The sequence below is a fragment of the Cuculus canorus genome, chromosome 1, assembly GCF_017976375.1.
Source record: "Cuculus canorus isolate bCucCan1 chromosome 1, bCucCan1.pri, whole genome shotgun sequence".
NCBI lineage: Eukaryota > Metazoa > Chordata > Aves > Cuculiformes > Cuculidae > Cuculus > Cuculus canorus.
Window position 1 is genome coordinate 29612010 of NC_071401.1, and position 278184 is coordinate 29890193.

A 278184-nucleotide genomic window follows, 5' to 3' on the forward strand; every position below is an offset into this window, starting at 1 on the left:
ACCAGATATACCCAGCAGACAACTTTTTCTGGCCCCACTGCAACAGCGAGTGTGGGAAACTGGGGCTTCTTGATAAACAGGAAGAATGGCATATCTAAGAACAGGCAATAAACTTTGCTTTCAGTAAGAACATCCAAACTGTCTCGTGGGTCAGGAACAAACAGGGTGGGTTTCAGGTGGGAGACTGGACCTATAGGGTCTCCTAAAAGACTTCAGAAGGAAGACTGGCAGTAAGATACAACTTCTCTCTGAGAAAAAAAAGGGTGAGAAAGGGACAATCTGAAATGGGAGTCTCTCTTAAGTGGTACTGCAAGACTTCTCTGATGGAAACTCCCTAGCAGGAGATTTTTTCCATATAGGAGTTTACCTGATGGAAGGTATCAAGTAGAAGCAGCTAACACTTGTTTTGAGGCTCTGAATACAACCCTGGCAGGAGAAAGAGAGCACATCACCTGAGCAAAGAAAAAAGGCTTTTCTGAAATAATTGCTGTGTAAGTAGATTAGATGCAGAGTTTGAGGTTTTTTAACTTTTCTTTACCTCTTTGCAGTCTTTTAGAAGCATGGCTTGAATAGTATGGATTTTATAAATAATTATTTAACTTTTATTACAAATTACAGATATTATAAATTACACCTATTTATTATGAATAAATATTTTTGTTTTACCATAGCCTGGTTTAAGTGTGGTTTACTGTAAGCAGATAGCATAAGAACGTTCCTTCTCAAAGGTGAATCTAACATCCTTAGCAAACAGATGGGTATGCAAGTCAGGTGGGGAACACAGAGAGCAAAAGTAAGAGGACATTTGTTTAATTGGAGAAGATACTAAGCTAATAAAATTGCCCCAAAACTATAAGATTTTAAGCTCAGGATGCAGGTATCAGCCTAGCAGTAGAGTGGGGGATAGCCCATAAACTGCCCAGCATATGACGTGTATGTGTTCCTGCCTAGGGCAGGTTTTGTGCCTGTGTGTGCAGGGCTGGGGATGTGGAGGGGTGAATTTGGCTGTCTTGGGGCAAGAGTGGCTCAGCAGGAGCAAGGCAGGAGCAGGTCTGCCCAGGGACTGGACCTTAGGGGATGCCTGTGCAGATCGCCTGGGGGTGCTGTGATCATTGTGGGCAACAGGGATGAAGGTGGGATCTTCACGGCTCAGCTACAGTGCAAAAGAGAAGCTTGGGACACAGTATTTCAGGGCATGGATGAGAGAGTAGAGAGGAGAAATTTAGGTATGTAAGGAACTGAGGGATCTTTTGGGATAAAGGCAAGCAATACAGAAATGAAAAACTGCACTGTACCCAGAGTGGAGCCAGGCTGCTCGTGCTGCAGATTGAAAGGTTTGCAGAGGAGTGTTTAATTAGAAGCAACAGGGGAGCTGGTGGTGTGGGAGAGCAAGTGGACTGGACTGATGAGACCCATGGGGGCAGTGAACTCACATCCAGTGCATCCCTGAGAAGGCCAGCAGGGAAATAAACCTGACTGCAATAACTGGGGAAGACAAATGCAACTGTCCACAAATCCAGTTGGCTGGTACATGCTACCTGGAGTGACTACTGTCTGGAGTGACTGAGGAAAGGCAAATCTTGCCAATAACTCTGCACTAATGCTCAATGACCAAAACGAGACAAGGGAGCTGAAAGGTTTGGCATGAGACAGCAACCCTGGTGCAAGGAGAACCTCAGAAACCTGCAAGAGAGAAAATAATCTGTGGGAACCTGTGTTGCCATGCTACTAGCTTTATGGTAATGATAGCGGAGGATGCACAGGTGGAGAGAGGAGTGGCACTGGGCATGAAGGACTATATTGTGCAACAACGTAAAAGTATAATGGCTGAAGAGAAACACTGAGGAGTCCTTTTAGGCATACACCCCATACTCTAGTAATAAAAACATGACACTAGGAATGCACTATCAAACTCCTCCTCATGATGACAATAGTCATCAGAAAATGCTAAGTGAGACCTGAAAGCAGGCAGCAACAGAAAGAGATTTTGTGTGAATAAGATACAATATCTATATACAGCCACTGCCTGATACCTAGATAAGTAATCAGGACCAGATGGCATTCATAAGAGTATCCTGAAAGATTTGAACTGTGGTACTGCTGGCCAAGGCACATAACCCACCATTACAATCAGGCACCATGCCAGGGGACTGGCATTTGACCAGTGCAGCTCTCATCTGCAAGAAGGACTTGGGAGGACAGCTCGAGAGCTGTGAGTCAGTTGTCTCAGTGTTGGGAGCTACTGACTGCTGAGACTGCTGAGACTGTTTCCCACCCCTGGTATGTTGTGGGGGAGTCTGTAGTGAAGAATAAAGGCACTGAGATCATTGAAAGACCAGTCTGCTGAAAGAGCCAGCATATCTTCTGAAAAGGGAGATCCTGCCCCACTGAAGGGCTGCAAGGATGATGGATGAAAGGGTCCCAGTGGTCATTTGTGGATATGTATGCATTTATACAGTTGCATTTGTCGAAGCCTTTGACAAAGCTCTGCACTAAGGATTTCTTAAGGAAAAAATTTGACAGAGATCTGGAAGGCATGGTCTTTTGTAGGCTGAATGCTAGCTGAAGGGTAAGAAGCAAACGGTGGGACTTAATGAATCAGCAATGGGATTCTCTAAGGTTTGGTACTCGGACCAGATCTATTCAGTATCTTTGTCAGTAACCTGGAGAAGACAGTTAGCCAGATAGTAGATGCCATGCTGAAAGGGTGGCAGATGAGTGTTAGTGTATTTTAATGTAAGAAGATGCACTCTGGGGAAAATAATCTAAACCATGCCTACATGCCATGAACTTGAAACTGGCTGTTAGATTCGGGAAAGGGCATTTGGCATTGGCATCACTGACCATTTACTGAAGTTATTTCTGCATTGGCTGCAGCAGCATAAACAGCCCAAAACATCAGCAAAATGAGTGGTGTCATCCAGAAGGCTATGGAGAACAAAATAGGGTGTCACCTATAATGTCTCCATGTATACCCGTAGTGAGCAGTTCTCTCACTTGGTTTCTACATCCAAAAAATAGAGATTATGGAAATAGAGAAGGTGCAGAGAGGGGTAAGTGAAATGATCAAGAACAAGGACTAAAGGTAAGTAAAATGAGACAAAGCAAGGACTAAAAAGCCTGAGACTCTTTGATATAGAAAGGAGGAAGCCAAAAACGGATGTGGTCTGAATTTACAGATTCATGAAGGCGATGGGTAGTATGAATACGCACTGTTATTCATAGGACACTGCAATACAGGGACTTAGGGTGCTCAGCAGAGTTGATGAAGTCTGTTTTTTAACGGATAAATGAGGTTGCTTCTCTGTGCGAAGAGAAGTGGGCAGTACTGGGAGCTTGCTGCCAAAGCCAGCAGTACAGGGAGGAGGCTCAGCAGGGTTAAAACAGGAATGAACAAATGTAAGGGCAATAAATGGGAAACAAAAGACTGGGCAGGGATGTACCCCTGCCTATGGTGCCTACGGACAGCAGTCCGGAAGCTGGAGAAATGCAAGGGGAAAGCACTCTGGAAGGTGATCAGGCAGGTGATCAGGCTCCTGCGTTGTCTTTAACCAGTGCCTCCTATTGCCACCATCAGAGACTGAATACTGGTCTAGACGAATGTAGGTCTGAACTGCCAGCACATTTCTTACAGTAACAATTTACTCTTGGTTCCTTGCAGTGTAACAACCGCAGCTGACCTTTCTGTGTTACTCCTAATTCATGCTGGGGAAGTGAGACCAATGCCTGCAGTGATATTGACACAGACTTTCCACCCTGAATATGGAAAAGCTATTACTGGCAAGGTGGCAAAAGTCAGCAGCCCTGGGGTACCCCCAATCTAGTGGAAGGCAGTCAATCAAGGCATAAAGCATCTCAGCAGACAATGGGATCAATTTCTATGCCATACCTAGGCAGAAGGACATGCTCCTTTCGAAAAGGTGTGGTAAAAGGATGCTGCTGCTAAAGGTATGGATATGAAACCTCCACTGTATCTAAAAGTGTAAACACAAAAAATTCAGTTTCCAAACCACCAATCTTGGATCTGCTGCTCTGAAACTCTGCGTTCACTATAAGGAAATGCTGAAGAACCAGGCTTTAGTTAAAGTATTCTGCATATGCAAAGTTAGATAGAGAAATAGGGCTAATCATTCAAAACATAGTTCTTGGTTATGTTAAGGGATAAAAAATAGATCCTCCTGTATGCCAGGAGAAAGAGGTGCTCTCTGCACCTATCACAATAATCTTTTGTCTGAAGAGGACCCCAGACACCACAGCCTCATGTTCATTGTTCAAACAGGAAGGCAGTTATGATGCCACTGCTATAGAGGAGAACACTTGCATTTGCCACTGCACTTTTGAGAAAACCAGAATTTCTCATATTTTTTAAAGTTTCCATTGGCTTTTTTTCTAGCATTCACTTAGTGTTTCAGGAACAACACCACCAAGAGTAAAAGTAACAGAATGTAACATTTAGAATTAATACTAAATTCATCAAACATGGCATTTTGTTAACTTTTCTGTGTGCACAATAATGAAAAGAAATCAAGTATGACATTCAACACCTTTTATATTAATATATGTTTTTTAACTAGTTAAAAAACAAGACTCACTTATTCAAATGCACTCTTTGATTGTTATCCTCCATCTGGCAAACATTCCTAGTTACATAAATCTACCTTTCTGCCAAAAACATTCTCAAGACTGGCTTTGTCATAGAGAAGTTTAGTTCACAATCAGATCTTCTGGCAAATAAAAAGCTTACTGCAAGTAATAAGAAATATAAGTAGGTTGTATTTTAATCATTGCAACTATTTTTATCTACATCAGAAAAAGCAGACAAACCTTGTCCTACCTCGGCTCGTGTGCCTTCTGGTATGCTCAGTATTTCCTTCTTCTGCTTGCTTTTGCTTGCAACTTTCGGTTTAGTTAGTAGAGAGGAAAACCATGAAAACTTGGTGCAACACTCAAATGCTATTTATGCAGAAGCCACAGAAAAGCAATGAGCAGTAGGAAAGGGAAGTAAATCCTGATTTAAAGATATTGCACCTTCTTAAAAGAGAAATGTTCTCAGCTTAACGAGTGGTGCAAGCAATCACATGGTAATCTTTCACAATTTTCACCCAATAAAAGAGGCTCTGCTGTTAAATGCTATGTTGGGAAGCTCTCTGGATTTCTGTATTTGGGTCCACACTTGTATATAAATGCTTTCCATAATTAAAGTTCCTTGGAACATTAGAGGAGAAACTCATATAAACTTCACATGGATTCTTAGAGATATAGTTCTTGGAATTACAGAGAAGACATATTGGGGTTATTTCCCAGGCTTTTCAAACAGAAGTCAGAGGAAGAACAGAAATTCCTAGAAACAGACGTTTCTAGGAATTGATGCATAGTTTCATTCAGCTCATAGTTCAAGGTTGAGTTTACAGAGCTGAGGGACTAATTTTCCTTGAATTTTGATAGGAACAAAATACATTGCTGTTTTAGGCCATGAGCAAGTGGTTGCTGCAGTGAATGCCTTACTCCCCCTTAGCGTTCTACTACTTCTCGGAGGAGCGATGTTGACTGCACAGATGGGTGCTCCAAGACCACTGCAGCTGTGTAATAGGTATCTATATATACTACAGGTATAACAGCTTGGTTATTCCTCTTTTGTGCTGTCAGCTCATGCAGGTGCACCAGACCCATTCAAGTGTTTTCTGCTTGCTCTGTTGTATTTCGTATTGGCAGCAGGTCAGAAGTCCACACATGGTTGTATACCACAGCTCAGCAGATGGGGAGTCTCCCAAAACACCTTCTTGCCACCCACATTTACAGTTATCTGCACCCCAGACTGCTTTGAGTAATGATTGTAATCTCTCTTCCATTGGCCATTTGTGCCTGATTTGGATGTATTGCTCCATTCTTGTTGTATTCATGAACTCGAGAGCAGGCTAAGGAGTTCTCTGAGCATGCTCCCCATGAAGGGTCTTGGTGGCAAAATGCAGTGGCTGCAGAGACTCGTGTCACCAGAGCTCACAGATCCCTATGCCCATGGAGGGTGTACGTATAGCTTGCAAGCAGCTTTGTGGGTGACTTTCATCATGGGACTAAAAAAGGGTTGTAGAAAACTAGCATAGCTAGGAACTAGACTAAACGCTTCATTCTTCAGGGCTAGCTCAAGATCCATGAGTGATGTTTTTTAGCATTTGCTTACATTTGCATTGACAGAGCAAAATAAGCTTAAAAAACTCTCCAATAGAGTTACACATCAAGTCAATTTTCAGGGTCCAGTGTGATGGTGAATCAGGACCCTCCTGAGACTGCTGGTACCTGACTTAGGCTTTGCCAGCTCTCATAGCACTTAAGTCCATGGATAGGTGTCCTCTTCCAGCTGTGGATCCACCAGCCACTTTGGTTGCCGCCCCAGCTGTCTCTGTCTGCCAAGGTGTGCCTGCCAAGTGGCTTTCTTGTGCTCCCCAACCCTGTTCTGTCAACGAGGCAGGTACCGCAGGCACTGTTTCTGCTTACCCAGCTCCTATGGTCTGAAGCAGGGTAGAAATGACCCCATGAGCAGCCAGCAGGCAGATTTCAGGTGCAGAGTCCTTTGAGAGGGAGACATGACATGCAGCAGGAAGCAGTGCAGGGTGCAACTGCTTCAGCCAGTGAGGCCACAGCCAGAAGACACCTATAACCTCGATGTTCACTTGGGAGATACCCCAGTAACTTGGACTGTATCATATCTGCAATGGACAGAGACTAATTTAGGCATTGCAGTAGCAGTCTGATGACATCTCCATCACATGGCACGTGGCGATAATCACTCTGGGAGTGATAAACAGGATGTTCTCAGATACACAAGGTCAGAGACAGAAACATGTGGACAAGCTAGACATTGATCACATTTTATTTTCCTGAATGTGGCTTGAGAACATCTCTTTCACCATATGATATTATTATCTTCATTGCCTGTATAATTTCCCATATTCTTCTTAAACATCCTGCTTTCTGGGGACTACTGTCTCCTCCCTTTTATAAAGTAATTCTGTATTTTCCTTTTTGCCTGGCTTTGAATAAATGAGGTTGGCTGCCAACACACCCTGCACCTGATGAGCTAGATCCGGACTGACTGCTTGGGATTTTTTAGAAACAGTCACTGGATGACTCAGCTTCCGAGGGGAGTTTATTACATTTCTTACTAACAAAAACTTCAGTAATTCTGGAGAAGACATCTCTGAATATAATGAAGAATCAAAGACTTTTATCATAAGATGCTGAGTGCATATCGCATAGTCAACATTTAAGAGCCTAGATTATTTCTGAATTTTGAGTCTCATTAAATGCATAGATGATCAAGGACACCACAGAGTGCAAACAACCTCTCTGGGCTGCATCTACTCTTCATCCTGCCTCCATTTCTATTCTGGTTTGCATTTCAGCCTCCACAACAGCCTGTTGCCAAGACCGAAAAGCAGGAGAGGGTGACTATCCTTTTCCTTCCTCTTCCTCATTAACTCATCTCCCCTCCAGCCTTGCACATGGGTACAGCCCACAAAGGAGTGCTCTAGCTCATGGTGGTGAGTAAAGCCACCTCTGCAGGCTCTGAATGCATAAAACAATCCAAATAGCGGACCTGAAATACGCCCTCCAGGTCAGGCAGAAGCAAAAATTTAGACCCTCATTCCCTTGTTCATCATTTCCTATAGGCTAGTTCAAGTGTCCTCATGGGCTGAGCACTACCTGGTGGGAGTGCCAATCAAGAATCCTGTCCCCCACACTCCCTGTCTATACATCTGTTCAAGCGAGTCCAGAGGAGGGCCATGAAGATGATCAGAGGGCGGGAGCACCTCCCATGTGAGGACAGGCTGAGAGAGTTGGGACCGTTCAGCCTGGAGAAGAGAAGGCTCAGAGGAGAACTTACAGCAGCCTTCAAGGACTTCAAAGGCCCTATAGGAAAGACGGGGAGGGGCTTTTTATCAGGGATTGTAGAAATTGGAAGAAGAGTAATGGTTTTAGGCTCAAAGAGGAGAAATTTAGATTAGATATTGGGAAGAAAGTTTTTACTGTGAGAGTGGCTAGACACTGGAATAGGTTGCCTGGAGAAGGCATGGATGCCTCATCCCTGGAGGGCTGGATGAAGCTTTAAGCATCCTGATCTAGTGGAAGGTGTCTCTGCCTATGGCAAGGGGGTTGGAACTATTGAATATTTAACATCCTTTCCAACCCAAGACATTCTGTGATTCTATGACATCCTAAACACACATCATGCTATTACATGCTCCATAGGGCCAGACCTACTGCCACAGCAGTACTGCGTCACCCTGAAGTCAGGTGAGCTGCTCTCTGAGGGCAGTCCATTGTCTGCTGCATCCCTCTGCCATTCCAGACTCATCCAGCAGGTTGTCATCTGCTTCTCACCACAGCAAAGAGGGGCAAGAGCTGCCTGAAACCCACTAGGTCTCGATGCATGTGTGTCATCCAACAGACTCATACAAGCTCATCAGCTCATGGAGCATGGATGCATCTGCACACCAGCTCGGGCAGCTTGGCAGCCCTGTTGTGTCCATGGCTGAGATGGGGTCTTGGCCTCTGGCTGCAGCAGGAGAGCAGCTGTGGGCACAAGAATTTTGCACACAGTGGCAACGCAGAGGGTGAGAGGTTCTGCCCATGCCACACGAGGAAGCTGGTGGCCACAGCAGAGGCTTGCACAGCATCCCATGAGCTTGTTGGGAGGAAAACCTCCACAGCACAGCTTAGACCACACTGTGCCACTCATCCTCATGGCCAGAGAACAGGCTGCAGGGTTTTACTTGTTATCATAGCAGTTCGTGGCTTGCTTGGAAGCATCTTACCTTTCTCAGCTCTACCTTGATCACTTACTGTCTTATGTCAGAGCCACTGCAAGATGGGTGCAGGTAGGTGATGCAAAGACTCACAGGTTTGCCATTACCATAAAGGACAGAGGAACAAAAAAAAAAAAAGACCCTACACCTGGGTCGGGGCAATCGCCTGTTTCAGTACATGATGGGGGATGACATGCTTGAGAGCAGCCCTGTAGAGAAGGACTTGGGAGTGTTGGTTGATGAGAAGCTTGACATGAGCCGGAAATGTGTGCTCGCAGCCCAGAAGGCCAACCGTATCCTGGGCTGCATCAAAAGAAGCGTGGCCAGCAGGGCAAGGGGAGCAGTTCTGCCCCTCTATTCCTCTCTTGTGAGTCCCCACCTGGAGTATTGTGTCCAGTTCTGGAATCCTCAACATAAGAAGGATATGGAGCTGTTGGAATGGGTCCAGAGGAGGGCTACAAAGATGATCAAAGGGCTGGAGCACCTTCCATACAAGGACAGGCTGAGAGAGTTGGGCTTGTTCAGCCTGGAGAAGAGAAGGCTCGGAGGAGATCTTATATTGACCTTCCAGTACCTGAAAGGGGCTACAAGAAATCTGGAGAGGGATTGTTTGTAAAGGCTTGTGGTGATTGGACAAGGGGGAATGGGGACAGATTTAGGCTTCATATAAGGAAGAATTTCTTCACCTCGAGAGTGGTGAGGCGCTGGCACAGGTTGCCCAGGGAAGCTGTGGCTGCCCCATCCCTGGAGGTGTTCAAGGCCAGGTTGGATGGGGCCTTGGGCAGCCTGATCTAGTGGGAGGTGTCCCTGCCCATGGCAGCGGGGTTGGAACTGGATGATCTTTAAGGTCCCTTCCAACCCAAGCTATTCTATGATTCTGTAATTACCATGGGGACTGTGCATGGGAGAGTTGGAATCCCCAGCACCAGGCAGATGAAGGAGTCTGCATATTTTTTTCCATTGCTCAGTCAATGTTTTGCTGTCTGCAGGCACGAATTTCCAGTGGCAGAATTTCACTTTTTTCATGCCAAGAGTTTTTTCACAAAAAAGGGATGTGTCAAACAAACAGAAGGGATCACCTCCACTGAAGATTTTAGCACTGTATGTCTTCAATGTGGCAGCTTAGCCTACTAACACATATCTAGCTCCATAGAATAAAATTACAAATCCTACATTCATTTTCTGTGCAACCCAGAAAAAAAGAGCATCTGATGTTATGAACATATCTGCTGTCAGTCATAAGGCTGGATAGATGGGAAGATGGAAGTGATTGGTGTGTGACAAAGGGGGAAGAAGCAGGGGCAATGTTAACAGGAATTATTAGGAAAGGGAAGCCACAGAAGGTTTTCAAGTTGTTTCCTTTGCAACATTAGTAATGACATCTCTTTTAATTGCCTGTGTCCTTTCTTAATTGTTTGCTGTTCTCATTAATATACTGATGACTGTAGAGGAACATTAATATATACCTGGAATGCAAAATGACATCTAATGTTGTATTTATACAAAATAAACACTTCTTTTTTAAGTATGAAGCACTAAAACTGCAAATGTATTTTGTCAGCCCTTCCAAAGATGGCTGTGGGCCTTGGGAAGATTTGTCTCCAAAAGCCATGGAGCCAATGGCAGCTGGGAGCACTGATGTTCTATCTGGAGAATAACCGATACAATCCTCAACTCTGAAACGACTGAGCCAGAGCAGGACAAAACACCAAACACTTTCTAAGGCTTTTATCTGGGGCTCATTGAAGTCATTGGGAAGAGTAATGCTTTTTTGGACTAAAACCTAAATAAGACAGCCTTAGAAACTGTGACTGGGAAAAAAAAAAAAAAAAACAAAAAAAAAAAAACCAACTCTTTTTTTTTTCTCTTCAACTAGCTAAAAGTTTTTCATATCTAACATGTGCAAGGCTGTCACTGTGCCAGGTATACACTGTCTCCTCTGTGTAGCACACTTTTCAAAATCTCTCTCTCTACTTCTGCAGCCCTTCCTCTACCGAGCACCAACTACCATGATACTGAAGTGATTTTCTGCTGGCATTATGCCTTTTGAATAACTGCATAGTCTGCAATTGCAACTTCTGTTATTTCTGGTTTGTGTGTTAGACATGACAGCACTGAATATTGATGGGACTATGAAAATGCAGAGGCTGAAGGATATGGCAAGGAATTTAATTGTCTCTATGTTAAGACTGGCTTTCCTAAAGAATTATCATTTGTATATGTTGGTACATGTATGCAACTCTACAGTTCCCTGTGCACACGGCGCTGTGTTATGTTCCATGTTTACTCCATTTAAATGTCTTGCGAATCCTTTGTTACTCTGTTGAACTCTTTAAATACAGAAACTGAAAGAAAACCAAGCTTCCTTTCCTTTCCTTTCCTTTCCTTTCCTTTCCTTTCCTTTCCTTTCCTTTCCTTTCCTTTCCTTTCCTTTCCTTTCCTTTCCTTTCCTTTCCTTTCCTTTCCTTTCCTTTCCTTTCCTTTCCTTTCCTTTCCTTTCCTTTCCTTTCCTTTCCTTTCCTTTCCTTTCCTTTCCTTTCCTTTCCTTTCCTTTCCTTTCCTTTCCTTTCCTTTCCTTTCCTTTCCTTTCCTTTTGACTCTTCTACAATATCCCTGAGCCATCAGTTGGATAAAAACCAACAACAACATTCTAAAATCAGAATGACTAGATTTATGTGCTCTGCATCTTATATTGACTGGCTAAACACCGCTGGAATATACAACCTGCGAGTCCTTCCGCATACACTTCACTTTTCCTGAAATCCACTTTCATGTCAATGTGATCACTGTTAATACCTAGCAAAAACATTATCACAGCCACCAATGTGTCTCATGGAAGCTCCATTCCCTAGCCCCAGCATCTTCAGGCAATTCATTTTTATTACTCTAGTTCCTTTGCTTTCTTTTATCCAATTCATTTCCAGTGCTATTTCACGCTTTCTCTGGATGGAGGGGGTGAGGGGTGTATGTCCATATACAACAGGTGTAAATGCAGCTGCATGTATACATTTGTATGCATGCAGTCCCAGAACTGCATTGAGATGCAAGCACTTACAGAGAAGCCATTTATGCCCATGTGTATTTGTAATATAAATGTCTATATACATATAGGTATACGTATACGTATACATGCTTAATACAAAGGTTGAACTCAAGCATCAAGGCTAAATTGTGTCAGCCAGAATTTAGAGAGCCATGGGAAGAAGTGTGAGACATGAATCCCCTGCTGCTTTCATCAAAGAGCGATAGCTTCCATCTGCCAGAGGTCCCTCTCCCCAGGACTTTCTTCCCCCAGCCACTGGCTGCATCTGACACAAAAACATAAACTTAAATTTCTGTCCTTGGTCTGGATTACAAGAATGTTTCTTCAGATCAAACTCAGGTGGGGTTTGATCTCAGGGGTCACATTTTCTATTCTATCAGCTTTAGTAAATGTTTTAGGGTATTGGGTGCTGTTTGATACTTTTAATAGAATATCATGTAGTCTATACACGTGGTTTTGAAGAAGACAGTAACATGATCTTTTGTCCCAGTTTTTCACTCAGAATTTTAGAAAAATATCTATGTGTCTATGATGGGTCAAAAATATTTTGTAAAAAATATCAATTTCTAAATTAAATTTCCAGCCTTGAAAATTTCTTGGATTACACATCTCTTTTTGCAATTAGGTTGCAAACAATGTCCCCCCAGATAAAAATGAAAACAAAATTAAGCTCATCTTTGTCACAGACTACACGTTCTTTTTACATGTCTTAACAAAATCCTTTTTACCAACATATTCTGAATACAACTGTCTCTGCAGGGCTGGATGCAGCAGTGACAAGGATCGCTCAGTGCTGAGGGGAGTCCACAACCCATACATCCCATCTTGCCACACACTGGGAAGTTGCTGTGCTGAGCTGATGAATGCAAACTTTGCCCTCTGCCTCAGGTGTTTAAGTCTGAACTCTAGGTTTCTTTGCAGAAGACAAGGGAAGACCAGAATGTGCTGTCATCCCGCACATGCCTGAGGACCAAGCCCAGGGACAACTCAGTACCCATCTTTGTGGTTAGTTGTCATCAGACGACCCTGTTCACCATCACTACTAGTGCTTGGGATCAGTCTGGAAATGTCTGAGCAGCCTGACATGGGCTGGCTGCGCAGCCCGGTGACTGTCAGTCAAGCTCCTATGGGGTTTTAAAGCAAAATGGGGAGAGAGCCTACTCTGTCATGATTAAACTGCCTCTGTGCAACAACGACAAGATGGACAAAGACCAACTGCTCTTTTTCTGCAGAAAGAAAATACAGGGAAATACACGGTTTAATTCAGGGGTTTTTTGGCAGAGATGTTTCTTCCACTTTGTTGTTGTTGTTGCTGCAAGACCATAACTCTAATTCTCTTGAAATCCGGAGCATGCCACCAGAGAAGAATTAACACAATGGTTTTAGTTTTATGTAACATTCCAAATACCCAGCGCCTGGGCGCTTTAGAAGAGAATAAACAAAATGAAGTAAGCTGTTCAGCATGTTCCGACACTCGTCCATCTGCCTCCCTTTGTACTCACAGTCCCTCAGCCACAACTTTTCTTATCCACTACTCACTATCAAAAACATGACTCATTTTTCACATAATAGACTGGGGGGAAAGTAGAGAAGATTTTGTACATAATAAAGCTTTCTCTTGCCCAGGATCTCCTGCACCAGCTCTTCTTTTACTTCTCATTAAAATAAATGACACAATGAAAATGTACTTTTCTAGCCCTGTTTAGCTGCGGCAGGACTCATTGTCTATGCCACAATTAGCTCCTTGACTCTCCACATAACCAGGCAAATGAAGCTTTGGTATACCTCATTTTAGGACAAGGAATTTGACAATTTCCCAGGTCATGAGGAGACTAAGTAGGGTTTATACAACTAGTGAATTTGGTGAGCAGAAGGAAGCCTCCTCCCCTCTACCCAGGCATCTTATGAGCTCATGCTTTCATAGCTGCAAAGCAGAAGCCACTGCAAGTAGGAGCACCGGCCAAAATGTCTGCCTGTGTGTCTCTGCCAGGCTGTGAATACGTGTTACATTACCATAAAAGCCGTATTCCCAAGCAGATGAAGTTGTTCCCATGGTAAGGGTCTGTGTAGTCTGCCCTACGGGTGACATCTTCAGTAACCATCCCTTTTCCACGTCATCGAGCTGTACTCTGCTGGCAACTGAGTGGATAGTGAATTCCCGGGTTAAGGCTGTGTTTTCCTAGCACAGAGGTCCCTGCTCGTGCTTTTTACATGCTAGTCTAGTTTTAATAAGGCCTCGTCTGGCTGATAGACAGGAGGCAAAACACACAGCAGGCTGTCAGCAGATTTCCAATTCAGATGCAATCTCACAGCTTTTTTCATACCAATCTTGTGCTTTCCCACAATGAGACCCTCTTATGCATCAGACAGGCTTTGCTGCCACAGGAATCTCTCATGTGCTAGACCAATCGTCCTACAATGAGAACATCATTTGCCAAGCAGATGGGGGAAGGGGTCCAGAAAACCCAGAGGGCCCCTTCCAAGTCTGCTGGGACTCCTGACCTATATGTGCGGTGTTGTGCTGGGGTAAGAAAGGCTCTTACCAGTGTAAATGATCTCTAGCCAGCTGGAAGATGTTTCTGAGTAGCAAACTGATCTTTTGCGTTTCTCAGTGCTGAGAAACGTGATTTTTCTTAGTTGCTACAATCACTAATACCCACCCGCAGGACATGAGTGGGACTGCAGTGCATCACATCCGGTGGAGATGCTCATAAATTTTGCCAGGTTATTTTGTGACATCTAAGTTATTACTGAAAGTCAGAGGCTTATGTAAAAAGGAAACAAGATAAAGTTAATATGCTTTAAAATCAGGGCAGCTATTTACCTTTTGGATTGTAACATGACTTGATAGAAGTACATGACTCAGTCTCCAAAAAAACATCACTCTGAGGGAAGGTCCAAAGAATATCACCATTAGTAAGTCTTTTGCACTTCATTTGCTCGATTCTACGCTTTAATTTCCTAGGCATTTCTTAAGTGCATTCAGTAGGACAATAAGTTTAATTCCTACGAACTAGCTAAATTGCTTCTAGCAAATTTGTATCAGCATTTATATTGTATTAGTATCATTATGTTATAATTTAAACCTTCCATTTCACCAGTGATCAACAGCAATTCTAGCCAATAACCCGAATGTTCTAATTTAACAATAACATCATGTCTTACTTTCTTTTTTAATGATCAAGCATGGTCACTGTAACCTCTGCAGATAACAGAGTAGTTTCTCCATATTACTATAGCAGCATCATTCCCTTTTGTCAAGCAAATCTCCTAGGTCTAAGTATCCCCTATTTGCATCTCTGCAAAACTTAAATACTTCTATAGGGTCAGCAGCATTATCTACCATATCGTCCAGGTACATACCTAGAAAATTCTGCTTCACTTCGACAGGTGATCCCGAAAACATCTGCTAGCGTAAGTAAATTGGCCGTGGGAACTGTATTGTTCCCATTTCAGGAGTATTTTCTGGTTTTCATTTTTCTTCTCTCTAGTGCACAGATCCATCACCCGTACTGCTGAAACATATTAGGACTGGAACTGTCAGGTGGGTTGACTCTGGCTGGATGGCAGGTGCCCACCAACACTGTTCTATCACTTCCCTCCTCATCTGGACAGGGGAGAGTTAAAAAAAATTGAAGGTTCATGAGTCAAGATAAGGATAGGGAGAGATCACTCACAATTACCATCGCAAGTGAAACAGCCTCAATTTGCAGAAATTAGTTTAATTTATCACTGATAAAATCAGAGTGGGATAATGATAAATAACACCAAATCTTAAAAATACCTTCCCTCTTTCTTCTTCACAGGCTCAATCTCACTCCTGAGTTCTCTACTTTCTCCCTTGCAAGTGGTGTAGAGGGATGGAGAACACAGGTTGTGGTCAGTTCATCACATGTTATCTCTGCTGCTCCTTCATCCTCTGGGGGAGGGTTCTTCACAGTCTTCCTCTGTTCCAGCATTGGGTCCCTCCCACAAGAAACAGTTCTCCACAAAATTCTCCAGTGTAAGCCCTTCCCATGGTCTACAGTTCTTCAAGAACTGCTCCAGTGTGGGTCTCTTGCAGGGTCACAAGTCCTGCCAGAAAACCTGCTCCAGCATGGGCTCCTGTCTCTACAGGGCCACAGGTCCTGCCAGGAACCTGCTCCAGCAGGCTTCTCCACAGTCACATCTTCCTTTCGGCATCCACCTGCTCTGCCATGGGGTCCTCCATGGGCTACAGGTGGATATCTGCTCCACCATTAACCTCCATGGACTGCAGGGGGACAGCCTGCCTCAACATGGTCTTCACTACAGGGTTGCAGGGGAATCTCTGCTCTGGCGTCTGGAGCACCTCCTCCCTCTCGTTCTTCACTGATCTGGGCATCTGCAGAGTTGTTTCTCTCACATATTCTCCTTTCTTCTGCTGTGGTTTCCCTTGCATAGTTTTTTTTGCCCCCCTTCTTAAATCTCTTATCCCAGAGGTGTTACCGCCACTGCTGATGGGCTCAGCCTTGGCCGGCAGCGAGTCTGTCTTGGCATTGGCTCTGTCAGACATGGGCAAAGCTTCTAGCAACTTCTCACAAAAGCCACCCATGTAGCCGCTCCACTACCAAATCCTAGCCATGTAAACCCAATACAAATTGGAAGTCTAAAGTGCTAAATTTGTCCCAAAGCTTAAAGCACAATTTTACTATGTCAAGAATTTGTAAAAGTATGATAGAGGCTCTTTTCTGTTTGATATGGCAAAATATTGGAAAGCTAACACAATATTTTAATATGCAAGCTTCCCCTGCTTCAGCATAAGAAATCTTAGCCAAAGTTGGGTTCACATCTATTAACATACCACCTAAATTATGCTTCACAGAATCATAGAATCATAGAATCATAGAAACATAGAATGGTTTGGGTTGGAAGGGACCTTAAAGATCATCCAGTTCAAACTCCCCTGCCATGGGCGGGGACACCTCCCACCAGACCAGGCTGACCGAGGCCCCATCCAACCTGGCCTTGAACATCTCCAGGGATGGGGCAGCCACAACCTCCCTGGGCAACCTGTGCCCATGTCTCATCACTCTCATAGTGACGAAATTCTTCCTAATGTCTACTCTAAATCTGCCCCTTTCCAGTTTATACTTGTTCCCCCTGGTCCTATACACACAAGCCTTTATGAATAGCCCCTCTCCAGCTTTGCTGTAGGCCCCCTTCAGGTATCGAAAGGTTGCTGTAAGATCTCCAGGTCGCTTTAAGATCTCCGCTATAAGATCTTCACTGTTCCTTCGAATGCAATACACAATATTTGTGGGCCATAGCCATAAAAATACAAATATTTTACTTCCCTTTGTGCCATGTCAATGGAAGAAAAAAACAATATGGAATTAGTGATGAAGAGATGGCCAGTATGTCTCAACATACCACAGAGTGACTGTCAGCTCATGCTTGGGTTCACCAACAACTTGAAAGACCATAGCTAGAAAGCAGTAACTGCCTTGGTAGTGCACAGTGGTGGCTTTATATAAATTACCCAAAATTATAAACTATACAATAGGAATTAGACTTGAAACTCAGACACTTGGTTTCGCCTGGAAAAAAAAGCTCCCTCTGGTGTGAGACATGAAAATACAAGAGATGATATATCCAATATACTGCTGTTATTTGCCTGGGTTGTTTTTTTTTTTTAAAAAAAAAAAAAAAAGCTTTATCCTGAAGGCAAAGTTTTGGAAGATCAAACCTACAGATAGACGTAGAGGTTCTTCACATTGTTGCAAGAGAAAAATCAAATAACAAGAGAGGCCACATAAAATCAGTCAAAATGCTCACTTTACCTGGCAACTTGCCTGTGACAGGGACCAATCAATGCTGCCTGTGGAGCAGTTCTATAGAAAGCCAAGTATATAGTGATGCTTCCCCAGCATAGTCTTTCAGCTGTCAAAAATTCTTGCTTAAGGATTTGTGACAGGAGATCTGCCTTGAGATTTAATAACCCTTGATGGGTTTTTCTTCAATCAATTCGCCCATGTCAACCTTTGGTAATTACAACATATTGCACAGAAGAGTTCCTTCACAGAAATACGTATCACGAATAATATTTCCTGCAGAAATAGATGATTTTCATTAAGCATACGTACATTAGAACTATCTGCATGAAAACCACATTCTTTCGTCTTTTTTTAACCTGCTGCCTGCTACGTTGCGTTGGTGATCCTTACAACTCATATTGGAAAAAGGCAGGGAAACATGTTTCTTCCTACATACAGAGAAAAACTTGGCTGACTCAGAATGAGGATACACTAGAGCAGCATCCTAGCTCCAACAGGGGCTGGCAGAGGAGTATAGGAACAAGGCAGACTTACATGGTACTTCCCCTTAATATTCTCCCACAGTACAACTAATTTTAGCAGAGGGAATTTTGTTTGTTATTGTGAATCTGGTTACCACTGACTGCATTTGATTGCCCCTTGATCCTTTACAGAAAAAAGTGGTGCATTTAGAAGACAACATACAGTTTTCTGGAATCACCGCAGTTGAAAGGTTTCCTTTTTTTTCCAAACATGATGTCAGAGCACTTGGTCTGTATTCACTCTTTCCAGACCACACATGTTTTCTAAACTTGTGCCACATACCCATGTCATCTCTCCCACACTGAAGAGTCCCAAACTGCGTACTCATTCCATGTATGGAAGCTGACTTGCATGCCTCAGTCATTTTTTACCCTAAACCTTATGGAATTTAATATTCACTGAGCCAGGGAACTCAATGCCGCATAGAATGTTACAAACGCTGGTGCATTATAGATTTACACAGTGGTATAGTAGCACAGGGTTTTGTCTGCTTGTGAATATTAAAATTAGGTCTTCATACAATGAGCTCTAATTTTTGCAAGATAGCAGTCGGCTCAGACTCTCCTCATCTTATTTATAAAGGTAAAATTGCTGGACAAGGAGGCTTTCAATGTGCGTCATTTTCCATCTGTTTCTACTAAATTTCATGTGTCATTTAATTGCTCTGTTATTCATATTCACATGGTGCTTTTGCAGTTCTGCAAAGTCAACCCTCATCTTTGCAGTTCTGCAGAACAGCAAAATATTCTGCATATCATCCTCAAATTTTATCTCCTCACTTTCTACCTTCTTTTCTAGATTTTTTAGTTGCATGGAACTCAGTCCCAGCAAAGATCTCTGAAAGACACTGGTAGCAATAACTTTTTGTTCTAACAATTGATCATTTGCTTCTACCCTCTCTCTCATGACACAAGTATCTTCCTTTCTATCAAATAGCTGCTCAGTTGCTTTAAAGGTCCCCTTAGATTTTGACTTTTTAATATCTTTTGAATATCATCAGGTATGCTGAATCCAGATCTCCTTTAGTCTCATGATTTTTCATTCACAGGACTGCAATATATTTGTATGACACAATTTCCCATTGTAAAATTTCTTCCTCACTAGGAAGAAGTTCTTTCTCACTACAAAACAATTCTTTGTCACTAAGTCTAGTTTATGCATTTATCCACTAATTGTCAATGATTCTTTAATAGTGTTTTGTGCTACACTAGTACAAAGAGTAATTTGCCTACATACAAGTTTTCCAAATTAGTTGTTCTATTTTTCACACTATCTATCTTCCATTTCTTTGGTACTAGGACAGCTTTAAGTGCAAAGTTATACATTACAGTGGGAACTTGAGCAATATCTACTTTGAGCTATTTTGGTACACTTCGTATAAAGACCATCAGGTGATTGGGACTCATTAATGTTAATTCTGTCTGTTTGTTTCAAGACGTTTTTATTTAAAATTGAGACATGTCCACTGATAAAGCCTCTGCAAGAGGGGCTATCCAGGCTCTTCCTTAGTGGGCAGACCCAAAAATATGAATACATTTGGGTTTTCTCTCTATGGCTTTTTCTTCCCTGCATCTCTCACACTTCAGTCATGGAGCTAATCTAACAATTCCATGACAGGTTTCCTGCTCCTGATGGGGATTTGGGATTTATTAAATTTATTAGGATTTATTAGGAAGTTTTTTGGCCCACCTTGCTACAATTTTGCACTTAAGTACGTCTTACATATCTTCCCATTTTACCTTATTTGGGCAGGACTTCAACTGTTCAAAGGAAGCCTTCTTTTTAATAGCGTTCGTTTCAATTATGTGCCTTCTTTCTGTACTTTCTCAAATCTTTTTCAATTAGCAGGAAGCTTTTTTTTTTGTTTCTCTGCTATGGCATCCTCAACTGGTCCTGATGTTTTGAGCAGAGATTCAGTAAGGGGGTTTTACTTGTTTCTATGGTCCTTCTTGCTTCTTTTGTTCCTGAAAATGTTATCAATCCAAGTACATCATGGTCATGACTACATATAGTGACTGTTACCGTGGCTCTTATAACAGTCATTATGTGCTAATATTAATCCTTCATGAAGTGCTGAGAAACCTATGCCAGCTGACCCTGCCTTGAGTAGGAGGACTGGACTAGACAATATCCAGTGGTGCCTGCCAGCCACAGCTCTTCTGATTTTATAATGTGATATTCTCTAACAACAACAACATACTAGAAAATAATGTAATGTGGGTATAATCACACTCATAATATATTCATATAATAGTACATGCTAATGCTATGTTTTTCTTCATAAACCTGGATTTCACTCCACAAAGATTCCATATTCCTTCGTGAACACTTAGTTAACTTGATTAAAGTTTTCTGTTAGACAGAACAGACCTCCTCATCTTTCAGGAATGCTTTGCATCTTACGTCATCATAAGCCCTATCAGATTTCTGATAAACCTATTACACAGCTATCCTCATTGAAATTTTCCACTTCAGCCTGTCTGTCCCATTTTCCAGACTTCAGCTATTCTTCCACATTTCCTATTCGAATATTGCAGCATTTTGCCCTGTCTTTTACTCAGTAATAGAGAGTATCCATGACTTTCTCTCTACTGGATGCTACATCTCAAACGACATGCACCACCTTCAGTGCAAACAGCACAGTTACCTTACGGTTCAAATGAAGTTCATCTGTCTGGTGTATATATATATATAGGTGATGATCAAACTGACCACTGCCATAGCTTTTGCTTCCTACAGAAGCTGTCTTTGCCTCCAGAGGGCTACATAATTCTGAGATATATGACTTGGGGGAAGGAAGTGAGGGGAGGCAGTTACTTCCTTTTGATTATGAAGATAAATACAACAATATTTGGGCACCTCGGAAGAAGATTCAACTTCTTGTGGTTTCCACCTTAATGTAGAATTATTTCAGTATTAATTTAGTCATGTAGTGTTCATTTCAGGACTTAATAAAAGACTTAATTCCTTATCTTAAAGACCAAGGGATTAATTTTAATCTGAAAAATATGTCTGATGTAGGAGAATCTGGTTTTATAGAAGCACTAGTAGGCCACACCTAGTCTGAGCTGGAAATTAAATGTCTTCCTAAGTGAAGTTAAAAATCTGTGGGGAAAAAAAAGAAGATACCTTTAAGGAAATTTTAAGAGAGAAGATTTCTGAAAGGCTGCAAGGGGTCTTCATGAAACACAGCAGAGGCAAAAGGAATCAAGGGCAAAGGGTATTTCGCGTTCTTTTTAGTAGCACAAGTTTATTAATTCAGACATGTTTAGTGCTTGTCAGATTGTAATTAGAAGGGCACAGGAGGTAAGCAGAGATCTCTTCCAGTGGCATCACTAATCAATAGATAAAGACAGGCTGAACAGCAAAGCACACAGGTCAACACTAAGACCAGAACTGACAGAGATGAGGAATTATCTTGTAGGAATTATCATTTATTCATAGCTATGCTGGCCACCTAGGACTGGAAAAATATTCATAAAATGCACACAGCAATAGAAAGAGGTGAACTGCTACTAACACAGCTTTGAGAGAATATTGAGATTCCAAATGCATATTTCTTCTACAAGACATAGGCTGGTAAAGCCGGGCTTGGCAAAACCTTGGAAATCATTATCATTCAAAATTAGTCCTGGGAGAGGATGAGGCCTTTGGTACCCAGATTAAATCATAAGGAGGAAGAGCCAGGTCCTCTGAAGATTATCCTTGGTTTGAGCATCCAGTTGGTGCATGGGTAAAATTCAGCCCCCTGAAGGACAAAAGCCAAGGCATGTAAATTGTTGTTGGTTATCTCTGAAATAAAAAAAAAAAAAACCAAAGGAAAGAATGGTTTTGTTCACAGATTTCATCCAGCTGTGGGAAGGGTATAAAAAAAAAGTCTGCAACAGATAGAAGCAAGAAAATAGCAGCCAGGCAGAGACTAGCAGGCAAGGATATCTGCTGTCCGGCGCGAGAAAGGAGATCCTGACAAAACATGATGCTCAGTGGGGAGTGCAGGATAGACAGAGTCATTGGAGACATAAGGACATTGTCCCCTTCTGTTGATTCCACCACCATGCTCTGGACACTGGTGTTGGCTTCTGGCTGGCAGAGGGGTCTCATGGAAAATGGACAGGACTGAGTTACACTGGGGCAATATAGTGAGAAAGAAAAATCCCCAGCTTCTGAGATAGCAGAAGACTGACAACAGGGTCAGCAGCATACTGTGCCCCCTGAAAACCATCCCACAGATCTTCTCAAATACAGAGATGAGGAAGTTCTGACAGCAATTACCAATGGCTCTGTGTATTTAAGATCTGAGATGAGTAGTAATCACTAGTAGAGAAAAAAAGTAAACCTTAGATGCTATTTACTGGAAAAATTTCCCTTGGGATATCTGACAAACATAGATCCCTGGGAATAGCAAGAGAAAGCTATTTTAAGCTAAAAACAGCATTTTTTTTTTTAAAGCTTAAAACAGCTCTTTTAAGAAATACAGTCACTCTTAGCAAGTTCACAGATGACACTAAACTGGGAGGAAGTGTCAATGTGCTGGAGGGTCAGGAGGCTCTACAGAGAGATCTGAACAGGCTGGATCGATGGGCTGAGGACAGTGAGATCAGATTTAACAAGGCCAAGTGCCAAGTCCTGCACTTGGGACATAACAACTCCATGCAGTCTTGGGGAGGAGTGGCTGGAAAGCTGCCTGGAGGGCAAGGATCCCAGGGTGTTGGTTGACAGCTGAATGGACATGAGCCAGCAGTGTGCTCAGGTGGCCAAGAGAGCCATTGACATCTTGACTTGTATCAGAAGCGGCATGGCCAGCAGGACTAGGGAGGTGATTCTGTCCCTGTACTCTGCATTGGTGAGGCTGCACCTTGAATAGTATGTTCAGTTTTGGGCCCCTCACTGTAAGAAAGACATTGAGGCTCGGGAGAGTGTTCAGAGAAGAATGACAAAGCTGGTGAAGGGTCTAGAGAACAAGTCTTATGTGGAGCAGCTGAGTGAACTTGGGTTGTTTAGCCTGGAGAAGAGGATGCTGAAGAGAGACTTTATTGCTCCCTACAACTACCAAAAAGGAGGTCCCAAAGAGGAGGGTGTTGGTCTCTTGTCTGAGGACTAGATTACAAAGAGAATTTTACAAAACCACTACCACTTTGTCAGGGCATGCATACTGATTCAGCAGCAACAGGGACTGAAATATTTCCTATTAGAGGCAAAAGAGAGAAAAACTACTTGAAGATGTCCAGCAGAAGAGATACGCTGCCGACAAATTGCTTTAGTGGCAAACACTACTAAGCTGTACCTTAAATCAAAGGTGATGAATGAATTAGCTGTTAATTCCCTATTCTGTTTTGTCCTCAGTGCAACAAACATCCAGAGAACACCATTAGGGCTATGACCTTATTTGATTCCATTGCAGCAGTGAAACAATATCAGAACACCGATAGACAATATTTCAGTTAATATAAAAGCTGTCTGTTTGCACTTGGCTTCTGGTGATGCACAAATCCTTGTCTGTTGGCATAGGGTAGTACTTAGAGTCTAGTTAAAAAATTATTTGCCTGAGCCAAGGTAACCTGTGAAGCTCAGGTGAGTAAGGTTTCCCAGAAGTACTAGGAAAAAGAGCACAAAAGAAAGTGATGGCAAGTCTTGCAACCTATCTGTCTTTGGTTCTTCAGTTGGAAAGTCCAGGTATGGAATTTATGTAAACTTCATTTTGACTCAAAAGCAGGGCTTGAACTGACTCTTCTGTGTTGCAGCTTTGCATGTCTGTCAGGTGATAAGTGAGATTTTACTAATCAAGGTAAGTGCACAAACCCAAGTTTACAAGATGCCAATAGCATTCTTTGGTACGAAAATTATTGTAAAAATCCCGGAAGTTGAAGGACCAGCTTGAGTTATTTTAGCATATATTTGACTGTGAGAAGCTGGGCTATCTACACTAAACCAAATCTTTATCTGCTGAAATCCACCTGGATATTTTTTGTTTGAAGACTGGTTGTCCTTAGCAACTTATTAACAAAAGCAACATAAAGCCTTCTGGAAACAGCTTGATGACTTTGATCTGAGCAATCAGGCAACTAAAACTGTACGGATGCCTAGTGTTTACATGGCCGAATAGGAAAGGTTCTTTTTTAAGACAAAATTACTTACCTATGCAGAGGTTCTTTGAAGTGAATCAATATGCGTTCATTTCTGGCACACAGGAACATCATAGACTCTCCAGAGAGAAAATAATAATTAAAAGGTAAGGTTATTAATTTTCAGGTAAGTTGGGCTGTTAACTCCTTATGATTGTATGCCAGAAGAAAGAAAGATTTGAGGTATTTTTAAGAGTTTGCTTTCCTGGTCTGTCAGTGGAGGGAACTTCTACTAAGTGATCATCCTCATAAACGTATAAAAAACAAGTCTGGAAAATATCAAGAAATAGCTAAAATATATTTATTTAGGGAAGTATTTAGAAGATTTTTCACTTAGAGTGCTTCCTTCCCACATTCTGGCATATTGGTAACCCTACTGACTACCTGAATTGTCCAGGGAGACATAGACTGCAAAATACAAATGTTAAAGCAAAGAAACACCAATTCTCAAATGCAGTGTTTTCTTTCTAAATGCATGTGTTTCTGGCTGTTAACTATGAGTAAATTATCTGGCACCTTAAATAATTCCTCAAGTACCGTTCTATTGCAAGTAATTGTTCCACTGCATTCATCACATCAGCTCCCACACTGTTTCAGCGAGACTTGAGGACAATGTCGCAAAGTTTCATTACAAGTTTGTTCTCTCTCCTTGCCAGCTGCTAATGAAGAGTGATGGGCTCTGCTGGTTTTATTGAGGGTGAGAGATTATATGTCAAGGGTGATCTGAGAGGTGACAGGTTCCTGTCTGTCAGAAGGATACAGTCTTCAAGACATTACTTCCTACTGGTGCCAGAAAGGAGCCCAGGAGCACAGCAACCCCCTGAATGAACAGCCCATTGGAGCTAGAGTGTTCCAAAGAAACTAGGTTATGGTAGTCCAGTTTTAAAGGGCCAGGAATGTGGATGGTGGGCTTCTTAATACAGTGCTCATTACATCTCAGGTCTCCAGTTTAATAATATCACCATGCAGAAAGAGGAAAAAGTTCTGAAAAACAAGTCTCCATGTCGATTTGAGCAAAGAACTGGAAGCAGAGTTTTGATTTCAGGAGATGCATTTTAGTGTACGTGCAGTTTTATGAACTGGCAAATAGGCATATGCAGAGACTGCATTAAGAAGTACTTCAACACCATCTACAGGAACCAGAAATGAAAAAGAAAATAAATTATACCTGCAGTTAAATATGTTGAACTGAACAGACAGACTAAAACAATTTTGAATTACTCAGGCAGTTTCCAGAATCCCCGTTTTCCTCACCTGATCAACAAGTGTGTGATATCCTAGCAGCAATTACAGGTTTTGGGTTTGTCTCAGAAAAGATGTTGACTTGAAAACTACAGATCTTCCTCATCTTTCCACTTGTCACTGCGTATTTCTTCTCTTTCAGTTTTAAGAGTGGATTTTTACCATCATGCAGCTTCTGACAAACCTTATAATGTCAATGTTCAAAGTAAATTTAGTCAGTTATCCATGCTATATCTGAAAGTCAAGTGTACCTCTTGTCCAGCATCTAATAAGACCATTGACAAAGAGTAGTTACAGCTTTTGAGCGAAATTCTAATCCCTAACTTATCTTGGAAGTGCTGGGAAGGACTTACTCCACCCACATTACCTCATATTGTGCCTCAGCATAAGAGATCATTGTTTTCCCCAAGGTGGCTTCCTCCTGTCGTCGAAGAAGAAAGACTAAGAGCAGCTTTCCATGAGATAACACAGCCAAATCACCAGAACACTGAGGACAACTTCTGGTCTGGAGTAAAGGCCCTAAACGCCTTCTATCACAGAAGGAGCTTATGAGCCTCAGACAAAAGCAGCACAACTCAGGAGCACCCAGAGGACTTACAGACCACTCTATGGGAGAGGAGGAACAACTGTCCTCAAGGATTTACACTGAGGCATGAGGAAGGAGCAGGATGGGGTTGGGGAGCTCTAGTGCAACAAGTCAGGATGAAAGGCATCTGTAGTCAAACACCACACATTTTACTTCTGCCTCTGCTGCCAGGATTAACACCTCTGCTCTCCGTACTCACAGGCACTGCGGGTAAAGATGAGGGTCTCACAGGCAATGTCCTGAGAAAGCCCTACAGAAGCCACACTCTGCATGTAATCTGGCATTCTCGGACACAGAGCAAGCAAGGGGAGCCAGCCCAGGGCAATTCAGCAGAAGGCAGGTAATATGAAGAGAAGCTTTGATGGCTATGGCCTCAGAGACCTCACTGTGCTCCTGCCTTGTGGAACAACAAAGGCTCCCCAAAGAGGGGTGTTCGCTTCCCCATGTACTCACACAAGATATACAGGAGAAGACGGACACTTTTAGACCCAACTCACACTCCAGAGGAAATCACCAGGGCAAAACCAGGGCTTCTTGTTAAGATTGCTCTTGTCTGGGTTTTCCGTCTCCACGTATCCTTTAAATCTGACCATGTGCTGCTATAATCTTTGCCCCAAAGGCCTGTCTGTCCATCTGGGCTGCTTCTGCCAAGAAGTGGGGAGGGAGATGCTACACGTTCAAGCCAGGACAGGCTGTGGCTGTGAACAGCAGCAATTTAAGCACAAAATTTCTTCAGGCATGTGCCTGTTGTGAGGTAAATTTGGGTCCCTTGGCACTGAAGCAGCACTGAGTCAGGAGATAATCTTTAGCCTGGAGAAGAGGAGGCTGAGGGGAGACCTTATCACTCTTTACAACTAGTTGAAAGGAGGTTGTAGCGAGGTGGGTGCTGGTCTCTTCTCCCAAGTGTCAAGTGATAGGTCAAGGGGAAATGGCCTCAAGTTGTACTAGGGGTGGTTTAGGTTGGATATTAGAAAAAGATTTCTTTATCAAAAGAGTGATCAAGCATTGGAACAGGCTGCCCAGGGAATGGAGATCTTCAAAAAGCATGTGGATATGGCACTTCATGACATGGTTTCATAGGCATGATGGTACTGGGCTGATAGTTGGACTTGATGATCTTAGAGGTCTTTTCCAGCCTTAATGATTCTAGGACTGGTACAAGGTCTGAGCAAGGCCAGATATGACCACTATGTCCTGCCTGGGAAAGCCTGCCCTTGCCAGCAGCAGAGAGCTCCGCCACCCCAAAGTGTGGCAGCACTGGGACAGCAGAGATGGTGCAGGATTTGGTCTTAGGGTACTACTGACAGTGAAAATATGTCCAGAATGCCTGCGCACCCAGCCACAGTGCACACAATCCTAAACACCTCACATAAAACTCAGTAATTCATTAGCCACAAACCTTCTCCCCTTTCTTGTAGCTGGCTTTAACAGCTTTTCTTAACAGATTTCATGTAACATGAGCCACAAGATGGTAAAGCTTCCATTAGACAGACATGTTTATAGGGAAGCTTCAGTTCATCTTTGAAAAGGTCAGACTTCTCCTCTGTGTGTTTGGAAAAATGAGCAATGGTGCTATAAAAATACTAAAAATACCTAAAACTTCACTTGGAATCACTTCTGCAAGAAGTGTCAATGCTGATTGCAGAGTGAATTTGTCTTATATGAATGAGGAGAGCAGAATTTCAGGCATGCTCGTTCCTGCACTATATCTTAATAAGTTCTTTGGATGTCTTATTTGTCATATAATTCTGCTGTTTGCTGTTTTATTAAGGGGGGTTAACCTTTCCAGTAATCTATTAAATCCAGTGTCAGCTGTGAGCGTGCACATTCTTTGATCTCTATTCATATGTACAGAGTTTCCTGAAGTCCCTGCCAGTTCCCGTTAAAGCAAGAAAGCAAGTTGTTACCTGTAGAGTGGTTCATACAACACTTTGCAGTCATTTGGATTAAAACAGCACCTTTTGTTTACTGAAGTGGCTTCAGGAATAAAATCCTTCAACGAAGACTTTCTCAGTCTGAACTCAAAAATACCTTTTACATACACATGTATTTTCTCTATATATAATATATGTTAAAAGAGGGACCAGGGATTCTTATTATGTCACATGATTCAATCATATATGCTGTTTTTAGGGACACCACAGTGTCACTACAGGATGGCAGAAGACTGTATTTTCCCCATGTTGCTCAAAGTATGTTCAGAGACATGTACGTGCAGTTTTGTTTGCAGGGTCTGTAGCTGACTGCTTACAACCATTCTGATGCTGGAAGTTACTTTAGGAACAAGCAAACAAAAAAAACCCACAGGAGAGAGAGGAAAAGTAAACACTCTCTGAGTGACTGAATGGAAAGAGCAGTGATGGGGACCAAGATGAGCATCCTCCTCTGTGTCTCCTACCCAGTGCAGTGGGTGGCAGCAATGACAATTTTGTTATTTCCCTACCATTACACACAGTTCACTGGGACCCTCTTGAACATCCTACTACTTGTTCCTGTTCATGATGCTCCCAATGCTGATGGGAGCATGTCCATTACTTGTAAATGTTGCATATTTACTGGCTGCAAATTTTCTGTGCATTTATATTATTGGATGATACTTACTGAGTATTTAATTTATCTCTACCTACTTCATTACAAACTATATTTTGGTTTTCTCTGATGTTAACTAAAAATCTTCAAAATGAGAGTTAAGAAAGAGTGGAAATAAGGTGTCAGTCTCATGCCAGAGGCAGTTGTTTCCTCTGAAAAGCCATCATAATAGCTGGGTTTGCAGGTGAAAAGAAAACGATGAAAAGAGCGTGAAAAATGACAAAAGCATGAGGCCAACAAGGGAAAACCACTACTTTAGAAGCCTTGGGAAATGCTGCCACAGCAGCTTTGGTGGGAGGATGCAGACCTGCGACTAAAAGGGAGGCTGAAGGGCAGCAAAACCCCAGGCTCTTGGTGTCACCAAGGCTGTGCACTGAGGTATTGAAGAAGAAGCTGGGCAGAAAAGCATCAGGTCCAGGCCACAGACACCCACTGCAGTGATGACACCTCCTTCCTGCTACCCAGGCAGCTGCTTCCTGCTGAAACAAATCTGAGCATCAAAACAGTCAGTCACAGACAGTTTTTTTCGGTTCAAGGTTGCCAATGGGGAATGGGATCCTGAAGGAAATCAAAATTATATAAACTGTGATGAACCTTCACGTGTGCTGCAAAACCCCCCTTCCTTGTAGCACTCCAAAGGCCAGAAAATCTCAGTTCTACTGAAGGTACTTGGGTTTCTGAATGACACATGCTGTAGAAAACCTTGTGGTGAATACGGATTTCAACTAGCAGAATAATATAATCAAAAAGCTGTTAGTCAGGGATAGTGGACCAATAGAAAAGTTGGTCCATACTTTACAAAGCAATATAACCCTTATAATAAAGGGTTATAGTTAAAAAATATTATTTAAATTATTAAATTAATAATTATTATCTTTTTTTCAGCTAATATCTCCTTTTCTTAGGTCTTTGCATGATGCATCTGAAAGCAAAAGCCATTGGCTCCTCTTGAAACAGCAGGACCATGGGAAAAATAATTTCTTCATAACCAGAGGCATCATCCAGCAGGAAGAACCAACTGACATTAGGCAGCAAAGAATTTTAAAACTACAGTGGCATTAGAAGACATGTTATTGCACCAACAACATGTGAAAGAGCACCAGAAAACCTTTCTTTTAGGAAGGTGAACCAAGTAGCATCCCTGATTTCTTCCTTACATGTGAACTAGGATGACTCGGTACACACAGGATCTGTTCTGCTCTCGGAGGGTCTCAGAGGGCATCTGTTACTATGGGGCAGCTCTCCTGAGTGATTCAGGAGTCCTGAAAAATTAGAATAATACCATTAATCTTCTTTCATATTTCATGTAAGTTAGCATATTTCATATAACAATAATAAAGTGTGAAACAAGTGTAAAAAATACTCAAAAAAGGACCATTTGTAGAAAGCATCCTGTATCATAAAGTCAAGATTGTACGAAAAATAATAGCAGGTGGAAAAAGTGAGCAGAAAGTGATGCAAAGTTGGGTCTTGACAAATACCTGTTCCAGTGGTTCATACATGCAGACATTAAAATAAAACTGAAAAGAAGATCCGTGAAGAAAGGAGTCGTCTCAGTAATGAGACACTGGCGCCATCTAGAAGAGGAATAGAACACGCACCAAAAAAAGTAAAGTGGAGCATAAAAAGCAGTTCAGCTCAGTTTACAAATGGTAGAAGGGCTTTTCTCGTCCACAGGATTATTATTAATTACAAGGACACATTTCAATGAGGAGAGTTCTCCACTTTTTCAAGCCATGGTGATACTAAAAATAATTAAAATGTTTTTATCCTGGTTTTGTTCCTATTTTTCATATTATTTAGTCCCAGAATAAGATCCCCCCATGAAGTGTGGATTTTCAGAGACGACTTAGTCAGCTGCTGCTCACCCTTTCCCTGTCTGAGTCTCACAACAAGGCATTGCACGTGGCGGACAGAAGTGCCCCAAATTGCAGTGGGGTGTGTGACTGGGGCTTGCTGTTGGACAGGATCAAAGAGGGAGAATTATGGTGTTTTCCTTCCTTTGCCATGTGCAATAGGTCATTTATGGCAGATGAGGACTCATTTCCATAGGAGAAGGCAAAGGTGAGAGGATTGCACTGGTCTTGCTGGCATATTGAGAAGAAATCCTTCATGACACCCTCATCACAGTCTGGGATTCATGAACATTTTGAACATTATGAAAGCTTCTATTTCAACACAACAGTCATCACTCAGGTGCATATTGGACACATGGTGTCTCTTGCCATTACTTAGACGGGAAATGGTGCCATGGCATTAGCGTAACAAAAAGATACAGCTGCTGCTTGTCCTGTCTGCTAACAGAGAAATACAGGAGAAAGGCTTGGTCAGGTGAGTCATAGCACAGCTCAAACTAGCCTGATCATCAGGAACCATCAGCTATCGAGGATAATCTATTAGCTGGGAATTCCTATCTACAACTGCCATTTCTTGAAAGTATCTGCTCAAGCTTTGTTTCTACACAGAAGTCCCTAATTCTGCATATTTCTCTTCTCCTTCAAGTGTGGTTTTGTTCAAGACAGGAGAACTAGCTGCTTTTTATAGTTCTGCCTTCACTAAATAAACTATCCTCTTCTTCCACTAAAAAGAACTACTCAAAAGCATGAGACTTCAGCAGATGCCCTCTCTCACGAAAGCATCTTCGCTAAGGTTTAAATTCCATCTGATGTCTGCTTGGGTTCAAATGACACTTGGTTAGATTTTTTTCTTTTGTGTGCTTGAGTCAACAAATTTCATACCTATGGTAGAAAATGTCAAACATGTTTCCACAGGACTACACAGGTCATGATTTTTTGCACATCTATGTTGTTCTGAGAGTATTTGTTCCACCAAAATTAACTCAAAAAGGGAGAAAGAAAATGTAAGACATCAATGTTTTATAATCTATGGTTCCGGTAGAGAATATCCAGACAAGACAGTCCTAAACAGGGGGAGATTTTATACACATATTTGACAAAGAGCTTACGTGCGATTTGTGTGCTTTCATGGGGAGAGACAGGAAAACTCATGGCAGAAGCCTTGATCAAGGTCATTTTATAGGTCATATCAAAGAGGGCCGTTTTAACAGCAATATGAGAGAAGCTGAATGAAAGCATGAAAGATGTGACTGCCTCTGCCTCTGTGGTTGCCAAATTACTGACCTGATAAGGCTGTGGTTTTGAGCTGCATGCTGCTGTCCATGTCAGTTGGTCATTGCTATGGTTCAAACAGTGAAGTTGAGAGGCTGAGAGCTAGTTGCAGTTGTAAGGGAGGTATTAACAGCCTATCTTTGAAACAAGAGTAGGACATCTGTGGGATAAAAGGCAAGAAAGTTTTGTGATGTACTGATTTTCCAGTGTGGATGGATTTAGAGAGAGTTCACTATGTTTGACGCTGAGTGATGTGGAGGCTGTGATAAGGCATTTTAGAGCTGGAGTGGCTGCTGCACCAGTAGCTCTGATGGGATATGTGTAAGGTCACCATAACCTTTTCAGATCTTGGTATAGTGATGCTATAATTACATAAATATAAATGACTTGATGCTTCTCCAGAGGGACAAGAAAAAAAATGAACTGCAACTTAGATGATTGGGGTTTTAAGAGGCAGTGCTGAGGAATGCTCTTGGAAATGCCCCCCAAGATCCTCTACATCTAGTCTTTCTCTTCTCCTGGTCAGAAAAACAAGTTGTAATCATGAGGAATATAATAAGCTAATACAAAAACACTCTTTGTTTGGGGGATTTTTTTCAGATTTTTGGTGATTACAAACATTAACTCTACCACCTGATTTCTGTTTATCTAAGCTTAACAGTTTAGCGTTACACTCTTAGGGTGAGTGATCTAAATCATTCCTCACTAAAATAAAATAAAAATTACTTATTTGGAGTGTGCCCAAACTCAGTCTAATCAGATGGAAATCTGTGTGTTTGGTTTCAAGAGCAGTGGGATTAAATTGAAATCCAAAAGTGGACTCCAGACTTTCTGGCCTCTGAATTTTCAAAACATTCAGACTTGAGTCAAGATGCCAATACGGAAAACATGAAATGTAGGAAAGTTGGCAGACATGTTTTATTCTACCTCTGAATTTTGAAGGCTGGCATGCTTTTTTCCCTGTGGTCAGTGTAAGTAATCGCACTCATGGCATGATACAAAGCCCATAAGGCCAATATTTTAATGAGGCCAGGCTTTTCTTTGGATGAGAAATCCAAAGCAAAGCCAAAACACTGCAAGAAAAACTACTGCAGGTGGAAAGTAATTTATCTGAACCAAAATCCCACTGCAGTGCTGGAGCTGACCTATGTGCTGCTGGATGTGTTACCTTTCAGCTGTAGCTTCAAAGTGGAGCCAAAATTGTTAATCACTGCTGAGACTTCCTTAAGGTGATCCCTGTAAAGAGCTATTCCTGGGAGACCCTTCCACTGGACTAAGGTAGCTAAGCAAGGGAAAATCCCTGATGTGGCTCAGGGGAAGGAAAGCCCAGACAGAGGTAGCTGGGGAAGTGAAGAGGGCCAAGAGGAAGGAAGACCCGGAGCAGAAGCACCTGGACTAAAAGATAATAGGAACTGTAAGCTGGACTGATGAACAAGGCAAGGGAGGGAGGAGAAGATAGCTACACAGTTCAGCTGACTGAATGCTGCTGAGGAGAAGGAAACTCTGCCCTTTCTAGGAAAGAGCATCCTGCAAGGTCTTGGGCTGGTTGCCTACATCAGACCCCTCACAAAGACTCACCAAGTGCATTTTTCTGGTCTTATCCTGAATACTGTGAGCTTATCTGAAGCTCGTGTATCTACACAGAGCTATAGCCAAAGGCAACGAGAGCTCCCTCTTAATCCATATATAATGCAAAGTACACCAAAATAAAATTATCAGATTTTTTTATGCTATTCAGCTCTCAATAGGCAAATTGGAGTTGTGATATTCCCTCAGTTTAGAGGATCTTGAAAGACAGTTACAATTTACAAAGCACTGGGACACTAAAGTCACATGTATCATGGCAAATCACATAGGGAAATTACACATTGGTTTGAGAAAAGGAGCAGAATAAAGTGCTGTAAACAAGGCTTATGGACCAGCTTTATTTCACCTAAAGAAATACTTAAAGTGCATAATATAGGCACCTATTCACCTTAGGCTCCCTGCTGCAGAAAAAAGAGAAAGGAATGCTTCCAGGACATAACTCAGATTTTACACTGAACTAAGAAGCCCTGAATAAGTGCTAATATCTCTCCACCGACTCCAGAGGGAGCCTTGGACAACTGTGTCCTAATTTCAGTGCCAGTAAACCAGGCCAAAGGCTGAAGAGGGAAGCAGGATACAACAAACTGCTGAGGAGCTTCTATTGAACAATCAGCACTCTTTGTGCAGATTAAGTCAGAAATTCTTTGGAGCAAAAACAGCTGGGGAAGTGATAGCTAAAGACTGCATTATAACCTCTGTACAAAAGGGAAAAATCAAGATTGTTTTCATATTTTTTCTGGCATTTTGTAACTTTTGAGAGCTTGGGTGCAAAGTTCTCATGCTTTCTTTAGCATAGCTTGCTATGCAAGATGTGCAGATTTTATGTATATTCAGGATATCTCTGCTGCTAGACTGAAACACATCAGTCTTCACTTCCTGCCCAAAATGGTGACCAAAGACTCAGAGCAGTAGTTTGCCTTTTTTCTTTTTGTTACCTTTCCAGTTGCCATTTTCATTTTTGGTTAGATACATGATTTCGTTTTACCTTCAGAAATGCTCAAAGAACTTGTGAATTAGTTTTCAGATGATGCAATCTTTTATTTAAAACATAGCATGCTTTTGTGTGTGTGTATATATATATATATATATATATGCATATATATATGTGTGGTAATACATAGTGTATTTAGAAATTTTAGGTAACTAAAACATACCTAAAGTGAGCAGAATATCTTAAGAGAAATAACAGGATCTCTGCCATGTCTGGATTCTGATGTTCCTTTAGGTTGTGCAAGCGGACAGGATGTGGCTTTGACACCCCTTTCCCCCCAGCTCTGCACCCATGTTAAAAGCAACCCGGATACTCTCCGTATGTGGCCAAAAAAGAGGTTACAGACAATCCCCCTTATTCAAGTATAGGTTGTTTCTGGAGAGGATGTAGAGTACATTTCTAAAAGGTGGCATTAAGCAGCTTCAAGGGGAGCTTTTGCAGGAGCCAGACAAAAGTTCAGCCAGCGGCAGCACCTCACAGTAAAATGCCTTTGGCCAGAGCTGCCGGTGAGGTACCACTTCTCATATTCCCCTTTTCCTGCAGCTCTGGCTAGAAAAGCCACATCATAGCGTAACAAAAACATGTATAGTTGTATAAGGAAACATTATTTATAGAGTATAATTAAGTAAGGATCACCGTCTTTGGCATGAATTGTATACGGCATCTTTCTTCCTACAGTTCTCTCTACTAAGGGAAGTAGCTGCTGCAATGATTTACACACTTCATTATGAATATTTGAGTTAAATGCTTGAGTTACTAACATTATTTTAGGAAAACAGCCATGTTACACTAAACTATTTTGGTGACGTTTCACAGGTTTAAATGATACTTTAGGAGAGACGCTTTTGCTCCCATTTTTCAGCATCTTTCATGATATACACATGAACAGAGTTACAAGTTACAGCTATTGACACCTGTCAACAGCCAGAGACTGGTAAACAGTGCCCTGTTAAGCAAAGCAAGCACTATATGCACTGTGTCATGAAAACTGCCTGTCTCATACTCTCTCCTGTGATCTTTCAGGAACACAATGGGAATTATCATATTACATTCTCTGCCACCACTACTATGCCTCTTTTGCAAACTACAAGTAACTACTTACAGGCAATCTAGAACATGATCTAGAATCAATTATACACTTGAAGCTTTAGTGAAATTAAGGCTGCCTTCTTCCTTTACTTATATTCCAAATCTACATCCATGGTGTGTCAAAAGTCGTCTCAACAATTTAATTACTGAGTAACTTGTGGCCAGAAGTCAAACTTTTAAATTATTTTGTTCCAGCTCATCAACTTCTTCCTCTGCAGTAGCTCTAACTGTGGACACTGCTCTCTAGGTTTTAGTCGTTTTAGAATCGATACTGTGTTACATCTATGATCTGATTCCATTTATATATACCATTGGCTAAGGTCACAGGAAATGTTCAACGTGCCTTTTAATTCTGAGTGGTAACTTTTATCTAAACTGTATTTTCACATTAATTCCAAGAAAACTGGAAAACATTTTTATTATGATATTTAAAAATTATAATTTGTTAGTAAGGTAACACTATTCATAGAATCATAGAATGATTAGGGTTGGAAGGGACCTTAAAGATCATCCCGTTCCAACCCGCCTTACATAGGCAGGGACATCTTCCACTAGATCAGCTTGTTCAAAGCCCTGCCCAACCTGGCCTTGAAGACTTCCAGGAATGGGTCATCCACAGCTTCCCTGGGCAACCTGTTCCAATGCCTCACCACCCCCACAGTACAAAGTTACTTCCTTAGATCTAATGTAAATCTACCTTCTTTCAGTTCAAAGCTATGACACCTTGTCCTATCAATACAGGCATTTGTAAGAAGCTCCTTTCCATCTTTCTTTTAGGACCCCTTTAAGTACTCAAAGGCTACTATAAGGACTCCCTGGACGCTTCTCTTCTCCAGGCTGAACAACTCCAATTCTCTCACCCTTTCTTCATATGGGAGGTGCTCCAGATCCTCTTCGCAGCACTCCTCTAGGCTCTCCCTAACAGATCCATGTCATTCCTGTGCTGCAGATTCCAGAACTGGCCACAATACTCCAGATGGGGTCTCACAAGTGTGGAGTCGAGGGGCAGAACAACCTCCCTCAACCTAAGAGACACACTTCTTTTGATGTAGCTTAAGATACAATTGTCTTTCTGAGCTGTAAGCACACACTGCCAGCTCATGTTGTCTCTCACCAACTCCAGTCTTTCTCCTCAGGGCTGTTCTCAACTCATTCTCTGCCCAGCCTGTCTTTGTGCTTGGGGTTGCCCTGACCCACATGCAGGATCCTGCACTTAGCCTGAAAATCACTGAAATATAATTCTACTACTGAAATAGAATTCCTGCTAGTGCCAAATTGTACATAACTTCAACCTGTGTAGTTCTACTTACATTTAATGGGGTTTTTTAACAGTAAATGAAGGGAAGCTGCCATGTATAAGGCAGTGTATTTATCTGACCTATTTTAAACTCTTACATTAAGATAAGATGAATCATCCCCCCACACTGCTGTCCCTCTCCAGTGACTCTACATCACAGCTAGCTCAGACATAGATGTTGACATGATACTAATTTGATCAGTAAGATACAACCCCCAAAAAAATAGCTTGAAATGTCACTATATTAAAAGCTCATACCTTAATGAAAATAAGGGCTCGATTGTGCCTATACAACCTTCTGAGAGCAGAGGTAAAGTGTGGGTGCAGAACCCAAGGGTCAGGAACAGGTTGCTGTTGATGAGTCTGGTCATGACTGTGAGAACATGATGAGCTCCGTCTTTTCTCTTAGCTGCTTAGATGTGTGATCCCATGACATGTGCCTTTCCATTCCTCCCTGTGTGTTTCTCCAGCGGCATAAACAGCTTTGTCACACACACATTATGGCTTAAAAAGCTAGAAAAGCCAAGAAGACTATTACAGCCATGGTCTTATTTTTCTTTATGTTGGTTCACAGTCTTGCAGGAGGGAACTATTACCTCTCTTGCATTATCTGGAAGAATCTAGCGGTAAAAAAATATCTTGTACTCTTGCATCTTACATTGTTAAATTCAAATCTGTCATTGATTCCAGAGCTTCTGAGAATCATCTTGAGTTCAAAACGTTTTCTTGACAAAGCAAATGCATCTAAACTGATTTTTAGGGCAAATTCAAAATCTAAAGAGGTTCTCAGCAGCAGCCAAAATAAACATTCCCCCTGTGACCACTCTTGCCTACAACTAGTCAGCATTTGTTCCTAACCGCATTTTTACACAGCACAGTATCTCTTCCTTTGGAGAAACACATGGAAACAACATCCAGTAATACTTTCCAACAACCCATATTTTTCCTGCATTATGGCACATACAGTTCAATCGATCCATCTCTGGCAGCCAAAGGGTCTATCAGTAAAATTGCACACAGTAATCACCCTGCAAGCATGGCTATAGCTGCTGCTGTTTGACTTGCAGGTGGGCATTTGGAACTGATGTGTGTTGGTAAAGGAAGACAACAGAGGCAGAAGGAGGACAGCCAGAGGGCAGATTCCCAAAACACCCCATCTGCTTTTCTACCTTCAGCCATTCAACGCAATCAGAAACAGATCCTAATTGCACTGTTCAACTGGCTTAATGACTACTTTTTGCCATTGGGATGAAAAAAAGAATAAAAAGTCCTGGGGTTGTCAGCATTTTTCCATTATTTTTGAAGTCTCTGGGCCTAGCATTTAGCATAAATGGCATCAAAACCAATCTCTAGAATCATTTTTCACTGGCAGGGGGCCTATGAGACCAGAAATGATGAAATACCATGTATCTCATCTACTTTGCTATGAATAAATAAATGAATAAATAATGTGCTTCTGTTGCCTACCAAATCTGACATCCCTCAAAGAAAACAGGTTCACAAAAAAATTGAAAGCAACAACTTCCTAATTCTTTGGTTCAGTCTCAGCATATCTAAAATTAGTCTGCAGACTGCTTTAATTAGCAATAATAAGCAATGTCAGCTGTACATTGCAGGACTGGGGCACAGTTCTGCCACTGCATGAAATAAAACTGCCAGCACAAAGAGTTGTCAAATTAGGAAGTTTTCTCCAAAATCTTTCCACTGTTTTAAACAGACTAAGCCACTCTAACTCTTTCTTCTAATTTTGCCTTAGGCTTTCTTTTCTAAGCTAGAAGATGGAAGTTTTGAGGTCTGAAACCCATTCCGCAAGGGGGACACAGCACAGTGCCTCCTTTGGTTCACTGCAAATTTGTGTGTCTATCAGTCCAAACACAACCATCTGCCTTACAATTTGTGGCTCAAAACATTAAGGACTGTGATGGCTGAAGTAATTACAATATATGATACTGTCTGGGAAAAAGAGCTTATTTCCATTTATGGAAAAAAGTGGGGAGTGGTGTTGTGCTTAAAAATATTGTAAATACTCATAGAAAAAAACAATAGGGAAAAAAGGTCACTAACTTCCAAAATTCAGCAGAACTTCATTGAAACCTTGTGTTGATGCTACTCAGCAAATAACTCAGTCCACTCTGATAACAGATTATGAATTTTTAAGAAATAGGTTTCATGGCTTTATTCATGATGAAGATTAACAAATATTCTTTTTTAATATTGTGTCTTCCAATATTGTCTCAAGTTGTAACAAAGTGTGAATTTCAAAATATCTAATTTTCAGAGCCAAGATGGGGTAAAGAGTGTTCTGAAGTGGAGCATTAAAAACTTACATTGTACCTAAGTTCAGAGCTTACCCAGTGATTAGTATAAAATCATAAGAGTGCTAGGTCCATCATGATTTCCTGCTTACAAAGTGGGAAATCCTTCTCAGAGTGAGATCGCAGTTTGAGTTGGAGCCCAAGCCCCACAGTGGAGGTGCCAACATGCCTGCTTGAGGAGCTGTGGGTAGCTCACCTCATGCCTCATGGTTTGCCAGGGAGCAGCTCCCACAACTAGGCTCACATGGATCACTCCACAAGCAGGATGTCCAGGCAGAACCTTATGGCAAAGCTTTCAGGATGGACCATAAGAGCTTCGGCATGCAGTATTTGAATTTCCAGAGAGATTTTTATGCTGTATACAGATGTGTGCTCCTGCCTGGAGTTTCGCCAGAGAGCAAAGGGTTTTTCCACAGGGCATACCAACCTAGGACTTCTTTCTAATTCATTAAAAAAATGTAACCAAAACCAATGCATTTGTGCGAAGAAGTTTTCATTTCAAATAATTGGCATTTTGTGATGACAGTTGCTTTAGCGAAAAGCTCTAGGCCATCTTCACAGACAACTTTATTGAATGTTTTTTGCTTCTGGTTTGTGTTTCGTTCTCGCTCTTGCACATGTACACTCGTAAAATACCAAGCTCAAAGGGGCCACAATCCCATTTGAGGCTTCTACATGTAAATAAACGTAACACTAATTATGGTGTATACAAAGTGTGTGTCATTATCTGGAGCAGAAATAGCAGCCCTGTTTCTGAGTTCAAGGATTTCAGATTAAAACTCTGAGATTGTAGATCACTTTTCCTGGAATTTGACATACTTTTCTTAAAAACACCCTGAAAAGCTTATTCTGAGGCAGTGAACCAAGTTCAAATAGATTCTGTTTTCAGTCTGTTTGCATATTTGGGCAATTTTAGAAAGCTCTTATTGGTTCATTCAAAGAAGGTAAAGCAAAGAAAAACAAATCAGAAAAAAATAAACACGGACAAATTGTTTCATGAATGGTGCAACTAATACATAAAACAGACTTCTTGGTTTGGATTCCCTCCTTTCATCTGCACCTACAGCAACCCACATCACCCCAAGTCCCCTTGAGCTCCTCCAATGACCACAAAGAAGTGCATGCTGGGGCAGAAGCAATATTTCTTGAGCTAGTTCTGCTTATTTGTCCATCAGTGGAGGCATTTGTTGAACTCTCCTCTGTCTAGCTATCAGTCTCCACAAATCTGGCAGGAGCGTAATTATTTTGGAAACCTCTATCCCCTTGTTTCATTTGGTTGAAACAGGACAAGGCGTTTAGAAGTTATTTGCTGTGGGGAAGGGAGGGAGAGAAGCCAATAAATGAAGTGGTCCTATGGACCTCGTGGGGGTTTAGAAAAGCCAGTTTAAAAACCAAGGAAAAACTAGACAGGGAATAACTCCCACAAAATTGGAACAGAGAGAGAGAGAGCAAGCACTAAGTTATTGTTAGCATGACCAGAAAAGAAAGAGCTAGTCCGTAACAAGAATACATACCAGTAATTAGATCTTCAGGTTTAAGGATTCAGAAAGCAATTTGCATTTTAAGTAATCCAGTACATGTTGAAACTAATAACATCCAATGTCTTGTCTTTTTTATTTTGATGTCACAATTCCAAAGAGAGATCGAGATTCTTCACTTACGTTGTTTAGTGTCTTTATTGTAATTTAAATGTCCAGGAAACTTATTGATTTAAATTTAAACCTAAGTGCTCTGAGATTGTGTGCAGCTTTTCCTGATGCTAGAGAAAAGACACCTATTATTCTTTGTACAAATCAGAGTTAGAAAATAATTAGAAGTGAATGAAAGCTATTTGCTCTGATGGAAATGAACCTAAAACACGAGAGTGAATCTTTCCTGATATCACATGTAGTTTACTACAGTATTACAGTACTTCTTTAGACACTGCCGAATAGACAACATGGAGTTATAATTATCAAAAAAGCATCCAATAGCTCAGTACGTTTCAGCAGCTTATCATGCTATTGCTTTGTAAGCAACCATATGCCCATCAAGTCTGAGCAGTAGCAAGTGATGGATTCACTCCATCAAACAAGGATTCCTGTGCCAGTCACCATCCTAAGTTCCTACTATAATCATCAGATAGAAAGAGACATTGCCAGGATGTAATTAGTCTTGTCCCACAGCAGACATCTAAAATAAAATAAATCACCTCCCAAAATGATGATTATTCTCCACTGTTCATAAGTGTACGTTGGTGATTGTATAGAACTACCTTGCAAATGCCTAAAGGTAGGGAAAGATGCTCCCACCTGTGATGTCTACTTGTGTGGGGTCTGGATCTGGAGTCCCCAAGGAACACAGAAATTTCTCTCATCTCACATTACTATAAACACCTGTTCCCACTTAAGAGGTCATGGCTTTTCACAGCATGAAAGAGGGAGTATTTTAGATTCACTAAAAAGGGAAGATAGCTGTACTTTTGTGAAGCCCCTTGCTTCTGGGAAATCAAGTAAAATTTCTCTTGATATCTAACATTAAGAAAAGACTCACTTCTAAGCTGGCATTATTCACATAGGTTGACTTCTAGCCGTATTCATTTGCTAATGCAATCTTTGTCTGTCTCTGAAATGTTCTCCTGTAGAGCAGATGGCAAAGCCTGCATGTGCTGGAAAGACTAAGGTACAATTTAAACAGGACTTTTTGGGTAGTAATTTAATTTTTAATTATCTTGCCTCATAGAACACCATCCTATCAAGGTTCTTGTTGCTCAAGAAAAGCAACAAACAAACTGGAACTCCAAACATAATTTAAAACTTGCTTAATTTAGGCTCTGATACTGAAGTTCAGCTGCATCCTTAACTGATCATCCCCAAAGGCAAACCAATATTAGTTTGGATTTTTTACCTCACCGTAACTGATTTCTTTTCATCTAACTTGTGGGTTTGATTAGCTGTTGAGATTCAAAGAACCAGGAGGAAGAAATTAAAAAAACGTTAAAGTTTGCTTTTCAGAGTCTGAGTAGAGGACAAAAAAACCCTGGGTTAGAAAACCTGGGTTAGACTAGGATTGCAGCCATAGCTCCTCAGAAAGAAATAAATTCCACTAAGAAGAAATAAAAGCCAAAGAAAGGGCTTCTGAAGAACAATTCTCCATATAAGAAGTCCCTGCAGGGGACAACAATGCTCAAAGGAAATACTTTTGGTAAACTGGAGCAGGGAGAAACTCCTTTTGAAATTTTGAACAGTTCCATCCCAGCATTCGCAATATGAAGCTTACACACAAAAGTCCAAATGGCTTCCAGATGAATAATCTATTTTGACCACACCACATTTAGTCCCATTTTGCTTGTTTTTCTGTTCACTGAACCGTGCTAATCTGCACCCTTATCCCCACTGCATGTTCTGTCACTTGTCAGGCAATACGCTTAGAAGTCACAAGCCTTTCTTCTGTCCCCTGGCAGCAAGTCCACCAGTCAGCTGGCAAAGCTGGATAATTGCTGCTTAGCCCTAAAGAGCTTAACATTTGTTTGCTTAGACTTGTGTCCTGGCAACACCAAGGCACTGAACCAGAGGGCAAACTTTTTTTTCCCAGAACACTTTCTGTAAGGGAAGGGACACAAGGGACACAAGGGACGGATACAAAATGGTAGTTACCAGGACAAATTACCATGGACTGAGATACATGGACTATCCTCTGTGGTTGTCTTGCTCTCGTTATCGTGTAGAAGAGACCGCTGGGCTTCATTCTTCCTTCTTTTATAGAGAACTGTACATGGCTCCACTGGCCTAAAGGTTTTTTGGGGACTTGCTTAGAGATGCTTAGAAGATGAACAGGGTGTGCTGGAGAGAAAAAGCCAACAAGGAGGCACCAGGTTACAAGTTCTAAGTAAAGCTGAAGTTTTCTCTATTTATTCAGTGCAACTTGCTTATGAAAACTTCTGGCTTTTGGGTTTCCCCTGAGTGCCGGTGGCGTTCTTCATGACCAAAGCATTCTGACTGGCTCCATCTAGAAGAAATAACATTGATCAGAGTAGTAAGGAAAGTGCTTAAGTAAGATTGATCCACATTCAGCAATGTTTCTGTACTGAGCTGGTTGCAGCCTTTCCATGATGTTGGTGTTCAGTGTGCAGGATGCTACGTTGGAGCAACAGTGGCAGCTGCAGAATGGCCATCCTACATGTCACACTCTTGCATGAAGTAAGGTGATCCTATGACCACAGAATGGAAATCTTGAGAGACTTCCTTGGTCAAAAAATCATCTTAAAAATCCTGGCAATCAGGTTATATAATGCCCTTCATAGTCTGAAAGCCAATGTGTCAAAAGAAACTTCAGCATTCAACATAACTACCCTCATTCTTCATCGTTATGTTCCTTGTACTCCCATTTAACTACAGTAGCACTTATGCAATTGCATTTGCAATTGCAAATTGCAATCTGGACACGCTCCAGAGCCTCAACATCCTTCTTGTGGTGAGGGGCCCAGAACTGAACGCAGTACTCAAGGTGCGGTCTCACCAGTGCCGAGTACAGAGGGAGAATAACCTCCCTGGATTAGCGACATCTGAAATGGTAACTCTGTCTTGGTGCTTAATTACAGGTCTGGGCTAGGCATTCCACTGAAGAATGTGATTTACATATCAAAAGTGCTTCCTGGACTTCTGCATCTATTGTTTTTAAGAAGTGGTTGGGGTTTTTTATTGTAATAGAGTGGTTAGAGCCATGCTTTGAGCATGTAATGACTACACTGCAAGAAGGATTGTGTTGAAGCAATTTCACCCCATCTGTGAGATTTTCAAGGAAGACACACAACACTTGAGAGGAAAGGGGGCTGAGGGAAAGACAAGGAAAGGAATACTGTCCAACATATGGTGAATAAAGTGTGCAGCAGTAGTGACAGAGAACCATAGCCCTAAAGGACAAATAAGTTAAAAGTGGAATAATAAAAAAAAAAGGATGGAATTCACTTTTCATGCAAATCAAGAATTTCAGACAAACTGTTCTCTTACATTGCTTAAACTTCAAAGCACAATTCATATCTATGACTCTAATAAAGAGATATTATTTAAATTAAAAGAGTTTGACATTAGAATTATGACAAAATGAGTATTTTGGCAAGGCTTCTTTATTCGGAAAGGGTCATTGGGCACTGGAACAGGCTGCCCAGGGAGGTGGTTGAGTCACCTTCCCTGGTGGTGTTTAAGGGACGGATGGAGGAGGTGCTGAGGGGCATGGTTTAGGGAGTGTTAGGAATGATTGGACTCGATGACCCAGTGGGTCCCTTCCAACCTAGTGATTCTATGATTCTTCCAACTTCCTTCCCAATAGGAAATGCTCCCCTGAACCAGAGAGCTTCCATCATGTTTTTAAGAATCATCTTCATTTTTCCATTTGAAGAGAAACTGGCAAGGTGATTGATGAACTGTCATACACTGTGACTTGCAGTTATTGAAACACATGAAAAAGCTGTGAAGCACAGTCTGAGCTATTCCCCAGCCTACAAGAAAGAACATTGAAAACCTTGTGGTAGTTCAGAGACTCATGTCACTGGGAAAGATTGAGGGTTTCAGGAATATTTTAAATGAAGCTGAGAACTCAGATTGTCTGTGGCTCTTCAGAAGAACTCCAGCTTTATAGTTCCAGCCTTCTCCCCTGCGCAATTTGTTTATTTCCTTTTCCCCATATATTGTCAGAACTAATGGCTACACACCACTTTGGGGAAAACATAGCAGGGAGTTTAAAAGTAAATAATAAATCTTATTTCTATATCACATTTCCTCCAAAGGGTGCGCAATACCATATAGACACATTGACTCAAAAGCCATCTGCTGACATTGGGTTGTTTGAATTAACTAAATATTTAAAGTCATTGATAGAAAGGATTAAAAGATTTTTAGCATAAGTAGACGTTGGATATATTAAGATCCCGAAGCATAAACAGAAGGTGCATAAAAAAGCACACACATAAGATATACAAAATTAGAAAGATAATAGAGCAGGTAAGCATTATTTGCCTGTTCACTTCTTCTCAACATGTAGGTTAACAAGGCTATGAAGAAGCTGAAAAAAACCAGCATTAAGGTTGATAATAAAGACAGACATTTTAGGGATGTTCACTTCCTCAAGCAGATCCAGACTTGTCACTTAATTGATTCATCCTCATTTCAAATTCTTGCTTTATTTTCTGACATTGTTATTTAATAAATATGATCATCTATCTCACTCATATATGGCACTCTGTAAGTCATCTTAAGAGCTCAGATATCACAGATTAGTACAGCATTAAAAGTGTTTCTTAACATCATCCAGTCACAATCCCTGGAGTGCTCACAATGGTGTAGAAATGGCACTTTGGGACACGGCTTAGTAGGCATTGTGGTGTTAGGTTGATGAGTGGACTGGATAATCTCAGAGGTATTTTCCAACCTTAATGATTCTATGATGCTATGATTCTATCTATGTATGGTGTACATACTCTATAATGTGTACATAGCATAATTTAAGTTATTAATTTCTGAACATTTTAATATAGTATATATAGAACACTTCTAACATTAGGTTCAGGGTGGGCTTGGGCATGCCCAGCTGCCCAGCTCATCTTGCATCATATTTCCTAGACTAGTAAAAAATCTTCAGTCCCTTCGACCTGAACAAAGAACAATCCTCACATCAACAAACAGCAACGATGCTTCTGTTAAAACAAAAACCCCACAAAACCCCAATCCCGGAAAGCACTGAGCATTTCCTCACAGCAAGTAAAAAAGCGCATATCAGTGTTATCTCAAAAGTTAGATGCATAATTAAACATCCTCTACATAGGGAGACAGAGTGAAAAAAAGAGCCATAAGGGGGCAGGTCAAAGTTTTACTAAAGCAAGTCCTTTCTCTCCAGCACTGACAAAATCTGTTCCCTGTCAGAGAGTGTTAGAAAAGAATGGAATAAGTAAATATGAAACTTCCTATAAATATTATCCCAGCCTTCGAACATTTGTGGCTCAGAGACTTCCTGAGCTGGAGACTTTCTATTGAGCAATCTCCGTTGATTACTCTCCCTTGACTTGTTCGTGCAAATTTTCAGCACTTGCATAATCTTGTAACAGGAAGTTATGCGAGTTGAATTTTGTTTGAACTCTTAGGACTAATGTTGTGAAATTAAGAAAAAAAGTTTTCTGTTCTTCTGACAATTAGTTTTGTAAGTTCATACTGTGACAGTAATCAAAAATAATATAATACTGCTCTTGTCGTCTGATAGAATTGGATGCTCCTATCATCAGTATAGTTCTTTTAAACACATGTTCAAAAGCAATTGCTTTATTTTATTTAGCTTTTCAACAGACTAGGGCAACAAGCAATTACTGCCACTGAAAAAAAATGCATATTCATAGAATCATAGAATCACCAGGTTGGAAAATATCTCTGAGATCATCGACACCACCCTACCTATCTATATACCACTATATCTATACCACTAAACTATATCCTTAAGTACCTCATCTACTCATCTTTTAAATACCTCCAGGGATGGTGACTCAACCACCTCCCTGGGCAGCCTATGCCAGTGCCCAATAACCCTTTCAGTGAAAAATTTTTTCCTAATGTCCAGTCTGAACCCCTCCTGATGCAGCTTGAGGCCATTCCCCCTCATTCTGTCCCCTGTCACTCGGGAGAAGAAGCCAGCACCCTCCTCTCTACAACCTCCTTTCAGGCAGTTTTAGAGAGCGATAAGGTCTCCCATCCGCCTCCTCTTCTGCACTCTGAACAACCCCAGTTCCCTCAGCTGCTCCTCATAAGATTTTTGGTTTTAAGATATTTGTGTCAAATAACACTTATTCCACAAAACCTGATAGAACTGTCATTATGTGTTATAAGGTTACCACGTATATTCCTTGCCACAAAACTATCTAAAAGCAATACTAAAGCATTTGTTTTACTTCAGCAATTACCTTATTTTTTAATGATAGTTACCTAACTTAAGGCAATTCAGTGAAAATTTTGCACCTCATCACATATATGCCACGATTACTTTCACATTTTTAATATAGAACCTTAAAACTGCTTTATTCATTAGGACAAAGGAAATGCCTCTAAGATGTCTGCTCTATAGAAAGCAGATTATGATAATGGATATGATACACTATTCATGTATCACTTGACACTATCTCAGCAGGCTTTGCACCCTCAAATACTACGTGCTTTCAGTAATGTGCCTTAATTTAAATTTTCTTGAAAAACTGGGGAAGAAAACTGTGGAGTCAACATTTTGAAATGAAAGGCAATAAAGAGTGACTTTCAAACATAATTAAGTGAAAAAAAAAATCCCACAGACATAGATAAGTATTATGTCTGAAGGCCACAGGATGTTAAAGAGCACAGAGAGCTCCACGGCCAAGGGTTATTTGCTGTCAATTGGCCAGTCTGATTTTAAGGGACATACAGCCCTAATTAATACTGAGATGAGCTAGGCCACGCCTCTAGGCTTCAGGGACAGACAGAGGATGTGTCCTGGCCATCTGCTATTTAGTACAGGCATAGTCAAATATGCCTCCAGTCTTCGCATGAATGAGAGCCAGAATCAGCTGTATGTAAGTGATATTGCCTGTCTGCACTCACTGAAGTAAGCAGATAACACTAGAAATGGCAAAAGGGGTTCCGTTGACTGAAAACATGACATGTTGATAATCTCATTTTAATATTGCTGGCACAGACAATGTTTTAAAGCTCCTTAGAAAGTGTCTAATTTCTTGTAATAACCTTCCAGGACAATTCACAGTTTGCATTGAACAAGTAGGTCCTAAATGAAGTCCCACCTTCTCATCTAGAGCTACTTGAGAAGCTTACTGAAGACCAGAACAGAAAACGCTTTGTTTGAAATATTGAGGAATATTCACCCTTACAGGAATTCCTAGTTCCCAGAATGCTCCACATGCACTGCTAATTCATTTATTATTATGGACAGTAACGAAATGAATGAAAACAGGCAACATAAAATCTTACATCACATGATAAGGCAATGTCTGACTTTCTGAAACCTTTGCTTGACAGGATGAGGGCAATTAGCCAGATCACGTGTGTGTTAATTATAGCAAGAAAGACAACAAAATGACGATAGTTAAAACAAATCCCACCAACAGGAAATGCTTATCAAGCTTTAATAAAATGTTTACCAGGAAATGTTGTTACGCTATCCAAAACATTTCCTGTCTGTAACATTTTGTGTGGGAAAATTAATGTCTAGGGTGCTAGGAATAACATCTTTGCAAGGAATTAAGTACTTATAGAGAATCCTAACAGTCACAGCTCTAGTTTCTGTCTTGTTTTCTTCTTTGTATATATTATGAAGTAACTTAAAAAGGAAACTGCTTTCGGAAGTTACACAGGCATTCATTAAAGTTTGAACTTCAGACAAAACTAATTTAAAACAATTTTTTTCATATGCAGTATCTGAGTGATGTAATCATGCAGATAGTGAAGCCTTGCTCCTTCCCTCTCTGAGACTAATAGCGAAATATTATTTCTACCAGCATATTGTGAAAAAATCAAAAAGGACTAGCTAGACCAAAAAATAATACAACTAAAGATGTTGAAAGAGCTACTCTCAAGGGGAAAAGAGCCAGGGATTCTCTCCTCACATGTTTCTCCAAACAAAACTTATGAAGAATTACATTTCCATAACCATGACTAGGAAAAACCTGTTGTAAACATAATGGGTAGTATCACAAAATTGCAACAAAACTGACAATTTGAGATAAACAAGGATTTGTCAGGACATTACTGAATATGGGATCAAGATCTATCATTCTTTCTAGACTTGCTGCTCTGTCAGCTGTGTGAAAACTAACATGTAATCTGTTATTTCATCCTTAAAACATTCCATCCCTCCAAAAGACCAGTGATCTTCAATGCATTTTTAAAGGGAATTCATCCACTAAAGCTGCTTGAGTATTTTAAATAATTAGGTTATAGTAAAGTAATGTTTTTATTAATCAACATTTACCTGAAAGACATTTTGCTTTGATTAAAAACTGCTATTTGTTCTTATTTTAACTACCAGTTGTATCACTTCTATTGCAAATATTTTGTAATTTCCTGTACAGTAAATGGAACTAATGACAAAGTCCTAAAAGCAGAAAGGACTCCACAGGTCATATGATTGACTTCCATGACCTGAATTAGGATGGATGAAAGTTATTTTATTTCTGATAAACAATCTCTGATGATGGAAACTGCAATCTCAGCAGCCAATCTATTCTCAGCTTCCTCATTTCTACTGTGAGAGCAGTCTTCCCTATTTCCAAAGTTCAGTCTTCTTTACTTCAGTTTTCCTCCTGATCATGCAGGGGAAAAAAAATACCCCTTCCTCTTTGCAATAGCATTTTACATTCTTCAGAATGTTCTTTTCCCTCAGTTCTTTCCTCTTCAGTCTAAGAAGCCCTTCAGTCCTTCTCCAGCTCTTTTTTAATTGTTCACCAAGTTTAACTTCTCTTGATCTACTTTCACAACTTTCTTCAAACAATTTTACACAAACAGTTGACAACTTCCTGCAGCTCAATGTTTTTTGAAACTTCCTCAGCACCAAGAAAAGGTTCTTTTTTGTCTTAAGATACCCCTTTTAAACATCCTAGTATGAAGTTTACCAGGTTTGCAATGACACAATGCTACTCTACCAGCTAAAACTAGTCTGTCTTCCAGTATACTATCAGTCCTTCCCAGCTTCACATCAACGAAAAATGCAATGAGTATCACCCAGGTCAATAATAAAAATATCGGAAAGAACTGGACTCAGACTTCTCAGAGGTTTATCAAACTCATTTATTTGGATAGAGAACCATTGCTAACTACTATAAAAAGAGTTGTCACCGTATATGGCAATGAATTTTGCCCTTTTATTAACTGAGTAAGACACAGAGATTCAGAACTATGAAAGACATTCTGATGTGAAACGTTCTATGTATTATCAGAAGTTTCAGAAATATCTCCTCTCCCATGTGAGAGGCTCCAGACCCCTGCACTGTGGTGCTCATTTGCTACAGCTCAGGCCAACCTACAGATCCACCCAGTGACTCCTGGAGCACCTGCAGAATGCGCATTCTATAAAGGCAAGCAGACCTTACCTGGAGAAATTCCACCCAGAAACATCACTGGTGTGCTGAATTGGTGCTTAGATACTGAAAAAATAAACAATACTGAAGACATAATAGTGAAGAGAAGCAACTAAACTCATGCATGAAGTGCTTTGATGCTTGGACTTGGAAGTCAGCTCACTGATTTACAACTCTTTATGATTACTGCTACATTCTAATTTAATGCCTCATTATATTTTTAATGTGTCCAAAATAATCTTACCAAATTAGGATTAAATAAGCATCAGTTAATCAGAAAAGAAAATTAGATCAATTTCAATCAAGTTATTCTGAAGGCCAAGGGGAAATACAGTAATTTAAATGAAAAAAAAAAATTACATTGTCCCATATGACATTCTGGTTTCTAAATTGGCGCGGCATGGATTTGACGGATGGATCACTTGGTGGATAAGCAATTGGCAGTGGTCAAAGACCTGTGGTCAATGGCTCAATGTCCGAGTGGAGATCAGTAACGACTGGTGTTCCTCAGGGGTCAGTATTGGGGCCAGTGTTGTTTAAGATCTTTGACGCAGACATAAACAGTGTGATTGAGGGCACCCTTAACAAGTTTGCTGATAACACCAGGCTGTGCGGCACAGTTGACACATTGGAGGAAAGGGATGCCATGCAGAGGGACCCTGACAGACTTGAAACGTGGGCCTGTTCAAACAAGGCCAAGTGCAAGGTCCTGCACCAGGGTCAGGACAGTCCCAAGCACAATTACAGGCTAGGTGAAGAATGGCTTGAGAGTAGCCTTGGAGAGAAGGACTTGGGGGTGCTGGTTTCCACTTGAAGGCATAAAAAATGGAGACCACTTTTACTGTCAGAAATTCATGCTCTATTTCTGATTTGAATTCCTGTGGCTTTAATTTCTCTCCATTGCTTCTTGTTACATTTTTTTCTATTAAATTAAAATGCCAAATAGTACCTAATATTTTCTCATTGTAAGGAACTTATAAACTGTAATCACCTTTAAACCATTTTTAACAAACTAAACAATCTCTTTATCTCTAATTTTGAAACCATTGATCACCTTCAGGCAGTCTATCCCATTTTCACTTTCTCTGTCAAAATGTGTAATAACATTATATGCAGTGCTCCACTAGTTGGCTTAAAATACTAATTACTGGAGGCAAGATACCTTTTAACCACTGTTGATTCCTCTCTTTGAAGCCTTTTTCACTTCTGTGTCCTCTGGCATTACACTTTCAGTTGTTGCTCACTGACCTAAATCCTTCAGCTAAATGTTCCAGAATGCAGTTTCTCTGCTTGTAGATCTGCATCCACCGCTTCTAGTTTTAAGGATTTCAATGTATTAAACCACACTTTGTTTCTGTGGGTCAGATACACCATCTGTTCCACTGATTCTATGCATGAACTTCAGCCTAGCACAGCACATGGCACTTCCTTGAGTTAAATAGAGCATAACTTTTAGAAAAATACCCAACATTGCTTTAAAATGTGCACTGAGGAATCAATAAACAGCTCACAGTCCAAGATGAAACTTGTTTTAGGGGGTAATTACTCTTTGCTTTACTGACAGTCTGAAAATAAATAGCTTCAGCTTCCACTGGGTCTTGTTACCAACATCTGCTTGACTGAAATTATCAGGTATATTACTATATTTACACATGCATCTGTGATCCAGCAAGTTCCCGATCCCCCTCCCCCCCCCACCAATGCATTCAAGAAATCAGAAAACTGAGAGGGGAACATGGTAGCAGATGATAAGTTGCTTTGTGTTACAGAGTGAGCATTTTATTCTACATAAAAAAGAAAACAAAACTATTGGGCACCACATATAGTCTTTATTGAGCCCAGTGCCCCAAAAATCTGTTGCCTACACAAATCATTATGGATATCTGTTGCAAATAAAGAAATCACTCCTAGCAAGAAATACTCTCAATTTCATCTTGGAAGAACCAAAGTGACACAACAGAAAACATACACCCTTTGATGATTTTTGATGATTATAATGTACTCAAGGTGCATGTTTAGACCATTGATTTGAATTATACGTTCTGAAGTGTAAAAAGTAGTTGTCAAACGAAAAGGAGATAGTGCCCCCACAGAACACCACAGTCAGCAGCAAAGAACCTGCATGCATTAAGGGAGCACATGAGGAAAGTGCACTGGTAGTAGGTAGAGCTATACAGGCACTTTATGCACCATGTACGTGAAGAACAGGATGTAAGGCACATGTAGCGGATCATCGGAGATGGTCATGCAAAGCAGCAAGTATGGAGAACATGCTGCCTCTACCCCTTTGGTAACTATGAGGACAAGTTCTTGATACTTTAGGTACATATACAAACTGTACTTTTTAGACAACAGAAGCCTTGTATCCGAGTACATCAATCTTTAAAATACCAAGACATTCTTACAAGGCTGTCATTCTGAAACCTTCCCTAGGTGACAAAGAAATTTAATTTTCTCTAGAAATTCCTTAGCCCTAGGGCAAACTTTCCCCTTCTGAATAAGGTTTCCACAGCAATAACCTAACAAGATCATTGAGTACCACAGCAAGATAGCAGGACATTATCACCCTCAATGTAAGAGTTGTAAGCAAGAAAAACAGCCAAGTTGTCACCTTTAGGAAAACTTGTTGAGTCTATCCTCTTTGGGAGTGCTTAATTTTAAGCAAAAATCTCAGGAGAAACAGAAAAGTCCTCTCACTTCCCGTGGGGGGAAAAAAGTACCAAAACACTTGCATGTTGGAACAGCATAGCAGTATCTGACATTCCCTTAACAGTCATCTTTGACCACGTGTCTCGCAGAATGTGCTGTTATCACGTGTACTTAGGCTCAGGCAACAGCTTGAGGCTTGGTGGAAAGTGGTGTTATTCCCTCAATGCCGTGCTCGCTCTGAGCACTTTTGAGGTCTGACACACACACACACACAAATGAGACTGCACCTTTAACTCTTTTTATTTAAAACATTAAGAAAAACAACTACAGTCAGCTTTACCCTTCTGAGCTGACACACCGCTGCATACTATGCTGCCAATATTCAAAGCAATTCTACAGATTATTTTCTGAAAGGCCGCTGAGAATCTCTGCCAGTTTTGCTTTCACATCTTCTACTGAAAAAAATAGGTTCTTTTGAGCATTGCCTTGATCTTTGGTATCTTGTCAGCAGAACCCTCAGTCAATAACTGAAAAGCTTTCATCATGGATTTCTTCAGTTTCAGAAGAAGCTCAATGTTAACTCGCTGCTCACTCTTGCACAAAGATATTTTCCAGCTGAGGGTAAGAAAACATCTGTATTTACATAGTGTCCACTCGTACTGAGTGAAGTGATAGCGCTGAGCCTTGTCTTGATACCAAAAATGCCAGCAAATAAAGCTCTCTAAGACTCATTTTGGTGTTTTAGAAAGGAAACTGCCTTTATCAGGCCTGGGCAATGTGAAGGAGTGATCTACATCAATTGTGTGCAGTGAGACAAGAGCTGGTTACAGAATATATTTCCCACTTATGTGGATATGTATAAATTTTCCCAAAAATCTTATGCATATCCTATTACTTTCCAAGGACTAATTTTAATGTTATTATGAAAAAACTCTTGATAATTTGGAGCTGGCTCCAGCTCTCTGCTTGACTTTGTCTTTGAGATAAGAAGAAAAATCCAAACAGAGATGATTACAGAAGAAGAGACCCCTGTTCAGCACAGAGCACTCTGAACACAAGACACTATCATTTTCAAAGACTGAACAGTGTCTGGAAAAACACCATTATAAAGAAAACATGATACCAGAGGAACATTCTGTATAACTTTCAAAGAACACAATTACTTAGATGAAGCTTAACTCTACTTTAACTTAAATCAAAATATTCTACTTTTTGGAATAGTAACTACTTCTTGTATCAGTCTAGCTGCGACAGGCAAGGAGGTTCAGGGAGGTGGGAAGAGGTGCTGGCCCTACATGACAAGCTGTCTCACTCCTACTGCTTCCAGAATTATAATTTGATAGATACTGTGAGTTATGTTCTATAACCATCTCTTTGTCTCTCTCTCCTGCTTTTGGTTTCCAAGATACATGGTTACTCTCCGTTTTTTTTTTGTGTCAGATCGGTTAAAGGAATTTCACCAGACAGTGGGTAACTCTAGGCTTGCTTTATTCACAACTCAGAGCTGGGCCATCACTTCAGTGAGTGGCAAAAGCCCACACAAAATCATCATATATATATATATTTTTTTTTTTTTAACATGCCATTATACAATAGTCATTTACTTCGAAAAGTTCTTGGTGCTTTTCCATGTGCTCCTAGTTCTTTACTCTTCATTAACTCAAAAGTCCACACAAGCTCACTTTGATAATTCATCTCTGCTGTCTTGTTTCGCTTCTCCCTCAGAACTGATGCTTCAACAGGTCATGTTCCTTCTCCGGTCATAAAAGTCACTTACCTTCTTTCATGAGGCGCATCTATTTACCTTTCAGCTTCAAAGAAAAACCTCAAGCTGTTTCATTAACTTATACCCGTATCTAGTCTATGCCTATACTCAAAAATAGGTTGACCTTTTAATCATCAGTTATCATCAAATCTAATACCTATATTCTAAGTCTGACATTTCTCAGGCAACCTGTTGATTCAGCTGGACTGGGGCTATACATGGGACAATTGAACAGTATTCTTGTAGTTGTCACAAAGATGAATTTCCAACACCTGTTCTTATTATATTCTTAATACAATGCTCTATCACAATCAACTATCATCTAGGTTCTGAATGGATATATTTATTGTATTTTCTCATTTCCATGGTTTCAATACAGGATGGAGGATTATGTGCTTGAGAGCAGCCCTGCAGATTACTTGGGGGTGCTGATTGATGAAAAGCTCAACATGAGCTGGCAATGTGCGCTCACAGCCCAGGCGGCCAACTATATCCTGGGCTGCATCAAACAAAGCGTGGCCAGCAGGGAGAGGGAGGTGATTCTGCCTCTCTATTCCTCTCTTGTAAGACCTCATCTGGAGTATTGTGTCCAGTTCTGGAATCCTCAACGTAAGAAGGATATGGAGCTGCTGGAATGGGTCCAGAGGAGGGCTACAAAAATGATCAGGAGGCTGAAGCACCTCCCATAGGAGGACGGGCTACGAGAGTTGGGGTTCTTCAGCCTGAACAAGAGAAGGCTTCGAGAAGACCTCATAGCGACCTTCCACTACCTGAAAGGGCTACAAGAAAGCTGGGGGGGGACTGTTCACAAAGGCTTGTAGTGATAGGACAACCCGGAATGGCTATAAAATGGAGAGGGAAAGATTTAGGCTGGACATAAGGAGGAATTTCTTAACCGTGAGAGTGGTGAAGCACTGGCACATGCTGCCCAGGGGAGCTGTGGATGCCCCATCCCGGGAGGTGTTCAGAGCCAGGGCCCTTGCGCAGCCTGGTCTGGTGGGAGGGGCAGGGAGGGCTGGAACTGTATGACCGTTCAGGTCCCCTCCAATCCAACGCAATTCTCCTACGACTCCCCTCAGCACACCCCGCCTCTCCCCGCGGTGCCCAGCCCGCCACAGGCAGCCAGGCGCCGCGCCCCCAGCCCCGCTCCCGGCCGGGATCGCGGCCACCGCCCCCCGCAGTGGGCGGTCCCCGGGTGGGCCAGCCCCTCCCCGCCCCCGCGGCTGAGGCGGCTCCGGAGCGCGGCGGCGGCGGCTGCCTCTTCCCCGATCTCGCTGTCTCTCCCCGCAGGGCGGGAGAAAGCGCCGCCGCCCGCGGGGAAGGTGAGCGGCGGGGCCCGGGGTGACAGCCGCCACCGCCCCCTCATCCGCGGGCAACGCCCGGCGCGCCTCCGCGGCGGCCGCGACCGGAGCCGAGGCCGAGGGGGCGGGGCCGGGGCCGAGGGGGCGGGGCTGATAGGGAAGGGCGCTGGCGGGCGGGGCCGTGGTGGGGAGCGGTGGCGCGCAGCGCCGATGAGGGGCGGTGCCGTAAATGAGGGGCTCGGCCGTTGCGCGGCCGTGAAGGGGGGCGGGACCGTTTATTAGCGGCTTTGATGAGGGGCTTGAATGCACCCTCAGGGGTGACACTAAGCTGGGAGGAAGTGTGGATCTGCTGGAGAGTAGGGAGGCTCTGCAGAGAGATCTGAACAGGCTGGGCCAATGGGCTGAGGCCAGTGGGCTGAGGTTTAACAAGGCCAAATGCCGGGTCCTGCACTTGGGGCATAACAACCCTATGCAGCACTACAGGCTTGAGGAAGAGTGGCTGGAAGGCTGCCTGGCAGAGAAAGACCTGGAGTTGTTCTTTGACAGCCGAGTGGACATGAGCCAGCAGTGTGCTCAGGTAGCCAAGAAGGCAAATGGCATCTTGTCTTGTATCAGAAATGGTGTGACCAGCAGGACCGGAAAAGTGATTCTGCCCCTGACCTCGGCTCTGGTGAGGACACGCCTTGAGCACTGTGTTCAGTTCTGAGCCCCTCACTAGAAGAAAGACATTGAGGTGCTGGAGCATGTCCAGAGAAGAGCAAGGAAGCTGGTCAAGGGGCTGGAGAACAGGTGTTAAGAGAGGCAACTGAGGGAACTGGGGTTGTTTAGCATAGAGAAGAGGAGGCTGAGGGGAGACCGTATTGCTCTTTACAACTGCCTGAGAGGAGGTTGCAGAGAGGTGGATGTTGGTCTCTTCTGCCAAATGATAGAATCATAGAATTTGGTTGGAAAAGACCTCTGAGATTCATCAAGTCCAACCATACCTGTGTGGCCATTCCTCCTTGTCCTATCACGTATCAGTTGGGAGAATAGACTAGAGATGGGTGATAGGACAAGAGGAAATGGTGTCAGGCTGCATCAAGGAAAGTTTAGATGGGACATTACGGAAAATTTTGTCACAGAAAGGTTTATCAAGCACTGGAACAAGTGCCCAGGGAGGTGGTTGAGTCATCATCCCTGGTGGTGTTTAAAAGGCAGGTAGATGAGGTGTTTGGGGACATGATTTAGTAGTAGACAGATATAGTTGGAGTGGATGATCTCTAAGGTCTTTTCCAACCTAACAGTTCTATGATTCTAAGAGTGTTGTGGGGGTGCTGCAGGTAGGGTCCTTACTGGAAGGAGTTGGGGGGAGGGGTGTCATTATGGGTCAGTGGCCCCACCTCATGTCAACCCCAGTGGGGAAGTAGGGATGGGCCCTTTGGCTGCACAAGGAGCCCTTGAAGCCCTCCTGCATTAGGGGCAAGATGGCTCTTCCGTCCCTGTGCTGGCATTTGTGCACCCCCTGTTGTGTAGGGGCCGGTGTGGTGCCTTGGGGGGTCCCCAGGCCCCTGGTGTGTTAATGGCTGAAAACTGGAGGTCGTTGATGACAGAGAACTGAGGGGAGCTGTTGGCTCACTTGATGACAAAGAGGCCCTGCAGAGGGATCTGGACAAATTGGAGAGCTGGGCAATCGCCAACTGCATGGAGTTTAACAAGGAGAAGTGTCTGGTTTTATGCCTTGGACATAGCAACACTGGGTGACATGAAGACTGGAGGGCCAAAGGCTGGAGAGCAGCCCTGTGGAAATGGAGCTGGGGGTTCTGGTTGACAGCAAGTTGACCAGGAGCCAACAGTGCGCCCTGGCAGCCGAGAGAGCCAAACATGTCCTGGGGTGCATCAAGCATGGTGTTGCCAGTGGGCTGAGGGAAGCGATTGTTCCACTCTACTCCACACTGGTAAGGCCCCACCTTGAGTATTGTGTGCAGTTTGGGGCACTGCAATGTAAGAAGGATATCAATCTACTGGAGAGTGTCCAGAGAAGAGGCACAAAGTTGGTCAGGGTCTAAAGGGGAAGCCATATAAAGAGTGACTGAAGTCACTTGATCTCTTTGGCCTGGAGAAGAGAAGATGGAGGAAGCACCTCATAGCAGTTTACTATTTCCTCACAGTGGAAGAAAACACTGATCTCTCTGGTCACTAGTGATAGTACCCGAGGGAATGTCAGGGAGATGTGCCAGGGGAGGTTGAGGTTGGATATTAGGAAAAGGTTCTCCTCTCAGAGGGTGGTGGAGCACTGGAACAGGCTCCCCAGGGAAGCAGTTAAGGTGTCAACCCTAACAACGTTCAAGAAACATTTGGACAATGCCCTCAAGCACATGGTATAAATTTGGGGTTGTCCTATGCAGGATGATCCTTGTGGGTCCCTTCCAGCTCAGGTCATTCTGTGATTCTGTGATTGCAACTTCTGTTGAGGGTTAAGTTTGTGCGGTCTGGGAGAGCTCTGTCCCAAGTGTGCAGAGGAGATGTGAAGCTCATAGTACATGATACAAGCTTAGCTCGATGGTCAGTTATGGTCTTAATGAAGAGAAAGAGTATTTGGGAAACCAAGGATTGTAAATGTGAGGGAAATAGGAGGATTGCATTGCATTTCCTTGTAGAGATTGAATTTCTAATGTTAGTAGATTAAAAACAAGGGCACAATTAGCAAAGGGATTCTACTTCAGATTCTGAACTGAGGAAGTTCTGTAGAAAGTTGTCTTTCAGCACCATTGGAAACCAATTGGGCTGAACTAATAGAGAAGGATGTGAAAGCAGGCATGGATAAGGGGAACGTGGAGAGATAATGGTCCCTCTGAATGTGGGGTAGGAGAAATAATACTGTCCACATATGGGAAATAAATCTGATGGAAGGACATTGGATGAGATTGAGGTAATGGACTGTAAAGTAACAGAAAGGGATTGTGCGGATGAAAAAGGAGTCAAGCATATAATTTCTTGGAGACAAAAGAAAACAGGAAGAGCTGTGGTGTCTGCCACAGACCACAAAAGTTGGGTTTGGGTAAGTATATCACTTACTGAGAGGTACTGCCAGTGATTATGTCACGGGTGGATTTCTTTCATAGGTACAGATAACAGCATTGTTGGGAAGGATGGATAGTAATCTAGTCGTTCTTACATATAACTGCTATAAGCTTACCAAATAAGTACTGAATTGTTTTGAACTTGATCTCATTTAGTAGTGTGAAAAATTCGAGAAGAGCTGTTTCTTTCTCATATTTATCACACTATTATCAATTATTTTGCTCTGTTACATGGTTAATATTTTTAATAAAGTTCTTTTAAAACAAAATCTTTGAAATACTTTTCCCTAAAACTGGTTCCTTGAATTTTCATGTTGGAAGCTCAAAATGAAGAATGAGTATTAGTTTCATTCTACCAAATCAATTATATGGTAAACTAAAATTTTATGTAGTATTTGAAACAGACAAGAGCTAACAGTTGCATCACTTGTATTTTGTATATGTATGGATTATAGAGATTGAAGCGGTTTTAGAGTTTGGCTAACAATTCAGTAGAGAGAAAGAGGTTTTCAAGTTAATTTTCTGAAAATCTTGGGTCAGCCACTTTAAAAAATGCAAGTGAATATTTTTCTTCATCATCTCGGTTTAGATTTAGGTTGCATTAGATTTCAATAGGTTAGATTTAGATAGAGGAATGACATCCTGTTCCCGAGAGACTGTCAAAAAACCCCATTTGATTATTTTGAAACACTTCAGCTTCTGGAGATAATGCTCATTTTATGTTTTTTTCTTTTGCTGCAGAAGTAAACCACTAATTATGCGAAAATGACTCCAGCATCCTCCTGTAATACTTTTCAGCACTGAAGGTAGTTCTTGCATTGTTTCCATGATCTGAAATGCTCAATTGGCTTGAAAAGGTACTTTTGTACTTGTAGAAAGAAGCATAAATATTTTAAAGTGAAAATATTTTTTGATTGACACCTTATTAGTCTTTTTTATCTGCTGACCTTGACATTTCAATAAGTCTATTCAAGGCATGTTTTTAGTGTAAACTTCACTTCTACTTTCTAATCTTTGTATTTCTGGCTTTCATTAGTTTGTTTTACAATTTCTCTTTTTGATTAGTTGTTAGTCAACTTACTCAGATCTTCATTTCTTTTCATTCAAGAAGATGGATAGCCCAAGCTTTGATTTTTTTTTCAGGGTGACCGCAGGGTTTGTAAAATGAAAAAAGAATTCAAGATTATTTTTTCTTCTGCTTTAAACATTTTCCCTCTGGTGGATGATGGTCCTTTTTTTCGGTCAGTTCCACTCTTGTTGCTCACTGATAAACAATGCAACATACTACGTCAATGATGGTGACAGCAGTTCTGAGGCGGGAAAAAAGTAATGGAATAAGAATGGGAGAAATAAAGAAACTTAATATGAACAGTGTCTTGCCATCTTACAGGATTTTTAAGTGTCCTAGATGATTTTATAAAAATTAAATTAGTCAGACTGTCTTGCTAGCCCAAAACCTCATGGTGGAGGTTTTCTGGGGCAAGGGGAAGGTGGCCCCAGGAGTCTACATATGATTTTTCAAAGCATTTCTGTCACTTAGGGGAGAAATTTCGCACCAGATCCTGACACTTTTTTTTTTTTTTTTTTAAGGTAATGGAGAGTTGAAAAATCATGCCCTCTGTTTTCTTTCCCATCTTGTCACTTCTTTCAAAATGTTTTTCATTGATGTACTTACTCTTTATTGCAGTGATATGGAACCTGCATTGAAAGATATAGCTGAGCACGGGTAACAGAACAGTATTCCCACTATCTTCCTTGCTTTTCATTTGCATGTTCTTTCTTTTGTGTGTTGTTTACATCTTATCTTTCACTTCTTTTGTTCTTGGCAACAAATTTCTTTTTTGAGGTGATGATGACCCTGAAAAAAAGGCCTTTGCAAATAGCTTTTCAGCATTTAGCTCCTGTACAACATACTGCATGTAGATAAACCTCTGACAGCTTCAGTGGGGTCATGCAAGAGGGCCATCCCTGGAGCCAGCAGGTGGAACTGGATGTTGTGCCAAAAGAGAAATGGTGTCTGACAACATACCAACAATGTTTTTGACTAAAGTTTGGCTCTGGAGACTGAGACAATAAAGCTGTCCTATCTCAGGTCACTTAAATTGAAAATTTCTGTAGCAGTTACCTACTTTACAAGGTCAAGGATGTCAGTCTTTCAGACTGTTGGTACTTCAGCCTACCAGAGTGTCTTGGATCTAGCCTCTAAACTGTGCATAGATTTGCTCTTGCAATTAGTCAGCAGCCAGTGGAGCTTGCATCAGGAGCCAAGAAGTCACAGTCCGATGTCAAGAAGCAAGAAGGGAACAAGAGAAGACTGTGCTTCAGCTGGAGTTGGAGATGGCAGTTTTTCCAACAACCTCTTATTGTTTCTCAGAGTCTGTGATTTCTTGGTAATGGAAAATACTGCATCAGGGGAAGAATGAATGACAAGCCAAGTTCTGTCAGCTTATTGTCGGCACAGGAGGCAGTAGTGACATTTCACTGTATACCAAAAAGGAAGATAAATTTGAAAATAGACTCATGTCTTCCTAGAAAGGGCATATAACCTGTTCAGCAGGAATAACAGTTGACAGTATTGCTGTTCTGTCCTCTCCTGCAAGATCACTTGGACAAGTTAACGTTAGTTTATGACTAGTCTGGTAGGAATCTGCTGATAAATCAACAATATCGGAGAAGGTTAGGTTCCTTTCCTAAAGGTGTCAGCGAGTCTCTTTTTTATGTGACTTTTTCCTCCCAATCTTCCCTAAGCCTGTGGTTAGTCCTTGAGGAAATAGCTCCAGACAGACCTATGATTCAGCAGATGAAAGTCATGAATGATCAAATTAAGTGTGAGGAAATAGTGAGTGTTCTGAAAATTTTTATTTGCCTGGCAATTTTTAGAGAATCTAAAAAAATGTTTGCATTCAAATGAGTCAGTGAACCTGTTTAAATTATTAGGATTAAATGGTCTTAGATTGCTAATAGAACTTGACTGTCAGAACTATCGTAGATGGACTGGCACCAGGATCAGAACTTTCAAATTCTAAGACCTAAACTTGGACTGCAGAGTATGCTGTCCAAATTCTTATATTGTACTTGGATTCCAGATAAGAGGTTTGTGAACGTTTAATATAAATATTTTTTTATTAAAATGCTGTTTAAATAGAGATGATGTACACAAAATCAACTGGTTGCTTTCTTGTTATTTGAAGAAATAAGTTCAAACTTCAACAGAAGAAGAAAATAATAAATCACTTAACAGCAAGAGCTTAACAAGTTACCCTGGATCTACTAAGTCCTAAAGCTTGTTAAGTGGCAACGTGTGCTTATTCAGGGCTCTGTTCAGTTGCACACGAATAATTGTCTAGTGCCATTTGGTTCTTAGCTGCTGTTCCAGCATGGCATGGGTACTCTGTAGGTCTTGTATTATATCTGCCAGCCTCATTTCATGTTGGGAATCTCCAAGGTCATTTCAAATAGCAGTAATGTGTTAACGTGTGGCAACTGAATCAGCCCATTAGTCTTTCTTAGTTGAAAATGAATATGGCTTTGCTTCAAGTTATTTCAGTTTGGTTGTGTGCTTTGGCCTTAAGCTCACAGTAGACATGGACAGGAAAGTAGATAGACTTTCACATACGAGCTTGAATTTATAATTTGATGTCTCAAACTAAGTGTATAAAATACACTGTGTATGTAGACGGTATATAGATTTTATTAAAGCATTAGCTTAACAGTATATGTATTCAGGGTAGTCAAGCTGCAGCAACTGTTTGATTTTATTTGTTTCAAGTAAATTAAAAAGATGGTTATTCAGTAAATTAAATCTTACTTGTTAAATCATTAACATTTATAATACTCAAATTGTATGATTTTCATGTACTCTGTGTCCTCAGCCAGGGTGTTGTGGCACAAAGTCTTATGTAAGACACATGTTTAATAGTAAGTTAGCTAGTTTTATAAAGCTAAATGTGATATTTTTTTTAAAGTGTGCTTTGCCTATGAAAAGTAAAATGGTAACTTCTTGTTTGTTGGATGTTATTCTGCCTGTAGTCAGAACTTTACAGTCATTTAATTTTCAGTGAAAAATAAACAGATGTTTAGCATCGGCTGAACCAGTGTACCTCAAAGAAAATGAGGTATACAATTCTCACATACTGAGTAGAAGAGGCTCGCACAGCTTCAGAGCTGCCTACTCATTTTTGCAGTTTTACTGAAAATGGAGTTGCATGGCTTTATTAGGAAATAACTCAAGAATAGTAGAGCTGTGCATATTTATTTGTGAAGAAACATCTGATAATCTACTTCTATTGGTGATGACTGTCATAGACATTATGCAAGTTGTTTACAGGGCTGGCAATATTTTCTGAAACAGAGTGAATATTTTAACAGTTCTCGGTGAACCTGGAAAGATCCAAACATTTTTCTAACATTGGCTTTCAGAATGAAACTGGAATGAATATCTGAAGGCTTAAGCCAGAAATTAAAAGCTCCAACCAGTATACTTTTTCTATGTTGAAAGAAATATCTTGAAAACTTATAAGGGCAACATTTTAAATTTATTTTTATTGCAATAAAAAGACGTTGGAATATTGTGTTTAATAAAACTTCCTTTCCAATCACAATCTGATTAATTTTGCTACTTGCTTTCATAACATGTTTCATCCAAGAATTATTTGTTGAGGTAAAAATATGGAAGAGCAGAGTCTGTCCGATCATTGTGTTGAATGTAAAACCAGAGTTGACTGAGCTTTGTGTTTCTTGTTTTCTCACTCCACAGAAGCAGATAATTCTGACTTAATAGTAAGTGTGTATAGTTCCATAAAGTACTGTTGCAGCAATATGCTATGGCAATTTTAACCATAGTTCTCTCTCTGCAGGGGAACACAAGCGCAGATCCATATGGAGGATGAATCTCCTCTTTCTCAAGGAGTTGGTGTCAAGGTTAGAGTATGGATTTGTATTGAGGATTCTGTACTGCTCTACATGAAAGGAAGGAGCTTGGTTCCATTTAGTAATAGCTTAGTACATGCTAGTAGCTTTCAAGATAAACAGAAAACCAAAACCATGGGTAGGGAAACTATACAGCTCACAGGGCTAGTTGAATTTAGTGCTAAGTTCTGAAGTTACATGTTCCAGCCAAATGTTTGAACAACAAACTTATTTAAATTTACTTCTATAGCGTAATTTGCTGTAAAAACTTCCTCCCATTTTTCTGTTTCATTTTCTTTGAATACTTTGTATGTAAAACTTAAGAACACGTTCTTCAGATTTTGGGCTTAATAATGATACCTTTTAAGGTGATATGTGTGACAAATGAAACCGAATAACCAGCTTTTAAACCAATTGCTGAGGTCAAATGAAGTGTAGAAGTTTTAGAAATTCTTGATGCATAACTGATGCACGTTTGGAATAGGTAGTTGGACCATATGAAATATTAAATTCTGTTCTAACTCTGTCTTTCATGACTGTGCAATAAAATGAGGGCCCTAATTGCTTATGAGACATAAATACTGGCAGGCTGATAGTTCAAGCTGGTGTTTGCATTTTTGGGACAAAATATAACGGGGAACTGTGGGACGGGAGAAAATCTTGAAAGATGACAGAATATGGCTTACTCAATTGAATATAATCCAGAGATGGTATTTAGATTATAGATATGTGTTAGTCTGATAAATTCTGTTGTACTCAAACCAAAAAAAACCCCAGTATTGTGTTTCCTTAGGTGCTTTTTATAATAGTGGATTTTTTCGTTCACTGCATGATTTTAGTGTTAAGTGCTGCAGTTTGGGGTTATTTTACCTGTTAATTATGAGGGTAGAACGTGAGAGTTTTGTAGAAGAAGGTTACAGAAAAAGCCTTTTCTATTTGAGATGAATGCATTCTGACTCACTGGGAATTTAGGGCCTACATTTTAAAGAAACCAGTGTGTTATTCCAGTAAGGGAATCTGTACAACTGAAGGACACACTGTCCTTTTGAACCTCAGGTTTCATCGGCCTAGAGCAAAAGTGGGATGCAGTTTTGTTGATGTAGTTTGAAGACTAGTGTGTGATGCTTTCAGTATTCGTTATTATATTTTAAAAGCAACTAAAATCCTCCATAGAATTAACGCTAACCTCTTGACATGAAACAAACTGTTCTGCAAACAGCAGATGACTGAAACCTGATTGCATATAGATTTATGCCCTTTGTCTCTTACAATCTTGCTGCGTCTGATGGAGGGCAGCACTTGCTAGGACTAGCTTGGACCTACTTGCTCGCTGACTTATTTCATAACATACATATCTGATTGTCCAGCTGCCTACTGCCAAATGGATTGTGTCAGCAGAATCATACTTCCATTTCCCTTGCAAATATGACTAAAATTGGTCAGTTATTTGGTGTGAGGAGATGGGGAAAGAACTGGTGTGAGCAAAACCACATCTTTCCTTTAGGGAATGTGACCAACCCTCCTTTCCCTTCCTCAGAAGTATGATATAAAAAGGCATGTGATAAACTGCTATTCATTTAAAGATTTTAATTCAGGATAAATTTAGGGATTCTTTCTTTTGTTTCCAATGTTCTCTGTTTCTGTGTTCATTTTTTCATCTTGAGTGATGCTAATCAAAAAAGTAATATCCTCATGCATCACGGTGCATTTCAGACTCCGAGCTATAATTCATTCACAACTTTGTTTCGATGATAGAAAAAATTTTCTGTAACGGATCATTTTGTAAGTGTGCTACTTTCTAGAAATAAACTAATGATGTAATCCTCACTTATGTCGTGAACTACACAATGCCTGTGGTAGGAGAGATCTATTCTTACTTACCTTCTCATCTGGCAAGTAATGCTGCTTTTCTTTCGTGTCCATAGCCTGTTTTAATTTCAGGAAATAAATCTTTATGCATGCTTCATCCAAAGTTTGCTATTAAATTTGGATACTGTAACATTTTTCTTATGTATGCTCCACTAAAGTAGTAGAAATAATGCGTGAGATTCAGATATTAGCTTGGCTAGTGTTAATGTCTGGAGAGATCTGTTTTTCTTTTCCTTTAACTTGTCATTTATCCTTGGCTAAGTTGGGAAATGTTCAATTATCTTTTTTATTTTATTATATGTCTACTTACATAAAATGCAGATTTTCTTACGAAGCTCCCAAATTTTCAATAATTCAGGAGTATTAGGAGAAGAGTTCAGAAATAAAGGAGAAAGGAAAAAGTTTGTCAAGTTCCCATTTTCAATGCTTGAAACAAGTGTGTATATTTTTCAAAGGTAACTGTCTTCTTGGGCAGGTTTTTTATGGTTTCTTCTTTTAACAGTAATTTTAGCACACAAGGAAGAGACACATGTTGTTTTAAAGTTTTGAATGTGTACCTTCCTGTTTATAGTAGAATCCTGTACATTGACTTCTATAAGCTAGCAGTTAGGTTGTATGAATATAATGAAAATACAGCCTCACCGTTTAACTTCTTATGTGGTACGTTTCTCCATGCATATAGATCCTTTCTTTATGGATCACAATGTATTTTATTGCTTTATTTTAATGGCTTCCCTCCAAGTATTGTTCTAGAAGTATAATACTGGTTTGTGGTTGAAAAAGGAGGTGGTGGTGTTTCTCTGAATTTATCCTTTTTACTGCACAAAATTATAGATTTCTCTCTGGCTAAGTGTTTATATAATTTTTTACAATATCAGGTCTTGGAGGCAACTTTATTGTCAGCCCTGAAGATGCTGGATGTTGGGAAATGGCCAATTTTTTCTCTCTGCTCCCCAGAAGAGCTCAAGTTAATTCGTCAAGCCTGTGTATTTGGCAGTGCTGGCAATGAAGTGTTGTATGCAACTGAAAATGATGAGGTAATTGTCCAAGAGTGTATATGAGCATGATATATTTAGTCATTTATCTAACAAGTTATTCTGAAAGCCAGTACTGTGATAGTATACCTAGAAAAAAGTGTATGCAAAAATGCCCTGTCATTATGAATGCTGGTAAAACATTTTCAATTCAATGATTTCCTACCACAATCAGAAGATAAAGAGAGGGTGGAGTTGGACGTTTCTTGGAGGTGCCTCGTGATGGCATGAGAGGCAATGGAGACAAGCTGAAAGATGGAAAATAGGAAAAAAAATTACCATGAGAGTGGTTAAATCCTCGAGGGGTTGTGAGATCTTTTTCTTGGAGGTGTTCAGGGTTCAGCTGGACGTGGCCTTGAGCCAGCTGATCTGTGTAGACCTTTGCTGAGCAGGGGCTTGGCCTAATTGACCTTTGGAGGTCTTCAGTTCTGACTTGAGTTATGATTCTGTGATTTTTTTATAACAGGTTTTTGTGCTTGGCATGAACTGCAGTGGGTGTTTGGGAACAGGCGACATGCAGAGCACTATTGAACCAAGGAGGCTGGATTCTCTGTGTGGCAAAAAGATAGCCTGTCTGAGTTATGGAAGTGGTCCTCATGTCGTTCTTGCTACAGAAGGTAAAGTATAGTCTGAGTATGGCTTTTTCAGATACATTCGCTTTAATTAGTCCAGGGGGTGTGAAAGGCCTCTACTGGTAATGTGAGAGAGGAGTTGGGTTAGACATTATGGGTTATCAAGTCCGATATATTCACTGGTGAATGTGACATGTCAGCTCGCTCTGTTCATAGCTAGTTCTTTTCAAAAGTTTTACAAGCTGTACTTCAATCTTGTTACTGCTTTTGGAAGTATTGATTTTACTTTGCAGTTAAATTTGGAACTTCATATTGCTTTTGAAATGCATTAGTGGCTCTGTTATGCCCACATGTTCTTCTGCCAACATTGTCCTTTAGGTAAAATGCATCTCCTGTGCCTACTTTTTGATGTGTTTTAAAGACCGATTATGTTGCCTCTCAGCCTTTTGTTTTCTGTTGTCTCATTGACAATCAACATCTTGCTACTGGCCCTTCTGTTCATAATCAAGTACGTTATTCTCAAAGACAACTAATATTTGTTCCCAGTGAGGCTTTGTTAGACCCTGACTGATGATGTTAAAATTTGTCTCTCTTTCTCCATTAATGAGAAGAAATCTTTTTGAGCAGTCTAGATTAGATGATAAAAGGTAGGTGAGGGCAATTGTGTTGTAAACGTGTGACTGTTATTTTTATTCAATCACATTCCAGTATTTTCTCCACTCTTCACGATAAGCTGTTCTGGTTGCTTTTTATGTACCTATCTGTATTCTTCTGAGCTTTGTGGCTGGCAGATCTCGCTGACATACTCATACTCATTACTTAGATAATGAACTGAAGTATTGCAAAAGAACAGATCTGGAACTGATCCTTGGTGTTTTTTACCGATAACTCCATTCATATGAATAATGTCCATTCAGTACAGCCTCTTAACCTACTTTTCAGACAGCCCTCCATTATATATTTCACAATTCTTGTGTCAATTGCTATCAATTCCAGTTTATCTTGTATGTTTCTATGCAGCTGTTTCACCTGTTACCAGAAATTTGTATTCTCCTATTGGTGAAAGGATGAGAACCCCCCATGACAGGGGTTTGGAGCTGGACAATTTTTAAGGTCCCTTCCAACCCAAATTTTATCCTGTTTGCTTTTGACAGGATAAAATAATTAGATTTAACCTGTTATTGTAAAGAAGTATTGGTTTAATGTAGTGCATTTTGCATATGTAGTTCTGAGGGAACCATTCTTAGGGATAAGGAATTTAATGATCTCTAGAAATCTGATGGAGTTGTATGTCAAACCTAGTTCTCCTGCAAAACCAGGGTAATTTAGGTTTAGAAAATGATGATTATGATGATGGTAGACAAGATGAATGTAGCGTAGCTATTCTTCAAGTCCTACACTACTGTAACTAGAGGACACTTGCTTCAAAACAGATGAAAGTGAGTATGAAAACATGTTAGCTTCATGGATAACTGGCCAATATATGTACACAAAAGAGAATTAAAGTACCTGGTAATATCTGTACTCTAGTGATTGTAAACACTTGAGAGCTGCAAAAAGTTACCCGGCTCTTGTTCCCCTTAAACAGCAGCTTTTTTTCTGTTTTCTAGTTGGAGACCGAATTTTGCATTAGTTGACGAATCGTTCTAAGGCAGTCAGGCATTTCTGGTATTCTTAATTCTACTAGCAAGTTTCTCAAAATACAGGACTTGAGTAGTATGTTTAAATAATAAGTAAATGATAGCATGTTTATTAATAAGTAATAATGAGTTTTTCTTAAAAGCATCTTCATGTGTATTGTAAAGGCATGAAAGCTTATTATTTGAGTATTCCTAAGTGGGAAGCAGGACAAGGATAAGGAATTTTGATGGATTGTCAGTAACAAGAAATGGGCACTACTGATTCATTTCATCTTTTTCTCTGCTTTATTGTCGTTATCTCCTTTGTTTTAGCTATATGATTTCCTTTACTAAGATAATGGTGATGCTATCCTTTTGGATTTGTGGTCAGCACTGCACGAAGGTGGCATTGGTATGTCCATGGGCTTAAAAGCCCCAAAGGGCATGACATTATATAAACTTAAATATGTGTGTTATTGAATTTGATTTTTCAGTTTGTAATTTTGTGTGACTTTTTGTCATTGGAAAAATAGAGATTTTAAACCATCTTTTTACATTTTTGTTGTAGAAGGAGAAGTGTATACGTGGGGTCATAATGCTTATAGTCAGTTGGGCAATGGTACAACAAATCATGGTTTCGTTCCCTGTCAAGTGTCTACTAACTTGGTGAACAAGAAAGTAATTGAAGTTGCCTGTGGCTCTCATCATTCTATGGTGTTAACATCTGATGGAGAGGTAAGAATAAATAAATAAATCTATTTTCTCTTCATGAAATTAGTGTGGGTGAGAAACAGGAAAACATTCTGCAGATAGAATACACCTTGCTTCTTGCTGTCCTCACAGTGTTGATGCCACACAAATGTTTGATAAAAATGAAAAACTGTTAGGGCGTGGCTGTTTTGAAGTTCATGCAGACCACTGATTTTTGTGCCACATCTTCTGGCAATAAGTAATTATAACTTCTTTGTAGAGGGCAGCTAGTCCCTTCCTACGCTATACTCTGCTGTAAATCTTTAGTGGTGTTAAAGCTGATGTTAGTATAACTCATGTTCATTTAAGGAGTTCTACCTACAAAAGTAAAGTTTTGTTGTTTACTTTGAGCTGCCATTTATGTCCAGTTAGCCATTCTGCTTTGGGTTCTGGAAAACTAGCAATGAATTCTTCCAGCATTAAGGCAACTGTCACATGGCCTTTTACCTTTGATTGAAGGAACGTGAAATAATAGAATATACAAATATTATCAGTGGCATGTATTTGATAGAGACAATGAAACTGTAAACCTATATATCTGCCTAGATCCTGAAAAGAATACATCCACTTGAACTCAAAATGTAATTTTTTATGTGTATAACTTTTTTTTTACCCCCTTTTGGACATGTACTTTGAACTGTATGTTATATAACCACCTTTTATGACAATTCTCTTACAACAGGTATACACATGGGGTTATAACAACTCAGGCCAAGTTGGATCTGGTTCAACAGCTAATCAACCAATTCCTCGAAGAGTTACCAGCTGCCTACAAAATAAAATAGCAGTTAATATAGCTTGTGGACAGATGTGCTCTATGGCTGTGGTGGAAAATGGGGAGGTAAGAAACTTTAAATGAATTTTCTGAATTAATTTTAATTTATGTAATATCATTCCTGCACCTGGGTCGGGGCAGCCCCCATTTTCAGTACACGATGGGGGATGATGTGGTTGAGAACAGCCCTGCAGAGAAAGACTTGGAGGTGCTGGTCGATGAGAAGCTCGACATGAGCTGGCAATGTGCGCTCGCAGCCCAGAAGGCCAACCATATCCTGGGCTGCATCGAAAGAAACGTGGCCAGCAGGTCAAGGGAGGTGATTCTGCCCCTCTATTCCTCTCTTGTGAGACCTCATCTGGAATACTGTGTCCAGTTCTGGAATCATTAATGTAAGAAAGATAAGGAGCTGTTGGAACGAGTCCAGAGAAAGTCTACAAAGATGAAGGCTGGAACACCTTCCCTATGAGGATAGGCTGAGAGAGTTGGGCCTGTTCATTCTGGAGAAGAGAAGGCTCCAAGGAGATCTTATAGCGCCCTTCCAGTACCTGAAGGGGGCCTACAGGAAAGCTGGAGAGGGGCTGTGCATAAAGGCTTGTGGGGATAGGACCAGGGGGAATGGGTACAAACTGGAGAGGGGCAGATTTAGACATTAGGAAGAATTTCTTCGTTATCAGAGTGGTGAGGCACTGGCACAGGTTGCCCAACGATGTTGTGGATACCCCGTCCCTGGATGCCCCCGTGGAAGGCCAGGTTGGATGGGCCCTTGGGCAGCCTGATTTAGTGGGATGTCCCTGCCCATGGCAGGGGGGTTGGAACTAGATGATCTTTAGGGTCCCTTCCAAACCTAACTATTCTATGATTCTATGATGTAGATTATTTCAAACCAGTCAGCATTGAGCTGCTACTCAGAAAACAATTATACCTTTTCAGACACCCTCAAATCTTGTGTTGCTTGTATTGCTTAGAAATACCTTTGTCATAAATGGTCCTGAATATTCTGAAGTTTCTGGAGGTGTTCAAGGCCAGGTTGGATGACGCTTTGAGCAACCTGCTCTAGTGAGAGGTGTCCCTGCCCATGACAGGGAATTGGAACTGTATGATCGTTAAGGTCCCTTCCAACGCAAATCATTTTATGATTCTTTGATTCTGTCCGTGCTGATTATGGTTTCTTCCTTAGAAAGGAGGTAGAGTGAAACAGGGAAAATTTTCCACTAACATTTGCTTTATGACTTTTTGGTTTATGATATTACTCATAACATTTGGCAGTTATTACTTCGCATCAGCTATTGAAGTTAGCTTTGAATTGAAGGAATTCAAGTATCAAATTTCAAATTTACTTGGAAACACAGTTCTGAAGTGAAAATAGCATTTTGAAGGTCAGGAGATTTTTACAAATGTTGGGATTAACTCATCGAGTATTTAATATTTAGCATTTCATGCTAGCTTCATTTTTTGTTTGTAAATATAAGTTTGTATCACTGCTTCACTGATTTTTACAGTTCACATTATATTCTAGCAAAAACTAAAGTGCTTATTAATATATTGTCCCACTGCTGTCTTTAGAAAAAAAATTGTCATAGAAAAAAAATTGTCTGTACTGGAGTCCTAAGTATCAAGTATGTGAGAATAATAAGTGAATGCTCTTTTAATTTTCAGTGCTCATATATGCATGCTTTATTTATCTCAAGAGAAAACAGAAAATAAATGTACATTGCATATATTTTTTTAACTACAGTGCCCTTTGAATCCCTCTCATATTTTTTTATCCTCATTGCAAAGATATGAAGAGGTTGTAGTGTTCTTGTTGTTTTAGTTGTTTTCGGCTGAAGTTTTTTGGCAGCAAACATCCTCTCTAGCTTTGTCATTCCAGGAGTTTCAGTTTAGACCGAAGTAGCTATTGACTGTTTGCAGTAGAACATGTCACTGAAATTACCAGAGCTCAGTATTTTTGGTTTTTCTTATGTTCAGCAGAAAGCTGTTAATGGCCTACTCAAACTGTTGCACAAAGCTTCCAGTTTGTACTTGTTTTAGTGTGCTTTTTTTCTGTCAAAGAATTTTTGAATAAGAAATTTGCTCTTTAAAAAAGGAAAGTGTTAATGCTGAATTTTCTCTGTGCAGGGAAACAGCTGTATGAATCCCTTATTTTAATATGAAGAGTGAAAAATATTGTAGCCTCACATAATCTAACTCTTAAAGAGCAGCATGAATAAGGAGGTTTAGAATTTCAGATGAGTATGCAATTGGTGTTTCAAACAGAAGCAGCATTCAGATTTTCTGGTACAGAGAAACATGTGTGTATATATGTATGTGTATATGTGCATGTGTTTGTGTGTATCTACATATGGAGTACAGATCCTAAGCTGTGAGGACAGGAAATACCGAAGGGAGTTATTAATGTAAATCTGAATCGGTTATATTGTTTTTGAAAGAAGTAGATAGCAGCAGACAATTAAAATCCCTGTCACTGTTTTTAAGGTCTATGTCTGGGGTTACAATGGTAATGGCCAGCTGGGACTGGGCAGCAGCGGCAATCAGCCAACACCGTGCCGAATAGCAGCTCTGCAAGGCATTCGTATACAGCGGGTATGTGTGCACTGCTCCGTGTCAAACCCTTTATGAACAACTGAAAACGTGCCAAGGCATGCTCTATATTTATAAGAGAGACTACTTTATTTCTTTGTATAAAATGTTATTTATCAGAATAAAAAAAAATTGTCTTAAAATTGATGTCTGTCAGTAGGGAAGAAATGGTAAACCAGTGGAGTTCAGAGGGAATTTTGCCATTGACTTCAGTGAAGTCAGGATTTTACTTAAAGAGGACTAGGCTATTAGAAATGTTTGGTCTTTTTTTTCCCATAAAACTTAGTTAAAAAAAATCCTATTATATCAGTAAATAAGAAACTCTTCCTAGGCTATGCAGTTCTTTATTAACCCCTGCCTTCTTTTCTGGGAAGATGCTGCCAGTTAGCATTTTCTTTTTGATGGACTGAACGTTGCTTTTAGAATTTTACTCCAGCCATGGTGTCTAACTGGGGTTTGGAGTCTGAACAAATAGTTTCCAACTGCTTTTAGTCAGCAGTTGGTACGATTCTGTGCTTGGTCTTGATCTTGGGTGGTTGTTGCACTTTATCAAATAACTGGGCTGCCATCAGTGTAACTGGCAAACTCATAACTTCTTTTGACTGATAAGAAATACTTAAAGTAACTGCAGAACTGATACTGAAAATTTTTAATTGATTTATCCAGAATAGAAGACACTGTCAGGAAAATCACACGTTCTGTTTGGAAAATATTGGTTTTGTTACCTAGTGAAAATTTACAAGAGTGTTTTGAACTTTGGGTCCTATTTATTACATTCACTCTGGGATGTTAGGTATTTTTTAAAATCTTTTAAAATACTCATTTAATTAGGTAGTTTTGCATTCAGTTACTAGGATGCAGACAGTAGCTTTGCAGGTAACAATTGCTCTTGGAGAATAATGTAATAAAGTGACTGTTATTTTCCCCTGTATTTGTTCTGTTTGGAGAGTATGAGTGCTCCAGTAGGTTTGACTGAGATCCTGTTTCCCTCCACTTCATTTGCTTGGTATCAATTAATGCCAAGTTGTAGCCCTCCAATCAGTAAATAACTTAGGCATGTATTTAATTTAAAGTACATCACACTCTTCATGGGTGTCGGTGGACTTACACGTACTTATGACACCTCTGCTTTGCAGTTTATATAAAGACACATGAGCTAGTTTTGAACAATTGGTTATTGGTGGCCACCTGACTATAACAGGTTGCATTAACTCAAGCAGAGCAATATTGTTGCTGAATTTTGCCACTGGGTATGTGGATGGTAAACAGACATTCGAGCAGCTTTATGTGGGGTACCTGAGGAGGCAGCTCAGCAGGACCAAGTGGGTTTCCGCAAGGGGGTATGAGCTAACACGGTTATGTGCTGCCATCAAGATGGAGAGTTTCATCTCTGCCCTTTCTTTCCTGCCTGACTGCCCCTTGGGTGGCCACTGGTGGTCCTCAGGCTCGGCTGTGGAGAGTTTCCTTCCAGTGATATAAGTTATCTCAGTGGAGGGCCTGCTGAGCACTAGAAACCACACAGGGAAAGGTCTGTTTTGTGTGGCCGGCGGTTGGGGAGGAGAGGAGCAGATGGAGAGGCTTTGCCTGTTTTTATAGCAGTAAGGTGTTCACGTTGGAGCAGCTGCCTATAGAGCAAGGTCAGTGCAAGACTTGGTTTGCCTTTTTCTGCATTTTTTCTGTATACTGTTCATATTGGTTGTATAGATTTCCTCCTTTCTAGCCATTCTTTTGCTGTACTCTTGAGATTATCTGGTAGGGTTCCTCACTGATATGGTTTTGCCTCAGTCACCCTATCTAGTTCGCTACTTACCTGTAGTTGTTAGTTTTGTCATTTTTACACTGGTGTAGAATACAGTAACATATAGCATAACGTGTATCTGTCTGTATTAATTTACTGTTACATAAAAATGAGATTTTTCTTTTTATTTTTTCTCTCTAGGTTGCCTGTGGCTATGCACATACCTTAGTGCTCACAGATGAAGGTCAGATTTATGCCTGGGGAGCCAATTCCTATGGCCAGTTAGGTACTGGGAGTAAAAGTAACCAGTCTTACCCTACAACAGTTATTGTGGATAAGGACAGGTAATACTTAATAGCCTAGCAGTCAGACATTAGCCAACATGCTCTCAGAAGAGCTGCAGAAAATTAGGGCATTTTTAATCTGTTTTTTGGAAGGCATAGCCTATAATTTTTTTGCAATGGTTCTCCTAAATGAACAGAATTTTCGCTGAAAGTGCTTGCATCTGACCCATAACCATCCTTGTGAAAAAGAAACTGAATGTTCTGAGCCAGAATGTGCTGTTTTCTGCTTTGGCAGAAATTATAGGCCTTAATTATGGTTTCTCTTCAGTAGTGTGTTTGAAGTCAATGATAAAAGCTGTATTGTCTCTGAGTATAAATTGTATTTTAATGTGCTGCTTTTGATGAGAAGTATACACTGAAAAAGTGAAAACTGGACATCTGTAATTTGTGATACTTCTGCTATTAAATCTGTCCAATAGCCCAGGAGAGAGAAAGAGAGAAGTTCTTTATTGGTATTATTGCCTGAAAATTAAGCTTAGATTTTTAAAAGTTAAATATTTACCTGTAAGTCCTGAGTGGATAGTGGGGCAGTTATTTGTGCTGCTAGTGTAAAGTCATATAGATGTGTGGCCAGAAATTTGAACCTGTTCCTTACTACTGAGGTCTTGCTTTTGGCCTCCTGTTGAGAATAATAAGAACAATGAGATGTCCCTCTTTAACTTGTGTCTGTGTACCTTTTTGTAAGGAAGAGGCAAGTCCTCTTTGCTCATGAGACCTGGCCTGTTTTTCAATGTTGCTGTTTCTTTATGTGTGTTTGTGCTCTTGCGTAAAATGTAATTGTGTTTTTCCCAGATACTGATTGGCTGCAGTTAAAATGTTACCATATTTTAATACAAATTTTAATGTTGTACCATGTCTTTCCCGTTTGTTGGCCAGAATATGCATTTCTGGTGTCAGTGAGACTATTACCGTGCTGCAGCCTGCAGTATTTGTACATATAGCTTTAAACAAATTGTTTCCCAGCAATTTTCCCCAGGCAGCTGGGAGAACAAGTAAACAAGCAGTAGTTCAGACTACAAAACAGTGGATTGTGTAATGTTGTACACAGTGAGGGTTTAGAAATCCTAAATCAACTTTGGGATTACTGAGATAGTCTAACATAGCTGAAATACACTTAGAAACAGCTTTTAGTGCTGTTTTGGTTCTAATTTTTATTTTTCAAAATGAAAGTCCATTAAACATAAGTAATAACTGTAGAAGTAATGACACTTGAGTATCTTAATTAAAATAAGTATATTTAAAGTGTTGGTTTATAACTGTTACCCATAAGCAAGCAGGAAAAAGGGGGTTTTTGGTTTTATTGTTAACTTTTTTGAAACACCTCCTCATTTCTCTCTTCGTCCTCTCCAAGTATCCATTCTCCACAGCTTAAAACAGCCTCTTGCCTCACTGCCCAGCACCACTGAGGTCATCCAGAGACTTGAAAGTCATGATAGGTTTGTTTGAGGGAGCTGAGGGGGTCAGTAGAGCACATGCGTCAGCAGATACACTGCTCTGCTGCATTGATGTCTCCTCACTGCCACAAGATGCTTTTTCACTGAGAAACTTTCTGGGTGCATGTTATTTGAAGAACCATTGATAGCCCTTTTAGTTTTGCTGTGTATGAAAGGAAAACATTCTTGCAATCAGAAGGGCACGCGTGCTTACAAATACATTTTGCACCAGAGAAAGACAGGAGGTAGTGAGGTTCTTCACTGCATCTTGTTCTTGCAAGAGTGACTTGCTTTTTTCCTCTGTTTGCTTGTAAATTCAGAGTTATAGAGATTGCAGCCTGCCACTCTGCCCACACGTCAGCTGCCAAGACCCAGAGCGGCCAGGTGTACATGTGGGGCCAGTGCCGTGGGCAATCCGTGATCCTTCCCCATCTCACTCACTTTGCCTGCACTGATGATGTATTTGCTTGCTTTGCTACCCCTGCCGTTATGTGGCGTCTTCTATCAGTAGGTGAGCTTAAATATTTTTTGCTTTGACACTTTCTAAGTAGAAGCATTAGCGCATAGTTTATTGCAAAAATTTGCCTGGGAAGCACAATCATAAATTACATATATGTAAATGGTAATATGGAATTGTAAAATATTGCTAAAGCCTGTTTATGCTGATAAATGATTGTCTGTTTTTCATGTCTGTGGGAAAATGCTTTAGATTTGGAGAGGGCTTTTTCTGTTTAATCACTGAGTGTTGTTGTACAATGGCCACAGGTGGAGAAAGCTGGGTTTGAATTTGGAGATTTGAGGGAGCTGTGCAGAACCATTAGGAACTCTGAAGCTGTCTTTAGTGTCTTTAAGTAGACTACCAAGAATGAGGAGGCCAAATTCTCATTTTCAGAATTGGCCCCAGGCACTGAGAGTCTCATCACCAGTGATGACAACCTGGACTTCTGAAGAGATGAGTTGCTGTGTCTCAGATATTTGATTAACATTAAGGTCTGTCTTGATGGCCTTAACTAGAAAGAGTTAAGTGTGTAGCGTTGTCTTAACAGAGAGCTCATTCTTCAGCTACAAATTCAGTTCCCTATTGGTTGCTAATAAACTTAGTGGCTTTGCTGACCTAATTAGACATGAGACTCATGGGCTTGTCTGTAGGTGTCATCTGGGAGCTTAAGCTAAAAGCTAGAATACAGCAATTTTCTTTTTTGTAATTTGAACTGTACTGAGTCCATCATGCTTCTATTCCACGTCTGTGCTGCCTTTGTAATTGCTTTTGTGTTGCTGTATGCTTTTGTCTGACATCTGCAGAGCATTCTTGGTACCTTCTGGATGCCAGGGTAAGGAAGTTCTGTTAGTAGTACTCACATTTCAGCTTTGAAAGACTGGAGAATTAAATGGAGAACCCTACTCTCAGGAGACTGCATTGCCAAGATTAATGATTTAGGGACAAAGACCCCCATTTGTTCTAGGTTTAGACGGTTACGCTTTCTAGGGTGGCTTGTTGAGAACTGTAAGATACATGCTTAATTACTGAGGAAATTCTTAATGTTCCTAATGTTTGTCTAGACTAATTAGATGTAAATTGTGTTACTGCACTAAAATCCCAGGCAATGAGGTATTGGAATATATGGAATATGCTCATTCCATATAAATATACATTTGTCAGTTTTAAGTTCTACATAAAAGTATTTGTAGCAAGTCCAGATTTTTCTTCCATAAAGAACTGGTTATTTTATGAAGAAAATAGGGCATTATTAGTATATGTAGCTTAATCATAAATTCAGTTATATGTATCTTCTGTATGTTAGCACGTTCTTGGACTCTTCAGCTTCCATTTCTTCTTTCCCTGTTAAATTATTACTTCGTGCTATCAGAATTTCCTCTCCACTTTTTATCTTGCCTGTTTTTCTCAGTTTAGTGCAGAGTATTGAGGACATTTTCACAGGAGTTTAGAGGAAGGCAGAAAGTAAAAATCGCCTCTTTCCTTATTTCTTTCCTCACAAAGGAAGCAATTGCTTGAGTGACACTGAAGCTGTCTGTCACAGTTCAGTGCTTCTTTCTGCGACTTCACCTTTTCTTATCTTCTTTTACAAATGCTGGTTTAGATCAGAAATACTATTTTAGGTCAGCCAAGAGTCATAAGTGGGATTTATGATCATTCATGTAATTATCGCCATTATGCTGAAGACTTCCGAGTAACCCATTTATTAGTAAGCTCATTAATACTGATAGTTTTTTGCTCTCTTTACACACTGTGATTAAGACTACATCCACAACTCTTTCCCAACAAGTCTCTTACCCCACCTTGTCCCGGTGAACAATATTCCCAGCCTCCTTGCACAGGGAGTGAAACATCCTGAAATTATTCACATCTTGGGAATAATTTTTGACTGTAGCAGTAACTTTTATTTTTATTGACCTTGAGGTCTTGGTGCCTTTGGAAATAAAGTTTCAACACTATGGCAACATGTACAAAGCACAAGGGGAAACCTTGCAGTAATAAAATGTTATTTTATTTTTAAACAAAACTAATTTCAGATACACTTTCAAACTCACATTCTGTTATGTGCCAAGTGGTTTGTCCAGCATCCCAACACTAAAACGTGTATTCAGGTAGTCTGAGCAGGGTTCCTTGTGATAACACAGGATAAAGGATGTTGGCTGTCAGGCCCTCATCATGTCTTCTGGATTCCTTTTGGTTAAATGGTGATAGTGTGCTGCTTTTGGATGTGCCTTTTTGCATGTTCTGGGAGCTAAGGGAGACTGGTATTTTCATCCTGGCCCACCTTGGCAAATGACTCTGTTGTTTGTTTCCTGTTCTACATGTGGTGAGAATCATCAGGCAGCTGCATCCTAGGATCTTGATGTCTGATGAACGAGGTGCCATGGACATCTGCTATGCTTACAGCTCTTCTCCATCTGTTGTATTCCAGTGCTTCCCCACTCAGGCATTCCCATTTGTTCCCTGTTCATGGCAGTTCTAAGGCTTCTATTACAATTCTTAGCACTGGCTGCCAAAGAATTTCCTTGGCTTTGTGCCTTGTCAGTGTGAACTACCTCTTTATTTCCTTCCTCTGGTTCCCCCTTCTCTGCCCTGACAAATAGAAGAGCCTATTTTCCCTCTAAGAATTTCATAACTCAATCCTGCTGTTTTCTGTTTGCCTCTGCTGGCTGGAGAAGTCATCTGGAGAAGCGTATTGGTGGACATCTGAATTGCCAGTTAATTTTGAAGAAGAGCTTCAGCTTTGCATTGGTTGTTGAAAGTGATTTCTTCGGATAGCAGAGGTCTGAACAAAACCATATTGAACAAAAAAATGGTACTGTAAAGTACATTAGTTCTTCATTTCAGAAGGGTTTTTTATTATATCCTCCCCCCATCTTTATATTTGTAAACCAGTGCACTTTAATTATAGCTGTAATTTGCTATACCAGAACATAAGGAACATCCTCTAAATGGAAATGAATGAAAAATAATCGTATCAAATGAAGTGATTACTAACAGCGATACTGTTAGTATCAAACGGTATGTTGAGGGTTTTTCCTAGAGATTGTGGTGATGGTCTTTCCATTTCCGGCAGAATACTGCTCTTATTTCTAGTTTGATAGATTATAGAACCTAGCATTTATGTAATTTTCTGTAAAAAACAACTTAGTGCTGACCCAGAAAATTTGTATTAACTAGTAATGTGTGTTTATATGGTAGGAAGACAAAATGTTTTCTGGGTTATTAGTGGGTTTGGAGGCTTTAATTTTTTAGTAGCATTAAAGAATATAGTTCTTTCAGGCTACCAAATATGATGGAGATTTGCGAACAGTTCAGGAGTTACAAATTTGTAGGCAGGCAATGGATGACTTTTCAAGGCTGTCTTAACTTTGTAATGCAAGTGCCACATGCACAGTGCACACACATGACACAAACAGGGATATGCAGACATTCACACAGAGCGCTTCTAACACCATAAGTCTAGGGAAAACACTCTCTGATAGACTTGTACTTCTCAGTATTTACCTTTAGGGATATTATTCCGGGCAGTTTGCAACCCATGTTTTGAGTATGTAATAGCTTTGTAGCTGCTGTAAGGTGATATCTTCTCATGGGAGTGTTTTAGAAAGTCTTATTGTGATTTTTATTGACCTTTTGCGTATCTTATGATAACTAACGCTTTTCATTTAGAATAATTTATCCAGGAATGACTGATAGTATATGCTATCAGATACAGCATTAAACTTCTGAGACTGCATTAATGTTTTTTTTTCTGGCTTACATAAATGAGTTAGAGGAGCGAGGCTTATCTTTTTTTTTTTTTAGTTGGAGCAGGAAACTAGTAAGGACTGAAGAAAGTTGCTCTTTATTTGCTGTTGTGTGGGGGTTCATACTGAACACATAGCCTACTGGTTTTTTTTATTAGCCTTCAAGAGATGTCATGTTAATTACGAGTGTTAATTGATGACACTCAGTCTGTTATCATGAGAGATACTTGTATTACTGTTATTCTAGAGCCTGATGACCATCTAACAGTAGCCCAGTCACTAAAGAAGGAATTTGACAACCCTGAAACTGCAGACCTGAAGTTTCTAGTGGATGGAAAATACATTCATGTTCATAAAGTTCTTCTCAAAATTCGGTAAGACACAAACTGTATGGTGTAATATAAACCAAACTTATAGTGGAGTCCAGCGTGTTCAGTAATTGCTGCTCATAATTCTTAACATATGCTTACAAACCCCCTTTTCCTTCAGCCATGGGATTCACCTGCTGTTCTTCATTGTTACTCTTTTCCTCATTGCTTGGAATTCCCAGACATGCTACTTACCAGCTTTTTCATCATTGTCCTCTGTCTGACCTGGGTCCTCCTTCATGACACCTAAATGGCCTTGACTCTGATTTATTATAACCTTTTCCTGCCAAGGAAAAAGCTCACTTTTTTTCTGCTGCCTTACCAGTTGTTTGAATCAGTTTTTCCTGCTTTATATGCTTGGCTTCCTTCACTGGGAAGATTTGAGGGTTTTGTGTTTGGTTTTGCCTGCCTTTCTTTCCTTCCACAGGACACTCAGTTGTTTCAGCAACTTCTATAGATGCACTTCTGTTTCTTTCTTTTACTTTTTTTGTTCACATTTCTTATCTTGCTTGTTTTAAAGCTTCTTATCAGTGAATTTGAATTTTAAACTAGCTTCTCTTTGTTTTATAGTGTTTTGCAATTTAACACCAGTTTATAGTGAGATTTGACATGTGCAGCTTTACAGAGTAATCATGCTATTACCATGCAGAGATTAGTTTGTTATTGCTGATGCTGTTTCTACCAGGATATTCTAAAGGCAGTGCTTTAGATCTATTCTGTCTTGCAACTGCTTTTGCTCCATCCTCCTCATTGTTATAACAGTTTTTTTCTTTGCTGTTTTCCATCTCAAAATGCTTGGCTAACTCATCCTGCTTATCAGCACCATTGTTCTCCTGCTTTTGCTCCTGAGTCGAATTAGTGATTTCTTATATATGACCACATATCTTTTTTTTTCGGTCGTTTCTCTCTCCTGTTACTACTCCAATTGCTTGTATTACTATTTTCTTCCCTTTACTGGTTTAATTACTTGCACGTTGCACTCGTGCCCATACTCCACCCTTTTCATTTGGAATGCCACGTGTCCTTTGTAAGACACAACTTCAGATCTTGTGAATCCCCAAAATGTTTTTGAGTTTTTTTCCTAATCAGACTATATGTGACTTTTCCTCATTTCTTTTTTCTTGCTCTACTTTTCTCAGATTATATGGTGTTCTGGGAAGGAAATGTGTCTAATTCAAAAATGGATTTAAATGAATAGCATTTTCAAAATAATATGCTGGAATAATAAAGCATCAGGCACAGTCTTTAGAATTAATATTTTCTTTAAGCCTAACAGTCTCACGATACAAATGGATTAGAGGATAATGTATTTAATGTGGTATTTTGCAGCATTCAGCCTGTTCCAGAGTGTTGTTATGAATGCAGTGCTGGTAAAAGTTCCTTTTCAGTATCCAGTCATTTCTTTACTACTTATGAAAACTTTTTTCCATCTTGTTCTGTGCCTGGTGTTGAAGTAGATCGTATTGTTGGTGGTTATTATTTATGATAGTGGTGAAATGGCAGAGCAACACCCTGCTCACTGAGAGGCTGGCCAAGCAACATCTGCCTACAGAAACATGGGAATCTGTGGGTGGGATTTGTCTGCTCTGAATTTAGCCAGCCCAAATTAGACGTATGGTCGGCCTCTGCTGAGGGAGAGACAGGGAGAGAGGCACTTGGAGTCACTCTGAGGTACTTTGCAGACTGAAGAATGAATACCAACTGATTTTTATTTAGTTACTTATTTATTTTTAAGACAGCAATGTGCACCACCTTCTCTCTGACTTTTTACTTTCCTGTGGTGCCACTGGAGCAGCAGACCATTCCCAAGTTCTGTTCCACAGCTGAATGGATAGCGTGGTCATCACCACTTAACATGAGGATCCAGAAAACAAAGCAATGGGGTTTGGTCTGCCTCTTCCAATGCCAGAATGTGGTAAAATACGTGGCAGAAGCTAGATAATGACTTTTTAAGTTATTTATGAATTTGACTTGACTTGAAGTTTCTATAAAATAGTATGAAAAAGTAAGTTGCAGTGAGTTGTAAGTTACCGTGACCTCTAAGTTGCAGAGTACAGCTTTCAAAGGCAGTGCTTTTTCCTCATTTGAATCCCATCGGTCACAAACATATTCACACTTCTATAGGAAAATGTGATGAAAGACTTGGGTGAGAGTGTCACCACTTTAAAATATTTTAATTCGTGAGTATAATGATTAAATCTATCACTAAATTGTGTATGGATTCTGACATTAGAATAAACGTTACCTAAAATAATAATTTCCCACCTCACTAGATCATGTTGGAGAAAGCAGGTTGGAAAATGTTGGAATTATCTAACTTAACTGTAAACTTTCTTATGAGCCAGGAAATAAAATTCATAGTTAATATATAATAAAGTATTTAAGAAAATTATCCCAAACCCACATGGACAATGCTTAAAGGTACTGTAAGCAGAGAAGAGCCAGATATAAAATATTAATAACAGAAATAAAGGAAAATTTTGAATTACATGTAAGACCAAAAAAATCAAATAGTGAGTCTGTGGTTGTGTATTTAGTCTGTGATGACTGAGTTTTTTTTTTTTTTAACAATCTTCTTGCTGCAGCTGATCTTTTGAGCTTAACTCTTTACAATATACAATCTTTCTTTGTGTTTTATAGGTGTGAACACTTTCGTTCCATACTGAATAACGATGATGAAATTATAGAAATGAGTGAGTTTTCTTATCCTGTTTACCGAGCTTTCCTGGAATACCTGTACACAGACAACATTAGGCTCCCTCCTGAAGATGCAATAGGTATATCCTGTTAATGGGAATAACTCTAGGTTGCTGTTTCTGAAAAGCTCGATTTGTGTGTCATAACAGGGTGAGGAAAACAAGGTTTGTTAATTTTAGTTTTATTAGCACTGAAAATCTTGAGTGTGGCAAGTGTCTGTGGCAGGTGTTTGGAAGAAGGGATGCAGTAGCAGGAAACATGCCCAAGAAGAGTGAGTGGAGGGGATGCAGTAAGATCAAAGACGGGAATATCCAAAAGGAATTCATTATTTCTCATATTAAGAATTCTTAAAGAGGCACTAATGTCATACTAAAACTTTTCTGTTTGAGTAGCTGTGGCAATTTGATCATGAATGAAAATGGAGCTGTTTCCCACATGAATTTAGAATGTTGTAAGTCACTAATTGATGCCTCTAATGAGATACAATAAAGTGAACAAGATGACAGAACACGTGCATAGTAGTAAAAGGGTCCCTTTTTGGTATGTCTTTTGAGGACCTTTAAAAATGCACACATCATTGCAGGGGACTAGAACAAGCGTTTGATTAATTCAACAAATGATTAATTTGAAAAGAAATACATGTTTCACACCAGGTGAGCTAAAGATGTATGAATTTTGACAGGACTGCTAGATTTGGCAACGTTGTATAGAGAAAACAGATTGAAAAAGCTTTGCCAGCAAACAATCAAACAAGGCATTTGTGAAGAGAATGCCATCGCTCTTCTTTCTGCTGCTGTCAAATATGAAGCTCAGGTAAGCAGAACTTCTCTTCAGGCAATCAGTTTTTTCTGAGAAATGAACCTTTTTAAAACATAACTGCATTTAACCAATGAGGCACAATCAATGCTGTTTCCCTTTCTGGCTTCCCAGATGTTTGTTTTCCCTTTTTTAAGTTATAAAAAAAATTAAAAATGCAGCAACTAGGGGTTTCTTCCTGGCCTTTTGACTTGCACCTGTGAGTTGCAATTCTTAATCTGCTTCCTGCCTTGTCATCTGGCGTGGCATGGCATACAAATTTCTCTCTGTTGTTTACTTCACCTTTGGATTTTGCATTGACCCTTGACTTCCTCAGTTCTCCTCCTGATCATTTTGTCTACCAGTGTCTGGTACAGTCATTCTGGAACCGCCTTTTACAGGCACTGGGAGAATTTACCTGTAAAGTCCCTCCCGATTTTCAATTGCACTTACATAAAAAAAAATCCATTTTTTGCCACGTTGTTCACAACGAATCCTGCTGGCATGCAACAAATTACCTATTGTTATTCCTCTCCCCACATCCTGTCATCTGGTCTGCCCTTGGCTCTGGAATGTTTCGCTAGCACTCAGCCTGTTATCAGCAGTACTGCAAGAGTTCTTATTTGTAAATGGACAAATACTTTCAAAGATATTTTCCTTTTATCAACTTCTTCGTGCTGTGCTCTTTAAGGAAATAGTGATGTGGTGGGTTTTAGTACTCAAGAAGTCTGCGTATGTGTTTTTTACTTAGTAGCCGTTGTTATAACTGAGCACCTTATTTGAGAATCTGTCTTCTTTCTGTTCAAGATTTCTTCTAAGACTAAAATTAGTGTAGCCAACCAGATTACTTATTGGAAAAGCCAAAATATGTAGTGCTAACAATGTTATTTTTAACAATACTAGGATTTTTGCTTTTGCCTGGCTGTCAAATGTAAGATGAAGTTTTAAAGGAGGAGAGGCTAGAATTGCAATACGATGGATTGATAAACAGCTCCAGGCACCGGAAGCAAGTAGAAACAAGGAACTGAAAGAAAATCTGGGTTATAAATGTTGCAGTAGTCTGTACTGTATGGCAGCAGTGTGCTAGACGAGATGAATTTGTGTAGGAGTTGGAAAGAGGAGGCTGAAAGTCAGTGAGTTTTGTGAATAAAAAGAGGGGATGACATCCAGATGAACAGATAATGAGATGATCAACTGCTGGTTACAAGGCAGTTGTAACCAAGGTATCAGGAACAAAAGGCATGAACAGCTGAAGCAATGAGAAGTTGTACTTTCAGGTTGTCATGGTGGCAGAAGCCCATCAGATCAGGGAACACTGGAAGGAAAGGAAGATCCGTGGTTTGATTCTCCTAACAGCAGAAGTTTTCATTAAAAGTTTACTCTGAAGCTTCTCCTTTCACGAGCCTTTTTTTTCTAAGCTGAACAGTGTTGAACGCTTCCAAAGCAGGAGTACCTTCAGTTGACCTGTGTCAAGTGAAGTAGTCCAAGAGTGGTTAAAGATACATTTAGGTGTATGTGAAGTAGTAAAACTAGTCTGGACAAAGTGCTAGAGTTTATAATGGCTGAAACACAGTAAAAAGGATTGGCTGGATGACTCAATGTATGTTATTCTCCTCTTCCTTCTATGATTCAGTGTTTTCTTCCATGTCCCTGTGTTCTTTCAAAAAGTGTAGTATTTTAATGCGATCATCAGACGATGGATTAGTTCACCTACCCCAGGTGCAGCATGTGCCAAACTCAGGAGTGCATTGTTCCCCTCCTCCCTACACGCACAGCTCAAAGGGATGCAGCAGGACTGCTTCTTTTCTGCTTTAGAGAAGCTCAGCAAAGACTTCTTTATCAAAGACACAGAGTAGTCTCTAGCAAACCATTAAGTGAGCCAGGATCTTTCCATGTATTTTATTAATATCGTAAAATTTGGATTGAGAACCCTGTGCTGTGTAGCAGCACTTCAGTAGAAAACTGTCCAAAGAAGGATTATCCAAGAGGCCTGGTATTTTGGAAGTTTGAAAAGATAGAATTAGTCCATTTTTTTGTCATTAAATATGAACACTGCAAGAGAAAGATGATAGTGCTGTGTCATCTACCATTAACATATCAAATTAACCGAAGGCTGACTTGGCTACAGGATGCATCTGTTAGTATTGAAAATGCTTAAAATTTTGTCCTATGCTCAGAAAATAGTAAGTGTTGCTGCTACAAATCATTCTAAAGGAATATTTCTAATATGCACTGTAAAAAAAAATTAGATTAATCATCTTCCATGTAACAGAATTAAAAGCCAGTGTTTCTTGAAACTGCAAAATTAATGACCAGGATTCTGTGGTATCTGTGGTCTTTATGGATCAATACCAGAAAAGGCAACTGCTGTTCATTTTATTTAATGTGTAATTTTGCATGCTGGTTGTAAAGCAGCCGAGGTTCTGGCAGTAGCATTTCAGAGGTCTGCTGCAGGCTGACAGTGTCTTTGATCTTCTAATTTTTTTTTTATTTCTTATTTTATTCCCTTTTCTTGCTTTTCCAGCACTTTCGGATGAGAGATACAAATTACTTCTGTGCATTTTTTGCTACCTTCTTTCGTTTTAAAGAATATTTTATGCTGTCTGACCTCTATAAAACCTTTAGATACTTCTTGATGGGGGCAACAGGCTTGAAACATTGAATCTAAGGAAAAGATTTCAAAGGGAAATGCACTATTCTGCTAGATTCCTTCCTACTACTAAGCCCTGGCTGCAATGTTTGAGAACTTAACATAGCCTAAAACTGGTGTGGATTAAGAGACCTCTTTTTGCTGTAGCCCTTGAAGAGTTTGTAGATCATGGATCATAACTGCCAATTTAGACTTGCCTTGCTGCTGGATCCACTTATTTGCTGCAGAGTGTAATTCATTGCCCTTCAACAGCAAGTTGTTGCATAGGAACCAGCTAAAGAGCACTGACCTGGTGCCTGGAGAGGAGGATTGCCACTGTTGTGCGGAGTCTGAGTGGGTAAAATCTGCTGTGTGAAATCATGCTTGTATGGCTTAAAGGCTTGTACCTATCCTGTGCTGAACGTCTGAGTATCCTGTTACAGCAAGACCAGGACAAGACAAACTGTTCTTGCTATCTAGGAATCGCAGCAACTAGGTAGGGACACAGAATTCCTAGGTTAGCCATGAAAGATGCATGTATCCGAAAATCTGGTTTGTGTTCAGGAGGCATCATTGAATGCTACACCATATTTTGCTTTTATTTTCAGCAAGACTAGGGTGTCAGCTGTTTTTTACAAGACCACTACTGAATTCAGTGCAGGGAGAAAAAGGAAGGAGCTACTGAATACTTTAGCAGTTGTATGTGGGGGAAGTTGATGGTTTCACTTACTAATAACTTATATTCTAATGAGCTTAGTAAATGTGATCGAGTTATAGAGTCAGTTTAAGTGGCTACTCCTGTTTTCTCAGAGAGGGTTTATTGAAAAGTTTGTGTGAACTAATTTCATCCTATCATTTGTGATCTAATCAAGCTGATCAGAAAAGGGATTGATAATATGAACGGCCTGGTATATTTTCTGCTAATTAAATGACAGATTTGAAACAGCAAAATAATAATTTTGCTATCAGTCATTTATATTACAAATTACCTAAATTTATTTGTAGGACTTGGAAGAATTTTGCTTCAGATTCTGCATAAACCATTTAACTGTTGTTACCCAAACTCAAGGCTTTGCAGAAATGGACCACGACCTCCTGAAAAACTTCATTAGCAAAGCAAGCAGAGTGGGAGCATTCCGAAACTGAGGTCTTACTCCTCTCAAGCTGAAGAGCACATCCTCTTCTCTCCTGGAAATACTTCTCCTTTGGAGAACTTACCTATGGTCAGCATGTGCAAAGGTTTGGAAAGAAAGGCTCGGTGTCCATCAGCTTAGGAAATGTGTGAAGTCCACTAACGTACAGGTTTTGTGAAGATGGCTACAGCATAGATGTATGGTGAGAGTTCCTTGCCAAGAGGCAGAAGCTAACAATAAGAATTCAATGCAGTAACTACCCTTTAGTTTGCTTGACCCTTAAATTCACGCAAACTAAGCTGTCATTGTCCTGTCTGTCTGGTTTGAATTTTTTCTTTTTATATTTCTGTTTGTTTGTTTTTACACAACCTCCATTTGGATTTTATGGGACAGTGACCTGTTTGCTGCTAAAATGTTCATAGTATAATTTTATCACCAAACTACATTAACATGCTGTAGTGGGCTGCTTTGTGCCTGGTTTCTCATCCAGTGAAGGCACAAACTTGTTTTTCTGAACATACCATAAACTAATATAAATTCTTCAGGATGAGACGCTTTCTGGTTAGTAGGAGGATGTGTCTCCCTTGGTGTTTTTTTGGAATGTAGCCACATAAGCCACGAAGAGCTTCGGCTGGATATCACAGTTTTGAGTTCGTGGCGCTTACAACTGTTGTTCTAGACAGAATGAAAAAAAAATCTTCCTTCCCATACCAGCCTCTTTCCCTGGCACCCCAATGGGTCAGGAAGAATTCGTAGTATTTGTCTGGACGTGAATTACTGTGCTGTGTGTTTTGGTGCTGAAAACCATCTGGTTGCTTGTCACCAAGAAAAAGAAACCCAAACAAAACCCAAGGGAAGGGAAGTTCCACTTGAGGTTGATTTGTTTATTCCTGTCTTACTATCTATCCCCACATAAAGCATCTTAGGAAAAAGGGAGAAAGGAGATAGTTTTGAAGTGGTAAAATGGGTTTTGGTTAAATCTGATTCTTTTCTGCTTGGCAATAAAGACACAAATACATTGCTGCAGGCTCTCCCTAGGTCAGTGCTGCAAGGTGACCCTGCCGCTCACCTCACGTGCCCATTTTAGGTGAGAGGAGTTGCCCTCTGGACACCCCTCTCTCTCATCACTGACCACTGAGGGGACCGGATGACTAGGCTGGAGTAGATACTTATTTTCTATCTGACTGAAATGAGGTAAGACAAAACCATACTCTGTGTTGCAGAGAGGGAGGTTTGCCCCATTACAGAAGATGTTGAGCTCATGAAGCATTTACTTGGATTTTCTAATGGGCAACTGTGAATTAACCCTGAGAAATTGTTTCTCTTAAAGTTTTGACTGAATGAAGTGGCTCTAAGTGCCCTTGGTTAGTGTTCCACAAATGGAGAAGGCGAGGAGCTGGATGACCAGGCTCACTACACCAATATAATCAGTCATGTGACTTCCCTTCAGATCCTTGTTGAGCCACAGAAGCCTTCAATGATTTTTGCCAATCCTTAGATGTGGTTTCTAGGAAACTAATTCCCATAAACGATCACAGACTCATTTCCTCATTTCTAAAGTACAAATAACTGTTCTTTATTATATTGGAGGATCATTTCTCAAACAAGCCTGTTCCTTGAAGAGTAGGAGGAAAAGGAGAAGCACATCCCCAGAGAAGAAGATAAGTAGCCAGTAGTGCCTGTCTTCACATCAGTCCCACTTCCCCTGTTGTCACTAGAACTACACCAGATCATTGACTGCTAACAAGCCGGTTCTGCTATGCTCCATGATTAGAACAACTTCCTCCAGCACCGTAAGTCCATGCCTTAGCAGCTGTGTCACTTTTTGGTATTCAAACAGAACTGGTCAAAAACTTTCCAGTACATAATGCAGTTTCATCAAACCCACAGCTTCCCTGGGGAAAAAAAGACCAGTTTTGATGAGTTTGAAAAGCACCTGATCAGGCACACAGATAGAGGGTAGCGCAGATGGTAAGACAGTGTCATGGGAGGGCACAACCTTTTTGTAAACCTTATCTGATCCAGCCCAGCACTTGTCATACCACAACACAGACACAAGGCAATTTTTAGGAAGCCGAGACTGGGTAATTTCAAGTGTTTTGGTTAAGCTAGGGATGGCTGGAGGGAAGTCTCAAGAACTGCTTGGCTTCACCTGCCAGCATTTTCTGAGCCACTGCTCAGAAAATGGCTTTCTGAGCCATTTTTCTGAGCCACAGAGTGCGATGCCACAGACCAACCCATCCGTGGGTAGCAGCATGTGCTGACTCTTGCCCTGCACACAGGGCACTGTGCTGGCACACAGCCAGCTGCACTAGGAAATGGAACAGCGGGGCACCGGGGCCACTTGGCCTTTTGGTCTCTCCGGCCTTCCCAAGAAATTTACTGTAAAAAGTCTCTCAAAATGTTTCTGTTCTTTAAGTTAAACCACCAAACCAAAACTGTAACTGTGAAGCGATTGTTCTTAACATCTCATCAGAAAGATTCTCTGCTCGATGAAGAGCCTGGCTCCCTGGAGACACTGCTCCATGGAGGGAAGAGCAGTGGAGCCCGATACCACTCTCCAACGTTGGCTCATGTTCATAGCAGCAGTTCAACAACTCCTGCAGTCAACGTGTCATGCGTTCTTAGCAAGGCATTTTGGGCTCAATAGAACCATTAGTGCCATTTTTTTTTTTCACAATGTATTTCCTTCCTGCTCGTAATTTTTAACCTACCGTAAAGCCCAGCTGCAACTGCAGAGCAATGGACAAAGTCTGTAATTGTGAGAAAAAGCATCTCTGGACTGAATGAGGGTGATTCTAACGAGCCAGTGCGTCAGTGTTGGCTTTTACTCATGCAGTCTATATCATCAGGCCTGGATGCTTTAGCAATGCATCCAGAGAGATTAATTTATTTAATTTTTTAAATTTTCATTTGCATGCACTTTCCTTAGCACTTAAATGTCAATGTTTAAAAAACCATACTGGCTTAGGTGGTTCCATGTTGATGTGTATTTATAAATATGTGCTTGAAACCCAATCCTGGGACCTATTAAGAAATTAGGGATGTGTTTTATTGTTGTGAGATGGGTCTGCAACAGAGTTAAGGTTGTGGATCTTGCGGGTTAAACACTTCATGAAGTCTGTAAGCGTTGTTCTGTTTTAGGACACCACAGGCTAAAAGGTGTTTGCTAAGAAGCGTCAGCAAGGTCAAGCATGAACTTATCTGGGGTTTAAATCAAGAGGGATGTTCTGCTTTGCATAAAGGGGGAACCAGGTGGATAAATTTTGGAAATAAATGGAATTTGAAAGAAGTGAGAGGGATGGGGTCATTTAAAGGTTCTCAAGTTCCTGAAGCTGAGAGCCAGCGTTGCACTGTCATCCAGTCCCCGCCTCTAGTTTTATTACAATGCCTGATAACTACATAAGCTGCTGAGTTTGTGACCTGAACAATTTCCACGGGCTTTCCTTGTAAAGCAAAGCATTTAATTACCCCATAGAGACAGGATGCAGTGGCTGCCACTTAGCAATGCAGGAAGTTTACAGCCTGCACATGAAACTATGTTTTGATTTCTTGTTTCTTTTATAATTGTCTGGTTTTAATAGACCATTAATAAAAATGCTATCATAATTTAGAACTATGTGTGGGTATTTTCTTTACTGAAAAGGGAAAGAAAATCTGACACTCGTGGACTGAGTTGACTGTGGAGTTTGTAATGCAGGGGGAAAAAAGAAATAAAACAGATGCTAATACTTCAGAGAGATATTTTAAAGACTTGGTTCCTCAGGAAATAACCGCCACCAGATAAAGTGTTTGTAAGCAGAATGAAAATTGAGTCTGCCAAAAAAAAAAAAGCTGGAGAAATTGCAGAGGTGTATTTCTACCTGTCAAAGAAATTAATGCCCTAGAGACTTAATGATTCATAAAATTGTCCTCAAAACAGCAATTGTTTTTAAAGCAAATATACATCAAAGAATCATTTAAAATCACGGAATTCTAACCTAACACAGCCAAGTCCACCACTAAACCATGTCTTCAAGCTTCACATCTACACCTCTTTTAAATACCTCCAGGAAGGGGGACTCAACCACTTCCCTGGGCAGCCTGTTCTGGTGCTTTTCCATTCTTGGTGAAGATTTTTTTCCTGTTATCCAATCTACACCTGCCCCGGCACAACTTGAAGCCATTTCCTCTCATCCTATCATTTGTTACTTGGGAGAAGAGACCAGCACCCACCTCCTTTCAGCCACTCCTGTACCTGAAAGTGTGTGGCTCACACAGGCTGTGACAGGTAAGAACAGGCAGAGCTTGGAAACAGGAGAGAGCAAGAGATTAAGGAATAAAATCGCAAATAAGCAGCTGGGAGTCAGCTCATCCGTCTCGAGAAGGCTACGCAGCTAAGCCAATAAAATTCCCCTTAAGTGTCCATGGAGAGAAACAGACCTCTCAGATACACGTCGCACACCCTCATTTTACACATACAGCTTAGGCAAAGACACATTTTCTCCACAAACACACATTTCCATTGTGATTAGAATAGAGTTCGATCAGTGCCGCAATTCACCCCCATCCCACTTTCCGTCCAGCTCTGCTGCTCTGAATTCTAATTATCTTTTTTTCTCCTGAACCAGTTCCAGTATTCTAAGCCCATTTTGAATAGAAGATCTGGCTGTAAGAAAGGTGCTCTCAAACACATTGAGATTTCCACATGTGATAAAGCGCCATTCGTTTCAATGCACGCTTATTTGCATATGTATCTACTTAAATAAAAGATGGAAAAATGTGTCTTCAAAGAGGGCAGAAACTGGTGAATTGGGCAGTGCCCTTTTGCTGCAAGGCTGCAAGTTTAGTAGTGTTGAGTCACGGGCACCTCTGGACTCCAACAAAGCAAAGGCAGGGAGCCCGTGAGGCCGGCAGCCCACAGCCCGACACCCGCCTTACACTGGGATTCTGACAATCTCAGCTGTTTTCAGCAGCTCCAAAACCAAAAGAATCAATTAGGAAAAGCAGGGTGGGGGAATGATGGGAACGCTTCTAGCTGCGGACCCCAAGTTCCCTGAAGAGCAGCCTCAAGAACCTCTGTGAGGGCCCATGAATTATAGAAACATAGAATAGTTCGGTTAGAGAAGACCTTTCAGATCATCAATTCCAACCATGGATGGACATTAGTGGGGCTGGACTAGAAACAGCAGCCATCTAGGGGAGCAAATGATGTTGGAGACGTAGAAACATTTTATTCTAGGAATAAGTAATAAAGCAGTGTTTGCTGTTGTAAAAATTACCTCAAGTTCCCTTGTACTGTTTCTGCTGTCTCTGACGCTCTCTCGACACTCAGCGTTACCCTCAGGTATGTGAAGGCTTTGGCCCCACCTGCAAAAGCCAGGGACGCTACGGGCACTCAGCACAACCCAGCAAAATGCCAACCTGGGGCTGCTCCAGCAGCTGCACCGGCACCCACAGCCACTCCCAGTCAAACCAGTACTTCAGAGCTCTTGGGGAGCCCGTGCCCCTTCCTCCCCCAGCTCAGACCGGGGCCAAAGGGCAGCAGGGCAGCAGGGAGCACATTTGGCTTCCTCCTGCCCATCCTACATCCCCTCTGGGGACAACTACAGCCTTGCAGCTGCCACAGCCACAGCTCCCAGGCTCCTCAGGTGCTCCTCGCAGGACGTGCCTTCCAGCCTTCTCACCACCTTGCTTGCCCTCCTCCGGACGCCTTCAAGCACCTTCTCATCCTACTCGAACAGCACAGCCCCAACTGCACACAGCGCTCAAGGAGAAGCTGCAGCAACACCAAACACAGCAGTCACCGCTCTCGAGCGGTTGTGCTGTGCTGGGGCAGCGCAGGACGCCGTTCAGAGCACTGGGCTGCCTCCCAGCGAGCTGCTGCCCACCAGCAGCCCACATCCTTCTCAGCGGGGCTGTTTTCCAGCCACTCCTCTCCCACTTTATCCTCGTGCCTGGCGGGAAACCCACCCATGTGCAGAATCCCGCGTTTGCTCCTCTTCCGTTTCATGCCAGTGAGGGTGGAAATCACAGATGGTTACTCCATCAGAGAAGGCACAGGTGCTTCTGCACAGGGGGAAGGCGCCCAAGGGAAGAACTTCATCTCTGGGACACTTTGACGTCCAGTGCTGCAGCCTTCCCCATCCCTCCCTGGGGACCAACTGACGTGGGAAAAGGGACACATCGCTGCCATAGCAGCACATTCCAGCTGCAAATACAGTTTGATTTATTTGTACTGGGATTTCCACTCCTCTGGCGCGTGTGGATGACGCTGGTTGTGGCTCTGGCTCTCCTGATGGAGCCGCTGGGGAAGGAGTGGTAAAGGCAGGCATCACCCTCGCAGCACCTCATCCCCTTGCAGCCTCCAACCCCAAACCCAGGTCGAGCATTCCAACCGTCACTACTAACTAAGGGTGACCCAGACCGCCACACAGGCCTGCACCTGCCTGGAGCGTTACCAGTGCCACCTGGAACAGAAGCTCTGGCAAGAACAACATCCCCAGGCATCCTAGGGAGACGTCTGCAGGGAACTGCAAGCCCAACAACACAACTGGCATCACCTCTGCTTGTACCATCTGCAGTCACGGTGGAAGTGCGATACAGCAGGACGTCACTACCGTATGAAGTTGCCTTCTCATCTAATGAAAGGAAATTACCAACTAGAAATCTTTTAAAAGCTATTTTATTTATCTTGAAAAGAGAGAAACTGATTAGTTGTATAAAATATTATCATACATTTGACATAAAGCCCTCGGTCTTAGCAAAAAGACACATTGTCGTAGTACAGAAACACTAAATCTGCCTGGGAACCGGACTCTGTAACGGCACCCCTCTGGCCAAAGGGTCCTGGAGCAACCTCCATGGCTGTAACAGAGCTTACGGTCAGTGCACCCCAATGTTAACATATATTCTGTCCATAAAACTTTGCAAAAAAGGGAGAATATAAACGTAAGGCTCGTTAACACTTCTGTACAGGGGCTCGTCAAGTTTGGCTCTTGTGCAGATGCTGCAGGAAGGCCGATGGGAAATGCTCTGTGCTTTTAGACCCCAGGCTGCTGCTCTTGCCTGGAACCCAACTGGAGACACTCAGCTTTCAGCTTGGTGCCCCGTCTCAAGCCATCTGGCTTGACAACAATCAGGTGAAAATTTGAAGAAATCAAGAAAATTCTACATCATTAGAATTCTGAAATCTTAGGAACCAGGTGGGATTTAGGTTTGAGGTTCTTTTTAATAACCGAGATCTTTCCAAGATAGGAAAGTGCACATCAAGTACTCTGTAGATTGTAAGAAGCTTCAGCTTCTGAGAAGGTTCCCTGTGGGATTCATGTTCCATGAAATTCCAACTGCTGGGCAGCCCAACTGCCATCTGAAATGACACTGAGGCGAGGGTTGGGAAAGGAAAACTACAAAACGCTAAGTACTGGTTTCAGTAGTACGACTACATCATGAGTTCCCTTTGAATGCAGGCTGTACTGCTGTCAGGCCCTGACTCCGCAAGATCTCTGGCTGCTGCATTTAATGTGCTAATTATATACAGAGACAGAAATCTTTGCAGTATCTGGCACCTCACTTTCAAAATTTGCAAGTAAAGAAAAATCTAAAAACAAAATCTAAAACAAAATTAGTGCATTTCAAATCATTCTAGCTAATATTTTGTCTTTAGACAGAAAAAGTCAAACCTGAATTGGCTTAAATCAGTAACGCTGCAACAGCAAACTAAGACATCTCCCAAGTCTGTTTTTAAAATCCTCAAAAAATATATATATAAATAAAATTCAGTGGCTTACGTTGTGTACATGCTACCTCATAAGGCAAAGCATGAAAAACGTTTTAAGAATTTTAGAAGTCCAAATGTTTTCAACTGGTAGTTTGGAATAAAAGGCAACTAAAAAAAGCAACTCAACCAATGAAGCAATAAAACAAAAAACAAGCTAAGAGGGCCTGCAGAGCAGCCCCTGGTCCTGAGAAGAATCTCACTTTTCTTCACTGGCTGAGGTATCATTTCCATCATTTAGCTTCTGCTTCTGCATTCTTGTTCGAGTCGATGCTAAAAGAAAAAAGAGAAAAAAATTAAATACTTGCTTCAGACATGATTATTTCTTGCAAAAACTGATAATGACACAAGAGATTGCATTACACTGTTCTAAACAAAATAAATCCCACATTTTAAAAGCACACATGTAATTCTGAGTTGCTTCAGCAGTTCCTGCTCAGTCTCACAACTGAAATTCACTCCAGCCACTCACCGAAGTTCTCATTGCTTCTGTACCTTCCCTCAGTGCATCTCCATCCTTAAAGCAAGCCAAAGGATCCCGTCTTGTTGTCAGGCAGATGCCCTGGACTAAGCTGTCCGCACATCCCAGAGCCACTCTGCCCAGGAAATGCTGTTTCCCCACAGTGACACACGAACACAACAGGGTGCGATGAAGAGCTTCCCTTATTGACCACTTGAAACATTTCCCCTACCCAAAAATAAATGAGAGGTGCCTGCGTCCGCACTCATTCCTCTCTTGATGAACAAATGCTTTTTAATGGACAAACCAAATCAGCTACAGAGCTCAGATTCCACCAGAGAATGCCTGGCCAGAGCGAGCGTGTTCCTCTTGCGAGTAGACAATACAGATTTGGACCTGGGGACTGGGACAGGCTGCTTCTCATGAACTGGATCACAGAAAAGTGATCCCATTAAAAATCTGAAAGAAATGCTGACCTGCAGTAGAGGAAAAAGCAGCCTCGGGGACATTTTAGTATGAAAGACAGCAAAGCAACGCTCAGATTACCTACAATTTTCCTGTGTATAAAATTTTCCTTTACTTTATTGTAATTGTCTGAAGAGGTGCTCTGGTCAACTAAACGCTGCTGCAATGACTACTGATTTCTACCTGCAAGCTCTCAGCTAAGGGTCTGTCACTGGAACAAATGGAAAAGCCTTGGCATGCATTTAATTCCATTTCAAGAATTTCAGTCATGCTCATTTTCTTATTCACGGGTAATACAGCATCTTCTGTGCTGCTGTGCCATTTAATAACCTCAAAAAGGCTTTCGAGGATTTCCATTTTATAATCTGCATTTTCACGATTAAATGGAGCAAGTACAAAAACCTAAGCAAGTTACCAAAATGATACCGACATTGAGCACTGTGTTTAGCTGAGCGCATGAACTGTTTTATCCGAGGCATTCACTGCTGTGCTGTTAATGAAAAGATATAATACTCACTCATTTCTGCCAGCTTTTGTTGGAACTTGGACTCCTGGGGTAAGTGTTTGCTGCAGAGAGAAAGCATTTGATTAAGCAGAAGTTAAAAAAAAAACCACAAAATCCCAAACCCTACCTTTTTAGCCCTGTAAACATAACCATTGGAATGGGTCCAGAGGAGGGCTTGTGAAGATGATCAGAGGGCTGGAGCACATCTGCTATGAGGACAGGCTGAGAGAGTTGGGGCTGTTCAGCCTGGAGAACAGAAGGCTCTAAGGAGGCCTTATAGTGACCTTCCAGTACCTGAAGGGGCTACAAGAAAGCTGGGGAGGGACAAGGGCATGTGATAGGGTGAGGGGGAACATCTTTAAACTGGAAAGAGGAAGATTTACATTAGACATGAGCAAGAAATTCTTCATGATGAGGGTGCTGAGGCACTGGCATAAGTTGCCCAGGGAAGCTGTGGCTGCCCCATCCCTGGGGGTGTTCAAGGCCAGGTTGGATGGGGCCTTGGGCAGCCTGATCTAGTGGGAGGTGTCCCTGCCCATGGCAGGGGGGTTGGAACTGGATGATCTTTAAGGTCCCTTCCAACCCAAACCATTCTATGATTCTAACCATAAATCAAGGCTAATTCGTTTCAGTGCTATCGCCTTCTCTTACAAAGATGCAAACTCTTTTTCCTCCACACTAAAGAGTTGCTTGATTTCTCATACACCTAAAAAATTTGGGGTTTGTGTTTCAAAAGCCTGACTGAAGGCAACAACACAGTTTAGTGCTCAGCAATAACACTGGGATGCAGGATGTAACGGCACCGAGTAAATCCTTGCTTCTGACCTCGAAGTGTCTAACCGAAAAGTATTAGAACCTCCCTGGGTCGTTTAATGTATTTACTGAAGTTCACAGATTGACAGAAGTTAGGATAGCAAGCCTCAAATACACGTAGGAAACCAAAATATAGGTAAGTTTACTGAAAAGTTGAGAACAATCTCTTACCTTCCATCTGCTTCGTCTTGCCCTTCTATATCAAAGCGCAGCCTCTTCAGTGGCTTCGGAGCAGCGCTTACTTCTGCGCTGCGTTTCAGCTGGCCATCACTGTTGCACACCATTTGGTTTATTTTTTGAAACTTTTCAGAAGTCTGAAGATACAAAAAACCAAGGGAATAATTGCCGAGAAATTCTGAAACTACTTAAACTTCCCACTAAAAAAAAAAAAAACGAGGAGTTCGACAACTCTGCAGTTGAAAATGGAAAACTTTAAAAGTGACATCTGGATATTTTAAAGGAATTAATACGGCACCCCTATGATCTTTGTGCTCACGAATTAAATCAAATACTAAGTTAAATTGGAGATGCTCACTGGTCAGTTCTACAGGTGCCAGCAAGTCACCCCATTCCTTCAAAAGTTACACACATTCAAGACCAGACATGAAAAATGTAGAACTCACCCCAAATGGTTCACCGATTGACACCAAAATTCTGCCCAATGAAGAAAAGAAGTGTTTAAGATTAAGCTATATTTATTACTAATTACATCCACTAATTTGCAAAGGTTAGCATAAAAGACATGAACAAAATCTCTTCTCCTCTCTGCGTGAACCGAGCAAATCTAGACTGTGTTTCACTGTGCTGAGAATGTTCACGTTTCCATTCAGCCCAGTGAGTGCTGAGTCTCCAAATCAACCAAACCACACAGATGGAAAAGAAACTGTCCTGAAAGAATCAGAAGCCCCCAGAGTTCATCCCTGAGCAGCATGAGGATAGTTCAGTGCTGGGTACCCAGACAATCACCCTTCCATCATTACCTTTAGGTGTGTGATAATCAAAACCACATAGCACTTCAACTTCAAATATACAATAGTATTTTAACTTTCGCACGCAGTCAGCCAGGTACAATGGGACTCGCTCAAGCCTAGTTTGAAACACCCACTGGAGACCTGCACACTTGCTGTCATCCTTGGCTGCTAAGAACTACCAACCATGAAGTGTTCTGCTCGGTCAACTAAATACTCTGAAAAATTTTGTTCCAAAGGTATTTTCTCTTTAAACAAGTGTACAAAGTTCAACTATGTTTTTCAGGAGTGTGATCCTCAGTCAAAGCCAACAACATTTAAGCAACTAACTCAGAAACTCTTATCTGGGACGTGATTATTCTCAAAAAAAACATCAAAAGAACACAAATTCCTTGAGCACACTGACTGCAATGAAACACAAAAGCACTCAAAGATGGACAAAAGAGTCCAAATACACAAACTTTTAACCAGAAAACATACAATAACCACGGACTACTGGCAAAGTAGAATGTGCAGTTTTCCAATTTGTTTCCACTGAAGTCCCCCAAATGCCTTTAATTTAGTAAAGAAATGCTTGTCAACAACCTACCTAGACCTTGGAGTCATCTTTGTTGGTGACTGAAACCCATCAGGGAATTTGTATGGGCTTTTCAAGGGCGAGATGTAGATATTATTGCCAGCAGGGACACGCCGAGGGGAGTTGGAGAACTGGTAAGGGCTGCGAGGAATGTGTGGAATAGGTGACAGAGTGGGAGGCTATAAAAGTAATAAAATAATCATAAGGTTTTATTGCCTATATATTCCTATTCTATTAAATAATTAATACTAAATACAACTAGCAACTTACCCTGCTGGAGGCATACTGCAAAATGTTTGTTTTCAGCTTCTGCATAAACACTAAATTGTAGAAGACTATAATGGAGTCATACTGTTCTTCCCTGATAAGAACACGCTTGAAAGTCTATAGAGGGTGAGAAAATCATACACAGTAAAACCTAAAAAAGGATGACAATTTAACAAACACAAACCCATTCAAAAAAAAACCTGTTAGATACGACCTAAGGCGGCACGTATATTGTATGCAAGCTGTTGTAACCATTTAAAAATGTTTTCAATTTAATTTGTTTAAAAATTGTTTCTTTTTTCCAAATGCGTATGAACATCAGTAGAAGCACCAATTTAACTGGCAAAGCCCCTCAGCATGAACACGGTTCATCAGTACTTAAACAACCTATTCCAAATCTAATCTCCATTTACTTTCACACATACAATTGTCAACAGAAAAGGCTTCACTACTGTGCACACCTTGCAAGGCAAGAAAAAAATAATTACCGACCTGATGTGGATAAAATAGTGCTTTAGACTTGCAGACAGAAGTCTGGAGCTTAGCAAAGATGCACATGTACACAATGAGAAATTCTGCTACTAAAAGGATGCCTACAGTTCAATTAACTGATTGTTTGTTTTTATTATTGATTTTATTAATTATAGCAAAGATTTAAGGCCCTCACAAAGAGAGGAACTTCTTAGTGACAGAAAAGCCTGCAACTTTAATACATGCATAGCTGTTTGATATCTTATTTCTCTTGAAATTTCTACAGGAAGTGATCTGCTTATCTCCCCTTAACGCTGTTCAGTAACTCCTAAAAGAACTTGGGTTGTCTTTGAAAACCCTGTTAGGACTAGACCCAAATCTTTCATACAGTCTCCAAACACAGTCATAACCCATTACTTAGCATCTTTAAGTAAAGAAGTGGAATGAAGTTTGCTTCATGAGGAGAGTTACCAAACCATTTGTGTGAGAAGTTTAAAGACACGTTTACTATTAGAGCTGCTTTTCTCCTTCACAAAACGGAAATGCCTTGAAGCAGAAGTTTTCTTTTGTATATTCAAGCATAATCTGTTTTTTTTTTTTTTGTTTTAGACAAACGGAGAAACAATTAGTTTACAACATTTTTACGGAGGGATAACATTAAAGAATTTCCATACCTCTTGATTTGTGTTGGGAAGCTCTTTGTATGCTGAAACTATTATTTTAAATCGAAGATCTACATTCTTTACTTTGCATATGCCATACATGGAACACATCATTATCTATTAAAGAAACAAGACAACACAACTGAAAATGCAGAAAATAAATTCAGTATCTTGAAGTTAAGAGCTTTCTATTACTGACTGTGCTCCGTAAGCTAGCATGCAACTCAATTTCATAAGAACTTCCAGAATGTAAGTTCTCTGCTGTTCCCTCTGTTTCTGTACGACAATCAACTAATAGGAGCTGACAGTACCTTCTCAAACTCATTTTACACACTGCACTTCTAGGGTAGAATAATAAAACATTTATCAGCAATGCTTGTTTTCCTCCCAAAGAAAATCAGTATTTCCTTATGGAAATTATTGAAGAATTTGGTGTGTCTTCATTATTTTGAAAATAGCTGTAAATGGTATTTGAAGATCTCAGAGAAAGTAACTGTCACTACTTAAAGAAACCTGAGATGATCAACTACTTTGAAGGATCAACAGAGAAATAAAAGCTCTGTTTACAGAGGCTAAGGAGCATATAATGAACATTTTGTTTAGGATAGTCTTTTTAAACTTTGCTAATGCTACCTGATCCAAGTGCCTGTCTCTCATCAGTTCATACTCATTTTGCAGTGTGTGCTGGAAGAGGGTCCAGATCAAGGGTTCCAAGTCAGGATGATCAGATAGAAGACGAAAGAACAGGGTACGTAGTCGAAGATAGGCCAGTAGATACACTTGGGAAAGAGAGAAGAAAAATAAACTGAAATTGTACTAATTGGAGTACACAAAACAAAACGAGCATGATGGAAGGTGGACAGCAATTGAACATTCACCGTCTCCTACCACAAGAACAAGCCACCAAGTGAAAGTAGTAGAAGTCAGGTTCAAGATAAATGGAAAAGATTCACCACACAACAGGTAGCGGACACACGAAGTCCACACCAAGCAATCCTGCACATGAATGTCTACGGTGACTCAAAAAGAGACTAAACAAGCATTTGGAACACAAATCTACCAAGTGTTACTAAGTGGACACATTGCAAAAGGCTCAGAAAAACCCCCGAGCTGGAGAAAATCAAAGCTTGGGAAAGCGTTCAGGGGAAACACCACATATGCTCACCCAGTTCTTAAACTTCCCATGATGTCTATTTATGGTGACTGCTGGAAAAAGGATACTACGACAGAAGTACTCTCCACCTTAGCCCATATGGCCACTCTTACAATCACAAGGTAAGTTTTCAGTCTAAGCTTGCAGTGTGTAGGTCACATGCATTAACCTGCCGGCACCATTCTACTATTTCTTTTAAAGGCAGCCGAGGGTTTGCACAGTGTTTGCTACAAATTCTGTTACAATCTTTTAAGAAATGGTGAGCTCCAAAAGCCAGAAAGAATAAATAACAAGAGGTTACTTTGCAATGTCAGCACATACAGAAGAAACAAACCTTTTTTGTAAAACAGAGAGAGGGAGGTAGATTTCTGTGGTTTCTGTGTCTGGGGAGTCGCAGTTGGCTGAGCATCTGGAGTGGAAGTGGCACTTAGAGGAGGTCTCACAGGAGAAAGATAGCTGGAGAATCAACATAGATCAAGCACTTCAACATCACTGGATAAGGGAACAATTTTCTATGAATAACACTTGCAGGAACTCTTCCCTCTTCCCTCATTAGAAGAAATTAATTGCTACTACCACCTGTTATTCCCATATCAGCAAGTAAAAAATCAAAGTATCGATTCAATACCCGATAAAGGGACTAATTTATTCCTAGACAAGTGAAAAAGCAGTTTGCAATTACAAGTTTGACAGGGCTTGGAAAAAATATTTCAGAATTTGATTTAGATAAATTTACATTTATAATAACCAGCAGCCAACACAACAGTTCCAACATAACCTACAGTATCAAGCCTAATAAGTAGGCAAACAGAATGCAGGTGCATTTAAATATTAAGGGTTACGTTAACATCAAATTTTACTAGACCTCAAAGCACATTTGTCACTTACAGGTCTGCTGCGGTGTGGTTATGTTGAAGAGGCACATTGAGGCTGGACGTGGGCTCAGGCTGATCAGTTTGGCCTTCTCGTTCTTTTGACTGCTTGATAAGATCAAACAGAGGCGACCCCTGAAAAATGACAGTAACAGTACATTTTACTGACAACAGACAACCACACTGGATGGATTTTCTCCCTTCTCCAAAAACACTCCCGAAATATGATCCTAGACAGAAGATTTATGCTTTGAAATATTTCAGGACACTCATCTTTGTCAGATAAATAGTTAAAATTTATCTGGCAAAATTTAAACTATTAAACACAGTAAACACTTTCTGTTTCTATAGCAGTCCATTAGACACAGGTTAATGGCAGAGTTGAGACATAGCTGTATTCTAGAGTCTCTTATTGCTTTGTATTAAATAGCCATTCCTGGGGAAAAAAACAACACAAGAAAACATATAAAAGGTCACATTTCCAGAAAAAAAACCACATCAGTGACTAGAAGTTACTGCTGCATCTAGTGCCAATCCATTTCTGCTACAACATCTACCCAGAATTTTACACATGACAATATACAAAACAAGTCTTAAACTCGTGTAACCGCACTGGAGGTTATTCAGATCTCTACAGTATCACAATCCAGAGCTAACTCTTGCAAGACCTATAGTCACTAACATGAAGTCTCTGCCTTCATGCGCAAAATCAAAACCAAAACCTGTTTTGGTTTTGGGTCAATTATCAGTACTTCAGGCAAGGCAGACGGAATACATACGAACCTACCAAGAGCTTGAGGCAGGAGGCGATGCGGAGACGATGTTTGTTGAAGCAATACAAGTACTGCTGCTGATGTTAGCAATACACAGCAGTCTTGCAGAAACAAAATCTCAGACTTTCGCTGCTTGTGCATCATGCATGGAGTACAATTTTGCTGAAATAGCAAGACTGCATGGGAAAACATTTTTGTACCATACTTATAACTAATTTTGAAAACACAGGGTTGCTGGCTTGCGTGGGTTTTTTATTTTCTTTAAGCAGAAGACTCATCCTTGAGCACAATGTTGCCTTCCAACAGTGCAGCACCAGAACTGCAAAAGCCACAGAAGAACATATCTAGCAAATATCTGCCTTCTTAGGGCAGGGGGAGAAAGCAGTGTCCATAAGACTGGGAACCACAGAATCATAGTATGGTTTGGATTGGAAGAGATCTTAAAGATCATCTAGCACCAACCCCCCTGCCATGAGCAGGGACACCTCCCACCAGATCAGGCTGCCCAAGGTTCCATCCAACCTGGCCTTGAACAGCTACAAGGATGGGGCACCCACAACTTCCCTGGGCAACCTGTGCCAGTGTCTCACCACTCTCATTGTGAAGAATTTCTTCTTAATGTCTATTCTAAATCTTCTTTCTGCCAATTGAAAGCCATTCTCCCTCGCCCTATCACTACATGCCCTTGTAAAAAGTCCTTCCCCGGCTTTCTTTTAGGACCCCTTGAGGTACTGGAAGGTCGCTATAAGATCTCCTCTGAGTCTTCTCTTCTCCAGGCTGAACAAGCCCAACTCTGTCAGCCTGTCCTCATATGGGAGGTGCTCCAGCTCTCAGATGATCATTGTAGCCCTCCTCTGAACCTGTTCCAAGAGTTCCATATGTCTCTCATTACTGGGGATTCCAGAACTGGATACAATACTCCAGGTGGGGTCTCACAAGGAGATGAATCACCTCCCTCACCCTACTTGGCCATGCTTCTTTTGGCGCGGCCCAGGATATGGTTGGCCTTCTGGGCTGCGAGTGAACGGAGTGGGCAAAACCAGACACCTGGCGTTTTCCTCCAAACAATCCTCAAACAAGAATGCTTTAAAATCTATCAGCTCAACACATGTAAAGCAACATCTGGTAGTCCACGGTCTTTTCGTTCCTACAAATTTAAAATATGATGGCACAGATGATAAATCTGTAGCTACAATAACAAATAGGAGCACAGCAAGCATGTAAAGCAAGCTGTATCACCTGGCTAAGGCAAGAAGAAAAGCTCTAGTAAAACTAGATTTACTAGAAAAATTTACTAATCTAGTAAAACTAGATTAGATTTACTAATTTACATTAAGACTTTCCTCAGCCTGAGGTGCATTAACTAAAAATTCAGAGAATCAAGAGACTTCACCAGTTTTTCACATGGTGTAATTTTTATATTATGATTTTGGCAATACTAGAGCAGTTTCACCCATAACAAAAACATCAGTTACTGACTCATAACCACATATTTATTTCTCCATCATTTCTCAATCAGATCAGCTCTTGGGCTGGTTTGCACCATCTTTCCCTGGACTTGGGAGTGCATGCACTTCTCACTTGTTTCTTTCAGTGCTGCCCTTGCTGAAAATGCAGAGACGTGACCTTCTCCATTTCTCATTCTGCTGGCCACTTGGCCTCTTCCTTTTTATTATTCCCATCAGTGTTTCACCATGCTCTGAGAAACCTAAGTTTCCTTCCCAGAACAATCACTAATTCACTGCCGAAACATCTTGATTCCTTGACTAAAAGGGAGTCTCACTTCATTCATTTCCCATTTTAGCTATTAATGACTGAGAAAGAATTGTTTTCAACGAAGCATCAGTAGGAGGAAAAGAGGTTGATAAAGGGGAATGAGAGGTCAAGAAAGCAAAAGTTATTATTTCTGAAGTTAGCACTCGAGACTTGAATTCCAGGCCCTCTCTTAAGCCTGTTCCAGTTTCCACTACAGAGTGTGGTTCCCTTAGATAAGGTGAGGTGACAAAACAGCTGCTACACCTATGGAAGGGACCTTCCTACTTTTGCATCATTTGCACTCCTCCTCATCTACTTATGAGCCTTGATGATAAGTCAGCCTCCATCTGCATAAGCCAATTTGATGCACTAAACCAGCAGAAAGTTAACAGGGAAAGCAAAACCAGATTTAAGGCAGCTCCTTAGAGAATCACAAGCAGACCCAGAAAAAAGCATTAAGGCAAGGCAGCAACACCAAGAAAGTTGGGAGTAAAGCAGGAAAGAATAAAAAATGGGAAGTATGAGATGTCCCACATTTACTGACAACAGCCTGTTCAATCAGCTGCTCACATGCAAAATTTTACAGGAATGCCTTCCATCAAGTCAGATGAACTATGCTTAACAAGAGGATATTCTTTGTGTAGGAACATCTACTTAAAGAGACCAGCCAACATCAGCGATGGCGAGATGCGTGAAAGCACTGATTCAACGTGTGCCCTTCGACAAACCATGGTCGAGTCACCTACCCAGACTGCAGAAACTTTGCTTGCACTGTAGTTACACAAGCAAGAAAAGGTTATTTAGTTTTGAGGCCTGATAAAAGGTAAGCTGGGCATTGTGCTGATCACAACTTCCACCTTACAGCTGAGAGGGCTTTAGATAAAGTCCTCCGTGCTCTTTCACTAAATGCAGGGCCACTGGATTGAAGAACAAAAGGAGGTGGTACACCAAGACCCATGTCTCACAAAAACCCAATTTTTTTCAGCCCCCCTACCCTGCAAAACTGATGGGTTTAATTTCAACCTTGCCTTCTTTCTTTATGAAGGGGACTTCTATTTTAGCAAATCTGAAGCACATTCTGCAGCTTACACAGGGAGCTCTCAAACCTATCAGAGCAAACTGTTCAGCTTCAGCACTATTACTTGGTATTCAACAATCTACCTCTCACTCGAATGAGCAAAATATAATGCCATTAACCAGACAATTACCAGTCCTCAAAATAGTAGTCACAAAAGAACTTTAACCCCAGGTCAAGTTTTATCAAATGAGAATGTTCATTAGTAACTTGTTTCTAAAGTGATATTATTCCCACTATCTTTTACAAATTTTGTATTGCTTTTCAAAGCTTTTAAGCAGCATTTTAGGTCAACAGGTCACCTCAAATGCATTCCTTTCACATGAAAGGAGTTTTGCATAGCTTTTATTTTTATTTAATGCTCAGTATGTGATTCGTGTTACTAGATGCAGGCACAGAATCAATTTTACCAATTAAGTGAAATACTGCTTTTCACTTGAGACTTCCCTGAAATGGCCAGAGAAGCCTTGTTTTATCCATGCGAAGAGAGATAAAGGAATTAAAGCCTAAAATTTCTCAGGGTCAAACAGCCACAGGCAACAGAATGAAGAATAAGACTGAAATGTGACTTAAGTCTCCCCTCACACTTCCTGAGGCTAACTAGAACTCTGCAATGCTAAACTCCATGAAGTAGAGAGGCTTTATTAAGTGAGCCTCTGCAGCATGCTTCGCTGCAGCAACACCTGCATCACAAGCTTCTGCAGTGATTTTTCCCCCAGTTTGAAAGCTCCTTTTAAGGACAAAACAGGCAGAACTTCTCGCTGGTTAATCTTTATTTGGCAATGGTGAAACTACAGGACACACAGGTGCTTCCCAGCTTCCTGATCTCTACACGAGCTCTGTCCCAACAACATGTTTAACTGGACTTTGGTTTCTATGAAAAGATTAAATGAAAGACCTAAATCCTTAAATGTGGACAACAGCCACCCTAAGGTTTGGATGTGGCCCGCTGACTACAGAAGAAGCCCCTGAGCAGCTCTAATCTCAGCAGTGCAAATTAGCAGCATTTTAAAAACTGCTTTTGTCTTTGCTTTATGGTTTCCTAATTAATTTTCAGGTTTTAGTTACTTGCCCACACTAAATTTTAATGCAGTGGTTATCACTAAATAATGTGTTTAAACTATAATGCCAAGTTCCCTTGGTTATGTTTGTTTTGGGTTACTTTTGTTTTTTGTTTGGGTTTTTTTAATAATCAAAACCACTTCAAATTATTGAATCTGTCTATACAATACATAACTAAAAAAATGTTCTTCTTTATATTATTCTAAAAGGTAGTGGTGGTTTTGCAGAGCAAAAATAAAGCCTATTTAGAATTGACCACTTCAGAACAGAAATGCGGAGATTGGAAACAGCGCAAGCTATTTGCACCCCTCTCTCCCATGACAGAATTGCATGCCCAGAGAGCTCAGTTTTGCTTGCAACTGTATTTTCAGAAGCTTCACATGAAATTTTTTATTCAGGTTTCTGAAACAATTTAGGCCCACCAGAACAAAATATACTTCACAGTCTAAGCTTATTTATCATTAAAAAAACAGATTAAGGTTGACGTTTTTATTTCAGACGTATGAGTTGTATTATATAAACTAAGACATTATTAGTGATTGTTCTTAAAAGTTTATAAAGAAAAGCATTAATTGCAGTATTAACAATTTTATTCATATAAGAGTTCTGTCAGATTTGCTTTTAAGTCCTTACAGCAAATGTCTGTTTAATACAAGTCCTATTCCTACCCTGCCTATATCCAACATTTAAAATCAAGTAATACTGCCATCAAGCTTTGTGAGGATCTCTTTTTTTGTCTAAATGTGTAGCATATAGAGGGGAAAAAAAAGGCACAAAACCAGTTAACTTAGTTCTGGTCATTTGAGAGTGATATTTTGATACTTCCCTCCTCAAACAAGAGGTTTAGAAAGTCATAAACTACAGTGCACATGAGGAACACATATTGATACACTTATATATCATGAACACTAATTATTTGAAGTCCTTGACAGAATGCACATGAGCAGCTGACCTGAAAGAGGGTGTCCTACCCTCAAGCCTGTTAGGATTCCAATATTCAGTCCTCTCATGTTCCAGTTTCTTATAAAATATAATAGTTATTACACCAAAAAAAGGAGCAACTGCTGCCTGCTCTGGCACGTAGGACCCATTGTGAAACTGGTGGTTTCCAGTGAATATACATACATATTAACATGAAATCAAGTGTCTCTAATGGGAGAAATGGACATTTCCCAGAAGTTATTTAAAGGTGTAGTAAGAAAGTAGATCAAATCTCTTCATTATGAGAAAGAAAGCCAAAGCGTGGATATGTATCTTAAACTGGTGCTGCTTTAAATAATGCTGCAAATCCATTCTCTATGCGTTTTGCCACTGATCTGGTCTTCCTCAAAAGCCGCTGAAGAGGCCTGGCAAATCCTGGTACAATTCAGAAGTTCTATTTCAGAACAATCAATCCATCATTTTCAACCCCTCTGCTCCCCAAATTGCTCGTCACCAGCTGGTTTTATATTACTCAATTATGTATGTTGTACAGGGTCTCTCACCTCGCTGCAGTATACAAGAGCATAATCAAGATATGCTTCCCAGATATGAAGAAGGGTACATATGAAAACAGCCATCAGACTTCTGAGGAGCCCACCACACACAAGTCTCACTGAGAACTTATAGTAGAAGTGGGAACAGATAAAAAACAAACCTCAAGCAGCATTATCACAGCAAGGCAAACAATTGACTGACAGAATGAGATATTTGGGGTGATAGCTGCTTTTTAAAACAGCAGCAAAGTCAAGCTAAATTTAAAAGTGAAACAAATTTGAAGACAACTCAGGGCTTCCAGTAAATTCAATTTTTTCTCCAGTCTTTAAATTTTAACCATGAAGATGACAGACCTTCGTTAAGATAGTGACTAATACCGTTGGTATGTTCAAAAATATTACACAGACTCATGATAACGCTCTGTAAACAGGAAAACTACTGACACAGCTATTGCTTTGTGGTTCTGCAAACCAATCACCACTAGAATACTGCAGAGAAAAAATGAACCACAGTCATCAGGACTGCTCGTATTTGCCAATGCTGTGAAACTAACTTTTTAAAAGACGCACTGAAAGGAGTTTTGAAAGACAGTCTACTAGCAGAACCACATTTTTATTCAACTACTTTGTTTAAACTACTCAGGATGACTCCATGCTACTACATGGCTTGCAACAGGGTCTTGCACTATCTTCTTCAGAGGTTTTTCTGCTCAAGACACAGGCAATTCACAGTGCTTTTTATAAAGAGAAAGCAAGGCTTGCCAATTAAGTAAGGAGTTAATATTCAGCACATCCAAGCCTTAACTATACAAACACATTAAGCCGTCACAACCCAGTATTCCACCAAAAGACACAGTCCCAAACTACCCTATCAACCTGTTCCCTCCTCTCTACCATCCGCAACCCCCCCTGCATCAGCAGTGTTGTAGAGCTGGTCCAGGGAACTACAGTTGCGTTGTTGTTGCTTTTATTTAGGTGAGGTGCAGGTTTGTTACTTTATTTAAACGTGTTTGGCAGGGGAGGGCTTAGTTTTACGTTCAGAGCAGCTCCCCTATCCCATTCACCTTATGACAAACCAAGTGTTTGCATTTGGTCAAATGAAGAGACAGAAACAGGCAGCTGGAAGATGACACAAGTCACTACGGCACAGAAAGGGAAGAAATGCCTTACAAATTCCTAGGTTTTCTCCTCTAAAGCAATGAACATCTGTGAAGGGATTAACCCTGCAGAAGAACTGAAGATCTTAAGCTCAGAGGTTCTGACAGGCTCCTTCAGGAAAGTCTCTTCAAAGAAAATGCTGCCACAATGCAGAAGAGAATGCAGCTAAATAACTGGCATAGACAGTATGAGTAAATGGTCAATTTTCCCCAGTGGAGAAAGGTTATCAGTGAAGTGTCATTTCTCTGCTAGGACAGCTGCTGTTTAACATTCACAGATGACAGGGAAACGTGGCAGAAGCAGGAAAGAGAAGGCTGCCAGAAGCACAAAATTATCCAGTTTTAGGAAAAATAAACTCAGTGCAAAAAGATCTCATGACTTTCAACGACTGGATAAATATCTATAATACTCAACAATTAAAGCAAAATAATGAACAGGGAAAGCTTCCTTTACATTTACAAAGAGGGCTATATTACCCTCACAATAAAAAATAAGCTAGTGTGAGTAAATCTGAAAACACCAACTCAATGCTCTAAAGTCAAAGCTTAAAGAATTACTAGTAAAATAATAAACAGAGTTATCATTACAGCAGTCCAGTAGTCCATGGATTATCAGAATCACCAAACTAAATTATCAGGCAACAGGTCTGAAAGCCAAACACAACTAGGTTGAGTGTTGAGCTGTGAAAGTAACTGCTACAAAACATTGCGAATGTGGAAAACAGACATTACTTCAAAAAACAACTGCATACATGTCCTCAAAGCACTACAAAACACAACAATTCTCACTGTATTCTTCTTGTTGAACATTACCTAAGAAAACAGCATCATAGGCCAGTCCTGCATATGTTTTTTACCCAGAGCAACTGCTACGAGCCTCTTCCAGATGGATCTATGGTCTGCACTGGCAGTGATGCTACAGAAACAATCTCTATCTGAAGCAGTGAGCATTTTCACTTCCAGGCTCCCCAGTGTAATCAGGCTTCAATGTGACTACTTCTTGGACAGATCTTACCTATCAAAATTTTTAAGCTAAAGGTTTCAAAGATAAAAGGAACCGATATCGGTTTTTCCCCCCTCTCAGCACAAGAAATTGTGCACAATGTATAAACTAAAATCCATTTGATGTGAAACATTTGGCTGTCGGAAATGATAACGTATCAGTCAGCAACAAAATGTTCTGCCAAAAACTTAGGCTGAAAATTATTAAAGCCTTAAACTGTGAAAATAGTACAGATTTAAAGACTTTTTCAGTACAGGAATTAGAGAAGAGATGCTTTAAAATACAATTACATTAACCGACATCACACAGTATCAAGAACCACACTTCTGTAGTAATTTCCATATATGAATATTTTTTACACTTAAGAGCAAAATACCACTTAAGCACTTTCTTCAGAAGAATTTTTGGGTCACAAACGCCTGTCTCAGTAAACAGAATTTATTTATGTAATTACTACGGTAACAATCAGATTGTCATAGCACAACATCACACCTTCTAGCAGTTTCATTTCTAATTGACTTGCACAGTTCTGGTTCCCAGAAAAACAATTAAGAGATGTTCCAGGAACCATTTTTCCAAGTACAAGTGTAGACATGACAACGAAGTGCCTTAGAGATTTTCAGTTAAAGCCAGTAATTCAGTTTCAGACCTTGTCTTCTTTACAGTTTCTCATTAGTGGGACAAATTTAGGTACAATGTACCACCACCAATTTTCTTAAACTCAAGATAAAAGTCCTAAGTACCAGGAAACTCTGAAAACCACAGTTTTTACAAAAACAGGACCGTATCTTTCATCAACATAACCGATGAGTCAACAAATTATTAATTGAATGAAAAAAGATACAACATATAATCTGCAGTGGATATGGATGAACTGCATGTACAGGAAGACCAATTCTCTAGAAAAAGTAATATTTGCTAGGGGAAGGTACACGTCCTGAAACTATTAAGAGGGGACTGCTGCATGACATTTAAAAGCAAAAAGGACTAAAAATCTTCCAATGTGCTTTGCATAATCTAAAAGAGAAAAACAGGACAAAGAAATTGGAGTTCCAAAACCAATATGCCATGTTTCATAACAAACTCTGGCAATACAAGCATTAAATCTGGTTTATGTGATGGATTTCTCAACCACCTTCAGAAATATTTCCATCTGAAAAAAATTACATGAGAGAGAAGAAAAACTATAGCATTCAGAAAAGTATCACCATAGCAGCATTGTGGGCATGAACCCATCCCTTAGGAAGAGTTCTGATCTTAATTTGAGCCAATACTTCTGCGACTACCATTACAGAATAATATCTCAAGCCCAGTTACCTTGGCCTACACCTAGTATTGCTCAAGGCAGACAAAATGCAATGCAATATATCTGCTTTAATTTTTTTCCAACACTAGCCGAGCTAGCAATGAAGAGGGAAAAGAAAAAAAAAAAAACGCTTAAAAGGGGGGAAAAAGAAATCTCAACAATTTCTGTAAAATCTAAGTCAATGTATCTATGTGGGAAACTACAGATACAGCTACGGTCAGTGGGACCTCAGCAACATATGCAAAAAGCTCACGCTAACATTTCCCAAACTAAGCCAGTATCAGTTTTCAGAAAATAATGCAAGACACTGTATTCAGTGCCTTTCCTCATGGATACACACCAAATTCTTTCTTGAAGACTGACCAGCGAAGGGTGGCTCAGACTATGGAAAAGCATGTTGGAAGGCATTTCCCCTTCAGATCTTTAGAGCAAAATCATGCAGAAAATTACTGATTTATAGTGTTTTAAAACACTTTGTTTCCAGTTTACACCATAAGGTCAAGCCTAAATGCTTTTCTATATAAACAGAGCGGCCTAATACACAATGTCTGATTACTGGATATCAGAGGACAATTGCTGGTCACTACTTTATATAAAATAACCTTTTCAAATACTTCAATTCACCTCATTTGTTCAGGGGATAGCAGAAAGAATGGATGGCAATAATAGCACATTATAATTCTGAATGATTTGACTAACAAATAACAATAATACGTGGAGAGCTACAGGATATCCAGGTGACAGTACCACAAAGTTTTTGTTGCCGACCCAATTTCCCTTTTTTAGCTTCCTTCAAGCTTGTTGAAAATTGGAGTGAGTTACTTATTTTTTCTTAATTTTTTATCTTTTTGTAAGTCTATTGGAATTACATAAACTACCAGAGCAGAGCATAAAGGCAAGTGACATATTTGTGGACAAAAATGCCCGAGTGCTGAAGTACAAAAGCATGTTGGATCCCGCTCACGCCCATGGAAATGACACAAATTCAAGTTTGAAGGCCAGCACACTTCTATTTAGATGACTTCACAGGGATCTAGAAGCAACGTTGATCATCTTCCAGTTTTATAATCAACAGTTATAAAAAAACAAATATGATGGGGTTAGTTTGTGGGTTTTTTAATGCCACGTACCAGATCCCTCATTCAGATAACACCGGTGTGAAAACTCCCCTCCATATGAGAGGGCCTTGTGCTACCAATGTATGCAGTGAAGGATCCATACTCAACATCCAATCTTCCCATGCACAGCCAGCTCCTTTGCCCACCCATTCTAGAACCTGAAGCCAGAACTGTGTGCGGAGCTCCTTAAATCACCTATGAGGGCAACCAGCTGCCTCAGAAGAAAGGTCTTACAAAAGCCACGCTGGCCAAAAAGCGCACATCCAACTGAGGACTTAAAAGCAAAGTTGCCCAGCTGAGATATGGGTGCATGGGTTTTCATCAAGCTGATGAGGAAACCAATCACCTTGTAAAACAACAAAATTAAAAATGTAATGTATCCTAAAAGAATGTCAGAATTCTGAGAACACTTCTGATGCTTTTTTTGGTTTTTTTCTTTTGGTGTCAGACACTCATGAGTATAGGCAGTAAACGCGTTTATGAAAATCAAGACATTTGAATGGCTTCTGCTGTCTCCTTCCTCCCTCCGTGCAACACTTCCTCCTTGACCGCTTATCTTTCGGTTGTACTGGCATATAATTATAACTGCAATGCATACACAGAAAAAAAAACGTACGTGACTCTCCCAGAAGTAACAGATCATGACATCAGGCAATGCATGAAGAGCACCTACCAATAAAGCAGTAAAACTGATTTTGCTGAAAAGATACATTAAATTACCAAATTATCAAAACCTCAATCTCATTAAATTACAAATATCCTGCTGTTTCCACATAAAAAAAAAAAGTGTGAAATCCTCCAGTAACGAAGTGCTTTTCTACTTAAGCTCTCTGAATTTTTATTGTGAGAAACTCTCGGTTGTTTATAAACAGAGCAAAGACAAAGTTTCAACATTTCTGATTAAATCACTGTTTTATGTCCTATTTTGAGAAAACAGAAGTCTTTTGCTCCTAGTTTTATTCCTGAAACTTAAGGAAAATGAAATTAGCTTCTAAAGTGGGGTTTGCGTTTTTGTGTGTTTGTTTTTTTTAAAATTCAGTTGGCCTTTTTGGAAGAAATTTTACTGAAATATATTCCCACAGAAACATTACATATTGCTGGTATGTTTTACAACAAAACATGTTTTACAGCAAAAAGCATTTCAAACTATTTCTACTAGCCTGACAATCAAGTTGGGGTATCTCTTTCAGTAGTTTCAAAACAGAAGCTCAGTGATCAGTGTTTTAGAAGACTTCACACTCATTTTCAGGCTTGATTTTGCCATGAACTAATGCTGATCATGATTTGATTGAAACAGCTGAATGCTGTTTTACTGAAGCTACATAGAAAAATGTCACAGTTGGTACTGTTAATTTTCTATGAAACGCGGGAAGGCTGGGATGACTTGGAAGCTTTCCTCTTCCTCCAAGGATCTTAAACCACCAGGCTGACAGAAGCCCTCCAAAACATTTCCTTTTACCTCACAATCTCCAGAGCATGTAAAGGTCACCCATTACATAGAGAATGATGCAATTGGAAGTTTGTTGAATTTTACAGCTTCTTCTATTATTTGCACTAGAAAAACAAACCTGAACTGCAGCTTTGCCATTTCTCCTAAACCTACCTTTCATGTTCTTTCTACTTTGATCATTTCCTGCCATCAGCACGCAGTGCAATACTGAAGCTTAGCATGCTCAGACTGCACAGACATGGAGTAAAACCTGCCCCTTCTGGGCATGAAGAGCTCGGCTACACCTACAGACTTCAGTGCAGAGAGCACAGCAACAGCAAAAGCAATCAGAAGTGCATTCTGATGGACAGGTCTGAACAATGCAGATGCACGACATGATCAGACAGATTAAATAAACATTTTCCAATTCCAGGTATACTGATCTTCCAACACTTTTCTCCTCCTTACCACCAGAAACTGAAAAAAATTTTTTAGAAAGGCTGAGGGACAGCAATCAAAGGGACCACTTCAAAACAAAATCGTTTTTATCAACTCCACTATAAAAGTGATGCCTAAAAGCATTACCTTAAAAGTAGTAAAACTTCTGTGACATTAGAAAGACGTAGCTACCACAAATTTCTGTTGTACTTCTGTAAGGAAAAACTGTCCCTTTTGAAAATTTAAGGAATAAACTTAAAAACACAAGTTGACCTTAAAATTTCAACACATTGCTTCTGGTAAGGAAATACTATTTTGACACTGATTCACTCTTGGATGAATATTTTCCAGGTTTTTTGCTATCTCAAAGGAAGATTGACAGTATTTTTAATGCATTCTTTGTCTAATTTAAAGGCATTACTACTTTGGTTTGATGTAAAATTATTCTGCTGTCTTCACTTTCACTCTAGGGAAAATGCCCATTTCTGCTTTTGGTTAGTATTACGGGAGCTCCACTAACTTCACTACAAATATACTGATATAAAACTTTCATGGATACCAAAGCAAACACATTAAGTATTACTGTCCCACATGCACCCACAAGACAGCAGACAGAAGCATTACATATAAACATGCCTGTACAAGGCACCTCAACTCAGATGCAACAATCCATCAGTAGGAGTTCTGCTAGACTTCTCTGGTTTTTAAATTAAGTATCTAAAAGGTTCCTCATTTGTCATTCAGTGGGCATTTCCTACAGCTATGCTGAAGCATCAGTGTCTAAGCCATAGCAAAAAGAAGACCAGTTTTACCACTTACTTCCCCTGAAATAAAAGGCTGCAAATAAAGGCATTTCTGAAGTTAGACCCACAAATGACAGTATCGAAGAAACTAAATTTATTTCTCTGCTACACAACTCTCTATTCTTTCTGTTCTAACTGCAGGTGACATTAGATACCTATAACATATCTGTCTGTGATTTTCTAGCTCTCTACCTCGGTTGACATGAGTCCTTAGACTATGACATGACAAGGAAAATGGAAACTAATACCAATACTGAATATGGTTGGCCCAAAGCATCCATCATACTGAAGTCAGTAAGAGAACTTAGAGCATCTTAAAGGAGGCCAGATCAGATATTTGCCTTACAAAGCCGTCATCCTGCATCATCCCTATTCCCCTCAGAGAGAAGCATGACTATGCACAATATGTCTGTATTACTGCTCATTTTTATCATCCTTTGTAGAAAAATTAATCAGGCCTACATAACTCTTTTCCATTATGTTATAAGTATCATTATTTCAAACTATTTACATGAAAAATAATTATAGGGTGGTGCACCAGAAGCCTGGATCTCACTCTGCAGCTTCCAGAGGCTTTTAAACCTCACATGGTTTAACCAACACTAAGTTAATGTCTAGCCAAGACTCAATATTTGAAAGCCCCAAAGTTGAATACCTTACCACAATGCTTATAGCACCATTTCACAATTGGCTAAAATCAGATTAAGTGTGTTGGTAAACATCTGCACTTTCTGCTCTGTCCTTTGCTTCAGCGTTAGCACAGCTATTGACTGTGGAAATTATACATTTGTTAGGATTAGTTCTAAACCAAATAACTCTCCTCGTTTGGCTGACTGTTAACATACACAGAGCAGAAGGGAAGGCGCAGAAGGAGGCCTGACGGACAGCAGTAGATTACTGTGAGCAACAGGCCAAAATGAAATTGTTCAAGTCAATAATAAAAGCTATATCAGAATCCAATAAATTCAAGAAGTACACAGAGCGTTAAGGTAACATCCGCAAGCAGAAGGAGGGTCTTCATGGTCTTTCTTATCTAGCAGGTACCTAATCTCACTCTCATCCTCTGACCCCATATCAACAAATATTCTCTTTTTTTTTTTCTTTCAAAATCATGTAATTGAACTGAAACTTAGACCTAAAGACTTTCAATGACACTGCTTCTACTTCAGATTCGTACACCGAGCCAGTAAACCACCACAGACAGCAGCTGAGAAAGGGGTGTGCAGGGCAGCAGACGCTGCATGCTGCGACCTCGATCTCACTACATGACCACCATGGGAGGTACCCGGAGGGGTACTGCCCAGACAGCACACTGGAAACTGCAAGAGAAAGCTTCTGTTCTCAATGTAGTCCCTTCTTCTGAGGCCAAACACCTTGTTTCAGAGGACACGCTTTCCTACAGCAAAGGATGAGAAATCCCTCATAACAGAAGCACTTGTTCAGAGCATAAAACATGGGTTCCAGCCACCCCTCACCTGCCAGAGTCAAACCAATGTGTCCCAGACAAATGTCTTGTCCCTTCCAGGAATATTATTAACACAGACTCAAGTAAAACCAGTTTATTTCTGGCAAAAGTTCTTTTGACCAACTTTCCGACCTCTGTAGAAGCTTAGCTGATGGGAAAATGGCTATGAACTGGAGAGGGGCAGATTTAGACTAGATATAAGGAAGAAATGCTTCATGACGAGAGTGGTGAGGCACTGGCACAGGTTGCCCAGGGAACGTGTGGATGCCCCATCCCTGGAGTTGTTCAAGTCCAGCTTGGAAGGGGCCTTGGGCAGCCTGATCTAGTGGGACGTGTACCTGCCCATGGCAGGGGGGTTGGACCTTTAAGGTCCCTTTGAATCCAAACTATTCTGTGATTCTATGACACCTTTTGCATTTGAAAGCCCCACTCCATTCCTTCCAAGATTCTGGCAGAAATTTTAAAATATCACGTAAGAAGTATGTCCTTTGTCCCTCCTCCAAAGTTTTGACATTTCCTTTCTTACCTTCTAGGTATTAGCTGATTGCCACACTGAAAACTGCTAATCATGGTCAACAATGTAATAAAGAAAGTTCATGAAATACTGTATTTGTTTCATAAAACTTCAGAATGTGGGCTAGAAGGAAAGTTGTGAGGGTATGTCAGCTAAGTACTTGTAATTGCTGTTTACGAGTAGTAATGATATGCTAAATAATCATTTCAGTGATCTTAATGATGCAGAATTTAAAGAGGTTATTTGCTGACTTACACATTTAGAAAGTAATAGTTCTTCACATTAAATAACTCCAAGATCTGCTTTTTGGCAGCAGTTCTCCCCCAACAAGCATTTTCATGTCAGTGTTTATCTAAACTAATTAGCTTACCAGCTTGAACACCTCTTATGAAACTTCCCCCCCCACACACACACGACTTCTTACATTCCTGTTTTGTGAAGAAACCAAATGAATACCATAGGGGTGTTTTTCTTGTTTTCTTTTTTTAAGCTGTTAATATACGAACCACATAAATCTTATTGAATGACTATGGAAAATTCTTTCAATAGCTTCATATTGTTATCCTTTATTAAAAAAAAGGGAATAGGAATGTGATTGTGGGTTTCGTGCAGTCTCTGACAAGTGGAGGTTAAAATCCTCTCGTGCAAAGTCGGAGGCCTCTGTTCAGCCAAAACTGCAAGAGGCTGCAAGAATTTGATGTGGTGGTTGCAAGTAATTTGGCATTAAAGTGAAATATATCCTCAACAATGTGGGCACACCAATAATCCTGACATGGAACCAGTCTCCCTCAATCCTGGCCACAGAGTTCAGGTTTGGCAAAAACTTGAACTGAAGATCTGAAAACTGAGAAGTAACTGCCTTAGAAATAAACAAATTGCAAAGGTCTTTCTACAAGTTTGGTTACCCTGACCCATTTTATCCTGTACATTCGGAATAGCTTCCAAAATAATTCACAAGGATTCTTTCCTTCCTATCATTCCTAATATAGCAGCCGATATTTTTTTTTCCACAAGACAGTCATGCTTTGCACTTGCAAAGTATTTTGAAGAAGAATTTTTAGTCATGGAACACTTGGCAAATTTCTGCCAACTCCAATTAAATTTTTAATTTCAAACCCTATGATTTAGAAAGTATAAACTTGAGCAGAACCAGAATCTGCCAGTGTTAGAGAAAGCCATTTAACTAATTTCCTGCATAAAAAGTGGAAAGAAATTTCCAATATTGGTATTATTTCAATCACGTTTGCAGAGTGATTGAATAAACAGATTTTTTTTTAAGTTAAAAAAGAATGCAAACGAGAGTTCAGGAACTCAGGTATTTTGTTTTAATTCAGGCATCTCTCTTCCTACCGGACATTTTAATCCTATTCCTATCCATCGAAAATCATGTTGCCAAGACTGTTTACAATTCCTTTTTCCATTTTCCTTTCCTCTGAACACTGTCCATGTCCGTTTTCCAAGCTCTTCATCTTTACAATCCTTGGCTTTGCTTCCCAGACCATCCCTTTTAAACCCTGAATCCACAGATTAAAGCTGAGAAAGATTTCATGCTGTTTAACCTCTGCTAGCCTACTGCAAGCGAGTCTAGTCATAATGATGTCTTACGCACGCTCTGATGCGTGATGCCATGCTGCCTCCTCTCCAGAGGATACACTAAGGGTACATAAAGAGCTCTTCCTGAATTAACCTATAAAGCGTGACTCCAAACACCACCTCAGGATGTATCTGGATACCTGTTACAAACTGCCAAATCTGTATTGCTGTCCCTCATAAGCAATGCCTACTAGATATACTCTGAGAAATATTGTGCTAACAGCAGCAGAACCATTTTCTATTGCCTTTCAAGAGTTTCCTATCTTGCAAAGTGGGCTCGTTAATGTACTGCAAAGATGCAATGGAAATGGCAATTCTGTTCTTCATGCAAAGTAATTTCTCCCTTAAAGCCAGGCTATAAAAAGGTTGGAGGCTTGTATCAGCAGTCCCTAACACACATGCATGCACATTGTTCAGAACTACAGAAAACAAAGTGTGAAGTTAAGGCTGCAGGGAGGGGTGAGGAGGTGTGGCATTTCTTACCTGTTCTTGCTGCATATTGTAAAGGGAGGTAGGGGCCACCATTTTAAATGGATCAGATAACAAATGGACATGTTGGGATCATCTTATCTGATTATTACTTGCTCCCTCTAGATCGCTTTATAACCGTGCTCTCAGAAAAATTTACTTTGCACATCAAAACATCTATAAACAAGCAAAACCTGCTGCTGGGACTTTCCATGAGTTACACAAAAAATGCAACTCAAGAACCTTCATGCAAGGATTTATCAGTCATCTGTCAGTGGCCTGAAATGCTGCTGTAACTGCTCATGTGTATTTACAATGCAAACAACCGATCTGCGTACTCCATGACACTGATTGCATAATTCCAGGTAAGCCTAACACTTCCATTAGCATTAAGTGGACCTTTGAAGTAACAAAGCTTCTTTTACCGTTAGGCACGGCACATTTCTGTTAATTTTAGCACAAAAATTACTTTCAAATTTGTAGCATTGTGCTTTAAAAAATTAATCCCATATTTGCAATCTATCTTAACAACTGTGGTCAACGAATCAAATAATGCCAAGAACAAGCTCTAAAATATAAACAGAGGGTACATATAATATTTTATGAAACGAAACAGCCTAAAACTATCTTCATAACTTGCATGACAAACTCCAGGACATAGTTTCGCACTTTTCTCCATCACTGTGCACAGGAAGCTTTTCCCAAAACCCTGTCCCAAAAAACTTTAATGCCAAATCAAAATGAAACAAGACAATTGTAAAATTATGAGCATTTTTAAAGATTTTCCTGTTTTCTCATTATGCCCTTAAAAGGCTCCCTCACAAATTAGAGTATTTAGAAACACTCAAGTAGACTTGTAGGTATTGTGAAGGATTATATTATGCTACCAGATACTGTGATATCTGAACACAGTCCCAACAGCAGTGCTTTAGATCCGAAATCCCACTTTAAAGGGGACATTTCCAGCTAGGAAAGCAAAAGAATGTATTTATTTGCCTCTAAGCTGCTTAAAAACAATCAATCAACACATGCTGCATTTCCTTTCTGCCTATATCAGCTCTTACATCATATTCCTTAAGTAAAAATGTATTTTGTGGCCCACTCTTCTCCTTACAATACTAAGTACACAAAGGACAGTAAAGGAGACAGCAAGGAAGGGACTTCATATAAATAACTGAAGTGGTTCAAAGAAACTGCTTATTCACACACAGACATACAACAAATACTGTGAAGAAGCGTTTCAGAACTAGAACTTGACTGAAGCTGGCATTTCTTTAAGTATGATTGTTCTTATTCATTGCACATTATTTTTAATAACAAAGAACTAAAGCAATTCATTTTGTTCAAGTTCTTTAGAGAGACTGCAACAAAAAAATCCACCTTTTGCCATACAAACATTTGGGTTTAAACAGTCTTCCTTCTCTATGTATCAGAGTAGAGGAAAACAAAGGACTCCAGCAGCCTGAATTTATAGAAAAGAAAAAAATTGTTTCCTCTTTCTGCAAGCAGGAGAGGAGCAGTTGCGTTTCCTATAGAAGAAATTTGAACAATTCTAAAGGGAAGAGAGAAGCATTTCAAATGCACAGGAATGAAGAACTCATTTTTATTCTGAGCATCCATTTTCCTTTTTAAGCAATTACACACAGAGAGAAACTATTTTAACTTAGAGAAGCTAGCAGGCTCAGACTACAGCCCAAATACTGCAGCTTCTCTTGTCTTTTTTTTTTAATAATCGAAAGATTTTTGGCAGCTATGTTTTAGGACACAGCTAGTAAAACAAAAACTAATCAGAAAAACTCATTCAAGAAGGTCGGTCAAACTTACAGCAGATAATATTTACAGTTTTCTTTTAATTTTTACTTGCAATTTGTATGAGTAATTTCATTTGCCAACAAGTTTCCTGACACAGAGGAGTCTTTAACTGGCTATGCAATAGTCATGCAGGTTTAGTGTGGCTAGATAAAAATAGCCTGTTCATTATAAGTCTTATAATGCTCATTTAAAGACTTGCCTACTACACTGGAAAATTTTTAAGGAGGTAAAAAGGGAATTTTCAGTGTGCTACTTCACACTGCCTCCGTCCGTAGGTGGAGACATGCTGCACGTAAGAAGGCAATAAGCCACTTACCAGAAGCAATCTAAAGCAACTAAGGAGTGTCTGAGCAGGTAGCTCCATAAAGGCACCTGAGAAGGTCAAAGTTCCCTGCCCTGCTTTCTCTATACCTACTTCCCCATAGACTTAGGATGTTGACTCAAGCAAAGTCTCCTAACAGATCCTTTTGCTTTGCGAGAATCCGAAATACGTAATTTTAATCTATCTACATTTTTATCACATTTGCTAGCCACTGCAATTATCTCAATATCATATTTAATACAGGGTTCTCCATCCAAGATTTCAAACTGTATTTAACAATTAAGATTGTCTCATATCTCAGTGGGGCAGTGAACGAGCTCTTATACGAAGCCAAAGCACAAAGTCACAGAAAACTTTTCCAGGATTGTAACAGAAAATTTGTGGTACAGCCAGAAACAGACTTCCTGGCTTCCAGCCCTACGTCTCCACCATAATAAATTCCTTCCTGTACATACACATGTTCAAAGAGAAACTCCAGAAAATAGATAAAAATGCTAGAACCAATGAAAATTATTAGATAAATAATAACAGGCAAAGAAAATACTGTCCTGCCAGGATTTGTCTTGACTGCAGCAGACAGCAGAAGTTCTTTTACATAAGCTTGCTTAACCGAAGCGAGAACAAGTGCCTGTACCACTACAGTCATGCATCTAAAAGTAGTAACGTTATAGAATAACAGGCTTGCATACAGCATTCTGTGCATCTCTGACAACCCCTTAATAGTGCATTCTCTGGCTTTGGAAGCACTTTAAGAATGTACTACAATGTTATTAACGTTGAAGTTGTTTTTTATCTAAAGCAAGAGCTTCATAGTAGTAGCATCAACATCAGACTAAATGCAGTACAAGAAGAAAAATTCAAAATTCATTTCACCTTTGTCTATAACTTCTGTCTGATTCCAGCACTGAAAAATAGATTAACACCAGAGGCTACAGGCAACACCAGCCACAACAACTCCGAAGGCTTGGAAAGCCTTCCAATACTTGTTTTATTTCAGTGAAATATTTCTCTATCACTCAGCTTAGACCTCCAAATTTAAGAAATCTTGCCCGTGTCCTAAAGGACAGCAAGTCGCAAACTCTGTGACATCTGGGGTGGGAGGAAGCGGCAGTTGTTGGTGGCAATGTGTCCTATGGCCACTCTGCAAGCACACTACTAGGGTTATAAGGAACTTCTGCCCCCCTGTTCAACACTGGAATAAGTTTGTCACACAAAAAGTCCATGAAATCTGTTCACTACTGAAGCAAGAGAGTATTTCCATCATCTCATCAGCTCTTAGCTTTAAGGAGTCCACGCTTACTCTGCCTTCACTGCCTCTTCAAGAGCTCCAGGAAGCCTGTCGATGGGAATGCAGTCTTTGCTTATCTAGCACTAGCAAAATGTGACAGGTCACCCCATTCATTCCCGTCTCTGATGCAGAAAGACTTACATATGCATCTCCCTGCAGGGACAGCATCATTTCCTTTGGGAGAAAAAAAAAGAACTCTCAGCATACAGTGCCCTCCCTGCAGCTGCTTCCTCCTTCCTACCCCACCTTCCCATCCCAAAGGAAAATTTGCCCACGATGAAGTAACATAAGGTCATTACCACGTCAATTCTTCCTCCACAATAACTGGTAAACTGTTTTCATTTTTTAAAGTGTTGGGCCTTAATGAAGGCTTTTCTAAATGTGATGGCACAGAGCCAAATACTTGAAATGGGATCCAGAGAAAGGAAAGCATGCAATGAAGTTTCCTCCTTGTCTGTGCTGGAGCCTAGACAGAAGAGAAGCTGCTCTCGACTTCTGTACCCCACAGTGCACTAATGCAGGTTCTTCAGCTTGGAGAAGCTCACATAAATTGAAATGCTGTTTGATAACAATCAGCTGCATCTAAATTAAGAAAATGGGTATGCAATTAACCTTCACCATTCACACTTCTGCACTAAAATGAGTCAGACTGCCCGCTCAGTCAAACACCTCCTCACTGAAATGTGATACAGAGGGAAAATCTGTCAGCTTGGGGTTTTCAAATTTCTTTCTGCAGGTAGAGAAGCCCTGCAGCTGTGTACCATTTCTGAAACCACACAAATATCACTTAGTTCTTCATTTAGTGTAAAGCACATGTACTGTTCTGCACCAAAAAGGTGCAGGGGTAAAAGAAAGGTACAAGGACAGCAGAAGTATATACCTAAGCCCCTAAAACACAGCTCTGAGTAGCACCCACATTCTTCATAGGAGCAATAACCTGGGCCACAGCAAGGCATGGGCTCTGATGAAAGAACTAAAGGCTGAAGATGTTCTATCGTGATTGCTCTGACACACATTTAGCATGGTAAAATAGCCAGTGCCCCCAGCCAGACATCCCCACTCCTCTGTGCACCCACACCTTCACCCAAACAGAAAATCAGGTACCAACGAGTAAGGGAGAGCCACTCATTTCTTTAAGTTTTTCTCTCTAAATGTGAACTATTACTCAAGGTTTTGACATGTCAGACTTTTGTAATTCAGGAATTTTCCTTCCAGTAACGAAGCCTGCCTCACACAGTTTTCCTGTGCAAACAAAGCCAGAGCAGGAAAACTGAACTCTGAACTCCCAAGGCCTGATGCAGAACTCAGACTGTTGAGGAAAAACTCTCCTTTCACTGTGCAAGGGTGTTGGGAACAGAAACAAAATTTAACCACATGTGAGGACACTTTTATGAGGAACGCTAGGTGAGGAAATTTTATGCTGAGGTTCATGTTATGTTGGACACATACAACAGACTCTGCCAAACTCACATTTTCATTTCTTACTGACTGGAAAATGCACTACATTTTACAGTTAAGTATGAATTTCAAAAATGGTCAAAAAGGTTTCTTGTGGTTATAAGCTTATTGAAGTGAAACTACCCGATTTCACCTCAAAATCAAGGTGAAAGACTTTCACAGAAGAAAATTACCAAGAAAACTTGAAATAAAATAAGCAAGAACCATTTTTGCATGTTTTTGAAATTTGTCTGACATACCTTACATTAAGAAACTATGCCAAAACCCCATGAAGTGCTATAATTTACTCTCCTTCACAGCAGACTAGAAAGTTTTTGCCCAGAGCCTTGCTCAGGTACAACTGATTAAAATCTAGTTCAAAAGAACCATGCCACCCAGCCAGATATGAAGAGATTTGTTATTCTAAGGCTTAGAAATAGACTGGTTATGATGCCAAAAGTGAGTCTATCCAAGCTGTTGTTAAATAAATGAGTCTGTCTAAATGAAGATTTATCTCATATCTGACCCTAAAGCCAATATGAGTTGCTTTTTTAATATTTACTTAACAATTTAATTAGTTACAACATGTTTTCGTTTCATTAATCCGTGACTAATAGGAGCATTTTGTGCATGTGCGATAACTGGCCCTCTTTAAATTATCAGGAACAATTGCATAGCGTAGTACTTATTTTGGTATATTAATTCTGTGTATATTGAAGAAAATGTTTCTGTATCACTAAATCCTTAAAAAATTGCAGCATGTTTTTCTGTAAAAAGACGCATCTTTCCAGTTAGAAATAGAGCTTAGGATACGCTTCCTAATGCAGAACACAATTTCTCCTTCCACTGCAACACATTTCAGTTCTGGAACGCAAAGGAACCCACAGGTTCATGATCTTTATACCTCCCACTTTCAGTAATTATTTGGTGAAATTATTTAATTACCTATTGATGTTACTTTATTCCTCCTGAGGTTTGTACTTGAGGGAATCGAGACAGAACTACTCAGCTGATTTCTAGTGATTAACAAGTTGTCTACCAGAAGCAAAATTACCTATCAAAAAATGTAATGGTGGTTCAGTCCTACATAAAATATGAAATCCCACAATTACTTCTATCTCTGAAGGTAAGCAGGAATTTTAAGGCACAGGAGTTATTCAGATACTGAAAAGCCTCCTCATAACTGAAGAAAAAGATTTTGTGATAAAACTTTTGGAGTCCCAAAAGCACTGACTTTTCAGGGAGCATGGAAAGAGTTAACCAGAGCCCGCAGCTGCAGCAGCTCTCTGCTGATGACCATTTGCACGCCTGCAAGGTACAGTCCCAGCAGACACATTATCAGATTAGGGGAAGGCAAACAAACCGAATTGAAACCATTCTTGAGGGAGACCGACCTCTTCTTCCTGTGATGTCATGCTACAAATTGCCTGAGCTCTTTTCTCTCCTCTCCAGAAGGAGCCAGGCTGGCGAGCGGCTGCCGGGGCACGGGACGCCAGGGCTGTGCTCTGCAGGAACAAACACGCTCTGGAATTTGGTTTCTGCCCTGGCCAGCAGCTTGCTTCCCACTCCGCGGGGCGAGCCAGCGAGCAAGCGCTCCCCGGAGCCAGAAAGCTCCTTTACAGAGAGAAAACGGAGAGAGAAATGCAAGCGCCGACACTTCACGGCACCTGGGAAATAGTTTCCTAAAGCATACGTTCCCAGCAAGTTTGGATGGAGAAGACCTCACCAACACGATCTGCAGCCTAGAATCAGGCAGAAAGTTCTACTGCAGCTCCATCGAATCAAGAGGGAAAAATGGAACTAAGCGACCATCAGGATGACCTCATCTGCCATAAATAACACCATTTTTGACTTTCGAATACTGGCTATGTGATTACAAATAGCACTTTGGAGAGACAAGCGACCTCCTGGTGACAACCGCTGGAGATGTGCACCCCTGCTACAGAGCTTGTGTTCCTTCTCTGAAGCTTTGCATTGCAACAGACTCACAAAAGCACTCAGTTCAAACACATCTGCGAGCAATTCTGGAATTTAAAAAAAAAGTTGCAATAAAAATACCAGAGAAACCTCCTAATCACAGGAATTTTAAATATATCATTATAATGGTAAGCTCTAATTGTTCCACTGAGGACTCCTTTAAATATACTTTGTACGGATGTATCTTTAGTATGGTGTTTGTTCTCGGCCTCATAGCAAACTGCGTTGCTATCTACATTTTTACTTGTACATTAAAAGTGAGAAACGAGACTACAACTTACATGCTTAATTTAGCAATATCGGATCTGCTTTTTGTGTTTACATTACCCTTCAGGATTTATTACTTTGTAGCAAGAAACTGGCCATTTGGAGACATTCTTTGCAAGATTTCTGTCACCCTCTTTTATACAAATATGTATGGGAGCATTTTATTTCTGACCTGCATAAGCGTCGATCGCTTTTTAGCTATAGTACACCCCTTTCAATCCAAGACTCTCCGAACCAAAAGGAATGCAAAGATTGTCTGTGTTGCAGTATGGATAACCGTGTTAGCAGGCAGCACACCAGCAAGCTTCTTCCAGTCTACAAACCGCCGTAACAATACTGAACAAAGAACGTGTTTTGAAAACTTTTCAGAGGATACATGGAAAACCTACCTATCCCGGATTGTTATCTTCATTGAAATAGTTGGGTTTTTCATTCCACTCATCTTGAACGTGACCTGCTCTACTATGGTCTTACGGACTTTGAATAAGCCGCTTACGCTAAGTCGGAATAAATTAAGCAAGAAAAAGGTACTCAAAATGATTTTTGTCCATTTGGTCATATTCTGCTTCTGCTTTGTGCCTTATAATGTTACCTTAATACTTTACTCTCTTATGAGAACACAGACCTGGATTAACTGTTCAGTGGTAACAGCAGTCAGGACTATGTACCCCATCACTCTGTGCATCGCTGTTTCAAACTGCTGTTTTGACCCTATAGTCTATTACTTCACATCAGATACAATTCAAAATTCGATAAAAAAAAACCGATCCACCAGACCACGGGACATCAGATTCTCTGACAGGCCAGTTTCAGAAAGCTTCATTCAACACAGCCTTCAGACTGTAAAAATGAAAATATTCAATAGTGATTCTACAATATAAACAGTATTAACAGACTACCGGGACTAAACTGGAATTAGAAGCCTGCACACTTCTTCAGCTGTGGAAATATATTCCGCTATGTAAATGTTACACTTCCTTCACATCAGAAGAGTTTATGCATAAAGACTGTAAAAGTATTAAGTATAGCAGTACACAGGAAGAAGTATTTTAAGAATTTATCTCAAATGTCTGTCCTGACAGGTTGTATATTAGAAACGAACTTCTGGTTTTGGATTAGGTTAATCAAAGTCCAAAGACTGACTGTCAAGTCAAAAACAAATGAAAAAGTCGGTGGGTTTCTTTCTCTGAAGGCAAAAATATTGCTTATTTTTTAATGATATATGTTTCCAAGGTAGTGAGGACTAGAGTGAAACTACCTGGCTTACATGCAGGATCCAGCTGCTGAGGAAAAAAAGCACCAGACTGATCTTATCACTGCAGCTACTGTGCCTGCTCCGGCGTTTCCTCTTCTCTTACTCCTCCCTTCTGTCTTTCTCCCTGCACCTTCCTTCTTAGGGAGCACTACGTTCATGAGCCCTTCGATCGATGGGCTACAAGAACTTTGTTTCTCCCAGGTTTATCTGATAAAATGTATGCTCTCTGCAAGCTGGGCCCCCATAAAGCAATTAAATCTTCTGGCAGTTTAGGGCATCTGGAAACAACTCAGACAAACTGGTTTTTCTTCTCACCTCTGTCTCAGATTTCTGCATAATTATAACAAAATAACCCTGATGACTGAAGTTAGTGCTTTAGGTTCAGTACCACTTTATTAAACTCTTTTGTGAGAAGTTCTTCAACTCAACAGACTTCTGAGCAAAACAACAAACTCCAAATAAGGTACTTCAATCCCAAAGTGGTAGTTTCTTAGAAAAACATGATCTTTGCTAAGTAGAAAAATGCATGTGCACCAACCCAAATATTTCTTCTAGGAAACAGTTTGGTGTCCCATAAAGAAACTCAAGATACCGAAACTTAGAGTGAAACTTCCTCTCAGTCTTTGTGTCTTAGTAATATTTTTAATAGAAGCATTTATAATTTCAAATGCTACTTTCTTGCAAACTTTATAAAGTATAAAAATAAATCACTTGGGGCTACTGCTGCCAAAATTAATCAATACACTTTGAAAAGCCAAAGCCATGTAAAAGGAAAAATCTACATATTACTGTTACAAACAGGAATATATAGATGAGTGCCTCAAAACACCCTGCTGTGTATGTTTCCCACTGTACATTTTCCTCAAGTTTAATTTAACATTGCTGTAAAAACGAAATAAATATTTAAAAGGTAAAAGTAAGTAGTAAGTGTTGGTTTTTCCTCCCCCAAAAAACTAAGGAATAAGAATCTGCACTTTAGATTTAGGGCAGTCAGTTGCAACACAGATATAGCACTGAGTCATTTTCACTTCAGGGCACTATATGAAGCACGAATTAATGTTGGAGAAAACGCATATTGAGCTGTCAGAGTACATGATACGTTATCTGATTGAGTTTGCTTCCCTTTGCAAGGTTGCTGCTTGAATGTTATAAATCAACTATACATTGCCTACTACTCTGGAAAACTGAGTTACTCAAAGACTGCTAAAAACTAATGCTGACTGAATTTTAAACTTCACAGCATTCTAAGTCTTTATCCACCAACTTATGAAAGGAAAATCCAAATAGTATGAGCTTAAGCTACAAAGATCACACAGATATAAATGTATAATATCTGAAAATGGACAATTATCTTGTTTGGAAATCCTAAACTCTTCTGATTCATATCAGACTTGAGAAAAACTCATTAAACTCCCAGCACAAGTAGAAAACCTGTAAATTTCCCATACCCCACTGACAAATCCAAAGTTCAAAAGCCAGATATGCATCTCAAATGTCTCAATACACCTCTTTTTAAGGAGCCTGTATTAGACTCCCTCTAAAGACTGAGGCTAAAGCCCTTAATGTCACTGCTGAACTATGTTTCTGGACTACTCTCCCAAAGCTTGGGAAAGCTGTTTACTTGGTTGAGTGACAACTTGTTCATTACAGCAGTGAACACCCTGCAGCCTCACCCTGGTAAGGAGAAGTTGTTCTTGAGATTATGAAACTGCAGAGGAAAAAAAAAAAAAATCACTACTGACTTGAAAGCAGAACAAGCAGATAAAGCCACATGGATGGGTATTCCCCTTTAAGCCAGACCTTCCTTGAGTGTAGTAGCTGAAAGAGCCTGGAGAAGTAGCTCTTTCTGCCTTGCACTCACTCTCCAAGGCACCAGCTTCTCCTTCTTCAGTTAGCGTAGGGCAACCAGTTAACAGCTTGGTATCTTGGAACTGTTTGAGGAAGCTTTATATTTATTATTATTAAACAGACTTTACTCTTACCATGGGGGGAAAAAAACTAACAACAAAACAAAACTCAAACAAAAAAAACCTCACCGTCAAAACAGCAACATCTGTGATTCAGAGAATCTGACCATTACTTGAGAAATTCCTGATCTGACTGATTCAGAAGAGGGGGAGTTAACCTGTACCTCCCACAACAACCCAATATAAAGCCAAGCTACCAGCTTTTCAGGACTGAGGTTTTCTCCACCTTTTCAGGTTCTGCAACAGGATTATCCTGGAGAGCTGGCACATTCCTGAACAGCTGCGGTCTTTCCCTCTGCTTCTGCCTTTGATACCAACTCTTTTGTTTCTCTAGTAAGAACTTATGCCAAAATTTAAACCTAGACGAGGAGTTATGCTCCTAAGTCATGCCTAGGCATCTCATAAAAAAGGCTTATATTGCCTGAGCCCCTGTGCACCTGAATGTATTGCATCCAGTACTTCCTAAATGTACGTTTATTTTTACTCATATGCCTATGCAGGGAGGGTTAGGAGTTCAGTTTTAGGAACAAAAATTACAAATTTGTTCTTTGTATTCTGGTTTCTTCATCTACAGAGTGTAGATATTGCATACTTACCATAAAAATAAAAGCAGTGAGATTTTAGTTGATTCCAAGCATATTTTGACCTAAACCATTGATAACTAGATAATTAAGCAGAAACGTCAAAAGACAAATGGTAAAGGAACAAACTTGCTATTAACATCTCTGATTTATGTCAACATACCATTACTTTCAAACCAAAAGATTTCCCATTTTATACTTACGTTCAGCTTAAAAATTTCATTTCTGGCTTTCTCAAGAACAGAATGCACGTCAAAATTAGTTTCATTTAGTATACATGTCTGACATTTAAACAAATACGAATACCAAGTCAAATACATCTTTATATTTTTAACCTAAAAGTGCTTAAAAAAAAAAAGACAGATGATGGCAGGTAGGAAATCCTTAACTGGAATCAGCCTCCAAACTTTTATTTTTTAATAAAGTAATCTCAGCCACAGAAATGCAAAGATTTAAAAGAGCTCATGAGATCAGGTAGAATATATGAATGGCTGTACTGGATCAGACCCTAACCGTTCAGCTCATCTACAATCCTGTCTCCAACCGTGGCCAAGGCCGGATGCCTGAGGAAGAAGATAACAGTAGGAGAGGCATACAAGGCTTTCTCTCATCCAAGAAAGTCACACTTCACCAGTTGTATCTCCGGACTTTCTAGGTCAGATGTGTTTGTATGTTCAGCAACACTAAATATTTTTCTTGTCCTGTCTCCCTTTGAACTGACTTTTCAACCTGCGCGTGGACGTGCATGTGTGCGTGTAGGGGGTAAACTAAAAACACCAACTCTCCTTTTGTTTCAAATCCACTAGTTTCATTACTGCCTACTCATTTCTTTTGGAATTGCCTCCTCATTTCTTTTGGAATGGGCAAGGAGCACTTGATTTCATCTCTTGCAAATGAAAAAGCAATTTTCATCTGTAATTTCAACCAGCATCACTGCCACAGACGAGGTTTTCAGAGTTACATAAAGAACTCAGCTAAAGTTGCAGTGAAATCAGGGAGGTTTACTTTGAGACTGATACTTTTGAAAATCCCACTTAGTAGCCCTATAGTATCCTCTAATATTATTTATTATTCCAAGTTATTTTATAGGAGTTTTATCGATGAAGAGCAATTTCTTCACACTTTGCAAGCAGTAAATATAATATTAAAGGTTCTTGCACCTGAGCAGAACTGCAAACCCTGACAAGCTCCCTTTTTTGCAAGACTAGTATAATTTATATTCAAGGTTACTGGCGTTTGAGCATCACTCACAAAATGGAAGAGGATACACTTGAAAAGCTAAGGCAAAGTGTAAATCAGAACAATCCTAAATCTAGAAGGTGTAAATATTTGGGCTGCATTTGTATCCAGTTGTCAAGAGTGCTGAAAAAAATGTCTAAATACAACTGACAATCACTGAGTTAGCACATTTTCAGGCACTTAATAGTGCTCATTTATGATGAATGCAAATTCAGAAAGCCATGCTTGCACGGTCTAATACTTCTACAATAAGACAGAGAAATTTGTTCTAATCCCCTAATTTTGCTTTGACACTAAAGCGTTTCACGTCTATCACCCTTCCCCCATCCAACTGTTATACAAGTGCTTATAAAGCAAGCCCAGTTTTTCGCTGTAAGAAACACAACTTATCAGAAAATTAAACCAAAGAGAACCCTGCATACATCACCTGCTCTTCTATAAAACCTACAACTTTGCTGGAAAACCAAAAATTCCAGAACTGAGAACTTACATTTAAAATTATGTTTTCTATTTAATGAGCAGTTTATCCACTCCAGTTATAACAAAACTCAAAGGTGTCCTGCACTAAGGAGGGATACATTTTCTACAGTTTAAACATGAGAATCAAACCACAAGCAAGAACAAAGGAAGGTCTCTACCAAGAAGTTCCTACCCTTTTATGAAGGGATAAAAGAATACTTTTCCACACATCTAGTTTCAAGATTTGCCCTAACTCTGCCTTTTTTAAACAGTGAGTTGCTGCCTTCAAGAAAAAGTTCTTAACTAACAATGCTAATAACAAGAGGCACCCAAAATTAATGCCATTATCTTGGGAGTAACATTAAGTCTATCTCACATGAAAACAATTGTAGCTATGTTAACACTTCTGCTTTTCAGATGAATTCAGTAAAAATTGCTGCTTTATGAAAGGAAGTTGATTGTACACAATCTTCATTCTCCTGTAAAATTCTACAACATTAGATCTACTAATTTTTTGAAGTTTGTCCTGGTAAACACTTTCTAAAAGCAACTACTAACATCATAAAAACTGAAACACTCCTGGTCAGTAAGAAGCGATACTGGATTACAAAAGATTTACCATTCATCACAGCATCAAGAACTACGCTTGGCTAAAGCTGGAACCATCTGTAATGAAACTATGATGCTTTTCTAAAGTAGTGAACAAAGCACCCATGGCATTGCAGGTATTTCTTAATGGAGAAATGTGTTAATTACAGCAAAACACGGGAAAAAAATGAAACTACAGATAGTGAAGCAAGTACCAAAATATCTACCTTTCAGCCCTAAGAAAAATATCTTTCATTAAAGAAACCAAATCTGAAAACTTTTAGTCTACTTGCTTATATGAGTAATGTAACACCTTCTATGTGTGAAAGAAACTTTCCCATATATATTGCACGCTCACATTGTGTTTCACACACTCCTGTGGGTTGGTATGTGTTAAAAAAAAAAATATAAAATCAACAGTTCTTTCTATCCAGATAAGATCTGTGAGTTCCTCTGAGCTGCTGGAAGGTGCAGCAGGCAGAGACAAAGCATACCAAGTACAGGCTTTGTTCTGGGCATTCAGCTGTATGATATGCACTTACCAGCCTGCATCTAACCCATTCTGACAAGCAAACCCAACCCAAATGAAGAGGCATTACCTTTCTAGAGGTCAGTGAACACTATAGCTACTCCACAGGTATAAATAGGGGGATCCTCATCTCTGACAAGGACATTTTTCTTACAGGCAAGTTAGTGTTGGAGTTACACTCAGTGATACATACATATAATTGAAATACCATAAACTTATACCGTATAAATGCAGGCACAAAAGCATCTGTTTGGCCTACAAAAAAAAAAAAAAAAGAAAAAAAAACAAACCAATCCCATGCACATATGCAATATCTTAAAGAAAACACAGCAAGCAAAGAGACAAAAATCTTACTTCTAAAGACACTGAATTTGGCAGTTTGATGAGATACTGATGTTCCCTTAAGAGCTTGAAAATTGAGTATGAAGCTGAACCCCTGCTCCTCACCTTCCTCCCCCACCCCACAATGTTTGTTTGGCATCTACTTTGCTTCCTAACTTTTCTATGAAAGAGAGAGCTTCTTTTAACTACGGAATGGCTCAAATTGCACAGTAATAAGGTCATAAACAGCAATAATAGCTAATGACGGTTATTAAGGACTGTGGCTCAGATAAAATAAGCGAAAAAAAAAAGTCCCCAGAACCCAGCAAAACTTCATTCTACCCATTTCACCAGTTTGGTTTCATTACAAAGATTTACAAAACTACAAAGTTAGAGAGCGTAAGCCCATCCAAGGAAGAAGCAGCAGGGACATGGCCACATAATTCAACCCAAGCATTATTTACTTCTGTATTTAGGGAGACAGCCAAATCAAATTTGCCCCAATTCAGCAAGATTTTACAAAAGTAGAGAACTGCAAATATATATATCCCTGGATTCTAATATAGTTTTTCCTTATGAGTAACCTTTAAAAATTCCTACGAAGTGTTTACAATGCAGATGCAGGATCAAAAGCCAAAGTCCAAAATATCTAGAAACAGAGTAGGACTAATATGAGAGTCCTACAGCCATGGCATGACCACTGAAATACTGGACGATTTAAAATAGCCTTGAAAAGCAATATTCCCAGAAAACTATTTCACTATTTTTTGTTAAAATGTAACTAATAATCAGGGTAGTCTTAAGGAAAAACAGACTAAAAGTATATCATATTAACCAAGTCTTATTTCTGTATGTGGGGCCAGTGTATACACAAGCAAGATCTCTTTAATACTGCACCAACAGAGCCACAAGCTCCACTGATCAGACTATAAAACCCACCTCTATATTACAGCTGTAAATCTATAGCCAGAGAGATGATGACACAGAGATCATCTAATTCTGTAGCCACTCCGGACATGACCTTCACAAGAACAGAAAGCACAGCAGCGACTATGAATGAGATCTATAGCACAAGCAGCCACCTAAAGTAGAACTAATTAAATACTCCCGTAATGCTGACAGGAAGAGGGAAACACAGTTATGAAGACTAATACTAAGCATATTATTCATTTCTATTAACTCTAACAGATAAACATTATACACCTAGTTTAGGTTTGTGACCAAGACAGATGCTCTCTAGAGTCAGTGGACTTCAAAAAGTAAATAATCCTATTGCAAAATACTTGCTTAAGATAAACAGAATTACTTGCTTCCTGGAAGTGCAGCTCTGTCTCAAGTATAGAGGGAGCCTAAATACCTCAGTTACGGAAGCCTAGCAATGTAGAGAAATTCTATGTTTTAAAGCAGTAAATGAAGCACAGAAAAAACTTAAATCCGACATCAGGAATGGCATCCAAATTTCACAGAACAAGAACTCTGCCTAGCTGCTATGTCTTAGGTAAGCCCTTTGGTCGTGTTTGTACTTGAATCAAAATAGCATCTTAAGGGTTGGGCTGATTGGTCCACCTGCAACAGCTAAATCCACTAATACTGTACTAACATAACCAGGATCTTGCAACCCTAGTAAGTGTTTTGTACATTTAGTGAGTGTCTACGCAGAAGTGAATGCGTTGCCAATGCAGACAAAAGCAGGAAATGCAGGACCTCTGCTCTAAGCGTTCTGGTTTCTCTTCCAGTAGCCTAGAGGATTTGCTTGGATGGTAACACCCAAGCATGAGTAACAACTTAAGTCATCTTCAGGATAAATAGGAGTGGCAGTGGAGATTTTCAAAGTAATGGTGGAGACAGTAAAGTGAAGACTATCATTCAGTGTTCTTCCTGGTTTTCCAGTTTGCCTTCAGCTGTTAAGGCACATAAAAGTTTAAAGCCTCAAAAAGCACAGCACTATTTCTATAAAAGGAAACTCTTCAGGAGTACTAGAAATGCATGACAGACACTTATTTTATTTATGCAGTTACTGAAAAGCATGTGTGTGTATATACTTGAACTAAAAAAGCATATAAACATCTATATATTTTTATATAATACTCTATGGTATATTCACAAATACCCAAAAAGCAAACACCTTACAGGCTTCTAAGAATGTGCTTTGTATGATAAAGGCAAAAATCACAGAAGGTTTTTCAGCCACAGCTCTCACAACTGAAGGGTCAGAGCTAATTCATGACCTTAAAAAAAAAAAGCAGCAGAACCAGCCTGATCCTTTAGAACCATCATGCCAAGCAGCAGTGGTGGCAGCAACCTGTCTTATCACGCACACTTCTGGAGCACACTCATGATGCAAGCATAAATATATTTAGTAGGTACAGACAGAAAACCTCAAATCAATTTTCAGTTCCTTTTTTAAGGTTAAAGCAGCACCCTCCTAACATAACTTCTTTGAAGGGAGCATGGTGAGCGCGTGTGATGGCAGTCTGGTGACCCTTAGCACACTATTTCCTCTGTAAGAAAAACACTCTAGAAAATTCCACATTAGGAATCATTGTCCATAGCAACCTCCATGCTGCGGCAGGATACTAAGGTGCTTAAAATCCTGAACATGACAGGAGGTGGGTGATGCCTGCAAGAGAACTCTAAAGCCTGCAGTTCCCAATGAAGGTTCCTGGGTGGTTCATATCCTGTCAGAAGACGTGCTTGCAACTGCTGTCATTCTGGATAAGCTTAGCATTTTTTTGTGCCTAACGCTCTCCCTCATTCACAAATTAGGTATTCTGGTAACTAAAGAAAGGCAAAATTTAGTATGCACGAAAGGGGTATGCCTGACACACACTAGCTGTTCTAAAAGAAACTGGCTGCTGTGCAGAAACACGCAGGACTCCTGAAGCCTAGAGAAGAGACAGTAAGGGAGTGTGTGACTCATTTGCCAGTGCTGAAGTCACTCATGTGGTTGAGCCCACGTCTATGTCTGTAGTCAGTAATACAACGAGCCACAGCCTGTCCTAAGGCCTTACAGGCAAGTGGCAAAGCACAGCTTGCACCCACACAGCTCAACTTTCTCCACTTCTAATACATACAAGCAGTTGAAAGTAGTCCCTGAGCTGCATCATGCCCCAAATCTTGCCCAGGCACTGTCCAAAGGAGTGCTGACAAATGCTAAAACATGCCGGGAACACAATACCAACAAAACACCACCGATGACTGTGGGGCTACACTCAAGTCCTTTTGAGGCCAGTGGTACAGACATCTCCAAAACGGGCTCCTTGCTGCCTGGCCTTACTTTGCTGCCTACCAAACAAGGTTTTAAGGTCAATCTGCTAACACTGAAGTACACAATTTACCTAGCAACCTACTGTATAAAATGCTGACAGTATGACCATTCCTACTTCTTCCAGTTTTAAAAGGAATGACTTAAACCGTCAAAAATCAAAGACAAGACTTCAAACTGTATGTAGACCTCTACATCCAGAAGACGTATAGGACCTCAGACATAAACCTAACAGAAAACACTGCCAAGAATTATACATATCACAAGAAAAATACAATAACTCCCATTTCAAGACCTACATTCCTCCTCACAAGGAGCACACAAACCCAATTTGAAATTGTACATTGCATCCAAGAAAACAGGCACTAAGAATCTGAGTATAGCGAGCTCCACAATAACTACATCCTCATACAACAACTAGGAAGCTGCATAGTTAAGCTTGTGCTATGCCAAATTCTAAAGAGTAGTCACTCACTTGTAACATCTTAGACCTGGATTTGTCTAGCACTTTTTAAGCAAATCTTAAACATGCCTATTTAATATTTTTCTCCTTACTGCATGATCAAAGTAGGTCTGCTGTTATTCCAGCTCAGCGAGTTTGTCATATTAATGCAGTAAAAGATATTCTTTGGGAATATGCGGTTTTCCCCAGGAAAGCATTTCTGCTACAGTGAGCTACATAATTTAAAAGCAGTAGAAGCCTTTGGTGTGGGATGAGGTATCTGAGTATACATAGTAACTACATAGTTAAGAAATTCTTATTGAAGACATTGAGCTATGTTAAATCAACAATACGTGATAAAACAGTACAGCAGATTTCATGGCAAATGTTTAACTGACAAAAGAAACCACAGAGAAGCAGCAGCTGATAAAGGAGCAGTACTACAGAGCACAGTCCAGGCAATGCTACATGGAAGGAATTATAGACACAGCAAAGCACAGTTGCCTACTTCTGATTGTGTTTTAACCACTAAGAGAAGTAACCCTGTAGAACCATCTCTAACTTGCAACAGTCATTTAAACCATAAGCAATATTAAAATTCTAAATAACAACAAGCATCAACACTGGTGTTCCTTCTTCCTTTGAAAAATACAAACACCAATCAGGACACCAAATGCTACAGAACAACACAGGCAAAGGAGCCTAAAGGGTCAGTAGCTGTATTGCAATGCACTGCTCCAGTTCAACATCTTGTCCCTCACACATAAGCAAACACCAAAAAAAACCAGCTGAAGCTAGCAGACCAAATCGGACTGTGAATTACTCTTTAGCGCACTGCGAGTACACCTTCCCATTCTGTTCTGTTGTGGGGTTGTAGAAGACAATGCAGCTGCCTCTCATCCCTGTTAACAGCAAAAGTGACCAAGTAACCTCTCAAAACTGCAGTCCTATGAGGACTTTGGACTCCTAGTGCTCACGTAGATGAGTTAACAACAGAACATTTTACCATCTGTAGAGCTAATCAGAGAAGCGTGGCTGTTTCCCTCTCTAGCCCATCTTACTAGGCTTGCGCAAATTCCCCTGTCTCTAGGGAACATTGTGGTTGGTCTGCAACTCCAGTGCAGACGAGCAAGATCCTTTCACTACTCCAGTACTGGGCAGCTGAAGACTGATGGAGCAGAAAGGTTTCACAAATCTCCTCTCTGGCCTACCAAAGGCTGGCTTGCAGAAAAATTATTTTGTAGCATGGCCCAAACTATTTTAAGTAAGCGAAATGTGGTGATTTAGAAGACGCATATGCTCCACGCTGCTCACCTACTGTACATGTCAAAAAGCAAGTTCCTTAAGCAGCACTATGAAAGAAATTGAATATCATGCTTGTTTCTCCCCATTCACACCTTATGAGCACAGTACAACCCGAGAGGCAGGAAAATACAACTGGATTGCTTTATTACTAATATTATTATATCTTGCTTTGCAGGTACAGATAACAAAGATGGATAAATCCATAGGTGTTTACTTTCTTAAATGACACAGCAAAGAAACCAAACACCAAACCCAAGTCACACTGTTCCCAGAAACAAAAACATTTCAGATATGATAGATATTTCACTCTTAAAATAGACTGAAAAATGATAAGACTTCATATTTTATTTGCTTGTCCTGAAAACCTGCTCTTCCTTGTTTCTTCCTAATGCAATCAGCAACACTTTAGTCAAATACATGACGTGGCAGCTGACAGGGGTTTCTCTACAGGAAATCCAGAGATTCTGGAATTTGTTCACACAACCTTCATCTGACATAGTCAAAACAATCACTTTTTTTGGCTGGCCACAAGAGAGATTCATTTGACAGAATTATGGAAAAGGCTAAGCATTCATTCCCAGGCTGGCAGGTATCAAGCAATCCCTTTCACAGAAAGCAATTTTAACTATGCCAGGGTTTAAATTGTATTTTATGTAAATATGATAAAAATGAAGCAAAGACTATTAGCGCCTTTTTTTTAGTCTAATTTCAGCTCCTTTTATTTAAAATAGAGCCCAAAATATTGTAATGAGATGAAGCACAAATATTTTACAGTAAAGAAAGAGTATTGTAGAGTATATTTCTACTCTATCAATAAAAATTATGCAACATTATTAACATATTCTAAACTGATCTCCACATAATCCGCATCCAAAAGCATCATATTCTCACCATTAAATAACATTTGATTGGATGGATAGGGGCTTCTCCCTTCAATAAAGAGCAAAGGAAAAGGAATTGTTTCCCACGTGGTTCAGTCAGTATGGACACTTGCCCCCTTTCAAAAGTAAGAATTATTGAAAAGAACCCTTAACTCTTTTCCACCTTTTCTTCTGTCTGGCTATGTTTTTTTTGTTAAAAGAAAGGATGACCTAGAAAAGTTTCATCTCTTTCTAAAGTACAGATGACTAAATCAGCCAGCTATGCAAAAGCAATAAACATGCTCACGATGACTAGCAAAGGAGCAATATATTATCTTCAGATACCAGTTAAGAACCAGACTCCTTTACATTCATTCAGTATAGCTTTCAAAGTCAGATAAAGGTCAGATGCATTTAAGATTTTTCTTCTTCATGTAATTTTGCAAGGCGTTTTTCCTCACAAAAGCTCAGTGACAAGTAAAACTATAATAAACGCAAGCTATCCTGTATTCAATTGCTCAGTCCCTTTAAATCTCATCTTGAAATCCTGCTTCCTAAAGCAGTCAGGAGAATGAGGAAAGACTGGATAAATACAGACCTGACTTTCCAAATAGCAGACAAGCCTTGTAATGAAATGTACTGCCTGGTGGGGAAAGTGGGAAAGTAAGAACTAAACAAAAACACATGGTGAATAATTGGAGAAATCAGAGTTGGATTATGCAAATATTTGTAAGTATTTTGCAAGTTTTTGTATCATTCACCAAGCTAAATTTTTTTGCATAAGCTTTACACATTCCATGCTTTTCTTCATCTTCATGTTAACATTTTTGGGGTGTGTAGGAGGGGAACCCCACATTCTCTAACCATGTTAAGAAACTTGAATATTGTGGAGAGTCCATCTTTTTTGGATTATCAGGTAATTTGTTTAAAATTAACTCAAAGCAAGCACTTACAGCATGGTATTCTTTACGACTACGAAACAGTCATCTGGCTTTTCTCTCTCCCTTTATAAAGTGTTAAAAGGTAAGAGATTTACTGGTACTAACTACACTTCTCCAATTACCTACTCTTTTTTAAGGAAGTTGCTAATTAAGCTGACACTGTAAATCTTGTACACTTGCATGCTGACAACATGCAGGCAGAGAGACAATATCCAGGTAAGGAACTGCAGAAGAATATGGTGATAAACCACTCCTCTATTCAGCAGCTGAACCTTTCTGGGACATCTGATCTCAACAGCCTTACAAGTCAGCCACAGAAGCATTTTCCCCTGTTCCTAATACACTATGCTTCTCCGACTAAACCACTCAATATTTAGATGTGAGGCACAGATGGACTTTCTGCACTAGAGGACTCACGGCTTTACGTTTCTGTGCCTTGCAACGTTTGGGCCTCAGGTCCTTCACTGCAGTGACCCAGAGACTTCGAAACACATTTTAGCACAGATAACATTTCACTGGTTTTCGTCTTCTGAGCCACCATTATGCATTCTGCTCTCCACCACCCCCAGCCTTCCCTTACGGGCTGCTGAAGGAGGCAATGGAGGCCTGTGCAGAATCACAGGTTACTGTCACATTGGCACCAAGGCCCACAGCTGCCTGTCCCAGCTTCCCTCAGCTTTTATGGAAACCCTACTGTGCCCTCTAGTGACAAACTGCCGGCAACTGCTAAAGTAGCACTGATAGTAGAAAACTCTCTGCTTTTTACTTTGAAGTCACATGCAAACCAAATGCAGATTACTCTGAAAAGAAAGGTGGCTTCACAATTAAACCGTCCCATTAGCTACAGCATACTGCATTCTCTTCAGGCTTCCCAGAACTGGAAGATATTGGATGCATTCTTAAATAGTCACTTCATATCTCTCTGGTGAAAATTAATGACCTTTATAGTCTCCTGTTCTGCAGCATTAGTAGTATATTTTTGGTTTATGAGTAACACACAATATAAAGAAACAAGGCTTTATTTACTGAGATCCAGCCTGAAAAAACAACCTAACCTCTTAGCATCTTATTTTAATGGCACCCAAAAATAGCAAAGTGACTGACATCCAAAGCCAATCTGAATCAATATCTTGAGTACTATCAACGAGCATATCGGATGCACAGAACTAAGATTGTATTGGCAAGTGTGAATAGGAATAGCAACTGGTTAAAAATTAACTTAAAAATGTACTTAAAAATTTAATTATTAATTAAAGCATAGAATTTATTGCCTTGTCTTTGGCACCAAAATACTGTTTAAGGGTATTACCCTTAAGATTCATGCCAGAAAAGTTAAGATGATGTTGTTACAATCACACAAACCAGAGCTATGTCAACTGCTTCCTCTGATATACCCCTTTTTTTCAAAACCTGGAGACGTGTCAAGACTTATCACGTGTTGCTCTCGCAATTTATTTTGCACGGAATAAACCTCAGCAAGACCACAACTTATTTTATAGAGCTGAGTGTGATTTCCTTTTTCTAGATATATACATTATACACAGACAAATATCACTTTAAAACACTACTTACAGATTGCCAAGCAAGACACTCCATAATGCGATGTTCACAGCGCTCCAGATGCTTTATCATTTCCCTCGTTAGGCTTGGCTCCGCTTTAATAAAGCTTTCAATCACCTTGTAGAAGTCAAAAGCTTTTAAATCAAACACATTGAGAATCCACGGAAAAGACAAGTCTGTTTCAGCACTGGTACCATCATTTTGTGAAGCATTTCCTGCAGGAAAGACAGTCTAATATTATCAAGAGTACTACGTCCTTTCACTTCTGACATTTTTTCCTTTGTATTTTTTGAACCACTGTTAGTTCAGAAATTCCGTGAGGAGTTCTTTTTTTTTGCTATTTACTGTATTTTACGTATTAGAACAAACAGCAATAACTATCAACAAGCAACAATGCTGTTTAGCACTTTAAATTTAACTTACTGCTATATGTAGCCATGATGACCTCAACAGCACACGCCAGAAGAGATGTGTGGAAGATGTTATCATTCAGAAGTTTGCTAAGGAGAAAGAAAGTTATTAATACTCATCCTAACACTAAAATAGCAAACTCTGAAAACAAGTACGGGGCACATACCTGAAATTCTGCACTGAGAGGCGCTCCTCCTCCTGAAATATAAAAGTCAAACCAAACTTGTGTATATTCTTAGTACTTGTAAATACAATACCAGTACTAAGCTACCAGTACTAAACTTACCGACTTTAGCATAGACTCCATCACTCTGTAGTACAGACGTACTCCAAGCTTGTATCTCTGTTAAAAAAGGAAGAAATTCAAGAATATTACAAAAACATTTTAACGGACTACAATAGGCAGACTGTCATGTTTTCACAATTCAGAACACTTCCATTTCTTGGAAGAGCCACTATAAAGAAATCCTTATCCACAGCTCCATTTGCCAAAAGCACTGGAGAGGCTGCGAAGGTTAGTAGGGTTTATAACTACACCAACCACAAGACGACTGATCAACTAAGTATTTATGTCAATTCATAGCTATTAGGATAAAAAATAGTGCTGACAGATACGAGATTGTCAAGTACAAACTCGGTTGGATTTATTTTGCAAAATCCTTGTTGAAAGCACAGCTCACCTACGGATTTTATAAGGAAGTGAGTCACCTTGTGTGGTTTTAGGCTAAGTTACCTTAATGAAAACAAATATATGTTTCACAAAATATACTTTGACCAGCTTTTTTCCCATTCTTCATTAAAGTATTTCTAAAATAATTCCACCCAATTTCTTCTATATTAAGAATAATTTGTCGATTATTACCTTTACAGAGCTTAAGGGAAAAAATATACGTCCATTCCTCAAGTCAAAACCAATATTGTTATTTTTTACCACTATTAACCTCAAGTGAAGGAGAACAGTCAATAAGGCAGGTCTCGCATTAGCTAGTACCAAGAGAGTTCAAATTAGTAATATCAACCAAAATGCTCGTTACCTGTGAGCCAATTTCAGCGCACCCCGGTCCAACCGCTTCAGCAAATTTCTTTTTGAAGATGTGGTCAAGACTTTCCACTCTTTTCAGGATACTCTCCTTAGGGTTCACTGTGCAATTCTAAGTACACGAGGGAGTGCAGAGGAAGAAAAGAGAAGGAAGGGACATTTTACTTCAAAAACATTTTAGTGATTTCATCACATTAGTACTGCTTCATTTTGCAACATCCCTCAATCAGCTCATCAGCATAAATGAAAGTGGAGTATTTAAAAAAGAAAGAACCATTGTATATGTTCAACAATTCCCAGTAACTGCCACTTCTCACATGCAACTATCTGTAACGACCCCAACTAATATGCAAGCAAGATCATCAATGTTAATGTGTTTAAAGTCGGAGAGATACTTAAGTTGCTGAATGTCTACATGAGATCCTGCAAGTAGGTCCTCCTTCTTCATCTCCATTTTATAACTTTCTTTTTCCATCTGATACACGCATAAATAAATTTTAGTATTTAGTGCAGTAGCAAAAAGATTCAAGAACTTAAAAAGTTCTAGCACACATCAGTTAGATAGAAGTGCTGCCTAGAACTAGTAATTACATCCAAATTAAAACGTACCACTTAAAAATTTACTTGTCAATACTTTCCCAAAACATGTGTGTTGGGATGTAGAGGTGTATATTTTACTTAAGTAAACAATCCTTCAAAAATCTTCCTTGTAGTCATCACTTACATTGAAATACCTGATGAGGGTATCTGATGGTTTATCAGTTGCCGAGTTTAAGATCATAATCAATTGCTGAATGTTATTCATTGCAGCTCTGGAAAAATACAATAAAATGTATAATGAACACTAAGGTTGGCTTGGCAGTTTCCAGAAACTGAACAGCAACTCTACAAACAAAAATTATGATTTCATTTCTCACCCCACTTATCAAACAGCCTGCTGTGAAAATCTGCTGTACTGTGTTAAACATTGTTAATAATCTACTTAATCTAATCATCTAATTATTAGAAGATCTACAATCCATAAGTAAATAACCAAAAGAGCATAAATGAAGTCATAACCACTAACAAGCACTTTTAAAAGAAATAAAATGGTGGAATTGTGATCCTTGTATATGAATATACTCAAAATCAAGCAACTCCCTAACAAAACTACTCTTTGGCTTTTGTATAAAAATATTACGGAAGAAGGGTGAATGAAGACAGCTTTTATCTTTCAAGTCATGTGTTCACAAGTGTAGTAAGCAAGATGTATCAAAATATGGCAGTCACACAAAAATGCACTCTTTTTAACATAGATGCTCTGAAAACTCCACATTTCTCAGAGGCAGAGCTGTCAACATTCCTAGTGGCAATGGCTTGAGAATAGTCTTCTCCCTTCCTGGATCTGAATCCAAAAGTGACATTAAATCTTAAATTTTTACTTTAACTCCAATTCCTTCTATTTCCAATAGAAAGGCTACAATATCTGTAATCCTTATTCTACCTGCTGTATCTATAGCTGATCAGAAAGACCTTAAATACAAAGTCTTCTTAACTTTTTAAGTATTATGGATGGGGAAAAGGACGTGGACATTAATTTTTTAGAATACCCAGAAAATACCAACAGTATTTTCTTTAAAATTAGAACAAAAATTCTTAATTATCTAGATGAAAGGTAGATAAAAAAAAACCAGTAACATCTCATTAACTTGGATATTTCGAAGTATTGAAGTATGCCTGCCTCCATATACAATCTTACTGGCATTATTTTACAGGGACAGAGGAAAAAAACCCCACACAAGACTGACATCACAACTATTTGTATCTCTACTTAATACCTAGAATTTTCTTGCTAAAAAACAATTCAAAACAAGTAACACCCATTGATTCATAACCAATGTCTTAACGTAGAAAATTACTAGAGCTAACCCAAGTGACAGCAGTATTTCAGAAAAGCTGAAATAATTTAAAGAATTAAGAATACTTTGAAGTGCACAGGATTCTGTTCTTTATTAACAAGAACTGGATTACGGTGATCTTTATTATTTTGAACTGGATTACGGTGAGGACAGGATCGAGTGCCTATGGGTTAAAATCAGAGGAGCCCACAAGAAAGGGGACTTTGTGATAGGAGTCTGTTACAGACCACCCAGCCAAGAAGAAGCTGCTGATGAGCTCTTCTATAAACAGCTGGGGACAGTCTCTAAATCTCTGCCTCTTGTCCTTGTGGGAGACTTTAACTTTCCGGATGTCTGCTGGGAGTACAATACAGCAGAAAGGAAACAGTCTAGGAGGTTCCTGGAGTGCATCGAAGACAACTTCCTTGCACAACTGGTTAGCGAACCAACAAGGGAGGGTGCCTTCCTAGACCTGCTGTTTGTGAATAGAGAAGGTCTTGTTGGGGATTTGACGGTTGGAGGACGCCTGGGATTAAGCGATCATGAGATGATAGGGTTTTCAGTTCTAGGTGGGATTAAGAAGGGGGTTAGCAAAACAGTCACATTAAACTTCCAGAGGGCAGACTTTGGCCTGTTCAGAAGGTTGATTAGCAAAGTCCCGTGGGAAACAGTCCTTCAGGGCAAGGGAGCCCATGAGGGTTGGGCGCTCTTGAAAAATGAAATCCTAGCAGCTCAAGAGCAGGCCATCCCTGTGTTCCAGAAAAGGAGCCGGCGGGGGGAAAAGCCAGCTTGGTGGAGCAGGGAGATCTCAAGATGCGTCAATAAGAAGAAGAAGCTCTATGTGCTCTGGAGGAAAGGACAGGCATCTTGGGTGGACTACAGGGACGAAGTGAGATCGTGCAGGGAAAAAATCAGGAGGGCCAAGGCCCAACTAGAATTAAAACTCGCTAAGTCTGTGAAAGACAACAAAAAGTCTTTCTACAAGTACATTAACAGGAAAAGGAGGACAAGGGAGAATATCCAGTCTCTAGTGGATGCAGAAGGAATAACAGTGACAGGGGATAAGGATAAGGCTGAGGTACTTAATGCCTTCTTCGCCTCAGTCTTTAATAGCAAAGAAAGTTGTTCCTTCTGTTTACAAATCCAAGAGTTAGAGGGGCAGATTGAGGCTCCCATGATCCAAGAGGAGGCGGTTAGAGACTTGCTTGCCCAGCTAGACGCCCACAAGTCTATGGGGCCGGATGGGATCCACCCAAGAGTATTGAAGGAACTGGCTGATGTCCTTTCCAAACCCCTATCCATCATCTTCCAGAGGTCCTGGCTGACTGGGGAAGTTCCACTAGACTGGAGGCTGGCTGATGTTGTGCCCATATACAAGAAGAGTTGCAGAGAGGATCCGGGGAACTACAGGCCTGTCAGTCTCACCTCAGTGCCAGGGAAAGTCATGGAACAGGTAATCTTGAGTGCTATCATGAAGCACATGCAAGAGAACCGGGTGATCAGGCCCAGTCAACATGGGTTTACAAAAGGCAGATCTTGCCAAACTAACTTGATCACCTTCTATGACAAAATCACTCAACTACTGGATGGGGGAAAGGCTGTGGATGTAGTCTTCTTGGACTTCAGTAAAGCCTTTGACACAGTTTCTCACAGCATTCTGCTGCAGAAACTGTCAGCCTCTGGCCTGGACAGGCGCACACTCTCCTGGGTTGAAAACTGGTTGGATGGCCAGGCCCAGAGAGTGGTGGTCAATGGAGTTAACTCCAGCTGGAGGCCAGTCACAAGTGGAGTTCCTCAGGGCTCAGTACTGGGTCCAGCTCTGTTCAATGTCTTTATCAATGACCTGGATGAAGGCATCGAGTGCACCCTTAGCAAGTTTGCAGATGACACTAAGCTGGGAGGAAGTGTCGATCTGCTGGAGGGTAGGGAGGCTCTGCAAAGGGATCTGAACAGGCTGGACTGCTGGGCCGAGACCAATGGGATGAGGTTTAACAAGGCCAAATGCCGGGTCCTGCACTTGGGGCACAACAACCCTACGCAGCGCTACAGACTGGGGGAAGAATGGCTGGAGAGCTGCACGGAAGAGAAGGACCTGGGGGTGCTGGTTGACAGCCGACTGAACATGAGCCAGCAGTGTGCCCAGGTGGCCAAGAAGGCCAACGGCATCTTGGCTTGTATCAGAAATGGGGTCACCAGCAGGTCCAGGGAGGTTATTCTCCCTCTGTACTCAGCACTGGTGAGACCACACCTTGAATACTGTGTTCAGTTCTGGACCCCTCACCACAAGAAGGATGTTGAGGCTCTGGAGCGTGTCCAGAGAAGAGCAACAAAGCTGGTGAGGGGGCTGGAGAACAAGTCTTACGAGGAGCGGCTGAGAGAGCTGGGGTTGTTTAGCCTGGAGAAGAGGAGGCTGAGGGGAGACCTTATTACTCTCTACAACTACCTGAAAGGAGGTTGTGGAGAGGAGGGAGCTGGCCTCTTCTCCCAAGTGACAGGGGACAGGACTAGAGGGAATGGCCTGAAGCTCCGTCAGGGGAGGTTCAGGTTGGATATCAGAAAAAAATTCTTCACAGTAAGAGTCATTGGGTACTGGAACAGGCTGCCCAGGGAGGTGGTCGAGTCGCCTTCCCTGGAGGTGTTTAAGGAACGGGTGGATGAAGTGCTTAGGGACATGGTTTAGGGAGTGTTAGGAATGGTTGGACTCGATGATCCAATGGGTCCTTTCCAACCTTGTGATTCTGTGATTAACAAAGTTAAATGCCTCGTTAGGGCATGCGTGTATCTCTGAAGAAAGCGTTTTTCTTCTAGAACTGAAATCCTTATGACAGTTTCCCTGACTTTCGGAGAGATCATTATTCTAAGATAATGAAACATGGTGTCTTCTCAAACAGCATGTATTATCCAGAAGGTGACAGAAATATATATAAGTGGCAAAATAAGAACAATAACGATCTTGTCATATAGGACAAGAAGATACGTACATGAGCTAGCATCTGAACAGCTCACATTTGTAGCTTCTGGGGATATCACGTATTGTTCTGCCTTTATTATTTGCACATATATACAGAAGTAAAAATAAATCAACTATGTCCAGAAGTACTAATGTATCCTGTTTGGTTGGGGTTTTTTTTACCAGACACATTTGAAGTTGCATATTAAGCAACAGCATTAAGTTTCTATTCTTTTAGTAAGGCTAGTGTATTAATTTCTCTCCTTACAGCTAAGAAACAGTTTGATTCTTCCAGTGGTGGTGTTACTTTCTTAATTTTTCATCATGCTTTTTATTTTTTGTTGAGGTTTTTTGTTCTGTTTTAAATTTCCGTGCTATTTATTTATGAGACTCAATTTGGCTCACGCCACTCAGAAAATCAGTGGTGAAAGAAGAAACATATGTTCAATCATTGCAGCTGTAGTATTGCAAGGATGTATTTTTCTTTAACCTGATTTTTAGAAAGCTTTGGTAAAATAATTTCTACCAAAACTCCACTAGTGATAAGGAAAAACACAAGGACAGTGAGGGGACAAAAAAGTGAAAACACACAACCCACTCTCATTACACTCTGAACTAGTGTTCAAATGATCAGACACAAACAAATTCCCACCAGTTTCAGGAGGTTTTCAGAGCAGATCCTAAGTGTCTAGGTCCAGAAAGAAGACGTCATAGGAAGATTCAAATCAGTAAGTTTGGTGCTTTCAACATAACCAGTAAGGGGTTCTACTTAATGCAGGGAGAGTTCAGGATACGCTTTCCACTCTCTGCTGGAGATCAAAGGTTCACTGCCATCTAGTGACAGCTCTGTGCTTTATGAAAAACAATTACTACAGTCCAAATCACTGCTTCACTTGAGTGAACTTGAGTCTTCACTTAAACTGTCTTAAATGGCATCAGTTTTGGAAAACTCACAAGAAAAGTCCAAGCGTGAATGGAAAGAAACTATCACACTAGGCCTCCTCTCAAGATCAAAATTGGTTTAGCACACTTCAAATACAGAAACTTGGCAGTCCTGGCCTTATTAATAAGAATTTCATATCTAGAACTTGACTAAAGCATCTTTCACAGTGTTAAAGGGCTTTAAATCTATGTAATTGAAAAGTGTCAATAGCCATCCATATTTTTCAAAAATGGGATTTGTTGTCAATGACCTTCTTCTCAAATACAAGGCATGTTACAGATGGTTTAGTTCCTGATACTGCACTTCAATCAAGGAACCAAAAGATAAACTGATGCCTTTATGGCTAAAACAATCATCACAGGCAGTTAGAGCTTTGAAGCATAAGAATAAAAGGGACCACAATCAAAGTCTTTCGTAGTCACAGTCAATTAAAAGTTCTTTCACATACTGATCAATATCTGTGAGGGTGGATTCCTTTCCCACCCGGGCAGGTCACACAGACCATTTTAGGCTGCTGAGCACAGCTTCTGACTCACTTGTAACTACACCTCCTCCCTCCCCACAACCCAGGATCCTTGCAGATCCAGTGGGCACCAGGCTTGTGTTAGCACAGGCTTGCTAGGGAGAAGAATTCCCACTGTATAAAGGCAGTTACTCAGGATGCCAGGGCAGATCTCTCGGCCTCCTAAACTGCTGTGCTTGAGCAAAAACCTCCTTATCGCCTAAAGAAGGGCACCAATTGGTCTTTTTCATCAGGCACACTGGGGAGAGACTACCCATTGTCACAACAGAATAACAGATCGGTTTCTGCTGGAAAAGACCTTTAAGATCACTAAGCCCCACCATCAATCCAGCCCTGCTACAACTGCCACTAGACCATGTCCCTAAGTACAACATCTAAACTATCTTTTAAACAACTCCAAGACAGAGACTCAGACCACCTCCCCAGGCAGCTGGTTCCAATACTTGAAAACACTTTCAGTAATGAAACTCCTCCTAACATCCAACGTAAATCTCCCCTAGCACATCCTGAGGCCATTTCCCCTTGTCATGTCACTAGCTACTAGGGAGCCAGATGCAGCGATGCAGAGCACTCAGGCATCCCCTCAGTGTTCCTGCAGCCCTGTGTGCCTGGGAAAAGACCCTCACATCGCCCAAGAGAGAGTGGCCATCAGTCACCCCCCTGGCAACTGGATACACCTGATACCTGGATTACGGCCCAGGTGAGGTGGCCTGATATGACTGGTCAAAGGTGCCAGAACTAGGTCTTCCAAGTTGTGGCCAAAATGATTATTAGAATGTGAAAACAAACGTTAAAACATCTGATACAAGTCAATTATCTGAAAACCCTATAAGTAAGCAATCATACAGAAGGCCCTTTGAGCTCTTTCAGATGGCAGCAGGCTGGGACCAGCAAACTCGCCCTGAATTGAGAAGCCTCTCAGGTGCAGCATGCTATCTCCTTTGCTAACACAGCAAATGAAAAGCCATGGGTGAAGGTGCTCCCCCTTGACAGACGGCCATCACCCATTAGGGATGCAAGTACTATTATCCACCTCAAGGAATCTTTCAGACTCCTTGAGAAAGGACTGATGCCTGTTGTGCAATGCTGCTGTAGTCTGTGAGCATTCTCACCAATCTCAAGTAGGAAATGTCCAGGCTAGCCTCTCTACCTATCCCCTTTTCTATCTATTTCTATACATAAACCCACGTATAAATCTTTGTAACTGTGAATATTCACACTCCTATGCTTAAATACTGGTGTATCTTTGTATACATATATATATCTTGATATCTCTGTGCTTGCATATGTACTTATTATAGCATGTAGTAAATAGGATGGAATCTCATTTTTGAATCTGTAATAAAGTTGCTGTTTTCATTACAATACAATCGCCTTGCTAAATACTAAATCAATTTGATTAAGTACTGCTAAAGATCCAACTACTTGATCTACTTTAAGTTATTAATAAATTCTGAATTGCTGCTAAATCATAACCATGTGAAATATTTCTGTCCGCAACGTCTCCTTTTATTATTTTTATGAAGCAGCTCTTCAGAACCTTGCTGCTGTTGGCTAGAAAACAATTAGTTTCTCCAGATGACACATAGATTTAGAGTGGATGCACAAACCCAGAGTCTAATTCGTTCTTCTGCAAGCACATAAACACCACTGTATTTTTAGTAAAAACAAAAATAATTCTACTTATTTGAGAAAACTGAAGTAATAATTAAGAGTACAATATTTTAACCTCTCATCTCTACAACATGCTAAAATGAGAGGCATTGCATGGAACAAGAACTTCACTGTCTGATTTTATTAAACCTGACACTTTAAGAACACCTGCCTGCGTGAACACTTTCCGTTTGTCCACTCTGCACACAGCATTGCAGTGACACAGCTGGTTGGTTTTTGAGTGTACAAGAAATTCTAAGCATCACTAGGCTAAAACATACTGGTTTTGTCATAAAACTATGTGACACGAGTGAAAAATGTTACATGCAAATCTCCTTTCCTTTGGTTAACTGAATTCAAGCTTGCCATTTCCCTGCATTTGATTGCAGATCAAACAATCTGCAATTAATGCCACATTTCTACCACATCTCTCCATTTCCAGATAGACTAAAATATGTTAGCATGCTGAAATTATTTTCCCAATATAGGGGAGGAAAAAAAAAAGTTAATATTCTAAAATGTTAGTCTTCCCACACAGGAAAAACAATACTAGGAAACAGGTCATGGCATAAAAAATGTGTGAGCATACACATTTTGGTATCAGGAAAGTGAACCAGAAGATACAGAGCTATGGTAACGATGAAACAGGAAGATAGAATTATAGCAGACAAAGCTACTACCACAGAAGTATAAAGCTGCATTCTCATTATAACAAATACAGTAACCTGTCTTACAGACATCTCACACTTCTTAGAAAACTCAGTAAAAACCTTTCTCTGTGTTCCAACAACTTCACCAGGAGCTGAGGGCACTCGGCACCCCTTGCTCATTGCTCGTTAGTGACCAGAACTACAGTCCTTTATGGAAAAAAAAAAAAACCCACCACCCAAGAAAACCCAAACCCAGTTGCTTTAAAATTAAAATAAGTATTCTAAAGACAAATATTTCTAGTCAAGATATTAAACAAAATAACACAGCTTGAAATAAAATCTCATACCGAACAGGAGTCTGTGGAAGTATATGATTAAGTTCCTCATCTGGATTGTTTTTCAGTGGAGTCCTCTCTAACTGTGAGCTACAGAAACAGAAAACAAACTTATGAAGAATTAATATCATTCAAAAAAAGACTGTTTTCTTTGAAGACTTACTCATCTGAAAACCATGGAACAGATTTTTAGAAGGTCTAGATGTTCAACCACTCAGTTGTTAGAACAATGTAATTTAAATTCCCAAGCAGATTTGCTTTGAGCAGGATGTAGGACTAGATGACCTCCAAAGTTCCCTTCCAACTTCTCTTTTCCTCCTCCCCCTAGAATTCTTCTTATAAAACAGCTTAACTTACATGTACTGCCAGTATTAGCTCCATTTTAGTCCTATTTTAAATGTATGTACTTTTCCAACAAAGATAAAGTCACAGACTAACATTGTGAGCTCACATCAAGGTATGGAAGTGTCGAATTCACAGAAATCACCGGATTGTAAAAGTATAACAACAAAAAAAGTCAAATAGAAACACAGAATAGTTTGGATTGGAAGGGACCATTAACAGGTCATCTAGTCCAACCCTCCTATAGTGAGAAGGGACATCTTCAACTAGATGGGGTTTGTGCAGAGCCCCGTCCAGCCCGGCCTTGACTGTTTCCAGGGATGGGGTACCTACCACCTCTCTGGGCAACTTGTTCCAGTGTTTCACCACCCTCATTGTAAAAAACTTACTTTCTTATATCTAGTCTAAATCTACTCTTTTTAGTTTAAAGCCATTACTCCTTGTCATACCACTACAGGCCCTGCTAACAAGTTTGTCCTCATCTTTCTTATAAGCCGACTTTCAGTACTGACAGGCCTCAATAAGATCTTGTCTTCTCCAGGCTTTACAACCCCAACTCTCTCAGCTTTTCTTCATAGGAGAGGTGCTTCATCTCTCATCATTTTTATGGCTCTCCTCTGGACTTCCTACAGGAGGTCGATGATACCTGTATTATTGAACAGCACTAGCAAATGTGCCCAGGCACTGATTTATTCTGCTGAACCATCCATGGCACATTTCCTTCCCACACAAACTACCATTCCCCAAAGAATCTGTGGGTAGGTCAGAAGTCAGACCAGGCTGAGCATCACTCCCAGCAGGCCACTTCCAAATGTCATCATCAGGGTTTAGGAAGGAGGATCTGGACAGCAAGGACTCAAGCCATTCCATGCCAGCTGGCCCCAGAACTGTACCACCACCTCAGACATATCTAATCAACTAGCATGACGCGGCCTTGGCCGCCTCCTCATGATTCCTCAGTTTCCCTTGCATGACATGGGCTTAAATAGAGTAAGAATCAGAATAGAACTACAAAATTATTTTAGGTAGAGTAACGGTCATATGTTTACCAATTAATGATCTAAGCAATAATGTAGAGCAAGGCTGGTGATGCCAGAAATCCCTTAGCTGAACTACAAACGTAAGAGGTCAACAGGATACAGAGAAGTCCATTTATAACATGAGGGAGTAGAAAACGATGCAAGTTCACGTATTGTAACAAAATGAAAGCAGTAAATGGAAATATTACCATGCTATGACATCTGGCTGTAGAGTTTCATCATGATCCAGAAATAATCTTGCATCTATATCTTTGTTTTTGAGATACAGCTCTTCATACTGTTTCAAGAGAACCTCAACCTCAAAAACATTGAAGGAAACAATTTTATTTTATAGGAACAAATGTGACAGTTTACTGAATAATATAAAGCAGTCCTACCTCATGAATACAACGCTGAAATGCTAAAATAATGACCTTGGAGTTCAAAGTAATTTCTTGCACAGCAGCTGAACCTTACCCAGAAGAATATTATCATTCCCACACACAAACAAAGATCATCTTTTATAAGAGAAAATGATCCAAGATCATGAAGAAAAATTGGACTTGACACTGTAAAGGAGCTAAAAATAGCTAGAGTGGGAGACAGACCTGCAAATCAAACCAACATTTCCACACTGTTAAAACTTTCCTTCCAGAAAAAGAAAAAAAAGGTGTCTCTAGGAGCAGGAAATGTAAAATTATCGTACTTAAAACACCTGTCAGTTAATCGGCTCCATCCCTGCCTCTGCTGGCTTGGTGATGAAGGCCAAGACCCAAACTTAAACCTTCTTGTCATGAATATAAGAAGAGTTTTCCCATTTCATATTAATATTTGTACTGGTGTAGTTCTTACAAGACTTGCCTATTTCTACAAAAACATAGACTGTTATTTCATATCTACATTGTTTTTTAAGCAACTGTTAGAAGTGTGTTACATGAGATCCCACATTGATATGACTTCATTTTGCATGGAAAAGTTTGTTAGTTTTCAGGTTTGGGTTTTATTTTTTTTTTTACCGGGAGTGAATAAAATTAACTGGAAGTCTGAAATTTTTTTATCGGGACCCGATACCAGAAGCCTCCACTTAAAATCTGCTGCTGTGCTCCTGCACACAAGTAGGCAGTCACCTCAATTATCAAATATCAATTATATGGGGATGATGCTATGCTCTGGGAAATTTCTGCTACAAAACCAGGCAACACTGCATATGAACTCAAAATAATCCTCTCCCAGTTGCAAGAAAAAGCTGCAAATACCTCCTACACAGTTTCACTCTTCAGCCTTCCTTTTCCCTTTGTCAAGTGAATTTGTTCCCAATTGATCAAGTGGTTAAATTTTTTGAGATTAGAACTATTAAATCAAGTATTTTCTTTCAATTCTTATTATCACTATTTTTTTTTACTTAAGCTCATTATCTTTTCTTTTTTCATTATCTTCCTAATGGCTTACTCATTCTTTTTGTCTAAAATAGTTTAGTATTTCATAAAATTCTGGAAAATTCTGATTCTCACTGAAAAAAAAACCCAGCAGCTCCAAGTCAAAAAGGCTGTACTGGGCTAGCTAGGAAGAAACCTTCAGGCAAAAAATAAGAGTTCTGAATAAATCTATTCAGCAGTTCATCAAGTTTGACCATCAAACACACAGTGAAAGCAAATGAAGTACCAACATTAAGCCTCAAAAACTTTTCTTGTTTTGAACACAACATCAAAATTTATCAAAAGCTCAGTGTCTTTTATGAAAATAAAATTTAGTTTAAATGTCCCATATAACTATCTATTGTAATGATGATCTCAGCTATGACTGATGGTTAGTTGGAAGTTCACACAGGGCTTCCCAATTATATATACCCATAGATTAACTGCTGACACCCTGAAAATATTTTGGAAGGCATTAAGATCTTTTATTTTGTCCCCCACCCAAGACACAGTGAGAGTGAGCAGAACATATACTTGGCTAAAGCTTGCAGACCTTCAGTCTGATAAGCTTCAAAGCTGCATATTTTCAGGTTACCACATCTATGAGTTACACACAGCTAAACCTGCTCTTTTAAGAAAAGGGGATGTAAACACACTGGAAGTAACTTCCTACTAAGGCGCACTCCTGCATGTGATTGCGTAGAGGCAGTCTGATGCATCCAGGCTACAACTCAGTAAGATCAAAGTAATTTTGCATGGACACAGTACTCCCAAACATGCCAGTTGTGAAACTGAGCCTAATCTTTTGGATATCTCTCTAACTTGAAACAGTAGCATGTCTCAGTCATATTTAAATTAAGGTGTGGAATTTAAGTCTGTATGCATTTATAGACTTGACTTCAGAAAACCCATCTTGCAGTAATTGTATTTTACATTAATGATCTCACCAAGACTATGGACATGCAACTCTTAAGTCATGTTTTGCTTTGAGCAAAAGCACCCACTCAGCCTCAGGAAATTAATTCATTAAGCTCAAATGTAAAAGGCAAACGTGTTCCATGAATACTGGAATTTCTGCTAAGCCATCCTCCTGAAAAACAACGCATTTTATAGATGATTTTAGAACCACCTATTAGAACTTAAGCAACATGTAAAGTGAATCTTAAGCAATATGACATGAATTAAAGTACTGTGGTTGAACTGTCTTAAATTCCTCCAATTACCTCTGGTAGTCCTTTTGAAGCTACAACACCAATCGAACTCAAGAACGGAACAAAGCTTGAGAAATACACATTTTTTACCTAAAAAAAGAAAAAACGTAACATTAGCAACATACAGCAATGTACAGAGTCAGCTATGCAAACACTGCTTTCACATTGTTAAATAAAGAAACTGAGACACTTCTGTATTGCACTGTGTTTTGTTTTCAATAAAGCACAAATGAAATTGCCTACATATGGAAAATTATGATACGTAAGCATGCATTGCGTATCCCATTGCTGGAACACTAAATAACTGAACTGGGAAAGAACTGCACTATTCACAGTCCTCTTATATTTCTGCTTTCATTATCTGCTTGGATATTAAAAAAAAAATCAGTCCTTTTTATACATGAAGATTCATCAGTGAAGGACAAGGGGGAAAGGGTCTTTAAGACCATCAGCAGAAGCAATGTGCTTGTTGCACACATCTGATCGTGGGATGCAGCTGTGAAGCTCCATCAGAACAGCCTGGCATCTACACGCTAGACACTGTGATCAGTGCATAACTTCATACTGTATTCTTTACAGTTGTTTCCCTGGTGAACTTATCACTTGTACTGAAAGGCTTGGGTTTTGTTGGGTTTGGGGCTTTTTTGTTTGTTTTGGGGGGGTTGTTTGTTTAGTTGGTTTGTTTGTTGTGGTTTTTTTTTTTTTAACTACCTGCTACAGAAACTATAGAATAGTAGAATCTTTCATTGTTGAACTTGAGAGAATAGTTAAGCAAGCATGACTACTGATATTTAACAAGACCACTTAAACACATATTCCAGATGCAGTTTAGCAGCAAGATCTAACAGACTTTAAGACACAGGCATTACCTCATCTAAATTACAATCATGCTCTTTACAAAGGATTTCAATAACTTTTGTATCGGTATCTATTTGCTTTGAAGTACGTGTATTCCTGTTCTGACCTCTTCTTGGAGTTCGAGCTGAACCATTAACAGTCACTGCAGTCACAGCAGACTCTGGAAAGACAGAATCACCACAAGGTTAGAGTCTTCTTAAGAAAGTAGATATTTAAATTTTTATACCTAAGGAGACTTAAATTTTTATATAATTTTTCAGGTCCCCTTCTTAAATATTTCCATTGTAATCTGTTCAGCTGGGCGAAAAAAAAAAAACCCAAACATCATTACAGGAAACATATACAAAAAGAGAACTAATTTTTAAATTCCTTTATCAGTATTCATCCATTTTGTGTTTAAAAAGCTATTCATCACAAAGTAGTAGCACATTCTGCAATTAGCTTTGAATAAGCATGTTTCACAGAGCTAGGAAAGCCTTATCTTTTCACAATTAGTAAATTTTTTCTACTTTTACAGATGTGTGAAACAAGGAATTGAAAGAGTAACTCCACTCTGTGAAGGTTAATGAAGTCACAAAAGGCTTAAGTGCTGATGGGAACCTGGAAGACTGTTCTGCAGGGAATTCCTCCTTTACCCAAATACTTCTAAGCAAACAAGCATGAAAAAAACCTAGTTCACCTTGATGGAGATATCAAAAACACTTAATTCAGTGAGGTAAAAATGTTTAGTTTTGTTAAGCTCAAAGAAGATTGCTTCAATATTGTCAGCTTGAAATATGTTATTTATATTAATACGACACATTAACACCATGAAATATTGTTGGTTGAAAACTGATATTCTAATCAGTGTGCTGTTCTCATTTATAACTTCATTTGTATTTAATAAGTGTTCTGAGAAAATCCGACAAACTATATTCCTTAGGTGGTTGCACCTTAACCTCCTCCACCTTAGGCAGACCATAAAGCTTGACATCATTCAGCACAACGTGAAGCCTCTCGGTCATGAGGATCTGAACAACACAGGATGCTATTTGCCAAAAGAATGAAGCACTGTGTAACAGTTTACAGAGCACCTGCATCTATCATAAAGCTTCATGTCAGAAATATAATCCGTTATGCTTATAACAGCGATACCCATCTTTGCAATTTAGTCTGAAGCAGCAGAGTTACTTTTCAAGATAAAATGCACAGAACCAAACTGTTTCTAATAACGCCCTCTTAATCCTCATAGTTTCACACACAAAAAGATTAAATCAGTGTGAACAGAGTTGAAAAAAGGTTATTTAAATTCAGTGATCTTTGAAAAAGACATCCATTTACACCAACCATAGCTTTATAACATCTGAAATAAGCAGCAGTACATATCTATCTGATCACAATTGACAAATATAAATTCAAAATAGCGCTGGAAGGCAGGGATTTGCTTGCCACAAGATCATCCTTTCCTATTTTTATTCTAATCCTGATGCAAAGAAAGGGTAAGTTTTGGTCAAAACCAAACCCAAACAACAAACTGGGTTGTTCTTATCTGCAATAAATAATTACTAGGTCAGATAAATGTATTCCAAAATATGGAATTTAAAGAACATAGCAGGGAATACGTGATCTAGTTTATCACACTGTAATCCAAGTGGGTATTTACTTGTAGAACAAAGAAATAATGCAAGTAGATTTAGGCTATAAATATTAGCATCACATTCAGCAGGCATTAGCCTAGTTAGTAACAAAAAAAACAAAACCTGTTTTCTACATACTGTGGCTCCAAATACTTTCGAATATTTATGCCATAGCTTGCAGAAGAAAATATTCATCAAAAATAGAATTCTGTCTCTGAAATTTACAGTAAATGCTTGCTTTCTCTGCCCTTTTACTGAGATTTTCCAGGTTTTAGGTACAAAAATTCAATGACCAAAAAGTTACTGCTGAACAGAAGTTTCGACAGTGAAGACGCATTACATTTTCACTTAAAATAGAGAAGAGACACTTGGCAATAATGAAGGTGATGTAATAAAAGCAAAGCTATTTACAACCTACCTATATAGTTATATTTTGAGCTACCACTGCAATTACATTATGTATGCACCATATATTTATTTTAAAAGTCTGTATAGTCCAGTATATTTGTTATCATACATTCGTCAATGAAATATCAGCGTCATAGCTGATCAGCGTCATAGCTCAATCTGTCTTTTGTAACTGGAATTAAACTTAAATTACAGTTCTCAGTCATCATCTACCCAGAAAGTAAATTTTTACCAAAGTAAAATTGGCGTTTTAACAAGCCCCTGATAAACTTGTATTGGCAAAGGACACAGCAAATGGATTGTAGTAATGAAAAAAAAAATTATATTAAATACACTGCCACATTCAGATAATTTAAAATTACTATCATCTAAACTGAAATAAAATATTAAAAAAATCCATTTGGAGAAGTTTTATTATGTTAATAAATGAACATCAGCATGACTCAATAGAAATTTAAACCAATTTACTTCCTACTTCAGTGAACAAAACCCGGAAATCCTTACTGTATGGTTCCTTGAGCATAGCAGGAGGTGACAGTTTGATAAAATAATCTAAGACACACAGCAACAACTGGAAAGAAATCACCAGGTCATCTTCCATTTGCAACACTTTACCTGCAAACATTTAAAAAGGTAAAGAAAACCTTTGTGAGATGTTTGACATCACTTTAGAAGGGATTTTGAAAATATAAAGATTTGGAAGTTCATTTAATAAAACGCTGCAACTAGAATCCAGAAAGCATTATACAGGATGTCAGTGTTCTTTAAAGATTTTAAACTCAAGCTTCTTAAGAGGTTTAATGCCTTAGAGATAGCATACACATAAATAAATATATACTGTGCACAAAATCCCTACCTCTCAGTGCTCCTTTATGGCTTCTTTTTCATTCTACAATAGCGGAGTAACTGTGTAGACTCTTACCTACACGTACCTCTAAGCTGCTAAGCATTTAGAAAGCAGGAGCTACTAGTTCATAGAGAACAGAAATTCAAAACTCGCTATCATACCGTATACGCAGCCTGTCAAATTTATATGACATGACCTAGGAGGCACACAAACATTAGCACGGCGACTAAAACCACGTTATTTTAGCTGTTTCCAAATTATGATTCACATGCCAGAGAACATCTACAGAGCCATTCCAAGAGTATGCATTGCCACCAAATATTTGGAAAGTCAACAGCAATTCAGAACAGCTACAGACCACTATTGTGCTCTATTTACAGGGGCAATTTTCGTATTTATTTTAACAGAATTAGCAGGCATCATCCAAGTCTCGTGTGACTTCAGCTATTTGCTGATAAATTTTAGCTTTCCTTATTCTCAAAGGAAAGGTAAGCTAGAAAAATCGTGTGGGTTCCACGTTATGCTTGGAAAAGTCTAGTGAAAAAGCTCTATGAAAATCAGCTGTTCCAAAACAGATTTCAATGTCAGAGATGCATACACTTCGCTGATAACACAGACCTAGAGTAAGCAGCAATTAAGCAAAATTCATTTCTTTTCACAGGAACAGTACAATGAAATAGGATTCCATGGACTACTATAATTGTTAAATCACTCAGCCTTAACTGGAATTTCACACTTTTCAAGAAAAAAACCTGTAGTATACATAATTTCTGGGACTTATATATCTTATTATTATTCTCTTATTTATGTATGTACTTTAATACATTTATGATACATAAACTTATTAAAAAATCCTGCCAGTCTTTTCGGATAATCATGCATTATGAAAATACTGGAATATTGTAAAGCGCCTCAGAACAGACTCAGATACAGAATACCAACTTTCAGAGTAAAAAAAAAAAATATATATATATATACAGGAAGTAATAGAAGTTAAAAGAATAGCCAAATTTTATAGAAAGAAATATTACTGAGAACTTACAAAAACCACACAATCAAAACGTTCTGGGCCTATGGACATCTGTATAAAACGGATGTCAGTCTCATACTGGACATGCGAAAAACACCCCAACATTTGCTCTGATATTCATTAAAATAACGATCTTCTAATCAAAACTCACCTTTTGCCAGCAAAAAAGTAATCCAGTAATTTTTTAGAACTAATACAGAACTGAGTTCAGCAGAAATCCTGTTAAGACACAAAAATAAAGTCTTTGCCTTAACAGATCTGTAATAATTTAAACTGTAGCTTCTGAAAACATGCTTCAGTCTATGGAACAGTTTAAAGCAACATGCAACATTTCCCATAGAGTTAAGCCTATGAATAATTTCACCCATTCCCTACATAATTATGACTACACATTTGAAAAAATTAACTCTCTGTAAAGCCATCCAAGAATCAGGAACTATCTGTGTCATCCTTGGAAAAGAAAGTGAACACGGATAATTCACTTATGAGCTGTTCTCTCTTATGCCCTTGACTAATGTCCTACTCTCCAGGCTCAGCCGGCCCACAAGCTCATCTGGAAGCTGCTAAGGCATCTTTTCATCCATTCATTTGTTTCTGTGATTAGGAAGCTCACTCTCCAAATGCTCGTTTCCATCATGCTGGGACATCCAGCACTGAGTGGCAACCCTTCAAGGGGGAATTGATCAAACAGCAGCTTTCATCATCTCCCACTGAAATTTCAAGTCATCGAAACGAAACATGACATCTATGACTTAGCTCAATCTTCATTGGTTAAAAAAATAAAATGCCGACGCATTTTACAACTTATCTTGACAAACAATTTAGGAAAGTCAAACTTACTCACTACTAGGTTGTTCAAGATAAATAAGGCCACAAGTCCTAGAAAACAAACAAACAAACAAAATCTATTTTTAAACACTTTCCTGAAAACAATGTAATATCTTTGTCTTCAACTTAGCAAAAAAACCCACCAGTTAACAAAACATCATACTAACTCAAAAAGAAATGCTGACTCTTAGATAACAGGTTAACAACAGACCAACTAAAGTCCTGCCTGAGCTGAAATAATGCTGTTGCTTGCATGCTTATGTCAAAGCTCGCATAGTGGAATAATTTTAATTCTGTATAATAAAACTTATTGTTTTCTTCCAGGAAGACAGGATTTGTTTGCACATTGTTGCACAGTGGCTTGTAAAACACAGCAAAATACATGCTACAGCTGTGCAGAACACTACAAAAGGACGTTTCAAAACCTTTACTCTTTCTGTAGTGTCAACTGCAACTGTTGTTGTATAAAGTTTCTTCCTAGTGATTCAAGGTACATGTCATTTCAATAGATTCAGTTCATTCAAAAAGCAGACAGGGAAAACCCACAAATTTGAAATCCTTCTGTTTGAAAAAATGCTTACTGGAATTCAAGTTTTGAAAACGTAAGCAAGTAGAGTTAGAGGATGGACAAAAACCAAAACATGCTCGTGTAAATCCACAATTACACTTTTACAGAGTAGAAAAGAGTCGCAATCGGTAAAACTATTTACAATTCCATGGAACATTAAAGCTTTAAGCTTACAAAAATATTGCAATGTACACATTATGCAAGCTAATGGTGTGATTGATTTGACTTTGAAAAGACAAACATCTTTTATATCATATTTGTGCCTTGATTCTATGAACTACCAAGGGGTGACGTGCTATCCCTTGCAAGGGTCACTTAAGGGATATTTGAAAGTCTTTTGTGCTTTAGGAGGCAATACGTTGTAGTGACTCAAACTCCTGCAGGTAGAAATGGAAAGTCCCTTAAAGTAAAAAAAACACTGGATCATAAACCTAACCTTGTACTTGCAAAAGCTTAACAAAGGGACAAGCAGCTAAGCTGCTCAAGCTGCTCTTACCATTGTTTGTACTGCAACAAGGGGATTGTTTAACAAAGCATTATAATAGTTACAGAGTAAAATGTAAGGTATGTTTATTCAATATGTGTAAGCAGTTTCATTTCACTGTTCTGTAAATATTAGCACACGAGAGTTTAAATGGGCTCTCCTAATACACAGTTTGAAAAATCTAAATACTTGAATGTTAACAGCCATAAAGAATTCATAATTTCAAAATTAAAAATGTGTGTTACCTTTCAAACTTGTGGTATAGTGCAAGTAATACATCATATTTCTTTTTCAGCCTTGATACAGTGCTATCAACTTTAGTGCTTACAGTATCCATGTTAACATCCACCTCTTTCAGAAACTGAAAAAAAGTGCATACACTGTAAAAAAGGAAAAAAGAAGCCAGATTATCATAACTGGGAACGAGCATCATGCAACCGCTCTTTAAAAACCCCACCTAACTCCTCTGTCTAATTTCACAGGACTCCAGCATATTCTTACTACAACTAGCAGTGACTGAGGACGTTGCTTTGGAAAACACTACTCACTTACCTTGAGCCCTATATGTCACCTTTACATTTTCCAGATGTAGGAAAACTGTTTAACTTGATAGCACAGGCTTCTTGTGATATGGGCGCTACTACATAAAGAGAATTTTCTTGGCTAGCACTGATATCTTAGGAAGTCAGAACTGGCTAACTAGACACGTCTTTCATCCTTGCTCTCCCAGTAATGCCCAACACAGATATCTTGACTCTTCTGTTTTAGTTAAAAGCTCAACTTCAGAAATTTTCTTACTGCTCTAAGATGAGCTTTGGGTCAACATACACTAAAGAGAGACCTGGGAATGAAAACTGAGATGAATGCATTGAATTATACGGAACTCCAAGTCTTTCAACAGGTACTGGGGGCAAGGACAGCCCCAACCTATGAAAATACCATTACACAGGGGATGAAAGTTTTCCCTATTCATCCATTTAATATTACAGCCATCAAGAAAGCATTCTGTTTCGTGCACAACCAAAATGAGCAGATGCTAAAAATTGAGGAGGAAGAAAAACTGAGGAGGAAGCTACCAAATATACTTAACTTTATCAAATACATTTTTATTCTTTATCAGAATATTGGATTCTGAGAGATTTATTTTTGATCTTCGTCAGATTAAAAATACAGAATTATAAAGCCCATCAGAAGTTCATTTGGGAATTCTTTTACCACGGAATGAAAAATCTTTCCAATCTATCTGTGTGGCTCTAGAGGATACGATGACTGGTAGAAATCTCTGCTATATTGACCTTATAGCCTTAGGCTTTTTGTCAGCTAACAAGCAATTGAGTATTGCCAAAATAAAAAGCAGCAGAATAATAGATTACTCTCTGAAACCCCAAATGAAAAAGCCTCTTTCAGTTCGCAGCACAAGTTGGTCTGTACTCAGGTGGAATGGGCTGAACATCACTGCACACATGCAATTAGATTTCACCCACGTTCTTCCAACTCAGTCAAGACTGAACAGTTGTAAGTCAAAGCACAGGGCCTGACTACTGTTTTGAGAGACAATGCGAGGCAGGCGCAGCATGGAGAAGTCTAATCACAACTGCTGACTTCCAAGAAAAGGATATTTAACCCCAAGCCTAGGGTTACCACCACGATCTGCTCAGCAGTTCTGCCTTAGTTTCCTGCTCTAGAGCACTCAAAAGGAACACATGCTTTCAATACACAGCACAGTTATTAAGCAGATGGCACTGGAATCCTTTGCTTAGACTAATCTAAACTTATAGATAGGGATAGGGGTATACACCTATTGCTGTTGCCACCTAAATTTATCTTAAAAGTAGATACTATCCTATAATTTTAATTTCTGTATTATGAACTTAGTAAATATACAATAACAGTAACAATCCTCTAGCAAAAAGAATGTACAAATGTACAAAGTTTAGACTTGCACTAAAATGTTTGAAAGAGAGCAGCATTCTGGCAAACTATTTGAAAAGTAACTTTTTTTTTTTACTTATTGATTTAGCATAAGCCTAATGTTGGGAAAAAAAGGTTTATAGAAAAAACTTAATATAGGAAAAGAAAGGAAAATATTTTAAGTGTTAATTTACACCAAGGTTAAATTGATAACACTTCAGGTTAAACAAGAATCAGCTGTGAGATGCAATCAAAGCCAATTGCAGTTGAATCAAACAAGCTTCATTGCTCCCTTAACTAAAATAAAGGAGCAATAGGAGCAAAACTCCTAGTTTACCAAAATATTCAGAATTCCCATATGTAACCTTCACTTTAAAATCAACTAGACTGATAAGCAGAGATTCTCAATGCTTTAAAAACATTCTCTTTAGTAAAGTGTGACAAGTTAATTGTTGAAATCTAAATTCACACGCTTAAATTCACTTACCTTATGCTTATACTTTTCAGAAGCTCTGTGAAAGTGAATGTCATTTCATCCAGATCAATTGCTACAATAAAGATACAGACTCCCCATGTTTCCTTTTTCTTTTTGTTATAAGCCTTTTAGAAAAAGAGAATACAGTTTTTATTTTTAGTGTGCAATAAAAGCGGGTGATTCATGGAAGACATTAAATTGGCCAAACTAGATTAGAAACAGTAAAACAGAACATCCTCAAGCAAACATTTGACTAGCACAGTCATTCATTTGATAACTGAAAACCGTTACAAGTTTTACACTACAAATGAAAGACCAAGTACTTCAACAGTAGGAGTAACAGTACAAGATAAATTTAACCCATGCAATTCAGTAAAGCTTCAAAACAGAACCTTTAGTTCCATGGAATGTTTATGCAAACTACAATTATTTTTGAGCATAACAAGACATTGAAGATAAAGGAATCGGGAGAGAAGTCATTAGAAATAAGTATGAAATCATTACAAGGACAGGCAATAAATAGTGTGAACTTTATTCTCTAGCTAGGTCTTAACCGCTTGTCACAGCAGAACCACAAACCCACCTCTTTGTTTAGTAAAGTGTGACAGTAACAAGCACCTTTAGGCATTTTCCTACCATACACCTGCACTGAAGTGGTGAAAGACAGACCTTAGAAGTAAGGCACAAGCTGAAACCTATCACTCTTCAACAAAGAAAAGCCATCCTACAATGACAGACATGCCGTTCACATGGAGTTCACATGGTTCACAAGCTAGTCACTTGGAGCCAGAGGGTATCAGTGACGATTCCAGCTGTCTTCCACCAGAATAGCATCTCCACAGAAAACCTTTGAGGAAGTATGTTTCGTAGAAGCAGTGAAGAAAAAAACTCAAGCAAGTAGTACCATAGATTTTGGAAACAAGGCTATTTTGAGAAAGGAATTAAGCGTAGGTGCAGCTCTGAAAGCTCCTAGAACAGCAAACTCGTAAAAAACTCATTGAGGACTTGGCAACCCCAAAAATAAATCTCCAATGCTACTGAGGTTCACAGCTGCTTCAGCAAAGGAACAGTTTGAGCACGTCTCTCAGCAGCTCTAGGTCAAATGTGTTAGAGGACAGAGTTGAAACAAACCACAAAGAGTGAATAAGCTGAAACACCGAACTCCTGCTCCTCCATGCTGCTTAGAGTTGTCACCCACTCCCTGGCCTGTCCCTCCACCTACCTGCCTCTCAAACAACACCAGTGTGAGCCACAAGGGCCAGTTCACTCTAGGAAACGCTCCCAAAAGGCAACAAGAATAAGAGCGCACCAGACCAGGCTTCCTTCATCTTACAGTCTTCCAAAACTACCCTGAAAAGCTCTGCATCCTCAGCACCTGCTTGTGTCCTCGCTTTCTCAGCACTGTAACCATGACAAATAGCCTGCTCTGCACATAAACAGTACAAAAACTTCACTAACACTGCCAACAATTATATATATTATTATTTTTTTGCAACTGCGCTGCTTCTTTCTTGGGACCAGTGTTTACAGTGTTTATACATCCATGAAGACTGGCTGTGAGCTTTTACAAAGAATAAAAAGTTTCATTGGTTTGTGCAATTGAGAAGAATTATAGTACAGGCTTGAAAGCTGAAGTAACCAGCCACCTTCAACAAGATGGTATCTGTCCATTATCTAAGTTAGTACTTTCTTCATGCATTCCTATTTGAGCATTGCTATCAATCACGACACCTTGGATAACAGAAGATTATTTTGAAGGAAGCTATAAACAGACCGAGGTGCATTTGATGATACGCACCAGAATGGATATTAATACCAAATACTTACTGCCTCTTTGTTTACTGGAAACCCTCACATTTTAGATATGTTATACGCCATCATATAACACCAGCAACCTAAAGATTAGGCAAAAAAAATGCTCCCAAGGGTTTGCATAGAAGAAAGGCTTTGCTAAGAGATGTGCTCCCACCATTTCAGTCAGTCTCAAGAATCCTTTGCTGACAAGTACAATGAGATAAGGCACATAAGAACAAAATCTTGTACTCTGGATAGGAAGGTGTATTCTCCTGCATTAATGCATCTAGGGTAAAATGTTAAATTTTGAAGGCTCGGGCTAGCTAGTGACCTACCAAGAAGGAGGATGACCACTTATCAAGGACACCACAGCCACTGGAGTCGGTTGACCTCATTTAACAAGTAAGTTCCCTTTACTTCACACTCCTCCAAACTCTGACTGTGATGCTGTTCTGTAAATACAACATCTTGTAGGGCAGGAGGGCCAAGCGCTAGGAAGTGGTGGTTTGCTGCCTATCCAAACAAGCCTAGCTCTCCTAGTAAGCTTAGCTCTCCTTTGGGAGGATGAATGCTTGAAGGCTCTAACAATGGCTTATTTGATAAGAGTGAGGTCTGATTTAGCAAGAACAATCTTTAAACTCCTTATTCAGTATGTTTTGGGGTAAACAGGAGGCAGCCTAATGATCCACTAGATTCAAACTACTATGGTGAGTCAAACTCTAATATCAGAACTATCCTCCTATCCACTGCTGGCATTACAGGATGCTTTGGGCACCTTCTCCTCAACCAGACAGATGTTGGAAGGCTGCTGGCCTAACAAAAAAATTACACAGAACCCAGGACAAACGAATAGATTGTGCTTTTGTTTTTTCTAGTAGCAACGAAAAGGTGAGCAACACCTACTCATGCCCACCTCTTAACATCAACTGAATGAGGGAGGAGAGGAAAACATGAAACATCACCAGACTGGGACTATCCTAGTCACAACACCCAAAGACACAGGTGAACTCCTGTTTCCTGAGAAATAAGATTATCTGCCCATACTCACGCATGAAGATTTTAGTGATTTTAATACGTAAACTATAAATGTAGGATTGCAGAAGAGGAGAAGAGATAGGAGGAGGTCTTGCCGGCAAGTCAGACTCTCAAGTATTCTTCTCCTCATACCCCTTTCCTCCCAAACATCTTTCAAGTTCATGTCTATACGAATGAGTTAAAGATGAACACAGAACAAAAATCCAGCAGCATCACTCCGTTTGACTATTATGTCAGTGTCATAACTCCAGGGGAGCCAATGCTATGAAACAAATTAATGGTTTGTTTACAACCAAAGCCAGATGATTCATCCCAGATGGACTTCGGGGCATGGGAATGGACACAAGACAAATTCACAGCCAGCAATTCATTTCTGAGGGTTTTCTTTTTGACCGCAGTCTGACTCAAGACCTTTGTTGATACAGCACCACTACAGAAAACAGGCAGGACAACAGCTCAGCATTTGTCTTTGGCTGTCAGTCGTTTCCAATACGATGAATTCCAGTGACCTTATTTTAACTTGTCATTAATCAAAGCCTACCAATCACTAACTCAAAGATTACTTAACACCGAGTAGTCTACAGATTTTTCTTTTTTTAATTTAGGATTTGGGGGGACTGCGCTATACCTTTGGTCAACGTAGGTCAGTTTTGCTGAACCAATGCAGTCTTCTGCAGGAAAAGATATGAAAATCTTACAAAATCTTCCAAAATATTTTTCTCTCATTCTAGACTTACTAGTACTACTATTTAATGTATTTTTTAGCAGATCAGTTTGCCTAAATCCAGTGAAAACAACCCAGCGGAATCATAGGCTTAAAATGCTCATAATGAACTATTGTGAAATGAGATCCTTGTCTCTCTTCTTTCCAGATGTTATTACAAGGTGTTAAAGGCACTAACAGAAATAGTTTCTCTATCTCGAGACGTTCTCCAGTGCTAAACCAGTCATGACGAGATGGCCAGAGGAAGTCTCAGTTCTAGTTCGCAGTCAGAGATGTTGATTATCCTGTCATCACTGATAACAGCTTTGATGATAGCCTACAGAAGTGATCCAGGAATAGAAACACCAATTGATGTGTAAAAGGCAGTACATGCAAATAGGTGCTTGGATGACATGGGATACAGGATGTCACATGGTAAATACCAAAAGCCTAATTTTTGAAGGGTAAGATGTGGAACTTGTTGGCTTACTAAGACCGAAGCCACCACGTCCTAATCAATACACAGAACTAGGTAGATTCATGGGCATATTTATGATTAAAGGGGAGGAAGATGGCAGGGAAAAGGAAACAAGAAGCATTCACAACAGAGAACTGATCAGAACTTATGGGAAAAATATCCTAGAAAAAAAATTCTGAAAGTGAATGCTGTACCCACTGTCTACACATATAAGAAGTTCCATGCAAAGAAAGTTTCGATTGTCCATTTTTCAGCAATAACAGTTTTAAATTTTCTGTTGGGCATTGTCTGGATTGGAAGACTGCTTTAAGTTCTCAACCGATTAAATCAAACTCATATATAATACTTGCTAAAAGTAATGGAAGTCAGTGGAAAAGTGCCCCCAAGACTGGAGGGAACATCAATCTTTCCCCAGGCTGCGCAGAAGATGAGTAAAAAAAGAAACTGCATGCCAGTTAGATATGCTTTTAAAGAGAAAGGGCACAACACATACATGCAATGCATCCGCTACTGAAATACTGAATATCGTGAGCAAGAGTCCAAGGTGATGATTCATTTTCTTCAGGACTTTCAGTAAATCTTTGGGTTTTGTTTAATAACAGAGGATTCTAAAATATCTGCAATTTTGTTCAACCACCCAAAGCTTCAGTGGATTCAGGCTCAGTTTAGATGCAGTTCTATAAATAACAGACAAAGCTCTAGATAGAAAAGGCTTTATTAGCTCATAAGTGCTTCACGCTTTTGCCGAAAGCAAGAAGCCTCTGCATGCCCTTTCACATGAGGATGAGGTGGTTTACCAACTACAATGTTTTCTTTTTCACAAAAAAATACAACAAAAAGGAAATTATTTAATTTGAATATGAAATTTTATGAATTGGGAATACCTGACCTGCAGATCACTAAATTTTTTGGTCTATATAGAGCAACCTTGCTGTATTTAAGAACTCATTACTTCATTCCTCCACTTAAGCTATAGTTCAACTTTTAATTAAGTTTTCATCACTAAGAACACAGTTCAACTCTTGTGCAAATCAAGTGCTCAGCAGTATCTGCATACCAGTGCAAGCCATCAGCTGAAAATAATTTCAGAACCTAAGATGAGCAATTAGAAACAAGGGAATAGAATCATAGACTAGTTAGTGTTGGAAGGGACCTTAAAGATCATCTAGTTCCAATCCCCCTGCCATGGGCAGGGACACCTCCCATCAGACCAGGCTGCCCCAAGCTCCATCCAGCCTGGCCTTGAACAACTCCAGGAATGGGGCATCCACAGCTTTCCTGGACAACCTGTGCCAGTGCCTCACCACTCTCATAGTGAAGAAATTCTTTCTTATGTCTAGTCTAAATCTGCCGCTCAGAATATGACAAATATCCTCAGATGCTAGACTTGCAGAGGCAGGGGAGGAAAAAAGCAGCAACAATACTTTCTCATGTCCCTGGTGTACAGAATAATCACCATTGGCTTGAATGGTAACACAGGAACAGATTAGTGCAACACTTGGGGGCGGGGGGGGGGGGGTGTGAGAGGAATCCTGGGCAAAGAAAGTTAAACTAGGAAGGATTAACTATGCAGACTGCAGATCTTTCACAATTAGAGGGTTTTTTAATAGCAGGTTAAACAGACCCTTGATAAAAATAACTCATGAATCCATGAGTCTGAACAGCTGAGTACAGCAGCAGGAGAACAGGCCACATTTCCCAAATAGCGCTATGCACAAAGAAAAAAATGAAGTTCCTACCCACGCACCACATATTACAGCAAGTTGGGATGATGAGGTTGAAGGACATCAGACCCTATGCCTCAAGGTTCCATATCAGACTCCAATTTCTATCAATTTCCTAAATCACTTCAACTCTCTTTGCAGAAGTTTGGTTCCAATTTAGTCACCATGTCATCTGATCCTCAGATTGATTCTTTCCAATATATTAAGCAACAATTCACTCAAGTTTCTCTTTTTCCTGCTTATACCACCCAGCATTCTACTCCAAGTTCTCATTTTGCTGTTCCTTCCGAAACAAACAGTAATAGAACACAACAAACACCTTGAACTTTTTCCTAGCAGAATTACTACGGCTTCCAGGGCCTCTCCTAGCTTTTCCTCCAACAATCACATACTGCTCAAAGTACATTAGTAATTCCACTAAGTCTATTTATTCCACGTAGAGCTTATAGACACTATTGATTTCAGAAGAATTACAAAAAAAAAAAAGTATTAGAGAAGCAACAGTCAGAGGCATTTTCTAAGTCAACAACTGTGGGTGTATAAGAGTTTTCAAAATGAAGACAGTAAAAACTACAGCTCTAAAACAAATATTTTGTTTACCTAGGTAGCCTAATTTAGTAGACAAGAGAAGTAATAGAAGGAACAAAAGTTTTTGAATGACACTAAAGCAAAATCTCTTGTTTATACATATGCTTCTGTGTCTACAATAAACTTGTGTGGGAGTTAACCAGATAGAAAAATAATTTAAAATCAGAACATCTTTCTGGTCATGCATCAGGTGCCTTCCTTCGAGCCATATACCAACAGCAGTACAACAGCAGTACTCAGTACAACATTTCTGGAACTGGAGCCAGTGTTTGGAGATTTTGGGTTATGATTTTATTGTAGAAGAGTATAATTAAACTCTGACTGTCAGAGGAAAACTTTACCACCACATTTAACCAACAGCTGTAGTGCCTTGTACAATCTAGTGAAAGTGCCAGGTCTAATTTTCTGACTGAAAGTCAGCCTCATTTTCCAGAAAGATCATATATGCATCTCCTTTCCATCACCTTCCTCCTCCACACCTCTCACAAGTGTTTAGCTGCTTCAAGGATTCAAGACCCAGCTATGATAGGGCACAACTGCACTTCCTTGACTCAGACTGCTGTGGAAACAGACAAGCTGAGAGCACTGTATGAAAAGCTACTGTGCAGTGCTATGTAAGATGAGAAAGGTAAGATTTCAGAGAGAAATAGGGTCACAAGCAGCTCAAAGACTCAAAAGAAAAAAAACACCACTTTGGAAAGGTTTGACATCCTAAAGGAAAAAAGCAATAAGTCGGTCAGTTTTGGTGGTGCCAGTGGCTTCAGCAGGTGTTGTCACAGAGGATTCATTCTAGGGAGAATCAGATACCAACCTTTCTCCCTCCTGACTGATGCTTGCCTGGCCAGCACAAGTTCGTTAGGTGTTTCACTTGGACTGACTGGTCACTACATCATAGTAATCCTCAATGTGCATGTGCCAAAATGAATTGCTTTATATTTTTAAGCTGCATATGTCTTGTTTGCCAAGTCTCTTGCACATCATTACATGCACCGTCAATGACCCAAGAAGGACAGTACTAATAGATGCTTTCACTTTAAGTCACTAAATATCCATTGAGCAAGGATACAGCAGGTATTCAGACTAGGTCCAAGCACACATTTGCACCCTGAAACTATGCCAGTTACCACAGTACATTATGTCTGGGCCATGCTGCTTCCAAGTTAGCATTACAAGTCCCCTCCACATTCTAAAAGGCTTGGCAGGCACAATTTTGAGATCAACCACAAAGAACAAGGCCAGTGAGCCAGAGAAAGTAAGGTTTCAGATCTTTCACTCAACTGGTGTCCTGCTAGTTCTGTTTTCGCTTGAGAACAGAAAGCTGCTACATAAGCAGCTTCTGTTCCAGTCCAGAACTGAACAAATTAGCATTGAACCGCATTGATTAAAACATAACACAGCTAGTGCTAGCAGGACAAATCCTGGAACGGCCCCTCCAACATATCGCCCTTGTCACAGGGGAGAGAGAAGTGGGCAAACACAGCTTCCTCCCGAGTCCCTGCAACCTGGACCAGAGTGCCACTCCGAGAAGGCCTGCTCCCCCTGCTAACAGCTTCACTTGGAAAGAGAAGCAACAATCAGCTAGGCTGTTAATTCGCTTGACTTCACACTCAAATGAAGCCTATGCTGGCCTTGGCTAGAAATAGCAACTCCAGTACTTGCCAGGTCCCAATGGAGGAACACGCTTGCTGGCTTCCTCGCTTCAACATCTTGCTGATGCATCAGAAAGTCTGAGAAAAAGGCCTTGGATTGGCCCACAACATAATGCAGACTTTTTCTTACACACTGAAAGGTTCTTAGAATAGGCCTTAAAATGCACTTTAATTGCAAGACAATAAATATCAGTTATACGTCATGACAAAGATCTAGTCATTGCCCTCTTCTGAGTAGGTAAAGGAGACCATCTTCAGTTCCTGAAAAGAAGGGCTGCCAGTGCCCAGTGTTTTATTCGGGTGCTGCTAGGTAATGATCAGCAAAGAGAAAATCTCCCCTGTGAGTAAAATTTGCAGAATTATACTCAATACTGCCTTGTTTTTTTTTCACTCAACAGGACAGATTATTCCTGTTTCAGTTCATAGAGAGGAGTTCAAATACGCTTTAATGAAACATTTGGAAGATTTTGGAAGATCCAAGGCTAGTAATTGTATCTGTTACTGAAGGAGCTGCATACAGTCTCTTTCCCATGCTGTAATTGTATCATGTTGCAAAACTCAAAGGCATAAAGAGCTGGTATACCCATACCGCAGCTTGAAAACCACAGAAAACAAAGTATGACTAGTGACAGCCCAGCTACGGCAGTTCAGAGCAAGTTACAGAAGAACAAGCAGAAGTCTCAACAAATACAAGGACATTGGTTCCCGCAGTGGGAATATTACCCTAGCTAGATATTTTACACCTAATTCAGTCTGTTTAACAGAGCTTTGGTCATGATTTAATTGTATTGTAGCTCTTCTCCTAGTCAGCTTGTTGAGACAGCAGTTCTGCGCTGGGGAGGGCAGGGTGGAAATCAGGAAAGGGCATAACATTTTAATCTGTTTACACATGCCCAATGACTAACTTTGAACAGAAATACCTCAACGGTAAGTACATACAGGTTAACATTAGTCAGTACAAAAGAAGTTTGACACACAAACATCCCTTTCTCTGCAACAGTCTTCTCCATACCCTTTATGCAGCCTCATAAAGAAGGATCCAGTGGGAAGAAATACACAGAAACGCACGACGAGGTGACCTGCATAAAGCTGACTCAAACATACCTGAAATAACTTGGGGATTAAAGAATTAGCTGATCACACAGTGTTGTTTTTCATAGAATCATTGAATCACTAGGTTGGAAAAGACTTTTGAGATCACCAAGCCAAACCGTACTTGTCCGCTACTAAATCATACACCTAAGCACGTCATCTACCCACCTTTTAAATATCTCCAAGGATGGTGACTCCACCACCTCCCTGGGCAGCCTGTTCCAGTGCCTGATAACCCTTTCGGTGAAAAAATTTTTCTTAATGTCCAATCTGGACTGCCCCTGGTACAGCTTGAGGCCATTCCCTCTCATCCTATCACTCGGGAACAGAAAACAACATCCACCTTTCTACAACCTCCTTTCAAGCAGTTATAGACAGCAATAAGGTCTCCCCTGAGCCTCCTCTACTCCAGGCTAAACCACCCCAGTTCCCTCAACTGCTCCTGGTAAGGCTTCTTCTCCAGCCCCTTCATCAGTTTCATTGCCCTTCTGTGGACACGCTCCAGCACCTCATTGTCTTTCCTGTAGTGAGGGGCCCAAAACTAAACACAATATTAGAGGTGTGGTCTCACCAGTGCCGAGTAGAGTGCTTCCTAGTATTATTTCTCTAAAAAAATTACTGAGTCCATGCCTTCACTGAAAAACAGGAGTAACAAAGGAGAGTGCACAGAAGCCAGTTTATACAGACATACACAGCAGCATCCATTTAGACTAGACATAAGGAAGAATTTCTTCACAATGAGAGCAGTGAGGCACTGGAACAGGTTGCCCAGGGAAGATGTGGATGTCCCAGCCCTGGAAATGTACAAGGCCAAGCTAGATGGGGCCTTGGGCAGCCTGGTCTAGTGGGACACATCTCTGCCCATGGCAGGGGATTTGGAACTGGATGATCTTTAGTCAGAGAATCATAAAATAGTCTGGGTTGGAAGGGACCTTAAAGATCATCCAGTTCCAAGCCCCCTGCCATGGGCAGGGACACCTCCCACTAGACCAGGCTACCCAAGGCCCCATCCAACCTGGCCTTGAACACCTCCAAGGATGGGGCACCCAGAGCTTCCCTGGGCAACCTGTGCCAGTGCCTCACCACTCTCATAGTGAAGAAATTCTTCCTTATGTCTAATCTAAATCTGCCCCTCTCCAATTTATACCCATTGCCCCTAGTCCTGTCACTGCGAGCCTTCACAAAAAGTCCCTGGCCAGGTTTCTTGCAGCTCCTTCAGGTACTGGAAGGTTGCTATAAGGTCTCCTCAGAGTCTTCTCTTCTCCAGGCTGAAGAAGTCCAAGCCTCGCAGCCTGTCCTTGTATGGGAGGTGCTCCAGCCCTCTGATCATCTTTGCAGCCCTCCTCTGGATGTGTTCTAACACCTCCATATCCTTCTTATGTTGAAGACTCCAGACCTGGACAGAATACTCCAGATGAGGTCTCCCATGGGAGAAAGAGAGGGGCAGAATCACTTCCCTTGACCTGCGGGCCATGCTTCTTTTGATGTGGCCCAGGATACAGCTGGCCTTCTGGGCTGCGAGTGCGCATTGCTGGCTCAGGTCAACGAAGGTCCCTTCCAACCCAAATCATTCTATGATTCTATGACCCAATCCCAGTCTAACTGGGTTTTGGGGTTTTTTTTGAAAAACAAAGCTTCTCTGCACAGCCTTGGCTGCAGGCACTCGCCCCCCAGCCCGGCCCAGTCCGGTCCCGTACCCACGGGGCAAAGCACAGAGCCGGCGGGGGGGAAGCTGCGAGCAGCAGACACTCACCAGCGCTCCGCCGGCCGCCGCCAGGCTCTCATAGGTCCTCCACGCTCTCTCCCTCACGCTCTCCGACGCTTTCAGAGCATCACAGAGCACCACGAACTCCGCCTCGCCGATTTCCAGCCTACGGAAAGCCGCAGCCATCACCACTGGGACCCTGGGCCGCCGCCTCAGCGGTGACACCGCCCCGGGACGCGGCAGTCTCCGGTCCCCATCGTCCCCTCTCCCCATCAAGCGCTTACCGGGGTGCGGCGGGGGTCGCGGGGCCGCGCTCGGGGCTGGAGCGCTGGTTCCTGGCGGCGGCGCCGGCCCTGCGGGAGGGCTTGGGCGGCATCACGGCAACGACGGGGCTCGCCGGCTGCCACCCCCCTCCGTCGCCGCCCGAACCGCGGGAAAACCGCGTCACCGACACCCGCGCTTGACGTCACTTCCGGGCCGGCTGCCGCGCCCCCCCACACCCCTCCCCAGCGCAAACACAGGAGCCGAACCCGGAAGGAGAAGCCGCGCGCGCGCCAGGCTCCCGGCCAATGAGCGCGCCGCTCCCCCCGCGCCAGCCAATGGGAGCGAGAGCGGCCGCTGCTGCGGAGTGAGCGGAGCACGGGGCAGCAGAGGGGGTTCTCGCTTAGTGTTGTGTCCAGTTCTGGAGTCCTCGACATAAGGGGGATATGGAGCTTTTTGAGTCCGGAGAAGGGCTACAAGGATGATCAGAGGGCTGGAGCACCTCCCATACGAGGACAGGCTGAGAAAGTTGGGGCTGTTCAGCCTGGAGAACAGAAGGCTCAGAAGAGACCTTATAGCGTCCTTCCACTACCTGAAGGGGCTACAAGAAACCTGGGGAGGGACTGTTCACAAAGGCTTGTAGTGATAGGACTGGGGGCAATGGGTGTAAACTGGAGAGGGGCAGATTTAGACTAGACATGAGGAAGAATTCCTTTGCCATGAGAGTGGTGAGACACTGGCACAGGTTGCCCAGGGAAGTTGTGGCTGCCCCATCCCTGGAGGTGTCCAAGGCCAGGTTGGATGGGGCCTTGGGCAGCCTGGTCTGGTGGGAGGTGTCCCTGCCCATGACAGGGGGTTGGAACTGGGTGATCTTTAAGGTCCCTTCCAACCCAAACCATTCTATGGTTCTAAGCAATTTTATCTTTGGGAAGTTAGGCATCTTGTCCCTCTGACAGTGTGTTTTCTCTCAAGCAGTGTTCTTCCAGAACCATAGAATCACTAGGTTAGAAAAGACCTTTGAGATCATCAAGCACAGCCATACCTGTCCACTACTAAGCCATATCTCAGACACTGTTCATTCTTTGGAGGTTATAACATCTTGTGTGAAGTAAGAACTATGCTGGATAGATGTGTCTTCTTCTGTAATCACCTCTGTAGACTTTCCCTATCTCAAATGCCAGAAGTAGTTAGTGTTACAAGAAGTGGGATAGTTTTGATTTAAGCTAAAGTAGAGTGAAGTTTCATCTAAGTTTTTTTTTTTCTGAAAGTTAGACAGAATGGCCCTCTGATAGCATGTTTTTTTTTTCTTTTTCCAAGCAGTGTTTTTCCAGACACCGTTCAGTCCTTGGAGGTTCACAGAATCATGGAATGGTTTGGGTTGGAAGGGACCTTAAAGGTCATCCAGTTCCACCCTCTCACTAGACCAGGCTGCCAAAAGCCCTATCCAACCTCACCTTGAACACCTCCAAGGGCGGGGCAGCCATGACTTTCCTGGGCAACCTGTTCCAGTGCCTCACTACGCTTATTGTGAAGATTTTTTTCCTAATGTCTAATCTAAATCTTCCCCCTTCCAGTTTAAAGCCATTCTGCCTTGTCCTATCACTCCATGACCTTCTAAAAAGTCCCTCCACAGCTATCTTGTCACTTCCCCTCAGATACTGGAAAGTCACTATGAGGTCTCTTCTGAGCCTTCTCTTCCCCAGGCTGAACGGCCCCAACTCTCTCAGCCTGCCCTCCTATGGGAGGTTCTCCAGCCATCTGATTGTCTTTGTAGCCCTTCGAGATGATAACATCTTGTCTGAAATATGATCTGTGTTGAACAGATGTGTCTTCTTCTGTGATCCCCTCTTTTTGCAGCCTCTCCCCATCCCAAATGCAAGGTCAGGCAGAGCTGGCTCCAAAGCGCCAAATTAGCAAGAGTTTTGACTGTTGTGAAGTTCATAATAACATTAAAATTAGTCCTTGGGAAGTAATAGAATGTGCATAAGATTTCTGGGAGAATTTATACATATGCATGGCAGTGGGAAATACATCTGTCCCCAGCTCTTGTCTCGCTGCACACAATTGATAGAGATCACTCCCTTATGTTGCCCAGCCCTGATAAAAAGGGTGCTTGCTTTCTAAAACTCCTAAACAAGTCTTCCAGAGTTTATTTCCTGGTCTCACAAAGTGAGCACCTATGTTCCAGGTGTTCAGAGACCTTCAGGGTCTTTCACTCTCTCCAGAGGCAACAGCCTGAGTGTTCTGATACTTTAGGTGCTCAGCAAGCCAGAGGCAGTTGATGAACCGACTCCATGATATGGGAAGAGCCGTAGAGCTATATACAAAAATAAGTACCTATAGAGGTGTAGAGTAGGACTGAACTCAGAGGTCCTTTATTGCTGTCTCCCAGTCTGACATTTATAGAATTGTAGCATTGTTATGGTTGGTAAAAAGCTCTTAAGATCATCAAGCCCAACCAGCAACATGACACCACCATACCCTCATAAATCATGTCCTGAAGCGCCACACATACACATTTTTTGAACGCCTCCAGGGATGGTGACTCCACTGCTTCCCTGGGCAGCCTGTTCCAGGGCTTCGCACCATTTCAGTAAAGAAATTTTTCCTAATACCCAATCTAAACCTTCCCTGGCATAACTTGAGGCCATTTCCTCTTGTCCTATCACTTGTTACTTGTTGAATCCACCTCGCTACAACCTCCTTTCAGGTAGTTGTAGAGAGTGATAAGGTTTCCCCTCAGCCTCTTCTCCAGGCTAAACAATCCCAGTTTCCTCAGCCGTTCTTCCCAAGACTTGTATTCCAAACCCTTCCCCAGCTTCTTTGCTCGGCCCCATGAGGCCAGTCCAAATGTTGGATCAGTTTTGACCCTTAAAGCTAAGATGTAACAGAGCAGTAAGAACCTACTTTCATAGGGATGCTGCAGTGGAGATATCCATTGAACACGTGTCATCATTGAAAATGCTTTAGAGTTGATGAGCAAGATCAAAGAAGCTATGACAGCAAGTGTAACTACAGGGAGTGAACATACTGCTACCATAAGTGGTATTTAGTTTCCCTGTTAAGGCTTTCAAGAAGAAAAGAAAAAGCAGGGTTAAATTTTAATTCATTAATTTCAGAGCAATTTATTTTTCATCAAGCCCTAGCTAAAATACTACTTTTAACACTGCCTTACACTTTTAACACTGCATTACACTTTTAACACTTTCCATTAAAATTATGTTTAACGTAAGAACTTCTCCAGTCTTAATAAGGACTCCTCTGGATTTTAAACTGATGAGACTGAAACTCCCACTGTCCCAACTCATAGACCCCAAAAGTCTACTCTGTTGTCTGCAGTTGTATGTCCACATTTAGAAGGCAGATCACTGTTGCAAATTAGCACATTTCCTTTCAGATTTTTATGATGACAGCTTGTTAAAAAAAGCAAGATCTTTGCATGTGAGGGCTCTTAATACATGTACATATTTATCGTTTGGCTGCGAAGCAACTAGTTTTAGTGTGGTTGCTGCCAAACTTCTGGATTTAAAATAACATGAGTACAACTATGGTACACAATAAAAATTAACCAGTATTTTTAAGGTTTGTACACTTTCTCAATTTGTTCAAGCTTTTTCTTTATATTCATTAACTTATTTAAAAACTGAGAACAGTCTTTCTGGTTCACAATTAGAATTAAACCAATTACAGTAATGTGAATACAGAACAAATGGGATTTCTGAGGCAAAGCAAGGTACATAAATGCCAAATGAAATGTTTGAGTTGTAGAGTGTAGTGGGATTTAGACATTCCCTATTAAGAGTCCAGTAAAACCATGACAGTAACTGTATCCTGCTTCTAAGCACATTTCAAATGCTTCTAATCAGAACGTACCAGGTGCTGTGGAAGGTTCGATGCCTAAGACTGTGTTCATCTGCAGTTGAATCACAGCAATCAGGCACATCTGCCAGCTTGGAAAAGTAAGCTAAAACCCTAAACCAGAGATAAGTCTGTTGCCCTTCCCTCACAGCTGGCTTTAAGAGTGCAGAAGAATTTGAAATGAGAGCCAATGTCTCAGAAAACTTGGTCAGAGCCAGTGGAGACCCTCCCAGCTGTCAGCAAGAAGGAAACACACCCTCCTGGGAAGCTTCCCATACAGCTGCTTCAGCACGCTTTTAAAGCCAGGCCCTAGACCATCCAAATGATAAGCAAAGAATTTGTGTTGCTCTTATAAACCCCTGTGCGTTAGTGCTTAGGGAACATCATATCCTATCAACTGAACTCAGTGTGAATAGTAATAGTAGGTGTGCCAAGCACCTTCTCAAGTCCAATTTTCTGCATGTTTTCATCAAGCCAGGCACTTAGGGCTACTCTCCATAAGCAGGTAAAACCAATTAGAACTCGAGGGAGAAGAAGAGAAGTAGCAGATGAATCAAGCTAACATAACCTTTAATCCTCTGTCCTGGAGCCTTGATGTACTGACTACATCTAAACTGCAGTAAGAAGGCTCAACATGTCTATATATGCTTCTAAAGAAAAGCACGTGCATGTGTAAAACCATATGCAAACTGCTGCACTTTCCAAACCTTCCACCCCCATTTCAATGTTTTAATCCTGTATTTTAAAATGTTTTCTTTTAGATTGAGCTTTTGGCTTTCAGAATTAAAACGGTGAAGGAAAGAAGAAAAGCAGCTCTTACTGGGGGAAAAAATTAAAGAAACAAAGGTTAACACTACAAGGTGAAATAAAGCATTAATGATAATTTCATATCTGACCTAACAATATCTCTATTCTGAACATCTTGCTAGAACAGCTTTTCAAGTGTAGGTCATAGACAGATGGCTGACAGTCAAGCATCGCCTGGTCAGGCAGTTCTGACTCATTGTTTCCAGCTGATTACACAATCTTAAGTAATTTTATTATCTTAATGTTTTCACTTAGAACCGTTCCTAGAATATCATGGTAATTGCAAGTGGGGATACAAATCATGTTTTCACTGCAAATGAAACCAAACCTTTTTATTTTGACTCTTACTGCTCGAATTTGGTAGAAGCATGCTACTTTTTCAGTTTTCATAAAACCAAAATATTTGTGTTGGGGAGACTTAATGTTAAGTGCACCTCATGGCCTACCAAGACTAGCTGATTATTTCTGCATTAACACAAACCTCTACAACTTCACTTACAATTATAACAACATCAGATCTTCTGGAGGCGTATGACAGAAATGTATGCACCAAAACCACTAAATTGTGAGCTTCTGGATATTAGTTCAAGTAGAATCATGAATAGTTTGGGTTGGAAGGGACATTAAAGCCCACCCAGTTCCAACTCCCCTGCCATGGGCAAGGACACCTCCCACCAGATCAGGCTGCTCAAGGCCCCATCCAACCTAGCCTGGAACACCTCCAGGGATGAGGCATCCACACCTTTCCCTAGGCAACCTGTGCCAGTGTCTCACCACTGTCATTGTGAAGAAATTCTTCCTTATGTCTAACCTAAATCTCCCCCCTCTCCAGTTTGTAGCCATTGCCCCTAGTCCTATCTCTACAAGCCTTTGTGAACAGCCCCTCCCTAGTTTTCTTGTAGCCCCTTCAGGTGCTGGAAGGTTGCTATAAGATCTCCTTGGAGCCTTGTCTTCTACAGGCTGAACAAGCCAAACTTTCTCAGCCTGTCCGGAGTGCCTTAGGGACACTAAGGCTGTGGTTTGAACCAGGCGTTTTCCACTGCCCAGCATGATGTCCCCTGGGAGCCCTGCCTTGAATTACACTGGCATCGGCTCTGCCTTTGAAGCTGGAAATGGTTTACAGATGTGATGGGGTGAAACCGGCTGGTTGTAACACTTGTTGCTGAGGCTGGCTCCTAACCTAAGATCATTGTATCCTACATAAAAAATCAGTTCAAAATATGAAGGATAGAAACCATTTCTAAGAGTATTTCTACAGTGATGTCAAATCCATAGGGACCATAACAAGCCTCAACCCATTTCTCTCTAAATGGAGAGGTATGTTAGATGTTGCCTCCTCTAACATTTCAAAGCCACTCTCTATATATACACATTATTAATAAAAATAATATTTTGACTCCACATTTATACACATCTGTGACTTGGTTTTCTCAGAGCATTACACAGTGCACTGCTGGAGTCTCAGCTACTGTAATGATGTGTTTAAGGCAGAAATCTCTGCCAATAAAGGCATTTGACCAAATTGTTAGGGGGATCTATGAAAAATGTCTTTACTGTGTGGGTGACGGAGCACTGGAACAGGCTGCCCAGGGGCAGGTGGGGAGTCTCCTTCTCTGGAGGTATTCAAAGCCTGCCTGGACACATTCGTGTGCACCCTACTCCAGGTGAGCCTGCTTTAGCAGGGAGGTTGGAGTGGTTGAGATCCAGAGGGCCCTTCCAATCCCAACCATTCTATCTCTGTGATCTGAAAGGACTCTGTGACTATAGTTGCTGGATGAAGAAAAGCCTGCACATATGAGACAGCTCTATGCAAAATATCAAGCCAGGCCTTTGCACACGTACTTCTAGTTCTTTCTTTTTTAGATTAGTTTGGAGAGGTTTTACATTGATTTGAGTCTGTCTTTTTTCCTCTTTTTCCTCAGATTTTCCTCAGATTTTCCTCAGTATTTACCAGAAAATCATAACTATTTTTACTGTGTACGGACCTTAGACATTGCTAGTTCTCTGTAAGTGAACCAGCTGTCAGAGTCAGGTCTTTTACTGATTCGTGCTAGCACTGAGGACCAGGGTACTGAAAAATAAAATCCATGACCGATGCAATTTATCAAATGAAGCCTTATTGCAAATGCAATTACATCAGAAAAACTCATCATTCCCAGTACAGCTTTCCCTGCTTGTGGAAGGTGTCCAGACATCAGGGTAAAACATGCCTTTGCTTGCACAGCTGCATCACTCCATGTGCTTTGCCACGCAGGTACCATCCTGTGTGTCCCCAGCCAGTAAAGTGCTTCTAACTCAACACATTCTGCCCCTGGGTGTGCAGGACAATCTGCACCCACTTTGCAGTTCATTTTGGTAATGAAATAAAGGTCACCAAACAAACAAATCACAACCACCTTGTTGCTTGCAATTACAGGGCCACATTAATGACCCTGTTGTGATCCCTCCCTTCCTGTCCTCATCAGTCCCAGGTTCTGCTTCCTCTCTCCGCGTGAGAAAGCATGCTCTGGCATGAGCAACACCCTGTCTGCTGCTGGCAGTGTCCCCAGCAAGGATGTTTCCCATGCCTCCTCTTCCAAGATTTCTAAAGCCTACAAGAAGCAGAACACACTCTACTGGAGGTAGTTCTCAGGAATCAAATTAATCTTAACAACTACTTGAAAACCAATTGAAATTTGGCAACTGTAGCCCATAGTAATGGATATCGGCATTTCTCTGAATTAACCCATGGTCTTGTTTTTCTCTTTTTGGTAAGAGTGCACCTAAGGTTGTGACACTCTTTACCAAGCCACGGCAGTGAAATATACTAACGAGGTGAAAACACTTGTATACAGCATTCTAGCAAAACTCACAGGATGGCAACAGTGGTATAATACGTCTCTTCTCTGTTGCTTCCTCCCTAACAGTAAGATACCCTGCTGCAACTAGAATGAACAATGTCAGTGAGAGTAGAGCTCTGCTAATACATCTAAGCCACAAGCTTTTGCTAACACAGATGTCACTCTTCCATCCACCCATGCAACTTATATGAACAAAAACACATACTCACCTTTCCAGGGCACAACGCTGCACCAGATAACTGAACATTCTCATTTTCTGTCCTGCAGGCCTTCAGGATTTTCTTTATGCCAAAACTGACCCAGAGGCTCTTTACTAAAGCTGCAAGACTCAATTAGAGAAGAAATCATAGAATAGTCTGGGTTGGAAGGGACATTAAAGATCATCCAGTTCCAATCCCCCTGCCATAGGCAGGGACACCTCCCACCAGACCAGGCTGCCCAAGGCCCCATCCAACCTGGCCTTGAACATCTCCAGGGATGGGGCATCCAAACCTTCCCTGGGCAACCCGTGCCAGTATCTCACCACTCTCATCACAAAAAAATTTGTCCTTATGTCTAGTCTAAATCTGCCCCTCTCCAGCTTATACCCATTTCCCCTAGTCCCACCACTACAAGCCTTTGTGAACAGTCCCTCCCCAGGTTTCTTGTAGTCCCTTCAGGTACTAGAAGGTTGATTTAAGGTCCCCTCAGAGCCTTCTCTTCTCCAGGCTGAACAACCCCAACTCTCTTAGCCTGTCCTCGTATGAGAGGTACATTTTGTTATGTTTTGCAAGCTCTGATCGTACACTTACACTGGTGACAACAGCCTTACACATGCAAAGACCTACTGAACAGTAAAGGCCATTTGGGACTCATGAGAGAGCAACACAGCCCCCTCCAACAAATAAACACAGTAGTGTACAGTAGTGGAACTTCTCTGATTCTGCTACTCCAGTGATAAAGCGTGCCTGAGCATTAGCATTTTTTTCTTTCTTATAAGGAGTTTTCAGAATATTTGTAAAGATAATTGTCCCGTGAGTTCATTTTTTACTAACCCCTTTCTGTCATTCATGGGTCTTGAAATGCAGTTCTCTACAGTTTAGCACAGCTGGGGCCATTTATTATACTTTTTTCTATATAGAAAGGACAAAAATGTAAAAAGCACAAGCAGCTCCTAGAGCTACTTTTATTTCCACAGATTTGTGTCCCATGCTTCACTGACTTTGTGGGCAAAAGTTCCAACGGGAGCTTTTTCCCACACCCAGAGTGGTTTGCTCCCACATCCTGGGAGCTTTCCCTCAGTACACACAAATTTATCCTGCTTCCCCCATGCTTCTTTTCATACTACCAATAGAAAGAAGGAAATATCCTTCTCCCATCCGACAGGCTCAAAAGTTGTTAGGGACACAGATAATCATACAAACCTCTGTCTCTCCCCCCTCTGCTACCCCTTCAGCAGTCTCACCTGCAGGTGGCTCCGTTCAAGGACACACCACCAAGCTGCTTAGTTTTAATTTGAAAACAAGTTAAAGACAAGGCGAGGCTCACTTAAAAATTAACAAATGTCGTGTTTAACTTACAGAAAATAGGAACGACACGCTCCTGAAAAGGTAGAAAACATGCTTACGAGTACTTCAGTCCTACAGGGCTCCAAAGACGGCACCAGTAACCCTGCCCAGACACACATTTGACCTTTATTGCAAACACACAATTGCAACATCCTGAATGTCTGGAGCTGAAGTTTTCCCAGCGGGTTTTCCAGCTTCTTACATCTACACTGAAGTGTAGCTATGTATTTATACACAAGCATCTAACCTGTCTCTACCCAAGGCTTTATTAGATGCTCATGCCTGCCATGCATCATCCAGAATAAAAATCTCCACCTTTCACAAAGCAACAACTATACTTTTCATTTTATATATAATGGACCTACGCTAAGACTAAACTGTAAATTAAGCCAAATGCAGATGAAGAAAGAAAAAAAGTCTTGTGTATTTAAGAAACTTCCTTTAAAACAAATTATTTTATCTCCATCCAAACAGTCACAATAGCAGGAAACTGGATGATAGTGTGTTTACAATTATAGAATAGCTCCAAAACCAGTAAAGCATCCTCCCCCTATAGTAAGAAAAGATCCTTTAAAAGATGAAAAATAAAATTAGTCCAAAAGCTCTTAACTGAACTAACCCAAGGCAAATGATATGACACCTATGGTACATGTAATTTAAAAATTGGTTTAAATTGTTTTGTTTTTTTTTTTTGTAAATAAATATTAAATATACTAGCAAACGTTCCTATTTTCCTGCTAAATCAATGTTCATGGTTTGGCCAGAAAGACAAGCCAGTTTCCATTATTACAGAAGCTTAGAAGTGGATTTTGGGGGAGGCTTTCCAGCCTTGTTTTTAGGTGTTATTCTCTTTCTCTCGTGTAGTTTTTCTTGCAACCAGCTTTGAAACAGCAGGCTTAATGACAGATCTTATGCTGCACCCTCCCCCACAGAAGTTGCCATCACCAAGATCTCAATCATATAAAAAAATTCAAACTTACATAAAGAATAGCATTTTCAAGTGTAAATGGCACCATGCGGAATGGTATCAGCGATAGCTGAGGTTGCTCCAGATTAACTGGCACAGGTCCACGGCACATACGGACAGGAATGCTACAAAGCTGACCAAGGGAGATGGGAAGTCCTGCCCCTGGGGAGGCATAACCCCATTCACCAGTGCACGCTGCAGGATGACTGGCTGGAAAACAGATCTGCAGAAAAGGCCATGGGGTTCCTGATGGACAACAAATGGACCGTAAGCCAGCAATAGGCCCTTGACGCAACAACAACAGCCTCCTGGGCTGTGTCAGGAAAAGCACTGTCAGCAGACCAAGGGAGGTGATCCTCCCTTGGGGATGTTCATGTCCTCTGAACATAACCGAGCACGTCAAACAAAGTGCCACAAAGGTGACAAAGGGATTTAAACATGTGACATATGAGGAAAGGCCAAGAAAGCTGGGACTACTCAGCCCAGACCAGAGTCGGAGGGCTTTATCCATGTGTATAAATGCCTAACTAGGTGCCTCCCACAGGTTCCTTTCCAGATCAGCAATTCTAGATTTTATGAAAGCATGTACAAACTTCCTAAATTAAGGTTGTCCTTTGTGTAGGATGGAAGAGCCGTGAACTGGCTGCTCTAGTCAGGAATCTCCACTTATCTTAGTAGTGCACAAGTCAAATGCTTAACATACCCGTGTAGTGAACACTCCTGGCTCTCAAGGGGTCACAGCCTGACTCACAGCACACTCTAGATTATGTACATCATTGACAAATACTCAGGACAGGGATTTCAACCATTAACAATGTCTGTCAGCTTTGGATCTCCACTCTAATTGTATGCATCGTGGAAACACTGACCCAGAATTTAAGCAAGCGGCACAACAGCATCTTAAAATGAAAATGGAACAGTAAAGCATGCATCTCTGTTCATACTTCATTTTTCAAACATCAACGATTCCACTTCATCTTCTCAGCCTTAAAAAGAGCACTTCAGGTAAAAAGCATTAATTTTAACTTCAAAACGTAAAAATAAAACAGTAAGAGGGAAAGAAAACACAAGACTTTTAGACAAACAGGTTTATAGATTTATTTTCCATTGCACGTACATGGATTATATACAAGTTAGTAACATAAGTTACTCCTTAATTTTCTAAAAGATTGTTACAGCAAACACTTGCCATTTTAAAACATCAAGTCAGAAATCAATCTAAAAAGGTAAATATGACGATATTTTAAAAACAAAACAAATTGCACTTTGTTAGGGAGAGTCAAATACAGGTTTGCCTATATGCTGTAACAAACTATATAGCAGGTAATATTACAGTTAGAAGTAGCTCTTGCGGTCCATTTGTACATTAATAATTCTTTTCAATTGTACTTAATTAAAAACCGGTGGATATTTCAAAGACTTCCTCTTCTTCCTAGTATTCATCACATGAAATGCGCTAGCAACTAAGTCTTTATACAATTGCTATTCAAATATAAGAAGAATACCACACCTGAAAATAAGGAGAAAACTAAAACATATTGATTTTACATGTGTCATGAGATGAAAAGTATGGAAGGTGTTCAGCAATAAAGCCCTGTCTACTACTTACATAAAAGAAGATCTTAAAAAATAATCACTGCACACAATACAAAGGGTGGGGTCATACTGTAGTTTTTAAGTCTCCTGGAACAGTCGTATTCCTCGTTACTGTTCACAGATGAGCGTTTCCATAGCAAAACTGTTCTCAAAGTGTCGAATCTTTCGGCAATTGACAGCTTCACGCTTCTGAATTCCTGGTTGTATTAGGAAAAGAACAACGGCAGGTAAGCAGAAGAGGGGGTGAGGCACATCAGAGACATAACTGTTCTACATTTACTACAATAAGGTGTCACCAGAAATCAGAACTACCTCTCCTTGGCCCCCTCCCCAGAGGAAACATGTAGGCACACATTCATACTTATCAAACATGAACAAGCAGGCAGTGATCGTGAAGGTGTGGTGAACCAAATCACAGAAATGGTTTAATGAAAATCAACCTCCCAAAACCTCCTACTGGACAGTTCTAACCCAGATCAGTTCCCCATCTCCCTCTCTGTACACCTGTAAAAACACTTGTGGGGATCTGAGAGAGGGAACAGCAAAGGAATAAACTACTATGGGCAAAAAAGTAGTAGTAGACCAGTAGTGTTTAAACAACTTGAATGTTGAGGAAGTCATCCATCTATTGTGCAAAAAGCATCCATTCGCAAGTGTGATGCTCAACCCATTAAATAATGCAGAGTGCCACGAGTTGCTCAGGACCCTCGACCAGATGGCACGTATCATCTTTGCATCGCACTTGGCTCTGAATTCCCTCTGAGCACTCTGTGATGCTGCTGTGACAGCAAGATAATTATTATTTACGTTTGTTCAGTTGAAAGTGTTTGGAATAATAAGGCAGCAATGCAGCCCCCTTGTTTTTATGCTGCATGTCCTCCCATGTCACATTAGGGCATTTAGTGATGTTTGGGGATCAAAAGCTCTGAGGCAGCGCTGAAGGACTCTGCAGATCAAAGGAAATAAATTTGATCCAGTTTGGTCCATACTGCCTGCTAGGAGTCATCTTCAGAACTACTTCAGGACCCCATCGTGGTTTTATCTTGGACTGAAACAGAGCCAGGGAGAGATCATGGATGCAGGGCCCAGCAGCTCCTGGCCACTTTTCGTTTCACAGTGCGGGGTTTGCCCATCTTGAGGCTGGCACTGTTGCAGGCAGTTAAGGTCACTCTTCCTCCTATACATGTTATCAGAAGGGACTTGAGTGTGGGGGCTGCACAGTCTGTGTAAGTGGACAATCTCATGATATGAATCTTCTAATGTGAAGTTATTTGATTCTTTCTTGGAATTTGGAGTAATTTTCAGAAACTGAGGGCTCCTCCTAGGGAAGCTGATGCGTTATAGTCCAGACAAATAGTCTATGTGGTGGGTGGGGAGCTAGCTGACAGCCACACGCAGAGGGTGGTGGTGAATAGCTGGTTTTCCAACTGTCAACTTGGCACAAGTTGAGTTCCCCAGGACACTGGGCCCAACACTGTTTAATATCTTCCTAAGTGATCTGGACGATGGGATCAAGTGTATCCTGATGATACCAAACTAAGCGGGGAAGCAGACACTTCAGAAGGGAGAGACACCCTGCAAGAAGACCTAGATAGGCTGGAAGAATGAGCTAACCTAACAATGAACCTGATGAAGCTCAACAAGGACAAGTATAAGGTCTTACACCTGGGAAAATGTAATCCAGGAGGTACGGCACAGGCTGGGATCTACCCAGCTGGGGAGCTGGCCTGCTGAAAGTGACGTGGGGGTTCTAGTAGACAACAAGCTCAACAGTGTGCTGCTGCAGCAAAGAAAGCCACCAAGATGTTGGGTTGCATCAACAAGTGCATCACTGGCAGAGATAAAGCCATTATCTCACTCTACTCAGTACTTCGAGACCATACCTGAAATACCTTGTTCAGTTTTGGCCCCTGCTATACAAAAAAGATGTGGACAGGCAGCAGAAGGTCCAGAGAACAGCTGCAAAGATGATAAAAGGACTGACTGGGAAGCTGCCACATGAGGAAAGGCTGACAGAAATGAGTTTGTTCAACCTCGAGACAAGAAGGCTCAGAGGAGACTTTATCCCCATGCTCCAGTATTTAAAGGGTGGCTACAAAGAAGATGGAGACTCTCTTTTTACAAGAAGTCACAGGGAAAAGGAGGGATAATGGGTACAAGTTACTTCTAGGGTGATTCCAGTCAGACACGAGGAAAATTTTTCACAATGAGAACAATCAGCCACTGGAATAATCTCCCCAGCGAAGTGGTAGATTCCCCAACACTGGACACATAAGACTCCGCAGGACAGGGCAGTCTTTTGCCAAGAAAGGTTGGACCACATGCTCCTGGAGGTCCCTTTCAACCTGGTACTCTATGATTCTACGACTGAACATCTGGGAATAAGAGAAAGACAGAATTTAACCAATTCTAGTCAAACTAATGCTCACTGCCAACCTATGCTCATCATTTGTTACCCCAGGATCAACGAGCTGAATTTTGAATTGGACGTTAGTGTTAAAACCTCCTCATTTTTAAATACTGTTCTAAATAATTTTTATACAATGTGTTTCTTTTCCTTGATTTCCCAAGCAGTCACATCCAACAATATGAGTAAGCAATTAAACTGCTTCAGTGTGAGCTTCCACATCACATACTTTTTTTTTTTTTTTTAAGAAGCAAGTCTGAATAAAATCTGAGTGAAAATGTTAAGGCAGTGTTCTATAGCTTGTCAAGACTCTTCCAAATGATGTTTTTCAAACATTTTCCATGAAGGAGTACCAGGCACTACAGTCCCCCTCTGAAGACAACTCTTACTGACATTTCACTGATGCAAACAGGAAGATGTGGACTAATTTATAAATGGCTTTAATGATGAGAAGAACCTGCAAATCTGTACTTTGGACTACAGGACTACAGCTCCTCACATAATAAAGGGCTTTCTGGTTTTGAGGAGGTGGGTCAAGAAACAAGCTTAAAGAAAAGCACTGGTGAAAGCCTGAACCCCAGAAAACACACTCATGCACACACACACACACATCAGCAGCTCCTTGCTCACTGGGACCTTAAGCACTTGCTCACTGGGACCTTAAGAGATCTGTCTAGACTTCTGTTAGGCCTTTGACATGGACTCCACAACATCCTTCTCTCTGAATTGGAGAGATATAGATTTGATGGGTGGACGGTGAGGTGGATAAGAAACAGGTTGGATGGTTGTATTCAGAGAGTAGTGGTCAATGGCTCAAAGTCCAGATGGAGATCTGTGACAAATGATGTCCCTCAGGGGTCCGTACTGGGACCGGTGCTGTTTAATATCTTTATCAATGATATTGACAGCAAGATTGAGTGCACCCTCAGCAAGTTTGCAGATGACACCAAGCTGAGTGGTGTAGTCGCCACACCAGAAAGATGGGATGTCATCCAGAGGGACCTGGACAGGCTGGAGAAGTGGGCCCCTGAGAACCTCATGAGGTTCAACAAGGCCAAGTGTAAGGTCTTGCACCCAGGTCAGGGCAATCCCTGTTTTCAGTACACAACGGGGGATGACATGCTTAAGAGCAGCCCTTGACAGAGAAGGACTTGGGGGTGCCGGTCGATGAGAAATTTGACATGAGCCGGCAATGTATGCTTGCAGCCCAGAAGGCCAACCGTGTCCTGGGCTGCATCAAAAGAAGCGTGGCCAGCAAGGTGAGGGAAGTGATTCTGCCCCTCTATTCCTCTCTTGTGAGACCTCATCTGGAATACTGTGTCCAGTTCTGGAATCCTCAACGTAAGAAGGACATGGAGCTGTCGGAATGGGTCCAGAGGATGGTGCAAAGATGACTGGAGGGCTGGAGCACCTTCCCTATGAGGACAGTCTGAGAGAGTTGCGCCTGTTCAGCCTGGAGAAGAGAAGGCTCAGAGATCTTATAGTGACCTTCCAGTACCTGAAGGGGGCCTACAGGAAAGCTGGAGAGGGGCTATTCGTAAAGGCTTGTTGGCGATAGGATCAGGGGGAATGGGTATAAACTGGAGAGGGGCAGATTTAGACTGGACATTAGGAAGAATTTCTTCACCGTGAGAGTGGTGAGACACTGGAACAGGTTGCCCAGGGAGGCTGTGGATGCCCCATCCCTGGAGGTGTTCAAGGCCAGGCTGGATGGGGCCTTGGGCAGCCTGATTTAGTGGGATGTCCCTGCCCATGGCAGGAGGGTTGGAACTAGATGATCTTTAAGGTCCCTTCCAACCCGAACTATACTATGATATTATGATACTTCTGCACAATAAAATTACTTATTTCCATACCTACACAGAAAATATCAGATGTATTTAAGCCCACAGAGCCGGCTACTGCAATAAGCAACCGTTGCTTTAATAAGAGTCATTCCTTTCAACACAATCAAGCCTATGTATTGCACTCAAGCGGCACTGAACTTTCTGCCAACACAAAAGATCACAGGAGGAACATTTACCTTTCATGGCTTCTTTGCGCTGTAGTTTATAGGTTTCCTTGCCACGGCAGAGGCGGTAAATAAAGAATCCCAGCTGATCCACGTTTTCAATGCGATCAGTAACAATCATCTGTTCATGAATCAAATAGGACTGAGGCAAATACGTTCCAGCCTGTTGAATAAAAATACAACAGCTCTGTCAAAAGCTATTGCTTTGTGGTCAAAGTACACACGGAACACTTTGCACTGTTTCACACTGCTGTGACATATCTTCAGAGTTCTTTCAAAATGTGTTACCCATGGAATTTTATTCTAACTGTGCATACATGACTGCACTGCACTACAGAAATACATAATGACTGTATTCAACAAGGTCACAAAACTTCCACTGATGCATGTCTACCACTTTCCTGCTACAGTAGCATCAGTCTTCAGTGGAGAAGCAGCACCCACTCTCACGGATCAGTCCTAAACTTCTCATCCAAATTTTTCACTTAATTAACAATATCTCAACAGACCTCAGAGGGAACTACTCCCAAACATGAGTTGACAGAAGCATGCTCCACATGGAGTGTGCTCTACATACTCTTGTTGATGAAGCACACCAGCTGCAGTCCACGGAATATGGCAAGCCTTGAACATATTCACAGCATGAGTCACAACTCGATCCAAATGCAAGACGAGACCATCTACCCCCTAAATTATTACGGCAACTCCTGCAATTGTTTGTATGGAAAGGTATTAGAAAGCCATGGTGGTGTACCAGAACAATACACTGAAAAAGGAAGAGCCATGATGACACCAAAGCCTTCCCAAGTGCTTTCTAGTCCTCTGGGTGTTATTTTGCCACAGGTGCAATGACTGAGGAATCCAGCTCTGTGCACCCCTCCATATACACAGCTGAAGATGCGCATGTTTAGCTATCAGCCAAGATTTCCTAATACTATAAATAATCACCAGCTTTTTTGACTCATTACTTCATTTAAGAAATCCTATTCTAATTGTAATTTATGGCAGTGGAGAAGGTGGTGTTTGTTCTCTAGAAAGAAAACCATCACATTATGGAAACAAATTCAGCTTTTGTGGCAAAAGAACACTATATTTTTTATTGTCAATAAACAACTTGAAATTTCCATTGCAAAACAAAACTGTCTATTCAGTCCAAGTGACATGTTAGGAAAAAGCTGACTAAATGCTATTCTTTTCAGTAAAGAAAGGACTATATAAAATTCTCTTTAAATTATGACAAATTTCAACAGCATGTATTATGAGGAAAACAGCAGCAATATTTTTTCTTTAAATAAGAGCTCAGAAGACTTCACACTCCCAAATAATCCCACTCATTATGCGGTAGTTAAGTCATTGTAAATCAGTGTATCTTAAGCTCTAGCCTCTTGAATTTCAGTTGAGCGCCTTAAGGAAGCCCCAAAGCTCAGGAGCAGCAGTGCAGGGCACTGTGAGGCTGGGCACTGGTGCTGAGGACTTGGACCCATGCTCTCCAAACCATAGGACTTCCTAGGATCTTCCAGACTCAGCCTTCTCACCCCACCTAGGGGTGCAGGAGGAAGGGGAGCTCAGTGCAGGAATCTCCTCTGCTCAGCTGCTACAGGAGCAATTACCCAGCACTGGGAGCCAGCAGATCCACAAATGTCGTCATCATCGAGATGTCCTGTGCATCACACAGTTCAAATTAGCCAGTTGGCTCCACAACAGGAACAAGGAACGGGAACAAACATACCTGGGTTTTGGCCTTGTTTCCCAAGGAAAGAAGGCCTTTCACTGTCTGCTAAAATGATCATAGAATCACAGAACCATAGAACAATTTGGGTTGGGAGGGACCTTTAAAAATCATCCATTTCCAACACCCTTTCTACGGGCAGGGACACCTTCCACTAGACCAGGTTGCTGAAAGCCTCATCCAGCCTGGCCTTTGAACACCTCCAGGGATGGGGCCTACACAACTTCCCTGGGCAACCTGTGCCAGTTCCTCACCACCCTCACAGGGGAAAATTTCTTTTTCTAAAAACAAAACAGCCCAGAGCACCTCCCTTTTCATAAAACAACCTCTGCATGTATTCAGAGCTCATTACAATGAAATGAGCCCTTTAATTTCATAGTTTTTTATTTGTGCAGCCAGTATGACTGCAGGACAGTGAAGAGAAATTTACTCATTTTATGCATCTGTAGAACAGTTTCCCAAATTTCAGTCACAAAACATTTAGCCTGATTTTCTGAGACATCAAATGCCAACAGCTTTTTGTTAATACAATAAGAATTAAACAGATGTCTCAAAATTAGAGCACTCACTGCTTGGGCAATGGTCAAAACAGTTTGCTTTTGCACAGATTTTCAATTAAATACATGATGCCTGGTTGTGCTCTTGCTCGTAAACCAAGCGTATTTGATTTAGTACCAATGACAAACTAAGAAAATAGATTCTAATAGCGGAGTTTGTGTGAACTAAAAATGGAAACAAAACAGCATACACAAAGTAAAGAAATATGGGGTCACTGAGTTTTACAGCCACCACCTCATCCTTAAGTACTGGAAACAAAAGTGTGGTTAAATAGCCAGTCTCAAAATAGGCATCAAAAAAGCAGCACAGGACTTACTTGTGAAGTCATTCTTCACATGAAATTTATTTATATACATGAACCACTCAGAAACGGCTAAAATGGTTTCTGGAGTCCTAATTCCAAAGACTTGTTTGAAGATGCAAAACCAAAGATGACAGTAACAATTCCAATGTTAAAAAAGCCTACTAAAATAAAATCTAAAACTCCCCAAATCTTAAGACACAAGTCAGCTTAGCAGCTCTCTTCCCCACCCTGACTGTTTTTTTGTTCTGTAAAGAAACCAGAAGCCAGAAAACCAGGGTCAATACTATTTAAATCTGCATTAAAAGCACACACGTGAAAGAGACACCATTAGATTATTTACTTTGTCCTCAATTTCACAGGCCATTAGGTTTCACCCAGTCACTACTACTAAAAGAACAGCATGTCCCCACGGTGGCCACAGGCCAGTCAGTACTAGCACCACAGGCCAGGCAGTAGTGTTCAACTATCAGACCCTGCTGGGACACGATAAGGAGGTCCCACTACACGATACTGAAAACTCATTTTCCGTTTCTCAGTCACTATGGTACCTCAGTCCTTTCTAGGGTTCTTCGTTTTAAGGACACTGAATCTTATGCTGAAGGCCTGGTGTTCATTTCTTCTTCTTAAGATGCAGAAGCAGGAATTTGGCAATACAAACCCCCCTCTTGCTTAAATGGGCTTTGCTAGTCATATAATACAAATCCCAATCACCTTTCCAAAATCCACCTGAAAGCGAGAAGATTCACCTGAAGGTTGCTGAAGCCTCATGAACTCACATCCAATGCTAGTCCATCACACCTAGTGCCACATCTAATTCCGCTGAGCACCCAGAACAGATCTAACACACCTCACTTGCATTGCTTCCAAGCCACTGGATCAGTAGAGGCTAAACATAGGGACCTATGCTTTAAGCAACACCCACATTAAAAGGATATCCCATTGTATCTACTTTAATCCTCTCAGCTAACCAGTCTTAGTCCAGTGAATCCATGCTTTACGGAAACTTTAGTCACAACGGATTAGAAATTGAAACCCACAGAGACTATTATCACAGAGTCAGGTACACCACATCTACGCAAATTTGTCAGCTAAGTTTGTAGCATCGAAGAATAAAATCAGGGTTTTTTTGTCTTCCTCTGAATTAATAATTCCTTCAAGGTTGTAGCTAATTAACTCAGAAGGTTATAGACCTTCTCCTCTCTTCGCAAAGATCTCTAATGATCAGTTAACTTTCTAACACATGCGTCTTGTGTGAACATCAGTTTGCAGGGTATGAAGAACATTCTCCTCTTTCTCCGTCTGAAGAACAAATTACTTATGATTTAACCATACCTTGATGTTGATGAGCAGTTCCAGGAAATTTTTTGGTGGCATAACAACTGAAGTGTTCAGAGGAATCACATAGCACTTATCCAGGCTAAGGTCGAGATAGGCAGTGAGTCTCTGTTGAGGACATATTTATTTTAACCGAAATATAACAGGATCATTAGAAAATTCACATACAGACTTTGCTAAAGTGCTATTGCTTCATGTTGTTCTTTAAATTATCATTTTGTTCACTATGAAGTCTGTCTAACAAACTTCAATTTGAGGGCAGGTAAATGCAGAAACAAAAGGCAGTCTTGATGGAAGTTTAAATCTATGACAGGGATTTGTGCAAAGCAGCAGGCAGTAAGTAGCTCAAATGCACTACGGTAATGAAATGACAAAGGTGATTTGAGCTGTTAGGGAATCAAGTGCAGTATTCATTTATTCCTATTTCCTGCATTTTGAAACAACAGGGAAAAACTCTTGCTCTAATCTCCACAGTTTTATATTTTGTTATAGTGCAATGAAGAAAAGCTGCTGGTAAGAACAAAACGTAGACAGAAAAAATACTGTTACTGACAATGCAACAAAAATCCTTCTATGTTAAAAAAGTACTACTGACTTGAAATGTTAATGATTATTCACAGCTGAATTATCTATAGCACCTGAACTGCAATATTTGCCATTATTTCAGAGAGAGAGAGAGAGAGAGAGAGAGAGAGAGAGAGATAAAAGCCCAAGGAATAATCCTGATGAATCCTATGGCTCTGTTCACTGAGCTGTGTTTTACTGCATCTGTTCTTGCTAAAGACGACATTATCTCAAGCTGCTGAAAGCTCTAAGGCTGCAGACGTACATGAAATGCTGAGCACCGAGAGCCCAACAGTCAAAATAGTATGAGTACAGCAATCATCAGTGCAACTAATCGCATTACATGGGAGTAAGTGCTGTGCCTATAGCAAATGATCCTCATACTGACCTTTAAACCAAAGCCTTTAACCCATTACATCAAAAAGTGAATTTCTAATATTATATTGTTCCTTTCCATTTCTTACACACTGCTTTTTTTGCCTGGTTTTCCCTCTTTAGAGGCTTTGCTCTAACTCTTTTAACAGCAGCTCCCTAAATATATTCAAGGAATATTTTTAAATTGCACAGCTCAAGCAAACAATGTTTTCCTCCAAATTCAGTTAAGAATATTTGATTGACAGTGCTCATTTTGCCTGGAAAACTTTTAACCTCTGAAGTTTGCATAAAAAAATAGGATGTTTCCCTATTCTTCTTTTCCAGCCTTGCTTAAAAAAGCTGTTCAGCTAAGTATGAAAATGTTTATAGAAACTTAGCTTCTCGAAAACCAGCTGTAGAACACTCCATCACTATCACAATGCATCCATCAGGCTGATACAGAAAAGAAGGGCTTCGAATTATTCTACAGATGTTGTTAATACCAAGAGCTGTAGGCCTGTCAACTGCCTTGGCAAAAATTTATTACCACGATTCATGGAATCATGGAATCATAAAATAGTTTGGGTTGTAAGTGACCTTAAAGATCATCTAGTTCCAACTCCCCTGCCATAGGCCCGGATACCTCCCACCAGACCAAGATGCCTAAGGCCCTATCCAACCTGGCCTTGAACACCTCCAGGGATGAGGCATCCACAGCTTCCCTGGGCAACCTATGCCAGTACCTCACCACTCTCATAGTGAAGAAATTCTTCCTTATGTCTAGTTTAAATCTGCCCCTCTCCAGTTTATACCCACTGCCCCTTGTCCTATCACCACAAGTCTTTGTGAACAGTCCCTCCCCAGCTTTCTTGTAGCCCCTTCAGGTCCTGGAAGGTCGCTATAAGATCTCCTCAGAGCCTTCTCTTCTCCAGGCTGAACAACCCCAACTCTCTCAGCCCATCCTCGTATGGGAGGTGCTCCAGCCCTTTTTTCCTTTTTTGTGGAAAAAAACTTGGATTGATTGATTGACTTCTATCAATCCAAGGTTTTTCAACAAAAAGGGAAGAAACAGCTTAAAGTTATTTGATACCCTAGTTCAGTGCCTTTAGTAGCCTGTGGAGCACAAGGCAAATCTAGCTTCTGCTAGGCTTCCTACAGCATGTGGAAAACCAGCTCTTCCACAGGCTGTCAGCTGGTTGCTCCCTTTCCTTTCAGCTGCTGCTTTGTGGTTTTTGAACCATGCTACGAAAGCACCTCTGGGGGTGCTTTAACACACCTAGTGACGTCAGACGCAATCAGCCCCTGCAAGTGTACATCAACATAATGATAGACAGCCTTCTCCAAATGTCCTTCAGCACCACAGCAGTTGGGTCAATTCTGGCTCAGTGGACTCAGCATAGCAAGAATTATATTCTTTATTTCCTCATTGTAAGGAAAGGAAATAGCTCTAAGACTTTTCCCTTTCTAAAAACGGAACTGTATTTGCAAATGGTGGTTTGCATACTACCTCAGGATGATTGTATAACGCTGTACTTTGTATGCCTGGTTAATAATTGCTTGCAGCCTGCTGCTGATCAAAATGTTTCTGCTGCCTCCTCCACCCTCTGCTTTCCCCCCCTACAACAGTTTGGGAGTACATTTATCAGGATGACTGAGGAGGAACATTTTTCAAGTTTTAAATGCTTTCCAGTTTTTCAAAATATTTCTTACCCGGTGGAAGTCGTGGACGATATCAGCAGGATCACTATCAGCAAACTCAGGGACCGGCACACTGATAAATTCAACATCTTCCTCCTCCAGGATCTGAACATTTTGCTCAATTGTGTGATAGCGAGCACTCTGAGCCTCTGCCCCAGACTCAGGCAAATTTAAGCCGTCTTCAATATACTTTATTCCACAGAAATACACACCACCCTGCTAAAAATAGTAAACAAACCAGCAATTAAAACGTCAGTAGCCTTGTTAGAAGTTTAAAACTAATATTCTCAAAGCACCGTGGAGAAGAAAAACTCGTCAGACTAGATGAAGTTTTCCCTTTTATTTGATTCACACAACCAAAGTAGGAGCCAGCTGCTATGTCCAACAGCACCATGGGTAAAACCTTGACTGACTGAACCCAAAGGGAATCCTTTCCTTGAATTCAAGCAAAACAGGATCCAAAAAAATCAAGTTCTTAAAATCTAGTCTTCTATTTTGCATCCATTATCTGAGGCACAGCACATCTTACTTTAAGACAGACAATGAAGTTCCTACGCCTATATGCACACATATTTTTGTCACTACATAATTAATTAACTGCAGTCATTAATTACAATTTAAGACATTGAAACTGGCCATCAAAATCACTTTGAAAAAGCAAGTCTAACTCTGGATTTCGTCCTGCTTGCAGCAACCAGATGACTTCAAGACCTTCCTTCCAAGCTCAATTTTTCCATGAAGTTGTTGAGTTTTGCAAGGCTTCAGAAGCTTTGAAAGCGGGTTTCTAAAATCAATTATTTTTTGGTTTAATAGTTTTAAAAGGCAAAAAGATAATAAAAAACCCTAAAGCAACCAATTTATGTCCTTCTGTCACAGTACACATGGCAGGTTACCTAAGTGAAGTGTAAGACAAACTCCTGAGTCAGAGGAAGTCTTACAGGCCAGACACAGAAACATACAACTTAAGCGTAAGCACTTGCCATCAATTGAAACCTTTACATTGTAAACAGGTCTTCAGTGCAATCTTAGCTCAATTACTGAGTATTTCCTTCAACCCAGATCTGACTCATAAACAAGTAGCAGAGGTCTGGACTAAACAGCACTTTCAATCTCGGCTAGCTGGCAGGTGAAAGGTGGAGCCTCGCAGTGCAAAGCAGGAATGAAACATGCGTTAGTAATGCAGCAGACCTTCAGCTACTTTGAGCTTGTTAATCCAAGATACAGTATGCTGTTGAAGCACTGTTTGCAACACTACTGCTCCCCTGTAAATTAGGCTAATGTGATATCCAAAGAGACTATAAACTGCAAGTTCAGCTAGAATCTCTCAGGTTTAATTACTTTGCCTCCATATTAGCAGCTATTAAAACAAGAAAAAAAATAATCCTGGTAGCAGAGACAAGAACACAGAATTTCTATCTTCTAATTACGTGCACTAACCAGTGGGCTAGAGGGACTCAAATTTTGCTCATACTCTCCCTTTCTGATCCTGTGAATTTTGCAACTCTGGCAGTTTCTTAAGGAGGGTGTGCACGCACCACTTGGGCAATAGCCCAGCACATCCAGTGCTGGCCAGTGACAATTCTGACCAAGAAATATTTAACTAATCTCCCATGTTTCAGGTAAATGTTCCACTTCCCTGGCACCACTGTCTTCACAGGCCTCCTCTTGCAGCAATGTCATTTGTTAAAGACTGACAGTCCTCTATCAGAAGTCTAATCTTGTCAGCATGGATTAGACTTGACAGAGCATGTTTAACCACATTGACTGTGCTTCTTCCAAGGGCCCCGCAGGGCCTGTATTTCATATCCCTGTGGAGGTTAGGAAGCTGGAGAGCCACTGCACTGATTTGACAAGCAGTCCCTGTCCTGGGCATTAGCAGTACTGCATGTGTCCAGTAAATCCGGGGTCAAACAAGGAGGCTTCCAAGGGGTCAATTTACCTCTAATATTTGGCACTGCAAAAAGGAAAGACAGACACCACTAGCGTGTTCTATTTCAACATAATACTTTCTCTGCAAAGTAACATTTTCAGAAGTGTTGATCTCTTATTTGCCAGCTTTGTTCCTGCCCTCCTCTGCCAACAGGTAACTTCAGAGCAGGCAATATACTTTGACTGGAGAAAAGCTGAAGTTGCAGAAGGATAAAAATGAGAGCAGCAAGACTATTTGGTTTAGTCTGTTGCTCCTCTTCCCTCTTCCAAACATTAAGGCATAACAGCAAACTGCAACACTCCCATAACAAAATGTATTTGACTTACCTGGAATGCAAAGTATTTGTACAGATAGGCACCGCCCAGGATCACACCAGCCAGCATGAAAGCCAGTCCGAAGCACATGCACCAGCACCAAGCCCTCCTCTGCCCAACAGGCACAGCATCCTCAGGGTCCTGCAATGCATAAGAAAGAGACCTTCAACACACTGTTCGTAAGACACATACAGTAGCAGATTGTTCAGGCCCAGCAAGTACGAACATTACATCTAGCGAGAAAAGCTGCACACACTCTTATCACAATTGGCTGGAAACGTAATTTATTTGGTAAAGTTTATAACAGATCTGTTTCAGTTAAGGTTTAGGAAAACTTGTACTAACTCACTTTTAATGCCGTCATCATGGACTAAATCAGCAGACTTAAGTCAGACAAAAATATAACAAAATGTCCCGAGATATCTAAAGATGCACAGAGAGCCACTTTACAGAGTACAGACAGAAAGATATCCATTGTCAGGCAACCTCCATGCAACAACAGCAGAGCGAGAAAGTCAATTCAGAAAGGTCAGGTTCTTTTTTATCTTAGTGTGTGCACGATTTAAGTGAACCTGAAGAACCAACAAAATATCAACTATAATAAGAACAGCAAAATATATCCTTTCCTATGTTGTTCCATCAGGAAGAAAGAGACTTCAACACCACTTTGCTGGCAGAATAGTAAGAGTGGGAATGAAAAAAACATGCTTTGTAAGCTGTAGTTAGGGAAGTTTTCTGCTCTAAGACAGTGTTGGCCATGCCTCACTATCTGGCGTGCATGTTATGCTAAAGGAATGACAGCATGTTTCCCCTTCAGGGCACTAGTTTGCATAACCATGCAGTCCCCACAGGCATCCTAAGCAATAAACTTCTGCTTGCAAAATCTTTCCTCTCTCAGTCACATACAATGCTCTTTCCTCCCAAGTATTTGCATAACTCACATCCAAAAAAAAAAAAAAAAAGAAAAAAATACAACCAAAAAACCTCCCCCATCTTTCAGTCACCCTCTTCCAAGCCATGATAATCCTGGGAAAATATAAGAATTCAAATACATACAAAACAATACATTACCCCATTGTAACCAGAAAAACCATCAGGGTAGCATGGTGACCAAGACAAAATCATTACAGTCAAACAAACAAAAAAACCCAAACCAGAAAATGGAGGAATAACATGAGGGAAGCACTTGAGAAACAATTGATAGCTAGGTTATCAGTTGACGTTCTGCCTCTGGTATTTTTTGGTACTTGCCAGTTACAATGATTTCCCACTTGAACAAAAGCTGTAGGCGTAGTCCCCACACTGCCTTGTGCCAGTGGAGAAGGAATGCCTCTCATTTGACTGAGGCCATCTCAGCAAGTCTGACATCAAATGGGAAGGGGACCCTCCCTGTAAATGCTGGGGGAAAAGAGGCACTTCCCAAGACTGACGCATCCCAAACATTTTTGAACTTCCAGAAGAAGCAGGCTTTTGGAGGGACTCCTCGATACTGATTATAGAGGGAGAGTCCTTGGTTAACAAACTAGGTACCCAATTCATATGCAGCTAAACTTAGGCAATGTGAAACCCACCTTTAGAGCTCACTGCAATCCCCTTTCATACAGAAGTGGCAATGCAACTTCTTTGCCCGGCAACGGCTACCAAAATTTGATTTGGAAATATTTAGAGTGTAAGTCTGAAGATATCTCACAGATTTTGTTTTACGTTACCTTGCAAACTACTGCAGTAAGTCAGGTTATGAAATCTCCACCTTTGGAGGTTTTCAAGACTCAACTAGACAAAGCCATGGCTGATCTTGCTTTGGCAACCATCCCATTTCTAAAGGGAGGCTGTGCTATATGACTTCCAGAGGCTGCTTCCAACCAACGTTTCTGGGAAACATTACAAGGCCAAGTGAAAGTAGCTAGAGAACCGCTGCCTTGGACTGAAAAAGCAGAGTGAAAAGACAAGTAACAACTTCTAAAAGTTTTTGCATTACTTATTGTTTAAGAAAAAAACGTAAAGAATCACAGGATTACTAGCTGTGTGGTTTGTAACCTGGCAGTTTGCAAAGACTGAGAATAGAACATAATTCCCATAGTAATTTAATTAACTTTCAGGTCAGGTTAAGATTCACCATGGATTCTTCTATAAATCATCTCAATTATAAATCTAAACCAGGTAAAGCAAGGATTTTTATTTTTATGTTGCCCTGTATCATTAGATAACTACTTCCCTGGGTATTTCAAAGCATAAAGGACGCCTGATTGAAATTTTTAAAAATAGCTGTCATTTAAAGTATTATAAGTTAATATCAGAAAAACAGACAGCAAACTGGCTTTGGGATGCAATGCCCAAATATTCCCTAGTGAAAAATATGAAGAGTATATTTATTCTTTCCCGCCGCTGCTTTTATTTCCTCGCTTTTTTTCAACTCTAAGCAGAATTATCCATTAGTGGAATAACTGCATCTTCCATTTTTGCATCAGAAAGACTGACAAAATATGCACCTGGGAAATGGTGCAGAAAGCAAACACAGCACAAATACCTACCTGGAAATGGGGTTTAATGTCAAATTAATTTTGCATAGGCCACATAAATAAACAGAAAAAGAAAGTAACTTTTAAAATGCCAGGAGGAACCCAAAGGACAAGTTCAACAGTATTCTACCCTAAATAATTTTGCTTTGATATATGAGATGACAGACGTAAACAACACGTTTAATATAATTCTCTAATCCTCTACCAGCAGCTAAATTTTATCATTATCATTGTTATTTCTGAAGGCACCCCTAATGGTGGCACATTAGTGTATTTTGTATTTGTAGCTGCCTACTGCATTGAGCTGCCCACAGCCTCCTGACAGCAGCACACCAAATTTGGAGCAAGAGTACAAGCCCAGTTCAGCCTCTTGCTTAGAAAAGTGCAGTAAAGTACTGCATCTCAGTACAAAGGAGCCATGAGCATTAGGTAACACTGAAAACATTTTATGCCGTCGAAGGAGAACACAGAATTGATTTCCTCTTCTGAATTTGATAATTAAGTACATCATCAAGCAGTATAAAACCACCTTAAAGTAAAACATTGCAAATAACCCACTGAAGCTAAATTATACTCATATTAGTAGCTGCCCTGTGGCTAAGCTTTTGTATTGTTGCCATGGCAGCTTAGTTTGGGCTGAATTGACCCAAAAGAGTAATTCATTCCTTGCTACATAAATTTGACCCTGCGCACTGCAAGAGAACAAAGTGTGATAGATGCTCACCCTCCTGCCAGGTGACTCATGTTCTGAAAGACAAAACATAAGTGAAAGCAGATCCCCATGAAGAGGGGCAGTGCTGAATTAGTACTTAAAACTGCACTTTGTTACTAGATAGCAGTGCTGGCTCCTGAAGCCAGAGCACAACATGCAATGGCAGCCTCACTGACTGATTTTTCTCTAGGTCAGTCTCCCATTGCCAGAGGTATCTGACAAAAGCAAGCAGCGGTTTCTTGAAATGAAGACTGACCTCTAAAAATATGCCCTCTCTAGTTTTGTGAGCAGCAGTAATTCATCATTGCTGTTGCGGCCCTTTTCTTTCCTTTCTTCTGCTTCATCCCTAACCTCTGTACTTCCAACTCCCTGGTGAATCCTCAACCTTATGATGATGCCACAGAACTAATCTTCTCTGATGCAAAATGCCTTAGGAGGAACTGGATGCAAGCCCAATACTGGCTTGTTTCCGTTGATGAGCTGATTGTTCTAATTGGAAAACATTTGATTAGCCTATTTCCCATGGTCAAGACATAAAACAGAAGCATCTCTTTGCCACTTGTACACTAAATCCTACAGTGTCAAAATTAAACGGTTCAGAACTTCCCAACCTGAATTAGCTTCAAGCTCTGCAGGAACAATTTTCCAGCTGACAGAAAATAGGAAGTATTAAATTCTCTATTATTTGAGATTGGCAAGATTCAAATCTGTCTTCTCACAAAGAAGTTAGAAGATGATTGCACTTTTCAGTAAAGATTCCTTCGTCAGTGACCACAGCAGCTAACTTAGGCTGCATCTGTCTTGTTACAGGAACCATTAAATACTTTGGAGATGGACAAATGATACCACAAACTGTTTACTGAAGCACCTCTCAATTACAGGAAGAGAGATCTTCACAGGAAGGTACTTAGGACAATCAGCATTAACTGTTCTGGAAGGGATTGAAAGAAAAAAATTAATAACCTCTGATTCTGCAAACAACAGCAGTTATTAACAGCTACTGGCCATATATTCTCTTGCTATTTTCAGTTCAATTTTAATACTACTTTTTTTTTTTTTCCTCCTTTAAATAAATGCTGAATTTCAGAAGCACCAAATTCATGTTTCGGGTAACATCATAAAATTCTTCTAAGAAACTTCAACACCAAGCCACAAATGTGTATAATTAGACTTGGTAACTACTTAGATTTTCCCCTTGTGTGTTTTTGTACATAGTGGAACATAATCGCTTTAGTGTTACGAAAGTAAAGCAGTTTAAAGACTTAGTTCATACTGAAATGGGTGAGAAGATGACCAGACCTTGCTCATCTGCAGAAATTAAGGACACATTAATTCTGTGATTTGGGGAAAAAAGTACTAATCAATTAGGTAAGAATTGCCCTAAACCAGATAAGACGGATGTGTTTGGATAGGCTGTGGAGAGTCCAGAATATTGTAAGCCCACTGTGCACCTTCACAAAAGAAAATGCCCCAAACTTAAAAATAGACACAATAGTAATAAAAATAATTCTGGGAGGGGGAAAAGTCTTTCAGAACCAATACACGGTCTTTTATCCAAAGAAACCAGATGCAGAGTATCACCAAGGATCACAAATATTACTAAAAATGTCTTTAGCATAATACACAAACCACCCGTAATTATGAATCTGAGAATAACATCTAATATATATATACACACACACACACACACATAAAAGCTGACAATTAGTGTGGGTAGAACTGTCTGGAAGCTGTTCAGACAGTTTTCCTCTGAGGCCCTTTGAATACCAGTTAGCTCACAGGGATGGACAGAATGCAGTGGGGCAGACTGAGCTTCCTAGAGGCAAATATTGACCAACTGCAGCTTTAATTAGAGGAAGAGGGAGAAAAGAAGTTAATGATGACTCCCTAAAAGTGCTTTTTAATGAGGGAGACTAAAAAGCCTTGAAATAAAATACTGACCAATGGCTGTATAAACCAAATTCTGTTGGTCAGGCTAACATACTCTGACTTGTAAATCTGACATCTGTAGAAAATGCTCCCAAAAGACAGTCAATTTAAAATGAACTCAATTTAGAAAGAGCTCTGCATTCCTCCCATGGTATTCTTGCCTGAAGACTGCTCCAAGCCTGGTATTCTATTTATTACTTGTTGCAGATGGGAAATTAAGGCAGGCTTTTACAAGACTCCTTAACTTGGCAGATGCTGCAAATCTGGAAAGCCAGCGTACTGATCTGCCTTTCAAGCAGCAATTTTATGCCTCCTAATAAATTTAAATTTAAATTTAAAGTATAATGTTCTTTTAACTTGCTAGCTGGGAAAACAGACTTCTTATACAAGAAACGCTTCAGAGATCTCTTGCTTATCACAAGGAGTGACGTATTCTGTCTACATGGATCATGAAGCCCGAAAACAAGCTATGGTTGTTTATGTGCAGTTGATATCTGAACACTGCATCCCTTCTGTGGCAGCACTGCCAGTTCCTCCTCTGTCAAGATGGACAGGGACTTGTCCATCTGGCCAAAAGCTCTCTGCTGAAAGAATAGCATGAAAACCAGGCCTCATTTCTGGTTATCACTTGCTGCAGTCACATAGCTTGGATAAGCAAGGAGATTAAATAATTAGAGTTATCTACTATGCAGTTGGTACTATTAGCCTCTTCCTGTATTTCTAATATCTGTGTATGTATTTTGTAAATACAAAATGTCTTGTACAGCACTAGGAAATCCAGTAGCAAGATGAAAATGCGTTACAAGACATTTCTTAAGTTCAAGGTCTAAGGTCACTTTTATATTACTTGAAAGCTACCTTTCACCAAGTAACGGGGGTATTTTATTAAAGTCGAGGTGTGCGTCAAATGACTTATTTCATGGTTCAAACATCATAAGCATCATGGAATAAAAACATTAATATAAGCATCCAGCTCTGGGTCACCTTGAGAAGGGAATCAGTGCTGGCGGATAGCAAGGAAAGAAAAAAGTTGCGTTTATTGGGAAAGATAGGAGGTGAACGGAGAACTACAAAGGAGAAAACAGGCAAGAAAAGCGGAGCAGGAAACAAAACTAGAGAGAAACATGGTAGAACATGAAGAATTCCATTTCTCTGCAGGAAGTCAAGGAAAATTACAACTGCAAAGTCAAAGTAAAGGATGTGAATCAGCAGTTCACCCACAGCTACGTGACAGAGGCATAATAAAAGAAGCTGTCCTGGAAGACTAATCCTGCAACTCTTAACCAATGTGAGTAATCCTGACTTACCAAAACAATGCCTTCAACTTCTGAGATAAAAGACTGCAGAACTTGACAACAGCCAACAATTAGAGAGGGTAGGTAAAGAAGGAAGAAGCCTGTAAGTATTTAGCCTGCTCCTTTGATTAAATTTGGGAGTAGTATTGTTAATAGTGGTTATTTTTACTGTTAGCTTTGGTCTTACATAGACTGGAGAGTGGGGAAAAAAACACAGACACGCTTACTTAAATGGCCTGAAAGTTCTACCTTCATAGACCAGGCAAGGACTTTCTTCAGGTGATTCACATGAATGGTTCTGGGTATATCTTCACCCCAGGCTGTCTACAGCAGTTGTGCAACTAACTGAACACTATATTTTACTCTGTTTTCTTCAAACTGTGTTCCCCTAATTGTTCTTTTTCTCTCTGTTCAGGTCCAAGATCCCCTAACTCCCTTCTCTCACCACCAAACCCAGTGGTATCAAATCTTCCTATAATTTCCTTCCTATCCTGTGTCTATGCCCCCCATATCTTTCTCTATCCCAAAGCTGAGTGCTCCAGTCTCTATCACAGGCAGAGTACTGGGCACACCTTATTTCCATTTCCCCCCTTCATTGCTGCTACAAGATAAAGCAACCACCACATCAGTGTGCAACACTTTTGGGCAGAGGTGCTGGGCTATGGCTGCAGAAGTGCTGCACCTTTTGCCTTCCCCACCAACCAACTCTCCTGTGCTTCTTGTCCTCCATTTCACTATAAACACAGACAGATAAGCACTGCCCTCCTTTCTTTTCCCTACAGCAATTAGCACAACAGGATCTTAATACCACTTTATATTCCTACGGAAGACTGGGAAATAGTTTGGGGTTTTTTTTTTTCTTTTACTGTGAGGTTGCCCAGGAAGCCTGTGGAGTCTCCATCCTCAGATATACTCCATAGCTGTCTGGATGTGGTCCGGGGCTCTAATGGCCATGCTCCAGCCAGGGGGTTGAACCAGAAAACTTCCAAAGGTCCCTTCCAACTGCAGTCATTCTGTGATATACATCTACAGTTTTTAAGTAACACTAACACTAGGCAGGGAGAGGATTAATGCATCATTTAAAAAAAAACAAAAACACAACAACAACAACAAAAAAACCAGCAAAAAAACCCAGCAAAAAAAACTTATCTATCTGGGCTAGATAAGTAATAAAGCTTCACGCACGCTTTATTTCCTTTGCTTTGGGGCTTTATGATTCTTGTGCCTTCTCCCCATCCCTTGCTCACAACATGAAGCTTCAATTAAACCTACAACGCTTGGAAAATGTGTTGCCTTTACATGCCTGGATGCCAAATTTCAAAAATTCTTGTGCCGCTGACAGCCAGAGATCCGCAATTGCCACTGTACTGCACTGAATACAAAAAGTTTTCATAAGCTTGGCTAGCAAAGAAGTGGTGGAAGCCAGGCTTTTTTATATGACATATAAATATTGATGAATTTACCTATATGTTTTCATAAATTAGAATGATGGAAATCTGTTCTGCATTCTACACCTATTTTTCTCAAGCATTTTAAGTAAGGCGTTCTGGTGCAACAGTTTGCAAGCCACAGACCAAAACACCCAGATGAAAGCTTGCATAGACATCAGGCATGAGGCGTCTGAGGGATGTTTACCATCTTAAAACAAGAAACCTCAAACCTAAGAGGTCGTATGGGACATTTTTCAGAATACATTTTGCATTCAGAAAACAAAATCACTGCACCCTTTATGGTTACAGCAAGACAAACACAGCATTCCACTAGAACTGTTCACTTTTAAAAATTGATTCATTTTTACATGTCATCAAAATAAACCCTTTTCTGCACCGGCACTCTTTGACTTAAAATTGACTTGCTTTCTACCATACTTATAAAAACTACACTAAATAAATCTGTAACCTAAAACACAACATTTCTCTTGACTTTATCTAGAATTAGATCAGTGCTTGAAAACAGGAACACAGAAGGCTCCTATTCCACTTAAATTGGATCAATACTGAATTATCTTTTTGACCTTGATTGTTCCAGTTCCTGTCTCTTCCTTATCCTGTTCACTTCTTGTGTCTGAAATTTCTCTGCATTTTCCCTACGACTGCCTCATTCAGACATCAGTATGATGGAACACTATGTGGGTTTAACCTAGATTTCTCTCAAGGCTATTTTCCCAGGCGGTGATGGCTCTTTCACCCAAGAGATCTCATTAGCATGCACATACGCACCACTGAGCCTCAGAATTTAATAAGTCTATTCCCAGTTCAGCCACAGATGGTATGTCATCTCAAGCAAGTTACAAACACTGTGTCTCAGTTTCTCTCAAAAGCAGACTCTAGCATTACAGAAACCACTTGGGAGGCGTCTAATCTACCCTCTTGCTCAAAAGGAGAGTGGACTGAAGCCTGTCCAGGTTGCTCACGGCTCTTGTCCAGCCAGGTTTTGAAAACCTCCAAGGACCGCAACTTCAAAACTTCTCTAGGCAACCTCCTCAGCATTCAATTCTCCTCTGATTGAAAAATATTTTGTTTATACACAAGTTAGAAGCTCTCCTTTTTCAATTTAAGGCCACTGTCTTTTCAGTCTTCTTCCCCGGTACCAGGAGGCTGCTGTGAACTACTCCAGCAGTCATCTTATCTCCAGGCTAAACAAGGCCGAACTCCCTTGGCCATTCCTCACAGAGCATGTGCTCCAGCCCCCAACTAACCACCGCAGTGGCCCCTGCTGGACTCAACTCTCTTGATGTCTTTTTTTGGATGGGAAAGCTCCCAGCCTTCAGCAATGCCAGTGACTCATGCCCAGCTGACCGTCCACCAGCAACCCATGGTCCTTCTCAGTCAGAGCCGCTTCCCTGCCTGTCGTTATAGAATCATAGAATGGTTTGGGTTGGAAGGAATATTAAAGATCATCTAGTTCCAATCCCCCTGCCATGGGCAGGGACACATCCCACTGGATCAGGATGCCCAAGGCTCCATCCAACCTGGCCTTGAACACCTCCAGGGATGGGGCATCCACAGCTTCCCTGGGCAACCTGTTCCAGTGCCTCACCACTCTCAACATGAAGAAATTATTCCTTATGTCTAGTCTTATGGAGGGGATGAGTCTGTTCCAGGTGCAGCACTTTGCATTTGGTATTTGTGAAGCTCATGAGGTTTTGTTCAGCCCATTACTGTAGCCTGTTGAGGTCCCTGCGAATTGCCACCGTGTCCTTAAAAACACATACCTTGTTAATACAGGTATTAGTGTATTAAGATGCGTAGTACTTGTACAGCAAGCAAAGTTCCCCAAGTGGAAGCCATTCTACATGCAAATACAGAATAGCGTTTAATTGTAGCACTTAGGGCTATCAGCCCAGAGGAGGTGACTTTGGAAGGTTTACATTTAATTCTACCCTCTTCCTAGCAGTAACTGTTGTAACAATCTAAAGGGCTTCACTGCCTTAGCCCATTCAGAGCCTGCTATAGAGCACATTGACACACTCCAGTACCCAGCACCTGGCTACCTCACACTCTGCGGGAACACAGACACTGGCTGGTGTTCAGACACCTCACCAAGCACCAAGGGAACTTCCCAAAACTGCAAATCTTAGGCGAGACAACTCACCACACCGCACAGTGGCCTCAAAGAGTCACGTTCAGCCTTCCACCCTGCAAAGAGTACAGCATTTTCAAATGTGTAGGTTGCTAAGGGTTTTCTATGTAGACTATATATTTTAAAATAAATAACTAGACCTTTGTGATTCAGCAACCATCTAAGATCCACCCAAGACATCACTGCCCTCCTACTTATGATCGCCCAGTGTACTTTTTCCACAGTCATTCCACCATCTCATTCTACCCTCAAAACAGCAGAAAGCCGCCATCAAAGGCAGGAGGACAGCCTCCCTAGGAGGAGGACAACCACAAATTAGTCAAGAATTTGCATTCAAGGAACTCTACTCTTAAGATGCCTGTGGGTTTTATTTTTATGTGTGTATATATATAAAAAGTCATATATATTACATACTCAATGACATACACATTTTATAAAAATATTTGTATACACACACACACTGATGCTATAAGGAAAGGACAAACAAGATACCAATTTTTTTCCATGACCTCTAATAACTGGTGGGCAAATACTACTTTGCCATTTTTTTCACGGTAAATTTTGTACAGTTGTTGCACAAAGGACCCTTGCTTAGAGATGCCACATGGGTCTCTCAGACAGGAGCTGCAGTCTCTGTATGTCCACAGTGGTCCAAACCCCAGGCCACAAGATGTCTGCTGCAAAACCATTTCTGACTTCATTGCAGAGCTCAATCTTATTAATTATCCCATTCCTGTGGTTTACCACATCTGTAAAATTAGGACAGATATCCAAGTTTTATAAATTAGCATGCTTTTCATCTGCAGATTCAAAGTAATTTCCACTGAGGATAAAAAGCACTACATAAATAGTAAGAAAATGAATGTTGTATTATTCATATGGATCAGGAGCCTAAAAAGAGATAATGCTAACCATTGTCATCCATGGCATCAAGGGGGGAGTGAGTGGAAAAGGGAGGGGAAATAAGGAATCTATGCAATAGCTAACAGAACACACCATTATTTATCCCCGCTGTAGTGCTCATGTTTGAAATACATCATAATGTTTTTGCAAGCCACAAAATAAAGAACATTTAAAATTACTAGGACTTAAAAATGCAATATTTGCTTTTGAAGATATTTCCTGAGACTCACAGAGAGAACTATTTTATTGGTATGCAAGCTATTTGCAGCCAATAGCTAGTGGTTACTGGATAGAAAATACATATAATGCTAACAAATATTCCAAAATAACAACTGCAGAAAAGTTAATTGAAAACATTACTGAAGGTAAGTATGCTTACCATTCTTATAACGTCCTCCACCATTACCATCAAAATTTATTAAATCACTGATAACAAAAAAAAAGAGGAAAACACCACACAAATAACAAAATTAATTTAGTTGAGTCTATAAAAACACAACTGTTAGATTACACTTACAACTGTAAACATTTCATGAAAATACTTCAAACTTTTCTTGAAATAGACAATTCACATAGGAGTAAATATTCATTGCAATGGAAGGAGTCTAAATCATTTCCCTTGAAAATACTGCTGACTGCAAGAACACTTTCTTTTAAATGTCTTACAAGGAAGTTCAGCATTTGATCCTGACCCATGTATTTAACTTTCTACACTGCACAGAACTCTTGGTTCCAACGGCTTCTGCTTAAGTGGTATTTTTCATACCACTATGAAAAGTTAATATCCAAACTAGTTTCCTGAAACTCATCAGAAGAACAGTGCATTGCATCTCAGAAAGATGGAAGTGAACATAAGAGAATTATTTATGGCATTAACTACAAGGATACATTACAGCACAGGACAGTTCCTCTAGATCTTGCACTATCTAAACCTTCACCTAGCTACGGATGTTGCCACATAACTACATCAAGCAAAAAAAAAAGCTCTTGAAATATAATTTTAGGGTAAGGGGCCTCAGCCAACTATAAGTCTGTTAATCTGAAGAGAGAAACTATTTAGGACTGTGTAAGTATTTGCATTGTCTCTATGGTCATCCCTGCACTGAATTCATATAAGCTGTAATGACACGTACGGATCATCAGCTCTTGCTCAGACAGCCAAAACTGTAAATGATACAAACGACTGACGAAGCAGTTATCACAAAGGTCTGGTAGGATACATCCTGTTCGAAATATTAAATATCATTCTTGTGGGGAATAGCTGTACTTCTAAACCAAAGCACTGTATTTGTTATTCAGGTCGGGAAGCGATGAGAAACAGAAAAGGAAGTGAGATATGGACCAGTGACAGAACTCTCCTGCCCCACAGGCTCATTTCCATCACTGGGGTGTGTGGGGATGACACAAGCTCTTCCAGATCGCTTTTTGAACTTCCTAACCTCTAATTCCAAAATAGTGAGACATTTTCAGAAAAGCACCACGAGCTTGAAGAGGGTTTGATTTTTTTTTTTTTTTTTAATTGTTCGTTCAATTGCTGGCGACCTCTATGGAACAGCTTTAGGAGCCAAATGTCTCCAGACCACAGTGATCTTATTTTCAGGAAGCTGCGCTACTTAACCAGTAGCACAGATTCACCATGAAAAAGGATGCAGGGGATGACATCAGCGACAAGACTTCTTTTCTTAGGAGGAGTTCTTGATGAACAATCCTGACACAAATTTTCTTTCCTTATGCTTGCAGGTACCCACAAAGCCAAATAAGCAACAGAATCCTTTGTGTCTGGAACTCAAGATCTTCATGTGAGGTTTGATGGCTTTTCATGAAAATCTTACCAAAGTCAGGGGAAGAAGGGAGGAAAAAATTCAGTTTGCTAGGATTTCTTCACTTCTAGTCGTCTTTTAAATAATGATACCTAAATCAAGAATGCTCTGACAGACAACAGAAGCTGCCTGGTTTAATGACCTAGTTGCACAATGAAAACATGGGAAAATACCAAAAAGACTGACCTTTCCCCAACAGTGACTGGTGAAAGGCCTACAGAAAATCTGGCTGGAGGAAGGCTAAAAAGGGAATAAGGAAGCTCCTCCAAGAAAAAAAAAGAAACAAAAACCAAACAAAACCACCCCAAAATACTCATCTACAGATATATCCCCTGGAGTGCTTTCCTGAGAGCAAAACAACAAGCAAATGAATACTTATTAGTGTGTATACTAACATATATAGAACACGTATATTTATATGATATATATAGTATTTATATATATTTACACAAAGTATAGCAACTGTAAAGCTAACACTTTTATTTCAGAAACATCTAACGCTAATTACATGAAAACTAAGGGTTTTTCTATGTGGAAAATCAGTGCTCATTACTTGCTAAATAGTATTTCCCAGGTGGACCCTCTTACTCTGTGTTAAAATTGCCTATTTTAGTATGCTTTAGAAAAGATTAAGCTAAACGGGAAAAAAAAGATTAATTTTAGAGTGCAGAATAATAATGTTCTCATAAGGAAGAAATGCAGAAAGCTGCTCCTTTTAAAACTCTAACATTTACACTTTCACATTGAAATCTCTTCACGGATACAGCTGTCCAAAGGTCAGCTGTGATAAACGTGCAAATCCACAGCTTCCACATGCAAAGCTGTATTTAGTAAAGATGTGCTGAGTTGAGTGCCCCGAGAGAAAAAAAAAGAAAGAAAAACAAAAGGTTGCCACCTACCCTGGCAGAAGGAAGCAGCTGCCTGAGAGTTACTGAGGGCCCAAAGAGCTTTGGGGAGGACTTAATGTATTGAACAGACTCCACAAAATGTCTGAAGACTTCAACTATACTCAGAACCATCTTTGGCTTTTAAAGATCTATTGTGGAGAGAAACGTTAAAATGCCACGTATTGTTTGTTTGTTGGGAAACTGGGTCATAAAATACCCTATTGTACTGACAGTGAGCAAAGCAGAAAATTAAATGCGGCCTGAGAACCTTCACTAAGACTACTGTGTTTTGGCCAAGAATTACAACATAGAACTATCATCCCAACAGCAGCAGCAGAGTTGTAACCGTTGCCTACAGTAAGTACAGAGCCACTTTCACAACACAATAAGACAGGTGATTTACGCAGAGGGAGGATTAGCACTCTTGACTTTCAAACTCCTTTTTAAGTGGCATACACCCATGCACAAGACCACTGCCCTCTGTATAACCTTTTTTTATTGAGCCATTGTTCCCCCGATACATCCCCTACACTTCTCCCATCTTCCTCCCCTGCCTTCCACAATTAATGACCTATTAGTGTTTGCATCAAAGGTTACTGGGCAAATTTTGGTGAGATCAAAGTATTTCATTGCCACATCATCAGCATATTTTGGCTGCAAACGCTCTTTAATAAGCCCTAGGAAGATTATCTGCTTGAAAGTAATCCTGCAATGGCAGACAGAGTGGCAGCCTTTGTGACACCATGCCAGGTAAAGCAGCAGAACAAGACCATCAAAGAACAAGCCCAAAAGCTCATTCTACAAATCTTTATTTTCCTGACATTTCAGAGTATTTGGCTTTCTTCATTAATATCTGGTTTATTAGTATCTGTAGCTCAAATCTTTGGAATTCTGAATGTGCAATTCTGCTGATCTTGCTTCCATTCTTAAGGTTTTACCCCTACCTCAGTCCAGAACACCTCCCAGGACTTCCTTCATAAAAGGAAGCTTCATAAAACATTGTGCTATTTTTCATGTTCACACTTGTGATCCAGATCTATTTATTGTCCTATAGAAACAATGTCTGTAAAGATACCAGAGATGGAAAAACAAATGTCCCAAATATGCAGTTTTGGAGATACAATCTTTTACCAGTGTCTCAGAATTCACTCTCCTATATACAGTCCCGTATTTCCTTCAGACCTCACTTGAAGCTAAGAGTTTTCCAGCAATGAAGTGCTATGAATAATAACAAAATACATTTGTCAGATGTGCTTTACTTATCCCCTTCCCTCCAAAGAACTGCATATGTAGTCACAGTTGCTTGTGGAGTGTGGAGGGGGAAAAGATTAATTTCTAATGCATTTATATTAAAGAAGGCAAAACGCCAAGCACATACCTTGCACTTACCTCTAAAGCATGAAGTTTTACAGTGACTCTCAGTTCCTTTTTTTGTTCAAGATCTGAGAATAAACTCCCAGATCTCAAAGACCCAAATACCTCTACAGCTACATGACATAATTTGTTTCAGTATTCTTAGTCCTGCACGGATTGCATAGCCTTTTCTGTAAAACTACAGATGACTGCACTCAGATCTGCTTTTATTTATAATTTAGAACACGCAAGCTCAAAACCAGCTTATTCAAGATAATTTTGCACACTGGTAGGTGTAGGTCTGCAGTTCTGCTGAGAAAAGACGGAAATGTGCGAAGAAGAATGTCAAAGGCTCAATGTCCCTTAAGAGCACTCATTCGCTTTTGGAATTTTCATCTGTACAGAGTATCCGCTCCTCGCATGCTATATTAGGATTGTTATAAGCTTTGTCCAGGCACGTTCATCCCTTAATAGCAGTGCAAGAACTTATAAGTAGCTACTGTGAGACCAGACCACCTTTTGACCTGGTTAATAAATGTGTGGAAGTCTCATCCTTAGACAAGGAAAGCAGTACTAAGAGCCAAGCAAATTTAAGGCAGATTCTGTATCTCATCCTCAGCTGCAAGAATCTACAGCTCTGCATTGAGGCAATCATAGTCAACTAACACACTTCCGTCAGTATCTGGGCAGGGTCAGGAGGATTTGCTCCCCAGTGTACAATTAGCCAGATGTATTTTGTTTGTCTAGCAGCGGGAACAAGCCCAAGTTGGTAGGCTACCTGGAAACAAACATCACTTAGGGCAGATCTGGATTCCAAGGTAATATGAAAAACACATTTTCTGGAACTTAAAGTCTGTGTCCTGCTTACATGCTTGGTGTCAAACCAATCACCAACTGGGGGTCAGAACAAAACTGAACAGCTCAAGCTGGGCTCAGGGAATCCATTACCTTCCAGGGAATAGCATTCCCTCTAGGAACGAGGAGACATCCAGATCACCTAATGGATTTGCTGTAATTGCAGGCAATTCGAGTAATGCTACTGTCTCGTTTGTTGTGGCACGCTGTTCTAAGGACTTAAATACTTTAGCTTGAGTTTTATAAATGCAGTACATTCAGTGGAAGTGTGAAATTCCATCACCTGTGGTACCAGGAAGACGTCACTATAAAACATCTTGTGGTGCCCCTTGGCTTTGAAATGCCATCCGATTCTGCAGGTGAAGAAGGCAGCCCCACCAAAATCATGGCAAAACCTAAACCAGGGCACAGCTTCATGCTAAAAAAATCAATAAATTCTGTCTTCCAAGGCTGAATTTCATCACAAAGACCTAGGAAATTTAAAAACACTATCTCTTTTGCAGAACCAATCTAGTACTTCAGAGGCCTGATGCACAAAAGACTGTGACAACAAATGAAAACAGCAAGGCATACTGTTTGTGTACAGCTGGCCGTTTTCCAAGTTTTCATTCTGTTTTCAAAGACCTTAGAGCAAATTACACTACTCCTAATTAAAAACTGGTTTTGATTACGGGAGTGCAGAAACTGCAACCAAAACCCTTTATATTCTGGGCAGTTTTGCACTTCAAAAACTTGCAAAGCTGCTGCTGTTTTGTTCTTTGTTGCAGTCGGGAGACACAGAAAGAAGGCGGCTGGAGTTTGGGTGCTGTTTTGGGGGAGGCAACTCTTTGTTCCTTTACCTAACCCAGCCCAAGTTCCAAGGCAAAGTTAGCTGTTAAGACACAATCCCCAGGCTCTGCAAACACGCTGCGGCACAAGCACAGCCAAACCTCCACCTTCGCCAAGCTTCCTTGCCTGGAAGCTGTGCCCGCTCGCTGGACTCACCCATGTGGCCAGCGGGGGCTGCAGGCGCTGCCAACCCCCAGACCAAAACCCCGGGGGCTGGCCCGGATACCGCGAAGGAGGCGAAAGCGCCTTTAAAAGCTGAGTCGGATGCTGCCCAAGCACCGTCAGGCTTAAAACCAAAATATGCCTAAAGCACAAACAACCCCAGAAAGGTCTGCAGCAGAATCACAGATTGACCCAAGTTGGAAGGGACCCACAAGGATCATCAAGTCCAACTGCTATCCCTGCACAGGACAACCCCAACATCCACAGCATGTGTCTGAAGGCATTTTCCAAATGCTTCTGGAATACTGTCAGGCTTGGTGCCATGACTGCTTCCCTGAGGAGCCTGTTCCAGTGCTCTACCACCCTCCGAGTGAATACTCTTCCTAATATCCAATGTAAACCTCCACTGTCACATCTTCCTGACATTCCCTTGGGTCCTCTCACTGACCACCACAGAGATCAGCACCCTCTTCTTTCCTTGTGAGGAAGCAGTAACACTGCAGTTACACTGATTCAGCTGGTGTAAATTTGGGCACAGAGCACTCAAGACAAGAAGTCACAGAATCACAGAATGACTTGAGTTGGAAGGGATCCACAAGGATCATCAAGTCCAACTCCTATCCCTGCCTAGGACAACCCCAAAATTTACACCATGTGTCTAAGGGCATTGTCCAAAAGGTTCTTGAATATCATTAGGCTTGGCTCACTGACTACTTCCTTGGGGAGCTCTTCTGTGCTCCAACACCCTCCAAGTAAAGAACCTTCACCTAATCACAGAATCATAGAATGGCTTGGGCTGGAAGGGACCTTAAAGATCATCCAGTTCCAACCCCTCTGCCATGGGCAGGGACACCTCCCACAAGATCGGGCTGCCCATGGCCCCAATCCAGCCTGGCCTGGAACACCTCCAGGGATGGGGCATCCATAGCTTCCCTGGGCAACCTGTGCCACTGCCTCATCACTTTCATAGCGAAGAAATTCCCCCTTATGTCTAGTCTAAATCTGCCCCTCTCCAGTTCATACCCATCGCCCCCAGTCTTATCACTACAAGCCTTTGTGAACAGTCCCTTCCCAGCTTTCTTGTAGCCCCTTCAGCTACTGGAAGGTCGCTATAAGGTCTCCTCGGAGCCTTCTCTTCTCCAGGCTGAACAATCCCACCTCTCCCAGCCTGTCCTCGTGTGGGGATGGGCAGGTTTTATCCCCCCTAAACCTCTCCGGTACATTTCCCTTCCTCGGGTCCCACCATTGGAGACCAGCGAGATCAGCGCCCTCTCCCTCTCTGGCGAGGCAGCAGCGGGCTGCGACGAGCTCCCCCCGGCTCTGCCCTCCCCAGGCTGAGGACACCGAGCCATTCCAGCCTCTTCCCTCACGGTTTCCCCCCGGACCCTCCATCCCCTTCCACGCCCGCTTTCCCCGGCGGGCGCCGCTCCCCGTCAGCCATTTTAGAGCCCAGGGGCTTCTCCTCCCGGTTCTCCCTCCTTCCCGTCCTCTGTCCCCGCTCGGGGACGCGTTTGAAGCGCCGCCCGGCCCCGACCCTCACCTTGGGCGGCACGATCAGCACCTGGCTGTTCTCCTCCTCCTTCTTGGCCGCCTCCTTCTGCGACAACGCGGAGTTGAACGACACCTTCACCATGGCTGCTGCTCGGCGCACCGGGACGAGGAGGAGGAGGGAGGAGGGGAGGAGAAGAGGACGAGAAGGAGGAGAGGAGGAAAGGAGGAGAACGGAGCTACCGAGCCGCCCCCGGCCCCTCGCGGAGCCCCCGAGACCGAAACAGGCGGAGCCGCGGCGGGCGGGGACAGCGGGGAGGGACCGCCCCGGGCTCAGGACTGGCCCCGCTGCGGGCCCTGTCGGTGGCGGCGTCAGCAGTGACCCTGCTCCTGGCCCCGCTGCTGGTGGCCCTGGGCCCCCTGCTTGTGGCCCTGGTTATGCCGTTCGCTTCACCACTGACCCTGCTCCTGGCCCTGCTGCCGGTAGCCCTGGCCCTGCTGCTGGTAGCCTTGGCCCTACTGCTGATGGTCCTGGCCTTGCTGCTGGCCTCACCGTTGACTGCTCCTTGCCCCACTTCTGGTGACCCTGGCACCACTGCTTGCCCCACTTCTGGCCCTGCTCCTGGCCCCGCTGCTGGATCCACTGCTCCTGGCCCTGGCCCTGGCCATGATGCTTGCCATGCTCCTGATGTCCCTGGCCACACTGCTTACCCTGCATCTTGCCCTGCTTCTGGCCCTGCTGCTCACTCTGCTGCTGGCCCTGCTCCTGCTCCTGGCCCTGCTGCTTGCCTTGCTGCTGGCCCCGCTGCTGGTGGCCCTGGACCCTCTGCTTGCCCCGCTGATCACTCCTCCATTGGCCCTGCCACTGGCCTGGCTGCTGGCGCTGCTCCTGCCGCTGGCCCCGTGGCTGGCCCTGCCTCGCTGCTGGCCCTGCTGCTGGCCTGTGACCCAACGTGGGTTGCCACCCCCCAGGGGGGCCACAGTGGTTTGGTTCACTCAGTACAGTGTCCACGTGTCTCAGGTTGCCATTTCAATTATAGTTTTATTAAAAATCCCAAAACTCTGTTCAGACAGCGTGAAGTCCATGGATTTTTAATCCCCTCAGGAAGGACTTGAGGAGTACCGGGAATGTAGAGCTGTGACCTCCTGTCTTCCTCCTTGAGTGGGTGTAAGAACCCAACACACCATCCTGAGTAGGGTGCTCTCCTGAGTAGGCTGCTTGTCAGTAAAACTGTGATGCGTGCAGTTGTGTTGTGGACGTGGTCACAGTGTACTCTGAGAAGGACTTCATTCTGGTACTGGGTAGAGTAGATTGCCTTGCAAGAGCCTGGCAGAGTGATGTTTGTGTTGCTCTCTGGAAGATACCTGTCAAGGAAAACGCAGTCCTTGAGCTCAGCGAGCACTCGACTGCTGACTTCGGCGCAATCTAGTCTTTCTCTCTAGGGCATTAGATGGCACCAGGACTGAATTGTCCTTACGCTGTCTGCCTAGTCATCCTTGTCCTTCAAAATCATTGACCTAAAATGGCTCACAGAAAAGTTAACCTGGTTCATTCTGTCATCCTAAAGGATTTTTACCTAAAGGTCTATAGATAATTTATGGATTTTCCTTTCCAATAAAGAGATAAAATCCACAAAGCAAAACTTAATTTTGCTCATCTCCAGATAAAATAGCTGATCATACAGCTTGTACCCTAGAGTGCACATTGTCCCAAGTATTCCAAGAATTCAGTGTAACTACCTTAAAATTCAACTGAGGTTAACTGAATCATTTGTGACTATTTCACCAAAGTATAAAAAGTCGTGGGCACCAAGGAAGACAAAATACAGAGATTTCTCTAGGGACTTTCTGACCATATTTGGTATGATCCTAGAGGTTTTGCTTTAGTAGGAGCTTTCATAAAAAATATTGGAGCATGCTACATGACAACCCTGAAGTACTTTAACAAGGCTATCATTAGCTACAGTTTCCCAGTCCACTACTATAGACTTTTTTTTTTTTTTTGTCTAAATGGGACTTTATTGTCCCACTTCCAGGTTGAGAAATGCACCAGGTGACATCTCTGCTGCCATTTCAATGGGAATCCGTCTAGGCGCATTTTGTATTCAGGACAATATTTAGCATGCAAAGGCTACAGTTATGACTTCTGCTTTGCTTTGTTCTCCGTAATGACATCTTCAGATAGTCCTCACAGGAAGATAGATATGCAAAAGACAGTCAAGGCTAAGGCATGGCATTTTATTATCTATGTCAAAATATATCTAACTCCTTCCCAAGGCAGCATACAGATCTTATCTTTCCAGATCAAATATACTCTGTCTGCTTCTTGAATCATTTTTATAAATCATGGCAGCTTACCACAGCTAGATGAGAGCAGCACCCTTACGGTGCTCCCACTCTGGACTTTGGATTAGCAAGAATTTAGGATATTTGGGGTTCTTTCTCTTAGATAACAGAGTGAGAACAAAGCGCCAGGAGAACCCCACAGCTTACTTCCAGACTGTGCTTTGCTTCTACGTGCTTGCTGTCAGGCTGTGGTTTCACAGGCAGCTGAGCAGATCAGATGGCTCCATTCCTCCAAAAGGGAATCTTGCCTTGTCTTCTTCCTCCTCTTGCCGTTCATCTTCCTCCTCATCTTCCCTCTCATCTCACTCTTCATACTCCCCTCTTTCCACCACCATTCCCACTGAGTACCTGTGCCACATGTATGACCTGTGCATATCTATGTTTTTCTGGGTCAGTTTTCTGTTGGGTTGGTGAGTTACATCAGTTCAGAGAGACAGAAGAACCAGCACCAGCATAAACAGTGGGCCAGCAAGGCCAAGACTGGGGAGCAGGGGGGAAGTGGGGAGGAAGGCCCCCCCACTTCTGCGTAGATACAAGTATGAAATTAGCTCATTACAGCTCTCAAAACCACAGCCTCAGTTTTTCTTAGGCAAGTAGGTGCACCTTAGTTCATATCCAGACAACCTTCTTGTTCTGTCTCATGTTTCTGCCCCTTCTTTCTCACGTACAGGGCTGCCTGCCCATTGTTTATCCCATCTTGGACCCCCCTTTCCCCTCTCCCCCGCCTTGGAACAGATGACCTACACTGTTTAGATCTGTATGTTTGTGTCCCTATGCATAGGTTTTCCATTGTTTCAGCTAAAACACTAAAAAGGGAGACATTTCAATGACTCCATGTTTACCCTGAGTGGAAAATGGCTAATACACTCATCAGGACTGGGAGACACTTTCTTTTTCTAATGCCTCACTTAAAATGCCATGATGCTGCAAGCTGTGCCTCTGCTTGCCCATCTACGGTTCAAAATCAGCCTATGTGCTATCTCTTACACCGGTATCACAAGTTTCTAATGCCTGTGCTAGACAATCTGTGGATTCAAACACATAAAACTGCGGGGGTTTTAGATAATGATATTGTCTTCCAACAAAGGACACTGTTTTGAGATGAGGAGAATGTGGTTGTTTTTAAAGTTTCTTTTATAAAGCTTTTAAATGCAACTGAATGTGGAAAGGTCCATATGGTGTCATGGTATTTTTAATTGTTTCTTCTATTCCTTGTTTCTCGTTAACTGCATGACATTTCAGTATGGCATGGCTGATTTTTCCCTCAATCACTCTTCCCAGTTTTATGTCTGTTTATCTATCTATCTATCTATCTATCTATCTATCTATCTATCTCCCTTCCCCTCCTCCCTCCCTCCCTCCCTCTCTCCAACTATGTCTGACAAACTGTGTATAGCATTATCATTTCTTGGGACAGGGCCAGAGATGAGATTAGCGACAGACATTTATTCAGCTTTCTTTCTTAGCCATAAGTTGAAATCCATCTATGCTGTTTCAAGGCTTTTCACACCACAGCTCTTCCTCTCTGCTCTGTTTTGCTTACGACCCCTGCTTTTCTCCACACAGCCGCCTCGGCTCCACCTAAGAGAAGTCTCATCTGCCAGACTCTTATCCAAATGGCCTGAAAAAACCTTGCTGTCATGCTGTTCGGTGTGATCCATGAATTCATCACAATGAGGAGAGGAGATGTAATCTTAGATACATTAGCACATGGGCAAGACTAATAGTTTTACTTGTATAGTTCCAGTGACAAACCCCTGCACTGGGAATGCCATTTATAAGCAATAGGAATTTTTCTTTGCCATTTATCATGTGTTGATCTGGGATTTTGTTTTCCAGATTTTTTTTGTTTGGTTGATTTGGGAGAATATGGCCACGGCAGCATATTTTTTAGCTTTGTCCTGAAATTTATCTGCTGCCACCTCCAAACTACCTTTCCTGTAACAACTCAAAACAAAAAGACCAACATAAATTCCTGATAGCTAAAGCAGAAGGGAAACAACGGCAGTTACTATTGCAAATAGGATAGGAAAGAAAACATATCAAAAGGCTTACGATCCTGTTTATCAGCCCCTATATTCTTCTTAATATTCCAGAGCCTGCTGAAGTTGACAAACCAAATGATACACAAATCTCTGCCATTTTTTTAGCTTACAGATGGTTGGGATTGCAGACTGTTGGTGTTCTTACGTATTTTGGGACCCAATCATTGCATCAGAATCTCCAATTTTTAATAGTCTCTAGGCAGTATTGTAATCTAAATCTTAAAAATAACATAATTTTCACAATCTGTCTAAACTGTAGGTGCTACAACAATGCATGAAATAAGCTTGACAGATCTACTTCAATTTGGCTTGTGCCTTCTGGCACCTCAGTCATCCCTGCTGTGAATAAAGCCCATTAGAGTGCCTAAGTGGCACTACAGCAATGAATTATGCCATAATCCAGCAAGCTGCTCTGCGTGGCCGACTCCTGCACCTATGTGGAACCCTGGGGTCCACCATGACAGAGAAGCTTGCCCAGGTCTGTAATTTGTCTGGTGAGAAATTTCCACAGGCACTATGCAGAAGCCTACCTGCATGTGCAATACCTGGTTCCATACTCTTTATTTCAAAGACTTGTTTGCAACGTGAGCAAGATTCCCTCTTGTTTGAAGGCAATGGAAGGACTTTCATGCTCTTCTATTAAAGCTGATCTCATGCTCAGGTTCAATAGAAACATTTTTTTACATTAGTTCTAACTGGGTGTAATCTATTAAGAGTCAGATTGCAGGAAGGCAACTTTTATATTAATTTATCAACATTTTATTTGCTTATTAAGCATCGATGATTTGGCCAGTACTGAAGACTGATTGAAACTGAAGTCTATTGCTGCCCTGAGGATTTTATAATCTAAACCAGATACAGAAGGAAAGAAATTCTTAGGGAAGCTAAGGACAGAGAATAACTTTGAAGGCTCACTTTCTTTTCCCTTAAGCTCTTTTCCTTCTCTCATTTCTGTTCACAGAAATAAAAATTGTGTGCAAGCCCTTGTCCTCTAGTATTGCAGCAGCTGCTACCTTCTCCTTACCAGCCCAACAAATGCCATTTTCTCCCATTTTATACATTAAATGCACACTGCAAATATATTTTTTGTCTTTCAGGCTTTATTGAGTTGATACTATCACTCCTTTTTGTGTTGTTCATTAGGACCCAAGACTGCCAGAACTGTTGGGCACAGGTGGTTAATTTACCCCAGGACACCTGCTTTAGGAAGTTAAAGATTAATTCACCTTGCTCCATTACAATATATCCTAGCACAGAGTGTCATAGTCCAAATCTCTGTTTGAGCCTCAGGAGCTTTTTGCACCTTCCCTTTTGTCTCCTTTGCTGCATCAAACCCAAATTTCCTGACTTGGCCATTAGAGCCCAGAGTGGTCATTAGAGCTTGTGGTGGGTCCTGCAGATCATTACTGGTGCAAACTTTCTTTTCCTTGGCCTTGGGCCACCCACATGTTGAAGGAGCTCTCCTGTCTGTCAAAACTCATAATATTGCTAAAGTTATGTATGTTCATAAGCCAACAGAAGAATCAGATCTCTTCGTGCTTACTGATATTTGGCATAAAAGTAAGGAACTGACCTTTCCAGCTTGATGCTGTAAGAACAATTCTACCTAGCAACTGTTGGTTTTTAGGATAAACTTCTGCAAAGCTGCATGAGTTACACAATAGAAAGTGTGAAAGGCTCTATCCTGTTTAAACAGGTTTCAATGTGGTTGGCTTACAACCCTGCTCAGAGAACAGCAAGCTTGATGTGTTGAAGGGTTAATTTCCCTGGTAGCTGCTCTGTCACATCTAGAACAAACCTTCTCAAACAGTAGGAGTTATGGAAGGGACGATTCTTGGAGGCCAACTCTCTGACAGGGACAATTCTAAACAGCCAGCTCTCTATGGGGACAACTCTCCATGGGGAGCCGTTAGAGCTAGGGTTAGGCTTGGGCTCATGGCTAGGGTTAAGCTTAGGGTCCGGCTTAGTGTCTTCCCTGCAGAGTTGACTCTGCATAGAGCCGTCCCTGTGGAGGGCTGGCTGCAGAGAATTGTGTTAGATCCACAGGAATCAGAGCTGCACCCAGACGTGCCTGTTTAAAGCATCATCTGATATCTTGAGGAGAAGATTCGTGTAACACTGGATTTTGGACAGCTGCATGCACCTGCTCCAGTGGTACCCACTATTCCTTCCTGTGAGTCAGGCCATGTTGTAATCATAGATAAACTGAATCAAGAGTAAAATGTTTCTTATTTTTTATTGCTGCACTTACTTGGTGGATGAGCTTGCACTGGATCAGCTCTGAGCCTAACATTGCCTCCAGGGAAGCAGCCAGAGCTGGGGGAGGATGGAGAAGGAGCAGTGAAGGGGCTCCTTGTAGGCTGCATCCCAGTCGCTCTGCTTTACATGTAATAGGAAACGTCACTCTTAATGTCCGAACAACTGATACTGTCAGCCTGGTGATGAAAATGTTGGTGGGGGAAGGTGTAAAATGGCCCAGATACTGAGATCTCTGTTCATCAGTTCTTTTTCTCCCTTCTTTTCCTGACAGGCAGGATGCCCTGGTAAGACAGAAGGAGCAGCAGCACAGATGAAGAAGGGCTGCAGAAGAATCCTGGTGACAGAGGATGGGACAACGGGTTATAATGAGAGCAGAATTTGGAGGGGGCTGCAGCATACTGCCTATTAAGCACTATCCCTGGGCCAAAGAGAGTTAGGTATCTGGCAATAATTTAAGCCTGTTTTAAAATTTTCTTCAGGAAAATTTACTAAGAGACCACCTTCTCAAATAGCAAATGGATTGTGGAAAGATGTTTACTCTCCAGGATACCTCATCTTTTGCCTGATTGTAAAGACAAAACAAATCAATAATAACATGCAATCTTTCCCCAACGTTTTCCTCTTCAGGACTATTTAAAGCTATAGGAGTAAGAAATTGAGTTTTCTTTATATTTTTGAGGCTGGTTAGTGAGGTAGTGATATGATTACGAGGATGAAACACTGAAGAAGCTGAAAGAAATGTAAGAAATATTTCCTAGGTTCTCAGGAAATCCCTGTGGTCTGTTGTTATGAACTTCTCGGTATCCAACATAATATAGCAGAGACTACCCCAGCACAGGGTAAAACAAGCTGTGGCAAGGTGACTACCCACTTGTGCAGGACGGCTCACACTCTGCACTAGAGAGATAAATTATGCAGGAAAAATAAAGGTAATGGTAGCTTGTAAGGAAATGCCAAGACTCGGAGAGCAAATAGTAGTCACAATCTAAGAAAAATTCTCAACTATCTCCTCTGGGAGTGGTTAAAGAAACAAACAAAAGGAATCCATCTTCCTGTCTATGACTTCTTTCTGTAGTTACTGAAGTCAAGAGCAATATTCCCCCACTGACTGGAGATGTGCAATTCTGAGTTTTGACTCCCTTAGAGATAAATCATACATCTTCACTCTGTTAAAAAAGGAGATTAAAATTTCCTTTCAAGATTAATAAAATTTGGGTATCAAGAAACACATGGCCATTTCTGGAAGCAACAGAGAAGATTACAAAGCCATTTGCACAAACTGCATCATTCAAATGATCTGACAAGAAGCCACCATAGTCAAAGGTGTGGGTCAATTGTTCTTTACATATGTACCTTGCCAGCAAAGCAGTTAGTTCTCCTTCAGTCTTCAATAATTCAAAGCACAAGAATTAAAATCCTAAATAATACTGCCCTTTCTCAGTGGAAATCACGTTAATAGCTTAAAAATTTATGAACTTTAAGAACAATAAATTCCTTATATATCTTGTAAATGGAAACAATATTTAACCAGTCATCTGCGATTAAATCTGAGGCTACTTGTATATTGGTGAATATCTCTACCAGCATGCAGCTTGCCACAGAAGCAAGATCCTAATATGAAAACCATGGATCATTTCCGTTGCCTTTTCTCCAGTAAGACTGCCATTTGCTTTCAATAAAGATTTGTCTGAGTAAAGACAATAGAAGCAAGTCCCATATTTGAAAAACAAGAACAAACACAAATAAATAAAAAACAGAAATGAGGGAGAAGGAGCCAAAAATAAATAAATTAGAGGATAAAGAGCAAAAGAAACCAACAGTTTAGTGAGACTGGGAGTGTGGAGATTAAGACAATTTTCATGCTAGTTTTAAACCCAAATTAAGAATGTGATAAGTATTTTATAAAAAAACCTGGGTAGACATGTTTTGGCATATCATGCTTTCCTCAGCATGCATGGAGGCTATTGCCTTGCTTTGGTTTAGGAAGCCTAAAGAGATGTTCTTCAGTGTGAAAGCATCTCTGAATAAATCACATTATCATATTCGCTGGATTCTGTTTTCTCCTCCTGTTTGTACAGGTTATGGGCTGAGTTTGTAAGCCCTGCAGTCAACCTCATGATACTTCTGTCTTCTCTAAAGCAGTAACTTTTGAACACAGTTTCCATTTATTTCTTGAGTTTCAGGGAGTATTCTTGGCACGAGTGGGCAGAACTCTCTTGATTTTTGATGAATCTTCTTGATTGGTATTTAATAATGAAGAAAACACAAAGAGGGTGCAGAGCCTTTTTCCTGTGTTTATCAGAACTACAGCGTCAACCACTTTTCTAAGTGTCTACAGAACCAAAAATCTACTAAGGACACACAATAACACCTTCAAGATAACAGTGCCCATTTGCCCTCTCGGTTTGTCCTTCCAGTACATCTGGAACACACTTGCACTGCACAATTATTCTCCCGGAGCAAACCCAAACCCCATAATAACAGTGGGGGAATGTGGATGAACTCAGCCTCGGAGGTAGTGAAGGAAGAAGGTAAGAGGAGCCTGAAATGAAAAGGAAAAAAAGAGTGTAATGTCCATAGCACAGAAAGAAAGCCCATAAAGCCCTTAACGTAAGGAAATTAGGCTCAGCTGAGCTATGAGTAGGAAAAATGAGAGGAAAGCAAAATCCTTGCACTGGGTAAGAGGGTAGATGGCAAGGGAAAATGATATGGACAGAAAGCTTTTTGTGTAGGAAGAGAGCTGAGATCCAAGCAAAAAAAATGGGGTCCACTGCTATGTGTGTGTGTGGAAGATGGGAGGTGGGCATTATTATGGTACTTTTTAAGTAGGGAGCAGGTAGACACTGAGCTACCAGCAAGGCAGTAAAATAGTGAGTGTGTGATGTCTGAGGGCCCGAGGGAACACTGAAATGGGAGGTGTCACATCGTGAGGTTTCTTTTGTACAGTAGGAAAGGAGGTTTTAAAAAGAACAAATCTTAGAGACTCATGGAGTAAGACAAGACAAATGGGAATTCCAGTCAAGCTAGGCTTTTCCAGGAACTGGCTGCTCTGAAGTCCCTTTGCATTATTGTACATTCCCCCGCATTGCCTTAAGGTGACAGGGGACAGGAACCTGCTGTCCTCAAAGGGCTTTTCAGTCACTAGAGTGGGAACAGTTCTCACGCAGACTCTCATGTAGGACAGTTAATACTAGCCATTTCCACAGCCACTATGAACATGAACTTGCCTCCTGAGTGTCCATCTCCTCTGGGGAGCCATGTGTCACTTTGGACAAGGGTGAGTGAGGACGCTGTGCTGGGACGATGCATCCTGATGGCCCAAACAGCAATTTTTTATGAGTGATGGCAAACTGTGTTTAGTTTGTCCAGTGCTTTGGGAGTGCATTCATGCAACAACAGAATGAACAGATGCTGAAATGACAGTTTACAGCTAGCGATTTCTCAATAATCCACCAAAGCAGTAACGTGGCGCATATGGGCTGTCCATCCATCTTCCAGTATGTTTTTATCTCTCTGACAATGTAGGGGCATAAGTATCTTTTCAAGATCCTTTTGCATTACTGTCTCACAATGGTTTGCATGATTTTCAAGTCTCACATGTTCGCTTTGGGTATATACTGTGCTGTTAGTAAAACGAGTCCTGAACTCACACAGCTTCAGACAGCTTCCTCTTCACCATGGAGCAACCACCAAACACTCAGCGACACAGGATCTTTTCTTAGCACTGTGGCTATAACCACTGACTTCATCTGGCAGGTTCATATCTGCCTTAGGATGCACCAGCATAGGAGCAAGGCTGTGCTCTCGGCACCGTCTCAAGCTGGCTGGTTTGTGCTTTGGGGGAAACACAAGAAAGGCAGATCTGGCTGGGAACTTTTACTACCTATATCTGCAAGAGGAAGTGGCTGCCTGTTTGAGGGTGAAGCAGTGGAAATCTTTAGGGGTGGAAGGCTTGAGCGGCCTGTTACAGTGTGGCTGAAAGCATTTTCATAGACCTAGGGCACAAAAGCCCAGCGCAGGAGCCCCTGAAGGGACATACTATAGTCCCAAAAATTAATGAGAAGTGAAGGAAATATTTTTTTTGTTCCTCATCCCTGCAGATTTTGCTGCTCTGAGTATAATTTCATAGTCATTTAGGCAAGGGGAGTAGGATTACACAAAATATGATTAAACATTTGAAATGGAGAAGAGGAATTAGGATCAATCAGATTGCATGTATTTTTAGAAACCTGACGCGATGGACACAGGACACCATAGTGCTGTGTGCTGTACAGACACAAGACAGAAGGTCTGTGCTGTATAGACACAAGACAGAAGGTCCCTGCCTCTCAGGACTGAGCAGTTGAGCTTAAAACTGGAGACAACAGACCACAACAGGCAAACCAGACAGGACAACTGCTCGGGCACTGCATGACAGTCTACACACTGTTGTCAGCTCTTCTCAAAAAGGATCATTTTGAGGAATGTAATGAAGTACTTGAGGGATTAGCTTGCTTACTGATGTTTCTGGAGAAAGTTTTTCCAGAAGAAAGATGGGAGGGGAGGGCAGGAACTATGGAGATCTTTGTCTAACTGAGCCATGACATTAGCAGATCCAGTGGATAGAATCAGAATCATAGACTCACAGAACAGTTTGGGTTGGAAGGGACCTTAAAGATTATCTAGTTCCATCCCTCCTGCCATGGGCAGGGACAGCCCCCACTAGACCAGGCTGCCCAAGGACCCATCCAGCCTGGCCTTGAACACCTCCAGGGATGGGGCAGCCATAGCTTCCCTGGGCAACCTGTGCCACTGCCTCACCACTATCATGGTGAAGAAATTCTTCCTAATGTCTAATCTAAATCTGCCCCTCTCCAGTTTGTTATGATATGGATATGTGTATTATGACTGTGTAGCCTCTTTGAAGGACACCTGAACTAGCTTTTTGTTGGCCAAATCAGTTCAACTGATAAAAAAGTGGCTGGATGGAGGGAAGAGAGAGGAAAAAAAAAGAAGAAAAGCCACATCTGCTGCGTAATTAGAGCCATGCCATGGGGTGGCTGGAAATGTGGCACCGTATTGCAAGTACACACTACTCCCCACTTTGAATCAATCTCATTTTTTTTTCATCTCTGGCTGAGGCCAAGGCTGGATAAGGAGAGGAAATGGACCTTTGCAGAAATAGTGTTTTGCCTGTCTTGTGACCAGGCATATATGTAGATCTGCATCTGAATAATGTCAGTCATCAAAGTAGGATGTGTCAATAAATTCCCCTCTGGAACTGTTTTTATTCAATCCTGTTCAAGTTCTTGCATGGCACCATTGACTTGATGCTGAGTGGCTCTGTGGTAAATGAAGCATTTTGCATTTCTAACTTGGGACATTGCAGAAAATAAACAGGTTTTCAACTTAGCAAAAAACCCCTTAACAGGAAGGAAGGACATTATGAACAGTCCTTGCACAATATCTCCAGGCAAAGAAGGGACCTGTTTTTGTTCCTTAGCACTTCTTCCAGCAGAGCTGAAACCCAATCTTGACCCGTGGGAGCCTCCTTTAGTCTCCAGTTGTTGATCAAGTTTGGATGGACTCTTGCCTCCCAGTTTTCTTAGGATGCTATGATAGACAACCATATGCTTATTGACTTCTTATTATGAAAAGGGCAAAGACTGATCATGATGGGGAGATGTTTGTGAGCCAGAGGGGTTGTGTGAAGTACAGAAGAAACAATAAAATACGTTTACGTAGCACATACAGATTATGCAAACATTTTGACTGTCTCAGATGGATCACCTAGAAGCAATTTCCTGACATAAATTAGCTTCCTTTGAAACATCCCAGGAAAAATGCCAATCTGCTGCAGGGAAACTGAAGCACTTCTCATAGATGAAGAATAATAATGGAAATGTAAACTGAAAGAAAACTGTGATCTATAGGTGAGCATCAGGAACAGGAAAAATGTGGCCATAGAGAGAGGTTATAGGTGTACTGATCACAGGAAGGAAATTTGTTGGTTTATCAGATTTAGTCTCACAAGCCACTTTCTAAAAAGAAGAGTTTAAATTGCACAGAATACTGTTTTGCAACTGTAATATTCTTGTGTAGTATCATAGTATCCAGCGTGATACCAGATCAGCAAACAAACAGAAATGAGGAAAAGAATAATCCTGGAATAAGATCAAAACCCTGATTCAAAAAAATGTGCCCCAGTTCCATATTTGCAAGGAAGTTCCTTTATCTGGACCCCAGCACTAATAGTTCTTCACCCTATGTATATGCTACTGTTTAAAACAGGCAGTGTGTGGGGTACTATGGGCATCAGGGTGTGTCTCTCCTCTGTCTTTCTGTCCTCTGTCCCTTCTCTGTCCTCATTCCTGTTGTAATCCTGTGCCTGCCCAGATGGAGACCAGCTGGAGCACACCGTAGCTACTTCTTTTCCCATACTCTTGGATTTCCTTCCAATGGAAACCAAGATGCAGGAAGGGGGGAAAAAACTGGACCTCAGAACCTGATCCTCACGTGCAGTTACAGTGTGGTCATGGTACATTTTGGGAGCTGAAAATTCTCTGGTCCCACAATATTAAACACACCCAGAGGGTACAAGTAGCCTGGTAACAGCTTTCAAAAATTAGGGATTAAACTGTGTTTCTTACTGCCCTCCTCTGAAAAACAGAAAGAATACTTTGCAGCAAAGCAAGGAATGCTAACAGTGTCAGCTCTTTTCATGATCAGAGAAGTGCACTGAGAGAGTAATTATTTGTAAGTGCTTGATTCGCAGGTGGCTTCAAAATTATCAACAAAATGTTGTGTTAATATAGATATTCCGCACAGCTAAATGTGAAATGGTTGCTGTTACAATTAAAAGGGCAAAGGAGGCCTATGAAAAATTGATAGGTAAATGCCTGGCTGGGATTTCTGTTAATTAAAGCGTATAATTTATTAAAACAACAAAACACAATGAACTGATTCAAGACCATCTGTCCATGGTAATCATAAGTACGTATTCACAGTACTGCATCATTTGAGTAATAAGCATAGTTGAACAAACATATTGAAAGAAAGATAAACCTGTCAAACGTAAATTCTTTGTGTGAGCAAAATGAGGACTGAGCCTCTGGATGCTTTGACAATATGAAAAAATAGCAATAAGGAGAGGGAATGAAAAATAATTGAAGATGGCAGGTTTTAACATGTTTAAAACTGTTGACTAATATACATCTATGACTAATAAATAGCATATATTGACTTCTCAATTACTCAAGTTTTGCCTTGTTTAAACAGTATTTTATTATTTTGACTCTTCCTCCACAGAATTCTATCAGAAGCAGAATAAACAATGATCAAAATATGCACTGGAATGTTTTCCTTTGGGAAAAAAAAAAAAAGGAAAAAAAAAAGCATCTTTCTCCTATGACAGTGTTTGAATTTTAATGTGAAATACAGCCTGAGCTAATCCTCTCTCACACAGGTTTGTTCTTGCATCGAGGGATGATAGGCTTTTAAATCTGCCAGAGATGAGTTCAAGCCTTTCTTCCCGTCTCTGCATTGCTTCTGCAATACTTGCTGGCATGACTGCTACTTAGGGGAGAATGAAGAGTCTACCTGAGTTTAAAGGTGAGCCGTGGAAAGGGGAAATGCTGACAGCCGGGCCTCAAAGGTGAAGGAGGAACTGATGTTCAAACCATCTTAAAAGAAAAAAATGGATAGGCAAAAGTAGCGAACAATTAGCAGATTTTAAAGGAGATTCATTCTGTACTCACAAATTCATGTGAGCTGCATCCGTGTTGGCAACTGCAAGATAGTAACGCTATGCCAGTAAATTAAAAGTGCTTATCATCCCACTGAGGCCCTCTGTGACTATCCATTTTGCTAAACTCTTATTTCCCAAAACAGGGTGGCTGATTCCAAACTGTTTCACAAATGGTCCCTGACTGATTACAACACAGCGTCTAGGAACTGTGTGGGGAAGAGACGCACACCGGAGGTCAAGTGTCAGAAGATTCTTCTGACAAGATCCCTCAGCAAGGATCTTTCTTCCAGTTTAATGGTCTAGATGTTGAAATTCTAGTTCCAGGGGACATTCACTGTTTACTTCACCAGTACAGGTAGGACTGCGCATTTGTATAAATGATGAATAAATGTGCTGAAGTCAACAGAATAACTCAAAATAATGAAGGTATAGTGCTAGTACATTGTACTATATATCATAGAATCATAGAACAGTTTGGTTTGGAAGGGACCTTAAAGATGACCTAGTTTCAATCCCGCTGCCATGGGCAGGGATGCACTCCACTAATTCAGGCTTCCCAAGACCCCATCCAACCTGGCGTTGAACACCTCCAGGGATGGGGCATCCACAACTTCCCTGGGAAACCTGTGCCAGTGCCTCACCACCCTCATGGTGAAGAAGTTCCTCCTTGTAAAACTACAATATGATTAGTGATTATTACAATGTCAGTCTCTGCATACTCATGTGTATTTGTTCTGTGAAGGCACAGACCTCCAAATACTTGAGAAGATCTGGTGGCCATTTATATGTATGGAGTTACTTGCATACTTAAGGGTTTGACATACTGTGGCAGAGACAAAAAGAAACAGTAGACACCCTCAGGAATGCAAATTAAAACATTTAGTTTATTTCCTCTGGCATCTGAAATTTATATTATATTTCTGTTAGTACTTCACTGTGTCCTGATTCTGAAAATTGGTAGTAGGAATCATCCAGTTTGGGGAAGGTAAGTCCCTCACCACTGAACAGCAGATGTGTAGATTCACACAGCTACTGTGAAAGTAGCTAGAAGCCTACCAGAATTTGAAAGCTGGCACAGTTTTATTGTGTTTTACTCCAATAAAGCCTTTTAATTCACTGGGGGGATAGTCTGCTTTATAGTTTCAGTGATGGTCATGCCAAGCATGCGGTTATCTGCTAAGATCTGAACAGTGTGGGGTTAAGGAAAAGACATACAAGACAAGGTGAAATAAAATGTTCCTTGTTTGAATTCAAAGGATAAATTTCATGAACATTCTCTTAAAACTAAGCTTTCTCTGCATAGTTATCAACTCTCACTTCCTGGTCACACAGGATCTGATTATACCATTACGGGCCTGCAGCAAAGGAGGCAAAGCAAGAGAGCAAGCAAGAGTGGGAGAAAAAATTAGTATTTATTTTTTACTCTCCTAAGTAATCAAGTATTTCCATATGCCATGCAGCAAAAGAAACCTTGTCTCCAACTAATTTTCATCTGATAGTGGGATCCTCTAGTGGTTCCACCTCTGATTAAAGCTTCTCATGAGGATGGGATGCATAATGTTGCTCTCCTGTGTTGGTTCTTCTGTGCCTGATGTGGCTTGGGTTAATGGTACACACTTTCTTCCGTAAAAGGTTCTTGGCTTTATTACTGCTATATTCAAATGCCTGTTTTCATGAAATATGCAGGGACCCAATATGTTTGCAACTGCCAGCCTTAAGTGAAACCGGGCTCAGAATGGCTAGGAGTTATTTGCAGAGGGAGAAAAAACAGACATACAAGAGCACACATACGCACAGAGCACGACTGCATCATTGTAATTTCCATAGAGACTAAAAATAAATAAACACGAAAGTCTGATTTTGCTGCACAATGTCTTCCTTAATTGTAAAAGTTCAGCTGGGCTAGAAACCGAGTTAACCACATTTTAATGCTAAACATATCTGAAGACTCATGCTGAAAGCCTAAGGCAAGCATGTTCTCAGAAAGTAGGCTCCACACCAGGCACTGAGTGCAGCCACAACAAATCATCTTCCTTTGCAAAACCAGATCCCGAAATGGGGTGCAAAGAACATACACACTGTGACATAAGTGTGGAAAAGCTGAAAATGCAAACACCATCATCCCAAATGAAAATATGGAAGCTCTGCTGCACCACTGGTGACTCAGACCTGTTTCTTTCACCCCCCGTCAAGAGAGTCAGGACACCTCCTCTTCAGAAATCCCTGGCTGAAACACATGCACTTCCCAAATTCTGTCAGCAAATGCACACCTCCAGATCTTGGCAGCACAAAAATGCAGAAGTTGAATGATTTTGTGAGGAATAATCTGGAGTTTGAGGTTCCTATGGCTCCGTTACATGCTCAACGATGGCTCAGCAACAGATGCTGTTGGCAGGAACTCAGTGTGTATACTGCACAGAGGAATTTTCACTGAAGCAAATTGACTTTGGTGTGCAGGATGTTGGAAAGCTCATGTCGTTCGGGTGTAGGAGGGGAAGAAAGGTTCCCATGTCTCCACCACAACATCTACCAAATCACAGTGGGTCTCACCTGCTTCTTGGGTGCCTGGGGTTCAGGGACAGAGATAATTGTTTTTCTGTCTGAAGAGTGTGGATGACTTTATAGCTTGTTATCGCACAAACTGGAGTGCTGCTGATCAGGAGCAAAAGAGCTCTCCTTTCTGCTTGACTGTTGGCCAGCTGAACTCACTTTTGTTTGAGGAACAGGGAAGGGCCAGAGCTGTGACCTATGAAACAGATCCGTGAATCTCTTGGCCTGTAAATGCCAGCAAAGAGAGGCTGGGCCCATTATGACAGCTGCCTGTAAAAACAGTGACCTGACAGCAAACAAAATGTCAACTCCTCTTAACAAAGGAACCACTATGGCTGCTCAAATGGAGGAAGTTCTCAAGTAGGTATTTTGTCGCTTAAGTGGCATTCTTCCCTACTGAATGCAGGCTTCATCACAGCATTTCCTACTATTGTTGCCTAGCATCTGGATTACTGCTGCTCCCCTCCAGGGCGCTGGCGGTACCGATTCTCCAAAAGTTTCAAGCACATAATTAGATTGCTGCCTTAGTAAGCAGTAGTTCCCAGAGGGGAAGCACATTGCACCACTGTTCCTCAACTTGCCCAAGCTGCCAGCAAAAGCCAAGAACAAAGCTGGTTCTTGAAACTACAAGGATCTGAAAATTCATTTCCATAATGTGTAGCAGTATAATTTTGGCAAGGCTCTAACACAGGAGTTGCATGCATTCGATAATGCAAAATCTAAGAATGTGATAATGTGTAGCAGTATAATTTTGGCAAGGCTCTAACACAGGAGTTGCATGCATTCGATAATGCAAAATCTAAGAAGAGCAGGGCTGCAATTTGGCAGGAAACTGAGCCAACCTAGCAGCTTGGTGTTGCCAGTGGGCTGTGATCCTATTGCCACCTCCCCCCTGCACCCTCCTGCTCCCAGCTGGGCCTCCTGCCCCTTCCCTGGAATCGCTCAGTGTGATGCTCATCCAGCCAAGCCAGGTGAGCAAGAAAGCTGACTCGGCTCCTAAGCCCCACTCACTTTTCTGCTGGCTTTGCTTTCTGATGCGGTTAGCAAGACAAACTTACCAACTCTTAAACTAAGTGCAAGATGAATGCTGGAGTTGGTGCAAGACAAGCATTAATGGCATGTGCCTGTGGGGGAGGAGATGCAGAAGGAAAAAAAGATGAGCAAGATGAGCACCCCCCCCTTTCAGCAGCAGCAAGCTGTTAAATCACACTCGGCATCAAATGAAACTCCACTCTTGGGCCTTGCTCATTGCCAAGTCTTTTTTCGCTTTTAATCACAAAACCCTACAGTGGGTGATATCTAATCTATTTTGGGACTCAGTGTGCAGTTCAAACAGATTTATTTTACAGGAGGTATGGATGATGGCAACCCACTGGGCAGATAACAGCTCAAACCATACCTTGGAGCATGATTCCAACACTGTATAAGCTGCTCTAAATTTGGGCTACTGCTGCCTGATTTCCCTTCCTCCTCACTCATACATTTCTTCCTTTCCTGCATGTTTTGGCCTCCTGTCTTCTTGCATGGCATTAGTGCAGGTGGAACCAGAAGAACCAAGCTCAGGGAGCTGGATCAAGCTAGAATCTAACCTGTCAGAAAGTGGTTTGTTACCTTGGGAATCTGTTTGCTGAGTCAGATCACTGCACAAGTCCATCTCATGGAAGGAAGGGGTACAAACATTGACTGATGGCATAAACAAAGGAGAGAAAGATACTTTGCCTTTTTAACAACCTTATCATTTTTTAATATGCATGGTAGGCATGTTTTCAAGCACAGGCACTAGGAACAAAAGGGGAAAATTCACGAGGGGCTTAGACTGAGAATTTTATCTCTAGGCAGGTACTCAAGGACTATAATTCATGAGCTTGATTTAGGCATCTCTCTCCCCTTCCAGAAACAGAGGGAGTTACGCAGTCATGCATCCTTTTCCTAGCAACAAACCCTCTGAATAAGGGAGAGCAGCATCTGTTGAAACCAGCCAGTGGGAAATGAGAAGGCAAAAAGGAGAGCTGAGATTCTTCCTCCTCTCATATTTAGACTTCTGTGTGTGCGAGACTGGAACAAATATATTTTGAGCCCTTCTTTCTTTTATTGGCTCCTAGCTTTAGGTAACTAGCTCTTGTCCTGGGGAACATATGTACATTGCTGAAAAATGGCCTCCAAGGGGGAATATGTGGTGGTTGACTATCCAGTCTAAGAAAAAAGAGATCAGGGTTCTCTTCAGAGGGATGATGTTCAAATCTGCAGCTCCCTTCTTCTCAAAGGGGAGTTTCTTATGCCAGAGCTAGGAGGCCAAGCTGTATGAGCCTTCCCTCCCACAACGGAGACCACTAGAGAGAAAATCACTGAAGAATCATAAAAGTAGGAAAGACACAAGCAATAGTAGGAAGCCCAACTCTGTACCTTAGTTATAGAGGTGCTCCCCTAAGAGATTGAGGTCTTGGGCACCAGTCATGGATTCCAGCATAGATTGTATTTTCGATCCAGAGACTCCTTAAAGCAAAACGCAAAAGCAAATCCAGGGGCAGGGCTATAGGGAAGGTATTAATTCTCCTTACTCACTAATTCCTTTGATTTTTCAAAACATAAGACCTTTGTACATCTGCTAATAACACGCTGTAAATGCCCAACAGCTCCATGGAGGAGAAAGAACGAATGCTTTGTTGCTCTAGGAAAATAGATGTGTATTTTTACTGTAGTCATAACAAAGCAGGCTTTAAGCATTCCTCTACATGCCTGTTGGGTTGTTTTTCTCATCACATATCTTCATCTCCCCGCAGAGCGTAATGTCTTTCTGTGTTCATCTGTGATGCATTCTGACAGGTTTTTTTACAGTTAAAATTTGATATTTCAAGAAATCCGTTCGCAGTCTGGCTTTGAATATAGCACGTGAAGTTACTTTAGCTTCCGCATCACTTTGCATTTTAGTTTCAGCAAACTTTGGTTAGCGTATTCCAGTCAATGTGTGAAACTTCAATTTGGAAAGAACTCGTTTCAATTCTCCTTCTGTTAATAGAAGTCTCCAAAAGATAGAGGCAAGGAAGGTTTGACTGAGGGTTAGATTTCCTTTCTACATACTGTTACTTCTGGAAAATTAGTGCATGTCAGGTGCTTGGAAGTGAACGCATGATGCTGCTATTCCACCAGGAGGTAGGATTGCCAGAAGTCAGTCTGAAGCTAGGGACATGGAATGGCTTCTCTAGCTAACCTGCCTCTGATGTTCAGATGTTGAAACAAATGACAGCATTTTGTTTTGATAAAAACTAGCCTTGAGGTAATCAGGCACATGGGATTAACAGCAAATACTTGTATGAGGACTGCAACAAACAGACACAAATATCACGTAAAAAACAAAATTGAAGTCTTTCTGCAAAAGTTTATGGTTCAAAGATTTTAAAGTTTTAAGGGCAGAATTTATCAAAGTCTGAAACCTTTTCCTAGCTGCTTATGTCAGAACAGAAATTCAGTATTATTTCCTTGCATAAATATCCTTAGAAACTTGTATTGAGTCCTCCTCTTGTTTACAAAACTCTGTAGCCTTAGGTTACTGCTTATAAAAGCACTATTCTCTCCTTCAAATCCAGCATTTCTTGTTTTCTTGGCACCTGTGCGCAAACCAGGAAGAGGAGCTGAGTGAGAGGAGGGTTATGGACTTAGGATTTTATCTCTGCAGAGTCTGGCATGGACCTCTCTTCTGAGGCTGCACCTTGGTACCTGGATTGTGTGTTTCAGTGAGAGAGAGGCATTTGTTTGTCTAGGAAGATTTAAAAGATGGGGGGACAAGGTGCTCAGGGATATGGTTTCTCCCCAACAAGCAAGGGACACCTTTGCAAGGCATCTGATAGCCTTAGAGAAGTAGAAATCCCATAGGGATAGGATAGCCTTTTCACAGAGACAAAAGCAAGCTTGTTTATGAAATACCCATGTCTCCTGAGAAAATAAATTAAAAAAAAATGCACTCCAAGACAAGTGGTGTAAGTTAACAGAAAGAGAAGGCCTTAAGTCCCTAAAGCAACACCAGGCATGTGGTTACATGCAGAATGCAGGTCTGGAATCTTCAACAGTATGTTCCTTGCTTGGGGGTCTATAAGAATGTGTCATGGTTGTCTTTTGGCCTGAGTTTATTTCCCATGAAAGGAAGGTGTCAAGAAGTGGGTGAGGCAAAAGGGTAGGTTGGTGTACACCCAAGGCTCACCCTGACATACCAGAGATATGTGTCTGGACTTGGGACTACCAAGGAGGCACTCCTGAGTTCTGGTGTTTAGACATACTCCATCAGATTCTTCGGTTTTACTTGCAGCCACATGTAACAGAATAGTATAGTCAGTGCTGGCAGAGACAGTGCCACTTCCTGCACTAACATCTAATCTATAGTGGTCACGTATGGAGTTTGAGCTGTTGGGTGAATGTGGAAAGATACTCTCCTGTGACAGCGGAGTGGTCATATCAGAAGTGAACCAGTTAGTCCATACAACTGCCCACAATTCTATAATCATCCTGCCTGCATCCATGCTGAACGCAATTCCATGCTTGTGGAAATGTTCCAGGAACAGTACATGTATACTATTCTATACCCTCTATTCCTCTCTCGTGAGACCTCATCTGGAGTATTGTGTCCAGTTCTGGAATCCTCAACATAAGAAGGCTATGGAGCTGTTGGAACGGGTCCAGAGGAGGCTACAAAGATGATCAGAGGGCTGGAGAACCTCCCATACAAGAATAGGCTGAGAGAGTTGAAGTTGTTCAGCCTGGAGAAGAGAAGGCTCTGAGGAGACCTTATAGCAACCTTCCAGTACCTGAAGGGGCTACAAGAAAGCTGGAGAGGGACTGTTCACAAAGGCTTGTAGTGATAGGACAAGGGGCAATGGCTATAAACTGGAGGGGGGCAGATTTAGACTAGACATAAGGAAGAATTTCTTCACTATGAGAGTAGTGAGGCACTGGCACAGACTGCCCAGGGAAGTTGTGGATGCCCCATCCCCGGAGGTGTTTAAGGCCAGGTTGGATGGACCTTGGGCAACCTAGACTAGTGGGAGATGCCCCTGCTCATGACAGTGGGGTTGGAACTAGATGATCTTTAAGGTCTCTTCCAACCCAAACTATTTTGTGATTCTATGATTCTATATTTCATATGACAAAGTTTCACGGCTTGGAAGGCAGGTTACATAGAAACACTTGACAGAGTTACAAGCATCTAGAATAAAAGTACTTGTGCAGCCCTAGCACAAATGTGTCCCTGAGTACTCTGTCCTGCAAGACTGGAATCTGCCAGGTACTGTATGCTCAGGCCACAATCTGCCAAACAGCTTAAATGCGTGCGTAATTGCAAGCAACCAGTTCAAAGCTTAAAGCTAAACACAGGAAGAGGCATATTATTGAGCTGAGGGCAAAACAGCTTAGCACTTCACAAGGTCAACCCTTGGCAAAATTGAACTTCAATTTCTTGAAGTACCATAATTGTTCATGTGCCTTTGAGGCTTGAATTTGGAAATAAAGATGACTGTTGTTTGAAGGTGTATGACTCAGGCCCTGAGTAACCAGAACAAAATCAGACGAAGGAGAATTAGAAGCACAAGGGACACCGTGGGGGAAGAAGCAGACAACTGCGTAAGAGGGTTCCCTGGGGTGAACTCCTTGCCACACTACCTATAAATGCCGATAACTCACAGCTACATCATCCTTTCCATTGCCAACTTTATTATCAGGTAACCTAAGTGTGATTTATGAAGCACCTGGGGACAAGAATTACATGCGATCCCAGCCTGGCCACCTTCCCTCCTTTGGAAAGACCGTATCTCTTACTGAGGTGAGGGCAGGTGAGGGATTCTGAAAGGAATTCGGTGAGGTTAAGAAAACCAGCAACATGTAAATCACTCTGCTGTCATGACACATTTTAGGGTCTGTAAAAAAGTGACAGATTGTGCTGGTTGCTTTCCGTATTCTATATTCCAGTGCATTTTACATGTATGCTTTATGTGCCCAAGTTCATGCCTACAAAGTGGCTCTTAATGAAGCATTTTCCAATGCTAGTGTTGCCATATATTAACATATGAAATTCTGACAAGCAGCTTGGATCTGAGCAAGAGTTTGTGTCCTTACAAGAGACAATTCCAGTCACAAGAAGTGTAGATTAAAGAGGCAAACCACCCAGGGTCATTTTAAAATGCTCTGGATATTAGCAATATATTTATTTTAATTATGTATGAACCCTTGGCAGATTATTTTCATTGACTGCCACCTATCTAGCACAAGGTGGCACGATAAGACTGGAGGGCTTTAAATGATCTCATGTCAATACTACTTTGCAGTTTGAGCTAAAGAGGAGACATGACAGGAGCGAACATGAATTGCAGTTAGGATTTGTCTACTGGAGGGAGGTTTGGTGTGAATTTGAGCTGCAGTCTCCGATTCTGCATTGACAGTGCTGCTGAATGGCTTTGTCCATTTTGGAAGCAGATGAGGTGACTCTCTAAAGGCCTCTCTTGGCCACCTGAAAGCATTCATAGAAGTCACCAATGAAGAATGACTGTTCAATGTGTTTTCAGTATCTATGTTAGTAGATGATCAAAACTATGGAAATAAGTCCTTAACTGTCCCTACTAAACCTGGAACAACTCATCCACAGACATAATAAATCTGCCAGCACTTAAATGAAGAGTGGGGTTTCTTTCTGCATGGTACGTTAATGTCCAAATGAATGGCACAGTCCTGAGGGAGATACATGGATGAAATTGTACACCCTGCTTCACATGGGACAGACTCCCACTGATCATAATAGTCTTTCCCAGCTTAATAGCTATGAACTCTCCCCTTGTTTCACATGGAACCAGCGCTGTTAGTACTTTGTTAGGTTTCAGAATCTCCCATGAGATTCTGCTTGGCTGCTGAGTACAAGTTATTCTGTAATTGCTTTTGGAATAGTTTATCATACTGTTTTCTCAGCTGCCAATAAAATCTTGCCCCAATTCTCCCAAGACTCATCTTACACAAGGAGTCTTACCTCTACCCATCTCTAGGAAAGGAACCAGTTCTTTCATTTTTGCTTTTGTAGGCTTCTAAATAAATCTTCAATTTAATCTTCACCCTAGAACTCAGTCCTCACAGCTAATTGAAGCCAGCTACCCCTACTTCTGGCTGGTGTTTGGCTCTTTCTGAATTTCATGGGCAGGAGCTGATGTCAGCTGCAGGTATTTGAAAACCTGCCTGGAAATTGCATTACTGAGCAGCAGGTGAAAATATGAGTAGCATCTTGGTGGTCAGAAGATGAACTCACCCAGTTAAAAGACAGGTAACCTAGTCTAAGAAGGAAAAGATGACAGCTTTATCTTTAGCAGGCAATGGGGCACAATGAAAGGATAAGGGAGGTGTGGGAAGAGATTCATCCTAACTAAATTACAACTCTGATTGTATATGCTTAGCTGGCATTCAGCATTTGGGAGAACAGAGACGGTCATCACTGCCCTTGGATCTTTTTGTGAGAGGAAGTAAACAACTCTAAATTTCAGCCTGGCTTCCACAGAAGCTTGTGTGGGTGTCCCAGTAGTGTTTGGTAAACAGGTTACAGCAAGAGCCGCAAGGAAAATAATACTTTTTTCCAACTAAACAAGTTTAACTTAATGAAGACTCAAAATTAATATGTGTTGGGGGGTGACCCCAGGAGCCTCATTATCCATAATTGGATGTTTTATTTCATGAAGTAATCAGCATTAACTTTTAGCTTGGTGAGGAAAAAGATCTCATATTTAATTGCCCCCAAATTTTCCTTTATTCCTGGGAGCACTTGGCAGGATTGTGAAATTCTCTAGAGGCCAAGCTGTCAAACAAACTTTCCCATTTCAAAGGACACTTTTCTCCCCCTCACTATGCAGGGCCAGTTTTGATTCTCTCTGACACAACACCTCCTACTTCTCAGGCAGCACTGATCCCAACAAGCCCTCCAGCAGAGCAAAAGCTGCGAATGCTTTTGGCCTGGGTGAATTGCTAGCCTGGGTGAATTGCTCTCCCATCAAGGGAGGTGATTGTCCCACTCTGCTCTGCACTGGTGTAGCCCCACCTCGAGTGTTGTGTGCAGTTTTGGGCGCCGCAGTATAAAAAGGATATAGAACTTCTGGAGAGTGTCCAGAGGAGGGGCACAAAGTTGGTAGAGGAGAAGCTGTATGAGGAGCGGCTGAAGTCACTTGGTCTCTTCAGCCTGCAGGAGAGAAGACTGAGGGGGGACCTCATCACATTTTACTGCTTCCTCATAAGGGAAGGAGGAGGAGCAGCTGCTGATCTCTTCTCTCTGGTGACCAATGATAGGACCCAAGGAAGGAAGATGTGCCAGGAAGGGTTTAGGCTGGATATTAGGAAAAGGTTCTCCACTCAGAGGGTATAGGAGCACTGGAACAGGCTCACCAGGGAAGTAGTCAGTGAGCCAAGCCTCACAATATTCCAGAAGCTTTTGGACAATGCCCTCAGACACATAGTGCAAGTTTGGGGGTTGTCCTAGGCACAGATAAGAATTGTACTTGATGATCCTTGTGGGTCCCTTCCAACTCAGGTCATTCTGTGATTCTGTGACTTCTTGTCTTGAGTGCTCTGTGCCCACATTTACACCAGCAGAATCAGTGTAACTCAGGGTTAATAGAGCTCGAAGCAGGGCTAAATTTTTTACTGGAACAGTCTGGAATGGGGTACCAAACTCTGGTTTTGGCCATATGTACTAGTGCTTCACACTTGTTCCACAAAGAAAAAAAAATAAAAGCTTTGGCTCATAATATTATCTATTTTTACCTCATCTTTAATCTATTCTAGAATTACACTGGTGAAGCAGAACCACATTTATTTTTTTCTTTCTCATCTCATCGCTCTCTCTAACATCAGTGAGCAGGGAAATAAAGTTTTCTTTTTAAATAGCAATAAGCTATGGATGATTTATTGGAGGCATTTAAAAATATTAATGGTGTAAAGACAGCTTAACAAATAAGGGATGATTATTCTCATCTCCACAGGCCACAGTACAGCTGTGGCATCCTTCCAAGCAGTGCTGAAGATGTTTGATTTCTATTTCATTTGATATTTGACAGATAGGATTTTATTTTTGCATTATCTCGGGGAAGTGGAAATGAGTATTTGTTCTGTCCTTTTCCCTACTTGCTCTCCTTGCTTATCCTTCTGCCTTTTTATTTACACTGTTTGCAGTGTTTTATTACACGTGGTCAGACACCTGAGAGCCTTCAGGAGTTGTGTTTTATGTAGTCAATATTTTCCATTATTATTTTAAGGTGTGGTATCCAAAACACTCACCAACTGAACACTTGATGTTCAGTGTCTGGAATGCATCAATAAGAAGATGGCTGAAAAGCACTGTAGTCTGGAAAAGATACAGGCTGAAAGTGAAACACCTGTCTGCACTGGGCTTCTTACATGAAGTTCTCTGCAGCTCAACTTCCAAGTTCCACAACGATCCTCTAACTCATTAAAAGTAAGGTAGGAACACCAGGAGTTAAGAAATCACAATAGTATGTTGAAAGAAAAGGCTTTGCATCAGAGGAATACTACGCCTGAATTTCACTTAATTAGGAATAAGTCACATTCCTCCTTCCCTCCTGGTCCACATATTCCCTTGCGTCTAGTGACCAGGCAATGGCTAGCCCTGACATCAAGTGCTTCAATGAGGTCATCTGACAGAAAACAAATCCGACAGAAAACGGATGGTTTTCAATTGAACTTGTTTTCTCACCTGATTCATTCTGCAGTCTCACAATCGGTGGACCTCACACAAGGTGGAGTGAGATGGAATATGTGGTTGGGGAGAGATGGAGAAGACTGAACTTTTCAGCATTAGCCCATGGTCACACTAAATTAGTTGGAACATAAAACCACACTTTAAAGGCATAGTTTCATACAACGAGGCTAGGTTTCACTCACTAACCTGGAGGGAAATTATCATCTCCTCTCAAACTGAATATTCCTCAGTCTTGTTATTGAGTTGAAGTGGCTCATGGAAGCATACGGCAAACACCAAGGAGGAGCTATGGGAGGGCGAAAATCTGTGGTTGGGTGATAAGCAGTAGGCAACACCTCAGCTTCTCAGCATTGATGAACTATTAGATCAGCTCAGCTACTCCTGGATCTGTCTACAGGAATCAATTAATTCTGCAGGTCATCACTTAAAGGCCTGTTCTGGAAGAGACAAGACTCAGCCGAACAGGATAAAATAAGCTATTTTTCCTTGTGCTAACAGGTTCTTAATAATACATTTCATATACCATTGAAAAGACAATCTGAAATGAAAGAGCTCTGAAATGTCTAATAGTCTTGCTGTGGACAGAAAGACACATTCATGGCCACAACAACCAAAAAAGTTCTCAGTCTAATGAAAAAGTCAGGAACAATGCTTAGTTATACAGGAGGGGAATGGGCTTTAAAGAAGCAGATCTGGCTCAAAACCAACACAACTATGAAAAAAGTTTACTCAGGGGAAAGAAGGCCAAAAGCACTGGAGAACTGAGGAAACAGAGGCACCAACACGGGGAAAACAGAGGCTCTGTTGTTTTCTACAGGCAAGTGTTTCAGAAGTCTATTCAGCAAAGTATCCACTCAGTTTTAAAGCAATGGGCCCATGGGGTGAGTTTGGGGCACGAGCCCATTTCACCCAGCTTTTCCCTTTGTCCTGAAGGAGACGACCCCTCTGACATAGTCTGAATGACTTTCCATGTCCTGGCACATGCAGGCATTCCTTGATGCTTGTGGTCTCACCCTGTCCTCCCACACAGAGGCAGAAGCACAAGTCAAGTCCCTGCCTACGAACTCGCACTCCCCAGCCACTGCTGTATCCCAAGGCAAGGAACCGGTTAGGACCAGGGAGTACAAAGCAGACAAATGTCCATATTGCCTGGAAGAGAGGCAGCAATTTGAAAAGGGGGAGAGAAGAGCAATTGCTCCAGTGACAGACTGATAGCATTGGCCTGGTTGGATGGGAAAAGTCAAAAGGAAGGGAGGGAACAGGCTCCTGGGTACAAAAAGAGAGAAAGATCAGCCTACCGCAACCTCCTATAATTGATATTCACTCCTTGGCCTGTCAAGTTTAGGTGTCCTATTAACATCACAAACTTTTAGCTCTAGTGAATCTCATATTATGGCCCCAAAATATATCAGAAGTACTTCAGGTCTAAATAATGCAGATGTCAAAATGAATGTGAGGCAGAAAATGATTTGGCAGAAGCATTGCTTTGTTTTTGAAGTTGCTATTTCTTTCTGTTTATCAGACACTCTAACAAATCAGTGAACAGGATGCACAACGAGACAGCATCACTGATCGCATCCTACCATGAGCAAAATCAGGGGAATACTGGGGTGAAAACAAAACAAGCATAAGTTATTTAAAGTGCAGAACTACTTGATGAGGTTTTATCTGTGATGTAGTTTAAAGAGAATTCCCACACTATCTAAAATCAGAATGTTGAGCGTTATTGCATATGAATGAATTTTAACTAACTCCTGTTGGCAGAGTTATTGTCTTCTCGTGGTTGCCAAATCTCACTGCATTATCACAAATCTCATAATGCTGAATCACTTATTTAAACCACAATTTAAAGAATTATTGATAAATGAATTCTATGGCTTTTTTTTTTTAAACAAGTGTAAATTTCACAGGCACATAATTATTGGTGAAAGATAATCAGAGTAAATACCAGAACAGTCAGGGATGTTTCCATTCATCTAATGCTTTCTTTAAACAGGAGAGAAGGGAATAGCTGTTTGCTGGCAGGTTTTGCAGCTGCCGGCTGACAGCAGAAGGATATGGGTTCTGGGAACTCCCTGCTCTTCTGTGGAAGTGCTTGCCCAAGTTAGAAGCCCTGGCCCCAGATTAGCTTTCAGTGCCTGCTTCCCCATCTGCCCTCCACCTTGGCTTCTTTTTGTTTCTTCACATTACGGAAACTTTCACAAATATAAAGAAATTCCACTGCCTTCCCTGTGGCCCCACCCAGAAGTCTCTTTACAGCACCAGCCCATATAGAATCATAGAATAGTTTGGGTTGGAAGGGATCTTAAAGATCATCTAGTTTCACACCTTCTGCCATATACAGCAACAGTAAAAACAAACAAACAAACAAACAAACAAAACACAGTATTTTTTTAATTATAGCTTGACTGCTGGCAGGATTGGGGGCAGGATTTGCATCTGTCACCCACTCTGACCAACATGTGCAGCCCTCTGTCATGGATGCAAAGCTGTCTTTCGCCTGCATGGACAGACAGACCCATCTGCACTGGCAGCACCGGCAGGGCAGGCAGGTCACTCACAGGACCTGTCACTGACCAGGCAGACACCATGGGTAAAAGGAGCTCTTTGCTCACCCTAATTTAAAGCTCTGGTTTTTCTTACATCTTCAGCATCAGCCACTTAACTCTCCTCAGCCATTTCATCCTCTATCGGATAAAAAGCACCTAAGTGATTTTTGGACATCAGGACCCCCTGATAGCAAGTTAAGAGTTGAGACATAATTCAGTCACAGCCCTTTCTCTGCACTTTGTTTTCTGTGTCTTTAGCGTTCTTCTGAATCTCATTTCAGTGGAAATCTGGGGACTGGAAATGCATTTGAAACAGCAATGAGAGCAGATCATAGAATGGTTTGGGTTGGAAGGGCCTTAAAGGTCACCCAGTTCCAACCCCCTCTGCCATGGGCAGGGACACCTAGGCTGCTCAAGGCCCCATCCAACCTGGCCTTGAACACCTCCAGGGATGGGGCATCCATAGCTTCCCTGGGCAACTTGTTCCAGTGCCTCACTACCCTCGCTGTGAAGAATTGCTTCCTAATGTCTAATCTAAATCTTTCCCCTTCCAATCCTTGTGTAACACGACCTGGCTCCAGGACAAGGCTTTTACATGCACCCATCTGGCCTTGCTAGGGCAGATATGCCAGATGTGACCTCCTTTCCCCTTACACCCACGGCTCTCCACGATGAGCTTACACCAACCCCAGCCCCCCGGCTTCCCCTCAGCCCCTCCTGATACAAAAAGTAGTTTGTATTACAAAATATGGAATAATTTCATTCAACCTAAAGTAACTGTATTTTTTGAAAATTAGATAGAATGTCCCTCTGATAGCATGTTTTTATAGCAATTTTTTCAAATAGTCTTTTTCCAGATGCTGTTACATATCATATTAAATATGATCTGTGCTGAACAGATGTGTTTTCTTCTATAACCAACTCTGTTTGCAGAGGTCAGACTGACAGGCCTGTAGTTCCCTGGATCCTCCCTGCAACCCTTCTCCTTAGCCAGCCTCCAGTCCAGTGGAACTTCCCCAGTCAGCCAGGACTGCTGGAAGATGATGGAAAGGGATTTGGAAAGGACATCCGCCAGCTCCTTCAATACTCTTGGGTGGATCCCATCCGGCTCATAGACTTGTGGGTGTCCAGCTGGGCAAGGAAGTCTCTAACCACCTCCTCTTAGATCATGGGAGCCTCATTCTGCTCCTCTGACTCCTGGGTTTGTACACAGGGGGAACAACTTCCCTTACTATTAAAGACTGAGGCAAAGAAGGCATTAAGTACCTCAGCTTTGTCCTCATAAAAAAAAATAAAAAGCAAACACTTATAAAAGGTGATTGCTTTCTAAAACTCCAAAACGACCCCTAGAGGTTTATTTGCGGGCTTTTTCGCAGCCGTTCCTCCCCCCCCACCCACCCCCACGCAGGCAGAAGCCGCCCCCGCCCCGCCCACCCCGCGGCCAGGCCGCTGTGCGCATGCGCGAGGGCTGCTCCCCGCCTCCCCCCGCCCGCCCGCCTGAGGGCGCTGCCGGGCGCGCGCCGAGCGCCGCCACTGAGGAGGGTTCCCACTCGGGTCCGCACCCAGACCGTGATGGCGGCGGCAGCGACGGCCGCGGGTGGGGAGCGGAGCAGCACCCGGGACCGGCTGCTGGCGGCGCTGGAGGATCTCGAGCTCCTGGCCAGGTGCCGCGGGCGGCCCGCCCGGGTGGGGCGGCGGGAGGAGCCCTGGGCGTGGAGGGGACTGGGGCTGCGGCGGAGGGGTGTGCGGCCCGGCTCCTGGCGTGTCATAGTCGGAATGGTTCGAGTTGGAAGGGACCTTAAAGATCATCCAGTTCCACCACCCCTGCCATGGGCAGGGACACCTCCCAACAGACCGGGCTGCTCAAAGCCCCATCCAGCCTGGCCTTGAACACCTCCACGGATGGGGCAGCCGCAACTTCCCTGGGCAACCTGTGCCAGTGCCTCATCACTCGTAGTGATGAAATTCTTCCTTGTGTCTAGTCTAAATCTTCCCCTCTCCAATTTATAGCTATTCCCCTTCATCCAGTCACTGCAAGTCTTTGTTAGAAGTCCCTTCCCAGCTTTAGTCTAGGTCACTGTAATTTCTCCCTGGAGCCTTTGCTTCTCCAGGCTGAACAACCCCAACTCTGTCCCTGTGCTCCTGCCTTGCCTGGTCTGCCTCCGAGGGAGAAGGGCTTGGCCCGGCATTCCACCAGGGCCAGGGCAGTGACCGCTGCGCAGCTGCCTTTGCTGTTTGCTGAGCAGCAGGGGAGCTTCCCTGCACCAGCGCTTGCCTTTCCTTGTTTCTTGACACCTGCGTTTCCTGTGAAGTGCCCCCCTCCCTCGGATTTTAGGCATCAATAAAATTATGCGTACATCAGAAATTTGTAGGTGCTGTTGCATGGCTGGAGCCCCTTCGTTCGTCACCTGTGTCTGTGTTAAACTTGCTCGGAACCAGCTGCAGAGCTCATCTATGGAGTGATATAAGTCCTTGGGTACTTAGTCCGTACTCATGAGGCTGGACCAATAACCCTCCTTCCAGTTATCCACCTTGTTGTGGAGACACAGCTGGCAGCACAATTAAACTGGTTTCCAATTATTTTCCTCCGCTCAAGGAGAGCAGGAGCTTAGGAAAACTTTTTTCAGAGAGAGTAACCCATGCTGTCCTTGTGGCTGGCTCACTCTACGAGTGAAATGTACGATGAAAATACAGTGGTCAGTTGCTCCTTAGGTTTTATTCTGTTTCAGATCTTATTGTGACGTATCGGTTGCTGGAGAATGTGTGGTTTGGGGAGTTAAAAAAAAAAGGCTTGCTTTTTATCTAACTTTTTGATATTTTATTTTTTTAATATTAGGACTAATATTGTGCCATGGTTGTCCAGAGAAGTTATAAATGACCCATCCCTAGAGGTGTTCAAAGCCAGGTTGGGTGACGCTTTGAGCAGCCTGATCCAGGGGAAGGCGTCCTTAGCTGTGGCAAGGAGGGTTGGAACTGGATGATCTTTAAGGTCCTTTCTGCCGCAAACCTTTCTGATTCTCACCAATATTTAATTAATTTTCCTGTTGATCAGCAAAGTGTTGCAGCACAGTGGAGCCACGCTTTTCAGAGACATGGTGCTGGTTTTGTGGTAGGGGCAAAAATTAAGCAACATGTCTAGTCTGTAGCCTTTGTATAGTTTTGAATCTGTGCCTATGTGTTACGTGGCTAACACAGGACAGAATAACAGTACTCTGTGACATCAGCCTTGATGGCAGTAGTTGACCTACTTACAACTGGTTTTATTTGCTGCTTTTTAGTGTTGGTCGAGTAGAATAAAGCTTTAGCGATAGTGTTGTTCTCCGATTGTTTTAAAACATTTTAGTGTTCAGGAGTGACCAAGAAACATAGACCAAGACGCTTTTTAGAGATTTACTGGTGAGATGCTTTTTCAGACATTTTGAAAAGCACCTGTTTTCATCTTAAGCTTCTGGCTCCACTGCTGTCTTAGTCATAAATCTCACTGAGCTGCTTGCAGTCGACCAAGCAGCGAACCCATGCTGTTCTGAGGACAGTGCCTTCAGAGAGACAGTTACTCATGCATAGCCTTGAACCGCCATCTGTAGCGTTAGAAGCCAAATAGATTTGCTGAATTTATGGAAAATCGTAGAATCATAGACTAGTTTGGATTGGAAGGGACCTTAAAGATCATCTAGTTCCAACCCCCCTGCTGTGGGCAGGGACATCCCACTAAAGCCATCCAACCTGGCTTTGAACACCTCCAGGGATGACGCAGCCACAACTTCCCTTGGCAACCTGTTCCGGTGTCTCACCACTCTCGTGGTGAAGAAATTCTTCTTAATGTGTAGTCTAAATCTGCCCCTCTCCAGTTTATACCCATTGCCCCTAGTCCTATCACCACAAGCCTTTATGAATAGCCCCTCTCCAGCTTCCTTGTAGGCCCCTTCAGGTACTGGAAGGTCACTGTAAGATCTTCTCTAAGACTTATCTTCTCCAGGCTGAACAAGCTCAACTCTCTCAGCCTGTTCTCATATGGAGGGTGCTCCAGCCCTCCGATCATCTTTGTGCCCTCCAATCATCTTTGTACCCTGCTCTGGATCTGTTCCAACAGCTCTACATCCTTCTTACGTTGAGGATTCCAGAACTGGACACAGTATTCCAGATGGAGTCTCACAAGAGAGGAATAGAGGGGCAGAATCACTTCCCTCACCCTGCTGGCCACACTTCTTTTGATGCAGCCCAGGATACGGTTGGTTTTCTGGGCTGCGAGCACACATTGCTGGCTCATATCGAACTTCTCATCGACCAGCACCCCCAAGTCCTTCTCTGCAGGGCTGCTCTCAATCACATCACCTCCCATCGTGTACTGAAAACAGGGATTGCCCCGACCCAGGTGCAGGACCTTGCACTTGGCCTTGTTGAACCTCATGAGTTTCTCAGAGGCCCAGTTCTCCAGTCTGTCCAGGTCCCTCTGAATGACATCCCATCCTTCTGGTGTGGCAACTACACCACTCAGCTTGGTGTCATCCGCAAACTTGCTGAGGGTGCACTCAATCTCACTGTCAATATCATTGGTAAAGATACTGAACAGCACCGGTCCCAGTACAGACCCCTGAGGGATACCACTTGTCACGGATCTCCATCTGCACTTTGAGCCATTGACTACTACTCTTTGAATACAACCAACCAACCAGTTTCTTACCCACCTTACCATCCACCCATCAAATCCATATCTCTCCAATTTAGAGAGAAGGATGTTGTGGGGTCCATGTCAAAGACATTACCGAAGTCCAGATAGATCACGTCCATTGGTTTACCCGTGTCCACTGCTGCGGTAACCCCATCATAGAAAGCCACTAAGTTGGTCATACAGGATTTGCCCCTCGTGAAGCCATGCTGGCTGTCATTATTCACCTCAATGTCCTTGATGTGCTTTAGCGTAGCTTCTGGGAGGATCTGTTCCATGATCTTCCCAGGCACAGAGGTGAGGCTGACTGGTTGGTAGTTCTCAGGGTTGTCTTTTCAACCCTTTTTAAAAATGGGCAAAACGTCACTCTTCTTCCAGTCATCAGGGACTTCCCCTGACTGCCATGACTTTTGAAATATGGAGAGTGGCTTGGCAGCTACATCTGATAATTCCCTTAGGATTCTGGGATGCATCTCTTCAGGTCCCATAGAATTATATGTGTTCAGGTTCCTCAGGTGGTCATAAACCTCTTCCTCTACTATGGGAGGGGTTTTACCCCCCCAGTCACCGTCTTGCTGTCCTATGACCCAGGAGGGGCAAGGAGAGTGGTTATCAGTGAAGACTGGGGCAAAAAAGTTATTAGGTGCCTCAGCCTTCTCCTCATCCGTTGATAGGTGATCCCCATTTCCAACCATCAGTGGGGGTATGTTCTCTTTGACCTTCCTATTTTGATTGACATACCTGTAAAAGCCCTTCTTGTTAGTCTTTACTTCCCTTGCCAAGTTCAGCTCCAGCTGCACGATGGTCTTGTTGCTTAGCGAGTCCCCTCTGAGGTTCTTGTTGGCTTTTCAGAATGGTGGCAGAGTAAATGGGTACCTGAAGATGTGATCAAGAACTTTGTTTGAGAAGCGCTTCTAACCCAGCACCAGAATGTTTTTAGTTTTGTGGTCATTTTTTTTATATACAACTAATGTACCATTGTGGAAATAAAACTATAGACATAATTGCTTTAAACCCAAGTGAGAAACTTGCTCTGTTGGGAAAAAAATGGAGAAGAAGTAGAGAAGTAAAATAGTGAAGACATCTTTCATGTCCTCTTGCAACAAATAGAATCAGTAGAATCATAGGATGGTTTGGGTTAGAAGGGACCTTTAAAATAGGGTATGAATGTGTTTCATTGTGCTGCTTTTTGTTTCTGCTTCTACTTGTGCCGTATGTAATTTGGCAGGAACTTAGCACTTCTCACGAGTACAAATAGACATAAGCACTTCATGAACTGAAAGAATAAAGAAGAAAATGTGCTCCAATCATGAGACTATTCAGGGAATTACTCCTAGTTGAGAAATCCCTGCCAACACTGTACGATAAAGCTATAAAATACTCAAGTCCACAAATGCTTTTGTAGTGATATCAGTGCTCTGATAATTTTGGAATGACTTGATGCCATTTAAAAATAATGTCCTAGAAAATTGCACAAACACAGAATTTTCCTTTCAGGGAACTAATTGAAATTTTGGCAATTTCAAGAAACCAGAAGCTTCCACAACCAGGAGAGGAGAGCCAGGTAAGCTGACTTTCTGAACTGTATTTCTTTGGGTAAGCACAATACTTAACTTCTATTTTTTTTTCCTTTGTTTTCTTTCACTACAAAGGCATTCTTGGTCTTCCTGTTGTTGTTTGATCATTTGTTGTATGCTTCATAGGCTATTTCTGGAAACAGAGGAAGAAATCTTTCAGGAATACTCTGGAATACTCTTAAGGATGTCAGTTGCTTTTCTTTGCAGCAGGACTGAGGGTGTGTTGTTACTCTAGCTAAATTAAAAGTTCTACAAAACTCTTGTTCAATAGATCCTGGAACTGCTGATTCAGAGAGATGGAGAGTTTCAAGAGCTAATGAAGCTGGCAGTTGAACAGGGGAAAATCCATCATGAAATGCAGCTTTTAGAAAAGGTAGTAGAAAAGCGAGATAATGATATTCAGCAGCTGCAGAAACAACTAAAAGAAGCAGAGCACATACTGGTAAGTTCATAAAGATGTGTTTGCTTTTGAGCATCTACTGTGAGAAAGGTGGTCTGGAGAAAGTCGTGTGTTAGTTTGAGAAGATTTGAATATTTAAAACTTAATAAGAGTTTAGTGGTTTGGGCTTTTTTCAGTAGTCAAGTACTGTTTAGTTATCATGGTATTCAGTTTTGGTTTATAATACTAATTTTCTTCCAAACCTTTTTTATTTAAGTATATTTTTAAAATATTCAGTGAAAAGTTTCTCCCTTAAAACATAGTGAAATGCAACGGTTTATCCACAGAGCTGACTTTACGTAGAAGTTTACAAACTAAAGATGCATTGAAGGTTTGGTTTAGTTTGTTTGTTGTTTTTTTACAACTAGGCAACAGCTGTTTATCAAGCAAAGGAAAAGCTGAAATCAATTGAAAAGGCAAGAAAAGGTGAGTATACACAATTGTACATAATACATAAATGCAGTTGTAGTGAAAGTTGCCTCTAAGCTCAAGTTAGGGTTATTTTAATTTTTTTTTTTTTATTATTCTGCCATCACAGATTTCAGATGCTTTATCTGTAAACAGATTTCCATTTCCCTATGAACCTATAACCACTTCCTCAGAGTAAAGGCAGGAATGCATTATTATTTTTGTGCCACTCATATTAATATTAAAGTTGAATTCAAGTGTCTCTTGAATTCAGCTCTTCTTGGACGGATAACAGTATGTCTGATTACCTCAGTGTCTCACCAAATAGCCTCACACCTGCTGATAGAGGGGAGAGAATATTTGTGTGCATGTGCATTGTACTTGAAAGAGTTGACTAGCTGGTGATACTGGTTTGTATTTGTAGCAATTTCTGCCACTCTGTGGCACTTATCAAGCCAAAATGAGGGTGTTTTTTTGTGGAAGGCATTTTATTGGTGGTTTTTTTACAGATCTTTTATCATTTTCTTTTACCTCTTCCACCTGAAAAATCAAGGAATTTTCTATTACTGTGATACAGGCACATATTTAGAAGGGCTGCTATGTATATTCTCTACAGTTACTAAACAAACAAAAAAGTTCATTACTACAGAAAATTCTATAGTAAAGCAGGTGCTGGAGTCTTCGTATAGATTGTGTTAGGTACCCTGCAAAGAGGCTGGTTTGTGTTTTTCACAAGGTTGAAGAACTGTTGACATTGAAGGTGTACTAAACGTGCAGCTATAAAATCAGTTCACTGCGGAGCTTATCCTTGCGTAGTCTAAGAGTCCTCTAAGCAGTCATTGCATTTGAAGCTCGCTCTTAATGTTTCACAAAATTACATTCCTAGTGTTTTAGGTATTCACGACCAATATTCTGAAGTAATTGAATGATTCGGTCCTTGAGAATATAGTAACTGTTCTTCCATTCTTCCAGGAGCCATTTCCTCTGAAGAAATAATTAAATATGCCCATAGGATCAGTGCTAGCAATGCTGTTTGTGCCCCTCTGACATGGGTACCAGGTAACTACCATGTTTATGACGCTAGATTTTTTTTCTAATAAAGTATACTCATTATTTAGTCTTGTAATGATTTTATACAGTGAAAAACACTGGAGTTTATTAAAGTAATGTTGTTTTCCACTATTATAGCTAATCTTTCCAACAAAAATGGATATCCAAAGTCCTGTAGGCTTTATGTACGTCTTCAAAAGGCTATGAAGCTGCATGCTTCCATTAAGTGACTGGCCTCCTCTGCTTTCCTGTGTTTGCTTTTTTTCTCCTCTGAATGTTGGCCCTGATTGTAAGTTAGAACCAAGGATGTTAAAGGCTTTTCCCTGTGCTTGGTTGTGTTCCCTCCTGTCTCTTGCAATATTCTTTTCAGAGGATGTTAGTAATCAGTGGAGTCAGGACCAGGACTTTGAATATGTCAGGTTTCAATTTTGGGAACTGTCCTCCTTGTCCAAAATAAGAATGGGCTTTTTCCAATTCCTGTCTTTGCTGTTTAGCTGTGAAGTAGCAGGGAGAGCAAAGGTATCTTCCAAACATGCTCTTTAGTTTGTTTTGTTGTTTTTTTTAAATGTGCTTTTTCTGCCAATTTTAAATGAACAAAGAAAGTCTAAGTGAAAGACAGACTTGGATTTTAACAAAACAGTTGTGATGATCATGCTGATGAAAGCAATCAGAGTATGGGATTTTTTTTGGTCAGCAAACTAGGCACTGAAAAAAGTTAATATGTGCAACAATTATTGAATATTTAAAAGCATTCCCTTGCTATTTTTCTTACAGGAGACCCACGTAGGCCTTATCCTACAGATCTGGAAATGAGGAGTGGTCTCTTGGGCCAGATGAACAACCCATCCACCAATGGAGTGAATGGACACTTACCAGGGGATGCACTTGCAGCAGGCAGACTGCCAGGTAAAAGGAACTCGGTTTTGTTTTCGGTTTCTTTTTCCCTTGTACAGTCACAGCAGTTATAAATTTCCCTTAGCAAAGGTAAATCAGAGTTAAAATAATGAAAATTATGGCTGCTATTGTTCCCTATCAGTGAAGATGGAGTAAATAAAGTTAACAGCAATTGTGTAGTTTTATTTTGTTTCATGCTAAATCATACTGCAGACACTACAATTAAGTCAGTATAAATACAACTCACTCAGATACCCTTTGATTCACTTACTTTAAATTACTATAAGTTATATCAAATCTTATTAGAAAGAAGCATTTTCAAAGCAAACTGTTTGTAGCAGTGATGACAGAAAGCACAGAATTGTGGAAGCTGTATTTGGAAGAGAAGAAGTTTGTCGTCTCCTGCCTTCAAGTCTGCGCTCTATATAGCAAGACTGTTTAGAAGTTCTGCTTAGAAGTTCTGGACTGAAAAGACATTGCAAAGGACAGCTGGTGAGGTAGTACTTTGAGTGTAGGAATTGAGTTTTAATCTCTTAATTCTTTAGTGAAATGGACACTAACACTGATTTTAGTAGAATTCATTCATGCTACAAATAGAATTCATCAGTAAATTAGAGTAACTGAATCAAGAACTCAGTGGCTCTTTACCTGTGCAGCATTAATTTACTATGGTTAGACTGAACTGTGGAAAAATTCTTAGTTTGGATTCATGAGAGATTTGCAACAATTTTTACTTGTCTATTAAGCCACTTAGAGATGTTATGGAAAGCTTGTTTTCAAAAATTATACTAAATATCTTAAGAAAACCTGTATTGCGACTCCTTTGGAGAAATAGTGAACTGGAATTCTGTTTCTGATCATCTGTCTAATCCTATTGTCACTTTTTAGGAAGTGACTTTAAGTTCTGCATCATCTCACTTTCTAAACTGTCCTTGGATAAATGAGTTAGTGAGCTGAACAGAAGTGGGATCCTGACATCTGCCCTTGGCAGCCCACCAGGGAAATGCTGAGGATGGGCCTATGTATCATTTCTGTTCTTCTGAAATATGGTCAGAGGACATGTTGAGGTTGTGTCTTCCTCATGAAGTTTGAGCATTTGTTTGAGTAAGTTTGGTAGAACCCATTCTGGCTGGCTCCTCTGCCTTAGGGGCATGCAGACTTGCTCCATTTACTTTTGAGTGCCATCACTGTAAGAATGGAAAGCCCACTCTTTAGGACTTTGGTTTGAGAAGCTGGGAAGTGTGGGGTTTTAAACCGCTCAAGTAAACTTGTTAATTGAATCTGGGTCTCCTATGTCATGAGAAATCCTCTTATTACTAGACTGTCACTATGAGGGAAACATGACAACCTCATTTAAAATAGAGGCTGCACGAGCATTTTGCATAGGGATCCTGAATCTGTTGGTATGTGGAGGCACGTCCTGAGAATTCTAATTATGCCATCTAGTCCTTTCAGAGAATTCTGCAGAGATGTCCAGTTAATGAGTCTCCAAGCTGCTTTGTAGCCTCAAAACTTTAAGGCTGGTTAGCACAGACATTCAGCCTGGTTTAGTAGTGGGTAATTGGTCCCAGCTTTGAAGCATGGCCACAAGATGTAAAAAACACCAACTTACAATCTCAGCTGGTTCAAATAAAGTTGGTTAACTTCACCACAGCTGGGATGAGACCACCTGGTACTATTGTTGGCCTTTGTAAAGCAGGCACGGAACTGGCATGAAGGCTGTATTATGCCCTCACATCTGCTGGTGGGTCAGATTTGTACAGCTAGGTAATGCATCTGGTACTTGGGGACTGTGGGAGGTCATGTGTAAGATCTCCAGTGTCTGCAGACTGAAAGATGAGAAGCTACTATGTGTGTGGAGTCTGTGCGTTTCTGAGTTAGGCAACACCTGAGAGTAAGTCTGCCATATGAGACCTCTGCTTAGACAGTGCCCTCTCTTTCTGTACTCAGAGTCCCGCTTGAGTTGGCTTTTGTTCACTTCTGAGTCTGCCCAATTATTTTTAATTCTTGCTGGAAGTGGGAGGTAGCTGGTGCCTTCTGTGGGACAGACGTAGTTACAGTGTCTGGTAACTGGAAATTAACTGAAGCACAGCAGTAGGAGCATAAATTAAAAGGAAGGGAGACAAAATGGCATATAGAAATGTACCTGCAGCTTTGAAATGAGCCACTTTGGGGGCAAGGAAGGGAGACTAGGAAATGTTGGGGGGGAGGGTAGGTTGGTAGGGAGTATAGCTTGGGATGGCTTTGGAAGTAAGAAGAGAAGAGAACAGTGAGAGCTGAGAGAAGTGAAAGACAACTGATGCTGGCCTGGCTGGGGCACGGTGGGGCATTCTCACCTCTGTCTGTGGCCCTGATTATGTAGGGCACTCTTCACCTTTGCATTTGATGCACCATATTTGCTGTTGGAATAAAACAATAAGCAAGGTGTTCCAGCCAAGTTTGGATAAAACTTTTACTCTGAATTTCTATGTTAGCCATAAGGTTTGGTTTTTTTTTTCAATCTAATGCTTTAATCTATTTTTGCATACTGACAGAGGGTGACCATTTTCATTACTGCCAGAGGTTGTGAATGTTCAGTTCACCCGTGCTTTGAAGCTAAAAAGCTCTGTAGGAGTACATATTGTTTTGAAGTGGAGTTATAAGAGATCAAGAGCCACCTATGTAAGTGGGCTTCTGACAAAGTAGGCTTTTACAGTGGTAGAGTGGCTCCATCATGTTTGCCAGCCGTTACCAGAGGATTTCATCTGTCCAAAAATCAGGAGTAATCTTAAGCTTTAATTTTAAATTGGGATTTCTGGTTGACCTGTCTTGTTGAATTTGTTGATACGCAAACCTGATAGTTTGGTTGTGCCTCTTTTTTGCAGATGTGCTTGCTCCTCAGTATCCTTGGCAGTCAAGTGATATGTCCATGAACATGCTACCTCCTAATCATAGCAATGACTTCATGTTGGAGCCTCCAGGACACAATAAAGAGAATGAAGATGATGTAGAAGTTATGTCAACAGACTCCTCAAGCAGCAGCAGTGACTCAGACTAGGTACAAGAGGGACAGTATCCCCAGTAGACCTTTCCTGTGGTGAAGGTAGATTGGATGCTGTTCGTCACAAACTGCAATACCCTTTTGTGATGCTGGCGGCCCTGTGTAGGGAGAAGATAACAGCTGGCTCAGAAATAGGGTGACTAATTTAAAATTGTTGATTTAGATTTCTTTTTTTCCATTAGATGTTTAAGTAAAATGACTGGGAGCTTTTTGCTGGAAGAGAGATGTTGAATTTCCAGTGATTATGTAAATGTGCGAATGTGTATGTTTGCAAGAGACTGTGTGTGTGTGTATATATACCTTAGATGACAAAAGTTCCTGGGAAAAAAGGTGTAAGGGGAATCCCCTTGTATGTTTGTTTTTATCTACTCTTTTGATGACAGCCTTTTCTATGGCGCAGAAATGAGACGTGACATTTGTAATTTTAATATCCGTTTTGTTACTGCCCGTTCTTGATCATGTGTGCCGAGAACAAAAAAGACGGCAATAAGCTGTAAAAAAGTTTCTAATTATTGTAATATCTAATGAATGATTTGTCATAATAAACCCAGCTTTCATGTAACTTTCATTTTGTATATTTACTCACCTAAGATTTAACTTCAATACTCAGCACATTTTATCCCAGTAGGTGGTTGAATTCTGATTATGTTTGTATTCAATTTTCCCCTTTGCAAAATGGCAAGGTGGTATTAGAAGCAGCTGAGTAGTCAGGAAATCAAAGTACCCTTTTCAGCAGAGCTCTATCAGATACACATGGAACTGGGCAGCCCCTGAGGCAGTGATGTAGAGTGCCCATTCACAAGGCTTTACCTTAAGCATCCTGGGACCCTGGAGATGACAGGCTTTGGGGGCCACTGCAAGTTCAGCTCCTTTCAGTGTTTGCAAATTCTTTATTCTCATCATCCATATTTTTTTTTCTTTGAACCTGCTAATTTGTTTACTTTGCATTTCCTGCCTCAACTACGACGTTCTTTCATCTTTCCAAAAGCACTTCCCTTGGCTCTCCTTTCCCTGTTCTGTTTTGCTTAAGGAGTCATTTTACTACAGCTACTTTTCTTTCAAGTAACCCTCTGATCAAATCAGAAAACTGATGCGTACTGTTGCTCATGGCAGTTACGGGTTTCTGCCCTACAGTGAGGCTTTCTGAAGATTGTAGATTCCTCACAGGAAGGATCTGATTCATCAGGTACTTCTTCATTTGTTTGGACAGTCTTTCAAATATTTCTGTCAGTAATGCTGCCACATATGACCAAAATATGTACAAATCCCATGAGGATGTAGAAATGAAAAGGACCTCTTCAGTCAGGTTCACGTAATAAGGGCAGCGCTTGTTTTAAAAGAGAAATGGGGCCCCTCTCAATCATCCTTGTTAACCTCGCCTGCCCCTGTCCTAATTCAAATCGGGGTTTTTTAAATATATGTGATCAGGATCACACACAGTCTTGTGAAATGCAGTTTCTTAATGCTTTGTACCACAGGATTAGTATTCTCTTTCTTAAATGCCTCTCCCTTGACAGTTGCAGCTCACTAGTCTTTTTCATCTTCTCATAATTTATAAGGCCATTCTGTTACTGGAATGAAATATAAATGGAGATAATAGTCACAGGAAGTGTCATGTTCAGTCTCCTCAAAACTCTTATATGGATCTATCCTGTGGTTCACTAACTGAAATATTGTGGAGGTGGGTGGTTGCTTCCACATGTAAGTAAGAATGAACAGAAACAGCAACCACTTTTTCTGGGTTGTTTGACAGTTTGGTCTCACTTAATCCTTTAACAATGTGTTGCATCCAAGAAATAGTTAAGAAGACAGCTCTGCCCACTGTTCACTTAGCATAAATTCACATTCTGTGCATAAGATGCATCCTAAGCAGTTCCTTTATATTAGTGCTCCAAATTATATATACACTGTTCAGAAGTGTTCTTCTCAATGCTGGACAACTCTAGTGCTATTTTAAGTGAATTTTGTCTATCACAAGCAATTCAGAAAACCACAGTTTTAACTGCATGTTCTATTATTTAGTGGCTTCGATGTGTACATAATATATTTTTCTACTTGGCAAAAGTACCAAAAATCAAAGTAAACATAACATTTAGTTGAAAGAGCCAAGTCTTGGCAGTAACACACTGTGGACATTTAATCATTCCACTTAGAAAGGATACAGAAAACCTGACATATGGAGACCTTGTTTGTGTCCTAATTTCAGTAATTACTTGTATATTTACAACAGATAAAATGAATATAACCATTAAAGGTAAGAAAGTATTTATTGCATGACAAACCCTTTTACAGTGACTTGTTTTCCCATCAAGTGCTAGATACCTTCTAAAACTTAAAATTGCACTAAATCATTTTAATTATTACTTTTTTTTTTTCATTATTCTTTGGTACGGGTGGGCAGGATATCTGTCAAATATTCCTATAGCCTCTTTGTTGACAGCTGAATGGAGTACTTTCCAGTGTACTTAAAGTTGCTTTCAGGAAGAAAATCTCTTCTTTTGAATAGAAAAATAAGTTTTCTACAAAGATGCATCAGTAAAGGAATTTTTGGTGATATTTCCCATTTCAAAACTGTTTTAGAACAATATATTGTTTCTTCACTTCACTGAAAGAATATCTGTCCTAAGGGAAGTTGCATGTAGTTAATACCTCAAATTCAAAGCAGGAGGCTTGCGATCCTTACTAGAATCCTCATAGTCTGTATCACTGTCTGCTTCTCAGCAAAAAAAAGCCATGTCCATTTAAGAAAATTTATGCTGAAAGTAAGGAAGAGCTTCAAATCTTTCAAGCTCATTTCTTATAAGACAATTCATAACTCTAGACAATTTTAATCTTTCAATATTGTACTTGTGTTGTATTTAAAAGAAATTCAATATATCAGAACATTTTGTGAAGTGGGTATATCTAAAGGAAACAGACAAAACCTGTGTTTTAAAGGAACTCTGAAGAGGAAAAAAATGAGCCAGTTTGTGGTCTTTTTTAAAGTCATAATCGACCTTTATTGTACAACCAATTGCTGATGTCCTAATGACTACAGCTGGAAAAGAATCAAATTTAGTTACAGATTCAAGGAGAACGAAACATTTAAAACCTCATTGGTTTTGCATCCATCTTTGTGTTCTGTGATTTCATTCACTACCAATTCAATCATTTAGTCATATCAAACTGAAAATTAGCAATTCTATCCAATCCCAGTAGCCACACAGAATTACATCTATCTCTGCTACTTAATACTATGATCCTCTTTAGCCAAGCGGTATGACTGACGGATACAGAGCTACACCTCAGCTTTGTACAGTGTTATTTGTGTCCACTCAGAAGCACACAGCGGGCACCCCTCCATTAACCTATTTAGTAACATGATCAGGAATTAAGATCAACTACAGAGATCTGAAATGCTTCTGCAGACAAATTCTAATGGCACTGAGGCAAACAGAACTCTGTAATGAAAGGGAACAGCAACAGGGTCAGAGACTTTTCATTCCCTATAAGAAGCTACCACAACCGTTTGCTGTTTTTAATAATTTTCAATTATGTACTACTGCCTGCAGGAGAACAAGGCATTGTCTAGAAAATGTGACTTTTGTTCATGTCAGTATCTTAACTGCAGCTATGAGAGAAGGCTGAGTTTAAAGATTGGTCCAAAATTTATAATTACAGGAAAGCAGCACCATATACAAGTAGTTTTACACAGAGGGCAGGACCGAGCTTTAAATAAATCAAGTTTCTCCTGGGCCTCATGCTGCAACTGTTTCCAAATGAGTGAGCTTCTTTGACTAGTTGACTTCCAAAGAGCTACTCATCCATATAAAGATTAACCAGATAAAACACTGAGTTTTCTATGAAAGAAAACATTAATTATTAACCACTAGTGCTAGAAAACGCTCTGGAACAAGAAACATGAAATAAAGTAAAAGCACTGAAATATTTGGTGTTTTTTGGCTTTGGTAAGGGTCATATTTTCACATGGGCAGATATTATATATCTGAGCATGATATATCCTTTTCTTTTTTTACAGCAAAAAAGCGGGTCTGTCCCTTAGTTTGTTACACAACATACATTTTTTTTTTACGTTAGCTGGTGACTTCCCGTGTACCCCTTTAGATGATCGAGCTCTTCTGTAAAGGGGTTGTAACCTTGTTCCCTTAAACAGCGTAAGGCCCAGAACAGTTGATCTGCTGGGGGAAATTCATCCCATTTAACCCATTCCCAACCTGTAAGGAAGAGAAAAAAATAAAGAAAAAGATACAGTGTAAAATTAATCATCGAACAGTTAGTCCTCTGCAAGTCTGGACGGGTGGTTCTTGAGCAGAAACTTCCAACAACATAGTTGAGTTCTCTATTCTGTATGCAGTTATTTTACATTAATTACTTTCCTCACATTAAGTCCTGACCCTACCAAGAATGAGCGTTTTCTCAGACCTGCAGAATCATAGAATCGTTAAGATTGGAAAAGACTTCCGAGATCACCGTCTAACCATCAGCTCAACACCATGCCCACCAAATCATGTCCCAAAGCAAGCCATCTACAGATTTATTGAACACCTCTGGGGAGGGTGATTCCACCACTTCCCTGGGCAGCCTCTTCCAATGCTTCACCACTTTTTTGGTGAAGAAATTTTTCCTAATATCCAATCTAAACCTCTCGTGGTGCAACTTGAGGCCATTTTCTCTTGTCCTATCACTTGTTACTTGTGAGAGGAGACCCAGCTTGCTACAACCTCTTTTCAGGCAGTATAGAGCGCAATAAGGTCTTCCCTAAGCCTCTTCTTCTCCGGGCTAAACAATCCCAGTTCCCTCAGCTATTTCTCATAAGACTTGTTCTCCAGCCCCTTCACCAGCTTTGTTGCCCTTCTCTGGACACACTTCAGGGCCTCGATGTCTTTTTTGTAGTGAGGGGCCCAAAACTGAACAGAGTATTTGAGGTGTGGCCTCATCAGTGCAGAGCACAGGGGCAGAATCATCTCCCTGCTCCTGCTGGCCACATCATTTCTGATACAAGCGAAGATGCTGTTGGCCTTCTTGGTCACCTGGGCACACTGCTGGCTCACATTCAGCCTCATGGATGTACCTGTAGCCCCTCCATGCCCTCAATACTGTGTTCAGTTTAGGGCCTCTCATTACAAGAAAGACATTGAAGTCCTGGAGTGTGTCCAGAGAAAAGCAAGGAAGCTGGTGAAGAGGCTGGAGAACAAGTCCTGCAAGGGGTGGCTGAAAGAATTGGGGTTGTTTAACCTGGAGAAGAGGAGGCTGAGGGGAGATCTTATCACTGTCTACAATTACTTGAAAAGAGGCTGTAGCGAGGTGGGTGGTAAGGGGCGATAGGATGAGAGGGAACGGCCTCAACCTGTGCCGGGGAGGTTTAGATTGGATATGAAGGAGTATTTCTTCACTAAGAGGGTCACCAAGCACTGGCACAGGCTGTCCAGGGAGGTGTTTCAGTCACTACCCCTGGAGGTGTTTAAAGATGGGTAGATGAGGTGCTGCAGATATGATTTAGTAGTGGAAAGGTATGGTTGGTCTTGATGATCTCTAAGGTCTTTTCCAGGCAAGCAATTCCATGATTCTGCACGTGTGTGGCAGTAAAGGGAATCACAAACCACATTAACCTAAAACACGCTTAAACGGTTGTTCCTATGCGGGTGCATCTCTCTCTGCCGAGGGGACGCGGCAGCCCCGTCCCCTGCAGAAGCCCCGTCCCCTGCAGAAGCCCCGCCCCTTATGGAGACCCAGCCCAGGAAGCCTCCACCCTATGAAGACCCCACACATACCCACGCCCACTCACAAAGATCCGCCCCGAATTCACGGCCCCCACGAAGGAGCAGCCCATTTAAGCCACGCCCACATGGAAACCACGCCCCTTAAAAAGACCCAACCTCCAAGCCCCGCCCCTGAATCCGCCCTTTTATGAAGTCCCGTCTCTGAAGCCCCGCCCACGCCGAGCCACTCCCCAACGGACGCCCCACACCCTGCTGAATCCCCGCCCCCTTATTAAGGCCCGCCCTGTAGCCACACCACATGGGACTCCCGTCCCCTTCCCAAGCCCCGCCCCCATGAAGATGTGCCCTCGGGAAGCCACGCCGCTCATGAACACCCACCCCATGGGAGTCCCGCCCCTGCCAAGCCCTGCTCTTTACGAATACACGTCCCTGAAGCCCCGCCCACCACCGAGCCCTAAAACGAGCCCGGCCCCGCCAAACCACGCCCCCTTACGAAGACCCGTTCCCGCAGCCCCGCCCCGCCGCGCGCGCCCCTCACCCTCGTTCTTGTCGGGCTCGCAGTTGCGCGGCTCCGCGCCGGGCTCCGCCTCGCCCTTCATCAGGACGGTGACGTAGTGGTAACGCGCGGCGGCGCACACGGCGTTGACACACGAAGCGAAGCGCACGTTGCGCAAGGGCAGTGCCGCCTCCTCCAGCGTCTCCCGCGCCGCGCACTCCGCCAGGCTCTCCCTGTGGGCACGGGAAGGGTACGGCCGCTCAGGGCAGGGCAGCTGGCACCCCGCGGGGGCCGCGGGAGGAGGCTCGGGGGCTCCTACCCGAACTCCAGGTGGCCTCCGGGGAGCTGATGGGTGCCGGCCCCCACCGGGCCCTTCCTCTTGCCTAGGAGGACGCAGCCGGGGTGCGCGGCGCTAGTGACCACTACGCCCACGCCGATCCCGGGGCGCGGCGGCGTCGCCGCCTCGCCCATGACCGCTCCACTCTCCCTCCTTCCAGGGCACGTGGGGCAAAGTGCGCGCGTTCCGCGGGCGGCGGCGACGTCACTGGGTGGGCGTGGCCTGAGAGAGGAGCGGCGTGGCAGCAAGGGGCGGGCTGACCATAACGTCTCGGGCCGCGCCCCCATCTCGCCTTTTCCCGCCGAGGAGTCACGTGGGCCTCGCGTGCTCGGTGGCGCTGAGGGTGTTTGTGGTCTCCGAATGAAAAGGGACGAGTGAGGCTATAGAATCATTGGAAAAGACTTCTAAGCTCATCCAGTCCAACCGTCAGCCCCACACCATCGTGCCCACGAAACCTGAAGTGCCTCTGAGAACCGAAAAGGCCAGAAAATGAACTCGTCTAAGACTCGTTTTGGAGGTTTAGAAAGCAAAGTACCCTTTATCAGGGCTGGGCAATACGAGGATCACGCGATCCATCACTTGTGTATAGCCAAAGAAGAGCTGGGGACAGTGTGTTTCCCATTACGTGCATATGTATAAATATTGCCAGAATATGCATAATATATATATATATAATCCATTATAATATATAATAATATATTAATATATTATAATATATTAATATATAATATTAATATATTATGTATTATATATCATATATATTATATATAATATATATCATCCATTATATAAAATATATATATAAATATATAAAATATATATAAATATATATTATCCATTATAATATATGTAATATATATTACATATATAATATATATTATACCTTATAATATAATACATAATATATATGTATAAATATTCCTATGCATATCCTATTTTTTTCCAAGGACTAATTTTAATGTTAATATGAACTTCACAACAGTCAAAACTCTTGCCAGATTGGGAGCTCAGCTCTGCTTGACCTTGCATTTGAGATGAGGAGGCTGCAAGCAGAGGTGATTAGAGGAGGAGGCACGTCTTTTTCAGCACAAATCATACTGCACACAAGATGTTACCATCTTCAAAGAATGAACAATGTCTGGATGAACACTGAAAGAAAACACCATCAGAGGGGCATTCTGTCTCACTTTCAAAAATCACGGTTACTGAGATGAAAAGCAACTCTACTTTAGCTTAACCAAAAGTATTCCACTTTTTGTAATAGTAACTATTTCTTCTATCACCACATCTACAGGCTTCTTGAACAGCTCTAGGGATGGTGACTCTACCACTTCCCTGGGCAGCCTGTTCCAATGCTTAACCAACCTTTTGGTAAAGAACTTTTGTCTAATATCCAATCTAAACCTCACTTCATGCAACATGAGGTCATTCTCTGTCATCCTGTCATTTATTGCTTACAAGAAGAGAAGAAGGTCACTGAAGTTTGAAATTATTAGGTCACCAAGAACTGAAAAAGCATTTGTACAAATGACGTGCACCTGAAACCAAAGTAGAGAGAACTGTTTCTTGGGAATCAGGGTGCCAGTTGTTCTGTGACAGCAGATTTGTGCAGAACTTAAAAAGTGGCCCCTTTTAGGTTAGCCCACAGTTCCTGCTGGGTGAGGACTCTGACTCTGAAACGTCACTAAGAAATCATTAAAAAATAAACCAGAGCCTGAGCTAAGCAGTGGACCAGAGGCAGGAAAAGCAATTCCTGACTGAAGAAATCAAAATTTTGGCTAGCAAATGTTTACTTTCATTTTCACTTTGCTTTTAATTATAGAGAGAGAGTTGTGTGGAATGTAGGATAAAAACTTAAATCTTCCTTATAAACAACTGTAATATTAATCAGATTTCCCCTTTCCATCTATCAGCCTGTTGGGCACAGCAGGGATACGAAGTATTCCTCTGCAGGATTTTACCATACAAACTTATATACGGTAATTTTATTTCCTTACGAACGTCACAGGGCCAAACTGGCTGAAGATTTATCACTACTTGTTGTGGGATTAGTTTTCTGAAATTTAATTTGCTGAACCAGCTTGGAATGGCATCAGATGAGTCCTGGTGTTGATGTGAAAGAAGTATCAGAGGAGCACTTGACTGGGCGTGTAGAAGCAAGGCAGTAGTTGGCCGGGCTGTTCAGCTGTAACGTCAGCCCACGCCCTGAAGTACTGACGTTAATAAATAAAAAAAGTAATAATCTTGGGCAAATTGCCAAACTTACTGACCTTTTGTAAAGTGAGCTTATTCATTCATATGCATCTTCCAGTACAGTTGGTGTACCTTAATCTCTAAATTAAACATCTATGAATTGTGTCAATTCTGTATTTACAAGTTGAGATGACAGTGATCTTTCAAAAGTCTTATCAAAAGACTTATCACCGCCTAAGCTCATGCTGGTCTAATATATTGAAACACCACAAGGCTGTTTATCTGAACAATGAAAACATTAAACTTTCTGTGTACCCCCATTTCCTGTACTTTATACCAAACAACATTTACAAACAAGTCTGAAGGTGGCCCACAGTTATGCTGTTCATATCTTTTTAAATACAAAAAATATTCCTACAGTCATTATGCTTGTTAGCATGGTAGCAGGATACAATTTCTTACAAATATATAAATATAATTATGTAGAACATAACTTCCATATTTCTTATAAACAACTGTAACATTTGTCAGTAGGCTTACATTTTCCCTTTCTCACTACTATGCTATTGATCATAACAAGGATTTGAAGTAGTATTCCTTCACAGGACTTTTAAATATCCTTTTTTGTTTTGTTAAGGTTTTGAAATCTGCTTCGAGACTGAGAAAGTAAACATGCATCTTCTACTATAGTAGTATGTTGAAAAGCTTGCAAGGTTATGATGTATATGCTCATGTAAACTTGTTCATTAATATTTAATCTGACAAAGTACTTCTGTGAGATAAACACCTAAACCAGTGTATTTAAACCAGCATGTGCCTAGGCTGCTACTGAAAGAGAGGCACCGACATTTCAGAACCATTTGTCCCTCATTCTCGTGATGTTATTGAAGTGGCTGTGCCATGAGCTGGAGGACTGAACTGATTTGGCTCCAGAATTTTATTTTTTTAAAATGAATTTGTTTTCTTGTGTGCTGTGAGCAGCACAGGGAGGGAACAGAATGGGATTAAAGCAGATTAAACAGCACAAAGCCAAGCCTAACTCAGCAAACTGGGAAAAACATTACTTATTGAGGAGGATGGGTTCCCTGATATGATTACTGCTCAGGTACATGAGTGATTGAATTGGCACAAGGGAGGCAGTGAGTATGAGCAGCTGGGAATAAGAATGATGGGATTAACCACGTTGGTGACAGGCCAGATTTATGTCAGATATAAAATGACTGCACAGCCGTTCCAGAAGAAAAACACGTAGAGAAACTAGGTCAGAAAAGCGCACACTCTAAATGCTGCTTGAAAACCAGATATACAATCAGAAAGCATCCGTGTCTCTGAAAATCTCTTGCACGCTGTTCCCTGGCTGTGGAATTTACTACATATTCACATTTGCTTAGCAGAAGTATGAGCTGGAAGATTTAAGGATTATGTTTAAATATTTTACATTGCAAAACTGGGTGGAATGTGACAGCAGTGCATGGCATCAAAGTCCTGCCAGCAGGAAATGGGCGCTTGAAAGACGGATGGATTTTCTCTAACATGCTTTCAAGCAGCTGGTTGTCATCCTGAACCTTAATACTGAACATTTGAAATTGTTAACTGTTTCCTCACTTGTATTTTAGCAGAAATATTCCTGTGACACCTCATGTTTCCAACAAATCAATGGCTCTTACCATAAGTCATTCTTTGCTATAATATTACGGCTTGATAGAAATTAGTATCATAAATTAGGAAATATTTAAAATGTAGTTTTTAAGGTTGCAATGTAAATAAGTTTTGATCACATGCATATAGTACAATCCTGTAATTTATTTTTTTTTAAAAGGAAATCATTAATCATAGAACCATAGAATGGTTTGGGTTGGAAGGAGCCTTTAAGGATCATCTGGTTTCAACACCCTGTCATAGCCAGTGACACCTTCCGTTAGACCAGGTTGCTCAAAGCCCCTTGAACACCTCCAGGGATGGAGCATCCATGACTTCTCTGGGCAACCTGTTCCAGTGCCTCACCACCCTCGCAGTAAAGAATTTCTTCCTAATATCTATTATAATCCACCCTCTTTCAGCTTAAAACCATTACCCTCGTCCTATCACTACACTCCTTGATATAGAGCCCCTCTCCAGCTTTGCTTTAGGCCCCCTTTAAGTACTTGAAGGCTACTATAAAGTCCTCCCAAAGTCTTCTCTTCTTTAGGCTAATCAACCCCAACTCTCTCAGCCCGTCCTCATATGGGAGATGTGCCAGCCTCCTGATCATCTTTGTGACTCCTCTATGGATTCGCCTTAACAGATCCATGCCCTTCCTGTGCTGAGAACTCTAGGACTGAACACTGTACTCCAGGTGAGGTCTCACAAGAGCAGAGAGTGAGAATCACCTCCCTTGACCTGCTGGTCACACTTCTTTTGATGCAGGCCAGGCTTTCTGAGCTGTAAGCGCACATTGCTGGCTCATGCTCAGCTTCTCATCCACCAGCATCCCCAAGTCCTCCTCTTCAGGGCTGCTCTCAATCCATTCTCTTCCCAGGCTGTATTTCTGATTTGGGTTGCCCCGACCCTGGTGCAGGACCTTGCACTTGACCTTGTTGAACTTCATGAATTTTGCACAAGCCACCCTCTCAAGGCTGTCAAGCTCCCTCTGGACGGCATCCCTTCCCCCCAGTGCGTCAACCGTGCTACACAGCTTGGTGTCATTGGCAAACTTGCTGAGGGTGCCTTCAATTGCACTGTCAATGCCTGTCACAAAGACGTTAAACAACACCAGTCCCAATACCAACCTCTGCGGAATGCCACTCATCACTGGTCTCCAGTTAGAATTTGAGCCACTGACCACAGCTCTTTAAGTGCAACCATTCAGCCAATTCTTTATCTGCTGAGTGGTCCATCTGTCAAATCCATGTCTCCCCGGTTTACAGACAAGAATTGTGATTTTATTTTGATGAAATGTGCGTCTCTACCATTATATACTACTGTGCAGAGAGCTGAGCCTCCCCTAATAAGGCAGTGCCAGAATTCCTTCGATTTGGGAGCTGAAGTGAGACAGACTTGGCTCTGCTAGAGCAGAGTGTTAGGGCAAGAGTGACAGAGCATGAGAGCAGGTGGCTCGGAAATGCTGTGGAACTTCCATCCCTGAGGAGGCTGAAAACCTGATTAGACATAGCCTAGAGTGAACTGCTGGAAGCTGATCTTGCTTTGAGCAAGGGGTGGCATGAAGGGAAGAGAAGGAGCTGGAGCAGATGGCCCTCAGAGACCCCTTCCAGCCTAAACTGTTCTATGATTCCTTGGGATTAGTTTTTGCAAGTTTGCTATACTAAATCATAAATATTAATCCGATAAATTTTTAGCCTGTCATCTACATGCATCAGCTTTTGCGGTAGTTTCAGCAAAGCCAATTCAGTTATTTCTAGGAGATGTAGTGGGGAAATACAATTTGGGTTTGGGAACAAAAAAGCCTTTCAGGAGAAAAAAAATGCTCAGTGGTCAAAGGATGAAAATTTATTCAGGTTAGTATCGGTAAATCTGTGTACCCTTTGTGCACAGAGCTTTTTAAAGGCTTGCTGTTACTCCCCGAGTATTTCACCTCACATGGCATATTCCTGTCACATGGCATATTCCCGTCCCTTCAGCTTAAATTTACCCACTTACTTTTCCGTGAGATGCGGTCAGTTAGAACTGGGAGGTAGTTTTGCCTGACAGCTGAGAAATCAGGACTATTTGCTCTTGTCGTGTTCAGTATCAGCAAGTGAGTTCTGTCACCAGAAGTGAGTGCTCAATCAAAAACTGCTCACATAGTCAATGAACCTGAGGCATGATCTAACGAGCTGTCATCTGTGCCTCTGAGATGTGGTGATGGCAAGAAAGTATTTGGTCTCTGTATTTCTAGTTAAAAACCCTGGATGCTTTGCCACATTAGGATGCTGCACACTCTAAGACAGGAGCTCTTGTCCCTTTTCTCTGCTGGGCTGTTTTATTGACACGTCGCTTTAGTTGTGTGTCAGAGTGTTTTCCACGAGGATGGCCAGCATGCTTTATGCAGCTGTGGTCCTGCATTCTTCAGGTAATCTAGCTAGAACACCACTCTAGCTTTGCCACTTTTAACATTAGGAAATATGGTAATCAGGAAAGGTTGATAATCTACAGCTTCCTCCTTCTATAAGGATAATATAATTTCATGACTGATATTTTTCCTTTTTTTTCTCCTCAAGCTTGCTATCTTAAAATACATGAAACTGCACTAAAGATGCAAACTATATGAATAAGGGTACAAAGCTTTATATTTGAATGTACCAATGCAAATTTTACCTACATGTTTAATTTTTATTTTTTTTTAATATGGCAGTGCAAATGTAGAGAGTAGCTGCTTTAGACAAAATGAGGAGAGAAAGCAAATACAAATATTTAGATTGCCTTTGCTATTTAGATTCTATCTCTAAATTGTCCTGACTCAACAGGAATAAATACTGCCATGCTTACATGCACAGTCTTGCATGGAGTTGGTAGCTCTATTTTCTACTGGGATATTATGCAATTCTTGCTTGCAAGAAATGTCTGAATATTTTACATAATCCTATCATTACTTGCATAAAACCCCACAGAAGAGCTGACAGGAGTGATTTTTCTATTCAATAGCTTGTCATGTAATTTGTTAAGCCGAGATGTACTACCATGCATGTGTATCCGCCAAGACAGATGTGTTGTCTTTTGCTCCCTAAATCCACTCTTTTTTACCCCTTATACATATGTGGCAAACAATTCTTGTGATCGTTCGATCTGCTTTAGTTTTCTTTCTTGTAATTTGCGATTAATTTAATTTCCTTGCTAGTAGTTCTCTGCAACTGCAAATATGCTTTCATACTACTAATTAATTGCTTGCCAAATATTTTTCCCCTTCGGTTTATAACAGATGTGATATTTGGTTTGCCTCTATGTAGAATTTCCTGTGTTTTAATAGTAACAAAGAAAAGGAAAGAAGATAGGTGAGAAGACTGCTTTTGGTCCAACTCTTTACAAAATCCCTAACACTACATATACTTTTTTGATGCTTTTGCAGGTCCTCTGTAATGTCTTGCACTGATTCTTGCTTGCAAATAGCCGTTTTACTTTAGCATGAACAATGAGGAGTTGAACGTTGACCCTGAGCTATGGACCTCTGATCTGATTGCCAAAGCTTAGATAGGATTCAGACTTAAAGATGTAGTCAGTGCATTATGATGACAAAGGCCAGCTTCATGGTTCAGTGCTGCAGTGTTTATCAAAATTTCACTGCAGGAGAAGAAATAAACTTGATCTGCCTGCCTAAACTTATTGGGAAATGCAGAAAAACAAAGATGGGTTGATGTGGTGGGGTCACTGCTTAGGTCCCATGTGGCCTGACTTCCTTTACAGACTTTGCCTCTAAACTTGGTTTCTTCCTTTTCCACGGCTGTCAAATACTGTACTGCTAGATAAATAGTTTTTGTTAGGAAATCTGTGGATAAAAAGTAGGCAAGGATTTACAGTATCCCCAGTGCACCACTCGCCTGCCTTCAGGGTAATTAGTGATTTGATGGAGTGACCAACAATGAAGCTCTGAAGAAGACTGAGTAAAGAAAAGAAATGAAGACTGAGTAAAGAAATTAAGACTGCTTACCTCCAGCTGAAAAACTGGAAATTCCACAAACAATCCTTCTACTTAGGGCAGAAGAGAATTTTGAAGAAGTTAGCCTACTTTTACCTTTGCCTGTGTCCTGACCGTACCTTTGTGATAATCCACATAATTCTCCACAATTCTGGCTTCACATTAAACTCCAAACAGTATTTAATTTAATATTGGAATTTATGAGACCTGTAAGATTTTCTGCATTACATAGGTCCTTATCACAGAAGAGAAAATCCTCACTTTTAATATCATACTTTGGAAAGGGCCTACTTGAGCAAAAAATGGGTTGATTCCTGTATCCTTCACTGACTGTCATGAGCTGCTGTCCTTTTTTAGTATACCGGCATATTCTTTTTTTATATCAGTGATGAAATTATAATTCATACCTGGTTCCATTAAGAGTATCCTTTGTCATCAAGATATGCTGTCAGCCCAGAAGTGGTCACAGTCTCCACGATTCATAGACAATCATGGTGTGCATATGCAAGAGCAATAGGACAAATTACAGCTGTACTGTGATAAGAGAGTTTCTTTTGTCTTCATTGCTTATTAATTATTTCTTTGCTCTGATGTGCACGGAAAAGACTGAGTTATCATAATGAGTGTAGGCTGTGAGACAGTTATGTTTCATTTGTAGCTCTACCATTAACATTTAAGTGATGTTGGGCAACTTATAGGCTGGCAAAATTGGATAAAAGGGATTGTGCTTCAGCATCTATGAAACTTCTGGGTGTATTCGATCCCAGGGCAGCCTGAGACAGAAGAATATAAAAGTGTCCATTAGCTCAGGACAAAAATCCATCCAGGACAGTACCTAAGTAGTCCAGAGTGGATGTGTGGAATATAATAGGCAAGAAATAATAACAGGGCTTTTGCCTACTCTTCTACAGTCATCTGTGGCTCAGTGACTTCTCAGGCACAGGTGGCTTCTGTGTAGTTACTATCCCTCTTCTTCTCTTTAAACCTACCAAGACTCCTCTTGAGTCCATTAAACGTATATCATTGCAGGATCCATGGCAAGGTGCTCCATAGCTTAAATATGTGAATAGTCACTTTTGCAAACAAAATCCTTTTGCTTACGTTGAACTTTTCACATACCAGCTTTCCCTGGTGTTTCACACTTCTTTTATTGGGAGAGATGGTGAGCTGGTGCTTAATGTTCCTACTGTCCTCTGTAGAAAAATGCACACATCCAGACCTGAGACTGTGTACATTAAATGCCTGTTGCAAGGACAGGCAAAGATGACAGAATCTTTGCAGGAGAGACACAAGAGCACCTTCAGGGTAGGACTCTGACTTGCCTTTTCTGTATGGCAGTCATTGGAAGGAGAGATAGAATAACCTGCTCATACTGAAAATGAGTGCAGTGAATAGTTTCATGTTATTAGATGCTCCTAAGGGTCCCCTTAGCCACCTGGAATTTGTCTAGAGTCAACCATGACAGTACTCCTGCAGACAAGCAATGCAGAGAGAATTCACTGGCTGCAACCAGACAGACTTTTTGTGTTCTGACCTTGGCTGGTCTGGCAGCTAAAACCAGGCAATCACCTACTGTACTTAAAGAGTGAGGTCCTTCCTCCTGTCTTCAGCTAACAGTGTCCTGGAAAACTCAGTGAAGTTTTCTCCACGGGTCCTGGGATGCTTTTTAAGCTCCTGCTAAATCTCTTCTTTTATTCTTGGAAATGTTC

General features: G+C 41.0%; 7 protein-coding genes across 20 annotated transcripts in view; 3 read left to right on the forward strand and 4 right to left on the reverse strand.

Moving 5' to 3' along the window:
• The window catches only part of CYSLTR2 (cysteinyl leukotriene receptor 2), a 9822-nt gene extending 4624 nt beyond the window's left edge, over window positions 1-5198 (reverse strand). The window contains exon 1 of one of the 2 annotated variants that reach the window (XM_054056910.1): window positions 4825-5198. The gene's annotated coding sequence lies outside the window, so the exon portion shown is untranslated. The remainder of the gene's footprint in view (window positions 1-4824) is intronic. The other variant, XM_054056909.1, reaches the window with a different exon arrangement.
• Window positions 5199-55788: 50590 nt separating this feature from the next.
• LOC104066154 (RCC1 and BTB domain-containing protein 2) lies at window positions 55789-92049 on the forward strand. 9 transcript variants are annotated; one of them, XM_054070696.1, is made up of 14 exons: window positions 55789-55923; window positions 59703-59818; window positions 63818-63881; window positions 66617-66775; window positions 67239-67389; window positions 69532-69698; window positions 70396-70554; window positions 72967-73074; window positions 75011-75153; window positions 76907-77097; window positions 81079-81205; window positions 83840-83976; window positions 84579-84709; window positions 88326-92049. In XM_054070696.1, the coding sequence occupies exons 3-14, from the start codon at window positions 63840-63842 to the stop codon at window positions 88464-88466; spliced, it is 1656 nt and encodes a 551-aa protein (XP_053926671.1). In that variant the 5' UTR covers window positions 55789-55923; window positions 59703-59818; window positions 63818-63839; the 3' UTR covers window positions 88467-92049. The 9 variants fall into 9 exon arrangements, with proteins under 9 accessions (XP_053926671.1, XP_053926665.1, XP_053926705.1 ...); XM_054070690.1 differs by having other exon boundaries at window positions 59703-59767; XM_054070730.1 differs by having other exon boundaries at window positions 59703-59767; window positions 88390-92049.
• Window positions 92050-95101: 3052 nt separating this feature from the next.
• Window positions 95102-187876, reverse strand: RB1 (RB transcriptional corepressor 1). Of its 4 annotated transcripts, none has more exons than XM_054070541.1 (27): window positions 187726-187876; window positions 185408-185525; window positions 166677-166789; window positions 164524-164658; window positions 163239-163277; window positions 162550-162617; window positions 161026-161136; window positions 158509-158657; window positions 157652-157729; window positions 155223-155332; window positions 153665-153742; window positions 145446-145533; window positions 144717-144833; window positions 143969-144025; window positions 143849-143880; window positions 143695-143771; window positions 143284-143486; window positions 103439-103557; window positions 102885-103006; window positions 102031-102176; window positions 101410-101514; window positions 100268-100381; window positions 100010-100176; window positions 99076-99106; window positions 98624-98766; window positions 97652-97701; window positions 95102-96482 (listed from the first exon to the last, which is right to left on the reverse strand). In XM_054070541.1, exons 1-27 carry the CDS (start codon window positions 187737-187739, stop codon window positions 96409-96411), a joined length of 2658 nt encoding a protein of 885 aa, XP_053926516.1. In that variant the 5' UTR covers window positions 187740-187876; the 3' UTR covers window positions 95102-96408. The 4 variants fall into 4 exon arrangements, with proteins under 4 accessions (XP_053926516.1, XP_053926491.1, XP_053926508.1 ...); XM_054070516.1 differs by lacking the exon at window positions 187726-187876 and adding an exon at window positions 186758-186813; XM_054070533.1 differs by lacking the exon at window positions 187726-187876 and adding an exon at window positions 186233-186264.
• On the forward strand, window positions 127117-131540 carry LPAR6 (lysophosphatidic acid receptor 6). Its single transcript, XM_054070555.1, is given in 2 exon segments — window positions 127117-128694; window positions 128697-131540. Coding segments are annotated over 2 exon segments (939 nt in total). The 5' UTR covers window positions 127117-127817; the 3' UTR covers window positions 128759-131540.
• Window positions 187877-188796: 920 nt separating the features above from the next.
• ITM2B (integral membrane protein 2B) lies at window positions 188797-221142 on the reverse strand. Of its 2 annotated transcripts, none has more exons than XM_054081543.1 (6): window positions 220898-221142; window positions 202525-202653; window positions 200281-200484; window positions 197650-197760; window positions 193739-193889; window positions 188797-189505 (listed from the first exon to the last, which is right to left on the reverse strand). In XM_054081543.1, exons 1-6 carry the CDS (start codon window positions 220988-220990, stop codon window positions 189417-189419), a joined length of 777 nt encoding a protein of 258 aa, XP_053937518.1. In that variant the 5' UTR covers window positions 220991-221142; the 3' UTR covers window positions 188797-189416. The 2 variants fall into 2 exon arrangements, with proteins under 2 accessions (XP_053937518.1, XP_009557988.1); XM_009559693.2 differs by having other exon boundaries at window positions 200281-200487; window positions 220898-221140.
• Window positions 221143-251548: 30406 nt separating this feature from the next.
• Window positions 251549-262691, forward strand: MED4 (mediator complex subunit 4). The gene is made up of 7 exons (XM_054088917.1): window positions 251549-251711; window positions 256211-256277; window positions 256562-256732; window positions 257098-257155; window positions 258110-258196; window positions 258962-259093; window positions 261946-262691. The coding sequence occupies exons 1-7, from the start codon at window positions 251620-251622 to the stop codon at window positions 262116-262118; spliced, it is 780 nt and encodes a 259-aa protein (XP_053944892.1). The 5' UTR covers window positions 251549-251619; the 3' UTR covers window positions 262119-262691.
• Window positions 262692-264397: 1706 nt separating this feature from the next.
• On the reverse strand, window positions 264398-269280 carry NUDT15 (nudix hydrolase 15). The gene is made up of 3 exons (XM_054088925.1): window positions 268657-269280; window positions 268380-268570; window positions 264398-266335 (listed from the first exon to the last, which is right to left on the reverse strand). The coding sequence occupies exons 1-3, from the start codon at window positions 268959-268961 to the stop codon at window positions 266190-266192; spliced, it is 642 nt and encodes a 213-aa protein (XP_053944900.1). The 5' UTR covers window positions 268962-269280; the 3' UTR covers window positions 264398-266189.
• Window positions 269281-278184: the final 8904 nt, after the last annotated feature.

Bases quoted from the DNA above. Each gene is read 5' to 3' on its own strand.
- RB1 (XM_054070526.1), bottom strand. From the start codon at position 177,808: ATGCCGCCCAAGCCCTCCCGCAGGGCCGGCGCCGCCGCCAGGAACCAG. The intron at 143,487-143,694 runs GTAAGTTAAATT...TCTTTCCTGCAG, and splicing joins CATCATGGCTACATATAGCA to GAAATGCTTCACAAAATGAT. The intron at 101,515-102,030 runs GTAGCATTAGCA...TTTCTTTAATAG, and splicing joins GAGACAGGCACTTGGATCAG to ATAATGATGTGTTCCATGTA.
- MED4 (XM_054088917.1), top strand. From the start codon at position 251,620: ATGGCGGCGGCAGCGACGGCCGCGGGTGGGGAGCGGAGCAGCACCCGG. The intron at 257,156-258,109 runs GTGAGTATACAC...CCATTCTTCCAG, and splicing joins AATTGAAAAGGCAAGAAAAG to GAGCCATTTCCTCTGAAGAA. The intron at 258,197-258,961 runs GTAACTACCATG...TTTTTCTTACAG, and splicing joins CCCTCTGACATGGGTACCAG to GAGACCCACGTAGGCCTTAT.
- LOC104066154 (XM_054070696.1), top strand. From the start codon at position 63,840: ATGGAGGATGAATCTCCTCTTTCTCAAGGAGTTGGTGTCAAG. The intron at 63,882-66,616 runs GTTAGAGTATGG...TTACAATATCAG, and splicing joins CTCAAGGAGTTGGTGTCAAG to GTCTTGGAGGCAACTTTATT. The intron at 69,699-70,395 runs GTAAGAATAAAT...CTCTTACAACAG, and splicing joins TGTTAACATCTGATGGAGAG to GTATACACATGGGGTTATAA.
- ITM2B (XM_009559693.2), bottom strand. From the start codon at position 220,990: ATGGTGAAGGTGTCGTTCAACTCCGCGTTGTCGCAGAAGGAGGCGGCC. The intron at 197,761-200,280 runs GTAAGAAATATT...TGTCCTCAACAG, and splicing joins TCGTCCACGACTTCCACCGG to AGACTCACTGCCTATCTCGA. The intron at 193,890-197,649 runs GTATGGTTAAAT...TTTATTCAACAG, and splicing joins AACTGCTCATCAACATCAAG to GCTGGAACGTATTTGCCTCA.
- NUDT15 (XM_054088925.1), bottom strand. From the start codon at position 268,961: ATGGGGGCGCGGCCCGAGACGTTATGGTCAGCCCGCCCCTTGCTGCCA. The intron at 268,571-268,656 runs GTAGGAGCCCCC...CCGTGCCCACAG, and splicing joins GGAGGCCACCTGGAGTTCGG to GGAGAGCCTGGCGGAGTGCG. The intron at 266,336-268,379 runs GTGAGGGGCGCG...TCTTCCTTACAG, and splicing joins CGAGCCCGACAAGAACGAGG to GTTGGGAATGGGTTAAATGG.